At 47.3% G+C, this 288,358-nt stretch overlaps 4 protein-coding genes and 2 non-coding genes across 6 annotated transcripts; 2 read left to right on the top strand and 4 right to left on the bottom strand.

Moving 5' to 3' along the window:
- Nucleotides 1–19,847: 19,847 nt before the first annotated feature.
- Nucleotides 19,848–24,812, top strand: SERPINH1 (serpin family H member 1). Its single transcript, XM_056858682.1, has 4 exons — nt 19,848–20,442; nt 22,137–22,235; nt 22,977–23,209; nt 24,490–24,812. Exons 1-4 carry the CDS (start codon nt 19,863–19,865, stop codon nt 24,790–24,792), a joined length of 1,215 nt encoding a protein of 404 aa, XP_056714660.1. The 5' UTR covers nt 19,848–19,862; the 3' UTR covers nt 24,793–24,812.
- A 5,664-nt stretch (nt 24,813–30,476) lies between these two features.
- Nucleotides 30,477–43,156, bottom strand: RPS3 (ribosomal protein S3). Its single transcript, XM_056858282.1, has 7 exons — nt 43,083–43,156; nt 39,455–39,585; nt 37,737–37,830; nt 35,538–35,632; nt 33,488–33,675; nt 32,264–32,464; nt 30,477–30,495 (listed from the first exon to the last, which is right to left on the bottom strand). The coding sequence occupies exons 1-6, from the start codon at nt 43,110–43,112 to the stop codon at nt 32,271–32,273; spliced, it is 732 nt and encodes a 243-aa protein (XP_056714260.1). The 5' UTR covers nt 43,113–43,156; the 3' UTR covers nt 30,477–30,495; nt 32,264–32,270.
- LOC130485706 (small nucleolar RNA SNORD15) lies at nt 34,552–34,700 on the bottom strand. Its single transcript, XR_008933722.1, has one exon. It is a non-coding gene; the product is annotated as a small nucleolar RNA SNORD15 (small nucleolar RNA).
- On the bottom strand, nt 37,540–37,688 carry LOC130485708 (small nucleolar RNA SNORD15). Its single transcript, XR_008933723.1, has one exon. It is a non-coding gene; the product is annotated as a small nucleolar RNA SNORD15 (small nucleolar RNA).
- Nucleotides 43,157–58,267: 15,111 nt separating the features above from the next.
- On the bottom strand, nt 58,268–200,776 carry FCHSD2 (FCH and double SH3 domains 2). The gene is made up of 20 exons (XM_056858281.1): nt 200,699–200,776; nt 193,020–193,117; nt 158,887–158,932; nt 125,197–125,273; nt 124,229–124,373; nt 118,576–118,709; nt 118,280–118,334; nt 116,912–117,040; nt 98,308–98,430; nt 94,019–94,114; nt 80,380–80,496; nt 78,494–78,598; nt 70,580–70,741; nt 66,406–66,540; nt 65,385–65,468; nt 65,076–65,253; nt 64,060–64,280; nt 61,072–61,201; nt 59,715–59,800; nt 58,268–58,445 (listed from the first exon to the last, which is right to left on the bottom strand). The coding sequence occupies exons 1-20, from the start codon at nt 200,717–200,719 to the stop codon at nt 58,362–58,364; spliced, it is 2,226 nt and encodes a 741-aa protein (XP_056714259.1). The 5' UTR covers nt 200,720–200,776; the 3' UTR covers nt 58,268–58,361.
- Nucleotides 200,777–263,695: 62,919 nt separating this feature from the next.
- On the top strand, nt 263,696–264,835 carry P2RY2 (purinergic receptor P2Y2). Its single transcript, XM_056858563.1, has one exon. The coding sequence runs from the start codon at nt 263,696–263,698 to the stop codon at nt 264,770–264,772; it is 1,077 nt and encodes a 358-aa protein (XP_056714541.1). The 3' UTR covers nt 264,773–264,835.
- The last annotated feature ends 23,523 nt before the right edge of the window (nt 264,836–288,358 follow it).

Here is a 288,358-nt window from a genome sequence, read left to right as displayed (position 1 = left end):
AACTATGTACACAAATATACAATGCTTTTTCTAATGCAGTCTTTGTGCAAAAAGATTTTCAGTTGTAGAAAGGTTCTTTAAAAGGTCCATAACTTTTCTACAACTACTGCTACAACAGAAAATCTTTTTGCACAAAGACTGCATTAGAAAAAGCATTGTTTATTTGTGTACATAGTTGTATGTGTTTCTTATATGTATCACTGCACTTTAGTTGATTACTGTATATGTTTAAACACGTTACTTGTGTGTCCGCTTTGTACGGATATCTCTGTGCTGATTTCCAAACCTTGTGGTAATAGCGCAGGTTAGTACCTGTGGTTAGTACCTGGAGGTTAGCAACCCTACCCTGTTTGAATTTTCCCACCGTCCAAGGTTGCCTCACTCTCCCCCACCCCCTGTATTTCTGCACATTTCCTCCGCGTTTTCTGGATGCTGGCTGAACACGAATCCAGAAAATATGGGCAAAACGAGCCGAGGGGTCTAGTTTCTGTGAAAATGGAAGGCAGTAAAATTTATTTATTCATTGACTTCATTTGTATCCCACTGTTATCCCCAATGGGGATGTAAAGTGGTTGTCGATGCTCTCATCAGTGGGGTGTAATACCATAGAGTTCACGCTCCAGAGCAGCCATTTTCTCCAGGGGAATTGATTGTCTGGAGATCAGCTGTGGTTCCGGGAGATCTCCAGGCCCCACCTGGAGGCTGGCAACCCAAGCTTTGTGGAGGTGAAGGCTGAAGGGTCTTTACCTTACAATTTTGCAATCAAAGTGTGTGTCATGTGCCGCGATAGAGTGACCCTATAAATCAATTCACAGTGGGTAGCCATGTTAGTCTGTTTGCAGTAGTCAAAAAGGGCAAGAGTCCAGTAGCACCTTAAAGACTAACAAAAATATTTTCTGGTAGGGTATGAGCTTTCGTGAGCCACAGCTCACTTCTTCAGGTACCTATAAATCAATGTCCTCCAAAATGTCCTACCTAGAACAGCCTCGCTCAGGTCTTGTGGACTGAGAGCTGTGGCTTCCTTTATTGAGTCAATCCAGCTCATGCTGGGTCTTCCTCTTTTCCTGCTGCCTTCCACTTTTCCTAGCATTATTGTCTTTGCCAGTGAGTTTAGTCTTCACATGATTGCAATCAAAGGGGAAATGCTCTTTCACAAATGGTATTCTCCCCCCTTTGCCTTTAAGTTAAAAAACCAGAATGAGCCAAATAGATTTAGCAAACCTCTATTAACAGAGACGTTATCCTGGGAGTGTCAGTAAAAAAAAAATTGCCCTGCATTTTACTCCTTCCTGCCTTGATTTATACAATCACCAGGGAGAAAAACTGGAGCTGAACATTTAACTCTAAGATGTAAACGACGCTCTTCCCAGCCTCTTGAACGTGGCGTTTGCAAGGGAGGAAACATACAAACACACACACACACACACACACAACTTTCCTAACTTGGAAATATGAGACTTGAGAGAGAGGATTGAATTGTGGCCAGGAAGGGTGGGCTGAACATCTGGCCAGACTCCGAACAGCTGGCTTTCCTTTAGCAGAGGATTGCTCTGCAAGATTTTTCCAGAGTTGCATCATGCCGACGGCCGGAATCTTCTAGAAATCCACGCCTCTGACCTAGGCGGATGTCTGAAACCTCAACTGCCCACTTCGCATGTTGCAAAGGTTTGCAACATGGGTCCATTTTCTCCTTTTATTTTTATTTTTTCTACATGGGAAGGATAGTTCAAGTCTGACGAAATAAAGACTGCCTGTGGTTTCTGCTAGCCTCGCTTGGCGTTTTCAAGAAACGATCGGCACAATCTCAGCAAACTCAGGAGATGCTGGGCAGAATGCGGACCGGCCTTACTGTTAGGCTTGCAAACTCCAGCTTGGGAAATTCCTGGAGATTTGTGGGCAGAGGCTGGGGAGAGTGACGTTTGGGGAGGGGAGGGAGCTCAGGGGGGGATGTGATTCCACAGAATCCCCCTCCCCAGTTTTCACAAATAAGACTGGCTCAGAGCTACCCTCCAGGTGGGGCCTTGGATAGCTCCCAGAATTAGAACTAGGGTTGCCAACCTACAGGTACTAGCTGGAGATCTCCTGCTATTACAACGGAGCTCCAGCCGAAAGAGATCAGTTCACCTGGAGAAAAATGGCAGCTTCGGCAATTGGACTCTATGGCCGTCCCCTTCCCAAACCCCGCCCTCCTTCGTTTTGTCTATGATAGATGTGAGTAGATGACTTTGGGTTCCAGATAGGATTATTAGCGAGTCTATGTGCTGTACTTTGCTTTCCAGCTATATCTGGGTTTCAGCATAGGTTATATTATTTGAATTAAGTACCTGGGGGTTGACAACCCTAGGAAGAAGGGCAGGAAGAACTTGCAACCTGATGGACGAATCAAAAAGCAAACGCCAGCTGCTCTTTCTGGGAATTCAGTCCTTTCATTCAAACGCTCAGTGCTGCAATTTCCCCATTTGATGGGCCTCAGCGGCCTCCCTTAGGATGTCTGCCGTGCCGCACTCAGATTTATGTAACTCACATGTGGGAACCCCAACCGCCTCTCATTGCTCAGAGGACATCTGAGCTGGAAGCAGCAGATCGGTTCCCCCTTCCTCGCCTCCGGCTGAGACCAGAAGGTTTTCCTCTTCAGGACAGGCACAGGGCTGGAAGGAGAAGTGTTTTGGGGTTTTTTAACCCAGGCAAATGAATTTTCATTTCATTTTTCCAAAATGCCATGCTAAAAATGAATACTTATGCGCTGGTAGTGATTGGCAAAGGCCCAGTGAGTGAGATCAGCCGTTTGCGAACGGCGTCCTAGGAAGTCTTGGTGGGAGAGGTCTTCGGAGCTTTGTGAGGATTCTCATAGGGTTGCTAACCTCCAGGTGGGACCTGGAGATCTCCTGGAATTACGACTGATCACCAAATGGCAGAAGTCACTTCCCCTGGAGAAATGGCTGCTTTGGAGGGGTGGACTCTGTGGCATTATACCTTGCTGAGGCCTCTTCCCAAACCCCACTGTCCTAGAGTTGCCAACCTCCAGGTGGTTATGGAAAAAAGGCACTAATGGCATATACAAATATCAAATGGTACAATTAGTACAAAATAGAATGTTGCTAAATACTTTATAAGAACAATGCAAGAACGTATAAGAACAATGCAAGAACCTCCAGGCGGTGGCTAGAGATCTCCTGCTATTACAACTTATCTCCAGGCAATAGAAATCGGCTCACCTGGTGAAAATGGCCACTTTGGAAGATGGACTCTATGGCATTATACCCCAGTGAAGTCCTCTCCCTCCCCAAACCCCGCCGTCTTCAGCCTCCACCTCCAAAATCTCCAGGTAGTTCCCAACTTGGGGCTGGCAACCCTACACACTCCCCAGACTCCAACCCCAGATCTCCCGGATTTCCCAACCCAAAGTTGACAACCCAAGTTTCTTAGCTGGTCAGAAATGGCAGGCAAGCTTCCCTGGGCTTTGGCTTGCCAGCTCCAGGTTGGGAAATACCTGGAGATTTTAGGGGTGGAGCCTGCGGAGAGTGGGTATAATGCCATAGAATCCTCCCTCCAAAGTGGCCATCCCCAAATCTCCAGGATTTTTCCAACCCAGAGTTTGCAACTCTTGGGATGAAATTAACAATCATGGGATGAAATGAACATGGGTAAAAAGGGGCGTGTTCTTATGAATCTACATGAGGCTGAAGGAAGAAAAGTCTTTTTAAGAAAACTGAAATAGTTATGAGAGATACTCCTAAATTTATTTTAGATCCTCTGGTCAAACAGGTTTTGTAGGTTTTGGAACAAATACACAAAAACCTGCCAAACCTCTTAAGCAAAAATGGGACGGATAGGCCCACAGCAGACAGTGATTTCATTTTTAAACTCACAATATAGCTTTCAAATTCTAAAATAAAATAAAATAAAGCCTATAAATGGACACCAGCCTCATTTTTGTTTCATTTTCTCAAGTCTGCCCTGTCAGGACACAGAAGCAGTGCTGTTTGAAATAATAGAAGAGGGAATTTGCCTCTCTGCATTCCAGAAGCAGGAATCTGTCCATGAGATTCATCTCAAGATATACATGTGATTTTCGGCTGGGAACACTGGAAGAATTTCCCCCAGGGCAACGGGGAGCCATGCACTACAAACATGGCCCAGGCAAGAGGATCTTAAAGTGATGGAGGACCGCAGAGAGAACCATTTCCAAGCCAGAACTTCTTCTGTTCCTTCTGCTTTCCTCTGCGCCAACAGCCCAGCTGGGTTGAGATACGGATAAGTTATTTTTTTACAAAGAGCCTGCTAAGCCATCCACAAACTTTCACCCAGAAGATATAACCGGAAATCCACCCTCCTCTGTGAACATCTTGGAAACTGGACATTAAAATTGATGCAGTTTAGTTTTCCTTGCCTGCGGCAAAAAAAGAAACAAAAGGAAACAGACAAAGACTCTTGTACTTTTGAAAACTGTGCAGAAGGAAGAGAAAATCCAGCCTGCATTATTTGCCACAACCTAAGCATGCACGAGAAAGCAACGCTGCATAAGTCGAATTTCCTCTTCACATCTTCCTTGCTGTCTGGGTGGTTTCTATCAGCAAGCCCTTAGGTTGCCAACCACCAGGTGGGGCCTGGAGATTACAACTGTTCTCCCAAAGACAGAGATCAGTCCCCCTGGAGAAAACCCCTGGAGGGTGAACTCTATGGCATTATACCCCTCTGAAGTCACTCCCCTCCCTCAAACCCTCCCTCCCCAGGCTCCATCCCCAAATCTCCAGGAATTTCTCAACCTGGAGTTGGCAACCCTAGCGAGGCCCACAGATGTGTTTCAAGAAGGAAGTAGTGTTTTGGTGAAGCAAAAGGGCTGTAAATAGGGTTGCCAGGTCCCTCTTCACCACTGGCGGGAGGTTTTTGGGGTGGAGCCTAAGGAGGGCAGGGTTTGGGGAGAGGAGGGACTTCAATGCCATAGAGTCACATCACCTGGTCCGTTTTAACTGGAGATGCCAGGGATTGAACCTGGGACCTTCTGCATGCCAAGCAGAGGCTCTGCCACTGAGCCACAGCCCCTCTCCAGGGTCTCAGGCCGAGGTCTTTCACATCACCTACTGCCTGGTCCTTTTTTAACTGGAGATGCCAGGGATTGAAACTGGGACCTTCTGCATGCCAAGTAGAGGCTCTTCCACTTAGCCAGGGCCCCTCCACCGTTTTCACTGCTAGTACGAAATGACTATTTCAGTTAAAAGCAACAATGGAAGGAACGGTAGCTGTTGATCACCGGAGCGTTTCTGCAGGGCTGCGACTCAGTGATAAAGGCCTTGGTTGCATGTCGAAGGCCCCAGGTTCAATGCCTCCGTTGGGGTAAGTGGGGTAGGAAATACCTGTCTCTGCTAGGGTTAGGGTTGCCAGGTCCATCTTTGCCACCGGCAGGAGGTTTTTGGGGCAGAGCCTGAGGAGGGCAGGGTTTGGGGAGGGGAGATATTTCAATGCCATAGAGTCCAATGGCCAAAGCAGCCATTTTCTCCAGGTGAACTGATCTCTTTCGGCAGGAGATCAGTTGTAACAGCAGGAGATCTCCAGCTTAGGGTTGCCAGGTCCCTCTTCGTCATTGGTGGGAGTTTTTTGGGGTGGAGCCTGAGGAGGGCGGGGCTTGAGGATGGGAGGGACTTCAATGCCATAGAGTCCAATGGCCAAAGCAGCCATTTTCTCCAGGGGACCTGATATCTTACGGCTGGAGATCAGTTGTAATAGCAGGAGATCTCCAGCTAGTACCTGGAGCCTGGCAAACCTATAGTACCTGGAGGTTGGCTACCCTAGCTAGGGTGGCCACCTCCTGCTTGAGAAATTCCTGGCAATTTGGGGGAGGAACTTGCGGAGGGCAGAGTTTCGGGAGCAGAATGAGCTTGGCAGGGATACGATGGCATAAAGTCCACACTCTGAAGCTCCCATTTCTTCCAGGGGAACTGATCCCTGTAGTCTGGAAGGCAGTTGTAATTCTGGGAGGCCCCAGGCCTCACCTGGAGGATGGCAACCCTATGACTCTTGGGGTAAGTGCCCTATTTTATTTCTGAAAGGACAGAGCTTGAGCATCTCAAGATAAGAGGCTTGCGATGAGGGCAGGTCCCCTGAGACATGGTACAGCATATCAGCATCCTCCCCATGCCTGGGCCCAGATAATCGTCCCGCAGTCGAGTTCTACCAGAGGCCCCTCCTCGCTGTCTCTCCCCCTTCTCTTCGCCTTCTGCAGATTGTCCAGCGTGGCAGGATGGGGGAGGGGAGCCAGCCGCCGGCTGCAGAAAATGCCGACGATGTAAAAAGTCACGCCCACCCTTCAGATCTCTCACATTTCAGGCAATTGCCTGAGAAATGTGTGCAGCGGTTTGGAAACGGACGTTGAGAGGGGGCTGGCGTGTACTTTTTACAAAAAAAGGAAACACAGATTATCCCCATATCCCATACAAAACCTCTTTGCATGTGCATGTGTAAAGTACCATCACATTTATGGCTACCCCACAGGGTTTTCAAGGCAAGAGAGAAGCAGAGGTGGTTTTGCCATCGCCTGCCTCCTGATTTAACATATGACCATAAGGAAGACCATGCTGGATCAGACCGAGGCCCATCAAGTCCAGCAGCCTGTTCACACAGTGGCCAAACAGGGGCCTCTAGGAAGCCCACAAGCAAGACGACCGCAGCAGCACCATCCTGCCTGTGCTCCACAGCACCTAATATAATAGGCATGCTCCTCTGATCCTGGAGAGAATGTCCCTTTCTCCTGCCACAGAGTCTGCCCTCTGAAGCTCCCATTTTCTCCAGAGAAACTGATCTGCGCTGTCTGGAGATCAGTCACGATTCCAGGATAGCTCCAGCCGCCACCTGGAGCTTGGCAACTCTGTTAGATGTCACCACCTGGCAGTGGTATTCAGAGGTTTGCTGCCTCTGTTTATGCAGGCTCTCCATATATGGAGGCTATATGTGGAGGGTTCAAATCCTCGCCCTTCCAAGCTCCCTGGGTGACCTTGGGCCAGCCATGCTCTCACAGCCGAACCTACCTCACAGGATTGTTGTGAAAATAACACGAGAGAGTACCATGCATGGAGGGTATGGTAAAAACATAACACATAGGAATAATCAGATAGGTACCTTTACCGAGACCGCCTTAAGTCTTAGTGAGAAAGGTGGACTATAAATAAATAATATAAACTCGTACATGCTGCGTAGGTACTATTCTCCACCAGTCGAGACCCACTGAGACTAGAAGAGCTGGGTTCGAGTCCAATTGCACTTTAGAGACCAACAAGATTTCCTGGGTGTAAGCTTTCGAGAGTCAAAGCTCCCTATGTTACACTAGAAGGACAAAGAAGTGTACTTTATTGATGCCCTCCGCTGTGGGCAGCCCGGATTGTGTGTGTTAAGTGTGTGTGTTAAGTGCTGTCAAGTCGTTTCCGACTCATGGCAACCCTATGAATCAACGTCCTCCAAAACGTCCTGTCCTTATCAGCCTTGCTCAGATCTTGCAAACTGAGGGTCGTGGCTTCTTTTATTGAGTCCATCCATCTCTTGTTGGGTCTTCCTCTTTTCCTGCTGCCTTCTGCTTTTCCTAGCATGACGGCCTTTTCCAGGGACTCTTGTCTTCTCATAATGTGACCAAAATACGACAGCCTCAGTTTAGTCATTTGAGCTTCTAGGGTCAGTTCAGGCTTGATTTGATCTAGAACCCACTGATTTGTTTTTTTGGCAGTCCACGGTATCCGTAACGCTCTCCAACACCACATTTCGAAGGAGTCTACTTTCTTCCTATCAGCTTTCTTCAATGTCCAGCTTTCACACCCATACATAGTAATAGGGAATACGATGGCATGAATTAACTTAATCTTGGTGGCCAGTGACACGGATTAGAATTTTAAAAATGCATTTCTATCCTGCTTTCACCATACGGAGTGCTTCTTTAAATTGCTGCTCTCCTCACAACAGCCCTGAAAGGTAAGCCAGTATCATTCTAATTATATCTCAGCGGAGCCGAGAGACAATAACTTGCCGACAGCTGTCTAGTGAACATATTGGGGTGGGGGAAGTTAGGAACTGGGAACCTCCTACGCCTCCGTGGCTCAGCCGCTACAATTGCACTACCTCGGCATTTTACACCTATTTTTGCATTTTTAGCACATAAAACTCATCTCCATAACCTTGGCATATGTTGGGAAGGACACTTTGTTCCAGAAAGTCAGATTTCTTCCTGCAGAGAGAAATTTGACAAGAACATGGAACACGAAGCTGATTCTGTGACCTTAAGCAGATCATGAGAAGGGAGGGCAGGAAGGGCTGCATCTGTGCTTGGCTCTCGTGGCCCCTTCTTACATGCCCAGGGTAGTGCCGATCGCCCCTTTGGGGTCAGGAAGCAAGTTTCCTCCAGGCCAGATTGGCCAGGGATTCTGAAGGGTTTTTCTTGCCATCTTCTGGGCATGGTGTAGGGGTCACTGGGGGTGTCGCGGGGGGGGGAGGTAGTTGTGAATTTCCTGCATTGTGCAGGGGGTTGGATGAGATGACCCTGGTGGTCCCTTCCAACTCTATGATTCTATTATTCTTTTGCTCTATTTCTGACAACAGTTTTGTAAGGTAGGCCGGTAATGCAGATAGGGAGGCTGAAGAGCTTGTCTCAGGCTACCCCGTGAGATCCTGGCCGAGGGGGTTCAGAGGGAGCCACGACGCTGTGCCAGCTGATTTGCCTAGGAGAAAACAGTCACTTCAGAGGGTAGACTGTCTGACATCACCACTGAGTTCCCTCCCCTCCCCGATTCTATATTCTAGCATTCAAAGTCAACCCGTGGGCATTGTTTGGTGGCTGACTCTGCCTGCTGCAGCAGCCATTCTGTGGCGGTGCCCACCATGATGAATTCCAAATGTGCCTCCAAGCTCTAAAAGGTTGGGGACCCCTGCCCTAATTCGGCTGCAACTGGACAGCTCTTTCTATCACCACTGGATGCCATTTTTCTGGCCAGAAACACCCCTATGGAGCTTCCGTTACCCCACTGGGGTAAACATACAGGCCACAAAATTCATCGGGTGGCTTCGGGCCAGTCACTTTCAGCCTGATCAACCTCTCCGGGTTGTTGTGAATATCAAAGGGTGGAGGCACGAGTCGAGCACGCTTTCTGGAGTTCTCGCTAGAAGAAAAACGTATTTGATGGACGAGGGATCACACATCTGATGTTCTCTCTGTGGCGAAACTGTGGGACACCAGCATGGCCGTTCCAGTGTGGTTTATAACTAGGGTTGCCAGGTCCATCTTTGCCACCAGCAGGAGGTTTTCGGGGCAGAGCCTGAGGAGGGCAGGGTTTGGGGAGGGGAGGGACTTCAATGCCATAGAGTCCAATTGCCAAAGCAGCCATTTCCTCCAGGGGAACTGATCTCTATCGGCTGGAGATCAGTTGTAATAGCAGGAGATCGACAGCTGGTACCTGGAGGTTGGCAACCCTATTTATAATGTGAAAACGGCGTGCCAAAGCCATGCTCCCTTTTGGCACGAGATTCCTCCGGCAGGACAAGCAGAAGCGGCCTGAGACCGCGTTTCCCCTCCAGGTCGTGTAAATGGCTTCTTGTTTGCAATCACAAGAGGTCCTCCGTCTTTCTCCTCAATACTCGTCCCGCATACCTCCAAGGCTGCTATTTCCATACAACCATGTTTTTCTGCAAATTGCGCCGCACGGTCTGACTCGGAGGTAATAAACAGTTATAAGGGAACAGATGAAACCAGCGATTTGGCTCCCAGCAGGGCACAGAAGATGGGCGAAGAAAAACGTTCGGCCTGCATCGACATCTCTGTTAGACACTGTAATAAAAAATTATAGTGTTGAGCCATAGTGGCTGAGGTGAAAGCTAGAAGAAAAATCCACAAAATACCTTTTTATTAGGGCCAACCAAGAAGAAGAAATCAGAGGTATAATATTTTGGGTTCTCACTGCGACATTAAAAAAAAAGCTTTCGGAAATATTTTCACCATCACTAGCTGGTTTGACCAGCGTGGTGTGGTGGATAAGAGCGGTGGTTTGGAGCGGTGGACTCTGATCTGGAGACCCAGGTTTGATTCCCCACTCCTCCCCATGAGCGGCGGAGGCTACTGGTGAACTGGGTTTGTTTCTCCACTTCTCCACAGGAAGCCTGCTGGGTAACCTTGCGCTAGTCACACTCTCCCGGCCCCACCTACCTCACAGGGTGTCTGTTGTGGGGAGGGGAAGGGAAGGTGATCGTAAGCCGGTTTGAGTCTCCCTTAAGTGGTAGAGAAAGTCGGCATATAAAAACCAGCTTCATTGCTTCTCCAAGGGTGGGACTGCACATTAGGAGGAAAATCCAAGAGAATAATGTTCTGATTTCCCTGATTTATTTTATTTTTTATTAGAAAAGACCAAGAGTCCAGTTGCACCTTAACGACCATTTTTTATTATTTGTTTATTTATTTATTTCATACCCCAGTGGGGACCCAAAGCGGCTGGCATCATTCTCCTCTCCTCCGTTTTATCCTTACAACAACCCTGCGAGGTAGGTTAGGCTGAGCCAGCGTGGTGTAGTGTTTAAGAGTGGCAGATTCTAATCTGGAGAACAGAGTTTGATTCCCCACTCCTGCACATGAAGCCTGCTGGGTGCCGCTGGGCTAGTCACAGTTCTCTTAGAGCTCTCTCAGCCCCACCTGCCTCACGGGGTGTCTGTTGTGGGGAGGGGAAGGGAAGGCGAGGTATAGAAACCAACTGTTCCTCTGAGAGTGCGTGACTGGCCCAAGGTCACCCGGCAAGCTTGCATGGCCGGAGTGGGGATTCGAATCCAGATCTCCTGACTACACCAAGCTGGCTCTAGAAAGGAAAAAAAAAACCCCGACTCCCCCCACCCCCGCATCGTTTTTGGAAACCGCTTTCTCTTCTTTTTTGGCTAAGGAGGGAATGGAACTCCCCCCCCCACTCCTTGACACGAGGGTGGTCTGCATAGGGTTGCCAACCTCCAGGTGGCTATATATATTGGGTGCAAAATATATATACCACTGGTTCCCAACCGGGGGTCCACGGATCCCCAGGGGTCCGCGAGAACTAAATTAAGGTCCGCGAAACAAAGTTATAAACCCATAATAAATTAATATTTTCAATTAAAAGTTCTCTATTATAAAAAATATATTCAAATAATATTCTAAGTTTAATGTTTAATTAACAGTTATGATTAAAGTTTATTTTCAAATTCTCGGAATTTTTATTTTGAACCTTGGGGTCCCTGCACCGAACAAAAAAGTCCTAGTGGTCCCTGGTCAAAAAAAGGTTGGGAACCACTGACTACATAAATAACAAACAGTACATAAAAAGACAAAAGACAAGAATTCACTTAATAAAGGTAAGTACTAAACGTTATAACTATCACCTATATATCAAGTTTCTTTTATAGAGTTCAAGCTTCCAGGTAGGTGCAAATGTCCCAAAGTATATCGCAGACAAGTAAACAGCTGGAAAGACGCTGAAGATAATGGACGTGTTAATAGAACTATCAGTGATAGTTATAATAGAATAATAATATATAATATCTATTATAATAGATAATAGAACTATCAGTGATAGTTATAACGTTTAGTACTTTCCTTTATTAAGTGAATTCTTGTCTTTTGTCTTTTGATGTACTGTTTGTTATTGAGGTCGTCACTGTACCGATATTTTTGCACCCAATGTGCATCACGGCATTGATAACTTGCGCTGTTGCTGTTTCTTCCCCCCATTAAACAGCACAGAGCCTTTTTTTCTCCCCAACCTCCGGGCGGCGGCTGGAGATCTGCCGCTGTGACAACAGTTCTCCGGCCCTGGGGGGCGGGGGGCGGGCTGGGGGGCGGAGAACTTTCCCCCTTCCAACTTTCCAGAAGTTTCTCGGGGGCTTTAAATGCCCCCCTCCGGCGGGCGGCGGCTCCGCAGAGCGGGCAGCCGATCGCCAGCAGCTGAGCGCAGGCAGGGCGCGTTGCTCGAGGTGAGGAGCGGGGGGGAGCCCCGGCCGGCCGTTGCACGAGAGGAGACCCCTTGCAAACGCGGCGCGGCTGCCCGGCGGCCGGGGGTCCGCTCGGACGCGTGGAGGGGGCCGTGCGCGGATGCGGGGCCCCGCAGCCCTCCCCTGGGGCGGGGGAATCGGGGCCCCCGCCGGCTCTGCGCGCTCCGCTGGGCAGCCGGCGAGCGGCTGGCGGGGGGTCCCGGGGCGCGCGGAGCAGTGGAGCCGCATGGGGGAACCCGGCTTGGGGGAGGCGGCGGTCGGGTTTGCTTCTCTCTGCAGAGACCCACTTGGATTCCCACTTGGGTTGGGGGGCTTGGGGACTTTGGAAGACCTCCTCTCAAAGAATCCAGGCTAGGCTTGGGGGGGGGGGGGCGGAGAGCCCCCTGAAATGGGGACTACCCCCCCAAAAAAAATCGGCGTTGATACGGCAAACAAGGGTTCGTGGGGGGAGAGAGAGACCTGTGATCATTATTCAAGAAAACAGTTTGTTTGCAGCTGCTGACTCAGAGGCCCTAATGGGCAGAAATCTCTGAGCCCCGATCGTACTGGGGAAGGGATATTGATCCAAATTCAAGATGTGACAACCCATCAACATTCAGGGTAGGCTGATAGCACTACAGACATAAAGGCGGCAGTAGGGTAACAGTTTCACCCAGTTCTTGTTATGGTTTACTGTAACCCTCCATGACTCTTAACCCACTTCCTTAGCACACAGACACACAGAGATATTCTGCCCATCAACAAGCTATTCCCTGGCTGCCCTAATACATTTTACAGAAAGGAAAAGAGATTATTACAAATTGCTAAATCAGCGGAGCTTCCATAGTCAGGGGAAGTCTACCTGCTGTCACAGTGTGAAAGCGTCCGTTAATCCCCCTCCCCCCCCCAAAAAAAGCAAATTGCCCGGCGCTGCGCCTTTGTGCGTGGTGCGCTCGGAGGCGTCTCCTTATTTGGAGAGGACCGCTTGCTTTCCCTCCCCCCTTCCCCCCAGACTCCTTTGAAAGGCTGGGAAACCGACTCAATGCAACCTGTGGGGGGGGGGAAGAATGGTGGGAGGGGGTTGGTGAGCCCCCCCCCCCCAGCTCCAGGCTTTGCGCCATCCTGCAGGCTTTGCGCCACGCTGGTGCGCTTTGGAGCGTTTTCTCCGTGCGCCCCGGCGGCTGCGCCTTGGCCGGCTGCCCTCCCCGCGCCCTTGGCCTTGGCTCAGTCTGGGGAGCGGATGGGCGGAAGGACCCTCGGGCTCCCTCGGAGCTGCGGCCTCTCCTCGCGAGTAGCCCCCCTCTCTTCCCGGCCGGCGCCTCCCCAGGGCTATTCTTGGGCCGGGGGAAGAGTCAGCGAATGCGTGGCCAGGAGGAGGCCGCCGGGTCCGTTTCTCTGCAGGCGGCTTCTGTCATGGAAACTTTTGAGTGGAAGAGGTTAAAGGAGGCCAGCCCTGAGCTTCTCCCCCTTCCCCATAGCAACTGGGGGGGTGCTCAGGGGTCAGGCCCACGCTTGAAGGAGATTCATGTCCCAGTCTTGCGTTTAAGGCCTGGAGTTTCTTTCCTTTTCCTTTCCTTTTAATGTTATTCCGGTCCTTGACCAGAAAAAAGGGTGCTTAAGTGCAGACTGGGTCTGGGATCCTGGAGGGGCTCCAGTGTTTGGGATCAAGCCCCCCAATTGAAATAGTATAGGGGGGAATAGGAGAGGGAGGCAGTTCCGGAGTTGCAATCCAGGCCGGTTTTCACAGATCCGTTGGGAAAGTGCTATTTGTAATGATGTGTGTACTTTGAAGATTGTGTGAATGATCCCCTAGAGTCTGCTTGGATGGCACACCCGGCCTCCCTTTTCACCCTGGGAACCGAGGGGTCCCTTGCTAAGGGGATCAGCTTTCAAAGGCATCATCCAAGACCCAGGTCAGAGATGGGCGGTGCTAAGAGGGGGAACTGGTTTCTTTTCTTCTGCATCTCTTGCCTAAAATCTGGCTGCGGCTCTGTAACCCTTGCTTTCTGGGCTAACAAAGACCCCATGCTGGCCGTTGGAGGGCCGGATCCAGTTTTAAGAAATGCCACATGCGTAAGATCAAAATGGGCAGCTGAGCACAGGATGTGCAACCATCCTCTGAAAGTAGGGGGGGAAACTGGTAGTGTTTGAGGCAGGCTTGGAAACCAAACCGAACGGATAGATTCGAGTCCAGGAACATCCTTAAAGCCCCAACTAGATTTCGTAGGATACTTGTATCTGACAAAGGGACCCCTGCCTGAGACCCCGGAGAGCCGCTGCCGGTCTGAGTAGACAATACTGACTTTGATGGACCAAGAATCTTTCAGTATAAGGCAGCTTCATGTGTTCATGTGAACATACTGCTAAATTGTGTTGCAGCCTTCTGTAAATGGTGGTAGCAATGCTCTAGGAATTCAAAACTGGATTTATGCTGTCTGTATTGCAGGAAGAGGGGGAGTTTAGTGCTTTCCCCCCAGCCTGTTGACTTGTTTGGGAAAACTTTTATCGGCCATATAGTTGGAACAATGGAACAGAGGAGAAAAAGGACAGTGGAATTTGCATGTTGAAATGCACGGGCATTAACCATTGCATGGCATAAACTGTGCCAGTGTTTAAAAACGAGAGGCCGGTGGTGGACTAAATCAGCCAAGCATGTTGTGATTTTTCCATTTTTGGCCATCCCAAGTTAGAGTTTCAGGACTCCAAGCACTGCCAGAGCGACTAATAAAAGAATGAGGATTTCCAGCAAAAACCAACACGTTCTTCTCCCAGATTGACAGTGGAGAGGTGGGATGTCCCTTGCAGACCACGCCTACTTTCTTAGATGACCCACCCACGCCTCGCTGTATCTTTCTGCCACGTTTGCAAAGGCAAGATGGCAGGGTTTGGCTTGCAGAGAACATGACCCCGTTCCTGCTCAAAGTTCGAGGGATTCTGGAGGTGTCCCCATTAGTCAGCTGTTGGTGTCGCGGTAGCTCCCAGTCGAAGGAACGGCTTGTTTCTTCCCCCATTAAAAAAGTTTAAAAAGAGCCCCCAAATCTGGCCCCTAGACAGGGCTCGGCCAGTCTTCCTTTCCGGCCGCCACTATTATAAAACATGGTTGCAATTTTTGAAATTCCTGTTTTTCTCTTCTGGAAAAAGCCTCTGCCCTTCTTATGGGAACTACCTTACGTATCTTGTTTTCTTTCAGAATGAAAAAGGGAAACGTTGACCACACTAAGAAAAAGTTTCAAGGTATCTTTATTAAAAACCAACAACAACCCTTACAAACCTTGCCACATCTTACATACCAAGATGGATCAGGGATAAAGCTTGAATAACCGCTCAGGAACCAGGGCCCGTAAAGCACGTTAGCATGACCGGATTCTGCATTTGGGTCGGAAGTCCATGGATCCTTCTTGGCCACCGTCTTTGAGGCAGGGTTCAGATGGGTCTGCAGGAGATCGCTAGACCCAGATTTTATTTATTGATTATTGATTTTACTATTTATTGAAGTATTGTCATCCTGTCTTCCGACCTCCCCCAGACATAGAAGTGTCAGTTCAATCCTTGTAATTTTGGAAGGATGTTACATTGTACTTGGATGAGCGACTGTTTTCTTCTCACCGTTCCAAGAAGGGTGTGGTGGATTTGCTGGATCAGACCAAGCGTCTGCCTAGCTCAGCATCCACTTCCCAACTGTGACAGCAAAATACTTCAGCTGAATCTAAGAGATGGCCTCCCCCACCCAATTCTGGCATTCGAAGGTACACTGCCTCCGTATAAGGAGGTTCTATTTAACAGTCCTGTCTGATAGCTGCCTTGTGGAGCCAGGAACCTCTGTGTCAATTGCCCCATGAGCCAAAGCCCATTTTTGTCCCGAGTGTGAAACATCGCCCTCCATTGGCAGGCATAGCCATCCGCCGACTGTGGTTTTAACCCACCCCTTCTCCAAAGAGCTCAGGTGACGTGGTTGCTGCTCAACCTTGCGAGGTGGGCTGCCCAACATTGCCCCCATGAGCTTCCACAACAGAACAAGGATTTGAACCCAAATCTCTCTAGTTACATTTTAATCCTAAATGCACACATGCAGGGATGTTATTACGAAAAGAGGGTGGAAGGCCTTGCATTCCAAATTGTTGAAGGGTTGCGTTATATTCCACAGCACAGATGAAAACAAGGTCCAGAAATAATCTCATGGCCAGGCTCAAACTGAGGATATCACAATAAGGATATAAATTCCCCACTCCACAGCCATCAAGCTGTGATGGGAAATCTCGTGATTTCCCCGGAGAGCGACCTGGTACCCCTGGCTGTGTTTCTCACCAACCTTCTCAGACGGCTGCTGTTTGATTACTTCCACATTTTCTGTTAGAATCCTAGAGTTGGAAAGGACCACCAGGGTCATCTAGTCCAGCCCCCTGCACAATGCAGGAAATTCACAACTACCTCCGCCACACACCCCCAGTGACCCCTACTCCATGCCCCGAAGATGGCCTCTCATAGAATCAACATTGGTCATAGAATCAACATTGCTGACAGATGGCTGCCTGAATCCACAAACTCCAGATTCAGCCTTTGCACCTGCAAGTTATATGTGTAATAAATGCCCCCGCACTTTTTTTCCTTGCTTGAAAATCAGTTCCTACATTTAAAATAAGTCTGCCCATTTTTTCAAAACCACCCACCCTGTCCTCCGCCCTCTGCAACAGACAAGTATTGGTGTTGACTTGAAACTATAAATAAACCCCAAAATTGGGGCCATGTAATTTCCTGGACATAATTGCAGACTGGCTTGGCTTGCGGCTGCCTGCGTGGCTGTGTTTGCTTTGTCTGGGGAATGCACGCCTGTCTGCTTCAGCCTCCTTCCCCCTGCTCGGCTTTGTTCTCTGCCGCTTTCCGCTCTTTTCAGGGAGCCTTTCTCCGGCTCCGCCCTTGGCGCGATGCCTGAAAACGCCAGTTCTTGAGATACTGGCTGACGTTCCGATGGCATCATAGAAGAACCATGCATTTTGAGAAGCCCGGGAATGCAACCGGTGGGCCCTTTAAGCGGGACAGATTAGCACTCTTGCTCAAGGTCAGTTCCAGAAGGGCAGCATTTTGCGCTCTGGATACGGCAGCTGACTGGCCCCTATTTTGAATGAAAAAATGGCCAAAAGACCACCTGCATTGGCTCCACCCAGGGGATCCGTTAACACTTTCCTTCCCAGTGGGATAAGCTGGAGAAGAGCTGCCCAGATGGCAATTGTCCCATTTCTTTTCCGTTCCTGAAGGCGATCGGAGCACACAACTGACTAGAAAGAGACATGCAGCTAAACGGAGAAGGCAGAGGATTTTTAGCCATATTTTAGGAAATAGGAGCCCTTAGTTGAGGGTTAGATAACTGCCAGGGTTCACAGGGGCCTGGACCCAGAAATGATTTTCAAGGCCAGAAATCAATTCCTGGGTTGTATGAAATAAAAATAAATTAGCCAGATCACCGGATTGGGACCTAGGCCTACTCATTTAGAAGTTAAGCACAACTTCAGCCAAAAGTTGGCTTCAGAAATAATTAATGTGGGTTTACAATTGCGACACAGCGTTCTTTGCGTCTGAGCAAGGGAATTAATCAGTTAAACAAAGGTTCCCATGAGGCCAAAAGGACTGCATCCATGAAGGAGGTTGGCTGTTGCAACTCTGTTAGCTCTGATCTAGCATCTTCAGACTCCACAGGGGCAGGAAGTTCCGTCTCTAGATGCTAGGTGGAATTGGCTCATGGAATTGCCTCTGCTGCAGAGGTTGCGTGTTGTATCTCTGCATGAGTCAGTTCAGAACAGTGGGCTGGGTCATGCCAGTTTTTCCACTGGGGCAAGAGGGAGGAGGGATGACCTTGCCTGATTCTTCGCTGAAGCCCTGTTCTCTGTGGCTCTTTGTTCCCATGAGTCCCCTCTGTATTTTTTGGGGGTGGGGTGTGTGTGTCAGAATCCATTTTTCTCCCTCTCCCATAATACTAGAACACGGGGTCATATGCTAAAGCTGGAGGGTGAGAGATTCAAAACAGATAAAAGGAAGTATTTTTTCACACATAACATAGTTAAATTGTGGAACTCCCTGCCCCAGGATGTGGTGATGGCTGCCAGCTTGGAGGGCTTTAAGAGGGGAGTGGACATATTCATGGAGGAGAGGGGTATTCATGGCTGTTAGTTAGAATGGATACTAGTCATGCTGCATACCTATTCTCTAGTATCAGAGGAGCGTGCCTATTATTTTGGGTGGGGTGGAACACAGGCAGGATGGTGCTGCTGCACTCGTCTTGTTTGTGGGCTTCCTAGAGGCACCTGGTTGGCCACTGTGTGATCAGACGGCTGGACTTGATGGACCTTGGTCTGATCCAGCAGGGCCTTTCTTATGTTCTTAAGTTATGTTCATGTCTTCAGTTTTTCCCTGCAGACCTGCTGATAGGATCCAACCCTGTGATGCACATAGAAAGACCGGAAGTGTGCTACCTTGAGAAGGGAGAACCCTTATACTAGTTATCTGTTCAGGTGCAACTGTCAGACATGCTTCAGAAGAAAATAAAGAAAAATAAAATTCCGCCTTGCTGAAAAGAAGAAAAATAAAATTCCGCCTTGCTGAAAAGTTTGGGGAAAAACTGGGTTAAACTCACAGCTTTCTGGGAATCCCAGTGCTCCCTCTTGAGGCCATGCCATGAACTGCAGCATGGTTTGCTAGAAGTAGTTGAGAGTTCAGCAGTTTGGCCTTGCGGTGGTAGCAAATTTGTTGCATTTATCTCCTTGAATGCAGTCATTCAGAATACAGTGATAATATAATTAGGGTCAGAAATATGGCTCAGTGGACGAACACCTGCCTCGCATGCCGAAATCCCCAGGTTCAGTCTGTAGACCTGATCTAAACATGCTTGTCTTGGGCCACGTAGATGATTGGCACCGGTGGTGGCCTGCTTTCAGTGAGTTGCCACAGCAGCACAAAGCCCCACGGGTCGAGGGCTTCCACCTTACCAGCATCACATTGAAATTGGGCTTCTGTTAAGCCATGCTGGCTTTCTTCTTCTTAACCAGAAGGAGGCACACTCCAGTTCTCTCTGCCCATGGAATACATAGCACTTATGAAGCTGCCTTATACTGAACCAGACCCTTGGTCCATCAGGGTCAGTCTTGTCTACTCAGACTGGCAGCGGCTCTCCAGGGTCTCAGGCAGAGGTCTTTCACATCACCTGGTCCTTTTTCTGAACTGGAGATGCTGGGGATTGAACCTGGGACCTTCTGCATGCCAGAGGTCTTTCTCATCACCTGCTGCCTGGTCCTTTTTCTGGAGATGCCGGGGATTGAACCTGGGACCTTCTGCATGCCGAGCAGATGCTTTACCACTGAACTGCAGTCCCTCCCCATGGCTCACCAGGGTCTCAGGTAGAGGTCTTTCCCATCACCTACTGCCCTGGTCCTTTTTTTTAATTGGAGATACCAGGGGTTGCTCCTGGGACCTTCTGCATGCAAAGCAGAGGCTCTTCCACCAAGCCACAGCCTGCCCTTTATTTGAATAACAACCATAATTAAGTCTCTCTCTTTTTTTTGTTAATTAGGTCTGTGCTATTGAGTACCCAGCTTGGGGGTAAAGGGAAGACGACTGGGGAAGGCACTGGCAAACCACCCCATAAACACAGTCTGCCTAGTAAACGTCGGGATGGGTCAGAAATGACCGGGCCAGAAATGACCCGGTGCTTGCACCTTTACCTATTGAGATCAGCCTGTTATATGGCTGTGAAATGCTATTGTATGTTGACTGGTTGATGACCCTCTCTGTCCATCCCTGGTGATCTCTAACAGAGATTGACTGGTTGAATAACTACAAAGTTGAGATGATTCCAGTCTGACTGACGGCCTGTTTTGTTTCCTTGCAGGCTCAGGCCGTCCCCAAGTCCGACAGAAGCCATGTGGGTGATTGCGCTCCTTGCATTCGGCGCTGTCGCCGCCGTGCCCTCCGAAAAGAAGAAGCTGAGCGACAAAGCGACGGCCCTGGCCGACCGCAGCACCAACCTGGCCTTCAGCCTCTACCATGCGATGGCCAAGGATAAGAACACGGAGAACATCCTCTTGTCTCCGGTGGTGGTGGCGTCCTCCCTTGGCCTGGTGTCCCTGGGGGGCAAGGCGGCCACGGCCTCCCAGGCCAAGGCCCTGCTCAGCGCCGACAAGCTGAACGACGACTACGTCCACAGCGGCCTGTCGGAGCTGCTGAGCCACGTGAGCAACTCCACGGCCCGCAACGTCACCTGGAAGATCGGCAGCCGCCTCTACGGCCCCAGCTCCATCACCTTCGCCGACGATTTCGTGAAGAGCAGCAAGAAGCACTACAACTACGAGCACTCCAAGATCAACTTCCGGGACAAGCGGAGCGCCGTCAAGTCCATCAACGAGTGGGCGGCTCAGACCACCGACGGCAAGCTGCCCGAGGTCACCAAGGACGTGGACAAGACCGACGGGGCCTTGATCGTCAACGCCATGTTCTTCAAACGTGAGTGGTTTTTTTCTCCCCATGCCGAGTTTCTCTACCACTTAAGGAAGAATCAAACCAGCTTACAATCACCTTCCCGTCCCACAACTGTGAGGTAGGTGGGGCTGAGAGAGCTCTAAGAGAGCTGTGACTAGCCCAAGGTCACCCAGCTGGCTTCGTGTGGAGGAGTGGGGACACCAACCCGGTTCACCAGATTAGACTCCACCGCACCTAACCACCGCCCTTAACCACTACACCACAGTGGAATCTGGTGGGGGGCTTGAAGCTGATCGGAAGGACTTGTTTTGAAAATAAACATTTATTTAAAAAAAGAACATAGAACAAAACAGACAAAACAAGCAACATACACACATTATATATAAACGCAACTAAGTACCTATTTCAAAATACCCATCTGCTAAATCATACAAAACCTATTTACTTATTTGTAAATTAGGGTAGAACAAGTCTTTTAAAGGAAGAGCGAGACCTAAGCATATTCTCCTGCCTACCACTGTATACATAACAATATTTAATTGCTATTACTTAATTCTATTAAATATATTGTATTTGATATACATATATAGATACATAATTCTAGTAGACATGCTGTATTCAATATATGTATGTCCTTAGTAGATAACAATGCATAATTATTATTCTAAAGACCTAATGTTAGACTCCTCAACCTATCAAAATTGTACAATAAAAATACGGTAAAGTCGTGTAATACAAATAGTAGATAGGTCTGGATAATTATATCTAATCTTCTAATCTAAAATAGCTAGGAGACCTATTCTTGTAAATCCACATTTATTAAGTAGCTTAAATTATTTAATGCCTGCAATAACGTTTCATATTAAAATCTGATTGTATACATTATACTGTTTTGTCACGTAATCAAAATACATTTTCCAGTTCTTTTTAAATTCTTCCCGTGACAGGGATTTAAGGTAGGGTTGCCAGGCAGTGCTTGGCAACCAGCGGAAAGGTTGTGGAGGAAGCAGAAGCTTCCCAGGAGAAAAATTAAGAAGAACAAGATTGCCACAGAGTTTCTGGCGATTCCTAGAAATCCCCAGTCTACCCCAGTCAGTTCCAGGTAGCTCTAGGAATCCACAGGAACTCTATGGTCAGAACTTCTTGTTTGTAGATGAGGCCTTATTTTAAGAAAATTTCTCCCCAGGACAATTCCCCAACCCCCAGTTTGGCCCCAGTTTCCATCAGGTGATCATCGGTGGGGAAGGTCCTTAATTACCTGGAGGTCTCCCACCATAAGCGGGAAAATGGGAACCCTAATTTTAGGACTGCGGTCTTTCACTAACTGAACGTGAGCTAGCAGTGTGATGCGGCAGCAAAAAAGGCCAGTGTGATTGTAGATTACATTGGTATCCAAGTCATGAAAGAGAGCAGTTCAGCTGTGCACCGTGCTACTCAGACATATGGTTGCCAACTCTAGGTTGGGAAATTCTTGGAGATTTGGGGGGTAGAGTTAGGGGAGGTAGTTCATCACAGATGTGATGCCAGTCCACCTTCCAAAGCTACCATTTTCTCCGAGGGATAGACGCTTTCTGTGTCTGATAGATTCTACCGTTTCTGAAATTCTTATATGGTTTTGGGGGGCAGTGGGGTGGGGCTGGCACAGTTACAGTTAAGTGCGTCAAGACAACCTTTCTGCTATTAACTGATCTTTTTTTATGCCTTCCCTCTGCTAACAGCTCACTGGGACGAGAGATTTCATCACAAGATGGTGGACAACCGGGGCTTTATGGTCACCCGTTCTTTCACCGTGGGCGTTCCCATGATGCATCGCACAGGTAAGTGGAACCTAGCAGAGAGGCATGTTAATCCTGGGTGTCGACTCCCGTTGCAGCCCAAACTTCCTGCCGAGAATAGGGCTGAGTTCCAAGAGTTCCCATAGAATTTGCCAGATTTCGATAACTGTATCTCTAATGCATCGGAGAAAGGCTCTTTCAGCCAGAGCAGAAGAAGAAGAGTTGGTTTTTATATGCCGACTTTCTCTACCACTTAAGGAAGAATTAAAGCTGCTGCTGGACTCGAATCCAGCTTTTCTACTGCAGACCAACCAAGTTGCCCTCTGAAACTATTTCAATTTGTGTTATTTTTTTCCAATAGAAGCAGAGGCTACAATCTGCATCCAGCTAGGGAGGGGCAGGGGGCAGGGCAGTCTCTGGACTACAAGCATAGCCAGCCAGTATTGTGTAGTGGTTAAAATGTTGGACTAGGGGTCTGGGGTTTCAAATCCCCCAGACTCCCATTACACCTTATAGGATTATTGTGGGGCTCAAATGGGGAAGGGGAGAGCCACACGCACTGCCTGTCACCGTTGACTCGAGTAAGTAGTGTGCCCGCAGCATTCTGTGCCAACTCTTGCTTCTGGACAGTCTTCAAGGGCAGCTCTGCATAAAGCGCACTGCAGTAGTCTAATCAAGGTTTATTGATGGGTTTAAGTATTTATGGACGAGGACCCTGTCAGTGTGGCAGGGCAGCGTATAAATATTTTCAATCAAGAACTGGCGAATGTGTTTATTTTAAAGGCTTGTACCCCTATTACAATGACGAGGCGGAAAACCTCCAGATTGTGGAGATGCCCCTGGCCCACAAGCTGTCCAGCATGATCTTCATCCTGCCAAACCACGTGGAGCCCCTGGAGCGCGTGGAGAAGATGCTGACCAGGGAGCAGCTGAAGACCTGGGTGGGCAAGCTGAAGACGCGGTCGGTGGCCATCTCCCTGCCCAAGGTCAGCCTGGAAGTCAGCCATGACCTCCATGTAAGTATCCTGACTGTTCATTTCAGAAAATTCCAGAAACTCCCAGTGACCTACACACACTTGCTTGACTTCCTACCCTCCAAAGGCCAGCCCAAAGCCACTACCAAGGTTGAGCCCTTCCTCCACTCCAGCCTTGTTTGTAGACAAACCGAACTAGGTCAGTAAACTCAAAAACCACCTTTAAAAAGCTAAAGGCATTATTGAAAATTAAAAGAATCAAAACGGATTAAAATACAGTTACACAGTCTTAAGGCACACTGGCATAGGAAAATAATTAATTCTTAGCTGTCTATACTTACTTCACTGTTACATAGAAGAAGAAGAAAAAGAGTTAGTTTTTATATGTTGACTTTCTCTACCACTCAAGGGAGACTCAAACCAGCTTACAATCACCTTACTTTCTCCTCCCCACAACAGACACCTTGTGAGGTAGGTGGGGCTGAGAGAGTGTGACTAGCCCAAGGTCACCCAGCTGGCTTTGTGTGGAGGAGTGGGGAAACAAATCCAGTTCTCCAGATTAGCCTCCACCACTCATGTGGAGGAATGAGGAATCAAACCCGGTTCTCTAGATCAGACTCCACCGTTCCACATAGCTTCTAGTATTGCTATAGATACTTATGCTGGTTCAGACCGCACTTGCTTGCATAGAGGCATTGTGAGGAAAGTTACATAGGTGTTGAAGGTACGGTATAGCATAGAAGAATAAGATATAGTTGTCCACCATGAGGCTTAGCTTAACTTATGGCAAAGTGAACTCAGGTCAGAAGACCTATAACTCCCAATCAAAATAGTTGCCAGGGAGGTAGTTGTGAATTTCCTGCATTGTGCAGGGGGTTGGACTAGATGAACTTGGTGGTCCCTTCCAACTCTATGATTCTATGGTTCTATGATTCTAAGTCTCTGGATGGTTCAAACTGGTTTAGGCCGGGTTAAGGTTCCCAGGAAAAGAGTGACTTCATCCCCCCTCCCATCTTCCCACAGATGATCTAGATGCTGGTATGCACCACTGTTAGGCCTTTGGGAACTGAAAAAGCAAAGCTGTAAGCATACAAAATGGAGATTAAGCTGATGTCAAGAACAAAATGGTTCTTCTGTTTCCACAGCCACTCCCATTTCAAATCCAGTACACCATTACTCATGTGGTGGGCTTTAAGCATATTCTTTGGCCTCTAGATATTGACAAGACTAAAGACATGCCCCCAGGAGTTTGGTACATGAGATTTAGCAGCCCTATGAAGCTGGTATCTACATGGTCATGATGTCATATTCCTCACTTCCAGAAACACTTGGCTGAGCTCGGCTTAACCGAAGCCGTCGACAAGAACAAGGCTGACCTGTCCAAGATTTCGGGCAAGAAGGATCTCTACCTCGCCAATGTTTTCCACGCGGCGGCCCTGGAGTGGGACACAGAGGGGAACCCCTACGAGGGCGACATCTACGCGCGAGAAGAAATGAAGAACCCCAAACTCTTCTACGCCGATCACCCGTTCGTCTTCCTCATCAAGGACAATAAGACCAATTCCATCCTCTTCATCGGCCGGCTAGTGAGACCCAAAGGGGACAAAATGCGAGACGAATTGTAGTGTGTGCATGTGGCAAAATTGGGTGGGGGGGTCGGGAGGGAGGGGGCGTGTTAGGTAATCTGTATGAACTGACTGGTGCTACGTAGGACCACGGCGAGCCAGCTCTGGCCCTTGCCGTCACCTCACTGGAAGCAAACGGGAGGGGGGACCGTTGATCGGCGAGGTATTCCTGTGAACAGCCGTGAAGGATTCTGTTACAGGCCTCCAGTCCTTCATTCAATGTCTTCCTCGCTCTTGGTTCCTAAGGCTGTTTTGAGTTCCACCAAAATGGTGCAAATAACATGCGGGGAGGAAGGTGGTTAAGGGTTATTTGTCTTGTCCTGAGAAAAGGGGAGAAACCTATTAAACTCTACCAACCGCCTGGTCTTCCAAACGGGCCAGTGCGGCTCGAAAGAGGGGTAGAGGAGTCAGAAGGGGGAGATCTCACACTTCGGGAGGTGAAACCACCAAGTCACCCTTGAGAGCCAGCGTGGTGTAGTGGTTAAGAGCAGTGGTTTGGAGCGGTGGATTCTGATCTGGAGAACTGGGTTTGATTCCCCACTCCTCCACGTGAGCGGCGGCGGCTACTCTGGTGAACTGGGTTTGTTTCCCCACTCCTACGCACGAAGCCAGCTGGGTGACCTTGGGCAAGTCACAGCTCTCTTAGAGCTCTCTCAGCCCCACCTACCTCAGAGTGTCTGTTGTGGGGAGGGGGAGGTGATTGTAAGGCAGTTTGAGTCTCCCTTAAGTGGTAGAGAAAGTCGGCATATAAAAACCAACTCTTCTTCTCCCGCCCTTGGACTGTTTAAAAGGGCACGTCATCTGGAAAGCACATGGCAGGAAGATTCCTCAGCCCAAGGGCGTTTTTTCCCTTTGCAAAAGCCACATTGCAAGTAGTTGTGTGTATGATTTTTTTTAAGCGATGTATAAATTCACTGCCCTGATCTGGATAACCCAGGCCAGCCTGTTCTTGTCAGATCTTGGAAGCTAAGCAGGATCGCCCCTGGTTAGTGATTGGATGGGAGACCACCAAGGAATACCAGGGTTGCTAAGCAGAGGAAGGCAATGGCAAACCCCCTCTGTTCGTCTCTTGCCTAAAAAACCCTATGGGGTTGCCATAAGTCAGCTGCAACTGGACAGCAGTTTCCATGACCCTAAATTCCCCCGGTAGGAAAGATAAGATCTTCATCCCTCTACTCTTTAGCCTGTTACAATCCATGGAGATGCCCTCGCTGGACTAGGAAAGATAAAGGGACTCCTGTTTTGTGCCACGTCTTCTCCAGTAGCATTACTCCACAAAACCACTTACATGTGAGGCATGTTGCTGCTGCCGGTAATCCAAAGATATGAATGCAATTTTTTTTGGGGGGGGGGGGAAATATAGGATTGTGGAGATGCTCTGTAGTGTATTAACTTCGTGGTAGCAGACGTTTTTCCTCTCAGAGGGCTACATTTTCTCTTTAGGTGGTCTGTCCACAAACAACAATTCCCTTTATCCTCTGTAAGGCTCCGTAGTTTCCATATGGCTTCAATTAGGGCCAGATGAGCAGTGCCCTCAAACCTAGAAGCCCCATCCTAGAAGAGATGGGCACCGGGAGGGGTCTCCTTACATCTTCTGCATCAGAAGATGAGCTCTGCTTTGGAACACACTCAAGTTCTGAATGGATCCTTGTTCCAGGACATGCTGATGAAAGGATTATTACCCTGTATCGCCTCCTTTAGTTTCCCACTTTCCCACTCTGCTTCCACACACACAGAGACATTTCCTCAGCTGTTAGCCGTGCTAGGTGCCGTAGCCTGGTGAATGAGTTCAGTTCATTCCTCTAAGTTGGCAACTCTCTGAGCCGTAGCGCCCATCCCTAAAGCTGCAGTATGGGGATAACAGTTCTAACCTACTTTGCAAGGTAGTTGTAAGGATTGCAACCAGATGGTGCATGGAGAGCACTTCAGAAGCTCTATAGTGGTGTGGCCAGATCACAGTAGTGATGCTAATTTAAAATGCAATCTCTGGTTGGAATCAAGAGGTCTCTCCGTACTGCCATTCTGTGGGAGCTTCCCCATGGCTGATGAATACAAAAGAGAGGCGGCGTTGGGCTTGACACGGTCCGATTCAGCGAAGCAGTTATATTTAGACCCCAAAGGACTAGAGCGTCTGAGCATCGAAACCCTGATGATCTGAGCTGCCCGTTCCTTTACACTGAACAAGTTATCTTGTGAAGGGGGAAATCTTAGGCAGGGACAAATACAACGCTTCCTTAGACTGTTAGGTATGGGATGGAATTGTGGGATAATCATGCTGAAGGCTTCACACCGGAAGAGAATTCATGTTGGCAAAGTTCCTTTGCTATCAGCATCCCGGATGAACTGGTGCAGCTCCAGAGTAAATAGCACCATTGAGCTATTCCGCACCTCGGTAAAAGCACTTATCTAAATGTTGGTTGGTGGTGAAAGCCCCTCACCTCTGATGCACATGTCATACCAGGATGCTTCAAGGTACCCCTGTGGTTTCCTACCCTCCCAGGGTATTGCCTGAACCTTTTTTCTGAATCACTCCCTGAAGATGACCCCGTCCACCAGCCCCTGCCAACTCTTGGTTCTCGCCAGAAAATATCTAGAGGGTTACCAGGGGAAAAAAAACACTCCACCTTGTGAGAATTTAAGGCCAAAAATGAATGCAGAATTATATCCTGACAACCCACCTGAGAACACAATGGAGTGCATGCTAACAAGCACAGGTACCGAAACAGATGATCACAACGCCGGTCCCCTTTGCTGCAATCTGTGGGGTGAGGGAAGAGAGCAGAATATTCGGGGAGACGAATGAGTATTTAGCAAATATCTGGTGCCTTCTATATTTTTTGGAGTCCTTGTATCTCACACACCTGACTTTGTATGAGGGGTTTTTTTGTTTGTTTTTTGCAATAAAAGTTTTTTTGGAGAAACTGCTGCCTATTAAAAGATCCAGTCGGGGCTTGGACCACAGTTGATGGGCATGGAACCATAGAAAAAAGCCAGGGTTCTGGCTTCCATTCCGATTGCTACTCATGTCTGTGGGTGACTTCATACTTGAGAATGGGGAAGTTGATTTATAGAAGACGGAGGGAATTTTGTACATCTACAACAGGGGTCCTCCAATGTGGTACCCGTTGGCACCACAGGAGATGCCAAGTTTTAGAAAGGTGAGAGCCAGGTAGGCTATTCCCCAACAGGGCTTCTGATTGGCTGTGCAGGTTTTTAACAATTACTTTGGCGGCAGCTGCCACTACAGGACAAGGATTGTCACTGCATGCCTGAAGATTAAGCTGTGTGTATGTAAGGAAATATTTTAAAATATTTTGGGCACCACAATTTAAGAAAGATGTAGACAAGCTGGAATGTGTCCAGAGAAGGGCAACAAAGATGGTAAGCTCTCCTTCCCTGGAGGTTTTTAAGAAGAGGTTAGATGGCCATCTGTCAGCAATGCTTATTCTGTGACCTTAGGCAGATGAGAGGGAGGGCATCTTGGCCATCTTCTGGTCACTAGGGATGTGGAGGGGGGAGGTAGTTGTGAAATTCTTGCATTGTGCAGGGGGTTGGACTAGATGGCCCTGGTGGTCCCTTCCAACTCTATGAAAACAGTATGTTCATTTTAAAAGGCACCCTGTTGAACAGAGCATCTGCCTGAAATGCAGAAGAGCTTTTTCGAGTTATGCATAACCTCACTCCCTGACATTTTGTTGGCTCCACTTCCACCAGCGTGCTGGTGGTTCGATTCCCCTCTCCTCCACAGGAGCAGCAGTCTCTAATCTGGGGAACCGGGTTCGTTTACCCCCTCCTCTACATGAAGTCAACTGGGTGACCTTGGGCTAGTCACAGTTGTCTCTGAACGCTCTCAGCCCCACCTACCTTACAAAATTTCTGTTGTGGGGAGAGGAAGGGAAGGCAATTGTAAGCTGCTTTGAGTCTCCTTGAAAAGGTAGAGAAAATTGGAGTATAAAAACCAACTCTTCTCCTGTGGCAGCTGTTTGTGGTTGTGTCCACCACTCCTGCCAACCCTAAGCAGCTTACATTTTTCTCCCTTTTCAATTTTACAATTAGTTAGGCTGCGTGCGTGTGAACGGCCTAAAGTCACCCAGCAACTCCCATGCAGGAACAGCCATTCCTAGATCCAAGTCTGACACTCTTAATCAATATACCACCATTTGTGGGCCAGTTCCCTAAGAAAACAGCAGCAAAAGAATTATACTGATTGTCTTGTCCTGGCATCATTGTTGCACATGAAGATTCCTCTTCATGGTCTCAGTACATCACATTGATAGCTTGTACAGAGGCAGGATTCAGAAACTCCTTAAGCCCACAGCTCAGACTGAGCATTCCTGGGGTGCAAGAGCGGCCCCTCCCGCTCAGTTCTTCCTCCACTGCAGCACCAATTTAGAACCATGTGACCAACCTCATTTGCATCCCAACAAAATGAGTGAACAGTTCACATCACAAGTTAACACAACTCTGCTCACCAGAATTGAGCCAGCTCAACCCCCACCACCTAAGAAATTTAATTTCTTACAGTAGCTCCTGATTGGCTAGGATCTCCTATGTGACTTAGGACAAGAAAAAATGTTTTGCCCTGTTTTATGTCTCTCTTAAGGAAACTTGGTTGGCTACAAAGCCTTAGTTTCACTCCTCCTATCCACCATTCATTATTTTGAATTATTTGTAGCCTAGTAGGCTAGAATTGCCCTGACCTGGATAGCCTGTTAGCCTCATCTCATCAGATTTCAGAAGCTAAGCAGGGTCAGCCCTGGTTAGTATTTGGCTGGGTAACATCCAAGGCACACCAGTTTTGACTCAGAGGCAGCAATGGCAAACCACCTCCAAATGTCTATTGCCATGAAAATCCCTACGGGGGTTACCATATGTCAGCTGTGACTTGACACCTCAAGAAAAATAGAGGGTAGAACTGAAAGCCAGCGTGGTGTAGTGGTTAAGAGCAGTGGACCGGGTTTGATCCCCCACTCCTCCACATGAGCGGCGAACACTAATCTGGTGAACCGAGTTGGTTTCCCTCTCCTACACATGAAGCCTGCTGGGTGACCCTGGGCCAGTCTTTGAGCTCTCAGCCCACGCGAAGGCAGGCTGGCAAACCACCTCCCAACCAACATCTCTTGCCTTGAAAACCCTACGGGGTCGCCATAAGTCGGCTGTGACTTAACGACTCGCACACACACACCTGCATACAGACTAGAATTAGTGGCGCTCATACTCCCAAGCCTCAGTAGCACAAGCCAGAACAGCCAGAGGGGTCACAGCTCAACAGGAAAGCATCTTCTTTGCATATACAAGGGCACGACTCCTCCAATGAAAAGGATCCGGTACGAGGTGATGTAGAATCACAGAGTTGGAAGGGACCATACAGGCATCTAGTCCAACCCCGTGCTCAAAGACAGTGATCCTGGAGAGCCCCTGCCAAAGGAGAGAATACTGATCTTGGCAGATCAAGGGTTTGAGTCACTACGAAGGCAGCTTTATGAGCTTGTGCGTGTTCAGACTAATGCTCCCATTTTATGTCACGTAAGGTACTAAAAGGGAGATCCAAACTGGTCGGTTCTGAATTCTGGCTCAACAGCTTCGGAACTCCAGAACAGGGACAATAAGAAATACAAAGAGATAACAGATGGACTTTTCTGATTTTATTAAGAGAATTTTTTTTACAAGACATCAACCTCCTTGCACCAGATGTTGGAAAACCTGCAATGAAAAAAACACAAGAAATTGGTCAGCTTGAGACTTTTTTTTAATGTGTGTATCAATATCGAAGTGTGATCAATCTGAACAGCTTCTTGGCAGGAACGCTGTCCAGACAAAAGTTTATTTCTACTTTTTACTAAATAGATCTTGGGCTCTACAACCCACGATTCAGAATTTGCACGTTCCACCAATGAAAGACTTTGCTTTAGCAGCACAAAAACGATTAACAGCCCTGCCAGACTGCCAATCCGAAGGATCATACTCTGCACTTAACATCATCTTCTGATTCAGATCATACAAGTAGGCTGCATCAACAGAAGTATAGTGTCCAGATCATGTGAAGTATAGTGTCCAGATCATGCTCTTGGTAGACCTCACCTAGACTACAGTATTGTGTTCAGTTTTGGGCACCACAATTTAAGAAAGAGGTAGATAAGCTGGAACGTGTCGAGAGGAGGGCAACAAAGATGGTGAGGGGTCTGGAGACCAAGTCTTATGAGGAAAGGTTGAAGGAGCTGGGTATGTTTAGCCTGAAAAGGAGAAGACTGAGAGGGGATATGAGAATCATCTTCAAGTACTTGAAGGGCTGACATATAGAGGATGGTGCGGAGTTGTTTTCTGTTGCCCAAGAAGGTCAGACCAGAACCAACAGGTTAAAATTAAATCAGAAGAGTTTCCATCTAGACATTAGGAAGTATTTTCTAACAGTCAGAGCAGTTCCTCAGTGTAACAGGCTTCCTCGAGAGGTGGTAAGCGCGCCTTCCCTGGAGGTTTTTAAGCAGAGGCTAGATGGCCATCTGTCAGCCATGCTGATTCTATGAACTTAGGCAGTTCATGAGAGGGAGGGCATCTTGGCCATCTTCTGGTCACTAGGGGTGTGGAGGGGGGAGGTAGTTGTGAAATTCCTGCCTTGTGCAGGGGGTTGGACTAGATGACCTTGGTGGTTCCTTCCAACTCTATGATTCTATTCTATGATTCTAAGTGTGGGCCTACTACGTCTTGCATGGGGGTACCTCTTTTCCCCATATCCCCTTTCCCCACTATTTCCTCTTTCCCTTCCATCAGGCTATACAGCAGCCTCTGCCCTTCCCCTGCTTCCTTCTCCCCTTCCATCCTACCTAACCCACCCCCAACTTCATATGCTCCATCTTTGGCTTTCCCTCCTTCCCTCTCTCTTGGAAAAACCTGGCAGAATTGTGCAGCAGGCCCAGTTGTGTGAGAGCCCTCTCCCATCAGGGGTCATGACAAGGGAGAGGGATGGGACGATTTTGTCCTCCAAGTCTCCCCCCTGCCCCATACCTTCATGGGTCTCCAAGGTGCTACTGGACTCGACTCTAGGTCAGGGCAGTTAAACAGATGCAGAATCCAAGGGTAACCCATCACTCACTTGACTCAATAAACTCAATGAAGCAGTAACAAAAGAAAGAAAGGGAGCGAGCAAGTTGCAAGAATGGCCATTTATACCATCAATCCATAACGGCAACTTCTTGTTTTTCTTCCTGACAAAGGGAGCTTTAATTCTCGAAAGCCCGTACCCCCGCCCCCCAATCCTGTTGGCCTCTAAGATGCTTCTGGACTCGAATCCAGCTCTTCTACTGCAGACCAACATGGCTATCTGACGACAGGAGATTTGACTCTCAAAAGCTCATTTCCCCCCCCCCCCACAAGTCTTGATGGGTCTCCAAGGTGCTACTGGACTTGAGCCAAAGTTTTCTGCAGCAACCCAGGATGCACAGAGCCCCGTGTGGGCCGAAACGAAGCCGCTCACCTTCTCTTTATGCCGTGGGAACTGGCTGGGGCATGGGGGGCTGCTCAGGCTTCGCGCCTTTCTGCTCCGAGATGGGGGTGGTGGGCAGGATCTCATCCTTGGGCTCCACGATGCTGACGTGGTCCGGCAGGGGCTTCTTGGGCCCAATCTTCCCGCTGGGGTCCCAGGGCAGCATGATCTTCACTTTAATGCCCAGCACGCCTGAGGAGACAATTGTCGAGAGCTGAGCTGCCTTTGAAAGATCGTGACCCTTTCATAAGAACATAAGAAAGGCCCTGCTGGATCAGACCAAGACCCATCAAGTCCAGCAGTCTGTTCACACTGTGGCCAACCAGGGGCCTCTAGGAAGCCCATAAGCAAGACGACTGCAGCAGTATTATCCAGCCTGTGTTCCACAGCACCTAAGATAACAGGCATACTCACTCCTCTGATCCTGGAGAGAATAGGGATGCATCGTGACTTGTATTCAGTTTGACTAGTAGCCATGGATACCCCTCTCCTCCATGAACAGGTCCACTCCCCTCTTAAAGCCTTCCAAGTTGGCAGCTATCACCACATAAGAATATAAGAAAGGCCCTGCTGGATCAGACCAAGGCCCATCAAGTCCAGCAGTCTGTTCACACAGTGGCCAACCAGGGGCCTCTAGGAAGCCCACAAACAAGACGACTGCAGCAGCAGCATCCTGCCTGTGTTCCACAGCACCTAATATAATGGGTACGCTCCTCTGATATTGGAGAGAATAGCCATGCATCATGACTAGTATCCATTTGGACTAGGAGCCATGGGTAGCCCCATCCTCCATAAGAACATAAGGAAAGCCCTGCTGGATCAGACCAAGGTCCATCAAGTCCAGCAGTCAGTTCACACAGTAGACAACTGGGTGCCTCTAGGAAGGAATTTCAAAGGAATCTACTTTCTTCCTATCAACTTTCTTTATTGTCCAGATTTCACACCTATAGTTATAGGGACTACGATGGCATGAATTATCTTGATCTTGGTGGCCAGTGACACACCCTGACACTTCAGAATCTTTTCTAGCTCCTTCATGGCTGCCCTTCCCAGACTGGCATACACCTCTTCTATGCTTGTCACTAAAAGGCAGGGTGTGGGAGGGAGGATTGGGATGTCTCCTAGGGGGATGGGGTAGCCCAGAATGCGCAGTGGCGGCTGCTTCCCCAGACACAAGCCGAGGGCCCCCAGGGCTGCTCCCCCCCACAGACTCACCCTGCCTGAGTAGGACATGGCGCACCGCCGTGTCGACGTAGTAGTTGACGGGGTCTCCACTGTGGATCATCAGGCCGTCAACAAACTTCATGGACTTGGCTCGCTGCCCCCGAAGCTTCCCCGAGACCACCACTTCGCAGCCCTTGGCTCCGCTTTCCATGATGAAGCGGAGGACCCCGTAACACGCCCTAAAGAAGGGAGGAGGAGAAGAAGAGTCAGGCCGCTGCGGAAAAGAGCTCCGCCTTTGCACGACCCCTCGATTTCTCTGTTACAGTTTGGGTATCCATTAACAGGATATCCGATATCCGGGCTAAACCAAAAACCGGACCTCTCGAGCCGGCATGCAGGCAGATCCACGTCAACCAGAACAGTTTACAGAGGAGACAGGAAGTACTTGAAGGTCTGTCATATAGAAGATGGTGGTGAGTTATTTTCCGTTACTCCAGAGGGTCGGACCAGAACCAACGAATTGAAATTGAGTTAAAAGAGTTTCCGTCTAGACATTAGGAAGAATTTTCTAACAGTTAAGAGCGGTTCCTCAGTGGAACAGGCTTCCTCAGGAGATGGTGGGCTCTCCTTCCCTGGAGGTTTTAAGAAGAGGTTAGATGGCCATCTGTCAGCAATGCTGATACTATGACAGGCAGTTCATGAGGGAAGGCATCTTGGCCATCTTCTGGGCATGGAGTAGGGGTCACTGGGGGCATGGGAGGGGAGGTAGTGAATTCCCTGCATTGTGCAGGGGGTTGGACTAGATGACCCTGGTGGTCCCTTCCAACTCTGAGTTTACGATTCTATGAGGATGGGATAGAGTGGGGAGAAAAAAAGGGAAGCCCATTTTCATTCCGGGGAGGAGAATGACTGGCTCACCAGCTAGAAGATGCTTTGCTCTCTTTGCCTTAGGCTGGGGACCATATTCCAAAATACGGAAAGATTCTAAATATGGACCACTTCTGGTCCTAGGGATAAAAGATACTCAACCTGTATTAGCACAAGAAACAGAAAAGCTCAGTGCCATATTGCAATGGCAGCTTTACTGGGGACTGCAAATTCTACACGGGGCTCTCCCTTCTCAGACAAATGCCTCTAAATCATCCAATAAAGTGGACACGCCTGCCAGAGCGCGCGAGCGCGGCCCCACAGAACGTGGCCCCGAGCCGGTTGCTCTGAGCAGGGCTGTGTCCATTTCTGACTCGTCATCGTGTCATCACAGAAGGGAGCCGGTTTCCTTGCACGGAGCGCGCCTCCAAGGCTGTCGAGCAGACGTGCTCGGCATTCAATTTTAAGCGTGCAACACACTGAGAAAAAACCTGCTGAGTCTAAGGGAGACAGCCTTTTGAACAAATGCTCGTGTGATACCGCAGAGGGGCAGCCACACGCACCATCTGTGGCCAAAACGACCACCTCGTGGCAAAGCCTATTAACAAGGCAATCCTAAGCCAAGTTACACTTTTCTAAGTTCACTGCAATCAGTTTTACTTATTTAACTTTCTTCATACTCCACCTTTCTCACTAAGAGTCAAGGCAGGTTACAGGATAAACTAACAAAAGAACAGTTTAGACAAACAGCACAAGACAAACTGAACAATGCAAAAGGATGACAGAATTGGGGAACAATACAAAGAAGAGTTGGTTTTTATATGCCGACTTTCTCTACCACTTAAGGAAGAATCAAACTAGCTTACAGCGACCTTCCCCTCCCCTCCCCACAACAGACACCCTGTGAGGTAGGTAAGGCTGAGAGAGTGACTCTCCCAAGGTCACCCAGCTGGTTTCATGTGTAGGAGTGGGGAATCAAACCCGGTTCTCCAGATTAGCCTCCGCCGCTCATGTGGAGGAGTGGGGGGGGGAAATCAAATCCAGTTCTCCAGATCAGAGTCCACTGCTCCAAACCACCGCTCTTAACCATTACACCATGCTGGCTTTTGATAGTAAGCTGTCAAAAGCTGTGGCAGGCTCGTGTGACTTGCCCGGTACCCTTCAAGCAGGCTACCCAGGAGACACACACACAAGCACAATAAGTGGCAGTAAAGCTGGAGAACCTGATACTTACCTACGCACCGCCAGCCCCCCCAGAAGCTTGTAGCGCAGGGACTCGGCTTGGGCGATGGCGCACAGGCCTCGCGTGGCCACCTTCTCGGCATACAGCTGAAAGAGGAAGGAGCGTCTTTATCAGGGAACGCGACCACAAGGGCTTGCAGAGGGCTGCTCTGGCAGTTGCTCTCCCTTCCCCCCTCCCTTGGAGGGGGGGATGTGAATTCACTGCTACTCAAGATAGGTTTGCTGAGGAAATTGAAAGCACCAAAAGGATTGTTATGTCAGAATAAGTGTAGTCATTAACAGAAGGGGGAGTCTGCAGGGGCATTGGTAGCAGGCTCACCAAAAATCTCCTGTCCCTGCAATGGGCAGAAAACGTTATGCCAGGGGTCCCCGACCCTTTTGAGCCTGACATGGAATTTTGACATGGTAGGGTTGGCACAGCCATAAAAGGGCTGCCACAGCAGACTTTCAGCCACACGGTGAAGACCCCTTGTTCTATGGTGGCAGTTGCTCCCAAATCGATGTTTCAAAAGAACTACGCAGCCAATCAAATCTCCAAACAGAAGCCTTGCAGGGCAAAAGCTCCACCTGACTCCACCCATTTTCCAAAAAGACTTGGCAAGCGCCAGGAAAAGTATCAGCAAGTGCTATGGTGCCCATGGGCATCACATTGGGGACCCCTGTGCCTCATCTACTCTAGTTATTTTAATACTGGACACTGTTGCTTGAGCAGAAAGGCTGAAGAGCGGAGCGACAGGCAGGTTTACGACACCTCCCCCTACCCACCAATACTCACATGCCTACAGAGGAGTCACGGAAGCCTTTAGAGAGCAGCTTGAGGGGCCGTCCTCCATTCCACAGACTGGGCCCAATGGGGCTCTATGCCTTGTGAAGATGCTTTTTAAACAAGCGGTTCCAAAACAGCAACTGCACCTGTTGGCTTGTACCATCCACAGACTCCCAGACAGGAAGGTTCTTGGTGGCAAGCTTTACCAGGTGACTCTACTTGTTTGGCCTGTGCTTACAAAAGCATCATTCCAGGCACAGGAGTGCAAAGTGACTGAAAACTTAACAGAAAAAGACTACAGTGAGAATAGGCAGAACTGGGTGGTGCGTGCAAGAGATCCAGGCTGCATCTCGCACAGTTCCCCTTGGTGCTCTCATTCATCTCAGTACCTAAAAGAGACTGGAGGAGCTCAATTACACAGTGCCCACTACTGCCTATTTCAGAAAATCCTGCAGAGGAAAACTCACAGAAATTAACTCTGTGATTTTCTCACCACCTTCCATCAGTTAGATGCTTGAGAAAGGAACGGGTTGCTCTGCCCATCACTTAGCAATGGGGTCCATCAAATCAGAGCCAAACCCTTCAAACTTAAGCCACAGAGAGAGGAGGAGAACTCCAGGCAATCATCTAGTAGCCACAAGTCACCTGTAACATGGAGAACATGACTAACGTATGCCATCTGGGCACAGAGGCTAGGAAAAAAGACTTGTTTTTTACGCGCCGACTTTCTCTACCTTTTAAGGAGAATCAAACAGGCTTACAATCTCCTTCCCTTCCTCTCCCCACAACAGACACCTTGTGAGGTAGGTGGGGCTGAGAGAGTTTGGTGAGAAATGTGAGTAGCCCAAGGTCACCCAGTTGGCTTCATGTGTAGGAGTGGGGAGACCAATCTGGTTCTCCAGATTAGACCCCGCTGCTCTTAACCACTATGCCACACTGGCTCTCATGGGCTGTTAAGCTCTGCTGAGTTACCTGCAAGGTAGATTTAGATGTGCGAGATCTTTTCCAAATAGTGATTCTCTGGAAAACAGATGGGGCACAGCCTCCAAGCATTCATGGCTATGACACAGATGAGATCTCAAACCCACGCTTTTGAGATTGAAGCTCGAATTCTTGCTTATTGAACAGAATCAATTTTCATCTAGTTATAATCATGCAATACTTTCTTTACATAAACTGCCCAGATCAGCTTAACCCAGACCTCGATGCAAACCGACTCGAGGTTCTCCCTTCTCAGACAAATGCCTCAAGCTCATCCAATGAACTGGACACCTCTGCCGGAGCACCTGAACCCAGCCCCACAGAACGTGGGGCTGAGCAGCTTACTCTGAGCAGGAGGGTGCCCATTTCTGACTCGTCATCGGCTCATCACTGAAGGGAACCAAAGAGCAGGGATCCAGAAGGGGAAACTGACACGAGCCTTACCTCCACGCTTCCTTCGGGAAAGCCGAACCGCTTCTGTACGACGGCGGTCAGCTCTCGGATGCGGCGCCCTTTCTCGCCCAGAACATTCTGAGTTCTGAAAGAAAGACGTGTGTTAAGTGCTTCTCTGAAGGCGATGGGACATTCACATGTTTTACACACAACAGTATTGTTTACATTGGGCAGGCACTAAAGAAGAGTTGGTTTTTGTATGCCGACTTTCTCTGCCACTTAAAGAAGAATCAAACCGGCTTACAATCACCTTCCCTTCCCCTCCCCACAACAGACACCTTGTGAGGTAGGTGAGGCTGAGAGAGTGCGACTAGCCCAAGGTCACCCAGCTGGCTTCATGTGTAGGAGTGGGGAAACAAATCCAGTTCACCAGATTAGCCTCCGCTGCTCATGAGGGGTGGGGGAATCAAACCCAGTTCTCCAGATCAGAGCCCACCACTCCAAACCACCGTTCTTAACCACTAGACCACACTGGCTCTCATTGCCCAAGGGTCTTCGGTTTGAAGAGAAATTGCCTCCTTCTCAGGAACCTGGGGGGTAGGGGGTCAATAAAAAAAAAGGAGGGCTGGGTAAAAAGCAGTACACCCCCTTCTGAACAGCTAACCTTAACACTACGGGAGGTAAGCACAGCCAAGGTGTCTTAAACTGAAGGAGTAGATCATAGGTTTGCACCGCTTAACTTTCAAAGTAGAGGGGTGCCTCCACACCATAAAACCAGCCACAGCGTGTCATACGTTAGATGGTGTTACATGCCGCCCTGCACGTTCAGTCTATGTAGAACAGAGGTCCCTAAAATTCCATTTTTTAAAAAAAATTAAAGCCAGCTACTTTTGAAAAAAATTAATAACATCCAACCATTTGCCAAAACAGATTATCTCATGGTGAACCAATGATCATACAAATCACAGCAGCCCTTAGAACCAATTCCAAGATTCAGAAAGAGCTGGTTTTTATACCTCGCTTTTCTCTTCTGTAAGGAGTCCCAAAGCGGCTTACAAATCGCCTCCCCCTCCACCACAACAAGCACCTTGTGGGGTAGGTGGGGCTGAGAGTTCTGAGAGAACTGGGACTAGCCCAAGGTCAGCCAGCAAGCTTCATGTGGAGGAGCAGGGCATCGAACCCGGTTCTCCAGATTAGCATCTGCCGCCCTTAACCACCACACCTAGCTGGCTCTCAGGCTCATAAGCAATTAAGAGTTACTGTCCAATGTTTTAACTGTCTTCATCCTCTTGAGTATTCTGTGCAGTCATGTGCCCGAGATGAACTATTCTTCCCAAACCGTGGCTATGCATAACCAGGCTGCATACAAACAGAGTTGTTTTCGGTTGCTCCGAAGGTCAGACCAGAACCAGCAGGTTGAAATTAAATCAAAAGAGTTTCCGTCTAGACACTAGGGAGAATTTTCTAACAGAGCGGTTCCTCAGTGGAACAGGCTTCCTTGGGAGGTGGTGAGCTCTCCTTCCCTGGAGGCTTTTAAGAAGAGGGTAGATGGCCATCTGTCAGCAATGCTGATTCTATGACCGTAGGTAGGTCATGAGAGGTAGGGCATCTTGGCCATCTTCTGGGCATGGAGTAGGGGTCACTGGGGGTGTAGAGAGGAGGTAGTTTGTAATTTCCTGCATTACGCAGGGGGTTGGACTAGATGACCCTGATGGTCCCTTCCAACTCTATGATTCTATTATTCTACACCAGACAGGCAGGCACATTACCTGGTTGCGAGGATGATGATTTCTGTCCTCGTTGGGGTAACTCTGACCTCCACTCCAGAGTAGCCATCTTCCGCCAACTCTCGAGTCAGAAATTCATTCAATTCAGCTTTGAAGATGCCGTCAGCGACAAACTAAGGAAAACAAAATCAAGCCAGGTTACGCGGAGCCATTCAGAAGGGAATTTTCAATTCCAGCAGCAGCTCGGTCCCAGAAAGTAAACCAGCAAGAAGTCAACTAATACAGGCTAGGCTGGCTGAACAAGTTTGCTACCCTGTCTATGTAGAGCATAACCCTACCAATTCCAGGCACATCACCTCCCCACACAAGCCTTCATGTTCTACAGTCAACAGTGTGTGTTAAGTGCTGTCAAGTCGCTTCCGACTCATGGCGACCCTATGAATCAATGTCCTCCAAAATGTCCTATCTTTGACAGCCTTGCTCAGATCTTGCAAGTTGAGGGGCTGTGGCTTCCTTCATTGAGTCAATCCAACTTTTCCTAGCATGACTGTCTTTTCTAGTGACTCTTGTCCTCTCATAATGTGACCAACGTACGACAGCCTCAGTTTAGTCATTTGAGCTTCTAAAGTCAGGCCTGCTTTGATCTAGAACCGACTGATTTGTTTTTTTGGCAGTCCACGGTATCCGTAACACTCCTCCAACACATTTCCAAGGAATCTATTTTCTTCCTATCAGCTTTCTTCAATGTCCAGCTTTCACACCCATACATAGTAATAGGGAATACGATGGCATGAATTAACTTATTCTTGGTGGCCAGTGACACATACAGTCAACAGTACCCATAAGAAAAGCCCTGCTGGATCAAACCAAGGCCCATCAGATCATAGATTTATTAATATGTCATATGCCAATAAAATAGACCCAGGCCCATCAAGTCCAGCAGCCTGTTCACACAGTGGCCAACCAGGTGCCTCTGGAAGCACACAAGCAAGACGACTGCAGCAACATTATCCTGCCTGCGTTCCACAGCACCTAATGTAATAGGCATTTAATATATATACCCAGCTCCTTCACCGCTTTCCATCGGTCTATGTTGATTACATTGGAGCACAAGTACAGGTTCGGAAATGCAGCTGCCCCAGGAAGTGTTCAGAAAGTAAAATAGTAACATAATTTCAGACGGGAAGAAAAATAATGCAAGCATAAGTGTGAAGCTATTCACAACAGCCTGATCACAGAGACTGATTTTTCAAGCGCCTACTATTTACAACTGCAGGAATCACAAAAGGGCAATGTTAAGATTGAAGAGTCTACTGAGATAAATGTTGCTCTGCTAAAACAAATTTGAAACCAACCACACTTTTCAATGGATGCTTGGGCGGGCCACGGCTACAAGCTACACCTCCCGGCTGTTCCAAGTGCTTGGGCAAACCATTTTTATCTGTTAGTGCCCCTCTTCCCCACCTGAACGGCTGGGCATACATCGAAGTGCAGCTTATCCCCCTGCACCAAAGCAAACAAGCCAACAGCTTAGGATGTGTTCCTCAGGCTCGCGTCCAGAGTAGCAACAATACCTGAGCCACTGCAACTCATTCACAAACCACCCTTGTAAATAACTGCTTGTCTGTGACAGATAGGTCTCTTGAGTGAACAGAAAGCCCCACAGTTGGGACTTTCCCTCAAATATTCTCTCAAATAATATGGTATGGTTAACAAAATACTAGTGGATCTATCTAAATTGCTGTTCAGCAGAGAACAGATCATCGGGGGGGGGGGGGGAGAAAGAGTTTCCACTCGGGTACCTGCACCAGGCAAAAGGACCACTGGTGCTATGAGCCACTTAAAAACCTGCCTGTTTCTAGATGCAAGGGATAACATGCAACTTTAGAGACCCAGAAAAATGCCCCCTTCCTTCAAACCACCATAATTAAAAACTTACTCTCTTTGCACCACAGTGAACACACATGAAGCTGCCTTATACTGAACCAGACCATTGGTCCATCAAGGTCAATACTGTCGGCTCAGACTGGCAGATGCTCTCCTGGGTCTCAGGCAGAGGTCTTTCACATCACCTACTTGCCTAATCCCTTTAATTGCAGATGCCGGGGATTGAAGCTGGGACCTTCTGCATGCCAAGCAGAGGCTCTACCACTGAGCCACGGCCCCTCCTTTCAGGACACAACCAAGGCCCTGCAACTAGTGTTTTATCTTTGCAACAGTATTATGCCAGTGAGGTCCACTGGATCCCCCCCTTGCAATCCTCTTTCTAGAAACACTCCTGGAAACATTTCAGGTAAGTGCTATCCTTACAGACACAGGCATTCAACAGATGAAGCGTCCCACACCACAGCAGTGAAAAACACCGGCAAATTCACTGCCCTGTGAGACCACACTCCTGGACCACTCGGAAGATAGGACACTGTCCATAATTATGAGCCCCAAAGGCTGAGCAAAAACCCCATGTTCTGGGGCAGTCTGATCCTTGGACCTGGTTCAAACATATAACACAGCAGCAAATACGCAAGGATGTGTGTGTGTGAAGTGCTGTCAAGTCGCAGCCAACTTATGGCAACCCAGCAGGTTTTCAAGTCAAGAGACATCCAGAGGTGGCTTGCCTTTGCCTGCTGCTGCATAGCAACCCTGGACTTCCTTGGCGGTCTCCCATCCAAGTACTAACCACAGCCAACCCTGCTTAGCTTTCGAGATCTGATGAGATCAGGCCAGCCTGGGCCATCCGGGTCAGGGCATGAAAGCCTAGGTGTGGATTTAAAAAAATAAAACTCCCTGCAAGTATAGGTGGAGGTTAAAAAAAGCTCCCCGCAAGAATAAAACTAGCACTGGAAGAAATCCTTAAAATTACTGCCAACTTGCAAGGCTTTAAGAGGGGAGTGGACATGTTCACGTAGGAGAGGGGTATTCATGGCTACTAGTCATGATGCATACCTACTCTCTCCAGGATCAGAGAAGCATGCCTATTGTATGAGGTGCTGTGGAACACATGCAGGATACTACTGCTGCAGTCGTCTTGTTCGTGGGCTTCCTAGAGGCACCAGGTTGACCACTGTGTGAACAGACCGCTGGACCTGATCTGATCCAGCAGGGCCTTTCTTATGTACTGTTAGGATCGCTAAGATTCTACTTGCAGAGAGCTTTAAAAGAGGTGTTGACTAGGAGACACCCCCCTTTCTGAAGTGGTGCACTCTATCAACAGCTGGGTCAAAACCATTAGATAAGGGGGAGAAGAGACATGCAGAAATAGCATGGAAAAGCTATGGCCATAGAGAACCACCTCGCGGGCTAGCGCGGCTTACAGAGCTCTGGCCTCGCTGGCCCTTCGAGCCGAGTCAGGAAGACTCTCTCCAAGGGCCTTGTGGGCTTGAAGGCACCCCCGCGCCCGAGCCTTCCTCGCCCCCATGTCTTCTCCGACATCCCAGCCTGCCCCGCGCCCCAAAACGACCCTCCATCCTCTGCCCTGCCGCCATGTTGTTCCAGTCAGGCCTTTTTGCCTGATTGGGGCGCCTTCAATCCGCCCCCATCCGCCTCAGCCGCCGCCCTGGCAGCCCCACCGCCGCCCTCAAGACGCGCGGCTCATCCCGCCGCTTCTCCTTCCGGCGGTATTCCCGGCCCCGCTGCCGCCGGTCCCCGCGTTACCGAGCGCCGCCGCCTTCACCTTTCGCTTCTTGGAGATCTGCACCGCCATCTTGAGCCGCGCCGCCCGGGCGAAAAGGAGGCCGCTTCCGCCGCCGCAGAGGATTATAGGGCCCTTCTGCCGCCGTCTATTGGCCTGTGGGCGTCACGTGAGTACGGGGCGCCGCAATGCATAACGGGAAGCGTACCGGGCGTCTGCGGCGGTTGGCTTTTCCCACGCAGAAGGAAGCGTCGATGCCATTTCGCGGCTTCCCATTGGTCGATGTTAATCACGTTGGTGTACAAGTGGAGACTGGGAAATGTAGTTTTTTTACAGTTGGACTTTGCCTTAGGAAATGTTCTGAAAGGAATAAAAGTTACATAATTTCAGAATGGAAAATAATACGACGGGTAGTGGAAAATATCATATGGGATTTGAGTATCCTCATCATTAAGCTTCTTAGATAATCTTGGGACCAGTCACGCTCTTTCTCTTTTTATTATTTTTCATTTAATAAATCGATACAAAATAATAATTAAAAACATATAGTGACTTCCCCCTCATTCTCTTCCATCCAATAACAAATTGTATATACTTTTGCTTACAAAGTTTAATCCCTATATTGTTTAACTAATATATACTTATCCTGTCTTATCTATAAATGTTAATTCCATAGCTTAATATAAATTTTATATCAAATATCAACCTAACCTACCTTAAAGGGTAGTTGTCAGGAAAAAACGAAGACAGGAGAATTATGCATGCTGTCATCAGCTCCCAGAAAGAAGACGACAGAGCATCTGCTTGGCATGCAGAAGGTCCCAGGTTCAGTCCCTGGCATTTCTAGCCTGAGACCCTGGAGAGCAGCTGCCGGCCTGAGTAGACGATACTGACTTTGATGGACCAGTATAAGGCAGGTTCGTGTGTGTTCAGGTAGGGCTCAGTGGCAGAGCCTCTGCCTGGCAAGCAGAAGGTTCCCGGTTCCAACTCCAGCGGAAAGGACCAGGCAGCAAGTGATGTGAAAGACCTCCATCTGTGATCCTGCAGGGCTGCTGCCAGTCAGAGTAGACAATATCGATCTTGATGGACCAAGGGCCTCTTTCAGTATAAGGCAGTTTTGCATATGTATCTTGAGCCAGGCCTGCCTGCTTGTAATTGCCAATTATCCAGATTAGTTCTTGTAGGTTATCCGGGCTGTGTAACCGTGGTCTTGGAATTTTCTTTCCTGACGTTTCGCCAGCAACTGTGGCAGGCATGTTCAGAGTAGTAACACTGAAGGACAGTGAGAGACACTGTCCTTCAGTGTTACTACTCTGAAGATGCCTGCCGCAGTTGCTGGCGAAAACATCAGGAAAGAAAATTCCAAGACCACGGTTACACAGCCCGGAAAACCTACAAGAACCAATGAACTCTGACCGTGAAAGCCTTCGACAATATCCAGATTAGGATTGCCAACCTCCAGGTACTAGCTGGAGAGCTCCTGCTACTACAACTGATCTCTAGCTGATAGAAATCAGTTCCCCTGGAGAAAACGGCCACTTTGGCCATTGGACTCTATGGCATTGAAGTCCCTCCCCTCCGCAAACCCCGCCCTCCTCAGGCTCCACCCCAAAAACCTCCCGCTGGTGGCGAAGAGGGACCTGGCAACCCTAATCCAGACACTGTTTCTGCTCAAACGGTTGCCCTTCTAAGTCCCGGATGGCGTGCCTAATGTGGAGACAGAATTATAGTTACCAATTTGACCATAACCGAGAACTGATTGGTCAGTCCAAAAGAGGTCTAAGTGCCAGAAAGTGGTCTAAGCACTCCTCCTCCCACATGCCTGGACCATTCTGTAAAATCCTCTGGTTCCTTTTAGTTTTAGTGTTTTTCCCCCCAAAAAACATCCCTTAAAACCTGTGAAATCTCTAGTCCTGTTCTGGAAAGTAAACCAGAGTTGATTTTAAAGATGCTCGTTTGTCCAAGGAGCTTGCTAGTGTGGTGTGGTGGATAAGAGCGGTGAAGCGGGTTGGTTTCCCCACTCCTCCACTTGCAGCCTGCTGGGTGACCTTGGACCAGTCACAGTTCTCTCTGAACTCTCTCAGCCACACCTACCTCACAAGCTGTGGGGAGAGGAAGGGAAGGCGATTGTAAGCCGCTTTGAGACTCCTTAAAGGTAGAGAGAAGTGGGGTATAAAATTCAATTCTTATTCTTCTCCTTCTCTCAAAAGTAGGATTTGCGCAGATGAGAGAGCGCTTTGCAGATTCTGCAGAAAAGCACAGGAGGGGGGGGAAGGCCTCTTTTTAAATTGGCAGTTTCCAGCAGAGACCAGACGAGGGCAGGAGTTCCCTACCAAATCAGCCGACTCTTTTTGTCTCCGACCAGCAAAGCGCATTCCTAGGGCTTCTTTGGAAGCTGATGGGGGCGGGGGTCCTGGCTTACAAAGGTCGGCAGATGTGGAACAGCACCCTTGGAAGACAGTTTGCTCCCCACTACCAGTTTTTCTCTGCCCCAGTTTTTTCTCTGCCCCTGTCTTGGTAGGACCAGTTCAATGTATTCTGTGCCCCCCAAAATGAAATAGCTAGATTTGAGTCCAGCAGCACCTTAGAGGCCAACAAGATTTTCAGAGTGCAAGCTTTCGAGAGTCAAAACTCCCTTCGTCAGATACAAGTAGGAATGAGATCCCTGAGTCCTTAATAGCCTAATCGAAGGTGAGGGTAGGGATGCCAACACATAGTTAAACTCCCTGACCCAGGATGTGGTGATGGCCGCCAACTTGGGAGGCTATGAGAGGGGAGTGGACATGTTCGTGGAGGAGAGGGGTATTCATGGCTACTAGTCAAAATGGATACTAGTCATGATGGCCTTCCTGGTTGGCCACTGTGTGAACAGACTGCTGGACTTGATGGAGTTTGGTCTGATCCAGCAGGGCCTTTCTTATGTCCTTATACCATCCTCCAGGTGGAACCTGGGGAATCCCCCGGAATTACAGCTCATCTCCAGACTACAGAGATCAGATCTCCAGGAGAAAGAGATGCTTTGGAGGGTGGAATCTATGCCATTGTATCCCCTCTGAGGTCCCTGTCCTCCTCAGGCTCCATCCGAAAATCTCCAGGAGTTTCTCAACTTGGATCTGGCAACCCAGCCCCCACTGGTGGCCAGAGGGGACCTTGCACCCCTAGTGTGGGGGGGAGTGTTGCAAATAAAGGAGTCAGGTCACACAGATAAACATTTGAAGTGCCAACAATCACAGTCCTGTACACACAACAAGTAAATAACAAAGGACTCAAACCAACTGCTTATCCTTCAAAGGATCCACTCCGTTCATATTCATGTTGTGCTGCCTTGATTTCTTTGCTGCCAATGCAAACGAGGATACTTCCTGTGTTGCAGGCTGGTCTTTGTTGACCAATCGATATTCCACTGAAGGTTTGCAAACTGCCAGTCTAGACCAAGGTGTAATATATTGGATTGTATCAGCATGAGTGCATCCGGAGCAGCAGGGAGCAGAAGCCAGGGTGGCGGGGCTTTTAAGAGCCATGACTTGGGGATTTTCGCAGGCACGCTTGTTGAAATCCCCATCTCTTAGGGTTGTCAACTCTCGATTGGGAATTCCTGGAGATTTGGGGATAGAGCCTGGGGATGGACCTCAGTGGGCTGTAACGCCATAGGCCCCCACCATCCAAAGCATCCATTTTCTCCAGGGGAACTGATCTCTGTAGTCTGGACATCAGTTGCCATTCCAGGAGATCTCTAGGCCCCACCTGGAGGTTGGCGACCTGACCATCTCTGTCAACCTGCTGAAAATATGGTGGCACCGCAGAGACATAATCAGGATGGTGTAGTGCTCAGAGTGTCATACTGCAAGTTGGGAGAAGAAGAAAAAGAGCTCCACTTTTCTCTACCTTTAAGAAGTCTCAAAGTGGTTTACAATCACAATCCCTTTCTCTCCCCAATACAGACATCTTGTGAGGTAGGTGGGGCTGAAAGAGTGTGGAGAGAACTGTCACCCATCAGGCTTCAAACCCGGAGTGGGGAATCAAACCCGGTTCTCCAGATTAGCGTCTGCTGTTCATATGGAGGATGGGGAATTGAACCTGGTTCTCCAGATTAGCGTCTGCTGCTCATATGGAGGAGTGGGGAATCGAACCTGGTTCTCCAGATTAGAGTCCACCATTCTTAACTACTACACCACTCTGGGTTCAAATCCCTACCCTGGCATGAAGCCTGTTCTGGAAGGGACTTTGGGCTTTTCCGCATTCTCTTTTCCTAATTTCTAAGTTCCTGTTTTTTGGGGGGTGGGGGTTTCAGTTCCACACACGTTTTGCTCCTTCTGGTGGCCAATGCAATATAATACAGTTTTAAGTCCAGTATAAAAACCTGCAGTTTAAGTCTGCAGGGAGATATGCGGGACATATAAACCTGTGTGATAGCAAATTGACCACTAGAGGGAGCAAAAAAGCATGCAGAACTGAACACCTCCCCTCGCCCCACGAAGAAACAGGAATTTAGAAGCAAGGAAAATGAGAATGCGGGAAAGCCCTTCGTAACACTTCCACACTTCCGTTCTCCATCTCTTTGTAATTTTAAAAAAAGTCTTTGTCTCTGGCATGGGGCCTCAGCTGCAAGCCTGGCTAAGGCCAGCACTGAGATCCGTTTCACATGTGTAAACCAGCGTCTCTACCCCAGTGACATTATGTCACTGAAAGGAGGGGGTTACTTCTTGAAAAACAGGTCCCCCTTCTTGAAACATAAACAAGAGGTCATAAGCACCGGATAAGGGAGATAGCCAGAAGAGTTGGTTTTTATATGTCGACTTTCTCGACCTTTTACGAAGAATCAAACCGGTTTACAATCGCCTTCCCTTCCTCTCCCCACAACAGACACCTTGTGAGGTACGTGGGGCTGAGAGAGTTCAGAGAGAACTGTGTCTAGCCCAAGGTCCCTCAGATAGCTTCATGTGTAGAAGCGAGGAAACCAATCCAGTTCACCAGATTAGAGTCTGCCGCTTATGTGAAGGAGTGGGGGATCAAACCCGGTTCTCCAGATTAGAGTCCACTGCTCTTAACCACTACATTGCACTGGCTTTTAATTCCAAAACACCCGCAGGGTCAAAAAGGTTAGGGGCCCAGGCTTCAGAGGATGACCGTTCTAGAGGTGGGAATCATGATTATACATGCAATGTGGTTTAATTTGGTGCTCTTATCACTTGCAGAATGTCAATAGTTCTGGTTGTGGAAGTGGCCCAGGCATCTCATTGGTGTACTGGCCTCAGGGATGGACTGGGATATACAAAGAGGGTTTTCCTGGAGGAAGACGAGCCCCATGGCAGCCAGAGTCCAAGCTGAGTGGATCCTGCAGCGTTGCCGACACCACAGGGGGCCACTGGAATCGGATCACCCCCGTCCACTTGTTTTTTAATGACCTTCAGCATGCAAACCAAGCCTGAACTCTCCCTAGAATGACTAAACGGAGGCTGTCCTAGTTTGGTCGCATCATGAGAAGACAAGACTCGCTGGACAAGATGAAAATGCTAGGCAAAGTTCAAGGCAGCAGGAAAAGGGGAAGACCCAACAAGAGATGGATGGACTCACTCAAGAAAGCCACTGCCCTCCGTTGGCAAGACATGAGCAAGGCTGTCAATGATAGGATGTTTTGGAGGTGATTGATTTATAGGGTCGTAGGGTTACCAGCTCTGGGCTGGGAAATACCTGGAGATTTTGGGGAGGTTGGGGTTTGGGGAGGGGAAGGACCTCAGTAGGGTATAAAGCCAGAGATTCTACCTTCCAAAGCTGCCATTTTCTCCAGGGGATCTGATCTCTGTCGGGAGATCAATGTAATCTCTCCAGGCCCCACCTGGAGGTTGGCAAGGCTGTAAAGTCGCCGTAAGTCAGAAGCGACTTGATAGCAAATGACACATACAAGCAGGAAATTCAGTCTGCATTGGTGTATGGTTAATGTATGAATCTCATAGAATTGCCAACCTCCAGGTGGTGGCTGGAGATCTCCTGGGATAACAACTGATCTCCAGGTGACAAAGATCGGTTCCCCTGGAGAAAATGGCCACTTTGGAAGTTGAACTCTATGGAATTATACCCCACTGAAGTCCCTCCCCTTCCTGAACCCCACCCTCCTCAGGTTTCACCCCCAAAATCTCCAGGTATTTCCCAACCCCGAACTGGCAACCTTGATCCATAAACTGTATGGCAATATCAGTCTTCCAGGAGGGAATTCCAAATCTTTTTGCCAGGTTTTTGGGCAAGACCTTGTTCTGCTTTCCAGTTGTGCCACAGTTCCTGTGTCAGCTAAACTTAAATAATCTGAGTATGCAGCAGCAATCTCACAGCCGACAATAAATTTTGGCACTCATCTACGGGAGGCAGAGAAGTCATCCCTAGCCTCTCGATAGACATCTATGGACATGACAGGAAGGATTCGTAATGGTTAGACCTCTGTGTTGGGAATGTAAGGGCCAAACACATCCCCCCTCCCCAGCCCTGTTGCAACAGTTAGTTAAGGCAGAACTTGATGTGACCTCAAAGGAAGCTGCATAGTCCTGAGTCAGAGTCGGTTGCTCTAGCGTAGCAGTGTCCTACCTTGCAGGGAGATTCCAGAAAATGGTATTGGGGGACTGCTGGCCTCTGTGTTGGAATCCTCTCGTCTCTCCCACCCCCGTTCATCACGTCAGATGCTTTCGGATCGAGACCTCTTCCCAGATTCTCAGATTCAGACAGTGGACAAGAGCATGTTGCCAACTCCTAGCTGGGAAAATCCTTGAGATTTGGGGGTGGAGCCTGGGAGGGAGGGCTTTGGAAAGGGGAAGGACTTCCGTAGGGTATAATTAGGGTTGCCAGGTCCCTCTTCGCTAGCGGCGGGAGGTTTTTGGGGTGGATCCTGAGAAGGGCAGGGTTTGGGGAGGGAATTCAATGGCGTATAATTCCAAAGTGGCCATTTTCTCCAGGGGAACTGATCACTGTCTCCTGGAGATCAGTGGTAATCCCAGGAGATCTCTAGCCATCACCTGGATGTTGGTAAATACAGGAACTGATCTCTGTGGTCTGGAGATCAGTTATAGTTCGGGAGATCTCCAGGCCCCACCTGGAGGTTGGCAAGCCTACCAGTGCTCTAGCCCTCACGCTGCACAAATTCTCCCACTGCCAAAGGCTTTTTCAAAGGACTTCTCTAAAGACCGTCATTAAACCGAAAGGATTTTTTGCCGATGCCTGGACTCTTCTTCGGAATAACGTGGTGCTTTTAAATCTGAAGGACTGAAGGACATGGGGGGGAGAGAGAACCAGAAAGGCAAAGAACACTCCCCATAAATTGTCCCCACAAGCTAAAAAGCTTTCAAGTTTCTCCTAAGGATTATTTCTAGAGCTTTTAAGAATCCCAGAAGGGCTGAAACCAGAGAAGACAGTTATAAACAAGGGGTGGGGGGAACGGAAGGGAGACTGGCCATCCTCCAAAATGATAAATCGCGTCCTGCGGAGGAGGAGTTCTGCATTTCTAGCCAAGGTTGGTTGTTTATTAAGACAGCCTTCCCCGCTCTGGTGCCCTACACTATCGGAGACCCAAAAGACGCCAGTGCTTGCAGGATCGGGGCCCGGAGACTGGGGAACCCTCTCCATCTATTGCAAAAATCACTTTCCTGATCCAGGGCTCAGGGCCAAAGGAATCCTCATTAAAGAAAGTTCAGAAGCAAACAAAATGAAGGGACCAGAACTAACTATGTGAAAACCAGCCTTGACCTTCGTACCAGTTTCCGATCACGTTTTCATCCTGCTTTTCCTCCAAAGGCAATACGCCTGGATCTAGTGGTTAAGAGCGGTGGTTTGGAGCGGTGGACTCTAATCTGGAGAACTGGGTTTGATTCCCAGCTCCTCTACAGGAGCGGTGGAGGCTAATCTGGTGAACTGGGTTGGTTTCCCCACCACTCCACATGAAGCCAGCTGGGTGACCTTGGGCTAGTCACACTCTCTCAGCCCCACCTACCTCACAGGGTGTCTGTTACGGGGAGGGGAAGGGAAGGGAAGGCGATCGTAAGCCGGTTTGATTCTTCCTTAAGTGGTAGAGAAAGTTGGCATATAAAAACTAACTCTTCTTCTTCTTCATTTATACCCCACCTTTCTCCCCAACGGGGACCCAAAGCAGCCTACATCATTCTCCTCTCTTCTCTTTTATCCTCACAACAACCCAGTGAGGTAGGCTAGGCTGAGAGTGCATGACTGGCCCGAGGTCTCCCAGTGAGCTTCTATGGCAGAGTGGGGACTCGAACCCGGCCCTCCCAGATCCTAGTCCGACCCTCTAACTGCTACATCACATTGGGTGTCTCTCAGTTTCATCCTCGCAACATCCCTGCATGGAACGTTTGCTTTGTGGCAGAGTGGAGATTTGAACCCATGTCTTACCTGAGAAATGTTGTGCTTGTGGAACGGATGGGTATTTTGGAGAGAAGCACTCTTTGGGCCAGTGCTTGACCTGCGTGCTTGGTTCTGTGCTAGGGTTAGAAAAGGGCAAGAAAAAAAAAAGGAGGGGAATAAAACCCAACCTAAAAACAGAAGCTGGGTACCCAAGGTTAGGTGAAAAGAAAATATATATAATATAGTCTATGTATAAATACTGAAAGTATATTGGAAGCAATATGTAAAAATAAAAATAAAATTTTTAACTTTTACATAGCGCTTCCAATAAATTATACGTTCAGTATTTATGTGTGTAAAGTGCCCAAGTTGCAGCCGACTCATGGCAACCCCTTTTGTGGGGGGTTTTCATGGCAAGAGACTATCAGAGGTGGTTTGCCAGTGCCTTCCTCTGCACAGCAACCCTGGTATTCCTTGGTGGTCTCCCATCCAAATACTAACCAGGGCTGACCCTGCTTAGCTTCCGAGATCGGTCAGGCTAGCCTGGGCCATCCAGGTCAGGGCTCAGTATTTATACATAGACTTATATATATTTTCTTTTCACCCAACCTTGGGTACCAAGCTTCTGTGCTAGGGTTGCCAACCTCCAGGGACTAGCTGGAGATCTCCTGCTATTCCAATTGATCTCCAGCTGGTAGAGATCAGTTCCCCTGGAGAAAATGGCCGCTTTGGCCATTGGACTCTATGGCATTGAGGTCCCTCCCCTCCTCAAACCCCGCCCTCCTCAGGCTTCGCCCCAAAAACCTCCCACCTTTTGCAAAGAGGGACCTGGCAACACTATTCTGTGCCCATGGGGGCTGCTGAACCAGCAGTGTTGCCAGATCTGGGTTGGGAAATTCCTGGAGATTTTGGGGGTGGAGCCTGGGGAGGGCCAGGTTTGTGGAAGGGAAGGGTATAATGCCATAGAGTTAGGGTTGCCAGGTCCCTCTTCACCACCGGCAGGAGGTTCCACCCCCAAATCCCCAGCAATTTCCCAACCCAGAGGTGACAACCCTCGCCGGGATACAAAACCCAGGGTGGTGTTAAAACCAAATTGGTGTTCGGTAAACAAGAGACTTTCCTTCCCAGCCGTATTTCGCTCAAAGGAAGTTTTGTAAATAGTCCCGTAAATTATTTAAGTGGCAGCATAAACATTGGTAAAGAAGAATAGAAAGCAGAGTGAACGATTTAGCCGGCGATTGTTCCGCTCTTTACTATTTAATGAAGCTGCTGCGTTCAGCCTGGTCGGGGCTCACCCAAAGGCTGTGAAGCAGAAGCTCAAGGAAAAGATTAAAGAGCTAGCCCTCCTCTAAATCTTTTATATTGATTTATATAAAAATTGTAGATAGAAACATAGAAACACGGAGCTGGAAGGGACCTCAAGGTGAGGGGCCGTGGCTCAGTGGTAGTGCTGGGCATGCAGAAGGTCCCAGGTTCAGTCCCCGGCATCTCCAGTTAAAGGGACTAGGCAAGTAGGGGATGTGAAAGACCTCTCTGCCTGAGACCCTGGAGAGCCATGGGGAGGGGCCATGAATCAGTGGCAGAGCATCTGCTTGGCATACAGAAGGTCCCAGGTTCAATCCATGGCATCTCCAGTTAAAGGGACCAGGCAAGTAGGTGATATGAAAGACCTCTGCCTGAGACCCTGGAGAGCCATGGGGAGGGGCCATGAATCAGTGGCAGAGCATCTGCTTGACATACAGAAGGTCCCAGGTTCAATCCCTGGCATCTCCAGTTAAAGAGACTAGGCAGGTAGGTGATGTGAAAGACCTCAGCGTGAGACCCTGGAGGTAGACAATACTGACTTTGATGGACCGAGGGTCCAATTCAGTAGAAGGCACCTTCATGTGTTCATGCATTCAATCATGTGTAATTCACATCTACCTCCCCTCCACTCCCCCAGTGACCCCTGCTCTATGCCCAGAGGAAGCAAAAAACCTCCAGAACCCCTGGCCAATCTTGCCTGGAGGAAAATTCCTTCCTGACCCCAAAGTGATGATTGATCAGCATTACCCTGGGCATGTAAGAAAGGGCCACAAGAGCTGAGCACTGGCTTATCCCTTCCTGCCTTCCCTATCACAATCAGCCTAACTTCCCAGAATCAGCATTGCTGACAGATGGCCATCTAGCCTTCAAAACCTCTGAAGGAGGAGAGCCCAGCACTTCCGGAGGAAGCCTTTTCCTCCAAGGAAGCGCTCTGTCAGGAAGTTCAGAGCCAAAACCACTTTTCTTTTAGATCTTCTAGGGTTGCCAACCCCCAGGTGGGGCTTGGAGAGCTCCTGGAATTATGAGCTCCAAACTGCAGATCTCAGTGTGGTGAGAGCCAGCATGGTGTAGTGGTTAAAAGCAGTAGTTTGGAGCAAGCAGTGGAGTCTAATCTGGAGAACCGGATTTGATTCCCCACTCCTCCCCATGAGCGGCGGAGGCTAATCTGATGAACTGGATTTCTTTCCCCACTCCTACACAAGAAGCCAGATGGGTGACCTTGGGCTAGTCACACTCTCTCAGCCCCACCCAACTCACAGGGTGTTTGTTGTGGGGAGGGGAAGGGAAGGTGGATTGTATGCCGGATTGATTCTTCCTTAAGTGGTAGAGAAAGTTGGCATATAAAAACCAACTCTTCTTCTCCTCCTCCTCCTCCCTGCAGTTAATTGCAGAGATCCATCTGACTTCCATATCCTGCACCTAATGACGTTCTTGAACAGCTTCAAGGGGCAGCCTCACGTGAAACGTATTGCAGCAGTCCAGTCAATTATTTATAAACCCTTAGTTGTTTCAAAATTATAAAAACCAACTCTCCTCTTCTTCTTCTCCCCCGCCCCCCGGAAGGGTCACTTCAGATGATGGGCCGTATGAAACCACTTCTCTGCGGAGCTCCCTCCCTTCCTCATATTCTGTCCTCTGCAAGCTCCACCCCCAAATCTCCAAAAATTTCCCAAACTGGAGTTGGCAACCCAGCAGGGTGTTGAGAGCCAGCTTGGTGTAGTAATTGTGTTGAACTAGGATATGGGAAACTTAGATTCCTGTCCTCATGGAAACTTGCTGGGTGACCCTGGGCCAGTCACCCGCTTTCAGCCTAACCTACCTCACAGGGTTGTTGTGAGGGTAAAACAGAGGAGAACAATGTACGCTGCTCAGGGTCTCCACTGGGGAGAAAGTTGGGGTATAAATGGATTACATACATAATAAATCACCCACAGACAGGACCCTGAGGAAAGGAACTCTCAAAGCTTACAAAGGCAACCCCTTTTCCATTAAGCAAACAAAACATTTTGCTGTTTCTCTGAAGAATCAATATATTGGAACCCGTGAATTAAATTAATCCTTCTACCTAAAACAATTTATGATTCTCTCCCTGCCATTGATTTTTACTGAGCTAGTTTAGATTATTTTTTTGGGGGTGGGGAGTAATTAATACTGACCTCAGCGTGTAGTTAGTCATAGACATGACTTCCCCTCCCTCCTCGATTAAGTAACGCAAATTCTCCCTTCTCAGCAAAAGATGCATTCATAAATTCCTTCTACTGAATTTTTAAAATCCAGGCCTTTCAAAAAAGCATCATCTGTCACTAACCATTCATGGATATCGCAGCTCAAACGTTTTGTGGCTATTCTATTATATCAGAGGGAGAGCCAGACTTGTGTAGTGGTTAGGGTTCGATGAGGATCTGGGAGACCCAGGTTCGAATCCACCCTTTGCCATGGAAGCTCATTTTGGCTGCGGCACCTCTTCCTTTGGCCCTCAGGGCTAACCTTCCTTTCCTGCCCTTTCCTTTCCCATCCTCATGAACTTGCCACAGGCTCCTGTTTATATTCCACGTCTAACTGGAACTAGGACCTAGGAGACCCGGGTTCGAATCCCCACTTCTGCCATGGAAGCTCGCTGGGTGACTTGGGGTCAGTCACACTCTCTTTGGCCAACCTGCCTCACAGGGTTGTTGTGAGGATAAAATGGAGAGGAAAATGATGTCTGGATCCCCATTGGGGAGAATGGTGGGGTATAAAAGAAGTAAATAAATAACTGGTTAAAAGTCCATGATTTACAATCCAGTAATGGTCAGTACTCATTAAGCCGCACAACGGTTTAATTCCACTTTTTTATTATTCAACATTTTATACATAATAAATACAAAGTTTTACAGCCAATATAAAGAAAGCATCAAAGGCTCTGCTCTCCTTGTATTGACACTGTACATTGTTGATACGTTCTATTGCATGCCCTGTATGAAGTTTAAAAAGGAGGCGTATTTTTACAACTTTTATTTTTTTTAAATAAAAATTAGCAGCTCTTACAGAAAATATTTTTTTTAAAATATAACTAAAGGAGGTTTATTTTTATTTTTTTTAAATAACACTTTCTGAATTTTTGAAAGTCCGGATAACGACTACAACAAGAACAACAAAACAAAGGATGCAGAAAAACCGGCCAATTCAACAGAACCGTGTGATTATTGGCAACAGTTAATTTCCCAGAAGCGATTTAAAAACATTTGCGGTAAAATTGTCCTTTAATTAAAAACAAAAACACCTTTAACAATAAGTTTGATAAACATTTTTTGGGGGGAGGGAAAGACCTTGAAAGAGATCAACAGGATCAAGGGCACAAAAATACCCCCTTCCCCAGCATTTTAACTCCAACACAGACCCTTGAAAGGAATCGGCCAGTTATTTAGCAATCGCGGCACACGACCCGATTTCGCTTCAATCTCTTCTTTCTCTCAGGCCAACCAAAGGGGGAAAAAAACTTGGCACCTCCTCCTCCCCCAATCTTATTTCAAGAGATCCAGCCAAGATTATTTGTGCAAAGTTTCAGATAAATGATCTTGTTAAATGATTTCACAAAATGCAGCCACAGAAATTAAAAAAAAAAGAACACACCAGCAACCAAGAGCATCTGAAGTCCATCAGGCAACTAAATGTAAAAAAAATGGCTACTATGGTTTTACTCGCTTAAGGTAGAAAAATGAAGACCCAAGAGCACTTTTGATATTATTTATATTACAGCTCTCACAACGAATTTTCTGGGTGGGTTTACATAATCCAGCCAATGGCCTAGAAATCACCTGGGACGGAAATTTTATCTCCTACATTATGGGTGCTGCTGCTTGAAGTAAAAGACCCCGTTTTCCTCCAAATAATCTATTTTCTTTCCCTCCTCTTATGTCACTTTTATTCATCTTACAAACTACAGAAATGACCTCAACCAGTTCGGCGTTGTCAGAGAGAACCCGGATTTTTGACGGCCGCCTCCTTCTGCGGTCACCTGAGAGCTAAGCTCCCTTCTGCTCCTCGCCCTGAGAGCTGCCCAAATGCCAGGGATCCTTTTGCCACGCGGAGGCAGAGGGCAAACTCTTCCCTGCAGCATTGACAGGTCAAGGACAGAGTCGTCATTCGCCCGTGACAACCCCACGCTCTACGTCTTTTTTCCCCACGCTTGTCTCTGGATAAATGAGCTTTGCGAGATTCTGTGGTGCCTGCCCCCACCCTCCACCTGCTCGATCAGACAAGATAATGGGAGGAAAGAACGTGCACGGGCACTGCCATCCACCATTTTCGACACGCTTGCGGTGAGCGGGAGGGGAGAACAAGCCCCCCTGACTTTAGTTCCCTAGGTCTGAGCTAGCAGGTGGGAGACCTGCCCTAGGACTATCCAACGCTAACGCTAGACACCACACTTCAATATCTTAAAACGTTAAAACTTCTCCACTCTAGCCGGAGGTTCCGACGCCGAGATCTACCGCTAAGGTCAGAGAGTAAAACTACATAGCAATTACTGGGATAAGTAGCGACCCGAGTACAAAGGGGGGGGGGAGAGAAATAAAACAATCTTGCTTTGAAAAAAGCAAACAACGGTCTATTCCCAGCTCTAAGATGAAAATCCCGCTTATTCAGTGTTATCCTAAAGGAGGAAGGGGAAAGTCGCTACTAAGTCAGCACTTCCAAAGTAGATATTCTATTTATTACTAAATGCACGGCATAAATATTAATACAAAAAAGGGGAACGTGACATTCAGGTTTTTACGGTTAATTGTGGAAGAGGTGCACACCGAAGTCATTAACCCAGAGAATCCGCAGCATTTCTCTTACTGATAGGATTTTCCCCCCTCATCTTTTTTTGTTTGGGCAGGGAGGGAGAGGAGCCAGCCTCTCCTGGAAATCTATGACTTGTGCGTTCCCCTTCTCTATTCCACACATTCTGATTAATCACCTAACCAGATAAGTACTGCTATTTGAACAGGAGGAAAAAAATTTAAAACACATTCCTATTGGCAACAGTAATATACTGTACTAATAATGCACATGGTCTATGTATGTTCTGGCCTGGCCTACACATTACACTCCCCGCCTACGCAGAAGTGCACCCCCACCCCCATGAGGACGCAGCCCCGCTTTATTGCTGCAACCTGTAGCACCGGTAAAGAAGTCCCCGCCCCATCCCGATGCGGCACAGAGACGGGCCGTGTGACAAGGACCCAGCTGTGCATTGCAGCGGCTATCGAGACACGCCGTCCCACAGAAGGCGTTCCCGCGCAGGAAAAAGTCATGATTTGCGGACCGGCCGTGAGCGGCATGCGGAAGAGGGAGTCCTCCGAAGCCTCCGCTGGAAAACTGGAAAAGGCCACCTTTCAGCTGCTGGGGCCTTTCCCTTTACGACGGGCCCCGTCCGCTTTGTGCTAAAGGAGGAAGGGTGGCAGAGAGATAATGGCGAAATAAAACGGCAACGACAACCCCGAAAAATAAAAAGGCACAAAATATTCACGACCGCAGGAAGGAGAGTCCACACCCACGGTGTTCACGTCTCTGGAAAACCCTCCGGTCGTCCGGCTCTCTTTTCAAAAAGTCTCTTCCCATCATGAAAAGGTGCCCAAGAACGAGAGCTGACCAAACGTCGCTGACACTTGGCCGTGATTGTAGCATTGCCACGCAGTCCACCCCCGTTGGTCACACCAGGGTGATCTCCACATCCTCAATCTTCTCTGTCGGTCTACGATGCTGCTGTGTCGGGGGAGGAGGTGCGGCTCGGACCTAAAAAGGGCCGAAATCAGAAACCAGCTGTGACTAGAAGAAAACTCCCAGGCCCCTAAAAGGCTGCATAAACCCATCCTCCTATGCAGGCTTTTTGTTTCAAGATGGATCCAGTACAAGAGTGTTTTGAAGAACATGCAGAACGATCACGAAGGAAAGCTCTCATGTGTGTAAGTGACCAACAGAAGTGAACTCCTACTGTGACCAAGAGAACTGGACTCCTATATTGTTATCGAGATAGGTTTCCTAGTAAGTAACCATTTTTTAAAATACCCAGCTAGATTCTAGTCCGGTAGCAACTTTGAGACCAACAAAAGCTTGGAAAGGGCTGTTTAGCTTGGAAAGAAGGTGGTTAAGGGAAGACATGACAGAGGTCTATAAAATTATGTGTGGTCTGGAGAGAGTGGGCAGGAAGAAGCTTTTTTCCCTCTCTCATAATACCAAAATGTGGGGTCATCTGCTGAAGCTGGAGGGTGAGAGATTCCAAACAGACAAAAGGAAGTATTTCTTCACACAATGCATAGTTAAATTGTGGAACTCCCTGCCCCAGGATGTGGTGATGGCTGCCAACTTGGAAGGTTTGAAGAGGGGAGTGGACATGTTCAAGGAGGAGAGGGCTATCCATGGCTACTAGTCAAAATGGATACTAGCCATGATAAATACCTATTTTCTCCAGGATCAGAGGAACATGCCTATTCTATGAGGTGCTGTGGAACACAGGCAGGATAATGCCACAGTTATCTTGTTTGTGGGCTTCCTAGAAGCACCTGGGTGGCCACTGGGTGAACAGACTGCTGGACTTGATGGACCTCGGTCTGATCCTGCAGGGCTTTTCTTATGTTCTTATGTAACTTACTGAAGCATAAGATTTTACGATAGAAAAGAGCAAGAGTCCAGTAGCACCTTAAAGACTAGCAAAATTTCTGGCAAGCTGTGAGCTTTCGTGAGCTACAGCTCACTTCTTCAGATACAGACAAACACGGCTTCCCATCAAGATTTTATGGGACAGGCAGGAAAGCAGGCCTCCTTTGGTCCAGCTCATGGGACCACCCGCTCCTGTCCAGAAGCCCCCCAATGCTACGCTGTCATGGCCACTGGGGGCATCCAAGGGCGACATGCGCAGGAACCGCAACGTAAAAATCCCAACCACCCATTTCGAGCACCTTTTTTTATCCTCCCTGGGCACAAGGGCATAACAAAATTATGCAGCTGAGCTTGTTCCAGGGGACTGCATGCATTTCTAAAGTGTTGCTGCGCTGTGAAACTTACAGGTCTCAGCTTTCCATACGAGGTGCTCTCGGGAAGAGGTCGCAGCGGCTGAGAGAATCCGGGAGAGTTTGAAGGGAAGCTGTTTTCTGTAATGGTAGAAAAACCAAGGCTATGAATCTCCCTTGCACAAAGCCAGACCCCTGCTCTATCTAACCAGCTTCTGCTCCCTGGGGTCTCAAGCAAAGCTTCACACAACGCATAGTTAAATTGTGGAACTCCCTGCCCCAGGATGTGGTGATGGTTGCCAACTTGGAAGGCTTTAACAGGGGAGTCGACAGGGCTATCCATGGCTACTACTGAAAATGGATACTAGTCATGATGCATCCCTGTTGTCTCCAGGATCAGAGGAGCAGGCCTGCCTGTTATATTAGGTGTTGTGGAACACAGGCTGGATAATGCTGCTGCAGTCGCCTTGTTTGTGGGCTTCCTAGAGGCACTTGGTTGGCCACTGTGTGAACCGACGGCTGGAATTGATGGACCTTGGTCTGATCCAGCAGGGCTTTTCTTATGTTCTCTATGTCAGGCTGCCTTTAACTGGACTTTCCAGGCTTTGAAAATGGGACCTGTTGCCATGTGAAAGATGTGCCCGACCACTGGGCTAGAGCGACCAAGCCCCCCGCTCAACACCCTCCTGTATGAACCTGGGAATTGCAATTTTAACATACACAACTCTACCTCCTAATTCTCCAGGAATCGCGCACACCCACATTCCGTACCGCTGAAATGGCAGGGCACCTTTTATGGAAATCCGACCTCATGGTGTTCTTAATTTTGTTCACCGAACAGCCACATGTCAGGGAGGGGTTGTGGTTGAGTGGTTGGCATGCAGAGGGTCCCTGGTTCAATCCCCAGCTTTTCCGATAAAAAGGATCAGGTCGTAGGTGACATGAAAGACCTCTACCTGCAACCCTGGAGAGCCTTGGAGGGGGCTGTGGCTCAATGTCAGAACACCTGCTTGGCATGCAGAAGGCCCCAGGTTCAATCCCCGGCGTCTCCAGTTAAAGCAACCAGGCAAGTTGGTGATGTGAATAGATCTCTACCTGAAACCCTGGAGAGCAACTGCTGGTCTGAGTAGACTATACTGACTTTGATGGACCAAGGGTCTGGTTCAGTATAAGGCAGCTTCATGTGTTCACTATTATAGGGCAAGAGTTTGTAGGAGCTGAGCAGGGCCTCCAAAGGAAATTTTGGAGGCTTCAAGGCACTCCCGGAAGCGTCTCTTTGGCTCGTAGTAGTGGCCATGTCAGCCAAAAGGACCTCCCCTGGCTAAACTGATTGAGTGCCTGGCCCCAGGTGGCCGCCCCAGAGTGGCCCCCGCCCACAAGATCCACAGCCTCGGTCCTTCAGCCTCTCTTACCATTAGTTGACGGAGATCTGGGGAAGAACTGGGAGCCTCTTTTATCAGGACTGTGGAAAGGGCTGACGGGTGGCTGGTCGTAGAGGGGAAGCGGCGCCAGAGAGTTCTGAGGCTTGGGGGACGGAGAGATCTGCAAGGAGAGGCATTAAAAAAAGATGTAATTTACAATCTTCTTCCCTTCCTCTCCCCACCACAGACACCTTGTGAGGTAGGTGAGGCTGAGAGAGTTCGGAGAGAACTGTGACTGGCCCAAGGTCACCCAGTAGGCTTCATGTGGAGGAGTGGGGAATCCAACCCAGTCCTCCAGATTAGAGTCCGCCACTCCAAACCACTACACCACATCGAGCAGTGTATGGCAGCCTGTAAGTTCCTCTTGGGTCTAATTCTGCCAATTTTCTCTACCTTCAAGGAGAATCATACCGGCTTACAATCTCCTTCCCTTCCTCTCCCCACAAAAGATGCCTTGTGAGGTAGGTTGGGCTGAGAAAGTTCAGAGAGAACTGTGACTGGCCCAAGGTCACCCAGCATGTTTAATGTGGAGAAGCGGGGAATCAAACCCGGTTCTCCAGATTAGAGTCCACCACTCCTGACCACTACCCCATGTTGGCTCTCAACATACCCAATCCATGGAGAAAGGGTAGGGCTAGAAATATGATGAATAATTAAATTAGTGCAAGAAATCAAACCCACACATTAAAAGGTGACAACAGCACAGGAAGGCACACGCACTTCTTGCAGAAGCGAAAAATACTAAACTTGGATGGTGAGAAGGGGCGATTCTCCGCCTGCCAACTGGGTTTGATCTCTCACTCTACAGTGCAGATTAATAACAGGAAGGAGACAGGGAATTTCCTCTTTCTGCTTCTGTTTCCCTCCTGCCCCTCACCACTCCTTTTCTTCTTTGTAGGCACATCTGTTGTTTACTTTTGCCAAAATTCACAGGGCAGTTAATATTAAAATTGGCACGGCCAGACAAAGTTAAAGGCAGGGTCTGCCTGTGCAAATCTAAAAGGAAACAAAATCACTCATTTGCCTCGTTGGGCATTTACAGTCCTCGTAAGCGGTGGCTGTCTTTACAGCAGGAGAGAACACGCAATAAGGACAGGATGACATAACTTTTTTAAAATTAAAATACTCGTGTTTTGTATTTAATGAGTGTTGCCAGTCACGTGAAACTCAAGGGCCCCTGAAATGACAGACGAAGAAGAAGAGTTGGTTTTTATATGTCTACTTTCTCTACTACTTAAAGAAGAATCAAACCGGCTTACAATCACCTTCCCTTCCCCTCCCCACAACAGACACCCTGTGAGGTAGGTGGGGCTGAGAGTGTGTGACTGGCCCAAGGTCACCCAGCTGGCGTCGTGTGTAGGAGCAGGGAAACAAATCCAGTTCACTAGATTAATCTCTGCTGCTCATGTGGAGGAGTGGGGAATCAAACCCGGTTCCCCAGATCAGAGTCCACCGCTCCAAACCATTGCTCTTAACCACTACACCAAGCTGGCTCCTTCCCCTGCTGGCCGAGGCCTTCCCCTGATAAGAACATCAGAAGAGCCCCTCCCCACAACAGACACCTTCTGAGGTAGGTGGGGCTGAGAGAGTTTGGAGAGAATCGTGACTAGCCCAAGGTCACCTAGCAGGCTGCATGTGAAGAAGTGGGGAATCAAACCTGGTTCACCAGATTAGAATCTGCCACTCATGTGAATGAATGGGGAATCAAACCCGCTCCTCCAGATTAGAGTGTGCCATTCTTAACCACTGCACACCACGCTGGCTCTCACTGAGGAGATCCAACCTATTCAGACCCTGAATCTCCACTCTGTATGCAGAGCTGAACAGCAGTCGCGTGTGGCTGGCTCTCTGTCGTCTAGCTTTGAACAGCCAGCATTCCTTCAGCATCAAAAGCAGGAGGACAAACAGCCGAAAAAACGGAGCATCAGAGAGCTGCCCTGAACCCTCCACCATCTGCAACGCCCACCCTCTCCGCAGGCACAAGGTGATGCTGTGGAACAATGTGGGCGGAACAGCTAGACTGGAGTCTGGCAGCACCTTAGAGACCGGCAAGATTTGGTGGTGGTAGTGGGGAGGCAGGAGCTTTGGACAGGAGCTCTGTTTTAATGTTATATTTATATCTATATGTATTTATGTGACTATTGTAGTCATTTGGTTGGAAGCTGCCCTGAGCCCGGTGATGCCAGGGAGGGCGGGGTTTAAGTTCAAATAATAATACTGATGATGATAATAGCGATAGAATGTCTTGGAAGATTAAAATGTTCTCCCAGTGGTTTTTGAGTGTAGAAAATTTTTGATAGTAGAAAAGAGTAGGAGTCCAGTAGCACCTTAAAGACTAACACAATTTCTGGCATGAGCTTTTGTGAGCCATAGCTCACTTCTTCAGATACAGCTAAGAATGTGATTCCATCTATCCTTAAGTAGAAACAAGAGAATTAGACACACAACAGCAATGTAAATGTCAGAAGCAAGTAAATGACATTAGAAGGCGTGATTGGATTAGGTGTGATATGCAGAGGGGTAGTGTGTGTGTGTGTGTTAAGTGCCATCAAGTCGCTTCCGACTCATGGTGACCCTATGAATGAAAATCCTCCAAAATGTCCTATCTTTGACAGTAGTAGGAGTAGAGAAAGCAGCATTGGTAATGAGACAGGAATCCCAGGACTCTATTAAATCCTGGAGAATGCATAGTCTTGAGCTTTATTTTTTTTTTCAGGTTTATGATATGGGCAGAGACTACTACAAATAGACTGCACCGGATGTCCCCATGTTGCAGGCACTGGGGAGAACCTTTGTCCAGATATGGCAAATAAAGATGGGCAGCGTTATTGCCACATGTGCCACCCAGTTCCTGAGGCAAGGGAAAAAACAGTCAACAGAATGAAGGGTATTCCCTTACACTTCAAGGCATGAAACAAAGGACACCGGACCAAGGTCCGGTCACCGTTCTTCAAGAAGCTGGCTCGATCTCCCTCATACCTGAGCATCCACAGCGCACCGGGTCTCTCCATTTTCTGAGGCGGTCAGCTCTTCCACTAACACAGAGGGGAAAACCCCAATGCGCCCATTGAATTCCCCTTCCCAGAAACCGTCGTCGTCCTGGTTCTCCTTGTTCAAGATCCGGATGATCGCTCCTTCCGGGAAGGATAGTTCGTCGTCCGTCTGGCCCTCGTAGTCATAAAGTGCTTTTACAAAACATACTGGAAGAGAAAGGGCAAAGGTCACGAGGCGAGAGTCCAGAGAGGTGTGTGGCAGGCTTCCCGGAGCACCTCTGCTGGAATTCCTGATGGCTGCTTCCTCCATAACTTTCTCCACCCTGGTAAGAGTTGTTTGACAGTGGAATCAACTACCTATGGAGGTGGTGAGCTCCCCCGCACCGGCAATTTTTAAGCAGAGGCTAGATGAATACTTGTCCAAGGTCACCCTGGGAGACACAACAGGGGAGATTTGCACTAACACTCTAACCACTGCACCACACTGCTGTTGCTTAACTTTACTGCTGCCTTCTGGATTTAGCCACTTACTTAGGCTGCCAATTTTGTTCTCCAGCAGGGTATATATTGGGCCCCGTGGTACAGAGTGATAAACTGCAGTACTGCAGTCAAAGATCTTATTACGACCTGAGTTCGATCCCGACGGAAGTTGGTTTCAGGTAGCTGGCTCAAGGTTGACTCAGCCTTCCATCCTTCCGAGGTCGGTAAAATGAGTACCCAGCTGGCTGGGGGTAAAGTGTAGACGACCGGGGAAGGCAATGGCAAACCACCCTGTAAACATGGTCTGCCTAGGAAACCTCATGATGTGATGTCACCCCATGAGTCAGTAATGACCCAGTGGTTACCTAGGGTTTATATCCAGCAATGGAGACTTCATCCATTTTGTGAATGGTGCTGAATTCTTTTAAAGAAAGGAATGGGGCTGGTAAATTTACAAAAAAAACCCAAATATTCAGTCTGAAGAACAAACCCTCCAGAAGATCCAACCCCGTTGGCACTTACCACTGGAGTCCCCGTTGAGGCTTCCCGAAACCAACTCAGCTTCAGTTGAGTTACTCGAAGTGTGGGACCGGCTGTCCAAGGCCGCCAGTGATTGCAACATACTCAAGAGACTGTTGGACGTTGGGAATTGCAGGTATTTCTCTGGCACGTAGCCCACATGGCCTGTCTTATTTCGCGCCTGCAGAGGTTGAGGAGATCAGCATGCTTGACGTCTTTGTGCAACTTCCCGTTAATATATTTAAAAAGATGTCCCATTGCCAGCCATTGCCCCCCCGACATGCCACAACGACAGGAAAAACCAAATGATACCTTTACCCAATCTTCCATATCTCCATCCTCAATAACTTCCAAAACTTCGTGTTCCTCGATGGTCAACTCGTCTGGCTGGGAAGCCTGTGAAGAAGGATGGGGGGCATAACATTTTTGGAAGGCGAGTCTCAGAAAAGCATGATTTGTAATATAATGAATGGATCTTAGCACCAGAAGGGGCAAGTACCCATAAGAGCATAAGAAAGGCCATGCTGGATCAGCTTTAGGCTAATCCTTTATTGAGCAGGGGGTTGAACTACGGCCCCTTCCAACTCTATGATTCTGACTGCGATCCTCACGGCCAAATGCCAAAGCCTTGCTTGTGGATGCATAGAATCATAGAGTTGGAAGGGACCACCAGGGTCGTCTAGTCCAACCCCCTGCACAATGCAGGAAATTTACAACTGCCTCCACCTCCCCACCCCGAGTGACCCCTACTCCATGCCTAGAGCATGGGCAAAAAAAATAATCCTCCAGGATCCCTGGCCCATCTGGCCTGGAGGAAAACGGCTTCCTGATTCACGGGGAGGTCATGTGATCATTTGCTCCCTGGCTGGACACTGACATGTGGACAGACTCGAGAGGGTTCAGAGGAAAGCGAGGAGGATGATCAGGGGCTTGGAGACCAAACCCTACCAGGAAAGGCTGAGGGAGTTGGGAATGTTTAGTCTGGAGAAGAGGAGGTTGAGGAGGGACATGGTTGCTCTCTTGAAGTATTTGAAGGACTGTCACTTAGAGGAGGGCAGGGAGCTGTTCCTGTTGGCAGCAGAGGAGAGGACTCGCAATAATGGGGTTAAATTGCAGGCAGAGAGGTACTGGCTGGACATTAGGAAAAAAATTTTTTGCAGTAAGAGTTGGTCGACAGTGGAACCAGCTACCTAGGGAGGTGGTGAGCTCCCCCACACTGGCAGTCTTTAAGCAGAGGATGCTCTAGACTGATCCTGCATTGAGCAGGGGGTTGGACTAGATGGCCTCTATGGACCCTTCCAACTATATGATTCCATGATTCTATGTTGCATACCTTGTATGAATAAACAACTTTGCAGGTCAACGGATAATTTCGGAGAGTCCCCGAAGGGCTGGAACTGCTGTCATCAAAAGCGTCCAGGCCGTCTTCCAGATCTTCCCCTTCTTCCCTGTCTGGATCGACGTTCAGCTAGGAGGAAAGACATTTGAAGACAGTAAGCAGCCTGGGTTATACCAGCAATTGCATGTGAAAATCAATGTTTTTTCCAGAATCAGGAAAGCTTATATAAGCAAATGTACCAAGGCACCACTTTATGTAGGACTGTGGCTCAGTAGTAGAGCATCTCCCTGGCATGCAGAAGGTCCCAGGTTCAGTCTCTGGCATCTCCAGTTAAAGGGACTAGGCAAATAGGTGATGTGAAAGACCTCTGCCTGAGACCCTGGAGAGCCGCTGCCGGTCTGAGTAGACAATACTGACCCTGATGGACCAAGGGTCTGATTCAGGATAAGGCAGCTTCAAGTGTTCATGTGTTCAACATCAACACACACTGTTAAATAAATGCACGCGGCTCTTGTTCGTTATTTCAGCTATGACATTATTAATGAAAAAGAACTAAGGATTTTACAGTTGGTGTTTCTGTTTTGCAAAGTTAGACCTTTAGCAGCTCTTTAAAAAGAGAGGGGGGAGGAAAAAAAAGAAAAAGTCAACTTCTGGCCAACTCTAGCTTGCAAGCCAATCCTTTATAACTAAGCCTGGGTGGGTATATACGGGGGTAGGGGGAGAAATAGAAATTAGATTTCATCCTCCCACACTCCAGCATCTGCCAACTTGTCAGGGACTGGCACCAGCAACAGATGCGGTGCCAACTGCCGGCATGCTGCATTGGATAGAAGAAGGAGGCTGGGTGGAATCCAGCCTTTGCAACAGGAAATTGATGGGGGGGGGGGAAGAGAGCCAAGTGAAGGGAAAAAGGAAAAGAAAGCAGTCTGGGGGAATGAAATTTCTCTTTTTTTCTGCATGACAGCGACGAAAGATAAAAAACGGGCATGAATGGCTTTCTCCCTGGCCTCTCCCTTTCAAGGCACAGTTTGGAAAGGGAAGGGGCCATGGCTCAGTGGTAGAGCATCTGCTTGGCATGCAGAAGGTCCCTGGTTCAATTCCTGGCATCTCCAGTTAAAGGGACTAGGCAAGGAGGTGATGTGAAAGACCTCAGCCTGAGACCCTGGAGAGCTGCTGCCGGTCTGTGTAGACAAGACAGACTTTGATGGACCAAGGGTCTGATTCAGTATAAGGCAGCTTCATGCGTTGATGAAAGGGGCTACCTCTTTGTTTTAAATTATTTTAACTATTTATGCATTTTTAGCCTTGTATACCACGCTTTCTCCCGGGCGGTTAACCTTGGATAAAACGCAATAACAATATACAGAAATCTCCTCTTCACTCCTCTGTGCTATACGAATTTTGAAGCCCCATTTAAGTGCTCTAAACATGCGTTAAACAGATACCCACAGGAGGTCCTGAATGCTGACTAAACGATGAAGAATGTTGTTGTCACGTGTCCCTGCCGACTGCCTGGCTATTTCAACAGGCATCGGCAAAAGAACATTCTTGCATTGTGCCACTGGGAAACCAAAGCAGCTCACCGAAGAACACAAAATAGAATTTAGACAAATGACAAGGGGAGGGGCCGTGGCTCAGTGGTAGAGCATCTGCTTGGCATGCAGAAGGTCCCAGCTTCAATCCTTGGCACCTTCAGTTAAAGGGACTAGGCAAATAGGTGATGTGAAAGACTTCTGCCTGAGACCCTGGAGAGCCGCTGCTGGTCTGAGTAGACAATACTGACTTTAAAATATTGTCGAAGGCTTTCACGGTCAGAGTTCATTGGTTCTTGTAGGTTATCCAGGCTGTGTAACCGTGGTCTTGGTATTTTCTTTCCTGACGTTTCGCCCGCAACTGTGGCAGGCACCTTCAGAGGAGTAACACTGAAGGGCAGTGTCTCTCAGTGTCAAGTGTGTAGGAAGAGTAATATATAGTCAGAAGGGGGTTGGGTTTGAGCTGAGTCATTGTCCTGCAAAGTATTAAAGATAATGTGCAAATCATTGTCCTGTAAGTATCAAGATAATGTGCTAATGAGGGTGTGGTATGTTAACAGATCACTTCAGGATACAATGGTTCCACATTAACATACCACACCCTCATTAGCACATTATCTTGATACTTACAGGACAATGATTTGCACATTACCTTTAATACTTTGCAGGACAATCAGCTCAAACCCAACCCCCTTCTGACTATATATTACTCTTCCTACACACTTGAAACTGAGAGACACTGTCCTTCAGTGTTACTCCTCAAGAGATGCCTGCCACAGCTGTGGGCGAAACGTCAGGAAAGAAAATACCAAGACCACGGTTACACAGCCCGGATAACCTACAAGAACCAATTCTGACTTTGATGGACCGAGGGTCTGATTCAGTATGAAGCAGCTTCATGTGTTCATGTGACAATACACACACACTGTACAACTCCAACATCCTGGGCTAGCTCTGGATTTACTGTCCTGGTTCACTCAGGGCCATAAGCTGTGAGACAAGGGCTGTGCCCTTTGGCACCAGCCCTTCCACTCGTGGCCTTGGTGGTTCCATGCATGGCAACTGCAGTGTTGGCACAAGAGGCCCTGATTCTGACCAGGACCATATCCTGGGGGCTTAAAAGCCATTCCCACTGCCCCATTTTCTTGACAAGGAAAGGCCCTGCAGGGTTTGTTTGGGGAGGAAGAAAATGGCAGCCCTAATTTTTCAAAAAGCATAAAAACAGAAGTCCCATCTGGTTTGGCTCGAGTGTGACAAAGCAGTTAATAGCACAAGAAGGGGTGACTAAAGTGATGTCTTGAGTGGTCTTTCCTTTGTGTTTCCTGGCTGAACTCTTTCCCCTACAATTCTTAATATCTTGTTTTCATGGGTAATTGTGAAATCTGACCCCTCCATTGAACACGGTTGATTCGTAATCCAATTAACACGGTTCTGGCTTAAGCGTCCCTACTCCTGCGGTCTAAAGAATTTTAATTTAATGCACAAACATCTGCCTGGGAAGGTAGCAGCCTTAAAATGTCGATTTCTAAAAAAAAAAAATCTGTCTGAAGATGTGCGTGCCAGTGTTCATTAACAATGCATGAACTTGGCGATGCTTTGTAATGAATCTCGTTTATGCCCCCCCCCATCCTACCGTGAAAAACATCTCCCTCCCGACCATAAACCCAGGCACCAATCGCTCACGCCCTGCTCCTTATGAAGGAGACTTCTGGCTACAAAACTTCAGGCACAAGGAATGTCTTTAAGGAGCCACAAGATCTGTAGCTGTTTATTTCCGAAAGAGAGGTTTGCATAACTTCAGCATTTTAGACATTTAGAGAAACTCATCCCTTTATTCTCTGTTTAAAAAAATTCTTAGGCAATCCTGAATACACAACATACACCTGATCAGCGTCACATGTATAATGTAATAAGTCATTCCCAGGGTGTCTGAGCTGTGGTTGCTGGGAATGTATTCAACAGTTAAGACATAAAACTGTCTCTCTAACAAGAGAGATGCAGAGGTGCGGCATCTTTAAGAGACGGAGAGACAGATCCTCTATACTTCTCATCTCAGGAGATGCAAATCTGTGTCTAGTGAAGTGCTGAATAAATTCCCATGACAAACACAGCCGAAATGTGTTAGGAATTAATTACAATTACACCATGTCAGCTCAACTTTTGCATCTTTTCTGTTACTGGTCCCCTGTTCTTGCTTAATTCAGTATAGGTATCTATGGATACATTGGATTGCTTATGCTTTTAAAGTTACCCTGGTTTGCCATACAATTATTCCTTCTTAAATGCAGCGCTTAATGCCGTGTAGACATACCGGTTGGATCCAGGACTAAATTTCCACTTGCGCTAGAGATACTGCACAATTGGAAATGCAAGAAAAAAGACCATGGGTGCCGCTTCATTATGCACTAAATCGAACTTATTTTATTCCTGCTTGCATTTCCGCTTGTGCAAGATCTTGTGTTACCAATTTCTGGACATTGTAATGTACAGGGAAGAAAGCGCTAGATGTCGTGCAAGTTCTTGTGCTAACTCTGCTTATGCTTCCGCATCTCTGCACCCAAGCCGCTGAGCCCAGCATGAAGACCACAAGTTCAAAGGAAAACAAAAAGCCCACGGTCACCAAGCCAAAACCGTACCAAGTGCGAGGAGCCGTTGTTGGTCACCGTAGGGAGACTTGCCCATCGCTCGTTCTCCAGTTCCTCCATCACTTGGTTCATGGCGCTTTTCAGCCACGTATCCACTGAAACGCCGATCTGTTTTAAGAGGTCAAGTCGAGCTTCCGCTTTCAGCTTTATTATCTACAGTGACAAAAAAGAGCATGTTATTGGAACATTCCATACTCCGGATCAACAATCAGTTTGCTTGGGGGTAGCAGCAGCAGCAATAACTCCACTGAATCAAGAATAGTCATTCTTAGCCTACACAGCTGCTAACTCTACTAAAAAAAGAGACACAGCTCCATTTAACATACGAAGAGCCCTGCTGGATCAGACCAGTGATCCATCTAGTCCAGCATCCTGCCTCACAAAACGGCCAACCAGTTCCTCTGTAGGTCCAACAAGAGGGCATAGAGGCCGAAGCCTTCCCCTGATAAGAACCTCAGAAGAGCCCTGCGGGATAAGACCAGTGAGAGTCCATCTAGTCCAGCATCCTGCCTCACACAGGGGCAAACCAGTTCTTCTGGAGGGACAAAAACAGGGCACAGAGGATGAGGCCACCCCCTGACATTGCCTCCTGGTACTGGGATTCAGAGGTTTTCAGCCTCTAACTATGGAGGTTCCTTTTGAACACCATTGCTAGTAGCCATTGACAGAGCCATTTGTACTGGTAGTGATCACTATGTCCTCTGGCAGTGAATGACACTACTGATTTGCTTGTTGGAAGAAGAAATACTTCCTTTTGTCTGTTTTAATATATCAAAAGATTAGATCGTTGCTGTCATAACCATCCATTCAGACACCGATTATCAGCATTGGTTTGATTTTGAAGTGCCCTTTGGAAAATGGAAACTATCAAAAAACAGCTTTATGCATTTGCCGACCCACCATGTACCAATGTTCACAAAAAGAGTAAAGCGTATCTGTCCTGACCTGGAAGGCTCAGGCTAACCTGATCTTGATAGATCTTGAAAGCTAAGCAGAGTCAACTCCGGTTAGTACTTGGATGGGAGTTAGTTTCAGAGGATAGCCATGTTGGTCTGCAGTGGAACAGCTCAATGTGAGTCCAGTAGCACCTTAGAGACCAACAAGATTTTGGGAGTATGACCTTCCAAGAGTCAAAGCTCCTTACATCAGATATCTGATGAAGGTAGCTTTGACTTTTGAAAGCTCATAACATGAAAATCCTGTTGGTCTCTCAGGTGCGACCAACCCAATTCACCAGTTTAGAGTCAGCCGCTCATGTGGAGGAGTGGGGAATCGAACCCGGTTCTCCAGATTAGAGTCTGCCGCTCTTAACCACTACACCATGCTGGTGTTAGTCTTTGAGGTGCTACTAGACTCCTGCTCTTTTCTACGCAGTAGGGAAATACTTGCATACGACAAAGGTCAGACTGTTGGATCTGGGAACAACTTGGTAGGGCTGCCATCTCTTTCAGAGGCAGTATGCTCTTTCCACTGAGTCATGGAATGACGCATGGGAGCACACCAATACTCTCATGTTCTGTGGGAAGGAGCGCAGGTTCGCAGCATGACCTTGAATCCAAGAAAAGTTTCTTATTTTTCTGCCCCCAATAAAAAAAGATGTCATGTAGCAACACGCTCCTATTTTAAACTACAGCGACAACTCAAGATCGCTCCAAAGAGGGACAGAAACGCACAATGCAAAACAAGGTCCCGTTTCAATGAAAGGGGCAGGGGAACGGTCAAGAGGAAGGCCGTCAAAGCAAGGAGAGGCTTCTGAGTCGCAGCCCCTCATGGGACGTGGCTGATTGCAGAGCCATCGGATTAATGATTTCGGATTCGCCACAACTGCCTATTCTCACAGTTTGCCTTTTTGAAGGAGAAGGAGACTAAGTTAACACACCTCTGATGCTTCATCTCACATACCCCTTTCCTTCGGTGCCTAATGAAAACGGAGTATTCAAAGAGGGGAAGAGAAACTATCAAGGTTGTGGGAAGCGAATGAGTTCATCACGTGAATCTCCTGTAAACGAGATAACTGGTTAGAAGCCACTGCGGGGCTCTCTGAGACATTCTTCAATGCCTCCCAATGATGATGGAAAGGCAGCCAAGGAGCTCCAGGAAGGGCATTCCAGAGCGTGGGAGCAATCGCGGAGAAAGCTGTGACCAAGAACCCAGCACCGGAAGCCGGACTAACTGCAGGACAGAGAGGAAGGATGCAACCTGAGACCATAAAGACAGGAGAGGAAGGCGTTGGGGAGGGGCTGTGGCTCAGTGGTTGAGCATCTGCTTGGCATGCAGAAGGTCCCAGGTTCAATCCCCAGCATCTCCAGTTAAAGGGACTAGGCAAGCAGGTGATGTGAAAGACCTCTCTATCTGAGACCCTGTGAGAGAGGCTGTGGCTCAGTGGTAGGGAAAAGCCTGGGGAAAGCCAAAGCTGAAAAAAGCCGAATACTTATTCGGCTAATTTGGCGATCAGCTATCTGGCTTCGGCTTTATTCCCAATTTTAATATTCGGCTTTAATTAAATCTGAAAGAAGCCGAAAAGGCCTTTTTTCGGGTTGATTTTCAGTTTGGGTTTATCAATGTGCATAACAACCCCACCCTGGACTGAACCCTGACTATTCTCTTGTTTTTACCACTTGGAATTGAGCTCTACAGATAACTCAGCTTTGACTTCCGACCGCTCTTGACCCCGCTTCCCGTCCTCTGGCCCTGGGACTTGACAGAGTCACAGTTACCCAGGCCTGCCACAAATGCATCCTAAAGCCCGGCTAGAAGCGTCTTAGAAGAGAAGAAGAAGAAGAGTTGGTTTTTATATGCCGACTTTCTCTACCACTTAAGGGAGAATCAAACTGGCTTACAATCGCCTTCCCTTCCCCTCCCCATAACAGACACCTTGTGAAGTAGGTGGGGCTGAGAGAGCTCAAAGTGATTTGCCCAAGGTCACCCAGCTGGCTTCGTGTGTAGGAGTGGGGAAACAAATCCAGTTCACCAGATTAGCCTCCACCACTCATGTGGAGGAGTGTGAAATCAAACCCGGTTCTCCAGATCAGACTCCACCGCTCCAAACCACTGCTCTTCACCACTACACCACGCTGGCTCTTAGAAGAGGGAAGTCTTTTAGACTCCCTCTTAGAAGAGGGAAGTCTTTTCCAAAGTTGTAAGTGCAAAAACCCCAACAAAACAGGCATCTAGAAGCAGTTATCAGTTACATAAAACACCAAAGCAAAGCTATTCAGCTTTCTGAAATGACCTTTTGAAAAAAATATTAACTAGCTTCATGCTCACTGGTTAAGTCTTGTAAATCAAGAGACAAACAGTTTAAACAATTTTACGGGTACCAGCAAGGCTGGTCAAGTAAAAACTGCAAAATACAAGTGTTTGCGTGCTCTTCGAGCAATCCACTGGCAAGATTGTACCAGTCCATCCGTACCCTAAGCGGCATCAACTTGGTTACTTTCAGGGCACTGAATGTCCAAGACCTAGTGAAATTCCCATGAAAATTCTGGACATTTACTGGAACATCGATACAGCAGAGTTGTTGCTTACTCTGAAGATAAAGCAGCATTGGGTTAAAAGGGGAACCTGACAAAGCACAAGATTTGCTTTTGGAAGGGAAGGCCTTCGGAAAAAGAAAACTAAAAGATAAACCAGTAAAACAACAGAAAGTCGCACCTCACATTTCCTAAAAGATCGCTACTGCTCAGCAGTTAATTGAATTTCCCCTGAAGCTAAAATGACTAAACTGAGGCTATTGTACTTTGGTCACATTATGAGAAGACAAGACTCATTAGAAAAGACAACAATGCTAGGAAAAGATGAAAGCAGCAGGAAAAGAGAAAGACCCAACAAGAGATGGATGGACTCTATAAAGGAAGCCATGGCCCTCCGTTTGTAAGATCTGAGCAAGGCTATTAAGGATAGGATATTTTGGAGGACACTGGTTCATAGGGTCGCCATGAGTCGGAAGAAACCTGATGGCACATAACACACATACAGTAATTATCTGCTAGCTATTTGAATAACACTAAGAGAAGCAGAAGGCAAAAGATCTCTGTAAATGAAGGCATTACTATAAGTTTTTAAAAAGGGCCCTTCCCACTAGATGTCCATATCAGTCCCTGTGACAACCATAGGTCCACCTTGGTCTTCCATTGACATGGGCCGAAACTGAGTTGCTAGGAGCAGGGCCTTCACCGTGTTGGCTCCAAGCCTTCATCTGAGGCTTCAGGCAGTTCTTTCAGAAAGGGATGGAAGCATTTTTTTATCCCAGTTGGCTTCTAGCCTGCGTAAGTTAAGAGCTATGGACCATTGCACATATTGCTAGGTTTTTAAAAACTGCTTGCTGGTGTTTGCTTTTTAAGTATCATTTTATCCCTTTTCAAGCCACTTTGAGCTTGTGGGTAAATAACTTTGAGCTGCCCAAACAGATAAACACATGCTTCTCAGCTACTTAAGCAACAAGAGGCTATCAGGAATGTTTTAAACGCGGCCTCTACAATGGCAACAGTATTATGGCAACAGTGAAGTCTGATTTCTAATTTTAGACGTTTGTGTTACTGGTAACATGACTCCATTCAACATTCCTGGGAGCTGATTTACTAGCAGTAAAACATATGAGAATATTCTATTAAATCTGAACTTTAGTTCTGCGTTTACATAAGTACAGTGGAAAGCGAAGCGCTTCACAGAACATTTTGTTATTTTTGTCTTTACTATTCCATGTGACAAAAGTATGAATTGTAATCCCCCCCTCCCTGCAAAAAAACACCAGGGAATTAAAGTACAGCCACAAAGAACTAAATTCTGTAAGTTCAGCGGACTTGAGAGGTTTTTACAAGCATTTCCACGTCCGAATAGTGACTTCTTCTGCTAGTTAGAGGGCAGCTCTGGGGAAAACTCATTTATTAGACCCCCAACGAAAGGGTCTTTCAGCAAGCATTATTTTAGTATTGCAAAAAGAAGGCAAACGAAGCCCAGATTCAAACAACGGATTCGGGAAAAGGAAAGGTGGCTGTCCTGACCAAGAAAAACATGATAAATAAGAAGGATAGGAACAGCGATGCACTGAAGGGAATCAGGGGCTTCTCACATCCATTTTCCTTATATGTTGATACCAGGACAAGTTAACTGAGTCAGAGAACGTGTAGATGTATTCCTCGTGGGAATAGCTCAGCATGTGCCCAGTGGGGCATCATACATAAGAAGGAAATAGATAGACCTGTCAATAGTGATTAATCGTGACAGCTGAATGGATCCGATGGACCAGAAAGCAGCATGGAGGAGCAGCCAGATCCTTTTTCTAATCCAGGACTGCTCTTATTTTCTTCTTGAGTAGGGCCAGTGTGGTGTAGGGGTTAAGAGCGGCGTACTTTAATCTGGAAAACTGGGTTGGTTTCCCTACTCCCCCACATGAGCGGCAGCCTCTAATCTGAAGAACCGGGTTTGCTTCCCCACTCGTCCACATGAGCAGCAGACTCTAATCTGGAGAACTGGGTTTGTTTCCCCACTCCTCCACATGAGCAGTGGATTCTAATCTGGAGAACTGGGTTTGATTCCCTGCTCCTCCACATGAAGCCTGCTGGGTGACCTTGGGCCAGTCACAGTTCTCTTGGAACTCTCTCAGCCCCAGCTGCCTCACAAGGTGTCTGTTGTGGGGAAGGGAAGGCAACTGTAAGCTGCTTTAAGTCTCCTTTTGGTAGAGAAAATTGGGGTATAAAAAACCAACACTACTTCTTCCTCTTCTTCTAGGGGCAGTCTTAGTGATTCTGGAGAAAAGTCCAGGATAGGGCCCAAGAATCACCACCACCCCTCACCTGGCTCCCACGCTAGGAACAAAGAAGGGGTAGCCATCACCCCATAGGAGGTGATGCTGCCAGAAGCCAGCTGCCCGAGCCCCAGAAACGCTGGCAGAGCTGACCCCTCCTCTTCATCCATCCCCTCCTTTTGGGGTGGGCTGTGGGTGCTCATGACCTCCCAAGTGTGGGGCCCAGGGCAGCTGCCCCACTGGCTAAGACTGTTCTTAAGAACTTTTGATACTGTCACGTTCTTTCCTTCTATATGAAGTTTTTCTGCGTGGAGGCACATTGGTAGTTTTGAAAAGTGTGAACTCGGATCTCTCGCTGATTCTGTTATTTTCTCTCCACAACAGATGAGGTTAAATTTAGACTCTTAACGCCATTACAACATGCCGAAAACTATCTGACAGTTAGACTGGTTCCTTGGTGGAACAGGCTTCCTTGGGAGGTTGGGGGCTCGCCTTCTTTTGAGGTTTTTAAGCAGAGGCTAGATGGCCATCTGACAGCAAGGCTGATTCTGTGAACTCAGGCAGATCATGAGAGGGAGGGCAGGACGGGATGACTCAGTGTTCTGCTCTCGGGGGCCTTTCTTGCATGCCCAGGGAAACACTGATCATCACTTTAAGGTCAGGAAAGAATTTTCCTCCAGGCCAGATTGGCCAGGGGGCCTGGAGGTTTCTTTCCCCATATTCTGGGAATGGAGTAGGAGTTATTGTGTGTGTGTGTGGGAGGTAGCTGTGAATAAACCCGAACCCGAAATTTACCGAAATTTTATTTTTTTGCACAATCCTGCAAGAGACCTTGAACGCAAAGCAGAGACTGAGTCACTGAGCCATGCCCCCCGCAGTGATCCTTCAATAAAAGCCAAAATTCACTGAACGTTGTTTCATGAGCAGCATGGAGAATTAACTTGCAATAGCAATAATATTGGTTTGGAATGTTGGTTGAACCCGATTCCTCAACAAGGACACTGAAACAGTTGCTGATAAGGACGGGGAAGAGATGCACACAAGGGCAGAGAGAGTTGCCAGCTTGGCTGTATATAATGTGGCCAACTTGTTTTCACTACAAATACTCTGCAACATTCAGTGATTACGTACCTGACGCTCAAGCACTTTGTCATGTGCCATTTACAGCTCTGCTGGTTCAAGCCAAGCCTTCTGAAGGTGCCACCCTGCCAGCGGTTAACACTGGCAATTGTCAGTTCACGTGCATCCACACTGGTTGCTCCCACCTTGCACAATGGCCTGCCTGAGGAGGTCTGGGAAGTCCCCACGCTTCTATCATGAAGCTTCTATCATGAAGCTGCTTTCTACTTCCCTTGGTCCATCGAAGTCAATATTGTCAACTCAGACTGGCAGAGGCTCTCCAGGATCTCAGGCAGAGGTCTTTCACGTCACCTACTTGCCTAGTCCCTTTAACTGGAGATGCCAGAGATTGAACCTTGGACCTTCTGCATGCCAAGCAGATGCTCTGCCACTGCGCCAGGGCCCCTCCCCAAGATGTACAAAACAGAACTATTCAGGTGGGCGTTGTTAGAAAGAGATCACAACAGTAGGAGCATGGAACCGCTCAGGACAATGCTTTTATAAGGGACCAGGATCATATTTTGCATCTAGCACCCTGGACTGCTGAAGTGACCCAGGTGCAAAACATCAAGGGAGAAATGAAGGTTCTCCCCTACCTTTCTGCTTCAATTGCTGCAACCTAGTCAGCCATGAAACCTGGCAAAACCCACAGCCCAAGGGCTGCCAACAGGTTCCTTGAATCAGCGACCACAATTCTTATCAACACAATACCGCCTAATAGTTGTCATTTTTTTTAAAGTAAGAGGGGGGAAAAGAACACGGCTATTTCCTATTCAAACAGGCCTGTGTTTATTTTTCACTTTTATCAATTTGAAACAGATCTCACTAAACCCTTCGACATGGTTTAAGGAGCAAAACGCAGCAATGAAAACATTACGACCATTCAATGAGAAGGGCACGGGAGGGGGCAGAAGGAAGGGCAGCCAGATGTGCCCTCTCTCCTTGTCACTCCTAAGAGCCCAAAAGTACCGTCGGCTTTTGCCAGTTGTGCACCACTCCCGCAATTTGAGGCATGGCTAGGAAGCTCCCCCTTCTCTTACCTCGGCTTTGCGGATGCTCTCTCTGGCTTCGTCGATCTTCTGCTCCAGCTCTGCTCGGCTTTGTTCGGAAGCCACGGGCCCATGGCACTCCAACTCCTCAAGAGCCTGCCGTAAATGCGAAGGGGGTGGGGGGGAAACCCAGAGGCACACCCTTATTCAATTTGGCACATTTTAAATGCCGCTTACTAAATTACTGAACTGTTCTAGGAATGGGTCTGTTACTTTATTACAGGCCTCCTTACACGTAGCAGCCCTAAAGTTGCTTATTACCCACACCCAATGCAAGACATTTCAATGTAACCAAATGGTAGATTTATAAGTTGGAGAGGGAAGGTGAAATGGTACAGGTTGAGTATCCCTTATCTGGACTGCTTGGGACCAGAAGTGGTCCGTATTTCAGATCTTTCCATATTTTGGAATATTTGCATATATGAAGAAGAGTTGGTTTTTATATGCCGACTTTCTCTACCACTTAAGGGAGAATCAAACCGGCTTACAATCCCCCTTCCCTTCCCCACAACAGACACCCTGTGAGGTAGGTGGGGCTGAGAGAACTGTGACTAGCCCAAGGTCACCCAGCTGGCTTCATGTGTAGGAGTGGGAAAACCAACCCGGTTCACTAGATTAGCCTCCGCCGCTCACCGCTCATGTGGAAGAGTGGGGAATCAAACCCGGTTCTCCAGATCAGAGTCCACCGCTCCAAACCACTACACCACGCTGGCTCTCATAATGAGATATCTTGAGGATGGGACCCAAGTCTAAACACGAAATTCATTTAAGTTTTATGTATGTTTTATATACACTTTATGCACATAACCTGAATGTAATTTTAAACAATATTTTAAATAATTTTAAAATTATTGTGCACACTGACCCATTAGAAAGCAAATTGGCATGCTGCTGAGGGCCTGTGAGTAATGCCTGCATGCCGGCTCAAAAAGTCTGGTATTCAGGTCAGTCCAGATATCAGATCTCCAGATAAGGGACACTCAACCTGTATGGCTTGATCTTGTCAGAACGTGGAAGCTAAGCAGAGCTGGTACTTGGAAGAGAGACCACCAAGGAAGGCTTTGCAGAGGAAGGCAATGGCAAACCTCCACTGCTTCTCACTTGCCTCGAAAGCCCCTTGCTGCGGGACGCCGTAAGTCAGTTACGACTTGACTGCACTTACATAACGTAAATAATTTGACACTTATAGGCTTGTTTGTAGCAGCCCTAATAGCCCAGACTAGCCCAATCTCATCAGAGTTTGGAAGCTAAGCAGGGTCTGAGCTTGGATGGGGCATGAGACCCCAAGGAAGACCGGGGTGCTATGTAGAGGAAGGCAACAGCCAACCACCTTTGCTCATCTCTTGTCTTGAAAACCATGTGAGGTCGACTTAATGGGGTCGCCTATGTTGTTGTCCCTAAAGCCTGGAACAAGCATCCACCCAGAAAAAAATCCCCATGGTCTCATTCCCCCTGCCCCTTTTTAAATCTCTCGCTATTCTGTGACACCTTTGGGCTACTCCGTCACCATCTCCCGCCCAAACCCCATTTGCTCACCCTGTTCCCCACCCCACCCCCTTTGCCTCAACCCTGTTGTTAACAGCTAGACTGTGGGTGCCTAGGGGCAGAGTCCTACCCTTTGGCTTCTGTGACCCTATAAACTGCCGTGTGCATTGAGGGTGCTGTGTAATTAAGAATCATAACTGTGTCATGGCAGGGTCGCCTCCAGGAAAAAGAACATTGTTTTTGTAAGTAAGTTTAATGTCTGGTAGTGGTTTTCTTAAAAAGACATCTAAGGAAGAGACCAATCAGGTCCCGGCAATGCATGGCTAAGGAGCCAGAGGCCTTTAAGCTCCTCTAACTCCCCTGCGTGGGGTGTTCATTTTCCGCTCACCCACCCGCTGGCTGTGGATGATGTTCTTGTGCTCCCGTGCCACTCGCGTGGCCCATTTCCGGGCCTCCTTGTTCAGGCTGTGCTCTTCCGTCGTCCCCGTCTCGGATTCCAGTTGCCGACTCTGAAACGCAACCAGGAGGACAAGGAAGAGGATGGTGAAGAAAGCAAACAGGCGGACTTCCTGGCCCTGATCCCGCCACCCGTGACACCCTTGTCACCCAGTCGGCAGATCAGGTTTGTTTAGCTCCGATAAAACCAGGTGCATGGGTAAGAGGGGCTATCCCAGGTTTCTCGTTGTGTGGAAATGGACAAGGTGAGAACTTCAAAACACAAGAAAAGCCCGGTTTAGCCATCAGCTCTGTCAAAAAAGCTTTGGGATTTTTTTTGGACTGGGGGGCGGGGAGAAGCAGTAATCTTGCAGTTACAGGGCAACAACCCCTTCACAGCGGCAGCTTTTATTCAGAAAGCGGGTTCATATTTTCCTTTTTTCAAAAATTTGAGTGATTTCTGAAGCAGAATTGAACACAGAGCAGAATAAAAGCTCCTTAGGCAAGCGGGCAATTTTGGGGTGCTAACACTGAGTGAAATATAAACTTTTTTAAAATTTCACATTGCATTTTTCCAAAAGAAGGCCTTTTTGGTTTTGTAAGCAACCGCACCGCAGCGAATACGCAAACAAGACAATAAACGCAATTTCAACGACATCGGCAAGAGCTACCCAACCGGCTCATGCATTCATCGCTCACAGGCAAAGAGTTCTCGTTTCTCCTTCCTCCCCCCCGCCCAAAGCACTGCCCAGCGATGGAAGCACATGCAATGGTTCTATCGGTGTCTTTCCCGTGACAGCAGGTTTCTCGCACCGTGGCTCCCATCACAGAAATCCCACCAAAGGGATGGACCTGGGAAGGGAGGACTGCAGCGCGTGAATGAGCACTCGAGTCCGCAGCAGGGAGGGGGGATGCTTGGGGGTGGCCGATGTGAGAAATGGATACGCATGGGTCAATCACAGCACTCCGTATGCAAGGAAAACAAAAGAATCATCAGGAAAGAGCAGGTTTCAAAGTAAGAACACTCAAGTTTGGCATCATCATCATCTGGAAGGCAAAGTAATTGTTATTTATTTATGTTTCGGCGTATAACCTGCCCTCAATCCCCAGCCAAAGCCAGGCTCAGGGGAGCTAACATCACCAGTGATATACAATATAGTAAAACCGTGTGTATTAAGTGCCGTCAAGTCGCTTCCGACTCATGGTGACTTTATGAATCAATGTCCTCCAAAACGTCCTATCTTTAACAAACGGTTCTCCAGATTGGAGTCCACTGCTCCAAACCATCGCTCTTAACCACTACACCATGCTGGCTCTCAGAATCTAGGGATCTAGAATCAAGGAAACCCAGGTTCGAATCTCCACTCTGCTAGGGAAACTTGCTGGGTGACCTTGGGCCAGTCACAAACTCTCAGCCCGCCCCTGGCTTGTATTTGGATGGGAGACCACCGAGGAATACCAGGGAGTGACGCGGAGGCAGGCAATGGCAAACCACCTCTGAACTGTTTAATAAAAAATAACAACATGATATGGTATTTAAAGTCCAAACTAATACAGTAATTGGTATAAAATAGTGGAATTTATATTTCTGTTTAGTAATAATTTTTAATATTGATAGAATATATCCAAGTAGTAAATATAACAGGGATTCTAATAATAATGCTTCAGGTGGTTGTTTTACCTTGCTTATGTTTATGATTTTTTAAAACTTTTCTCCAATATCCCAATATTTTTCAGTTTCTGTACCCCACATTAAAAAAACCAATACAAAATTTATTTAAAACCCCCCACCTCTGAACGCTTCTTGCCTTGAAAACCCTACAGGGTCACCATAAGTCAGCTGTGACTTGAAGGCCAAAAAAGGGGGGGGGATAATTATATGGAGGGTTAGTACTTGCATGGGAGACTACCAAGGAAGTACAGGGTTGCTACGCAGAGGCAAGCAATGGCAAACCAGCTGTGTTCCTCTCTTGCCTTGAAAACCCTATGGGGGTGCAGTAAGTCAGCTGCAACTTGACAGCACTTTCCACCACTAGGGATAGTGAATGTGCCATCTCTTGGGAATCAAGGCGAGACAAAGATAAGCTGTTACAGGAAGAATGGCTCCCGACGCTATTGAGCTATTTGGGGTGGGGTGGGGGGCTCTCTAGCTAATCATTTCCTCTAGGTACTAGGCTAGATTCTCTTCGGCACTTTTCTGTTTTCTGTTGATGGTGTGCATCAACAGAGGCATAACATCCAAATCGCAAGATGTCAAAGTTCCGTTGTACACTGCATTTGTCAGGCCACACCTGGAGTCTTGTGCGCAGTTCTGGAGGCTTCCCTTCAAAAAAGGATGTGGACAGAATGGAGCGGGTGCAGAGGAGAGCGACAAGGATGATCAAGGGTCTGGAGACCGAGCCCTACGAAGAAAGGCTGAGGGACTTGGGAATGTTCAGTCTGGAGAAGGGGAGGTTGAGGGGCAACAGGATTGCTCTGTTTACGCATTTGAAGGGCTGTCACTTAGAGGAGGGCAGGGAATTGTTCAGCTGCAGGGGATAGGACTCACAATAATGGGTTTAAATTGTGGTCAGAGAGGTACTGGCTGGATATTAGGAAAAGTATTTTACAGTCAGAGTAGTTCGACAGTGGAATCAGCTGCCTTGAAAAGTGGTGAGCTCCTCTTCACTGGCAGTCTTTAAGCAGAGGCTGGACAAGAACTTGTCAAGGATGCTCTAGGCTGATCCTGCATTGAGCAGGGGGTTGGACTAGATGGCCTGTATGGCCCCTTCCAATTCTACAATTCTATGATTCCATCAACGCACCGCTTCCTGCGTCTGTGTACTGCCAGGGCAATTTCTTCTTCATTCAGATAACTTCATTCAGGGAAGGCCAGCCTCAGCTGGCATGCCGTTCTAGAGGGTGACCCTGTTTGCGGAGGATAAAGTTCTCCTCCCTTAGCAAACAGACCGCCCAAAGCTCACAGCCTGCTCTGCAGGAGCCCGCCAGAGACAAGAATCATAGAACTTCTTAAAAGTGTGTATGTCCCCCCCTATTTTTTGCAAGGGCTTCAGCCCTGCTAACTGATACATACTGTACTCCAGCAGAGAGGTGCTTGTGCAGGGAGGGTGCCAGTATTTATTGGTGGGCCTTAGTTCCAGCTTGAATTCATTCCAAGAGGAGGAAAACAAACCCTCCCCCATCTTGGCCAGAGAGGACAAATAAAGAGTCCAAAAGCCGAGCTAATTATAGATTTGCTTTCAGTCTTGAGATTCCCCCAGCTTGGCTTGCTGCGAAAGCACAGAGAAGCCCTTAAAAACAAAGCAAACCCCCCACACACACCTCAGACTTTTAAGAAGAAGAGTTGGTTTTTATATGCCGACTTTCTCTACCACTTAAGTAGTAGAAAAGGGCAAGAGTCCAGTAGCACCTTAAAGACTAACAAAAATATTTTCTGGTAGGGTATGAGCTTTCGTGAGCCACAGCTCACTTCTTCACATACAGCTAAAATGTCTGAAGCTGTATCTGAAGAAGTGAGCTGTGGCTCACGAAAGCTCATACCCTACCAGAAAATATTTTTGTTAGTCTTTAAGGTGCTACTGGACTCTTGCCCTTTTCTACTACTGCAGACAGACTAACACGGCTACCCACTGTGAATTATCTACCACTTAAGGGAGACTTCATGTGCGCGACCGAATAACTGAACACATCCGCGCGGATACGGTGGTTCTCAAATGAATTCGTTCTTAGAAATATAGGCTGCGGGCAGATGAGCTTCAGAGACAGGAGTGTGTGTGGGGGGTGGTGGTGGGGGGAGAGGCTCACATGTTAAAATGCTCTTCAACCCAAAACTGTTCTGTGCTCAGTTACAGGTTTATCATAGTGATGTGCAAAAACTAGACTGCAGCCTCTATTTCATTGTGCCTGGACTTTTGCTCTCCAAAGCATTGTAAATAATAATTAAGGGGGGAGTCAGGTACTAATGTGTGAAATGTGTACCCAACCAATATAGAATTATTTTCAGCTTTCTATCAGCTTTCTTCATCTCAACTGAACAGAGGTTGGCAAACCTTTTTTCCTCAAGAGTTGCCCAACTGATGTAATTGAGTGGAGTATAAAGATTTCGGTTGAATGTTATTTCAAATAGTTTGGTTAATTTATTATATTTCTGTTCATGTATTATGCAATCTTAGTTAAGTTCAATGAAGTTCTATTTAAAAAACCCAAGAAATATGTATCCACGCACAAATGCAAGCTGCAACTTTAAATAAAGCTGAATTGGCCCCTTATTTTTTCATTTGAATGTTGCTTTGGGGTGCGGGAAGGGCTCAGATTATGAGCACTCACCGTGTTTTTAAAGCTGTAAAAGGGAACGACCAGCTGGCTGATCCTCCTGACAGAAAACCTTACTGTGTGCCAGCGACGACGCAAAGCGTGCCAAAGAAAGTCTTAGCCAATGCACAACAGACAGAACGCAAGGCTTCTATGTCAATTCAGCACAGCAAGAGCCATGCCTTATGTCCAAACTCCTGTTGCTATAATGGGGAGAAATTCACAATTCATGGACATTTTCCTTCTCGTTTGGGATATTACTTTTTTTTACGGCTCTGTTTTTTTTGGGGGGGGGGGGTGTTTCTGAAATTCTCGCTTCTTTACCGAAACTCCTCCAGGGATCATGTCGGATAATGTATTCTTCTGTTAATAGCGAGAGCATGCACATGTGCGCGCAGAGCGAAAACGGCCACAAAGGCAACCGGCGATTCCTCGTCCTGTGTAGATGAGCCAACTATCGCAGCAGCTGCGTTAGAAATCCGGCATTTCTCACATGCAGCACGCTGGCATTTAAACGGAAACAGAAGAAAGGTTCTTGTTACAGAATCCCCAGGGCTGGGGGGGGGGGGGGAAAGAGGAGGAAGGAGCATCTTTGAAAGAGTTTTGGTGCATAACTACAGACTCCTTGATTGTCTGAGGATGAGAGCAAAGAAGAAGAAGAAAAAAGCCTCGCTCCAAACGAGAGCGTTCACAGCCTTCTTGGTCCCACAGAATGAAGTGACTCAGGGCCACATATAAATAACCAGCGTTTGTTAATGGCACTACTTTTGTTCTCTTATCTATTCACCACCTTCCTGGGAATTCCATAAAACTTAAAAGGAAACCGGGATAAGAAGAACGGTACCAACTCTAAAGTTGCGTTTTTCATTTGCCGCTGTGTCACTCCAAAACTTAAAGCGGCAGCCCTTCAATCTTTTCAGGCCTGGAATCCGGATTTAGATTTTTACTGTATAGGGGTTGTTGTTTTTACCCGCCTCTCGCCTCACTCATCTTTTTAAAGAAATTCGTAACTTTAAAGAAGAAAAATTGCAGCGATGTTACTTGTGCTGGCCATCTTAGGCTGGGGTGTGATGCCTCTATGGATCTCGAATAACTGGTTCAAGTTCCATGGCTCAGGAAAACCTTAACCTCATAAGAACATAACAAAAGCCCTGCTGGACCAGACCAGTGAGGGTTCATCTAGTCCAGCATCCTGCCTCACACAGTGGCCAAACAGTTCCTCTGGAGGGCCAGCAACAGGGTACAGAGGCTGAGGCCTTCCCCTGGTAAGAATCTCAGAAGAGCCCTTCTGGATCAGACCAGGAAGGATCCATCTAGTCCAGCATCTTGTCTCACACAGTGGCCAACCAGCTCCTCTGGAGGGCCAGCAACAGGGCACAGAGACTGAGGCCTTCCCCTGATAAGCAACGCAAAAGAGCCCAGCTGGATCAGACCAGTGAGGGTCCATCTAGAACAGCATCCTGTCTCACACAGTGGGCAACCAGTTCCTTGGGAGATCCAACGACAGGGCATGGAGGCCGAGGCCTTCCCCTGATGTTGCCTCCCAGCACTGGGATTCAGAGGTTGATTGCCCTGAATATGGAAGTTTCCTTTGGTCACTATGGTTAGTAGACCTATCCTCCACGAACCTCATCCTACCCTGTTCTCAAGTCAATTAGCACAGGAAATGATCCCCAGTGAAAGGTAACTAGTTCACTAGATAGGAGAGATGTTCATCCAGAGGAAGCACAAAGAACAGGCATGTGTGGGGCCGGGTTCCTGCAGCGGTGAATACACATTTAAACTCAAACCCGGAGCTGTGCGTCTTTCTCTCCCCTGGACTGCGCGGGGATAATGTCCCTGCATCCCACAGAGTGGGTCTAAGGGGTGCCCCCACTAAGTGTCTCGGGAATACCAGCCATCCAAAAGGGAAAGTATTTCCACCAAAGCAGGCAGAGATATCTTGGAATTAAAAAAAAAAACTTCTGCCATCCCTACCACGATCTGGAAAGAACTGAAAAACAACAACAAAGTGCTCCGATGCATGCACCTGGTTATATGTGAATGCAAGTCATTTGCCAGAATGGGACAGAAGGCAAGCTGGCCGTTGTCAAAGCGCTGAAACTTTGCCATCTTCGCATATAGCATTCTCCTAAAAAGGGGGCTCTGTCTGCACAGAATGCATGGGTGGGGGAGGATTCAGAAACCCGCCCCTCCCCCCCCCAAAAAAAAATCCCAATGAGGCAAGAGGCTTCCATTTCTGATCTACTGAACAGGCTGATTTTTACCCTCAACCACACTTTCTAACAGAGGAAGTGGCTACGTTTTGAACCTGCCACAACTTCCGCTTATTTTATCGCTAATTAAAACAAAACAAAAAAATAGGGATGTAACATCTGTGTTTGGTAAGTATTCAGGATATAAAGTTAATTTAACTAAGTCAGAATAGTTAGATCTTAACATTCCTGACGCTTGTAAAAATAGTATCTCTAAGCTTTGATTGATTCCCTGGAAAAAATCAACCTGTAAAATAAATACAGAATCTTTACTGGAGCTCAGTTACCAAACTTGAGTTCAAAGAGAAATTTGGCGAACAAAGCTCTTATCCTGGTTGGGTAGGACTGTCGGTGATAAAAATAATATTCTTCCAAAAATCCTTTGCCTTTTTATTAATATACCATCAAACCAAGCCCTTCATATTTTTGGACTTGGGAAAAACTAATGAGAGCCTTTGCTTGGTTAGACAAACCTGCTAGAATTTCTTCTGAAGTGCTTACACAACCAATTAGTAAGGGAGATCTACCAAATCTGAAATTGTATGCGAGCAGATTGTGAATGACTATGGCTGCAATCCAAAGAGCTTGTTAAAGTGTGCTCAAAAGGCTGGCCCTATCCCAGTGGAATTTTTTTTTTACTTCACTCCCCCCCCCCCCCCGCCAATATCACAAGTAGCTTTTGAAAGTCTTAGTGGTTTGCTATTTGGTGGGAATTGGGGGTGGGGGGAGCTACCTTTAGAGAAATTCAACGCCAAAGTCTCCCTACACCCCCCCCCCCCGGCATATGTTGAACTAAATGCACTATTCCTTGGAGCCTGGCCTACCTAAACAAAGGACAATTTCAAATACATTTTGCTTCGGGGAGGGGATCCTTGTAATCAAACCATGAGACGGAGAAGAAAAAGAAGAAGACGAAGGAAGAGGAGGAAGAAGAGGAGTTGGCTTTTATATGCTGACTTTTTCTACCACTTAAGGAAGAATGCCTCCGTGCGGCAACCCCTGACTTCCTTGATGGTCTCCCATCCAAGTACTAACGAGGGCCCACCCTGCTTAGCTTCCGAGATCTGATGAAATCAGGCTAGCCTGGGCCATTCTTACAAGTAATCTAATGGTTAACGGTTATATAATTAAATACTGTAATAAATGTTAACATAAAAAAGGCCCTGCTGGATAAGACCCAGGCATATCAAGTCCAGCAGTCTGTTCACACAGTGGCCAACCAGGGGCCTCTAGGAAGCCCACAAACAAGACGACTGCAGCAGCATTATCCTGCCTGTGTTCCACAACACCTAATATAATAGGCATGCTCCTCTGGTACTGGAGAGAATAGGTAAGTATCATGACTAGCATCCATTTTGACTAGTAGCCATGAATACCCCTCCTCCATGAACATGTCCACTCCCCTCTTAAAGCCTTCCAAGTTGGCAGCCATCACCACATCCTGTGGCAGGGAGTTACTTTTGACACTGAAGTTTTTGCTTTAAATCAGTGACAATCCGTTTCTTCTCCAATGAGGAAAACGAATGCCTCTCCTTGGCAGCCAGGCATTCGGCCACAGGTCAGCTGGATGAAAACAACTGCCAACACAATAGAGGGAAGAGAAGATCCCATGTTTGTCTTCTCCTTCCATGATACATGCAGCAATGGATGGAAGCACAGCTCCCCTTGACTGTTAATCACCCCATTGTCTTTGCATCCATTAACCAGAACAGGAGGAACGTTCAAAAATATATATACGTTTTGTCCCTCCCCACCCCCCTTGGTCTGTCGCAGTAGTCAAAATTCGACTACCATTTCCCACATATTGGATAGAACAGCTTGGAAAACAGGTCTCCTGAAAGACCGTCAAAATATTCCTAACTATTGCAAGCTGGGATGGGGTTAAAACCTCACAATGGACAAAAGACAAAACAAACTGGTAAAAAAAAACAGGAAAGAATTGCTTCAAAATTCTGCTTCAGCTCTTTGGGGCCATTATCTTGGCAACGTGTTTGGTTGTTTATTGCATTCACCACCACCACCACCCCATCCCAGGATCACACGCTGTTTAAGGAAGGGGCCTCCATTTCCAACCAGGAAACATAAAAAGAGCTGGCTAATTTCCGCCTGTGTTTTGCCAGGCTCTCAAAAATATGCTGGTCTCTGCACTAATGGGCTCGATAACAGGTTTTACTGAGCATTGCAGTTTCTCCAGACTTTTGATTTAAAAGTCCCTCTCATCCCGAAACAGATTTTTTTTTGTTTAAATCATTAGGTTCTGCTGAATTAGTTAGCTGAAACTCAATATGATCTATACATAATAACCTATATATTCATCCAACATATCAATATGTTTAATGACTATGCTCTCAATGGCAGAAGATGCTGTATAGCCCCGGCCTGCAGGCCATGAACCAACAAAGTTACAAGGGCGCCTCTCTGCCTAGCCTGCTGCCCCTCTTAAGCTTCCACAAAAGATACCAGTTTTGTTATGTCCTGCCTTGAGAACATGTCTGGTCATTCCCAACATAGGAAACACTACAGAAAACATTTTTAATAAGCATATTGGATTATCACTAATGGTGACCCAAATCCTTCACCTCGCCCCAGTTACACAACTACTTATTCAAACCAAGTGAAATAGAAACTTCCTCCAGGGGAAAAAATGAGTTGGGATTTTAGTTCAGGCCGGCAGATGATTCAGAAACATGTTTTTGTGAATGTTCGTTGCGCAACTTAAAACAGTCATGCAGGCCCCGCGAAAGCTTAGGAAGCAACTTTGCTCTCGACAGCTGACACAAGATGAAAATGAAGCGACTAAAAATGCATAACAGTCATGTTTTGCTGCTTCCCAGGAATTGGGAATTGCTGAATGGGCTCTGGAGAATGTGTGTAGTAAGACTGCCTGGTTTCCAGCACATCTTGCAAAGAGTGATGAGGCATGAGATTTCACAGAGAACTAAAAATGTGGAGAGTGAAATATCGAGGAAATAGGATTAAGGGAACAAGCACTTCCCCAACCCTACCCAGCCCCAGATTTCATGGTGTGCATTTTTTCTGACAAGTCTTGGCTTATCTGTGATGTAATACCTCATAGGGAACCCAAGTCAAATGTGCGTCTTAAAGGGATCCCCAGTACATGGATGAGAAGAAGACAACGAAGAAGAGTTGGTTTTTTATACCCCACTTTTCTCTACCTTTAAGGATTCTCAAAGCAGCTTACAATCACCTTCCCTTCCCCTCCCCACAACAGGCACCTTGTGAGGTAGGTGGGGCTGAGAGAGTTCGGAGAGAACTGTGACTGGCCCAAAGTCATCCAGCAGGCTGTATGTGGAGGAGTGGGGAATCGAACACGGTTCTCCAGATTAGAGTGCGCCGCTCATGTGGAGGAGTGGGAATCAAACCTGGTTCTCCAGATTAGAGTCTGCCGCTCTCAACGACTACACCACGCTGGCGTCTTGAATTTTCTGTCTTGAGTTTCTGCTACATTGCTGTTAATAGCCTCTGCAATCTCTACCCAGCTGCCCAGATTATTTCCTCTGGGCCAGTGACCCAAGCAAACTTTTAATTGTGGGCAGAATGACTGGAGGTAAAGGGGCACTTCCTGTCACATGACGAGAAGCCACTTGAGATGTCGGACAGTGTGCCAGAACGAGGCTACATAATACCTAATTTACCCCCATGCCAAATTTGCGGCCCAGGGACCCAAGCAAGCTTTAACTGTGATTGGAGCGAAAGGGGCACTTCCTGTCACGTGACAAGAAGCCACTTTAGATATGAAGACGATATGACTGAACCGTGCTACGTAATTTCAGTTTCTGAAATTACCCACCATACTGTTCATTGGTAGCAACCAAGTTTTACCAGAAGGAGTGTTTGTCCGGGGAGACCAACCAAAAAGAAGGCTGTTCAGCTAAGCTCTGAAATCTCAAGAGCCGGGAAGGGAAGTCCAATTCCTGACGTGTTATGCATTTGTTTGCCGCTAGCGCATGGAAGCCGGCTGCACAGCGTAACTGCCTCCCTCCCACCCGGCTCCCAGCATGCACGCCAACAACGCCACGAGATATTAAATGGTGATAGCAGATGCTGCCGTATACCTCGACTAAAGTCATTCTCAGCGCACAGACAGGTGAAGGCTCAATATCCACCAGCTGAACGGCATTAAAACTCTGAATGTCAAAAGGCAGCACAAGGACAAAACACGGACACAAAACACACACACACACACACACACACACAACACAGTTAGAACTGCAAGGCAAACACAGTTAGGCAAATACAGTTAGTAAAGGCAATCTTGGCCCCGTTGCCTTTTAAACACCCTTGGATCTCGGCGGTAAACAATTTCTTTCCGACTTCTCCGGGCAAATTAAAATAGCTTATTTTCTGGTTGAGGAAGAAAGTCAGAAAGAAGATAACATGTGGGTTTCAAGGACAAATTTGCTGCTCCCGGCCAGTCTGCCTATCTGGTCTTATTTTGCCTTCCCTCAAAGGCAGCGCTGAACTTAACAAGACATTGCTATTTCCCCTCCTCTGTTGAGTACAGTGTACCAAACAGCAGCAGACAAGATCTTATATTTTTTTAACTGGATTTAATTTAAATTGGTACTTTCTATTCCTCAAGTGAAGGAGAAACATCCAATGCAGCGCTGGATCCAGACTAAACGGGCTGTTTCTACTAATTCCCCCCTTTTCTGTTGTACCCCCCCCCCGACGTCATTTTTCAGGGTCCCCTGTGCCCCAGGAGGAGCATCTGGGAGAGATCGGAGGGCTGCAGAGGGAGGCAGGAAAGTTCCCCTCTGCCACTGGAAAATTCCGTTTGGGACCCGACTCATACCTATTTTTAGCCATTTAGTTATCCACCTCAAAGTGAGACCCCTTGAGAGCCATGAAGCCCTGTAAAGATTTGGGCACTGGGCAGCAGTTAAATAAATAGTTGCATAAGAACAACAAAAGAGCCCTGCTGGACCAGGCCAAAGACCCATCAAGTTCAGCTGGATAAGCACTTGTTAGGGATGCTCTAGGGCCTAGGCTGATCCTGCGTTGAGCAGGGGGTTGGACTAGATGGCCTGATCCTGCGTTGAGCAGGGGGTTGGACTAGATGGCCTCTATGGACCCTTCCAACTCTATGATTCTACAAGCATTCTGTTCACACAGTGGATGCCCAGCTCCATCATGGGTGCTTAGCACACTGGCGCTGCAGTGCCCTTATGTCATATAAAACATTAAGAACGTAAGAAGAGCCCTGCTGGATCAGACCAAAGGCTCATCAAGTCCAGCATTCTGTTCACACAGCGGCCGACCATCTGGCTCTAGGAAGCCCACAAGCAGATCGAATGCAACAGCATCCTCCCGACCGTGCTCCCAGCAGCTGATTTAAAGAGAAGAAGGAGAAGAGTTGGTTTTTATATGCTGACTTCCTCTGCCACTTAAGGGAGAATCAAGCCGGCTTACAATCACCTTCCCTTCCCCACAACAGACACCCTGTGAGGGAGGTGACGCTGAGAGAGCACTAAGAGAGCTGCGACTTGCCCAAGGTCACCCAGCTGGCTTCGTGTGTAGGAGTGGGGAAACAAATCCAGTTCACCAGAGTAGCCTCCGCTGCTCACATGGAGGAGTGGGGAATCAAACCTGGTTCTCCAGATCAGACTCAACCACTCCAAACCACCACTCTTAACCACTACACACGCTGGCTCTCACCGGCGTACTGACGGTGCTAGCAGAGGAAGTAGACATCCATCATGACAAGTACCCATTGCTAGCCCCCTCCTCCATGAGTTTATCCACTGCCCTTTTAAAGCCTTCCAAGTTGGTGACCAGGACCATATCCTGGGGCAGGGAGTTCCACAATTTAGCTATGCGTTTTGTGAAGAAAATCTTCCTTTGGTCTGCCTCAAGGAAACCTACCTGCAGGTTGAGGGCGGCAGCAGCCTCCCACCGGAGCTTCTCAGAAACTGATTTAAAGAGACATGTTGCCTGTGGTACTGGAGGGAGTAGATATCCGTCATGACTAGTAGCCATTGCTAGCCCCCTCCTCCATGAAATTGTCCACTCCCCTTTTAAAGCCTTTCAGGTTGGCGGCCATCACCACGTCCTGGGGCAGGGAGTTCAGAGAATCTGAGTGCATGGAGCCCAATAAACTATGCCCTCAAATGTGATATGTCTCCTGCAAAACTTCCTCTATTCTACGCGTCCTCCCCATAAAGTTAAAGAGTTAAAGAGGGTTAGTGAGGATCCAAACCTCAAAACAAGCAAAGCGGCACAAAGGGGGTTAACCACATACAAGGCGCACACTGTGGGCTTTTTCTGACAACAGAAATGCTGGCAAAGAAACCCCTTCTCTACCATTCCAACGTGTGCAAGCCGACGGAAGATTCAGCAAGCTTCATTTTAAGTCCTAATAGTTAAAAGACTCAACCAGACGAGCATGTCCTACACTCTCCCTGGCACACCCGCTCTCTCTGATATTCGCACATTGGACTTCTTGCTTGTGCAACCCAATGCAAGCAAGCCCCATCTGCATGCCCTGGTTGTGTGGCACGGAGCTCATGCCCATGAGCCTAACGCAAGTGCATCCTCGCCTGTCCAGGCCCCACATGAGAACATCAGGCGGGGTAGATGCATTGAGGGGAAGCGGGCCGGGTTGATCCTGATCCCTCACTGACAGGATTTCATCCTAAGCACTGGTTTAAAAGATCCACTCTTCGCAGAGAAAGCGACTTTTAAGATCACTGATTTCTTGGAGTTGCAGCTGCGTAAAACTCTGGGCAGGACTGTCGCCCTTGCTCGCAATCCAGCTTTCTATGCATGCTGCAGGTGTTCAGAAGCGATGCGCGGCTACACAACTTGGAAGAGCATGCTAGTTTGGCCCTCCCTGCAGAAGCACGGATTTTACAGTTCACTAGATCATGCCCAAGGGTAAGTCTGCTCATAGCGGTGCGCGGACTTTAATTCTGCTTTCAAAACAGATTCTCCAAATTGCTATCTTTTCCAAGGACGGGACGAATGAAATTAAGCAATTTTTGTTTCTGTTTTTAAGAAATGCTCTTACGGTGTCACTGTCGCAGGGCTGGAACTGGAAAGGCTGTGGTTTATGAAACACCGAGTTGTCTTGAAGGAACAGCTGAAAACTGTAATCTCGCACTACCTGAAAGAGACAATAGATAACGTTGACAGGGTTTAGCCCCTCATTTAAAAAAAAACCAAGAGAAAAGATTGCAACCGTTAAGCTTACAGTTTTCCAATGACCACCCACAGAGGTTTGCAGCTGGCCCTAGGGATGGATTACTTCCTGGTTTTAAATGGGGATACTACTTGAACTCATCCAGTCTATCTGAAATCCCTTTAACATATACACTCAGTGGCTCAATTACAGAAGGCACATTTATCTGCGGGTATTCTAATGCTATAAGTCCAAGCCAATGTGGTGTAGTGGTTAAGAGAGGTGGACTCTAATCTGGAGAACCGGGTTTGATTCCCCACTCCTCCACATGAGTGACGGACTGTGATCTGGAGAACCTGGTTTGTTTCCGCACTCCTCCACACGAGCGGCAGACTCTAATCTGGAGAACTGGGTTTGTTTCCGCACTCCTCCACATGAGCGGCAGACTCTAATCTGGTGAACCAGGTTGGTCTCCCCTCTCCTCCACAGGAAGCCTGCTGGGTGACCTTGGGCTAGTAGCAGTTCTTTACGAACTGTCTCAGCCCCACCTACCTCACAAAGTGCTTGTTGTGGGGAGAGGAAGGGAAGGAGATTTGTAAGATGGCTTGTTTCTCCTTAAAAGGGAGAGAAAGTCGGCATATAAAAACCAACCTTTCTTCTTTTGCAAACCAGGTTGGTAACTTTGGGAGGGCAGCCATGTTAGTCCACTCAATGTGGCTGAATGTGGTGTCTTCCAGGAACATAGTTTCAGGACGGTAGCCGTGTTGGTCTGCAGCAGAACAGCTAGATTCTCATCCAGTAGCACCTTAGGGACCAACCAGATTTTCGGGGTATAAGCTTTTGAAAGTCAAAACTCCCTTCGTCAGATACAAGTAGGAATGGAGGTCCCTTAACTAACAAAGGAAGTTTTGACTCTCAAAAGCTTTTACCTCCAAAATCTTGTTGCTACTGGATGAGAATCTAGCAAAACTATGTTGCAGGTTCACCAGATTAGAGTCCATCACTCAGGTGCAGGAGTGGGGAAACAAACCTGGTTCTCCAGATTAGAGTGCACCTCTCTTAACCACTACACCACGCTGGCTCTCTCATATTACCACTTGGGATACCTCGGCTGGATTATTGGGCCTGTATTATTCTTGCTTGGTGCTCTGAAGCCAAGAGAGACTTGAGCAAATGTCATGGAGCTGAACCAAGAGCTCTGCACGGTTTTCCCCTGCAACGTTTGGTGCTCCTCGGGCAAACGACGGCGCTAAGCAAACATTTCTGCTGATGGAACAAGAACATTCCATTACACCGATATCTGGCACAGGCTCACCTGGCACCTGACCCGGCACAGCGGGTCAAAGCGAGAAAACCCGCTGTTGTGCCTTGCGCTGTGGCTTCTTTAGGTTTGCTGCAGAAGATGGAAGAAAACTGCCAAAGGCAGAACAATTGCAGTTTTTTCCCTCCCAGGCAGAACATAAAAGTTACTGCTACCAAATATATCAGAACCACTTTCGTGCAACTGAAGTTTGGGGAAGATATATTTTGCTTCTCTGGCTGACGCCTACGAAAATTACAGCCAAGGTGTTTCATACGCGATGCCTTTTTTTTTGGAAAGAAAGAGAGTGGGAGCGCTATGTAAGTGTTTCCTGGCAAAAACCACCACTCAGTGAAAAATAGAACATTCATAGTCTTCAGGATTTCTGCTGGTCGGGGCCAGCTACTGGGAGTATGTAACCCTGATATTGCAGCAATTACAGTGGCTACTGATCCACTCTCGAGCCCAGTTACAACAAGAAGAAGAGTTGGTTTTAATATGCCAACTTGGTGCTCTGAAGCCAGAGGAAGCCTTACCTTTTAAGGAAGCCTTACCTTTTAAGGAGAATCGAACTGGCTTATAATCTCCTTCCCTTCCTCTCCCCACAAGAGACACCTTGTGAGGTAGGTGGGGCTGAGAGAGAACTGTGACTAGCCCAAGGTCACCCAGCTGGCTTCATGTGTAGAGTGGGGAGACCAACCCAATTCACCAGATTAGCCTCCGCCGCTCATGTGGAGTAGGAGGGAATCAAACCCGGTTCTCCAGATTAGTCTACCACTCCTAACCACTACACCACGCTGGCTCCCAACACCATGCTGGCTTTGAACTTTAAAGCACAACACGGCTTGGGACCACAGCATCTGAGGGACCTTCTTCTCCCATGAGTTCCTGCCTAGGAACTATGATCACAGGGAAAAGCTCTCCTGGCAGTCCTATCAGTGTGGAGCCAGCGTGGTGTAGTGGTTAAGAGCGGTGTACTCTAATCTGGAGAACCAGGTTTGATTCCCCACTCCTCCACATGAGTGGTGGACGCTAATCTGGTGAACCGGGTTGGTTTCCCCTACACATGAAGCCAACTGGGTGACCTTGGGCTAGTCATAGTTCTCTCTGAACTCTCTCAGCCCCACCGCCCTAACAGGGTGTCTGTTGTGGGGAGGGTAAGGGAAGGAAATTGTAAGCCGGCTTGATTCTCCTTAAAAGGTAGAGAAAGTCAGCATATAAAAACAAACTGTTCTTCTATCAAAGACGTGCATTTGTTGGGTGCATGAGAGAGGGCCTTTTCAGTGACAGCCCCACGATTATGGAACAAACGCCCCAGGGTGGTGTGCCTGGCTGCCTCACTTTCCATCTTTTGGAGGCAGCTGAAGGACTGCATTTGGTTTAGTTTAGTAGCAGTCCTGAGTAGACATTTAAAATTTTGGTTTTTATACTTTTAATGTACTTTAGTTTATGTGCTTTATCTATGCCGTAAGCCGCCTTGAGCTCTGTAGGAAGAAGGGCAGCTAATAAAAGGTTTAAACAAACAGATAAACAAATACAATTCTGACTGCTGCAAATCTGACCTTGGTTTGTGAGCCAGAGGGCAAGGCTGACTCGGAAGGACACATGATTCCTGGAGTGAGTACACTTGTATTGCCAGGAATGAGGCAGGGGAGATGAAGCCAACTTCTAATGAGTCAGACCCCTGAGCCATCAACTTAGCAATGCCCCCTCTGATGGGCACTGGCCCTTTGAGACTAAGGCAGAAGTTTCCCTCCTGGCCTGGCTACTGGAAACCTTTTCCCAGAGATGCCAGGAACCGAATACTAGAAATGCAACAAAACCCACTTCTGAGAAGTGGCATCTCCCTCCCTCCCTTATTCAGTTAAGCCCTTTCACTGGGTGATTCGCTGGAGAGAGCAAAGGCTCTCAGTGCCAGCTCACGAACACATGAAGCTGCCTTCTACTGAATCAGACCCTTGGTCCATCAAAGTCAGTATTGTCTACTCAGAATGGCAGTGGCTCTCCAGGGACTCAGGCAGGGGTCTTTCACATCACCTACTTGTCTAGTCCCTTTAACTGGACCTGTAGGGGTTTGAACTTGGGACCTTCTGCATGCCAAGCAGATGCTCTACTACTGGAGCCACGGTTCCTCCCCTTGAGCCATAACAAAATGGCCAACGTTGGGAGATTTGTACAGCTGCAGCGGATGGGATTGCTGGCCTCGACTTCTTCAGGTTCCTCACGTTAAACTGCCTTGGCCCATCTAGGTCAGTACTCTCTACACAGGCTGGCAGTGGCTCTCCAGGGTCTCTGTCACAGGGCTTCTGCTGCCTGGTCCAATTTATCTGGAGATGCCAGGGATTGAACCTGGGACCTTCCGCACGTCAAGCAGATGCTCTTCCAGTGAGCCACAATCCATCTCCTAAAAGGGTATGTTGAAAAGTTCTTCCATTTTCATCAATCTGTAATGTTTATTGTGCACATATACTGAATCAGACCTTTGGTCCATCAAGGTCAGTAGGGTCTACTCAGACTGGCAGAGGCTCTCCGGGGTCTCAGGCAGAGGTCTTTCACATCACCTACTGCCTGGTCCCTTTAACTGGACCTGTGGGGGATTGAATTTACGACTTTCTGCATGCCAAGCAGATGCTTTACCACTGAGTCACAGCCCCTCCCTATGGCTCTCCATGGTCTCAGGAAGAGGTCTTTCATATCACCTACTGCCTGGTCATTTTAAGTGGAGATGCCGGGGATTGAACCTGGGACCTTCTGAATGCAAAGCACAGGCTCTTCCACTGAGCCATGATCCCTTCCTGATCCACAGTCAAACCTTCCTACTTCAGCGCCTCATACTTTCTTTCGCACCAAAGGGATCACAGTTTATTCACAAGCTTACCCGACCGGACGTTTCCAAAAGAAACTGGAATGTGCTTTGTACAGCTTGGCATATTTCTAATTCAGTCCTGCTGAATGCCATTAAATAATCCTTAAGGTGATCATATACATTCCCATCAAGAGCCTGTATTGGGAAAAGAAAAGAGAAAAACAGTTAGATATGCCTGATTGCGCTGACTACCCTACAGAAGATATATTTTTCTCAAGCCTCTCATCAGCTTGGATGGACTGTGAACTTCACAATACTGAAAATGTACAGTCCCATGAACTGCCAAAGAACATTATAAAAAAAACTACTAAATCAGGGGTGTCAAACTCATTTGCTACGAGGGCCAGATACGACATAAATGTCACTTGGTCGGGCCGAGCAATTGTGGACTGTGAAATTAAATGCCAGGCACCAGAGATACAAACTTTACAGAAGACACAGGAAAAGCCAATTACTGATATTATTTTTTATTTTATTTTTTACTTAAAATACGAACATGCTTAAAACAGCAACACGCTTAAAAGTATTTTCTTTTATTTGACTCCTCGGGACTGGGGGGGAGGTGTCTGCCTCGACTGGCTCGCGGGCCGGATAAATGCTCTCAAGGGGCCGGATCCAGCCCCTGGCCATATGTTTGACACCTCTGATCTAAGTCTACTTTTCCAGGTAGGAAGTGTAGCCATAACGAACTGCGGGCTTGAGCAAGGTTTTACTTGGAGACGATACATTTCCACAGAAAAATAATTTGACGGATATGAGAGAGAGAGAATTTCTGAGGCTGATCAGTCCCTCCAACTACTTACACCTGGAATAATATCAATAAGTTTGACAGTGGCACTGTTCAGGTATGACAACAATCGCTATGTGGATACTCCTGCAGAATACTCAGGCCTTGGCCTGATCCAGCAGGGCTTTTCTTATATTCTTATGTGATGGATTGACTCAGTAAAGGAAGCCACGACCCTCAGTTTGCAAGATCTGAGCAAGGCTGCTAAGGATAGGATGTTTGGGGAGGTCATTAATTCATAGGGTCACTATAAGTCAGATAACGACTTGACGGCACATCGCACAAACACACTTAAGAGTTACAAAGCAATGCCCTGGCACGCCAGGCGGCTCTTTAGGAGCAAAACAAACTTATCAAGGAACCGCAAATCTCAGAGCCCTGCTAAAAAGATAAGAGCTAACGATGAGTGAAGAGGCTGGATCAGTTCTAGCAGTGGTTCATTGGCTGGTGCTGCAAAGGCCAACTCAGTAGGCGAAGGGTGTTAGTAACTAGCTGTCATTGGAACGAGCAGAATGCCAAGAGGGCCAGAGGGCTGCAGGGACTCCATCCACTCAGATACGGTTTGTTTGAGCATAGATTTATCACAAAACTCCAATGCGGCTTTGCTCAGGATGAGCCAATTCCCTACACATACACATCAAGGTCTCACTGTACCAGCGTGGTGTAGTGGTGGTTTGGAGCAGTGGACTCTGATCTGGAGAACCGGGTTGATTTCCCCACTCCACTGCATGAGCGGCAAACACTAATCTGGTGAACTGGATTCGTTTCCCCGCTCCTACACATGAAGCCAGCTGGGTGACCTTGGGCTAGTCACAGTTCTCTCCGAACTCTCCCAGCCCCACCTACCTCACAGGGTGCCTGTGGTAGGGAGGTGAAAGGAATGTGACTGTAAGCCCGTTCGATTCTTCCTTAAGTGGTAGAGAAAGTCGGCATATAAAAACCAGCACTCCTCCTCCTCATGGGAATGAAGGGCAGCCCCTAGGGCTGCCACCCTCCAAGTGGCACCTGGAGATCTCCCACTATTACAACTGATCTCCAGACTAGAGAGAGCCGTTCCCCTGGAGAAAATGGCTGCTTTGGAGGGTGGACTCTGTGGTATTCTACCCCACTGAAGTCCCTCCCCCCTTAAACCCCGCCCTCCTCAGGCTCCTCCCCCAAAATCTCCAGGCATTTCCCTAGAGCTGACAACCCTAGAGGCCACTCACTTACATAAGAAAAAGAGGGGGGTGGGATTCAGGGATCTCAATGAAGTGGAAGCTAAACATCATTCCCCACCACCACCCAGTTTATCTCACTTTTTTTGGCAGGCGGGGCAGGCCTAAAACGCCTGCTATATCCTACGAACGTACTTTAGATCAGGAACAGTTTTCCCAAGAAACTAGTGAACTAGTTAATGCTTGCAGAATAAAAACAAAGTTGTGTTTGAACAACGCCTGCTATTAAATCATTTCTGTTCTATAGACTCTGCTACAGGAAGATAGAGAGCCAGAGTGGTGTTGAACACATGAAGCTCCCTTCTACTGAATCAGACTCTAGGTCCATCAAAGTCAGTATTGTCTACTCAGACTGGCAGTGGATCTCCAAGGTCTCAGGCAGGGGTTTTTCATCGCCTACCTGCCTAGTCCCTTTAACAGCAGATGCCGGGGATTGAACCTGGGACCTTCTGCTTGCCAAGCAGATGCTCTACCACTGAGCCACAGCTCAGTGTCAGACTATGAGCTGGGAAACCCAGGTTCGAATCCCCACTCTGCTGTGGAAACTCGCTGGGTGACCCTGGGCCAGTCACACACTCTCAGCCTCGACCCTGGCTAGTATTTGGGTAGGAGATGACTTAACCAATAATTAGAGTCACTCAGAGCTGCAATAGACCATATGCAGACTTGCTCACCAAGAACAGAAGCCACCACTGGCAAGAATGGTAAGTTCCTGCTTATGGTCATATAATGTGTCATATACTGGACAAAACAGGATCATAAGAACATATGATCAGAGCCTCTTGTCCATCTAGTCCATCATCCCGTCTCACACTGTGGATAACCAGTTCTTCTGGAGGGCCAACAACAGGGCATAGAGGACGAAGCCTTCCCCTGATAAGAACCTCAGAAGATCCATGCTGGATCGGACCAGTGAGGGTCCATCTAGTCCAGTATCCTGACTCAAACAATGGCCAATCGTTCCTCTGGAGGTCCAGCAATAGAGCTTACAATCACCTTCCCTCCCTCCCAGCGTGGTGTAGTAGTTAAGAGCGGTGGTTTAGAGTGGTGGAGTCTGATCTGGAGAACCGGGTTTGATTCCCCACTCCTCCACATGAGCGGCGGAGGCTAATCTGGTGAACTGGGCTGGTTTCCCCATTCCTCCACATGAAGCCAACTGGGTGACCTTGGGCCAGTCACACTGCCTCAGCCCCACCTACCTCATAGGGTGTCTGTTGTGGGGAGGGGAAGGGATGGTGATTGTAAGCCAGTTTGAGTTTCCCTTAAGTGGTAGAGAAAGTCAGCATATAAAAGCCAACTCTTCTTCTTCTTCTCCCCCCCCCAATGAGGTAGGTGGGGCTGAGAGAGCTCTAAGAGAGCTGTGCCTAGCCCAAGGTCACCCAGCTGGCTTGATGGGTAGGAGTGGGGAAACCAACCCGGTTCACCAGATTAGCATCCACTGCCCATGTGGTGGAGTGGGGAATCAAACCCAGTTCTCCAGATCAGAGTCCACCGCTCATAACCACTACACCACGCTGTTTCAAATCCCAGGTCAAGCGCTTAAACACTGCTCAAAGCCTTTCTCAAGCTCACACAGCTTGAGGCCGCGTTTAGGAAACAATACAGCTGATGTAGCTCGCTAAGAATTTCCTTGCAAGGTGGAGGAAACGAGACAAAATTAGGCCCGTGCTTGCCTCCACCTTATCCGCTCATTTTTGAAACGCGGCGGCAGAGGAAAAAGGGGGCTTAAAATAAGCCAAAACAAAATTTGGCATGTTTGTTGAGTGACCCATAGCTCAAAACTAGCCATCCAGTCTCTGCTTTTACATCGTGCCGCTATAAAGAGTTTCCTGTTTAGTTAGCAGACTAAAATCCAAAGCTAAAACGAGGCAGTTTCATAGCACTTTTCTGACTCCTCTTTTGACAGATGGCCCCAAACGCGAACCTAGCTACAGTTTTTCAGCAGGGGTCAATTAATTATTCACTTCATTCACACCCCCACTTTCTCCTGTTAACTGCCTGTAGGATGAGGGATATGTTTATCTATTTACAATCATATCCTGCCTCTCCCAGCAATGGAGATTTAAAGACGCTTACATCACTCTCTTCTCCATTTTATTCTCACAACAACCCTGTGACGTAGGTTAGGCTGATAGGGGGGTGACTGGATCAAGGCCATCCAGCAAGCTTCCTCGGCAGAGTGGGGATTTGAACCTGGGATTAGGCGGTCCTTTGAGGATAAAATTTACCAGCGTAATTCTCCACATCCTGTTTCCGCCAACCCCCTATTCGACTTTTGCAACCAGGGATACTTACAACAGTGGGTTCTGTTGCCTGGTGCATCATAAGAACGTAAGAACAGCCCTGCTGGATCAGACCCAGATCCATCAAGTCCAGCAGTCTGTTCACACAGTGGCTAACCAGGTGCCTCTAGGAAGCCCACAAGCAAGACGACTGCAGCAGCATTATCCTGCCTGTGTTCCTTTACAGCACCTAATATAATAGGCATGCTCCTCTGATCCTGGAGAGAATAGGTATGCATCATGACTAGTATCCATTTTGATTAGTAGCTGTAGATAGCCCTCTTCTCCATGAACATGTCCACTCCCCTCGTAAAGCCTTAAGAACATAAGAAAAGCTCTTCTGGATCAGACCAAGGTCCATCAAGTCCATCAGTCTGTTCACACAGTGGCCAACTAGGTGCCTCTAGGAAGCCCACAGACAAGACGACTGCAGCAGCATTCTCCTGCCTGTGCTCCACAGCACCTCATAGAATAGGCATGCTCACCTGACACTGGAGAGAATAGGTATGCATCATGACTAGTATTCATTTTGACTAGTAGCCATGGATATCCCTCTCCTCCATGAACATGTCCACTCTCCTCTTAAAGCCTTCCAAGTTAGCAGCTGTCACTACATAAGAACATAAGAAAGGCACTGCTGGATCAGACCAAGTCCCATCAAGTCCAGCAGTCTGTTCACACGGTGGCCAACCAGGTGCCTCTAGGAAGCCCACAAGCAAGACGACTGCAGCAGCATTACCCTGCCTGTGTTCCAAAGCACCTAATATAACAGGCATGCTTTTCTGAGACTGGAGAGAATAGGTGTGCATCATGACTAGCATCCATTTTGACTAGTAGCCATGGATATCCCTCTCCTCCATGAACAGGTCCACTCCCCTCTTAAAGTCTTCCATCACAATTCAGTGCTGCCCTGCACCCAATTCTTTCCACTTCTGAGCTGTGCGTAAGATTGGGCAGGCAAAATAATACGGCTGAAATTCACAGTCAGCAGAAAGAAAAAAAACACACTTTATAAACCCGAGAAATATAGCTTTGTTCTTATAACCATATCGAAGGCATTGTTCCTGCTTCAGACAATTTTTTTTTAGATTTAATGGAATTTCCAGTTTAACAGTTTCTGGACATTAATAATGAACTTTACATTCCTCAACTCCGCCGAGCTCAGCAGCCACGCTCTGACCAGCTGAAAACGAGTGGGGGCCAGCGAATCTTTGGGAAGGAAGGACAGTCAGGAAGTAGTTTATTGCTAGCAGCCGCATTCCACAACGCTTCTGTCTTCAATCTTTCAGGAAGAGCCTCGGCTGTTTACTTTAGGCCCGTTTCGCCCTTGCAAAGCCAGGGCCTCCCACCTCGACCACTGGCTATCCTTCCATGAACTCTTCCACGCGTCCCTCTCTTTCCCCTTCTTCCTCCACCTCCTTTTGCAGAACCTTCAAGAAATTCAGTCTGCGGCACATATCTGTTATGGAAAATTTGGGTCTGACGAGTTGACCGCTGGGCGAAAACGACGCCTTGTGATGGAAAGAGTTGACGACGGGGAGTTTCGTACTAGTTGCACTGGCCTGCGTTAGACAGTCGTTCTGTCTTTTGAAGAAGGTTTATCCCCAAATACCGAGCCCCGTGGCGGAGAGGGGTAAGCTGCAGTACTGCAGTCAAAAGATCTGCTCACGACCTGAGTTTGATCTCAACAGAAGTCGATTTCAGGTAGCCAACTCAAAGTTGACTCAGCCTTCCATCCTTCCGAGGTCGGTAAAATGAGTACTCAGCTTGCTGGGGGTAAAGTGTAGTCAATTGGGGAAGGCACTGGCAAACCACCCCGTAAACATAGTCTGCCTAGTAAACGTTGGGATGTGACATCACCCCATGGGTCAGGAATGACCTGGTGCTTGCACAAGGGACTACCTTTACCTTCTATCCCCAAATACCCTCAATTCCCTACCACTCAACACTATTTTGAAATAATTGTTTTTAAAGTCTTAGACAGGTGGCTATTTGAGAGCCAATGCTAATGCCAATTGCCCCTGTAGGAGGCAAAAAACCAAAAACAAAAAAACAGGCAGTCGCCTGGATCCCCCGACGATGATGCGGAGCACTGATGAAGCAGAGAGGATGCTTGAAACCTGCACACCAGGGAGAAAGGAAAGAACACGCTACAGCACCAGATGTGGCCAAGAGCAGAAGAAGAAAGCAGGGACGGTCACCGCTGAGGCCAAAGCAAAGGAATGAAATGAAGAGAGTCCCCCACACACAAACACGCAGCTGCCTTGGAGAAGGATGGAACTGTCCATTCAGGATTTGAAATTTTATTTTTAGTTTAAGTTGTCTGTCCTACGCTATTCCCAAAGACTTGAAGAAGAGACAGCGGACATGGCACGAATGGAACCTCGCCAGAGGGCTTTACGCAGTGCTAGAATGAATTTAATGGATCTATCGGTATTCGCTTCCTGGCTTCGAAGGCTTCGGCTATATTTGAAACTGGCTTCTGGAACTTTGCCGCCATGGCAGTTTGCTCTCAGATGTGATCTACAATTTGCAAGCTGGCGGAAGAAACCTCTTGAGAATCAGTGCGGTGTAATGAATGGGAGGGACGGGGACGGGACTGGACAACAGACTAGGATCTCCACCTCCTTGACTCGCCTCTTGCTAGTTGACTTTGGGGAAGGGCCATAGCTCAGTGGTAGAGCATCTGCTTGGCATGCAGAAGGTCCAAGGTTCAATCCCCAGCTCTCCAGTTAAAGGGACTAGGTGAGTAGGTGATGTGAAAGACCCCTGCATGGAAGTCGCTCTCATAAGGTATTTATTTCTGTCCCTTATTTCTCATCTTCTGTCCGGAAGCTGCAGTTAGCATAGAACACTGTAGCCACATTGTTGACTGCAGTGGGTCATGGGAACCATGTTAATCTTGACTTGTTCCACCTATGCTTGTTTCCAGTTGCTTCCAGGCTCAATTAAAGGTACTGGTGTTGATCTTTAGAGCCCTGTTCGGCCTGGTATGGGACCACCATACCTTAAGGATTGCCTCCTCCCATACGGATCTACCTGTTCACTATGGACATTGCATCCGTAGGAGTATTCCTTATGTTAGATAGCCCTAATATTATGAGACAATCATGTGAAAATGGGCAAATTTTCTTCCCTCGTTTCTTAAAGAGAGTAAAGTATGGGAAATGGGAGGAATAGTCCAATGCATGGCACACAAGTGTCCAAAATACCATGTATGGAGACAACTCTCTCCCTCTCCCAATTCATAAGCCCTATAGGTACCATATACATTTCTAGACTCGAGTCCAGTACAACCTTGGAGACCAACAAGATTTTCACTCTCCCTTTTATTACCTTCCCTTCAACAGAAACATCATCCAACGCATCAGTTATGTGACCAACAGTATTACTTACCAAGGACAACTGTAAATTTGGGATTACAGATACAGCTAATAATAAAGATGCATCTGAAAAGTAGTTTCTGGTATGCCTTAAAACTTTAAAGACTGTTCTTTATTTACACTCCTAGTTTTAACACACACTGGGGAAAAAGCTATATATTCTAAGCAAACCTTTCCCCAGGAAAACACATAATTTAGAAGCACATTTATTTTGGTTACTGGCCGAGAGTCAAAAAACCCCTTTGTCAGATAGGAAGCTCCACTCCTACATGGATTTGACAAAGGGACCTTTGAATCTTGAAAACCATGTTGGTCTCTAAGGTGCTACTTGACTCGACTCTAGGAGGTTGGTTTTATTACCCTGCTTTTCCTCTACCACAAGAAGCCTCAAAGCGGCTTACAATTGTCTTCGCGTCCTCTCCCCACAACAGACACCTTGTGAGACGGGTGGGGCTGAGAGAGTTCTGAGAGAACTGTGGCTGGCCCAAGGTGACCCAGCAGGCTTCCTGTGAAGGAGCGAGGAATTGACCCCGGTCCTTCCAGATTAGAGTCCGCTGTTCTTATCCACTACACCATATTGGCTCTTTTACTGCACACCAGCTCGGCTACCCTCTGAAACATATGTATTTCCGTCTCAGTGTTATAAGGTTATCACTCTGCCAGTAGTCTGGAGTCTCTCTCCTCCTTGGTGTTTGTCAAAGGAGCCAGCTTAGCCCTCTGTTGCACAACGGAAAGATCATATTTCCCTCCTCCTCTAACAGCTGAGTCCTGCTCTCCGAGGCACTGAAAGGCTAAACCTCTCACTGCAGGGTTGGAAGCATTTCTAGGAGACAAGAAGTCTAGTGTACACAGAGGATGTGTTGTTGTTTTTAGAGAGGGGGGGAGGCTTTTAAAAAGCCACAGATCTTCTGAGATAGTGCACGGCAAAGGGAGGCAGACAGCAGGGGTTCTAACATAAGCAAGCGAACGTACACTGAAGTGGGGGATCCCATCAGACTTCCAGATAGCTAGAGGGATCCACCAAAAAGCTTGTGTGCAGAGATTTGTGTTCTTTCTCCCTCCTCTCTGAGATCTCTAAGAGATCGCTAAGAGAACTGTGACTAGCCCAAGGTCACTCAGTTGGTTTCATGTGGAGGAGTGGGGAATCAAACCCAGTTCACCAGAGTAGAGTCTGCCACTCATGTGGAAGAGTGGGGAATGGAACTCGGTTCTCCATATTAGAGTCCACTGCTCCTAACCAACTGCACCACGCTGGCTCTCTAAAAACCCATAACTTGAAATGTTTTCATGCCTTGATGCTCGCTGCCTTGGGGACTCTATTTGGGTGGAAAGGTGGCGTATAAATGTTTTAAATAAATGAAGCTTTACAAAGGAAAGAAGGCTGCAGGGCCATGAGAAAGACCTACTAAATGTATAAAAATCTGATTCCCTGTTCATTTCACTAACCAGCTCTTGTCAGGGTTTGAAGCAAGTTTATTTGCCAATAAAACATCTCTGTAAACAGTTCGACATTACTCAGCACTCTCCCTTTTATCACCTTCCCTTCAACAGAAACATCATCCAACACATCAGTTTATGTGACCAACAGTATTACTTACCAAGGACAACCGTAAATTTGGGATTACAGATACAGCTAATAATAAAGATGCATCTGAAAAGTAGTTTCTGGTATGCCTTAAAACTTTAAAGACTGCTCTTTATTTACAGTCCTAGTTTTAACACTCACTGGGAAAAAAGCTATATATTCTAAGCAAACCTTTTTCCAGGGAAACACATAATTTAGAAGCACATTTATTTTGGTTACTGGCCGAGAGTCCTCTCGCATGCAACACTTCTTTTACAGAACCTCACTACTGACACAGGACAAAATACACAAACACAGAAAACAATGCTGCTATTCTACCATTTCGCCAAACAAATTTTTACTTTAAAAAAATAAAACATTTAAATGAAGGATCCTTTTTCCTTCCCCCTACCACTTCAAATGGAGTTATCCAAGCAAAACAGCACTAAAAATACTTGCTTCTTCTCATTCCACGCTGATTATAACACTGTCTTATTTACGGGTGGAAACTGCAGAAGTGTTTGGGGCAACTGGTTAACCCCTCAGCTGCTAGAGCTGTGAAATATTCTCCTGGAACAGTCGTGGAAAACTGAGAAGAGACCTGGATTTACAACATAAAGCCAGTGAAGAGTATTCTGGTGTCTCACAAAGGGATTTCAAAGGGAGGTTAGAAAGAGACTGCTAAATTATATCTAATAATGAAGCTCAAGACTATGCATTCTCCGGGACTTAATAGAGAGCTGGGATTCCTGTCTCATTACCAATGCTGATTTCTCCACGTCTCCTACCCCTCTGCATATCACATCTAATCCAATCACGCCTGCTAATGTCATTTACTTGCTTTTGACATTTACATTGCCATTGTGTGTCTAATTCACTCTTCTCTACTTAAGGACGGATTCTAGCTGTATCTGAGGAAGTGAGCTGTGGCTCACGAAAGCTCATACCCTGCTAGAAATTTTGTTTGTATTTAAGGTGCTACTGGACTCTTGCTCTTTTCTTCTGCTAGTGACAGACTAACACAGCTACCCATCGTGATCTAATCCCAATGAAGGCACTACATTTAGCTGTACAGAAAGGAAATCCATCAACCTTGTAAAGGATAGATGGAATCACATTCTAGCTGTATCTGAAGAAGGGAGCTGTGACTCACGAAAGCTCACACCCTGCCAGAAATTTTGTTAGTCTTTAAGGTGCTACTGGACTCTTCCTCTTTTCTACTGCTAGTGACAAACTAACATGACTACCCATCATGATCTATCACAAGGGTGAGAAAGGGGCCTTTCCCCTCGTCCCCTCTCTATATAAATCAAACCAAACATTTTCGGCTAAACATTACAAAGATCTTTCTGGCAGACAGAGTGGTTCCTCAGTGGAACAGGCTTCCTTGGGAGGTGGTGGGCTCTCCTTCTCTGGAGGTTATTAAACAGAGGCTAGATGGCCAACTGTCAGCAATGCTGATTCTGTGAACTTAGGAAAATCATGAGAGGGAGGGCAGGAAGGTTTGCACCAGTGTTTGGCTCTCGTGGCCCTTTCTTGCATGCCCAGGGTAGTGCCGATCGCCATTTTGGGTCAGGAAGCCATTTTCCTCCAGGCCAGACTGGCCAGGGATCCTGGAGGGTTTTTGTTGCCATCTCCTGGGTATATAAACAATACACCTAAGGGGGAATAAAGGTATTAGAAATATCAAATGCAAAAGCATACAGTAGTACCTCTTATCAACAAAAATTACCATTGAATACAATTGTGGATTTCTAAACTCAATCTCTTTAAATTAAACAAACAAAATGCAGGTTTTACCGGGTTGAATTGACAACCTGTATTTTGTTTGTCTAATTTAAAGAGATTGGTAAGAGGCACTACTGTATGCTTTTGCATCTTCTGGGCACAGAGCAGGGGTCACCGGGGATATGGGGGAGGGGAGGTAGTTGTGAATTTCCTGCATTGTGCAGGGGGCTGGACTAGATGACCCCGGTGGTCCCTTCCAACTCTATGATTATATATAATCACGTCTCATGATTGCAACCACGCATGCTCTTAGGTCAACTGCCAGGCCTTACATAGCACAATCCCGTGTCTGATCCTCCTCCTGCCTTCCATGGCGCAAAAACCCATTTCAGAAAAAGAAGAAGGAATGAAACTGCAAGCTTTCCAGGAAAAAGGCAGCTTGTCTGTACAAACGACAAGGTCGTGGCAGCAACAGATGCGCCGGCAGAAGCTTCTTCTCAAAAAGCCCCAAGTTAGCAGCTATCAGCACCTAAGATCTCTGAATTGGAGGGATTCCAGCAAGTCAAGGCAGGCATCGAACAAGCGTCCTGTCAAATAGATGGGTAGGCATCTGTCCCTCCGGTCTGCACACCCCCACAACACAAATTCTTATTCCGGGAAAAGAAATCTGGTAGGAGGGTTTTTATGTTTATGTATAGTGGGCATCTGAGGGAGGGGTTGTGGCTCAGCGGTAGAGCACCTGCTTGGCATGCAGAAGGTCCCAGGGTCAATCCCTGGCATCTCCAGTTAAAAAGGTCAGGTAGGAGGTGATGTGAAAGACCTCTGCATGAGGCCCTGGAGAAGAAGAGGAGGAGGAGGAGAAGAAGAGTTGGTTTTTATATGCCGACTTTCTCTACCACTTAAGGAAGAATCTAACTGGCTTACAGTCACCTTCCCCTCCCCACAACAGACACCCTGTGAGGTAGGTGAGGCTGAGAGAGCTCGAAGAGAGTTGTGACTAGCCCAAGGTCACCCAGCTGGCTTCATGTGGAGGAGTGGGGAAACAAATCCAGTTCACCAGATTAACCTCTGCCGCTCATGTGGAGGAGTGGGGAATCAAACCGTTCTCCAGATCAGAGTCCAACGCTCCAAACCACAGCTCTTAACCACTACACCACGCTGGCTCTCAGAGCAGCTGCCAGTCTGAATAGACACGACTGACCAAAAGGACTGATCAAGTATAAAGCATGTGCTCTCCCAATGAGCTATGTTCCTTCCGAACTTACTCATCATTCCTGTTGAATTTTCGAGGCAATCTAGTTTGTGTATTTGTAATTTAGATGAAGTGCGGAGTTTATTCCGGGGGCAGGACCAGAATTTTTTTTGCACAGCGTATACTGAACTCCGGTTCAAATCTCGGATCCTTAAGGAATTCTTTGAAGACCTCAGTGGTTATGTACCAAACCAGACAAATTGCTCGTTGGAAAACTGGAACGCTTTAGTATTTTGCGCTGAATTTTGAAACAATGATTTGAAGGAAATTTAAGACAAGAGCGGAGGCCAGAATGAAAAGCGTCAGCTGAGTTCTGATTTAAGGATGCTGCAAATCAAAGTCCCCCGAGAGGTTACATTTTGCGCATCAAATGACTAACCCTAGCAGATCAATGGATTTTTCCCCAAGTGCATTTGTATTCTTTATACGTATAAGATGGAACTAAATTACAGCATGCCGTCCTGAGCCGAGGCTGTCTACTCTGTTATAATCTCCCCCCGCCTGTAAATAATTTAAGAGGTATGGAGGTTCTTCTGTCAAAGTGGCATTAAATTGATTTTGGGATCATCTTCCCAGATTGCATTAATAATTCACTCAACATTTTGAAAAGTACACCCCATGACTGGTGGACCTCTCAGGCCGTGCATTTCACCCTGGAGACGAAGACCAAGTGGAGCCATTCATGGCTCCACCACAAGCCACATGAACATGCCTGGGAAGCACACGTCAAACTGGTCTTCTCCTCAGACCTCTGTTAAAATGGATTAGACAGATTCATGGAGAAGTCCACCAGTGACTAATAGCCATGGTGACTGAAGGGTATCTCCACGTTCAGAGGCAGTCAACCTCTGAATCCAAGGGCCCGGAGGCAACATCAGGGGAAGGTCTCAGCCTCTGCACCCTGTTGTTGGACTTCCAGAGGACCTGGTTGGCCACTGTGTGAGACAGGATGCTGGACTAGATGGACCCTCACTGTTCTGATCCAGCAGGGCTCTTCTGATGTTCTAATGAAGGCCTCGGCCTCTATGCCCTATTGTTGGCCCTCCAGGAGAACTGGTGGGCCAGTATGCAGTCTGATCCAGCAGGGCTCTACTGAGGTTCTTATGAAGGCATCAGCCTCTATGCCCTGTTGCTGGACCTCCAGAGGAACCAGTTGGCCACTGTGTGAGATGGGATGCTGGACAAGATGGACCCTCACTGGTCTGATCCAGCAGGGCTCTTCTTAGGTTCTTAAGCAGCAGAAGAGAAAAATGAAAGTAGAAAGTCCTGATAGTGACACACACACACACACAAAAAAAGGCTTTTTTTTTGAGGAAGGACAGAGAAAGAGGGGAAACCGCTCCACCCTCCAAACCTTCCTGCCTCTGTTGTTCCCAGAAGAAAGACTTACCAGACAAAGAATGCCATTCTGCCTCCAGTGGGAGAAACATTTCATGGGGGTGGGGACGGAGTGACCAAAATACATGAATACTCCAGCGATTTGTATGAAAAATGTTATGATTTGTATGATTCGTATGAAAAATGTTATGAAAAAAGTCAGTTGAATAAAAAACGATGGTTTTAAGAATTCCAATCAGGTTCTCTAGATCAGGATGCCAGATACCAACTCTGGGATTCCTTGACGGTCTCCCATCCGAATACTAACATAAGAAAAGCCCTGCCGGATCAGACCAAGTCCCATCAAGCCCAGCAGTCTGTTCACACAGTGGTCAACCAGGTGCCTCCAGGAAGCCCACAGATGACTGCAGCAGCATTCTCCTGCCTGTGTCCCACAGCACCTCATATAATGGGCAGACTCCTCTGGTCCTGGGGAGAATAGGTATGCATCATGACCGGTATCCATTTTGACTAGTAGCCATGAATAGCCCTCTCCTCATAAGAACGTATGAAAAGACGTGCCAGATCAGACCGAGGCCCATCAAGTCCAGCAGTCTGTTCACACAGTGGCCAACCAGCTGCCTCTAGGAAGCCCACAAACAAGACAACTGCAGCAGCATCCTCCCGCAATTTAATTTAAGCAGTTTAACAAGGGCACAGGGTAGCGATTCAACACACACACAAGTCAGGCAAGCAAAGCTAGTGACACAGTTCTCTGGCTCTTGGCCATAAAATACTGTCTGAGGGTATGCTCCATGTTCAACTGAGTGTCACGTTCGACACAGGCTCAATTCAGACACCCGCCTCAAACAATTATTTGCACTAACAACAGTGTGGAGAACTCCATACATTGTCTGAGCTCCCAGCAGTACAAGCAAACAGTTCAGAGCACTTGTTTGCCTTTCCAGCATTCCCATCTCTATGGTGCACAGTCCTCCAGAGGTGGATGAAGGATAGAACTTCAGTTTGTCAGTTCAGGTATCATAATGACAATGACAATAACAACAAAAGAGATGCACCCCTTTTGAACACACGTTGAACGAAGTGGAAAAGTACAAGGAAGTTTAAGCATTAAGGAAGTTTGTACTGACGAATATATTGGTACTGACCAATGCTAAGGCACAGAAGGCCCCATATTGGGATTTTCTAAACTGTGGTCTTCTATTCTAATTTGCCAGCTGATCACAAACGGTGCCTGTCAATTTAAACCACAGTCTAGTTTCTTTAACCGTAATTTGTCACAATGTTTTTTACCTCCCCTCCCCCATCAAAGAGGCCCAAGATGGCCGTGATGTCTCAAATAAGGAAAAGTGGATAAAGATATTTCAATTGATCCATGGTCTCTTCTACGGGGTCCCCAACCTTTTCGAGCTCATGGGCACCTTTGGAATTCTAACACAGCATGAAGAAGAAAACAGAGTTGCACTTACCTGTAACTGCTGTTCGTTGAGTGTCTTCTGTGCAGGCACACATGGGACTGTGCATGCGCAGTCCCCATGCAGGACTGCACTGAAGACACAATGGCAAAGAACTGTTTTTTATACCCTGCTTTCTCTACCTGTAAGGAGTCTCAAAGCGGTTTACGATCGCATCCCCCACACACACACACAACAGGCACCTTGTGAGGCGGGTGGGTCTGAGAGACTTCGGAGAGAGCTGTGACCAGTCCAAGGTCACCCAGCAGGTTGCATGTGGAGAAATGGGGGAAACAACCTGCTTCTCCAGATTAGAGTCCGCCACTCATGTGGGGGAGTGGGGAATCAAACCCGGTTCTCCAGATTAGAGTCTGCTGCTCTTAACCACTATGCCACACTGGCTCTCGGTGCAGCCACAAGACTGCAGCCGTGGGAGGTGGAGTCAGCCACAAAATGGCTGCCGCCACTTACTTTCACACAGCAAAGATCCTTGTGTTGTGGTAGCAGCTGCTGCCAAAGCTACATTTTTAAAAAAAAATCTGCACAGTCAATCAAATTTCCAATGGCCAATTAGAAACTTTGCTGGGCAAAAACCTCACCTGGCCCCACCCACTTTCTAAAAACACTTGGCAGGAGCTATGGCACCCACAGGCACCATGTTGGGGGCCCCTGCCCTATTATTTCTTTTGAGACAATCCTAAAAAACACAAGCGTAGCGGCACTTGCGGAACTGAAATCTCCCCTGTCCCCCCACAGGCAGTTCTGCTCAAAATGCCCCAGGGGTGGTGGTGGTGCAAAACTGGAATACCCTTATGCTACAAAATCAGCAAACTACAAATTAACAGCATAAGCCAAAAGGTGCAATGTATGTATATATCTGCAGTGTATGTTTATTGCTCTGTCTGTGAATAACACATATTCACAGACAGAGCAATAAACAAATATACATCACATGTTATAGAAATATTAAGATTGACACATAGTATTTTCTTAATCTCTTGCAGGAGATGTGAACAATGAATACATCGCAGAAGAAAGGTAAATAGAAAAATAGTAGTCCATATGGCTTGAAGCTTTTATTTTTTGTCTTTTCCTTTGCAGATAATATATATAGCAGACAAGTCTTTTCAAAGAAGAACACTTCAAAGAAGAGAAGACGGCCCGGCTGCCTCTTTTAAAGACAGTTTCGAATTGCTCAGAATGAGCCTAAGCATTTTCAATTCTCCAAAATAATATTCTTATAGATTCATCATACTGTCAGCATCATATCGCTATTGCTTCCATCCCCACCCCGGGGTGGGGGGTGGGGGTCAGTGGATCCTCTAGGTCACAGGTCGGCAAACCGCAGCGCGAGAGCCACATGCGGCTCTTTGGCTCTTTGTGTGCGGCTCTTGCACAAACAACCTGACACGCGGCCAGAGGGGGGATCTAGGAAGGGGGCTGGGGAGGGGCCGCAGTGGGGCACAGGGTGGACACGTGCTGGCGAGTGGCGGCGTCTGCCTCCCTGGCCACACCACGCCACGTGGCCCCTGGGACTGCGGCGGGCCCCATGCCGAGGCCGCCGGAAGGCGGCGGAGGGAGAAGGAGGCTGGCGCAGTCCCCCACCGTTGTTGATCCGCCAGCCGAGCGGAGGCGGCTGCAGGCGGGTGCATGGCAAGGTGCGTTTTCCCCCCCACGGGTGCGCGGCGGGCTGTGGACTGCGCCGCACTGCTGGGAGGGGTGGCGCGCACGCCAGAGGGTCTGGCTGGGGGGGGGGCTGTCAGCTGCTGCACGTGCGCTCGGGGATCGTGCCCGGCCAGGGCGGGAGGCAGCCGGCAGAAGGTGGTTGGCAGGCGGAGGTGCGTTTAGGTTGGAGAGGGGGGTGGAGGGCTCCTGGGGGCCGGAGGGCTCCTTGGGGCCTGGCGGCGGAAGGAATGGGCAGGAGCTGGGGCTCACTGAGCGCCTCCTCTCTGCTTAGCCAAGAGTGAATGGGACGCCGTATTTGCCTGGGACGCCGTGTGGCTCAGTTGTAGAGCATCTGCTTGACATGCAGACGGTCCTAGGTTCATTCCCCGGCATCTCCAGTGAAAGGGCCCCTTTCCCCCCTCCCCCGGCCTTTTCTGGGCTTCCCGGGGCCCATGTGTGGACGGAGAGGGAGTGCCGAAGGCTTCTGCCCGGTTGCACCGGATGCGGGGCCGCATGTGCGGCCCTGTGTGTGTATGAGGGAAAAGCACACAGCGGGGCACCGGCCAGTTCTGGGCCACCTAGGCAGGCCCCGACGGTGCCCCACTGCTGCTGTGCCCCACCACCTCCGGAAGGCACCCGGCAGAGCTGAGCTGCCGCTTGTCCTCCAGCACCACCACATTCTGGCAGGCACCCAAAATGGAGGGAGGGCTGATAAACTGACAAACTTCAGTGGAGGAGTGAGAGGATTTGGGGATCATGATGCACGCCTATTCTCTCCAGGATCAGAGGAGCGTGCCTATTATATTGGGTGCTGTTTGTGGGCTTCCTGGTTGGCCACTGTGTTAACAGACTGCTGGACTTGATGGGCCTTGGTCTGATCCAGCTTGGCTTTTCTTATGTTGTAACGGCCTTCATCCATTTGAATTTCGTAGCCGAGTTGTTTCCCCCCCTTCCCCCAAATTGTTTTTGTTGCACTTTGCAAATTTGAGAGATTGTCCGCGGCCCAGGATTTTGCTAGTTTACGGCCTGGTGTTTGAGTGACTGTACTGACCATCAAAGGGTTCTTAATTATTAGATTTGGGGAAAGCAACCCTTAATCCAGTGTTTTATATACATTAAATTTGCAGAGCTTGTTTTTAGAAGTATTCTTCTTCAAGTAATAAATGTAGCTGCCTTTCATGTGAGAGAGCTGACTTTGTTTCAATTTATGCTATTTAGAACATTAATAGACATCGTGACATCTTGGGGACTAGCTGTGCTCTAGCTGAAATACAAACCTGACTTACCCAAACTTTCCATGGAGATGCAAGGCCATTGTTCACATTAAGAGTTTGTCAGTCATTGTCATGATTTAATTTTATGGATACCTTACTTACAATGTAATATGTATCAATAAATAAGATCATTATTAAGTATGGTATCAAGTTTTATTCAGTGTACCTATAGTTTAATTAAAACTTAAAACTTTAATTAAAGTGTATTAAGTTAATAAACAGTGTACCTACCTATATAGTTTAAGTTTAGGAAATTTGGCTCTCAAAAGAAATCTCAAACGTTGTACTGTTGATATTTGGCTCTTTTGACTAATGAGTTTGCCGACCCCTGCTCTAGGTCTACAGCAGGAGGGAGGATACTGGTGGACCTCCTGCCCCTCCCTCCTTACACAAGCACAAAGGCAGCTGGTGCCAGCAAAACCCACAGTCTAGGGACAGCAAACTGCGCTTTAGCTACCACCGCATTTCTATCTGGCCGATTTCACATAATAATTAAACGAGATCTCAAACCCTGCCAAAGACTTCAGGCCCAGAGACTGAACTCCCCTAAGTGAAACAATAACTCTTTGTTGCATTATATATTATTTAAAGCTGTACTTTCCAGCACAAGATCAATAACCTAGTGGGGGTGGGTGGGGGTTGGGATTAAAGGTGTTCAAAGGAGACTGCCATTACCTTCATAATGTTCACTAAGTCGGTCTGATAGTAGCGATCTTGGTGTGCGTTCGCGGCTGCTAAAGTGAGAAGGTAGTCATTCCTTGCGTGAGTGGCTTTGGAATTACACTCCGACCGCCGTGCTTTTAACTAGATGCAGAAACGAAAATCAGACAGTCAGGAAAAGACGAGCGGTAATTAAGATGCAAGAGCGTTAACATTGTGAAGCAAAAGTTTGAGAGGGTGACGTTTGATGATGTTCTTTTCTACCAATACATGCATTTAATGGAATGGCCGGCCACTCTAACTAGATAGACCAGTTAGGGTCCATCTAGTCCAGCATCCTGCCTCACACAGCGGCCAACCAGTTCCTCTGGAGGGCCAACAACAGGGCATAAAGGCCAAGGCCGTCCCATGTTGCTGCCTCCTGGCACTGGGATTCAGAGGCTGACTGCCTCTGAACATGGAAGAACAGTGCCAGCAGGGAAGAGAGGCTACACAGGCTGAAGTCGGAAGAGAGGCTGCATTTCACCCTGCCAGAATGATGGTTTCTAAAGGAAGTAAACGGGGATCATCTGCGATTGTACAGGTAAGCTCCGTGTTTGGAAAGAGGTTGGCAAAATTTCTTCCACCTCCTGTGCTTCAGACAGGGAGACTTCCAAGAGATGACCCTCTTGGTACTAACAGATATGTAAGTATTGCAATCTTGGTGTCATTCTGGATTTTATTTATCAGCTCAGATTGCAGTACATGTCTGCTCATGGACATGAAGCTGCCTTATACTGAAACAGACCACTGGTACATCAAGGTCAGCATTGTTCATTCCAACTGGCGGCAGCTTTTGAGGGTCTCATGTGGAGGCCTTTCACATCACCTCTTACCTGACCCTTTTAAGTGAAGATGCCGGGGATTGAACCTGAGACCTTCTGCATGCCAAGCAGAGTCACAGCCCCTCCCTAAACACACATGAAGCTGCCTCATACTGAATACTGCCTTATACTGAATATACTTGGTCCATCAAAGACCCTTGGTCCATCAAAGTCAGTACTGTCTGCTCTGACTGAAGCTCTCCAGGGTCTCAGCCTGGAGTCTTTCATATCACCTACTGCCTGGCCTTTTTTTTTAAACTGGAGATGCCAGGGATTGACCCTGGGACCTCCTGCATGCCAAGCAGATGCTCCACCACTGAGCCATGACCCCTCCCTCACATGCATGATATACATAAACACATCCATAAACTGATCCAGCTTGGGCTGGATCCCACAAACATGTTCCCCTAACAATGGCGATATCCTCTGGCTCAAGGAACCTTCCACGGACATGTGGAAAATCACCACCGCTAGGGGGAAAGCTCCATTGGTCACCCAGCCCTTTAATTCATATACTCACCTTTACACTTGCTTTCTGTAAGCTTATCCTCGACTGAAAGAGACTAAGTTTAGACCTGCAACAGAAAGAGACGGAACAGGTCAGCAGGATTCTAAAGCGTTACCCTGAGAGAGCAGCTTATTCGGAGGAGCTTGTCTTCCAGCTCAGCCCCCTGAAGCTGCCATGTTGTGGCCATGCCCACCCCACTGGGTCAGAATTCCAAAGGAGCCTGCAGGCTCAAAAGTTTGGGGACCCCTTGTATTAAAGGCAGGTAAAACAAATTTGTATGCAGGAATTGCAGACTAACTGCAACATACTTGGCCTCGATATCCGCTTTTTCACGGACGGCATGAGCCATCTGCTCGGTCTCAAAGTACTTCTTCTTGCCCTTGGCCAAGTCTTTAATTGTCTCTTGCAATTCAGCCTGGATCCTGGTCAGCTGGTCGACGCACTGCACAAAAAACACACACAAGGCAATTAGTAGAGATACCGGCATCAAAGTGTGCTTATTTTAATATGGGGCATTCTTATGCTAGGATTGGAGGGAAGCACAATTTTACTAGTTAGCTATAAGGCCAAACCAAAGTACACGGACATCTTATTTCACAGTATCTTCTATTTTGTAGAGCAGGGGTGTCAAACTCATAAGAACATTTTTAAAAGCCCTGCTGGATCAGACCGAGGCCCATCAAGTCCAGCAGTTCACCCAGTGGCCAACCAGGTGCCACTAGGAAGCCCACAAGCAAGACGACTGCAGCAGCATTCTCCTGCCTGTGCTCCACAGCACCTCATAGAATAGGCATGCTCACCTGACACTGGAGAGAATACGTATGCATCAAGACTAGTATCCATTTTGACTAGTAGCCATGAATACCCCTCTCCTCCACGAACATGTCCACTCCCCTCTTCAAGCCTTCCAAGTTCAATTGTTACGAGGGCTGGATATGTCACTCGGTCGGGCCATACTTCACCAGCCCAGATCGGGTTGGGGGTGGGTGGCTGCCTCGGATGGCTTGTGGGCCGGATAAGAGTTCTCAAGGGGCAGGATCCGGCCCGCGGGCCTTTATGTTTGACACCCCTGTTGTGGAGCAAGGTTTGAGTCCAGTAGCAACCTTAAAGACAAACAAGATTTCCAGGGTTATCAGCTTTCGAGAGTCAAAGCTCTCTGACGAAGGGACATTGGACCCTCGAAAGCTTACACTCCCCAAATTGTGCTGGTCTCTAAGGTGCTATTGGACTCAAATCAAGGTGTTGGTTGAAGACCTCACTCTGAGAAAAAAGGAAAAGGGAATGAAACCCAACCTAGAAAACAGAAGCTGGGTACCCAAGGTTGGGTGGGATAAATAAAATAAATTAATAGTGAAAGTATAATTTATTTAAGGTGATACGTCAAGATAAAAATTATTTTAAAAAATAGTTAATACAGCACAATGGCATTTCCTAAAGTTGATATACTGTAACCACATGCCAGACACGTTTCGGCCTATTTGGCCTATTTGGCCTTCCTTAGTGGTCAACGGAAACCCATGTAAAACACACACCCATATTTACAGTTATATAAACATATACAGACAATTATATATCAGGCCTGGCATGTATATAGGTTGTATATTATATTTCCAATTATACAAACCTCTGGTTAGATTGTCTACAAGTTGTTATACTGGGCTGTATATGTCTCCCATATAAAATGAGTGTTTTAAATATGTGTCCCAACCTTATCCCACCCAACCTTGGGTACCCAGCTGAAGACCGCACTCTGTCCAGGACCTTGGAGAGCAGACAATGCTGAGTCAGACTGAGGGCAACTTCGTATAGTCATCTACAACTGGTATGGAAAGGGGCAAAGGTTGGTAGCACTAATGTTTAGAGGCTCTAGAATTCCCTGCCGAGGTACACAAGAGCCCTTCAACAACTGTTTTAGGGACAAAAATAAAAGAAGGAGTTGGTTTTTATACCCCATTTTTCTCTACCTTTAAGGACTCTCAAAGTGGCTTATAATCACCTTCCCTTCCCTTTCCCACAACAGACAACTTGTGAGGTAGGTGAGGCTGAGGGAGTCCTGAGAGAACTGTGACTGGCCTGATGTCACCCGGCAGGGTGCCTGTTCACCAGATTCAAGTCCACCGCTCTTAACCATTACACCATTCTGGCTGCCTTACAATTGCCTTCCCTTTCCCTCCCCTCAACAGGCATCTTGTGAGGTAGGTAGAGCCAAGAGAATTCAGAGAGAACTGTGACTAGTCGGAGGTCACCCAGCAGGCTGCATGTGGAGGAATGGGGAAACCAACCTGGTTCACCAAATTAAGAGTCCGCCACTGTTAACCACTACACCATGCTGGCTCTCTGCTCCAGAGAACTTCACTGTCATGCCTTCGCTGTTTTCTGCAATGTTATTTCTGTTACTGATGCTGGTTTTTTTGTTTTTGTTTTTAAAAAACCATTAAACCTTTTAAAATCCGCTTTCAGGGATGTTTTATGATTCTGTTGTCTCTGTTGAGCCCTGCTGAAGGAATGGGATGCCTCTAAGCAGCTGCACAAGACTCAGAGCGAAGCCTATGTGTGATCAGAGGGGTGAGTCTTCAAAGTGAGCTGAAGGACAACAGCCAAATGTTCCTTAGTCTGTAGCTTGCAGCCATAGCTCTGTGACAGCAACAGCCGCAAACAGCGGCATCGGTCTGGGATCACCTGGTGTTTTATTGCCTGCTTCAAGGGTGAGCTGGGAGTCTGCTGGGCTGTGAGTTGTTCTGAACTGTATTTTGTTCTGTGCACTTCATTTTGTAAGTGCATAGGCTCTGATCTAGAGAACCGGGTTTGATTCCCCACTCCTCCACATGAGCGGCAGACTCTAATCTGGAGAACTGGGTTGGTTTCCCCACTCCTCCAGATGAAGCCAGCTGGGTGACCTTGGGCTAGTCACAGCCCTCTCAGAGCTCTCTCAGCCCCACCCACCTCACAGGGTGTCTGTTGTGGGGAGGGAAAGGGAAAGTGATTGTAAGCCAGTCTGATTCCTCCTTAAGCGGGAGATAAAGTTGGCATATAAAAACCAATTCTTCTTCTTCTATGTCTCTGGAGGAGAGCAGGGCAAAAATATTTTAAATGAAGGAATTAAAAGGAAGGAACAGAAATAAGGGAACTCTCGGCTGAGTGTCAGAGTGCACGCTTTTGCACGAGGAAGATCCGAGGTTTGTATTCTGGCATCTCCAGATGAAAGAATTTCAGGCTTGAGAACGACCTTTGCGTGAGGTCTTGGAGAGTTCGCTGCTAGTCACAGGAGACAATATTAGGCAAGACGGTCTGACTCACTTTGTCAGTTCTCTATGGAAGAAGTGAAATATATCTACATTTGAAAATTTCAGGAAGTAGAGAACCTTTATGGTTAGTTAGTGTTTCCAACGCTCCAAAAACAATTGTGGTGTTCTCAATTCTCTAAACTCTGGCACTTTGGCTGGCTAAGAGAATTGCTGGAACTAAGGCTGCCAATATTTTTCAGAAACATCACAATACTGAGATGCCAATTTAGAACGCTGGTGTTGTTCCTCGCTGATGGCCTCCAGATGCCACCTCAGTCCAAATGCCTGGCTGAAAAAGTTCATAGAATCATAGAGTTGGAAGGGACCACCAGGGTCATCTAGTCCAACCCCCTGCACAATGAAGGACATTCCAAACTACCTCCCCCCCACACCCCCAGTGACCCCTATTCCATGCCCAGAAGATGGCCAAGATGCCCTTCCTCTTATGATCTGCTTAAGTTCACAGAATCAGCACTGCTGACAGATGGCCATCTAGCCTCTGCTTAAAAACCTCCAGGGAAGGAGAGCTTACCATATCCCGAGGAAGTCTGTTCCACTGAGGAACCCCTCTAACTGTTAGAAAATTCTTCCTAATGCCTAGATGGAAACTCTTTTGATTTAATTTCAACCCGCTGGTTCTGGTCCGACCTTCTGGGGCAAAGTTCCCCTGCTGAATACTCAAGAACTTTTACAGTGGGATCTGCAGTCCCTTATGTACCCTGGGTGGGGTACGTTATGGGAGGGGCCATGGCTCAGTAGCAGTGCACCTGCTTGGCACACTGAAGGTCCCAGGTTCAAGCCCTGGCGTCTCCAGTTAAAAGGACCAGGTAGGTGATGTGAAAGACCTCCACCTGAGACCATGGAGAGCCACTGCCAGGCTGAGTAGACAACACTGACCTTGATGGACCAATGATCTGACTCTGGATAAGGCAAGGGGAAAAGGCCTTGGCTCAGAGGCAGAACATCTGGTTTACACACAGAAGGTCCCAGGTTCAATCCCCAGCATCTCCAGTTTAAAGGACGAGGTAATGTGAAAGCCCTCTGCCTGAGATCCTGAAGAGCCGCCTGCCAGTCTGAGCAGGCAATACCGAGCACGATGGACCATTGGTCTGATTTGTTCAAGAATGCCAGTTCAATGGGCTTGTAGCCTGGGAACCAAGCTAAGGAACAAATCTCCTTTTTACCAGACGATTGAAATTATACTGCTTCCAAAGGCACTGTGTATAAACTGATCTAATGAACTTCATTTCACCAAGTACAGGATCTCTGCTTTAAAAAGCAACAGCCTGTCTAGTTCCCTTCCTTCAAGAGAATAGTCTGCTGTGTGTATTCGCGTACAAGGTTGTCTCTGTACTGATTTTCTGGCTGCTGGCCTGGGATGCCTTTACAGGATGCGGCTGAATCATCTCGATTTCCGCTACACCCTCAAACCCGTGAATAATTCCTTCAAGGTTCAAAAAAGGGGGCCGAGCCTTCAGATGAAAACCTGCTCCAGCCAAATTCAGGAAAGTGCAAAGCTGCCACAAAAAAGCTCACTTTTCATCAGTGGCTGCTACGCCGTGAGATGCATATGACTTCATTTATAAAAATCTGCTCCTTTATTTTGCTGGCAGCCCCACTCCCGCCCCACCAGTTATGGAAGATATAAAATATATACCAGTAATGTAAACTCGCTCGCTCGAGGAAAAAAATTCAGCTTCATTAACAGCCACAAGGAAGCATCTGTGTGCACAAGCCTGACAGCCAGCGATTGGGAAGTGTCTTGAACTAACAAAATAATCTAACTAACCACGCGGCAGAATAATCTCCATTTTCCTCCAAATTTTACTCAAGAGTGCACACCAGCTGTAAAGAAGGAAGCAGTCCTTCCAGGTGCTGAGAACGGGAGAAGCTCTCTATCTGCTTTTATCACACCGGTCACAGCTCTATGATTGTCTCAAGCACACACTGCTATGTCTGTGCTTCTGTATGTTTTAATTGGAATTGTTTAAATGTTTTACATGTGGTGGTGGAAAGGGCCATCAAGTCATAGCCAACTTATGGTGAGCCCGTGGGGTTTTCAAGGCAAGAGGTGCTTTGCTATTGCTTGCCTCTGAGTAGCAACCCTGGGCTTCTTTGGTGGTCTTCCATCCAAGTACTAACCCAACCCCACTTAACATCCGAGATTGGATGGGATCGGGCTAGTGGGTTTTGCTGTTTCACACAGTAAAATCCAGCTGCAAAGTGCATTGAAAGTGGATTGAAAATGCATTATTCAGGATGAGAAACTGCCCTTCAAGCACTGCTTGACAGCACATGGTCACGAGGAAGAGGATTTGGAATGAGAGATTTTCCATCAAGGGTAGAGCTATTTAGAGTCCCCACCCCACCCTGAAAACTTATCACTGGACTTTTGTTTTTTTTTTGATGGAGCGTTATCCTTTTGGTGGACGGTGCCCACGTTAATTTATTTTGTATCTTGTTAGCCACCCTAAGGCCAAATAGGAGGAAGATGGAAGGTTTCTTGCACCTCAGGAAAGTGCCTCTTTTGCTAAAGGAAAGGATCGACGGGATTCAGTCTTCTCAAGGTTATGGAGATTCTTCAGCGATGGTTTTCCTGAAAGTTAGGTTAGTAATTCTGCAACCGAACCTCAGCCTTCTAAACAGAAGGGGCCCAAAGAAGTTCCGGGGACGATACCTTTTTCAGTTGCTGGTCTTTGAAACACTTCACGGCTCTGGCAGGCTCAGAAATCAGGTTCTTGTAGTTTTCGCAGATATTGAGCCTCGACTGGGCCACCTGCATCGTGCCTTCAAGAAACGACTTCCAGACGGGATACATGCTCCTGAAAGACGGAAAGACGTGTCAGGAGGCCTCCAGATGTGTGGGGGAGGGTGAGGAAGAGCAAGAGAAAGAAAGATGGGGGAGAGTTTTATCGCTGCAAATAATTGACATCAGGCTGCCAGTTTATGCACCACTCTATAAAACCAGACAACCGGGGAAGGCAATGGCAAACCATCCCGTAAACAGTCTGCCTAGTAAACGTCATGATGCGACGTCACCCCCATGGGTCAATACTGGCCCAGCACTTGCACAGGGGATAACCTTTACCTTCTACCTATAAAACCAGAGCTCTTCCCACCAAAAGGTCTGTGTTTCTATCAAGTGCCCATAAAGTGAAGATCTATCCCAGGGGTCCCCAATATGGCGCACACTGACGCCTTTCCTGGCGCCCAGCAAGTGTTTTCAGGAAGTGGGTGGGGCTTTTGCCCAGCAAGACGTCTGAATGACCATTGGAAATTTGACTGGGTGCACAGGTTTTAAAAAATGTCCCTCTGGCAGCAGCTGCCAGCACACCACAACGATCTTTACTGTGTGACTGAAGGTGAGCTGCGGCAGCCATGTTTTGGCCGGCTCCCCTCCTGCGGCAGCCATTTCACAGCAGCAGTTTCATGTCAGAATTCCAAAGATGGCCACGAGCTCAAAAAGGTTGGTGACCCCCTGGTCTTTTAACATCCAGCGCTTTAGTGTGGCTTCTGAAAATAAAACCAGGGACAGAATGCTTGGATAAAATATAGTTTTGAGACAAAGGGCACACAAACACAGCAGCGGATTATTGTCACCAGCGATGCAAAGTATCTGAAATGAGTATGCTCGCTAAAACTTACCTAAAATCATTGCGCTCGTCCACTTTCACTCCAGGCCATTCTTTCTTTAAGTACTGGCTAGCCAATTTCTGAACGCCCTGTCAGAGAGATAAATGCAGCATTATTTACAAGGCAACATATAATATCAGCATATCCTTCCCCTATACTAAGTACCATACCAGTAATATGCTAAAATTGCAATAACGTTCTCAGGAGGAAAGTAAGAATGACATTTAAACACACACCCCATTTAATTCCTAGTGGGTTCAGTAAGCAAGATGTAAAAATGTTCATCCATACCCAGGCAATATGAGGTACTGTTTGCCACTCTCATTAGATATGCACTTTCCAGAGCAGTAACATAGGTGAGTTATACCTACACAGTAACAGCGTTAGCTATTGCCACTATAACCTGAGATGATTACTGTTAGATGTTCCCAATATGGTTCCCAGAGACATTGATTCAATTAGTTAGTTCAGAATTAACATGGAGAAGGGGGAAATGTTGTAAGCCAGTTTGAGTTCCGCACTGGGGAAACAAGTGAGTTATAAATGAAGCAAATCATTAAAAAAATTATCCAAGTGGTAGAACAGCAGCAACATACCAAAATATTCTCTCTCAATCATACCATCCTCCTGTGTACTATTGTACACATGAACACATGAAACTGCCTTACACTGAATCAGACCATAGGTCCATCTAGGTCACACACACATGAAGCTGCCTTACACTGAATCAGACTTTGATCAGACCCTTGGTCCATCAAAGTCAGTATTGTCTACTCAGACTGGCAGCAGCTCTCGAGGGTCTCAGGTAGAGGTCTTTCACATCACCTACTCGTCTAGTCCCTTTAACTGGAGATGCTGGGGATTGAACCTGGGACCTTCTACATGCCAAGCAGAGGCTCTATCACTGAGCCACAGTCACTGGTATTTACGATACCTGGTATTTACGATACCAGGATAGAAGGAAAAGAGCAGCATAAGAAGTTCCATTTCATGGTTAGGAGGAGTACCCAATATTGCATAGTAGACTGACTATAGCAGAGCTGTCAAACATATGGCCCGGGGGCAGGATCCGGCCCCTTGAGAGCTCTTATCTGGCCTGCGAGCCAGCTGAGGCAGCCAGCCCACACACCCCACTCCCGATCTAAGCTGGGAGCCCATTGTGGCCTCGCAAGCTAACCACCACCACCCCGCTCCCGATCTGGGCTGGTGAGGCATGGCCCGGCCTGACCAGGTGACATTTATGTCATATCCGGCCCCCGTAACAAATGAGTTTGTCACCTTTGGACTATAGGGTCTGGGATGTGTGAAGCCCTGCCTCAAGCCCTTGTTTGATATAAATGCCAATGAATGACCCAGGTCATCCTTACAGTTCTGTGCATACAGTTGTGGAACTCTGTGCCCCTGGATGTGGTGATGGATGCCAGCTTGGAAAGCTTTAAGAGGGGAGTGGACATGTTCATGGAGGAGAGGACTATCCATGGCTACCAGTCAAAATGACTACTAGTCCTGATGCATACCTATTCTCTCCAGGATCAGGGGAGCATGCCTATTATGTTATATTATGTGTTGTGGAATTATATTAGGTGCTGAGGGACACAGGCAGGATAATGCTTCTGTAGTGGTCTTGTTTGTGGGCTTCCTAGAGGCACCTGGTTGGCTACTGTGCGAACAGACTGCTGGACTTGATGGACCTTGGTCTGATCCAGCGTGGCCTTTCTTATGTTCTTATGGTAAGGAACACAATAGGTATATTTTTAAAATCTGTCCAGATCACTTGGATTGGAGAGGCAAAGGGATTGTAATCAACTGAAATACAGTCAACACCCTGTACTTCCCCCACCCAAAATCCAGGCAAAAAATTCTGTTAGCAACTCATCAAGTTTAAAAGTCTCGCACTCCGAGGTTCTGGATATTTCACATAGGAAAGCGCCAATGGGTACAAAAGCCGCTGTTTTTCAGTCAAGGCAAGTACAGTGGGGTTTGTATTCATATTCAGTATATGATATAAGGTCCTCCTTGTTTGGTTCTCAGGGCCACTTGCCGCTTGGCCTCTCAAAAGGTCCAGAGACAAAGACAGACGCTGTTTGGCTCCAACTGAGAAATCTACCAATAGTTTAACCTCTGGCACAGTTACATTGCGCATGAGGTCTAGGAGTGTGCTCAGTACTTGCTTGTGGGTCACTTGGCACCCTTTTAATTCAAACAGTCGGGATTGTAATAATTTAAATGCAGGCAATGTCCCAGGACTGTTGACATCCTATCTGTCCAACGGTTAGCTATAGTATAGCTTTAAGGGGTTTCCAAACCAGAGTAATTGAATATTTTCACTAAACAAAGTTCATAGCCCAGGTTAAAATTTGGAGATGATCTCATATGGGGGAAAAAGATATATGTAAAAGGGCAGGGTTAGTATAATATTCAGAGAAAAATCCACCAACCCTATTGGAAATAGCTAAATTCGAGTCAAGTAGCACTTTACAGAGACCAACAAGATTTCCGGGGTATAAGCTTTTTGAGTCCAAACTTGATATCTGATGAAGGGAGCTTTGACTCTCAAAAGCTCATACCCCCAAAATCTTGCCATTTAGGAATGCTGTCATAATCTAACTAGTTACTTTAAAGGCCTTCCTTTAAATTAAACATGGTCCCTCATTGCCTTTAAATACATTGGTTATCAGCTGCATTAAATTAATAAAAGATGGATTTCAGAAGAGGAAGCTGAACCACCAAGTTTGACACATGTGTCGTGTTCATCTGCATTAGAAGAGCTAGATTCGAGTCCTATAGCACCTCAGAGACCAACAAGATCTTTGGGTATGAACTTTCAAGAGTCAAAGTTCCATTTGTCAGATACTAAGTTTAAGAACGCTGCAAGTATTTGGTCAAAGCTGACCAGGTGAGGAAGAGAATAGCTAATCATGAGCGTTAATGTGTTTAAAATCTAGTATTTTATGAATATTCACTTTCGAAATAATCCAGGTTTAATACTTAATAGCAGAACCATACCAAAAATTATGGACAGAAACAACCATCCGAGAAACTGAATTCCTCAAAGATATATTATTTACTTCTTATTTTGAGAACATTGATATCCTACTTTTCCAATGATCATCAGCTGCCTTCAAGGTGGCCGATCAAGCCAATAAAATCAATAAAACAAAACCAAAGATCCCCAAAAGTACTAAAAACGTAACAGCAGCAATACATTAACATAACCTTAAAATAATCATACCAGCAGTCAATGCCAATTAATAAAGAAAACTAATAAGAACCAAATACATTAATAAAACAGGACCAATGTCACCAACAAAACCGCACCTAAATTAGCAATACTAAGAACCAAAAACCAATCTTAATCAAGACGGTATAAAAGTGTCATGCCAATTCGTCAGTTTGGCTAGTCCTTGGGAATTAACTTGAAGGATTTTTAACCTTTTTTTAAAATACCAACTGGTGATATACTGGGTAACACATTTTAAAAACTTTACTCCTCCCACCCTAGTAGTTTTGTATTTTACACATGAGCCCCACTAATGGAGAGCAAATACCATACCTGCAACTGAGCTGGCTTCCTTGAACATCTTCAAAAGGTATGACAAGAATCTAAGACTTTCCACTGATTGTTCTAAGGAGGGAAAACCCCTTGCTCTCCACTTGGTTTTACAACCCAGCTTTCCCTGATACTTATCAAAGAAATTCAACTTTTCAGGTATTCTCTACTATCAGACGCTTAAACAGATCCATATGCAGCAGCAGATTACAGGCATGCTGAGAAAAATAGTCTTTGGCAGGAGAATTTTGACAGCAGTGCTCAGGACAGAAGGAATCATGCAAAAGTGTGTTTTGCTAAAACGTTGCGTGAAGTTGAAGAACAAAGCTGAGAAGTGCTACAGATTGCTGTAATGTGGTGATGTGTGAAAAGGAAAAACCTCTTCCTTAAAAACAGATCTCAGACCTATTTTACTTGTTCTCCCAAGGATCTAACCCAAAAAGTCTACAAACTAATTCAAGCGGGAAAGAAGAAACCTTTTGTAAGGCTCCCCAAATCCACCAGCCCTCTCACAAAACTAGATACCCTCAGGGGTCCCCAACAGGATGCCTGAGAGTACCATGGCGCCCACCAAGTGCTTTTAGAAAGAGGGTGGAGCCAGGCGGGGCTCTTCTGCAGGAGGAGGAGGAGGAAGAAAAAGAGCTGGTTTTTTATACCCCGCTTTCCCCAACCGCAAGAAGAATTGGTTTTTATATGCCAACTTTCTCTGCCACTTAAGAACCAAACCGGTTTACAATCACCTTCCCTTCCCCTCCCCACAACAGACACCCTGTGAGGTAGGTGGGGCTGAGAGAGCTCTAAGAGAGTTGTGACTAGCCCAAGGTCATCCAGCTGGCTTCATGTGGAGGAGTGGGGAAACAAATCCAGTTCACCAGATTAGCCTCCGCCAGTCATGTGGAGGAGTGGGGAATCAAACTCGGTTCTGCAGATTAGAGTTTTTATACCCCAATTTTCTCTACCTTTAAGGAGTCTCAAAGCGGCCTTCCCTTCCTCTCCCCACAGAGGGTTGGTAGGCAGGGCTGCCAACTTCCAGGTACTAGCTGGAGATCTCCTGCTGTTACAACTGATCTCCAGCCGATAGAGATCAGTTCACCTGGAAAAAATGGCCACTTGGGCAATTGGACTCCAATGCATTGAAGTCCCTCCCCTCCCCGAACCCCACCCTCCTCAGACTCCACCTCAAAAACCTCCTGCTGGTGGTGAAGAGGGACCTGGCAACCCTATAGGTGGGGCTGAGAGAGTTCAGAGAGAACTGTGACTAGCCCAAGGTCACCTAGCAGGCTTCATGTGGAGGAGTGGGGAATTGAACCCGGTTCACCAGATTAGAATCCGCCGCTCTTAATCACTATACCCCATGTCTCCCTGGCCCTAATATGACACTCTTGACCAATACATCACATGGACACACATGGAGCTTTCTTATACTGAATCAGACCATAGGTCCCTCATGGTCAGTATTGTCTTCTCAGACTAGCAGGGGTTCTCCAGGGGCTCTTAGCAGAGATCTTTCACATCTCCTACTATCACATCCTTTAAACTGGAGATGCCAGGGACTGAACCTGGGACCTTCTGCATGCAAAGCAGATGCTCTACCACTGAGCCACAGCCCCTCCGTCACACTGACTCTCCCCCACTCTCTGCATTCCTTCTACCTCCTTAGTCAGATCGATTTCTTAGCCAGGAACCTTTCCGTCAGGCGAATGCACAATTACCCCTATTACCCCTAGGGCTGAATGACGGGTCATATCACCTGCAGCCTCTAAGTTAAGCAAACGCTTGAAACACATCATGGCTCTGCCTAGCCCAGCCATGCAGGTTTTTAAATCTTCTCCCCTTATCATTGGCTAGCCTTGCATAAAGTAAATTCAGAAGTGGACCAGAGAAGTGGAGCTGCTGAACCCGCAATTGCAAGAGCAAATTATTTCCTCTACTAACATGCTTACAAAGGAAAGAGATCGTGCATTGCAGGCCATCGTAGACATTGTGTCGGTATTGTGAAGAAAATAAGCCCCCACTCCAGAGGAGAGAGGTCACTGAACAAAACTGGGAAATGACCGTCTTGTCATCTATTATAAATTTGATGGATTTGGCCTTGTGCTTCCCACCGGGAAGTACTTTTGAAGACTATTATAAAACACTCCAGATCTCTCCCGTTTAACATCTGTATTGCAAAACAAGAAGTCTTAGCATAGCTCTTAGCAGGATATCCTTTGCAAAAGGCATCGACATCTGTAGTCGCCCTAACATACGAAAAGTTCAGTTGAAAGAGTTTTCTGTTTGATGTTCTTTCTTCTCCCCACCCCCCTTGCTGAGAATACACTGTTTGTGTTGGGTGCTGATGTAGCTTAATTCACACAAACTGTTCAGAGTTCCAGAAGAGTGTCAGGGGAGACGGAGACGGCCACCAACGTGGAAGGCGTTGAAAGGGGAGTGGGCAAACCCATGGAGGAGGGGGCTAGGAATGGCTACTGGTTATGATGGATGTCTAGTCCCGCTAGTACTACAGGCAGTATGACTCTTTAAATAAGCTTCTGGGGAGCACAGGCGGGAGGATGCTGGTGTACTGGTTAAGAGCGGTGGTTTGGAGTGGTGGACTCTGATCTGGAGAACCGGGTTTGATTCCTCACTCCTCCACATGAGTGGCGGAGGCTAATCTGGTGAACTGGATTTGTTTCCCTGCTCCTACACATGAAGCCTTGGGCTAGTCACAGCTCTCTTCGAGCTCTCTCGGCCCCACCTACCTCACAGAGTGTCTCCTGTGGGGAGGGGAAGGGAAGGGGATTGTAAGCTGGTTTGATCCTTCCTTGAGTGGTAGAGAAAGTTGGCATTTAAAAACCAACTCCTCTTCTTCTACTCCCTCTACTACCATAGGCAGTATGCCTCTTTAAATCAGCTGCTGGGGAGCACGGGCGGGTGAATGCTGCTGCCTTCATCCTGCTGGTGGGCTTCCTTGATGCAGCTGGTCGGCCGCTGTGTGAACAGAATGCTGGGCTTGATGGGCCTCTGACCTGATCCAGCAGGGCTCTTCTTACATTCTTGGTGTTTTATATGACACCAGGGCACTGCAGCACCTGTGTGCCGAACACCCATGATGGAGATGGAATTTGTGGCCGCAGTTAATTGCCCACCAAACATCCTTTATTTCCAGGTTCGGGTGACAAATGCCCCTTGGTCGGGTCAGATCAAGCCTGGCATTTGCTACAAATTATGCGTGACCACATCCCATTTTCCCCACTGTCTGTAAAATACTGTTGAAGCCTATTACATAACACTCTAGAGCCAGTGTGGTGTAGTGGTTAAGAGCGGCGGACTCTAATCTGGAGAACCGGGTTGATTTCCTCACTCCTCCGCATGAAGCCTGCTGGGTGACCTTGGGCCAGTCACAGTTCTCTCTGAACTTTCTCAGCCCCACCTGCCTCACAAGGTGTCTGTTGCAGGGAGGGGAAGGGAAGCCACTTTGAAACTCCTTTGGTAGAGAAAAGCAGGGTGCAAAAACCAATTCTTCTTCTAAAAGTGTTTCCGTTTGGCTGGCCTGCACCGGTGAGACGACACAGGCAGTGCAAGACGGCCAATCCAGAACCAGAACCTGGCTCCAAGAAGCAAAACTTGATTGGCCCGGAGGGTCTAAGGCAGAGGTGTCAAACATACGGTCTGGGGGCAGGATGTGCCCCCTTGAGAGCTCTTATCCAGCCTGCGACCCAGCCGAGGCAGCCACCCCCGCAGTCCTGATTGGGCTGGCAAGCCCGCTGTGAGCTTGCCAGCTAATACAGCCGCCGCCACCCTGCTCCCGATCAGGGCTGGTGAGGCCTGGCCCGACCAAGTGACATTTATGTCATATCCTTCCCTCGTAACAAACGAGTTCGACACCCCTTGGTCTAAGGAGGTCGAGGGACTGGTGTTAATAGCTCAGAGAGACTGCGGAACTATTAGCACCTCAAAGACCAACGGTTTCAAGGTATAAGCTTTCAAGAAACAAAGCTCCTCTCGTCAGACACGAATATGAAACCTATGTGGGTCTCTAGAGTGCTACCGGACTCGAATCTAACTGTTCTACTGCAGACCAACACAGCTACCCTCTGAAACTACAGAACTCGCAGCAGTTATGGAGGTAGTTTCATGTTCCGGTCATTTTACTTGTGATATTAAGTGTCCTAATACAGAACGAGTGTGCTGCAAGAAACTCTGTTCTTATACTCCACAAATCTACCCAGACCAAGCAGTGGCAGAACCAATCAATCTGTCTGTATAATCTATAGCCTTCCGCTTCCTGCAGTCATTAACCCAACTTTCAAGCTGCATTTTACAGCTTCTCCAACACCGAAGGGATAGCACCCCCCTCTCTTTGGTCCTATAATAAGTTTGCAATGGAAAGACTGGCAGCGAGGAACATTCAGACAGCCCCGCTCAATCATTTATAATGTTGTGCAGGATTGTTTTACAAATACAGATGCCGGCTTTCAACTACTGGGCAATGGGTTCATGAACTGAAAAGTTCAGTTCATGTTTTAAAGGCACCCTGCCAGTGTGGTGTAGTGGTTAAGAGTGGTGGTTTGGAGCGGTGGACTCTGATCTGGAGAACCGGGTTTGATGCCCCACTCCTCCACATGAGCAGCAGAGGCTAATCTGATGAATGGGATTTGTTTCCCCAGTCCTACACATGAAGCCTGCTGGGTGACCTTGGGCTAGTCACAGTTCTCATTTAACTCTCTCAGCCCCACCTTACCTCACAGGGTGTATTTTGTGGGGAGGGGAAGGGAAGGTGATTGGGAGCCGGTTTGATTCTCCCTTAAGTGGTAAAGTCGGCATATAAAAACCAACTCTTCTCCTTCTCTCACACACATGCATGCTTTTCAATAACTGCAGGTGCAGCGCACAATAGGAGAAGAGATGCAACACAAAGGTATCTCACCGGTAAACAGTATGAGAGGAAGGAAGTAGACGGCCACAAATGTGCGGACTAGTCTGTCAAGGTTTGGGGAAAGTTTTAAACAAACAGACTTCTGTGGTCTCTGTCTGGTCCCCCAAATCATAGAATTGGAAGGGACCACCAGGGTCATCTAGTACAACCCCCTGCACAATGCAGGAAATTCCAAACTACCTTCCCCCTCCACACCCCTAGTGACCAGAAGATGGCCAAGATGCCCTCCCTCTCATCATCTGCCTCAGGTCACAGAATCAGCATTGCTGACAGATGGCCATCTAACCTCTTCTTAAAAACCTCCAGGGAAGGAAAGCTTACCACCTCCCGAGGAAGCCTGTTCCACTGAGGAACCACTCTGTTAGAAAATTCTTCCTAACGTCTAGACGGAAACTCTTTTGGTTTAATTTCAACCCGTTGGATCTGGTCCTACCTTCTAGGGCAACAGAAAACAACTCGGCACCATCCTCAATATGACAGCCCCTCAAGTACTTGAACATGGTTATCATATTCCCTCTCAGTCTTCTCCTCTTCAGGCTAAACATACCCAGCTCCTTCAACCTTTCCTCATAGGACTTTGTAGTCTTCGTACAAAGACAGAGCTAAGCACTGAGCTTGTAGTTAAATATATTGGGGGCGGGAGAGGAGATATTCCTTCAGTACTGCAGTCCCTTCAAAACCCAAAGATGTTTCACTATTTTAAAATATATATATATATATTGAAAGTCAAACAAAAAGGAAATCAGGTAAGTTCTTCAATTCAGTTTTACCAGATGTGTCCCGTAGGAGAGTATGAGGATCAGACCAGGATCTGGGAGATCCAGGTTTGTCATCCCAGTGGCCCTGGGCCAGTCTTTCTCTCTGCCTCACCTACTTTACAGGGTCATTATGAGGATAAAACAGAAGATGGGGGCATGATGTTGTAAGCCGACCTGGGTACCCACTGGGGAGAAAAGCAAGGTATAAATGCCATCAAGTCTCTTCCTACTATGAATCAATGGCCCTGACCTGGCTAGCCCCAGGCTAGCCTGATCTCATCAGATCTCAGAAGCAAATTATGTGGCAATCATGAACAAGGCAAAGGTTGTGTCATCAGATGAGCCCTGCTGGATTAGGCCAGTGAGGGTCCATCTAGTCCAGCATCCTGTCTCAAACAGGGGCCAATCAGTTCCTCTGGAGATCCAACAACAGGGAACAGAGGCCGAGACCTTCCCCTGAGAATAACCTAAGAAGAACCCTGCTGGATCAGACCAGTGAGGGTCCATCTAGTCCAGCATCCCAGCTCACACAGTGGCCAACCAGTTCCTCTGGAGGGCCAACAACAGGGCATAGAGGCCAAGGCCTTCCCATGAAGTTGCCCACGGGCAACGGCATCAGGGATTCTTGCACAAGGGTCTGAGAAATTCAGCTGTCATCACATTTCTTTTTATATTCACCAATGTTTCAGGGACATTTGGAATGCCCCAGTTGAGAGTTTACCGCGGTACCTGACTGGCCACTGCTGGAAATGCGATGCTGGGCTACATGTCTTCATGGTCTGACCTGGCAGTGTTCTTATGAACAGATAGGCTAGAATCACAAATATCAAAAGGACTGGTAAACGAGCCTCAGGGGAATCTGAGCAGGAAGGTTTGCAGCCAGACAACCTTGCTGAGATTTCTAAGGTTCTCAAGAGAGACCCAAGTTGCAAGCTTTGCTTCCAAATCACCACATTTTTCTAACACATTCCTCAGGATCAGGCTGGCCAAGAGCAGACCAGGATGCTCCTGTAGCGTACAAAGGATTCTGACCCACTCCAGATTTTATGGGATAGCAGAATTAGGATCATTTCCTCCAAGAACCCTTACTCAGAAGCATGCGTCAGGATCAGGAGATTGAGGGGTGAGGGCTGCCACTGTGATGAACGAGAGTCAGCTGAGGGAAACTGAATCATGCCTCCTGCCATCCTACACAGCCAATCTCCCTTCACCCAAGGCTACTGTCACCCCTTCTGCCTTCAGAGAAATGGTTAAGTTGACTGCTAGAACTCATAGCTTCTATATTCTAGTAGCCTTTGGGCACACCTGCATTTCTGGTTAAGCCCTGCTTTCCCCGTCTCTGTGCCCGCATGCTCGACTTGTCCTAAAACATTGACCTGGTATTCTTGTACAATTCACAGCTGCATCACGTGGCATGTTAAATCCAAAACTCCTGTTGGTGATTCTGCATGACGAGACATCTGTGTGGCAATGCTCACCCCATCAATCCAACATTCCCCACAATATGAACACATGAAGTTGCCTTCTACTGAGTCAGATGCTTGGGTTCATCAAGGTCAGTATTATCTACTCAGACTGGCAGCGGCTCTCCAGGATCTCAGGCAGAAGTCTTTCACATCACCTGCTGCCTAGTCCTTTATAACTGGAGATGCCGGGGATTGAACCTGGGACCTTCTGCATGCCAAGCAGATGCTTCACTACTGAGCCACAGCCCCTCTCCTTAGTAATATGAAAACATAAATAGCCAAATAGTAGGCATTGCTCAGGTGGCAATTTTGCTTTTCAATGCTGACAATCTTTATATGCTTAGTAATTCCTTTTTGAGGGTCCTTCCTTGGCATACCTAATTGGAGCTCCACATTGGGCTAGGCAAAGTTTGCAGACTTTTTGATTATCTCTTCTCCTTTCCCAAACGCTTCAAAGTTTTTCAATTCCTCCTAAAACAAATGCAGCTACATTTTAAGTCTTAGGCTCCCCTTGCGTTTTTTAATTTACGCAGTAATAACGTAAGCATTCAAACTATGTCAGGTCAAACTTTTCAAGGATTCTTTTAGAAAGGGCTCCAGCCAACACAATCCAAAGGTTCTCTTGAAATAGAAAAAGCCTCCTTTGTTTTTCCTACAGCACTGAATACCCGACAGACTTGTAATCACTGCAGATGTGTTTGCATTCATGTTCCACAGGTAATGAGCGTTAACACACCAGGATACAGAATTGCTAGGTATCAAAACACTTGCCGAGGGGGGGGAAATCTGTTTCGAAAATATTTTTTCTTCTAAGGTTGCCAAGTCAGCTATACTTCTTGACGGCAGCGAAGGAAAAGTGAAGACCTCAGATTTTACACACATACCAAACTGACCATAGAAGGTTTTTTTTAAAAGAAGAAAAGTTGGTTTTTATATGCCGACTTTCTCTACCACTTAAGGGAGAATCAAACCAGCTTACAATCACTTCCCCTTCCCCTCCCCACAACAGACACCCTGTGAGGTAGGTGGGGCTGAGAGTGCTGTGACTTGCCCAAGCTTCATGTGTAGGAGTGCAGAAACAAATCCAGTTCACCAGATTAGCATCTGCCACTCATGTGGAGGAGTGGGGAATCAAACCCAGTTCTCTAGATTAGACGCCACTGCTCCAAACCACGGCTCTTAACCACTACACCACGCTTAATGCACAATTATTGGCATTCAATACAGCAGCAGCCTACTTCCTACAGGTAGCTTTTCACCTTCTACACAAGTTCTGTAACTATGGGATTCCTTACTTTTTCCCCATGTAGGCGGCATCTTTAATCAGCCAATGTTGACTATATGAAACCTTTATTCTGTCTAAGGTAGGGGTAGGCAATCTTTCCTACTCAAGCACTGGTAAAAATACAAGGTCCACTTGTGAAGATGTTGGCTGGCCAGCAAAAAAATTTTTTTTAAAGGTGCTTCATGGGTTTGCCAATGCCTGGCTGATGAGTGTGGAAAGTGATGATTGGCACAAAACATGTCGGTCACTTTCTTCCATGCTGCTGGTACCAATGAGCATAGGCCCTGGCTCAGGGGTAGAGCATCTGCTTGGCATGCTGAAGGTCCCAGGTTCAATCAGTCTGTGGGAATTTTAAGCAGTTTTATTTTTTCCTCTCCCCTCCTACTGTATTATACTGTTTACTACATTCTTCTCCAACAGTGTCGTCCAACTCTACTGAGGGGAAGTCACTGTAATCCAGTTTTATTGATGAACGTATCATAATGGTCTATATTGCATTGCTTTTACAATTCTGTACTTCACCTTGAGTCTGTGAGAAAGATGGATCATAAAAGCAAATATGAATAATGCGCCAGCCCATCTGTAGCTACACCTATAGTCTTTCTTCAAGGCACAAGCCTTAAACACCCATTAATAAACAGAGAATAAGAGCAGCCAACAATAATTTCAACATTTCAGAGAGTAGCAGCAATACACAAAACTAGTTGCTGCTAAACACTCGCAAGGACTGGGATGCTTCTTCTTTCTTTTTTTTAGCCTAGCACCTCAACTACTGGCAGAAAATACCCAAGACTTGAAATGACTACTGCTGAAAGTTAAACAAGAAAGTGCCAAAACAGGACTACAGTTGAACATCAAGAACACACAAGTAATGAGTACAGGAGAATCACTCAACTTTAAGGTTGACAACGAGGAAATTGAAATTGTTCAGAACTTTCTATTCCTGGGCTCCATCATCAACCAAAAGGGGGACTTCAGCCAAGAAATTGGAAGGAGAGTGAGACTGGGAAGGGCAGCCATGAAGTAGTTAGAAAAGATTCTTAAGGAGGTGTCACTGGAGACCAAGATCAAGATAATTCATGCCATTGTATTCCCTATTACAGTATATGGGTGTGAAACAATGAAGAAAGCTCATAGGAAGAAAGTAGAATCCTTTGAAATGTGGTGTTGGAGGAGAGTGTTACAGATACCCTGGACAGCCAAAAAGACAAATCAGTGGGTTATAGATCAAATCAAGCCTGAACTGACCCTAGAAGCTAAAATGACTAAACTGAGGTTGTTGCACTTTGGTCACATTATGAGAAGACAAGAGTCACTGGAAAAGACAATCATGCTAGGAAAACGGGAAGGCAGCAAGAAAAGAGGAATACCCAACAAGAGATGGATTGACTCTATAAAGGAAGCCGCGCCCCCGGCCCTCAATTTGCAAGATCTGAGCAAGGCTGGTATGGATAGGATGTTTTGGAGGACACTGATTCATAGGGTTGCCATGAGTCGGAAGTGACCTGATGGCACCTCAATGGCAAAGAAAAGCCCTAGCTATGGCAGAGAGTGAGTGAGTGAGTGACAGAGACAAGAAAGAGAAAGTTGGCTAGGAATTTCGTCTCAGAACCTCTCTGTGAAAATAAACTACATCTTACATTTGGGCTTCAACATGGTACCTCAGTCAGTTGAAGGTGATAATTGAACAATACATACTGTAAAACATACCAGAAACAAAATTCTCAGTTTTGATGTTACATTAACATACTGCTGTACCTGGAATTTTAATGTTTAAATCACACAAGAGCTATGGAGAAATATGTGAATGATGCCGTGAAAAACTCCTTCATACAAATGGTTAACACTCTTCTTTATAAAAAGAGGTGTGTATCTAAACACCCCGCCAAAGAAACCCCAAGGGAATTCTTTAAATAGAGGCATGGGTTTTGAAAAAAAGTAGCATATACTATTTCCAAGTGTGTCAGGCAGGAGGGAGATGGGTGAAAATAACAGCCAATGACATCATCTAATTATTAATACCCAAACTAATCCAGATACAATTCTCTTCCCTGTCCCAAATGAAAATATATTTTTGGCTTAGATGGCAGATGAAATGGGAATCTAATCAATACAGATCAGCAATACTAATACCTTGTAATGAATAAGGGATACAAAAAAATTAACTCTGGTAATAAATGTATCATCTTCCATAATTGCTAGCCACAATCCCCGTTCTTTAAGAGAAATTCAGTTATTTGTTTTACATAGGTGAATCAGCTAACAGTGGACAACACTTAATTTATAATACATACAGAGGATGAATGGAAATCATTTTGGGGGGGTTGCCCCCAATTCCCACACCCCTGATTAATATTCATGAGGATAATTTCACCAAAGCAGTTATAAAACTATGTCCGTCGGGACCATCATAATATAGTTGTGCTAGCTCAGAAATAGGAAATCCCTTCATCCCTTGAAAGGGGGAGGGGGAGATTAAAAAACCAACAAGAACCATTTTACTGAATGATGGGGGTTTCATAATATTTTAATCAAGTTATTCATGACACAGAAAATGACACTGTGGAAACACAGATAATTGTCGCACAAAGGCTAAGTTCATTTGTTCTGGACAGGTGGCCGGTCTGCGACTCCACGCTGGCGTCCAAAGCCCGCCCACAATAGTGCCAAAGACGATTATGCAAATCACGCCGACCCTTTTTGCTATTTTCCCAGGAAGGGGAGAAGGGTTTCATGTGGAAGCAGCGATGGTTTCCAATCATGGGGGGGAACAAACCAAGGGATTTTTTCTTTCCTGCTTCCAGAGAGACAAGAGGGAGAGAAGAAAGCACGCTTGTAGCGTGTATGTACACGCGTGTCTACGTAAAGGGGTAGGATTTTAACTCGCATCTCACTCCCCAATCGCCTCCTCCTTCTGCTGTTTTACTACGGTTGTGGGCAATCAGAGGAAAAGAAAAAGAATCGGGACAGAAAGTGGTGCGATTTGAAATCTCCATGCGCAAGGACTGTCATCAAAGGGCAGAGGCCATGCTGAAGAATACAGGAAACGCATTATTCAAGCAGAAGGATTTTTGCATTTTGTCTTCCTATTCTGCTGCAGAAAGAAACAGTATAAAGATGGAAATCATCTTCCTGCTGTGATTCAATACCAAACACTTTCAAAGTTAAAGTTGATAGTTATCAAGAGTAGTTCAAATGATTTTACATAATTGACAGTACACGCAAATATTTGTAGCTTATGCTTAGAGGCAAAAAGTATGCATCTTGCTATCTGGCGATTAATCTGGAATAGATTACACAGATGTCTCTGTAGGAGACTGGTGCTGTCTTGGGTAGAGAAGTTGATGTACATGATGTATATCAGCTCCACCCCCACCCTTCATGTATATTCTGCTCCTTCCCCCCTTGGTTTTGGATTACATGGGTCTCTGCCTGATTAGAAATTGAACTCTATAGAAGGGGTCATTTAGGACTCAAAATAACCATGGCTTGGATTAGAAGAACAGTCCCCTTGAAAGAAAGTTTCATAAATTTGCAGATCTTTGGCCTTACCAAAGCCACTTGTGGAGAATTTGATCCCCCCCTCCCCGTATAAAATGAGAAACCAGAAGAACTAGCTGAAGCTATTGGACAGGCAGCTCACTATCACAGTACAGGTACCAAGAAGAAGAAGTCAGTTTTTATATGCCGACTTTCCCTACCACTTAAGGAAGGATCAAACCGGCTTACCATCACCTTCCCTTCCCCTCCCCTCCCCACAACAGACACCCTGTGAGGGAGGTGGGGCTGAGAGAGCTCAAAGAGAGCTGAGACTAGTCCAAGGTCACCCAACTAGCTTCATGCGGAGGAGTGGGGAAACCAACCCGATTCACCAGATTAGCCTCGGCCACTCATGTGGAGGAGTGGGGAATCGAGCCCGGTTCTCCAGATCAGAGTCCACCGCTCCAAACCACCGTTCTTAACCACTACACCAACAGAGGAATCCAGTACCGGTAAGGAGAGAGACACCAGGCACAAGATGCCAATAAAAGTGAAAACTGATTTATGAAAGTTCATAAATCAATAAATATGTTAATGTGAGCCTTTTCTAGCTGCTCTGTTAAGGTGAGAAAAAACAAAGTTACTACCCATCTCAAGAAGGAAAAATGATCCCCTTAATTTGTATCCCCTTAATTATAAAAATAAACCTTTTTTTAAAAAAAGAAAAAAAAAGGAGGAAAAATGATGGACGGATGGCGTCTTGCTAGCTAAGTGTGGACCAAGACAAGATCAGCTCTGTGACATGAATCCAACAGGCTGTATCTAATTTAACACGCTCTCTCACACAGCGACACACACACACACACGGGAAGGCCTAGAAGCAGGGTGTGGTGGTCAAAGCCCCTCAGCACTGTGAAAGCCAGTGTGGCACAGTAGTTAGCATGTCCGGTTAGGATCTGGAAGACACAGGTTTGAATTCCCCACTTCTGCCATGGAAACCTTTTGGGTGACTTTGGGCCAGTCACTTGCTCTCTCAGCCTAACCTACCTCATAGGGTTGCTGTGATGACAAAATGGAGGAGAGGAGAATGAAGTAAGTAGCTTTGGATACCCACTGGGGAGAAAGGCGGGGCATAAACGAAGCAAATAAAAATGAAAACATTCTGAAGTTGGAGGTGCCACTTAGTGACTAGCTGCCGTTAATTTCCCTCCATGAATCTGTCTAATCCCCCTTTAAATCCAATTAAATCCAATTAATACATTCTAAGAACATAAGAACATAAGAAAAGCCCTGCTGGATCAGACCCAGGCCCATCGAGTCCAGCAGTCTGTTCACACAGTGGCCAACCAGGGGCCTCTAGGAAGCCCAGAAACAAGAAAACTGCAGCAGCAGCATCCTGCCTGTGCTCCACAGCACCTAATATAATGGGCATGCTCCTCTGATCCTGGAGAGAATAGGTATGCCTCATGACTAGTATCCATTTTTACTAGTAGCCATGGATAGCCCTCTCCTCCATGAACATGTCCACTCCCCTATTAAAACAAGAACATAAGAAAGGCCATGCTGGATCAGATCAAGGTCTGTCAAGTCCAGCTGTCTCTTCACACAGCAGCCAACCAGGTGCCTCCAGGAAGCCCACAAGCAACACGACTGCAGCAGCATTGTCCTGCCTGTGTTCCACAGCATCTCATATAACGGGCCTGCTCCTCTGATCCTGGAGAGAATAGGTGTGCATCCTGACTAGTATTCATTCTGACTAGTAGTCATGGATAGCCCTGTCCTCCATGAACACGTCTACTCCCCTCTTAAAGCCTTCCAAGTTCTGCAGCAGTTGAGTGCCGCAAATTAACTACCCTGAAAGATTAAGCACCTCGTGTTGTCTATGCTGCATTTACCGCCCATCAATTTGATTATTTATTTACTTCATTTATACAGTGGCCTCTCTCCTCAATGGGGACCCAAAGCTGCTTACATTGTTCTTCTCTCCTCCATTTTACCCTCACAGCAACCCTGTGAGGTAGGCTAGACTGGGGAGGGGTATGTGACCACTCCAAGGTCACCCAGCAAAGCCTCACTGGGTTCTAGAAGGATGGAAGAAAGTTCTATCCACACATCATCCTTTCTCTTAGTTAAAAAGCCCCAAATTCCTTAGAAAATTCCTCACAGGAAGAGTGCCCTGAACATGTTATCATTTTGGTTGCCTTTTTCTGCATCAGCCAGAACTATACACAGTATTCCAAATACTAATGCAGATCTAGGCAAGAACTTTGCAACATTGATCATTATATTTTCAATCCTCCCCTCCCACATCAGTCCCTAATTTGGCTTTGAGTCTTGAAAGCACATACCCCAAAATACGTGTTGGTCTCTAAGGTGCTACCGGACTCCAATCTAGACCCTAATTTCACTCTTTTTTTTTGCTGCTGCTGCACAGTGAAGTACCGTAACATTTCTATCACATTCTCCATCCAGATCTCTCTCCAGTCAACAGCAGCGTATGTTTTTAAAAAATTATTTGTGGACTCTATAAGGCATCTGGGGTATCCGACAGAACTTAAAATCAGGTGCTCATGGGGGTCATGACTCCCCTTCTGGAGGGCCACATGAGATTTCAAGCACACAAGTGATGCTTCAAAACCTCCTCTTTTCCATATATGCCCCCAAGCACCGCTCTATTTATTTTATTTATTTATTTTTTCAAATTTGTAACCCCCCCCCCCCCCGCCCGCAACAGCTCTTTGGCTTCTCCTACTTTTGTTTCCTCTATTCCGAACCTAAGGCAGGGTTGCCAACCTTCAGGTGGGGCCTGGAAGTCTCCCGGAATTACAACCAGTCTCCAAACCATACAGCTCAGTTCCCCTGGAGGAAATGGCACGGTTTCAGAGGGCGGACTCTTACGACATCATATCCTCGCCGATCTCCCGCCTCCAACTCCACCCCCAAATCTCCATAAATTTTCCAAGATGGAGTTGGCAACGCTAACTCAGGAAGAAGTATCGCTAGACAAGTACACAAGAATCTCAACAAGCTGATATGCTCAGTACGCCGTTCATGGACTATTACACGGAGAATTTAAGCCAGCATTTAAAAGTACGGAAAAAAGAAAGAACAGGGAAGGCCTTCCAAGACTGTCAGTTCATCATACAAAAAAGCATCAGTGAGTTTGCTGGGTGGGAACCAACCACTGTCTCGAGGAACAGCTACTTTTCCAAGCACCTCACTTCATTATACTCAAACTGCAAGAGCAGCTCTTTCCTTAGTTAGCGGTAACTCTGCTTTCCAGAGTCCTGCGAACTGCGATCGCTACCGCCTATTGGACAGTACCTGTGCCATCGGTGAGGACAAGGACTACCAATGCTCCACCACAGAGATGCCAAATGTCTCTCTGCCCTGCTGATGGACCTCCAGAGGAACTGGTTGGCCACTGTGTGAAATGGGATGCTGAACTAGGTGGACCCTCACTGGTCTGATCCAGCAGGGCTCTTCTGAGGTTCTTATCAGGGGAAGGTCTCCACCTCTATGCCCTGTTGTTGGACCTCCAGAGGAACTGGCTGGCCACTGTGTGAGACCGGATGCTGGACTAGATGGACTCTCACTGGTCTGATCCAGCAGGGTTCTTCTTAGGTCCCTATCAAGGAAGGCCTCAGCCTCTATGTTTTGTTGTTGGCCCTCCAGAGGAATTGGTTGGCCACTGTGTGAGACCAGATGCTAGACTAGATGGACCCTCACTGGTCTGACCCAGCAGGGCTCTTCTGATGATTTGCCTGATGCTCTTAGGAGATCAGAGGGGTGACAGTGGGATTCCTAAGCAGGCTCTGTCTGCACGCTAGCCAGATCTTGATGGGCTCCCTGATGCTGGAATTGCAATGGGCACCTTCACAAATATGCCCTACGGCACCAGCATTGTGGCTGCATGCATGCAGGAACTGGTACAGGGAAGTCCCTTGTGTCTTATGCTCCCTGGAGCCCACTATTCATACTGATGTTTCAGCTGCGCTCGCTTCTGCGGGGTTGGAATAGATCAAGGGCAGGAACCAACAGGTACGTCTCCAGGCTTTGGCTTGACCCCAGCCACTCCTTGTACCCAACCTGGTACCTTGTAGGCTGAGACGTTCCCTTGAGTTGCGGTGAGCCTTTAACCTTGCAAAAAAAAGAGCATGTGGGGGAAAACTGCAGCAGGGTTATTGTGCTCCCCAACAGTAGGGTCATGCCCTCATCCGTTACAGCGGATGTGGTGGTGTAGTGGTTAAGAGCAGCGGACTCTAATCTGGAGAACCGAGTTCAGTTCCCCACTCCTCCACTTGCCGCCTGCTGGGTGACCCTGGACTAGTCACAGTTCTCTCCGAACACTCTCAGCCCCACCTACCGCACAAGGTGCCTGTTGTGGGGAGGGGAAAGGGAAGGTGACTGTAAGCTGCTTTGAGACGCCTTAAAACAGGGATGGGGAATGTCAGGCCCGCGGGCCGTTTACGGCCCCCGAGGCCATTTTTGGTGGGCCCGGGAGCTCCAGGGCCCTGCCACAGAAACACAGCGCAGCACGGCTCTCCCTGAAGCCACAGCGTGTAGGAACGCTGCGGCCCCTTTAAACCCCGCTGACTGTCAGCTGTTAATCAGCGAGAGGAGGGGGGAGGGAGAAAGACGCTTCCCCCAAGGGAAGGCGAAGCGTTCCTGCACACCTCCGCACAAGAGCTTAAACCTCTCTCGCCGCTGAGGGAGGGGGGAATAAGAGGAAAAAGTCAGCCGCTCCCGGCGCCGGAGCATGCGTGTGGGAGGTGATCAGGTGGAGGACTTTTGTGGACTGGGGGGGAGGTGGGAAGGCTGAAGCCTGGTCGCACGGAGCCGGCTGTGTGTGTATGTGTGAAGGCTTTTCTCTCTTTTCTTCCTTTTTCTGTCACTCTCTCTTCTATTCTTTCGCTCCTCTTTTTCTGTCTCTTTCTTTCTCCCCCTCTCTTTCTCTATTTTTCTCTCCTTCCTCTTTCCTTCTTTCCTTCCTTCTTTCCTTCCTTCCCTCTTTCCTTCCTTCCTTCTTTCTTTCCTTCTTTCCCTGCTTCCTTCCTTCCTTCTGTCCTTCTTTCCTTCCTTCATTCTTCCCTCCCTTCCTTCATGCCTTCCTTCTTTCCTTCCTTCCCTGCACATCGACCGCAGGCTGCAAGCTGCGCCCCCCTGGCACCTCGGTTGCCTGGGCCCACCGCTGGCTGCCCTCCCACTTGGGAGGAGGGGGAAGACCTGGGGGAGAAGAGCCACCCTCCAAGCCTTCTCTGCATAGCCTCCCCTAGGGCCGCCAACCTCCAGGTGGTGGCTGGAGATCTCCTGCTATTACAACTGATCTCCAGCCAACAGAGATCAGTTCCCCTGGAGAAAATGGCCACTTTGGCCATTGGGCTCTATGGCTATGCAGTCTTCCTCCCCAAACCCTGCCCTCCTCAGGCTCCACCCCCAAAACCTCCCGCCAGTGGTGAAGAGGACCTGGCAACCCTAGCTTCTCCCCACCCCCCACCAGGAGATCTACGCCCGGAATGGCCCCTGAACTATGTTATAAATATGCATATTGCCCTTGGCAGAAAAAAGGTTCCCCACCCCTGCTTAAAAGGTAGAGAAAAACAGGGTATAAAAATCAGCCTCTTCTACATGTGGAGTGGTAGGGGCACACTTTTTAACCATCAGTAACCCAAAAGACCATCTATGATGTGAAGGAAAGCCTTTCCCTGGGAATTCCTAGAGCTGTTTCCACAAACAGGATTCACAGGCAAACGTTACGTCGGAAGTAGAAAATTACTGGTAACCACCAAACTCAAGAGAATGCAGGCGAGGCCTCAAAATACAGTGTTGGAAGGCCCGCTTTAAAATGGGTTTTGTTTTTCCACTCACAAGTTATTATAGCAGTTCTGCATCTTGACAAAAAGAGCCGAGAGCGGTGATAAACCAGACTCTGTCTCGTCTCACAGAAAGAGTTGCCAAGAGCATGAAAGTCTCTCTTCTCCACAAAAGGCTATTTCAAGCAAAAAGAACTTTTTTTTTGGTCAACTGACTGCTTCATCCTTCCAATTACTCAAAGTTAGTAAGCAGGAGGAAGCTTTCAAACTCAGCATCCGAGATTACAATGAAAATCCATTTCTTAAAAGGGGTGGAAAAGGAAACCCAACGTCATCTTTACCCTGAGGTGTTTTTTAAGCCTGATTTGTCAACAAAAAAATCCTTATGCATTCACTTGAAAACTTTCCTTAGTTCCAGATCTATCTTCTGGACACATGTATCCCCACAGAAATAATACACACTTAAGCATACCATGTTTTAAATGTATACATAGTCTGCATGCCCTGACCTGGACTGCCCAGCTAGCCTGTTTTCATCAGAACTGGGAAGCTAGGCAGGGTCAGCCATGGTTAGTTCTTGGATGGGAGAGCACCAAGGAAGTCCAGGGTTGCTATGCAGAGGCAGGCAATAGCAAACTACCTCTGTATGTCTTTTGCCCTGACCTGGATGGCCCTGGCTAGCCCAATCTTATCAGAAGCTAAGCAGGGTCAGCCCAGGTTAGTACTTGGATGGAAGACCACCAAGAAAGTCCAATGTTGCTACCCCGAGGCAGGCAACAGTGACCCACCTCTGAATATCTCTTGCCTTGAAAACCCTACAGGGTCGCATTAAGTCAGCTGCACCTTGACAATACTTTCCACCACACACAGTCCATATCCATAAGTACATGTAATTTAAGGCATGCATACACAATCTGATTCTCTCTAGGTTTTAACTCTTTGCAGAGGTCAACTAAAACCCAAATCAGAATTTTCAGACAATTTCACAAGAAATTAAGGAGTTGGTTTTTATATGCCAACTTTCTCTACCACTTAAGGGAGACTCAAACCGGCTTACAATCCTCTTCCCCTCCCCTCCCCACAACAGACACCTTGTGAGGTAGGTGGGGCTGAGAGAGCTCTTAATAGAACTGTAACGTGCCCAAGGTCACCCAGCTGGCTTCGTGTGGAGGAGTGGAGAAATCAATCCAGTTCACCAGATTAACCACCCCCGCTCATGTGGAGGAGTGGGGAATCAATCCCGGTTCTTCAGATTAGAGTCCATCGCTCCAAACCACTGCTCTTAACCACTACACCATGCTGGCTCTAAGTATTTCTGTTTACTGTAGATGAATGACACCAGGGGTCTGACTTCCAATGCTAGTTCTTAAGGGTCCCACTGCTAGTTCTTAAAAGGTGCACTTTTATCTGGTACTACAAAAGCTACAACAAAACCAACCACTTTTGATTTTATATTCATATTGGACTCAAAGTTTCCAAAATTTCAAACCCGTGAACTGAGATGACGATGTCAGAAAGACCTCTTTAATTTGATTAATTTATTCTCGCTGAAAAACGCAAGACATTTAGCTCGAAGTGCTTCTGCATGCTTTGAGCCAAATGTGCCTGCTGTGGGTAATTTCCCCTGCTGAGGCAAACATGTAAAGTAAATGGCAGAGGGCAGTACAATTACAATGTGCATAATAAGCCCAGAGCAAAGCAGAACTCCCCTCGCAATGATCAGCCATTCATACTTTACACACTTTTAAATTTATTTAAAATGCTTCTGTGCTACCCTTCCACCCCAACAGGGTCCCCTCAAGGTAGTGAACCTCGAAACATTAAACATTTAAAATATTAAAACAGAATTTAAAATGTACATGTAAAATATTTAACAATGAAATAAAAATATATAAACATACAAACAACACAACCAGTGATGAGGGCCAACAAGAGGCGGTAGAGATGTAAAATTTCCAGAAATTTCGAAGCCATGGAGGGAAAAACAGAAATTTTGGCAAAAAATTGAAATGTATGCCATTTTTACTGTCCTATCAAGCCTAAACTAATTTTACTGCTTTAACAACATAAATCAAGAAGAAGAGTTGGTTTTTATATGCTGACTTTCTGTACCACTTAAGGAAGAATCAAACCGGCTCACAATCACCTTTTCCTTCCCCTCCCCACAACAGACATCCTGTGAGGTAGGTGGGGCTGAGAGAGCTGTGACTAGCCCAAGGTCACCCAGCTGGCTTTGTGTGTAGTAGTGGGGAAACAAATCCAGTTCATCAGATTAGCCTCTGATGCTCATGAGAAATTAAGTATGTGTTTATTTATTGTGACATAATATTAACACTCAGCTGTTGGACCCAGTTTGCTAAAACCTATAATTGTATCTATTATTATTATTTAGAAAATGCATATGACACCTTTTCAGAAACCTGCTCAAAGCAAGCAGCTCACCAAGCAAAAATACAATATAATCAAATTATAAAAATCGTTCTCTTTCAGTTACATCCAGCCCTCTTTGGAACTCAGCAGGGCAAAATGATATCAAACTTGATCCATTCTCGCTCCTGAGTAAACATGCAAAGAATTGCAGGATTCCATGTTTTATTTATAGGCTGCTCTCCCCATAAGAATGAGGCAGAATTCACTTCCTCCTCCAAAAACGTAATGGGGGAATGATACTTACACCTAAGGTTACGTATATTAGCACACACTTTTTAGTGCAAAAGTAACTAAAATTCTGTAACTTGCATGAATTACGTAGATCATTCAAATTTGAACAACTACTCTTGTGCGTAATTTATTCTGGTTCTACCAGTCACAGGGAAGGGCCATTGCGCAAAACCTCGACGTTCCAGCGCCAGACCACCGGAAATGTTATTCAGCCACCCACCTGACTCCTGAGATTTCACTAGACATTTCCCACATACTTGCAAACGAATCACCGCAAACATGAGGGTTGGGGGAACAAAAGCTATCGAAAGCCAAGGTTCTCATGAGGCTCTGACGTCTACCCCCAGAATCACCAGCTGTGGGTCTTCTGCATTTGTGTAGAATCGAAGCACAGAATGCAGCCTCCTTTATTACAAGAAGCAACCCACTTTCTCCTCCAACAGGAGCTCTGGAGTGGTATTATGTGTAGGATGTCCCTTATATTGGGAATACGATGAAAATTTGAGGGAGCAGAAGAAAATCATCAAAGCCAACACACAAAGTTTGCCCTGAATAGTTTTGTCATAAGAACGTAAGAAAAGCCGAGCTGGATCAGACCCAGGCCCATCAAATCCAGCAGTCTGTTCACACAGTGGCCAACCAGGTGCCTCTAGGAAGCCCACAAATAAGACAACTGCAGCAGCATTGTCTTGCCTGTGTCCCACAGCACCTAATATAACAGGCATGCTCCTCGGATGCTGAATAGATAGTCAGAACCGCTACTTATGTGAGCAAGTGAACTTCAGAGCCTTGCCTCTATCATGAATCACAGAATCAAAGAGTCAGAAGGGACCACCAGGGTCACCTAGTCCGACCCCCTGCACAATGCAGGAAATTCAAAACTACCTCCCCCCACCCCCAGTGACCCCCTACTCCATGCCCAGAAGAGGGGGGAGGAGAAACCCTCCAGGATTCCCTGGCCAGTCTGGCCTGGAGGGAAATTGCTTCCTGACCCCAAAGTGGCAATCAGCATTACCCTGGGCAAGTAAGAAAACCAAAGAGAGCCAAACACTGATGCAACCCTTCCTGCCCTCCCTCTCATAATCTGCCTGAGATTAAGATAGTTTCAGAGGGTAGCCATGTTGGTCTGCAGTAGAACAGCGAGATTCGAGTCCAGGAACATCTTAGAGGCCAACAAGATTTTTTTTGGGGGGGGGGTATGAGCTTTCGAGAGTCAAAGCTAAGCATCTGAAGAAGGGAGCTTTGACTCTTAAAAGTTTATGCCCTGAAAATCTTGTCGGTCTCTTAAAAATGCTACTGGACTCAGATCAGAGCCTTGATTTTTTCCATGAGTTGCAAAGTTACACTCCTCTGGTTCTTGTAGGTTATCCAGGCTGTGTAACCGTGGTCTTGGAATTTTCTTTCCTGACGTTTCGCCAGCAACTGTGGCAGGCATCTTCAGAGTAGTAACACTGAAGGACAGTGTTACACGGTTACACAGCCCGGATAACCTACAAGAACCAATGAACTCTGACCGTGAAAGCCTTCGACAATATTTTACACTCCTCTATTTACAAAAAGGAGTCATAATCCTGGGTGAATTCGCATCACTCCTGTGTTATGTATGGAAGTGACCTGCGGCTAAATGATGAGAACAAGCTATTATTTAAAGAGGAGGCTTTTTTTGCTCTCCTCTTCTGCTCTTAGGGAACTTGCCCAGAGAACTTCAGAAATATTCCCATATCGAATGCATGCACACACATGAAAGTGTAGTCTGTCTGTCTGTGCAGCCATATCTGTTTGAAGATTTTTATCTCCTCCGTGTTTTGTGAAAAATAACTAGCTGCAGGGCGAACGTTTGGAGAACTAGTACAGATACTTGGCAGTGGTGCTCCGTGCTTCTGCATACAGGCTGAACATCTGCACCGTACGAGCATCCTGCCGCCAATAGCAATGAATAAAGCAGTGAGAAGTAGGTATTCACTCCGCTTGCGCCGCATACCTCTTCTCGCCCCCAGTGTTGGCATCTGGGATCCTGGCCAATTTGCTATTTAATTAAAATCTACTCCACTCTCGATTCTCTCTTGGTAACTGGTTACCATCTCGGTCGGTCATGAAGGGAACCTCATTAGGAAAACTGAGACGCTACAGAATTCCCAGATGCAGCGGTGGGATGATTCTGAATGAAGAGACGACCTGAATGCTGCCTTGTTCACAGAAAGACACAGATAGGACATTCATGCTTTAAAGGGTATCTTTTCCAGAGGTGGAAGGTCTGAACTGGTGGACAGTAAGCGGGATGATGGCAGTGGAAAGTGCCGTCAACTCACAGCCAATCTACAGCGACTCTGTAGGGTTTTCATCAGTCATTTCCCTACCTTTTCCCACTTAAGAGGTTTTTGACGGCTACTTTAATTTCTTCTAAGGAACTTCTTCATTAGAATCAGGGACATATAACTAGGAAGGGTGCTCAGAAGATGGCAAAGCCCCGCTCTTTCTGCCTGCATAAGGCTTGAACTTAATGAGCACCCCCCCTCTTAAGGAGGGGCTAGCTCCGTAGTTTATCATTAAGGAGGATCGTCCCATATCTTGCCTGTATTAAGAAATCCTAGATAATTAAATTGACTTTCTGTTACTGAAACAAAAAAAATGATAACATTAAATGCTCCATACAGACACAGCCTTGACAAAGCAAGGGAACAAAACCACACATCTCTCTCTACTATCTACTGGCAGCAAGGATGAAAAAAGATGAGTCCTTACTGAAAATCAAATCTAACCTAAGCCCAAAGAATGGGATCAAGACACCTGAAGAATGCTCCACCTTCAGAGTTAAACAACTCTGAAAGCATCAGCAGTATCTGGAGGAGACACGATCAGGGAATATGACATATGCCATACTGACACCATGATGGTAGATCACGATTGGTAGCTGGTTAGTCTGTCCATAGCAGTGGAAAGGAGCCAGTAGCACCTTAGAGACCAACAAGATTTTCGGAGGTCTGAGCTTTCGAGAGTCAAACCCCTCTTTGTGAGATATAAGTTGGGATGGAAATCCCTATCTGACAAAGGCCGCTTTAACTCTCTAAAACTCAGACCCCCCCCCCAAATCTTGATCATGATGAGTAGCCATTGTTAGTCTGTCAGTAGCAGTAGAAAAGAGCAAGAGTCCAGTAGCACGTTAAAGGCTAACAAAATTTCTGGCGGGTTATGAGCTTTTGTGAGTCACCATCTGAAGAAGTGAGGTGTGACTCACGAAAGCTCAGATCCTACCAGAAATTTTGTTAGCCTGTAAGGTGCTACTGGACTCTTGCTCTTTTCTACTGACTCCATGATGGGCAGCATGCAAACTTAATAAATATTAATGTCTACGGGAGACGCGGAATACAGATCAGATCAAGCGCCGGCATAAAATCGCACACGAGATTTAAACCCATAGTGCAGGCCTGCGTAATTTGTCTTGCCAGCTGGAAGCAGCCCGAAGGTTACTGCAAGCTCACCAAGGATTCCATAATTCATCTCGTTTTGCTCTCTGCTGAGAACTCCAAAAGCAAGGGGAGGGGGACTGTCAATCACCTGGGATGCCAAATAACATGGCTGGCGGACAGCATTTGGCTTGGTGAGTCAGAAACAGCGCGATCCTGACTGACGCAAACACAAACAAGTCTTGCAAATATACAGAGTTTGGCCCCACCTTAGCGCGCACCCCCCCACACACAAACTGAAACTAAAGTCATTAAATTAATAATATACTATGTTTATGAACCAATTAATGGGAGGAGGGATCTGAATTCCAGCCACTTCTCACGGCAGGGCCAGGATGAATGCTCCCATGAGAAACTAACCTAGGGAAATAAATCAATGCCCCTGAAGACTTCCACTTAGTCACACATAAAGGCAGCTCAAAATCATGTCAGTTTGTTAGCAGGCTTAGCCTTTCTGAATTCAAGCAATGACTCTTCTGAAACAGAGGCCAATTCTAGATGCTTACAGGAACAAAGTCTACACCCCAATCTAGACCTCTGTAAGCTTTTCTTAAATTTGTTGACTTTCTGCTCCACTGACATATAATAGTGTTCAAGTCACACTGTTTCTCTTCTATGCACGCTTGCAACCCCACCTGCATCATGTTTCTATAATACAATCTTGTCAGCTAGATTCAAGTCCTGTAGCACCTTAGAGACCATCAGGATTTTTGGGGTATGCACTTTTGAGAGTCAAAGCTCCCTTTGTCAGAAACAAATAGGAATGGGGAGCCAGTGTGGTGAAGTGGTTTTAAGAGCAGTGGGTTTGGAGCAGTGGACTCTGATCTGGAGAACCAGGTTTGATTCCCCACTCCTCCACATGAGTGGCGGAAGCGAATCTGGTGAACTGGATTTGTTTCCCCACTCCTATACATGAAGCGAGCTGGGTGACCTTGGGCTAGTCACAGCTCTCTTAGAGCTCTCTCAGCCTCATCTACCTCACAGGGTGTCTGTCGTGGGGAAGGGAAGGTGATTGTAAGCCGGTTTGATTCTGCCTTAAGTGGTAGAGAAAATCAGCATATTAAAACCAACTATTCTTCTTAGAATCACAGAGATGGAAGGGGCCATAACAGGCCATCTAGTCCAACCCCCTGCTCGATGCAGGATCAGCCTAGAGTAACCTGACAAGTACTTGTCCAGCCTCTGCTTAAAGACTGCCAGGGAGGGGGAGCTCACCACCTCCCTGTCGAGCAATTCTTACTGTAAATTTCCCCCCCTAATATCCATCCGGTACCTTTCTGCCCTCAATTTAAACCTAGTATTGCGAGTCCTCTGCTGCCAACAGGAACAGCTCCGGGCCCTCCTCTAAGTGACAGTCCTTCAAATACTTCAAGAGAGCCATCCTGTCCCCCCTCAACTTCCTCTTCTCCAGATTAAACATTCCCAAGTCCCACAGCCCTTCCTCGTAGGGCTTGGTCTCTAGGCCCGCGATCATCCTTGTTGCTCTCCTCTGCACCCACTCCATTCTTCTCCCTTTTTGAACTGGAAATGTCAGCGATTGAACCTGGGACCTTCTGCATGCCAAGCAGATGCTCTGCCATGAGCTGCAAAATGTAATTAAAATGTGGGATTCACTATCCAAGGGTGTAGTGCTGCACACAAGCAGAGACAATTTTAAAAGAGGTTTAGATAAATTCATGGAGGAGAGGTCCATCAGTGACTACTAGGCCCTATGACTAAAGGGAACCTCCACATTCAGAGACAGTATTTGTCTGAGTACCAAGTGCCAGGAAGCATGGGAAGCCCTTGGCTTCTATGCCCTGTTAGCCTTTCAGAATAACTGGTTGGCCACCGTGAGAGACAGAGCACTGGATCAGATGGACCAGTGGTCTGATCCAGCAGGGCTCTTATGTTCTTATAGTACCTCTTCCCTAATAGCAAATAAGCAGCTCCCAGTAAATCTGAATTTTTTTTTTGAACAGTTGCTCAAAAGTCTCATTAGATACTGGAAATCTAGCACAGTACCAGCTACTCCAGAATGGAGTAGTAAACTTTTTAATTTTGCATTAATGGCTAGACTAACTCACTTACTAAAAATGAACTCAATTGATGAATTTATGATAAAATGGCAACCTCTATATGACCATTACTCACGTGTCATGAATATTTACTAGAAATAAAATGTTTAGTTACTTTATTAACTATCTAGTGAGTGTTTATAACAATGACTATATGCTTAAGACGTTTGACGTTATTTTGATTTGATGATAGTTTAGACTGTGCAATGCTCGGATGCAGAAATAGATTTGATTCTTTTTTCCCCTTCCTTTCCCCTATTTCCCTTATTTTCTGTATCCCCATATAAAAACAATAAAATATATATTGTTCAAAAGTTTCATTTTAGGCATTGTATTCCACCCCACTGTGCATTCCGCATACCACAGTTACTCCTCAAGCACGCAACCTAGTACTGAGCACAAAAAAGCATCTTAAAGATTAAGAAAAGCAAGTTTGGGGTCATACAGCCACAGAGAAAGCTTGGCAAAATTTTGGCAGCACTCAGTGATATCTCGGGGGTGTCACTGAACAAATGCCAGTGTCTGGCAGATAAAGCATTAACATTCTGTTTAGCGCTGTGTCCCTTTCCAAGGAAAGCAAAAAGAGTTTGCCAAGTAAGCAAAATGCTCAGGTTTGCAGAATTCCTGCCCATCCTGCAGACACTGTTTGGATTTTATTTAGCACAAAACACACAAGTCTCAGATGCAGCAACTCAAAAGAAAACAAAAGTCCAAAGTCAAGAGAATGCACATTCCTTCTAAACAAACCCGACGTATTCCCTTTGGCTTTATTTAGCTCAGCAAAGGCGCCGTGGGTGCGTTACACATTATTCAGACAGAGCGATGCAGAAGGTAGGGTTAGAGTTAACGTGGAACGTTTTCCTGCACAAATATTTTCCTAGTCTGGGCCGCAGCCACTGGCCAAAGCCCAGGAATTACCTGCCTTAGTCAAACAAGTGGATCTGTACAGGTTCTGTGCAAATTACACTGAGTACATTCTTCCTTTGGTACTCACAAACTCAGTGGGAACAGGTTCCTAGCCTTGCTAACTAGAAGGCTACCCCAGACAGCATTTACACTGCAGGTTAGGAATGGGATTCTTTAATACTCTTTGTTTTCGATACTTTTTTGTTTCGGGTAAACTATACAAGCAACAAAGAGACTCAGCGATGTAACCATTGGCGTGGCCAGCCGGACACACCAACTTCCTTTGGTCCCTCTCGGCTGGGAGCAGATATTTGTCAGATTAGTAGCCTGTCTTTTTATTACTTGGCAGCTGCAGCTTGGCTCGCTTTCCCTGTGCTGACTTGGCCACCCTCACGTTTCCGTTCTATCCCCCCTCCCCTTATTTTTTCTTGCCTTGGGAGGGCAAGGCCAGAGTTTGCTGATAAAAAGCCTTCTATCTTGCCTGGAACTAAACAAGCCAGCTACTGTATATTTAGGACCTTATATACTGAATAATAATTTACAGCAGATTTAACTTAAACATTCCCTTGTTTTCTTTAGCTGTCGACACGTTCTCGGTTTCTGTAGGCCTCAAAGCACTGCAGCTGAGAGGTAGATTTTAAGAAGTTTACTGTACCCCTTAGAAATATCCCTGAGCCCAAGGAAAATAACCCCGTTCCAACCACCATGCTCACTGGGGCTTATATCCGCCCAAAACACCTGGTGGAGTATGTTAAGCAGAAGCTTGCTCGTGGAATCAAGGATTTCCTAAGAATGGTAAATTAAAACCCCACTTTACTTTCTATCAGGAGAGTACAGATATGCCCATTTATTTCTTTTGGTATGCTGTCACCATGCGCCACTTTCGTTTTGCCTGTCTTCATTGCTGGCGTTCCAGGTTTGTTTGTGTCTTCTATGCCAAATTGGATTGACTCAATAAAGGAAGCCACAGCCTTCTATTTGCAACATCTGAGCAAGGCTGTCAAAGATAGGACATTTTGGAGGACTTTCATTCATAGGGTCGCCATGAATCGGAAGAGACTTGACGGCACTTAACACACACACACACGCCATATAGCTATGCCATACGCCATAGTATAAAACCAGGCAGCAATTTTCATTGTAATAATTTTTGTTTCTACAACGTTAGGAAAAGAAAGCCCCACAAAGATAGCAGTTTCATCAGGAGCATGAAGAATCCATTTCCGAAACTGGGATTTTCAGACTTGGCATGGTGTGTTCATGAAATCTGTTAACACTCCTACTTTTGAATGGGACTGCATTAATCTAATACCAGGTGCTACACTACAGAATGAAAACCTTAGGAATACCTCTGCCTGGTGAATGGACTTAAAATCATAAAGATGGAAGGGGCCATGGAGGCCATCTAGTCCAACCCCCTGCTCAATGCCAGATCAGCCTAGAGCATCCCTGACAAGTGCTTGCCAAGCCTCTGCTTAAAGACTGCCAGTGAGGGGAGGGGGGCTCACCACCTCCCTAGGAAGCTGATTCCACTGCTGAACTATTCTCACTGTAAAAATTTTTTACCTGATATCCATCCAATACCTTTCCGCCCTCAATTTAAACCCATTAGTGTGAGTCCTATCCTCTGCTGCCAACAGGAACAGCTCCATGCCCTCCTCTAAGTGACAGCCCTTCAAATACTTAAAGAGGGCAATCATGTCCCCCCTCAACCTCCTCTTCTCCTAAATCACATTGGCTATCATATTCAGAATTCTCTAGCAATCTGAACACAGCCGCTATCGCTTTATTTCATGACAGGGGAGGGAGAGAGTCATCCTCTGATTGGAAAAATGTTGCTTGTGAACAAATACAGCTTCTGCATTTTCTATGTATTTATAGGCCTGGACACATCTGGCGATCTGTTTCTAGTAAAAAAAAACCTTAAGCATAGCACCAAAGAAATTGCACGCTGTGGTGTATTTCGTTGGTAGGGTTTCGGTTTTCAGAAGGGCAAGGAAAGGGTTACTAATCTTTGCCTTACAAGATGAGGCAACAGAGACGGCCTTGCCCAAAGCCCGGCTTATGGCTCAGACTGGAGCATTCCATGTTTGATCTGTTCGCTGTCTGTGACCTTCGACGTGCTGCTCCAATTTTCTTGGCAAGCTATGCTTCTTCTCCTCGAAGCTGGCACAATGATTCTTCCACCAAAGAAAACGAACACTCAAGAGAGCATGGGATGGTAAAAACTGGGTAACACTAAAGAAAGAAATCTGAGAGATCCGACAGCAAGATGGTGCCAACCCAACATTAGGCATAGGAGGTCAGGAAAGCTCCCGCCCTCCTGGCTTTCCACAAACTATGCAAAACTGAATTATTCAAGAGGGCTTTCTTGCACAGGAAATAGGGCTGCACAAGAAATAGGGTTCAAAGAGAAGAAGAGGAGTTGGTTTTTATATGCCGACTATCTCTACCACTTAAGGAAGAATCAAACTGGCTTACAATCGCCTTCCCTTCCCAGTTTTTACTCTTCAGCATCTCACGCAGGATTTTTAATTCGCAAAGTAACATGACATCATCCATTATCCGGAGGGGCCGGTGCTCAGTGGTAGAGCATTTGCTTCGCATGCAGAAGGTCCCAGGTTCAATCCCCGGCATCTCCAGTTAAAGGGACTAGGCAAGTAGGTGATGTGAAAGACCTCTAGCCTGAGATCCTGGAGAGTCGCTGCCGGTCTGAGCAGACGATACTGACTTTGATGGACCAAGGGTCTGGTTCAGCATAAGGCAGCTTCATGTGTCTTACATATGGAGAAGACAGTGAATTTCTCAATCCCTCTCCCCCAGCAACTTCCTGGGAAAGGTGAGATTTATCCCTAGAGGTTTCAGACACCCAAATTAACCTCAATATCCACACAGCGCTATACTAACTCAAGCGACAAATGTTTAATTAAAGTGAGAGCAGAGGTGCACACAAAAGGTTGGAAGACTGGGTTGGATTATGACTTGTGGGTGAAACCCTCCTGCATTTGTTTCCTAGCTCTTAAGTGCTCTGACACTCGAAGCCAGGATAGAGCGACAGGTCCTGTGACATACAGAATCTGACGAAGGGGGCTTTGACTCTCGAAAGCTTAAAGCCTGAAAATCTCATTGGTCTCTAAGGTGCTACTAGACTTGAATGTAGCTCTTCTTCTGCCTACTAACATGGCTACCCTCTGAAACTACATTGAATATTGTAGCCACAAATGGGTGAGATTTCAGAAAGGGTCTCTGCTATCCTACTCAGTTTTTTGTGTCACCCATTGCTAGCTCTTCTTGGTCTTGTCATATCAGCTCAGACAACTAAACGGATTTATTCTGTGACTTACCTGTGCGTATTCTCTCTCAATGGCAGCTTTCTTCTGGCTGAATGTCCTACAAGAAATAAGGGACAGGTCATTAAAAGACACACAGAATACCACCTTACAAATTAAACTGAGGCACCATTAAGGGGAAAATATATATTCTGTATACAGTCAGTTCAAATGCTCTGCTTTGGTTGCCAAAAAGGAGGAAATGCAAGGATGAACGGAACTGCCAGACAATTCAGCACCAGCTGCTTAGCAACTGCTACATGTACGGCTTAGGGGTTTAGAGACCCCCTTCCCCTCAAGAATCAGTTTCAAAGGACAATTTTCAAAGACACCGGTGACAAAATTGCTTATCACAGTCCATCTTGATTTGCTCTGCTGAAATGGATTCAGAACCAATTTTAACCCTCTTGGGAGTGGCAACCAGGCGCTCTGAACACAACCGGCCCAATTGCCGCCCCTCAACATATACAGCCTGTTTTCATAAATGCAAGACTCCAGGGTCTTCTCTAGAACTGCCCTGGGTTATGCCACCATGAATGTGTTCATTTTTATTTATCTAAAACCTTTCTGTGCCGCCTTTCCACCTGATCAGGGTCTCCAAGGTAGCGCACATAAACACATTAAAACATTTGGACAATTAAGAATAACGCTTAAAATTATAAGATAATTCAATAACACATAAACCAGAGCTGTCGAAGATAAGGCCCGGGGGAGCAGATCTGCCCCTTGTGAGCTCTTATTCAGCCCATGAGCCAGCTGAGGCAGCTACCCCCCCAGTCCCGATCTGGGTTGGCAAGTCTACTGCGGGCTCGCCAGCCGCCACCCCCCCCACAGGCTGTGAGGCTACAGGGGAGTAGGATGGAGCACACAATCCAGATTATTTAGAAACTCGGATTTCTGTTTTGTTGTTGTTGCTGTTGTTTGTTTGTTTTAAAGCAGGTCTCTGACCCTTAACAAGACAAAGAATTTTAGAGGTCAGAGTTCCGGTATCCTTGGCCATTCCACTAACTTAGAAAGGTCAAGGTAGTCCCCTGTGCAAGCACCGGGACATTAGTGACCCATGGGGTGACATCACATCCCGAGGTTTACTAGGCAGATCACATTTATGGGGTGGTTTGCCATTGCCTTCCCCAGACGTCTACACTTTAACCCCAGCAAGCTGAGAACTCATTTTACCTACCTTGGAAGGATGGAAGGCTGAGTCAACCTTAAGCCGGCTATCTGAAACCGACTTTTGTCGGGATCAAACTCAACCCCCGCTCAAAAAAAGGAAAAATGTGCACAACAGTCAGAGTTACCGAATCATGCACACTGAGCAATTCTGTATCATTTACACAAGCTACAAGTCTGTGTTTCTTGGTACAGGACTTTGATTTCTTTGGAGTGGAACAGTACAACCAGCTGCGTTCTTCCCCTCACCCCAGGGTTGCCAACCTCCAGGTGGGATCCCAGAATCACAACTGATCTCCAGGCGACAGAGATTAGTTCCCCTGGAGAAAATGGGTGCTTTGGAGGGTGGACGCTATGGAATTATACCTTCACCTCCCCAAACCTTACTCTCCCAAGGCTCTACCCACAAAGCTCCAGCAATTTCCCAACCTGGCAACCCTACTTCACCCCGGTACACCAGAAAACTGAGGCCAACTTTCAGCTGGGTTCTCCTCATATGAAGCCACATTGAATGCACCACTCTCCCTCACCTGCAAGAGATTCTCAAAGCTTTTTTATCAAGGCTGGTGCAACAGCTGTGAACAGCGATTCCCGAAAACTTTGCCCATAGTATAGATCTAGAAGCCCAGACCCACAGAACAAATGCCTCTTCCCCTTCCGGCTTGCCTCAAGCTGGGAACAGCTGTTTCGCTTTACAGAAGCCCTGTCCACCTACCCAGCCCCTAATTCAAGCACGATGGTATCTTCTAATGCCAGCAAGCTGCGCGGAACCCCTCTGAACTATCTGCTATTAGCAACGTGCTTTTTTTTGGGTACCACGGTCAACTGCGAGCATTGCGCTAGCAACTCTTGCCTTGTACTGATGTTATCCGAGCGCAAAGGGAAAAACAAAACTCACAGCATCTCTAATATTTAAAGACAGTTACACCGCGCCGTTTACGTTTTATTCTTTTATTTGCAAATAATTGCCTTGGGGAGAAGAAAGACTGGAGATTGGCACTATCAGCCCTTTCATGTTCGTTCAGGTTTGTTTTTTTCACCAGCTGCGATGCTGACATCCCCTAGAACAGACACGCACAAAGCTCTTTTTAACCTCGGGACAGTTTATACATAAACCCACTTCTGACAGCTAGACATGTATTACAAAAACATCAAGAGAAACAAGGTTTAAAAGAGTTAGATTTCCCCAGTGTAAAGATCCTCTGCTGGGGAGAGGGGGGGTTGCACCGACCTAAAACATTTCCTGTTTTATCTTGAGTAATCTGACACACCGCATTTGTACAATGTCAGGAATTTCAGCTTTAACAGTTTAATTCAAATAGGGAGGGAGCCCTTTTTTTTGTTCACTGGCATTCTAGTGGAGAATGTTTGGCATTATATATTAACAAAAGCCTTCTGTAACTCTCATTAAAATCCTGGAAAGACCCTATTTGCTTGTACAAAAAAAATCCATCTGTTATGCATTACACACACGTATTCGTAGCTATTTTATATGTATGTTTTTGGCATTAATAAATGCTGCAAATGGAAGACTGGAGATAGCAAAAATGCATTTTCTCCTGATATTTATCAGTGTGTTTGAGGCAGCAGCTGGTGTTTTCAAGCAGAATAGCTTCTTTAAAAACAGCTTTGTCCTGTCAGATTTAAGATCTATCTATTTAAGATATCCTATCTATTTAAGATAGAGCCAGCGTGCTCTAGTGGTCAGAGTCTCGGGTGAGACCCAGGTTCGAATCCCCACTCATGCCATGGAAGCTCCTTGGGTGAGCTTGGGTAAGTCATGGACTCTCAGTCTAACCCAGTGGTCGGCAAACTCATTAGTCAACACAGCCAAATATCAACAGTACAATGATTGAGATTTCTTTTGAGAGCCAAATTTCTTAAACTTAAACTACATAGGTAGGTACACTGTTTATATGTTCAACATAGAATACTGACCTTTTAGGGGAGGGGCCGTGGCTCAGCAGTAGAGCATCTGCTTGGCATGCAGAAAGTCCCAGGTCCCATCAAGACACTCCCAGGTTCAATTCCCGGCTTCCCCAGTTAAAGGGATTAGGCAAGTAGGTGATGCGAAAGACCTCAGCCTGAGATCCTGCCAGTCTGAGTAGACAATACTGACTTCCGATTCAGTAGAAGGCACCTTTATGTGTTCACGGATCATTTCCGTTGCCACAAAATTATTCACCGAGTGCACGGGAGGTTTTGCCTTGGCTTTGCCGCTCCGCAGATGCACATCTTCCCCCATGCGCATCCTCCAAACTCAAAATTAAGCCCCCCTGCAGAGTTTTGAGAATTTGGTTGGGGGAAAATGTGCATGTGCGTGTGTGTGTGTTAAGTGCCAGCCCGGCCGCGGTGAGGGAGACTCCGAAGCGGAGGGCGGGGCAGAAGGCAGTGCCCCCGGCCCGCTCTTCCCCGCCTGCCCCGCACCTACCTCGGCCGCAGCCGACTCCCCACGGCTCCTCGCCCTCCAGTTCCAGGGGGCATGCTTCCCCAGCCCTTCCTCCGGCCAACCGGCCCGGTCGGTAAAACGAGTACCCAGCTTGCTGGGGGTAAAGGGAAGATGACTGGGGAAGGCACTGGCAAACCACCCCGTAAAAAAAAGTCTGTCTAGTAAACATCGGGATGTGACATCACCCCACGGGCCAGTACAGACCCATTGCTGGCACAGGGAACTACCTTTACCTTTTTTACATGATTAATACAAAGTGGGTTCAATGAGAATGAACTTCAACCAATATTTAAGAAGAATGCAGGTCAATCGTTTAAGGTCTGAGCATTAGCAAGGTGTGCAGCTGCTCAGATATTATCGCCCTCGTTCAGTCAGATGTCTGGCATGGCATCTGGTGCCTGTGAATAACAATATTTCCTCTTTCTAGCTTCCACAAATATCAAGCTTTACCCTTCCACAAAGATAGTTTCAGAGGGTAGCAGCGTTGGTCTGCAGTAGAAGAGCTAGATTCGAGTCCAGTAGCACCTTAGTGACCGACAAGATTTCGGGGAGTGTGAGCTTCCGAGAGTAAAAGCTCCCTTCATCAGAGAGGGATTTCTGTTCCCACCTGTATCTGACAAAGGGAGCTTTGACTCTAGACCGCTTCTACCCCGAAAATCTGGTTAGTCTCTAAGGTGCTGCTGGACTTGAATGTAAAAGCTTTACCCTGCAACACATGGGATAAGAAAGAAAGCAGGGCCAGGCGGAGCTTCTGAGGCTCTGTGGGTGGAGGGGCTGTACAACTTCATATTCTCCTCCCCACAGTTATTCTATATCCTCGTGGTCTTCCCAGCCATCCGACTGGCATGATTTCTCTTTTTCTTTTTGCTTCTTCCAGCCTTCTGTCACCGAAATACTTGCCAAGTGCGAACAGGCAAGTTTTGCCAATTGAATACAAATGCCGTTCTTGATAAAGAATTTAGATTTTCTGCATACAAACAGTTCACATACAGACCCAAGCGAAGGCAAACTTTTCAGGTAATGGTTTTATACAGATCTCCTCCAAGCTGAAACCAAATGAGATGGCCATGTACTCTGGAATAGCCGACCCGACTCCCAACTGTTTTCCCCTTGGACAGTAACTTTGGCATTCTCATTTTAAGATTTCCCAGCCATGGCCTGAAAGGGAGACCTGTAAAATCAGCAGCCCCTAAACCTCATCTTGCAGTGGACATGTTCATGGAGGAAAAAACTATCCACGGCTACTTTTCAAAATAAATACTAGCCATGATGCATCCCTATTATCTCTAGGATCAGAGGAGCATGCCCATTATATTAGGTGCTGTAAAGGAACAAAGGCAGGATACTGCTGCTGCAGTCGTCTTGCTTGTGGCTTCCTAGAGGCACCTGGTTGGCCGCTGTGTGAACACCTGCTGGACTTGATGGGCCTTGGTCTGATTCAGCAGGGCCTTTATTATGTTTCACAATAGAAAGCAGGTAGCCATGAGTTTCAACAGTTCTGTCCTGAAGGACAGGTGTTGCCAATCAACCTAGAGGTCATGTGGCAGCATCATTCTGACCATGCTGAGCAGAACCACGAAAACAAAGAACCCCAATTTCACATCAGTGAATGATCCAGTGTCTCTGTGTATGGAAGTAACAGGTGTATGGCTTTAAGACTGAAAGTTGCTCAGCAGTGTTTAACCTTGATTGGTGGGGGAGGTTTGTTTTATGGCATTAGCCTCATCCCGGGGTCAGCAATTTCCCCCCTCTTCTGACAGCCTTCCCTAGTGAGTAAAGGTAAAAGGTAAAGGTAGTCCCCTGTGCAAGCACTGGGTCATTCCTGACCCATGGGGTGATGTCACATCCCAACATTTACTAGGCAGACTATGTTTACGAGGTGGTTTGCCAGTGCCTTCCCCAGTCATTTACACTTTACCCCCAGCAAGCGGGGTACTCATTTTGCCGATCTAGGAAGGATGGAAGGCTGAGTCATCCTTGAGCCGGCTACCTGAAACCGACTTCCCTCGAGATCGAACTTGGGTCGTGAGCAGAGCTTTCCATGTAAAACACCAACTTTTATTTATTATTATTTATATCATTTGGACGGTTTGTTGGACAGTTACAATCCCTTAGACTAGTTTTGTTTCTGAACTGTTGCAGGTATCTGTTGAATCCCTCCTTAAAAGCTTCCAAGGGACACCTGGAGTCCTTGATAAGGATGAAAGGGTAGGATGACTATTTGTGCTGGGGGGGGGGGCAGAGAGTTCAGTTTTGTGACTTTTCAGTTATTGGAAAAATGACACGTAGTAGAAAATAAATGCTTATCACTTAGCAGGGTCACAGAACTGGAGAAGCTTTCACTTGGTAAACTTGTTATATATTTACAGAGTTTATTGCCTTGGAAACGTAAATGAGGCAAAAGTGTCTTTCCCCCACAATTGCTTTCATTGGATGTCATGGCTGAGTTGCAGGAAAAAGCCAATTCATAAAAGAAGAAAAAAGGTTGATTGTTGTCCACTGGAAAGGTGCATTCATGCTCCTTGTTCCTTGATTTCTCTGGCTCAGACAATAAGTGCTTGTGAGGAAGTCCCTTGTGCTTAGCCCCAGTAGTATGAAGCTGGCAGGTGGTGGTAGTGGTAGTGGAGGAGTAAATTATGTGGGATCTGCTGTGATGAAGAAGAGTTGGTTTTATATGCCGATTTTCTCTACCTTTAAAGTGTCTCAAAGCAGCTTACAATCGCCTTCCCGTCCTCTCCCCACAACAGACACCTTGTGAGGTAGGTGGGACTGAGAGAGTTCGGAGAGAACTGTGACTGCCACAGGGTCACCCAGCAGGCTTCATGTGGAGGAGCGGGAAATTGAACCCGGTTCTCCAGATTAGGCTCTGCTGCTCATGTGGAGGAGTGGGTGCTGCCCTTAACCACTGGGCCGTGCTGGTCTATGGTTTCTATCCTTCCAAAGGTTAATGAACACGGAGCTGTGCTGGTGAAGCCATTGCATTCACCAGTGGGAAGCAAAATACTGAGTGATTGTGGACTCGATCGTACATGGAGTTCACTCAGCCTGCGGGCCTACTCTGTTGGGACTGAGACAGTCCCATTTAACTGTATAAGGTTCCCAGAATTTGTTACAAGGGAAACTCCATCTGTGCATATTATTAATCCTTCCAGCCTTGGTACTTTATTTCTATGAACGTATTCCACTGTCTACCTGTTGGAGTCGAGATGGTTTAGTTCCTTTTGGTGGCTGTTTTCACGTGGGGATTCAGCACCCCTGCATTTTCTGGGTCCCCATAGCAATTGCCATAGCTTCTGTGCATTTGCAGGGAAAGTGTGGGGGAAGAAGGGAGGGATGGAATGGGGTATGTGTGGATGTTGCATATCTACTTACTCCTCTACCACTTGCTGGGGTGGCGAGAGTGGGGGAATTTTCACCACCAACCTCTCTCCTTTTCGGGTATTGCATTGGATTTCAGTTATCCTTAAATTTGTGACCTGAGGGGGAGGATCAGACCAAGGTCTATCAAGTCCATCAGCCTGTTCACACAGTGGCCAACCAGGTGCCTCTAGGAAGCCCACAAACTGTCCAGGGTTGCTATGCAGAGGCAGGCAATGATAAACTACCTCTGAACCATCTCTTTGCTTGACCAGGATGATCCAGGCTAGGCCGATCTCATCAGATCTTGGAAGCTAAGCAGGGTCGACCCTGGATAGTACTGGATGAGAGACCACCAAGCAAGTCCAAAGGCTTGCTACTCTTTCCAGCGCAACTGGTCCAGGAAAAGGGCCCTTCCCCAGACTACAGAGATCAGTTCCCCCAGAGAAAATATGCAGCCAGTACCTTTCCTCCTGCAGTTTAAACTCACTTACTCATTGAACACATGGAACATTGAACGAATCAAGTTGCCTTATACTGAATCAGACCCTCGGTCCATCAAAGTCAGTATTGTCTACTCAGACCGGCAGCGACTCTCCAGGGTCTCAGGCAGAGGTCTTTCACATCACCTACCTGCCTAGTCCCTTCAACTGGAGATGCAGGGGACTAAACCTGGGACCTTCTGCATGCCAAGCAGATGCTCTACAAACTGAGCCACAGCCCCTCCCCGAATATATCAGTATCTGGTAAGGAACTTCTCCCCCTAGCCTCATCTTGCAGAGAGAGGAAACTACATGGGAACTTTGCCTCATGTTTATTCAAGGTTAGAAGTGCACAGAACACATAAAACCCCAAGGCTCCAAAAGCAGAAGGTAATAAAAAAACCCAGCTTCGGGGACTTTTTGTTGTTGTTTCCCAACCACTTGGCCAATAGCCTTCTCGACGCTTAAAACTGACAGTAGAAAATTTCCCTGGTGATAGGGGTTTCCTTCTGGACATCTTCTTTCTAGTAGATGAGTTTTTCTTGTCTTCAGAACAATTAACATTTGAAAATTTCCTTAACAATTTTTGAAGACCAATCGGTGTAAAAATATAGGAAGGGGCAGGCTGACGCAAAGATGCACCAAAAGATTTTTCGCTGGCACCCATGTTCCAAAGGATATGTACACTCTCTTCATGGGTAAAGTTTCAGAAGTATATTTTCCTGCAGCGAACATGAGTATTAGTATTCACAAAAGTCTACAGTGAGAATTATTAATCAGAGTTATTAATCAGAATTATTAAGCTGTTGATTCAGAGCCCCGTGGTGCAGAGTGGGAAGCTGCAGTACTGCAGTCAAAAGATCTGCTCACAATCTGAGTTCAATCCTGATGGAAGTTGGTTTCAGGTAGCCATCTCGAGGTTGACTCAGCCTTTCATCCTTTCGAGGTCAGTAAAACGAGTACCCAGCTTGCTGGGGGTAAAGTGTAGATGACTGGGGAAGGCAATGGCAAACCACCCCGTAAACATAGTTTGCCTAGTAAACATCACCCCATGGGTCAGGAAATGACCCGGTGCTTGCACAGGGGACTACCTGTTGATTCACATTCTGTTATGTAGGAAGCAGCATATAATTTATAGGGTTCCTAGGTTTCAAAGAGTAAAGAGCATGCTTCAGAGGTGCACAAGACTGGCTCGTTTAGCTGCCGTGGTATTTTGCTTAAATTACTTACAGCTATGCAATTAAAACTGCTTACAAAATGGTTCTCACCACCATTTAATACAAACCACAACCCTGTGAGGTAGGTTAGGCTGAGAAAGCAAGAAGACCAAGGTCACTCAGCTGCTGCTTCCATGGGAAATTGGAACTTTAAACATGGGCCCCAAAGATCCTAGTGTGACACTAATCATGACACCGCTATATACATAATGAATGTATGTTCTTCCTCTCTGGTTCATTTTGCTACCCCAGTTATAAAAGCACAGCTTACCTTGCATCTGACACACAAATCTTACTGTCTAAGGAAATAATCATGGTTTCCCTATGCTCTTAAATATATGCACAGAATTCTGGTACATGTATTACTTCCTTTATCGGTTAATCAGAAGATAAGTTCTTGCCTATAAAGGCATTGATTTTTCTTATCTGATCATCATTATTACTCATGAGGGTTCTTTTTCCAGCCAAATTACACAGGTGGTGTTCAACAATTACAGCATCTTAAATGTTGTACTTTGGTTAATAGCTTTTTCTGGAATTAATGGAATTGCTTTTTCGATTTCAGCAAAGTATGCACAGCCTAAGGTTTTGCATGCAGAAGTCAATGCTACTGCCTACAAATCCTCTATTTAAAGAAATGCACAAGTTTCCTTTTCAGCCTGTAAACAGTAACGGCATGAACAGTACATGTGTGAACACTACAGAAGGACAAAAAAGTCGAGACTACAGTAAAATGCCAGAAATATGTAAACTGCAGACCATGTACAGTTAAGAAATTAGAATGGTGTTGCCACTGGCAACATAGCTTTAAAAAAAACACACACATACAAAGAGTTTTGTGCATCCAGAATTCCCACAGCAATAAAAGTAGTAAATCCTAGGCGGCAATTCTGCTTTTGTCAGAAAAGACAGTGGGCACACCAAAAGCTTAGAAAAATATCACATCCCAGAAACAATGGAGTACCAGGACTGACAGCTATTCCCATGGGAGGGGGGGAGAAGATAACCAGACAATGGCTTGTGGTTCGCCTCGCCCTCTCTTCATTTTAACACAACAATGAGTACACTAGAAATGCCTGGCACATGCTTTGGCCGGCGTTTGTTATTAGTAATTTTATCCAGACGGAATCAAGCTTCCTTTTAATTGGTTCTTCATGATGAAGCAAGCGTGGAAGTTAATTGAGCAATTTTTACAAAATCAATCATTCTTGGAAAATGCGAGACAAAAAAAAAAAAAAGAAAAGAGGGGAAAAAAGAGCAGACAATAGGCCAGAACTCTCCTGCTCAGGGGGGAAAGAAAAACCCGCTGACACGGCAATCCCGGGTTTTGTCTTCCTGTACTTGCTTGTGAGTCACCAGATCAACCCAGTTGGCTCGATGCCTCGATTCCAAAGTAGATTTCCTAGTGCTACCTGGGCCCGATGCACCTGAGACCACGACCTCCCTGCCCGTATACTACCAACACCTTATAAACAACAGTAAGTGCAGCCATTTGGTAACCACTGTGTGTGTGTGTGTGTGTGTGTGTGTGTGTGTCTGTGTTAAACGCTGTCAAGAAGCTTCCGACTTATGGCGACCCTGTGAATCAACGTCCTCCAAAACGTCCTAACATTAACAGCCTTGCCCACGTGGTGTAGTGGTTAAGTGCGGCAGTTTGGAGCGGTGGACTCTGGAGAACCGGGTTGGTTTCCCCACTCCTACACATAAAGCCAGCTGGGTGACCTTGGGCTAGTCACAGTTCTATTAAAAGCTCTCTCAGCCCCACCTATCTCACAAGGTGTCTGTTGTGGGGAGGGGGAGGGAAGGTGATTGTAAGCTAGTTTGATTCTGCCTTAAGTGGTACAGAAAGCCTGCATACAAAAACCAACTTTTTCTTCTTCTTGCTCAAGTCCTACAAACTGAGGGATGAGGCTTCCTTTATAGAGTCAATCCATATTGTGTTGGGTCTTCCTCTTTTCTTACTGCCTAGGGCTGTTGGAAAAAAAATTCAGCTTGGTTCGGATTCGGCCGAATCTGGCCCAATTTGGGTTGGATTAGGCTGAATTCCAAACCCCCCCTGTTCAGGAATGCCGAATTTGGCAGGAAATTCAGCATTCCCGAACAAATTCGGCCACTTAAAGCCCTTTAAAACGCATTAGGGGCTTTCGGCGGCTCTGGGGGAGCATTTTTTGAGGTGGGGGTCCCAAACATTCAGGGTAGCTTGGGGGGACCCTCCTTACAAGAACCCCTGAGTTTGGTGAGGATTGGGTCAGGGGGCCTGGAGTTATGGGGTCTGGAAGGGGTCCCCCCTCCGCCCATTGGAATGAATAGCAGCCAGCTATGTTACAGTGTTAACCGTGAATAGGAAATAGCTTAATGAGAATTCTCCCAGCATAGAAAGCCATAGGGAAGTTTTTTCCCATGGCTCTAGGGGGGCATTTTTTGAGGTAGAGGTCCCAAACTTTCAGGGTGGCTTGAGGGGACCCTCCTTGCAAGAACCCTGGGTTTGGTGAGGATTGGGTTGGGGGAGGGCCTGGAAGTGGGCAAGCCCCCATTTCCATAAAAACCAATGTAAAACCTTTTGCATTGGTTTTAATGGAGAAGGGGGCTTGCCCCCTTCCAGACCCCATAACTCCGGACCCCCGGACCCAATCCTCACCAAACTCAATGGTTCTTGGAAGGAGGGTCCCCCCAAGCTACCCTGAAGGTTTGGGACCCCCACCTCCAAAAATGCCCCCCCAGAGGCATGGGGGGGGAACACCATAGCCTAAGGCCATTTACTTCTACCCTACCTAATAACTAGTGCACCCTTACACAAAGTTAACCACCAACATCACAAACAAGGCAGCTACCTAGAAGCAGATCGCCAACATGCACAACCACACTGTCACTGACAACTGTAGACTGTTTACAAAAACCCTTAACAACCAACTACAAAAAACTACAAAAAAAAAAAAAAACAACCCTTACCCCAGCTCTAATTTCACACAGAGGCAATCCAATTGCAAGGCCACCCCCTGCAGAACAGGAAAATCCCCCACAAAACCAGAACAGGCAGAAACAAAGTGAACATAAACACAGGCCTGGCAGAGAGACAAACCTCACTCCAGGTACAGTTGGCAACCCACTAAAGAAGCAGAAATCTCAGTCTCAGACTCCCAACTCCCACACAAAGGCAATCAAATTGCAAGGCCACCCCCTGCAGAACAGGAAAATTTCACCCCCCGCCCCCCAACCAGAACAGGGAGATTCCTCCCAAACAAAGAAACACAACGAACACAGGCCTGGCAGAGACACACACACACACACCTCACTCCAGGTACAGTTGGCAACCGGCTAAAGCAGCAGAAATCTCAGTCCTAGACTACCAACTCCCACACAGAGCCAATCAAATTGCAAGGCCATCCCCCTGCAGATCAGGAAAATTCCCCCCCTTGGCCTCCCCCCCCACAGAATCTTCTCCCCCCCCCACAGAATCTGCTCCCCCCCACACACACAGGAAAAAAGTTTTAGAAAAAGCCCCAAAATGGGTCAAACTGTGTGGATGTCTTCTCTTCCAGCAGACAGGAGCAGGCAGTCAGGTCAGGGTGGGAGATAGTGATCCAGCAATCCCATCCCAGCCAGGAGCAGTGGGCAGCAGGTCACCTCAGATCTCAGGAGCCCAAGGTTCAGCACAACAGCAGCAGCAAACGCCAGCAATGGAAGGAGCAGAGTCGGACTCGCAGCCAGGGGTATTTAATCTCTTCTCGCTTCTCCTCGCCAATTCAGAGAAGAGGTTCAAATGTGAAAATCCCTTCTCTGATTGGCAGAAGACGACCCAGTTTGGCCACCTATTCGCCACTGCTTGCTTGGTTTGGTTGTCTCTCCAGGAAGGCAAGTTTGCTTGCCTTCGGAGAGCTCTTTGAAAGGCGGGAAAAGGCAGGTTTGGAGGATGCTGAACTTGCCAAATTTGTTCCGGGGTCCCCCAAACTTGCTGATTTCGGTACCACGGTTTCCCACCTTTTTTCAGTTCGGCTCCATCCGAGCTGGAAATTGCCGAACCAGGGGAAATTCGGAAAGTTTCCAGTTTGGATGGAACAGAACCAACAGCCCTACTACTACCTTCCACTTTTCCTTGCATAATTGTCTTTTCCAGTGACTCTTGTCTTCTCAGAATGTGACCAATGTACAACAGCTTCAGTTTAGTCATTTTAGCCTCTACGTACAGTTCAGGCTTGATTGGGTCTAGAACCACTTATTTGTCTTTTTGGCAGTCCACTGTATCCTCTTGGTGCCCAACATATTTTGCATTCTGGTGCTACTTCCCCAATTCCAGGAGTTTGAAGTCAAGCAACCTTCAGAAATTATATTTGGGTGAGGCTGGCACTTGAATGAAGAATTATCCCATGAGTTTCACCAAGTGATTTGCAAGTCACTTGGGACAGGTATCAAATACCTCCGGCTTACACAAAAGGGCATGCAAACGCAGAAAACACCAAAAGAAGCCCACAGGAATCGGTGAATACAGCTTTCCCCCCCACCCCTTCGAGAAGCAAATGCCAGCGCTTGCCATGGATTCGAGAACTTCCTGGATCTGGACAAGGTGAGACAGCAGCTTGTCTGCTACAGTCGCATGGATGCAGAAGACTCCCTTGCTCCACAGCAAACCAGTTAAAATAGACATTAATGCACTGTGATAGAATGCTGGACTTGCAACACCATCCAGTTTAGCCCCAATTAACCATCTTCAAGTACTTGAAAGGTTGTCATAGAGAGGAAGGTGCCGAGTTGTTTTCTGTTGCCCCAGAAGGTCAGACCAGAAACAACGGGTTGAAATTAAATAAAAAGAGTTTCCATCTAGACATTAGGAAGAACTTCCTGACAGTTAGAGCAGTTCCTCAGTGGAACAGGCTTCCTTGGGAGGTGGTAAGCTCTCCTTCCCTAGAGGTTTTGAAGCAGAAGCTAGATGGCCATCTGTCAGCAATGCTGATTCTTAGGCAGATCATGAGAGGGAGGGCATCTTGGCCATCTTCTGGGCATGGAGTAGGGGTCACTGGGGGAGTGTGGGGGGAGGTAGTTGTGAATTTCCTGCATTGTGTAGGGGGTTGGACTAGATGGCCCTGGTGGTCCCTTCCAACTCTATGATTCTATGATTCAAAACCTTCCCCAAACAAAAGTGTATTGCAGCACTTCTGGGAAAGGCTCAGGTCAGACTCCACGCAAATCCCCAGAAAAGGGAGTGCACGCAGCTGCAGGGCTACTCTGCCTTTCTGCACTCACAGATACACATGGCAGAGTGGAGAGGGATCTCAGAGGATTATATACTCTCAACGGAATGCAGCTGAGAAGGCAGCTTCTAAAGATGCTGTTCAGAGGTCTCCAACTCCAAACCAACATCTTGAAAGGTGCCAGGAGAACAGTATGGAGTTAAGGAAGACCTCTCTCAGTATCTCCAGTTAAAGGATGCCAGGTAACACAGCTCTCCACCCAAGGCCTTGGAGAAGCCAAACAGAAAGTACTGAGCTGGACAGAAAATGCCCTGTATTTATTTGCTGGGTAGAGCCAGCGTGGTGTAGTGGTTAAGAGCGGTGGACTCTGATTGGGAGATCCAGGTTTGATTCCCCACTCCTCCACATGAGTGGCGGACGCTAATCTGGTGAACAGGGTTGGTTTCCCCACTCCTCCACATGCAGCCTGCTGGGTGACCTTGGGCTAATCACAGCTCTTTCAGCCCTACCTACCTCACAGGCTGTCTGTTGTGGGGAGGGGAAGGGAAGGTGATTGTAAGCCAGTTTGATTCTGCCTTAAATGGTAGAGAAAGTCAGCATATAAAAACTAGAGCGCAGGCAGGATGGTGCTGCTGCAGTTGTCTTGTTTAGGGGCTTCCTAGAGGCAGCTGGTTGGCCACTGCGTGAATAGACTGCTGGACTTGATGGGCCTTGGTTTCAAGAACATAAGAAAAGCCATGCTGGATCAGACCAACTCCTTCTTCTTCAAACTTTATTTAAAACATTTTAATGCCACCTTTCCATCTGAGCAGGGTCCCTAAGGCAGCGAAAATCAAAAAACATTAAAACTTTTGAACAATTAAAACACATTTAAAATTATAAAATAATTCAATAAAGACACATAAAAACACTAGAACCAGGAAGGAGAGCCAGTAATTATTATTGGTGGTATGCCCCCCCCCCAAAAAAGTGTTCACCTGCTGGCGAAAGACAGCCAAAGAGGGAGTCGCTCGAAACTCCCTGGGGAGGGAGTTCCAAAGTTTTAGTGCCACAACTAAAAAAGCTCTTCCTTACGTCATCACCCATCTAGCCTCAGATGGCCAGGGTAACTGAAGCAGGGCCTTCGAAGATGACCAGAGTGTACAGGTAGGTTCATATGGGAGAAGGCGGTCCTTAAGGTATGTCGGTATTAAAATATTTTTATCCAGCTTTTCTCAAACCGGCTTACCAAGTAAAATACACATAAACAGAAGTTGAAAGCCCTACAGACTCTCGCCAGGACAAAAACAGATGATGGGCCACCAGGACGTCCTGGCTAGTGCTGGTTCTGCCAATACGGCTCACACAGGCCGCAAGCCACAAGCTAGGAGCCAAGAGCCCTTTGGCTGATTCCTCTGGCCAAAGGCTTTAAACTACCTCAAAAACAAGGGATGGGCAAATGCTCAGCCTAGGTCTTACCCAGCAAGCTCAGATGTTCCTAAGGCAGCTTCATAACAGCACATGTATGCCTAGGCCCAACAGTAGGTAAACTACCATATCCTTATCTTTTCCATGTTCACTATTGCACAGTCCTACCAACACATCAGAGCCACAGGCAACAGTACTATAACCAAGCAATCTCCAATTCAACCAATTCGTGTTTTTGAATGGGAGTAATTTTTAAGACACGTCTGCCATTTTGCAAGACCTGAGCAAGGCTGTTAACGATAGGATGTTTTGACGGTCATTAATTCATAGGGTCACCATAAATTGGAAGCGACTCAGTGACACTTAACACACACAAGATAATCCAATGCTTGCAGCCCTGCTAACTTTTATGAGACGATAGCATCATGTGTTGTTCAAGAATTGACTTCTACTATCCGCAAAGGAGTTTTGTTTATTTATATTTGAGCTTATATCCGCCATCAATCCCTGGCAGAGCCTGGGCTTAGGGCGGCTAACAACAATATGTGTATGTGTGTGTAAAGTGCCGTCAAGTCACAGTCGACTTATGGCAACCCCTTTTTGGGGTTTTCATGGCAAGAGACTAATAGAGGTGGTTTGCCAGTGCCTTCCTCTGCACAGCAACCCTGGTATTCCTTGGTGGTCTCCCATCCAAATACTAACCTGGGCTGACCCTGCTTAGCTTCTGAGATCTGACGAGATCAGGCTAGCCTGGGCCATCCAGGTCAGGGCAACAACAATATACTTCAGACAATATACATCAGACAATATAGGTTACAATTCGGACATACAGTCAAGACATACCTAACAACATCTGGATTCGCATACAGAATGACAGTGAGGGTACTGTTTCATGTAGACGATGCGTTCCAGAAATACTTTCTGGACTACACAGCACATATCAGAAGCATGCCAGGATGGTACAATTAAAACTTGCCCCACAATCCTGTTTGAAGCAGCCTGTACACTTCACAAGTGCCTCAACGGAAAGCAAAAGAACTTGGAGATAGCCACGTGCAACACAACCTTTGAACTCCCCACCGGGGCAGTCTCTGTTTTATGAACATGAGGTTTTATCTCACTGTCACCACATGCTATTGATTTAATCACTCAGGACCAAGACTTCAGTTTTGAATATTTTAAAAGCATCTTATAGTTCCAATAGTATTGAGCCTTGCAGAAACAAACAAACAAACAAAGCAAGAATCACTAGAATTGCTAATCCACAACTTTACAACCAGCCTCTAAAAACACGTCAGGAAAGAAGGTTAGAACCTCAGGGTACGTACATGTGCAGTTCTGCTAAGAGCAGCAGGTGGGGGTGGTGATGGAAACTGCCGTCAAGTCTCAACTTATGGAGGCCCCATAGGGTTTTCAAGGCAAGAGATGAACTGAGATGGTTTGCCATTGCCTGCCCCTGCATGGCAACCCTAGACTTCCTTGGTGGTTTCCCACCCAAGTACTAACCAGGGCCAACCCTACTTTAGCTTCTAAGATCTGACGATATCAGGCTAGCCTGAGCCACCCAAGTTAGGGCAATAATTAAGTGCCATCAAGTCACAGCTGACTTATGGCAACCTCATAGGAAATTTAGAAGTGGGACCGCACAGCTGCTATCAAGCCCAGCCACAATTTGGACCCTGAAGGAACAAAGTAAGCTTCCTTGAGAATTGCATCAAGACAGATAATGTCACGAGGCGGTCTATATGCTGGACTATATTCTTGATGCTAAACAGTTCTGTGAAGCATATGCTACACTTTCATTTGAGCACACATATCTCCAAATTAGGGATGCCAGCCTCCAGGTGGGACCTGGGGATCCCCCAGAATTACAGCTCAACTCCAGACTACAGAGATCAGTTCCCCTGGAGAGAATGGATGCTTTGGAGGGTAGACTCCATGGCATCATACCCCGTTGAGGTTCCTGTCCGCCCCAGGCTCTATCCCCAAATATCCAGGCATTTCCCAACCTGGATCTGGCAACCCTGCCCCCCATCCCCCACCAGTGGCCAGGATAAGTTCACAATTCTGTAACCATACAGGTCTGTCCTGAAAAGGAATTGATATCTATTGTTTTAATATCCTGCTGTTATTTATGAGTATCTATCATCTAATATTCTGCTCAGATTGCCCTGTTCCACTACAACCAGTCGCACGTTCTGTAACGGCCTGTACAATTTTCAGCATATTACTTAGCATAAATTTTTATTGCAGAGATCAGGTAGGAGCACAAAGTGGAAAGCTAACATATGTATGGCTTTGGCTGCACTGATCACTCTGGAATTCAAAGAATCCCCATTTCTGCGCCTATGCCACAACCTGCAAGGCTTGGTATCAGACTAAGCGGAATTTTCTGAATCCTCCTAAGAACTGGGATCACCTGATTGCTCTAATTCAGCTGTGTCACAGAACAAAATACAGGTTGAACATCCCTTTTCTGGACATGTGACATCCAGACTGACCCGAAAAGCAGACTTTTTGAGCTGGCATGCAGACATTACTCACAGGCCCTCAGTGGCATGCCAGTTTGCTTTCTGATGGTTCAATGTACACAAGATTATTAAAAATATTGTTTAAAATTACATTCACGCTATGTGTATAAAGTGAATTTTAAAAAAGGTCAAGGTAGTCCCCTGTGCACGCACTGGGTCATTCCTGACACATGGGGTGATGTCACATCTCGACGTTTACTAGGCAGACTATGTTTACAGGGTGAAGACATGAAGCTGCCTTATACTGAATCAGACCCCTGGTCCATCAAAGTCAGTATTGTCTACTCAGACCGGCAGCAGCTCTCCAGGGTCTCAGGCAGAGGTCTTTCCCATCACCTACCTGCCTAGTCCCTTTAAATGGAGATGCCGGGGATTGAACGTAGGACCTTCTGAATGCCAAGCAGAGGCTCTACCACTGAGCCATGGCCCCTCCTCAATGGTGGTTTGCCATTGCCTTCCCCAGTCATCTACACTTTACCCCTACCTAGCAAGCTGGATACTCATTTTACCAACCTCGGAAGGATGGAAGGCTACCTGAAACCGACTTCCGTCGGGATCGAACTCAGGTTGTGAGCGGAGCTTTTGACTGCAGTACTGCAGCTTACCACTTTGTGCACGGGGTGGCAAAAGTGTATATAAAACATAAATGAATTCTGTGTTTAGACCTGGGTCCCATCCCCAAGATATGCAAATATTCCAAAATACGGAACGATCCGAAATACAGGGCACTTCTGGTCCCAAGCAGTCCGGATAAGAGATACTCAGCCTGTAGTAGTTTGGATAAAACTAGGCACCAACTCTTCTTTCCGAGTCCCTGAAAGAACTCGTCAATGTTGTTGTTGTTGATGACACGCAAAGTGTTTTGACAAGAACACATCAGTAAGATCGGAGCTGGAATCTTCGAGTGAGAACAGAACGAAAATCGTGTTGCCTCCTACCTGAAACCAGGGTGGTTCCAAATGGCCTGTGGCAAATAGGGGAGGGGTTTGGATGACAGGCTGCGCTGGCATGGTGGAGGAAAGCCCGAGCGGCTGGCGGCCAATCAGCACAGCAGCACAGCAACTGGGATAAGACAAGGTAACCACTGGGTTCAGCTGGTTTCTTTTTAAAAGAGGGGGAGAGGCACACTGGCATTCATGCAAGAATAATTGTGGCATAGAATGAACGAGCGGCAGAGACTGAAGCTCGCCTTGTTAAAGTGCCTCCAGGAAAGGAACCTATGAAAATTATCTGTTTCCAAAAGGTTTCCTGCCTGTTCTTATTGTCAGCAGACAGACTAGGTGCTTTTATTTATTTTTCATTCTTATAACCCCCTCTACTCCAGCAGGCCAGGCTCAGAGCGGCTCACATAAACTATCAAAATACAATAGAACTATAAAATCACATTAAACAATAAATTAAAACCACCCTATCAAAATCAGAATTACAAATGGCGCATAGAGTTGTCATATAAGGCCACAGAATTTGGCCCGCGGGTGGTTTTTCGGCAGTGGCTAAAAACCTTTTAGAGTTGAATGCTTCTAGAAACCGCAAAATTCCTCATCTCCTACCTTTGGCAATGCAAATATATTTATCATTTGTTCATTGATTTCACATATACCCCACATTTCTCCCCAGTGGGGATCCAAAGTGGCTTACATCGTCCCCCTCTCCTCCATTTTATCCTCACAACAACCCTGCGAGGCAGGTTAGGCTGAAAGCCTATGACAGGCGCAAGGCCACCCAGTGAGCTTCCACGGCAGAGTGGGGATTCGAAGCTGGGTCTTCCGGTTCCTGGTCCAACACTAAATCCGGGGTGTCAAACATAAGGCCTACATCCGGATCCGCCCCCTTCAGAACTCTTATCCGGCCTGTGAGCCAGCCGAGGCAGCCTCTTCTCCCCCCCCCCCAATCTGGTGAGGCGTGGCCCGGCCCGACCAAGTGACATTTACGTCATATCCGGCCCTCGTGACAATTGAGTTTGACGCCCCTGCTCTAAACACTATACCACGCTGGCTCTCTTGCATGCCCTTTTAATATATTTCGTCTTTTTAATATTTAATTGCCAATGATTTTAAACAGAGAAAAGTTTAACCCAGCAACGCATATTAGCGCAATTCAGCCAGCAGATACTCTCTTCAGTTAGTTTTCTGGCCAGTCTCCCCAACCATTTATTCCTCTACGTGCTTCCGCTTTCCCCTGCTTGCGTGACCAAGTTTACTCTATGGATCATGCAACACATGCAAAATAGCCTGTCGGCTTTGAAGGTTTCCACAACGTGCTTAGGTGCAATCTTATCCAAACACAGGACAGAACCTGATGCAGCCAACAAAGGAGCTATGTAACTGCTCTCAGAAAAAAAACTCTAAAGCTTTTCTTGCAACGGTGGGGTCGAAATGGAAATTTCAGTCGCTACTCTCTTGAAACGGGGCAAGGTAAAATCCTAACAATATCTGAGCGAGTTACAGATACAGCCAGAAAGTGTAATATACCTAAAGAATACTTTATTTTCTAGAGTCAAAGAATATCAAAGAATACTCTGCTCCTCCTCACATAGTCAAAAAAGGTGAGCAAGAACAAATGTAGGCACAACAGCTATAATAAGAATGGGGGTTGTGCTTATTTAAAAAAAAAACATTTGCAGGAGGGTTTCCGCAACAGCATACATGCAAAGCAGATGCTCTAGTACTGAGCCACAGCCCCTCCCCCGCTCCCTAACCCTAACACCAGTTTTACCAACTTATATCCCCCTGGGTCCCTACAGTGCTATAAATTCAAGCCCAGACTGTGAAATTTTATTTCGCCCATAAACGTTAACAGGTATACGCATTCTTCCAGCAAGGTGATATAACTATGTTTCTGCTTGTGTGCTTTCACTGGGGTTCCCGGTTCGAGAGGCAAACCTGGTATATCACTGTCAAATAAAACAGCTGTATTCAGTGCTTCACTTAAAATACACACCCAAGCACCAAAACGTGATTTGTTGACTTTATTAATAACTGCTGACTGGCACCTAAGCTACCGGGGGAGGCACGGATTTGTTTCAGACCAGTATGGCTGCAAACAACTTTCATCAACATTTTTGGGCAACACTTTAAGAACAAGAAATCTGATGCGAGACATTTCCTTTCTAGGATACTGAAAGTTTAACAACTTCTTCATCAAAAGAAATCTGAGAAATATTTTCCCACAATTCATTTAGCTCAGGCACAAAACTAATACTCTAAGATCATAGTTTCAGAGGGTAGCCATGTTAGTCTGTAGTAGAACAACTAGTTTCGAGTCCAGTAGTACCTAAGAGACCAACAAGATTTCTGGGTTATAAACTATCAAGAGTCAAAGCCCCCTTCGTCCGATACCAGAACAGATCTCCCGAAGTGAGCTTTGACTTTCTAAAGCTCATACCCCAAAAATCTTGATGTTCTCTAAGGCACTACTGGACTCAAATCTAGCTGTTTCAGGATCAAAAATCTTTAGCTGAACAATGAAATAAGTGGCAAATTAAACCATGTTTCACAATACATGGAAACTGTACATTAAGTGACAATCATGTAAGAAGAGAATGTGCTGTGTGTGTTTAAAGAGTTTAAAGAGCAGTCAAGTCACAGCCGACTTACGGAGACCCCAGCAAGGGGTTTTCAAGGAAAGTGAGAAGCAGAGGTGGTCAAGCATGGTATAGATTCGCACACACAAAGCTTCTTTACAAAACAGGAGCCACCTACCCACAGTTTGCCTTGGTCTTTTAGCACTCTGGTATAGTTTCACTATATGGATTGACTCAATAAAGGAAGCCACAGCCTTCAATTCGAAAGATCTGAGCAAGGCTGTCAAAGATAGGACATTTTGTAGGACTTTCATTCATAGGGTCGCCATGAGTTGGAAGCGACCTGACGGCACTTAACACACACACATAGCTTACACTTACGTTCCTTAAAGACGAGTTAGAATTTATGCAGCAATTGCTTGGGAAAGCTATACCTGTTGAATTTCTGCTGGGCATGTGGCCTGCACTTATTGCAGCAAGATGGAAGAGTAATTAGCCTAGATGGGGGGGGGGTTAGGAAAGATGGTTACAGAGGGTCGCCGTGTTGGTCTGTAGTAGAAACTACTAGATTGCAGCCCAGCAGCACCTTAGAGACCAACAAGATTTTGGGGGAATGAACTTTTGAGAGTCAAAACTCCCTTCGCTAGATAGGAAAGATGGAAGGGGGGGCCACAACAGAATTCCAAATCCATCATTTCCAACTTTACAGTTTGATCCAGCTAACCTTAGAGGAAAAGAAGGCCACCCATATCCTAGATCAAGATTTTCAGTTTTCTGACTAAATGTAGTCTGTCCTATAACTGAAAATTCTATTTCAAAAATCTTATTCACCCACAATTGGGCTATCCCACCATTAAGAAGATCCTAACACCCACATAAACCACATACCAGCTCTATGCTACAATTATTTTAACCCAAACATAAAATTGTATTTTGTGCTGGAAGCTTCTTCCTTTGGCTGATTGCCACAGAACGGTTTGGGGGAAATTTCGGGAAACAGCTACAGACAAGTTAAAGTTTCGGTATTATAGAAGCACAGCTACGTAATTGTTCCAGAGTAAGAGCTTCAACCACAGTGAAAGGTTATATTTGTTTAGGGGATTTATATGCTGCCTCTCCAGAGACCTGCTCAAAAGGGCTCACAAATAAAAATACCACCATAATAACCATATAAATTTTAATAGTATTAAACACGTCATCAAATGACATCATACGGAACAGAATGTTTCAATATGCAATAACCATCTTAACATCAATGGCAGACAAAGATCTAGAACTTATTCAACACTGGAAGCCTGTTGTCTTAGTTAAATTGTGGAACTCCCTGCCCCAGGATGTGGTGTTGGCTGCCAACTTGGAAGGCTTTAAGAGAGGAGTGGACATGTTGTCTTGTTTGTGGGCATCCTAGAGGCACCTGGTTGGCCACTGTGTGAACAGGCTGCTGGACCTGATGGGCCTTGGCCTGATCCAGCAGGGCCTTTCTTATGGAGGATAGGGCTATCCATGGCTACTAGTCAAAATGAATACTAGTCATGATGCATACCGAGCCCCTTGGCGCAGAGTGGTAAGCGGCAGTACTGCAGTCAAAAGTTCTGCTCATGACCTGATTTTGATCCCGACAGAAGTAGGTTTCAGCTGGCTCAAGGTTGACTCAGCCTTCCATCCTTCCAAAGTCGGTAAAATGAGTACCAGCTTAGCTTGCTGCTGGGGGTAAAGTGTAGACGACTGGGGAAGGCAATGGCAAACCACCCCATAAACATAGTCTGCCTAGGAAATGTCGAGATGTGACATCACCCCATGGGTCAGTAATGATGCAGTGCTTGCACAGGGGACTACCTTTACCATGATGCATATCTATTGACTCCAATATCAGAGGAGCATGCCTGTTATATTAGGTGCTATGGAACACAGGCAGGTTAACGCCACTGCAGTCGTCTTGTCTGTGGGCTTCCTGGAGGCATCTGGTTGGCCACTGTGTGAACAGACTGCTGGACTTGATGGACCTTGGTCTGATCCAGTATGGCTTTTCTTACGGTCTTGGGAGTATATATTTTCAGATGCATACAAAATGGAAGTGACTAAAATTATGGAGACCATACACATTCAGCCATATTGCAACATGCTTTAAACAGATTTTCATGCCAGAAGGTTACTTCAGGAATTTTCAGCAGGAACAAATTTAATAGAAGTAATCATATGTGAATTACACTAATGACACAGTTAAAAGAAGTTCTTTTCCTTTGAAAGTTTCTGAAATAGCTACACACTGATTTCACAATTATTTTAAGATCCTGAAATAAACACACATTTTTAATGGAAAGAGAATGCAAGCAAGGCACTGTTGGTTATGTTGACATAGCTTACCTACACCAGATAAGGTAGCACCCATGTTTACAATTCCACACGAGCAAATACAGTATACAAACTGAGAATTCACTGGCCTCAGTTGTCACAGGCCTATAACTTCTGGAAATTTAAAGGAGAATCAAGACATTGGATGTATCAGGACTATCAGTGAAGAATTCACAGAATACACTAAAATTTTATGTGCAGGCAAGGAAATGATTCAAGGATAGCCCTACGTAGAGTCAGTTACATTAGTCTAATCTGGAGGCGACCATTGCATGGATCACTGTGGCTAGGTCAGGGCAGGACAGGCAGGGAGCCAGTTGCCGGACACGGTGAAGGTGATAGAACACTGTCCCAACAGTATTTGCGACCTGGGTCTGCAAAGTAAGGAAGGTATCCAGAGTACATGAATACATGAAGCTGCCTTATACTGAATCAGTACCTTGGCCCATCAAAGTCAGTATTGTCTACTCAGACTGGCAGCGGCTCTCCAGGGTCTCAGGCAGATGTCTTTCACATCACCTATTTGCCTAGTCCCTAACTGGAGATGCCAGGGATTGAACCTGGGACCTTCTGCATGCCAAGCAGATACTCTACCACTGAGCCACACTCCCAAACTCTTGACAGTGGAAGTTGGAATAAGTTGAGCACCATCAGGAGCCGGGAGCTGGATTCCCTGTCCCAGACACAATCATAACAAAACAGTGGACCTCATTTGTTGGACTAAGATCCTGGGAGACCCAGGTTCAAACCCCCACTTCTACCATGGAAGCTTGCTAGGTGACCTCCAGCTCTTCACATACTCTCAGCCTACCTCACCTCACAGGGTTATTGCCGTGAGAGAATGCAGGGCAGAACGATGTTCTAAGCTGCTTTTGAGTCCCAGCTGGGGAGGAAAGTGTGCTATTGTTCCATGTTGAAGACCCTTCCTCAAGGCATGCCAAAGCTGGCAGCTCTTCAGGAAAACATTCCAGATAGTGTCTTTAAATGTTTTACATTAAGATAATTTCATTTTATTAAAAAAAGGATTAGAAGAAGAAGAGTTGTTTTTTATACCCTGCTCTCTTCTCTACCTTTAAGGAGTCGCAAAGCGTCTTAAAATCGCCTTCCCTTCCCCACAGCAGACACCTTGTGAGGTAGGTGAGGGCGAGAGAGTTCAGAGAGAACTGTGACTAGCCCAAGGTCACCCAGCTGGTTTCATGCGTAGGAGTGGGGAAACCAACCCAGTTCACCAGATGAGAGTCTGCCACTCATGTGGAGGAGTGGGGAATCAAACCCGGTTCTCCAGACCAGAGTCCCCCGCACTCAACCACTACACCACAGAATTTCATGCAGGAAACGTCTTATCATTTGCTTAAGCTTAGCTATCACAGCTATCTCCATGTTCAAACGCTGTATACCTACAGCTGCCATTTGCTGGAGACAGAAGAAGGCGGTCAGTTTCATACACGGACTCTTCCCCAGACACATAATGGAAACAGAATGTTAGCTCATATTTGCAATAATCTGATCCAGCAATGCTATCTTCACATTCTTAGCTGCGTAGTTGCAGCTAATAGGTTTTTAATTTAGCCGTTCAGAACAGGCTCATTGTTACTTCATTATCGCCGCCATCTCTAACACTAAAGCGGGCAGCTCAGTCGTGCCGATTGTGAAATCAGTAAAACCAGGCCATGAACAGGTCAGGATCCATAAATACTCCGGGGATCCCTCAGATATTCAGAAAAATATGACTGTCAATTAACCAGAAAAGGGGTGGTGGAGAACCAGGATAAACTTGACGTAGACTGAGAATGCTCTAGAAGAAACAGAAGGTCAGGAACAGGTGAGTGGCCATTACGGGAAAGGTGGGGGGAGGAAAAGGGAAAGTGATCAACCACTCAGCTGTTAAAGCATCCTGGGCAGAGAGAATTTCCAAATAATTTATCTCGCAATTCCATGATTCTTCATAAGCTCCTAGTTTTCTCCTTTCTAAAGATGAAGCTGAGGCCATTTATGCATGGAAGGTTTTGCCTTGGATTTGCCGTTCTATAGGTGCACATTTTAACCATCTGAATTCTCAAAACTCTATGTGGAGGCTTATTTTTGAGTTTTAAGAATTTGTATGGGGAAAACGGGCACCTAGAGAGCAGCAAAACCAAGGCAAAACCTCCCATGCATAAAGGGCCACCCTCCAGCAAGTTCTGCAGGAGCTACTACTTGGGGGGTTCCCCTGGTATATAGAAAAAATAATACTTTGAAAAAAGTTTTAAAAGATGATGACCCTCCTCTCAAACTCACACACACACAAAAAGTACCTAACGAGAACTAATTATGGTCATTTTAATGCAGGAAACAGAGTTAAGAGTCAAATGAAACCAGAAAGGGGGAGGGGGGAATTGAGCTCTGCTCAAAATCCTAAAATTTATAGATCCTGAGAAGGGAAGATTTTAGGCTGGGAAGCAGCCCAAATTTCAATCAGCCTGCCCCCTTCGATTCAACCCAGGTCTGATTCCCCCACTCCTCCACATGTGTAGCAGACTCTAATCTGGAGAACCGGATTTGATTCTCCACTCCTCCACATGAAGCCAGCTGGGTGACCTTGGGCCAGTCACAGCTCTCTTCGAACTCTCTCAGCACCACCTACCTCACAAGGTGCTTGTTGTGGAGAGAGGAAGGGAAGGTGATTGTAAGTTGCTTTGAGATTCTTTAAAGGTAGAGAAAAGTGGGGTATAAAAACCAACTCTTCTTCTTCATAGGCCCACAACGTGTTGCTGATTATTCTACATTCCTCAAGCTTTTTCAGAAGCCAGAAACACTACACTAGACAAAGGTATATATAGGCATACCTCATTTTATTGCACTTCAGAGATTTTGCATTTTTGAGCAAGTCTTTTGGTGCCATTTTTCCAACAGCATGTACTCCGTCTCTATGTTGCATTTTGGTAATTCTCGCAATATTTCAAACTTTTTCAATATTACAGTGCATTGTTTTTAGACATAATGCTCTTGCACACTTAATGGACTACAGTATAGTGTAAATGCAACTTTTATAAGCATTGCAAAACAAAAAAAAATCGTGACTTGCTTTATTGTGATATTTGCTTTATTGCAGCAGTCTGGAACCGAATCCTCAATATCTCCAAGGTATGCTTTCATATAAAAAACACCTACACACCCAGCTCCCTCGTCCCAGTCTGAGATCTACCATGGAGAACTTTGTCTTCTCCCTTCCCACCATGCATGGAGCTCACAACATTTATACTGCTGTTATTTTTCCAGACCAGCCCACATTTTACAGAATATGCTTCTTACTGAGGCATGGCTGTGTCGAAGCATTTTTCCTTGGTGAGTGGAACGTGTGTCTCCGTTTAAGAGCTAGATTCGAGTACAGCAGCACCCTTAGAGACCAACAAGATTTTCCAGGTACTTTTTATTTATTTATTTTAAATATTTATCAGCTACCTTTCTTCCTTGCGGAGCTCAAGGCAGCTTGCAAACACAGATAAAACACATCAAACAAAATATATTAAAAACAAAAATTTTAAATCCCTGCTCAGGCTCACAGTTAAATTTAACCAAATCTTCATCTGCCTCCTTAAGGTTGAAAGAAAGGGGGCCAGGTGTACCTCCCAGGGGAGGTTGTTCCATAATCATAGGGCTGCCACTGAAGAGGCCTTCTCTTGAATACCCACCAAATGAGCTTCTTTAATTGATAAGATCACAGGGAGAGGCGCTCCTGACTGTCCTAATTCCCAGGCAGATACACCTGGGAGAAGACCCCAGTCCCAAACCATGTAGGGCTCTAGGAAGTTTTGACTCTCGAATGTGTACACCCCAAAAATCTTGTTGATCTCCAAAGTGCTACTGAACTCAAATCTAGCTCATCTGATTCTAGAAAACCATCTAATTCCACAGAATAACAGCAAGCTAGACTTCAGCCCAGGAGCACCTTAAAAACCAAAAATATATTTTGGGTATAAGCTTTCAAGAGTCAAAGCTCCCTTTGTCAGATAAGGGTCTCCATTCCTACTTGCACCTGACGAAGGGAGCTTTGACTCTTGAAAGCTATACCCCAAAAATCTTGCTGATCTCTAAGGCGCTACTGGACTGGAATCTGGCTCTTCTCCCGCAGACCAACCCTGCTGAAACATTCCTCAGTTTAAGTCACAGGTTTTAACCCTCTTAATGTTTCTATATAAGTTTTAATCAGGTTCTGAAAATTCTCAGTTATGCTTTCAAAAATGTGTAACATTTTGTAAGCTGTTTAGAGTATAGGAAATACTTTCACTTTTGACGACACATCTGAGATTAGCGACCTTCCATCCCACAATGAACATGCATCACCATCTCTAAACTCATTATCATCTAGCATCAGGTTACTGTCAATATCTGCACAAGCAAAAAAATCATTATTTTATATGGCCAAAAAAGGAGCAGGCCAAGACCAAAAATTACAGCATTCAGGCCTCCAAACTGGACCACTAAGAAACACATTTAATGGAAGTACGCTACTCAACAATGTTCAATGGTTACTTATTGCAAATTCCTAACCGCACAGGGAATGGCGATTCAAGACGCCATATATGCCCTGCCTATCCAGATTTGCACAAAGCAGCTGGCTTAAATCTTCTGCTATCACAAGAGCTGTCAGAGAAAAGTCTGTGCCCCCCTAAAGAAGATTCCCAAACTTTTTAAGTCATGGAGCACTTTTCAGGAGAGAAATTCGTCATGGAGCACTAATTTTCATCTAGCACCTATATACTAAACCGTATGACAGTAGTATTTTTCTTTCCACTCTCTTCACAGAGCACTAGGAGATGTTTCGAGAAGCACCAAGTGCTCCATGGAGCACAGTTTGGGAACTGCTGTTCTAGAGAAACCCCATCTTCTCCATGGAAAATTTAGTAATAAAGAGAAGTTCAATTATTGTTCTATCATGTGTACATACCTTAAGAACATATTTGCTAAAGAACAGGTTCATAGCTCATGCAGCAACTTTAGCTCATAGTTTAAGATTACAAATACTTTCCTATTCTCACTTCAGGATATTTATATGAACATACATTTTGGCAATATTCTGAGCTCTGGTAAAATAATACCAAAGAGCTAATGTATATATCTGCCTCCAGGTGGCATGACCAGTATTCACCTGCATTGCTGATCTAAGGTGAACAGCATGAATCAATCCTTTCCATAGAGTCGGCCTAAGAAATCCAAACACTCAAAGTGCTACTTCAGTTCCATTACGGCCACATTTTCAAATTTGTCTCTTCTATCATGAGGACTATAAACTTGCTTTTAAAATAGAATGGCGAGCTCAGTCCAGACACACCCAGATATCACACAAACAGGAAGGCACTGAATAAAGTCCTTGAAAGCAGACACAGATTGGTGTCAGGAGGCAGTAATTACCCAGGTTGCATCAAAGCTATGTCTATTTCCACATGTAAAATACTATACAAAACTCAGAAAAAACAGTCTGCCAATCAGCTCCAACACATCCTGGGTCAAACAGATAGTGCCCAGATGCACAGTGCTCTGCAAAAAAGCAGAACCACATACTGACAAAACTCACAGACAACAGAACGGGAAAGCACAGGTTGTGTGTTAAACAGCAGAGGGGGAAATTCCTAATACAGTTCCCAAGAAACGATGAACACCTGCAAAGAAAATAATTGCAAACGAAATTGCAAAGAAAGCCTGCAGTGGAAGATATGCTGCCTAATCAGGGGGCAGAGTCAGCGCCCTGCAGGTTCCAGTTTATTTTCCACTGCGTTTCACAAGGCACGGCGCAAACAAAAACCATCCGCAGAAAATTTCCCAAAGATATCTACTTCTCTAGGAGTGCTCCAAACTCCACTGGCTTGTATCTCCAATGCTGAATTTAATTGGCCAATTAGGTTTAAGAGCAGGTGCTAATGAATTCCTAATAATTAACAGTGCATCTCTGGCATCTAAATTACAAAGCCCTTTTTTAAAATAGCTGGAAGATCTCCTGATCAGACCGCAATCACAGCTGGAGCAGGTTATCAGCACCACCTGACGCGGGACTGAAATCTCCTTCGCTCTCCTGTTCTTGGCATTTACCAATCTTTCAACAGTCACAGAGTAAGCCAAAACCTAAAAATGGATGCTGGCAGACAACAGGTTTCCCAGCTAATATTTAACAGGTTAAGAGTAATGAGGAAGAGAAGGTGTTGACGCTTAATTAACACTAATATTTTTTTTAAGTTCAGTGAACGCACATGGGGGATTCATTGTTTAAATGTCTCTCTACTGTAATTCATCATGCAAGGGAGCCAGGGCTGGAGGGTACCATTTCTCCTGGGCTCTGATTCTACTCAAAAAGGTGGCATCTGCCTTGAGCAGGGACACCATTTGGCTGCCTAACTTTTGACTAGTAAACTGGTGCAGTGGTTAAGAGCAGTGGACTCTACTCTGGAGATCCAGGTTCAATTCCTCACTCCTCCACATGAAGCCTGTTGCGTGACCTTGGGTCAATCACAGTTCTCTCCGAACTCTCTCAGCCCCACCTTCCTCACAATGTGCCTGCTGTGGGGAGGGGAAGGTGATTGCAAACTGCGCTGAGACTCCCTATGGCAGAGAAAAGCGGGGAATAAAGCCAACTCTTCTTAACAGCGATTCCAGATGGGGGACCATGGCAGTCTGTAACAGAATAAAATAGGAGTCCAGGGGTATCTTTCAATAAAAAATCATTTCAGCACAAATTTTTCTAAGTCAGAGCTCACTTCATCTGATACATAGACCCATACTTATGTATTCTCTGGGGTAGCCCCCACCTTATGGAACGGCTTTTCACAAACTATACAAAATGGAATTGTTCAAGAGGGTGCAAACAGGATTGAGCCCTGACTTGGATAGCCTCAGGCTAGCCTGATCTTGTCAGATCTCAGAAGCTAGAGAGGGTGATCCCCGGTTAGTATTTGGATGGGCGACCTACAAGGAACACCAGGGTTGTGATGCAGAGGCCGGCAATGGCAAACCACCTCCAAACGTCTCTTGCCATGAAAACCCTATGGAGTCGCCATAAGTCAGCTGTGACTTGATGCCACACAAAAAAAGGGGGAATGGTGTACTGTAATGAAATGGTCAGGAAGTTGCATTGGTAAAGGGCCAGGGACTGTGGCCTACACTACTGTACTGCTGCCTATCACTGTGGCAGCCCATTCTTGAGGGGCAGGGCTGCGCCGGTGGCTGGAGGCAGTGCAGCCACGCTTCCTCCAAAGGAGGTTCCCCCCCCCCCATGAAGCCGAAACCTTGCCCTTACTTGGAAGCCCCGTGAAACCGCTCCATAGGGTTCCACGGGGCTACGCCACCTCAAAAGGTGGCATAAGTGCAAGTAAGGGCAAAGGGGGCTTTCCTGGGCCAAAAGGGCTTAGGAGACTGCCTAAACACGGCTCCTCCCCTGGAATGGTCCGGAAACACCCCTGGAACACCCCCGGGAGGACAGCGCACACAGGTGCACCATCTGGACGCTGGTGCAAGGCTGTGCCAGCATCCCTGGGCAGCGCTGCCACAGCAGTGCCAGGAGGATGGTGTGCACACACACACACACCGCTGGCACTGTGCCACCCTGGGTGGCATAAGTGGCACGGGCACTGGCGCAGGGGGCTCAGATGCCAGCCCAGCCCCTTTCTGGCCTCCTAAGCACTTTTGTCCTTTCGGCTCAGGAATGGGCTGTAAGCGTGCTCCAGACTAGGTAATTTCTACAGCACTTAATATACCACGTTTAAAAGCTCCTGCCTTGTTTCACCTCTGTTTAAGATGTCTGTATGTTTTGAGATTTCTGTAGCCCAAACCTTATTGCGTTGTTCCTTGAATGTCCCCATTCTGTTGAATGCTTGACTTACACTATGTCATCTGCCTTCAGTCTCAGCAGGAAAAAAAGGAGTATAAATAACAAAATAAATAAAAGTGGGGGAGGGGCATGTTATGAAGAGAGGATGGTTCAAAACAGGATGAAGAGTAATCAGTTCACGCAGCAAACCTGGGACCCTTCCAACCGTTAGATGTAAAATCTATGCCCAATAAAGTGAAATGAGCAGATATAATAGGAAGTCACAATACGAAGCCAGAGAGGGACAACTGAAGCAATTAACGTCTGTATGGGGTGGGAAATGCAAGATATTAGCACCTGTAGTGAGTAAGAAATGATAGGTCCCTTTTAAGATCTGGCTGAGGCACAGTGTTAAACTTCTTGATGAATATTAATCCAGCCATTTCCCTTTGCATTCTATGCCTGGTGAAAATATATGAACAGCAACAGAAGATTAAAATGTCCCCCTGCAGGCACACAGGGTACATTGTGCCACACAGGAGAGGATGCTTTAATTCCCCAAAGCCAAACCACTGAAGCATCTTGCAAGCTTAACCCTTGTTATAAAGCACTAACATACAGATACATCTAAAAACATGCAAGAACTTCATTCTGACAGTATTCTTCTTGTTTGCTCCTTGCTTTATAGAATTAAGATTTTTAACAAGCTATTTTGTCATGGCAGGAGTTTACAGAAGCCAACACTAAAAACAGGACAGATACATTTTACAAGTAGTGGCAACGCAGCTGCTATATACGTCTGATAACGCATTTTTCATGCGCCAGTCAGTAAACTACACTTAAGCTACACTTTCAAAGGTCTACTACAGAACAAGGCAACAAGCCAGTTTGTTTTCACATCTTAAAACTTTGATGCTTTTTTGTTGTTGTTTTTTTGCGTGGCATATCATACAAACGGCTCTGTCAACTTTTCAGTACTGCACACACAAAACAAGTTTTCAAAGAAGAAGAGTTGTTTTTTATTATGCCAACTTTCTCTACCACTTAAAGAAGAATCAAACTGGTTTACAATCACCTTCTCTTCCCCTCCCCACAACAGACAACCTGTGAGATAGGTGAGGCTGAGAGAGCTCTAAGAGAGCTGTGACTAGCCCAAGGTCACCCAGCTGGCTTTGTGCAGAGGAGCGGGGAAACCAACCCAGTTCTCCAGACTAGAGTCCACTGCTCAGAAGATGAGTGAGGAATCAAACCCGGATGTCCAGATTAGAGCCCGCCACTCATGTGGAGGAACGGGGAAACCAACCTGGTTCTCCAGATTAGCCTCCGCCGCTCATGTGGAGGAGCGGGGAAACCAACCTGGTTCTCCAGATTAGCCTCCGCCGCTCATGTGGAAGAGTGGGGAATCAAACCTGGTTCTCCAGATTAGAGTCCACCACTCCAAACCAATGCTCTTAACCACTACACCACGTTGGCTCTCAGCCTGAACTTGTAACTAGATCCTGAACTTGCAACTAGAAGCAGATATAATAAAAACAGTCCTTATCTATTGGGGGGAGAACCATACATACCAGCCTGCCTCTCATTAACTAACTTTTACTGTACAAACAATGCTGAGCCACCAATTCTGCATGAAAGATGCTGTGATCCCTCTTATGCAAGAATGCATTTAATTAATCGGATGTCTTTTACCTCAGGACAGAATATGCAGATTTCTTTTAAAGTGCAACTACCTTTATTGACAGCAATGTATTGACATCAACACTTTATTAGGTCTTGCACCTTCTAATCTCTCATGATCTTCCATCTTTGAACCGGCACTTCTATGTACTGATGTAAAAGGCTAGATAAACATACTGAATTTTCAATTAGCAAACAAAACAAAACACCCACACATAGCACTGGGAAGTGAAGGGCACACATGAACACCCTGGCTCTCCAGGGTCCCAGGCAGAGGTCTTTCACATCCCCTACTGGCCTGGTCCCTTTAACCGGAGATGCCGTGGATTGAACCTGGGACCTTCTGCATGCCAAGCAGATGCTTTACCAATGAGCTACAGCCCCTCCCCAGGGCAACAACAGATTACTTGATAGCATTTAAATATTTTGCAAATGCCAGTCCTAGAAATCAACAGTCTCTAAACAGAGCTATTGATGATATCTCCACATGCCTCTTAGGCACATATCAGTCCCGGTGGATGCTCTGACCGTAAATGCATAAATGCTGGAGACAAGAAATGACTGCACCAAAAGCCAGATAATGCCGTGGCGGACGGGGAAGCAGGCATTCTGTATTGATCTCAACACCAAGGGCATTTTCTGAAGCTTTCCTATTTAAATGCAGTTTTATCTCTGCCGACTTAAATATACGTATTTAATGTCACGTGGGAGAGTTACCGGTTCCACACACATCTTCAGGTGCAGCCGGCAAACAATAAACGTACAGCCACATACGCACATGTGTGTGGAATTCATGACACAAATTTGTAACCCCTGCTGCCGCCGCCGCCCCTTCAAATGGAAGAAGTATGCATTGTGTTAGTTCCAGCTCTGCTTTCCAGCTGTGTCGAGGCTTTAAGACTCTAAGAGCAGGAAGTCCAAGAGGAAATTCCATCGTCAGTTCCCGGAGTTTTGCAACCCAAATGTTCTTCCAAAAAGGAGCTCTTACAGGAATCTGGGAGTGAGGGGGCTACAGCTTACCTCATATCTTCAAGTAAGTCACATTCTGCCTGATGTTTGGCTTGAAGTTTTGTCATCTGCTCCGTCTGAATGAGTTTCAGCTCTTGAGTAATTTTCACCTGGGCAGGGGAGAAGAAAGGCACATGTTGGAAGCTGTAATTCTATCCTTTTAAAACTAGTCCGATTTAAGTGGCATTTTATAATTTACCACAAGCATCAACTTCCTAAAAAATGCACCGGATTTTTTTTTTAAATCTAAACATTGCAGTTCTTGTGGTGGAAAGCGCCATCAAGACGCAACCGATTGAGGGTGACCCCTCATCGGGTTTTCGAAGCAAGAGATGAACCGTGGTGGTCTGCCATATTGCGTTCTTCTGTGTAGCAGCCCTGGACTTCCATGGCTGTCTCCCGTCCAAGGACTAACCAGGGCCGACCCCGCTTAGCTTCTATCACAGGACTAGCCTGGGGCATCCAGGGAAGGGCAATGCTGCTCTCGTGTGCTATAAAGACTACAAAAGAAGAGTTGGTTTTTATATGCCGACTTTTGCCACAAACCTTCACACCACGGTGAGTGTCCCCAGTGCTCCCGCAAGGCAAATCTCCCAGCAGCACACAGACCCCTTCCCCAAGATTCCTACAAATTACGGAAAACTCAGGTGAGGTCATATTTAAGGTGTGCGTTCCAGAAGGCAGACCAAAGCTCAACACACAGCAAATGCCGTTCCCTGTCACACTGAACTTTGGAACAAGTGGAAGTACGTGTCCGTCTTGCTTCTTCTGCCTCCTCCAAACCACCATGGTGTGGCAAACGCACTCGCCCAAATCCTCTAGCTAGAGCACACAGAAGATGGAGGAAGGAAGAGCCTTGCATCAATTCAGCTCTGAAGCAGGCAGGGGTGCTTTGGCCTGTTCCAAAGGCCAGTGCAGCAGAAGACGCACGTGCACACACTTCCTCTCCCTAAACCCACACGGAAGGCTTACGATTGGTAGCAAGCCCAATTTTAATAGTCAACTGTAAGGCCAAGCCAAAGTAAGCAGACACCTTATTTCACAGTATCTTCTATTTTGTGGAGCAAGGTTCGAGTCCAGTAGCAACCTTAAAGACCAACAAGATTTCCAGGGTATCAGCTTTCGAGAGTAAAGGCTCCCTTCGCTAGATACTGCTCTTCTACTGCAGAGCAACACAGCTCCCCACCTGATTCTATTTTGTAAAGTTTCTTGCAAATATTACTGGTAATCTTTATGGTCTGGCCTTGCCAAAATGCCCAGTCACTTACATCACTTGGACCACTCTATATCAGCATAACCCACCCCCCAAAATACTTTCATTCTGAATAGTATCACAAGAAAAAGTCTTAAATCGTTAAACAGCCAAATAGAAGAGTTGGTTTTTATATGCTGACTTTCTCTACCACTTAAGGGAGACTCAAACCGACTTACAATCACCTTCCCTCCCCACAACAGACACCCTGTGAAGTAGGTGAGGCCAAGAGAGCTGTGACTAGACCAAGGTCACCCAGCTGGCTTCATGTGGAGTGGGGAAACCAACCCACTTCATCAGATTAGCCTCCGCCGCTCATGCGGAGGAGTGGGAAATCAAACCCGGATCTCCAGATCAGACTCCACCGCTCCTAACCCCTACACCATGCTGACTCCCAGTACTGAAACACAAGTTTTGAAAACCGCTGGGATGTCGCTACAATGCCATGTCACATATGTCACTTGAAGCTGACCAGGCAAAACAAGAAGAAATGGAAGCACTTCAGTTATTCCAGGGTTCAGAAACCTGGTCCAAATAATTGCTCAAAACCATTTTCCAAAATGCAAATACTGTGAACTACCAAAAGTTCTGTTTGCATCTATTCCAGCTGAAAGCTGCTCTATCAAATCCTCACACCCACGCCACTGAACTGCCTACATTTTTAAACATTTAAACCGTAGAGCTCAATCCCACTGTTAAAATTACTGACACGTTCTCTTCCCTCCAAACCCTCCGTGGACAAACCCGCATGCAACAAAAGATGTTTGTGCCCTTGTTTCAAGCAGGGTGGAGTCAAATACCAAAGGGGGAGGGAGGCAGAGGACTTCCAAATGTTCCGTTATTCATGTTTAATGGGGCAATAGATGCAACCCAAAATCTTTTAATCAATCCAGCACAAAACATCCAGTGTTTAGACGTAATCTCCTAGATCGATAGTCCACCCAATGACAAATGCCCATTCTTAACAGTTCCACCATTAAGTCTCATTTTCTGAATACAGTAATCAAACGTGTATTTGTGTCTGACTGTTATACTGCTCTTGAGATAAGATTCTTCAAGCTGTTTAGCAGCACGGCAGGAGGTGAGGGGACTTTGTCACCCCAAAACAATAAGGCCAAGGGTAAATGCTTAGTTATAAAGGAGACTATAACTGAGCATCATGTTGCTTGTTTGGAGAAGAATAACAGCCTCTGCTATCAGAAGGAGAATCAAAGACAGAAACGTGGAAAAAAACCCCACAGCGGACCGGATCTCTCCTTTCCCTCAAAGGAAACAAAAACAATCCGCTCTCATCCAATGGGAACAGTACCCTCCACCTCCCACTAACCTCAACCTGGAATATTTCCCCCCAGTAACAAGACCCCAATCTGAGCACTATGAGGAGATGGAAAAACCCACTGAGCAAACAACCCTGAACACTTTTAAACAGAAAAACAACACAGTGTGTTTTTTTTCTACCACAAACAGAAAGTGCAAACAAATCCAGCAGGCATAGGGCTAAACCTATGGAACAAAGATAACATCCCCATGCAAAACTGAAAGGCAGACTGTGCATGCAAGATCAAACCACAGCGTGCAAACCAGATAGGCTTTTTAATAAAAAATGGTTTCGATAAAAGACTGCCCTTGCGAAAGCGCACCCTCAAAACAGACATGAAAAGGCAGAGAGGAGGATCCTTCTCCCCCTCCCCCAAATGTAGCCAGCTATCTTGGTCCACCAGGGAGCTCAGAGAGTGACAGTCCTTTGTCTACACAATCCAATCCCAATATGTTTCACCTGCATCTAAGCTCCCTTTTGAAACACATACAATTTAAAAACAAAAAACAAAAAGTCTCTGGAAGCCCAGAGAGGACGCCCTCATGACCACAGAGCCCTATAAGCCCAGTTCTAGCGTTCCCCATCATCCCAAACCCTGTGCATCAAACATGACTGCACGTTCTCCCCCTTTTTGCACCACCAATGGCAAACAGACAAAAACCTCTTTGTTCTTAGCTCTCCCACCCATGTCCCAGCCACCTACTGAACTCCTATAAACAGTACACTAACAAATTACACACCCCCACCAACCAAACTCCCCCAAAATGACAGCCCCCCAGTAGTGTCAAACCCTAAGTGATGCTGCCCTAACCACAAAAGAAAAGAACTCACATCCCTATTTTTTTTTTTTGAGATCTTCCACAGAGGCGTTTCACCCACTCCCCCATCTATGTACCAAGCACCTGCTTTGCCAGCCTTTAGGTGTCAGGTGGCAATCTGTTCTTTTTGAGTGTGCAGTTCATGGCACGTTGATGAATTTTCTGCTGTTCTTACAATTTACCTTCCTGCACGTCTCTAATGGGATTTTCTAACTGGCTTGTCTTGTACAGATACGGTTTTAAATAAGTTGTAAGCCACCTGGAGGACCAAGGGTAACAAAGATCAGGGCGGAAATATTTTAAGAAATCATATTCCGATACCAGTAAGCCTGCTGGGTGTAGTGGTTAAGAGCGGTGGTTTGGAGCGGAGGACTCTAATCTGGAGAACCGGGTTTGATTCCCCACTCCTCCACATGAGCGGCAGACGCTATTCTGGTGAATCGGGTTGGTTTCCCCACTCCTATACAAGAAGCCTGCTGGGAGACCTGTCTCAGCCTCACCTACCACACAGGGTGTCTGTTGTGGGGAGGGGAAGATGATTGTAAGCCGCTTTGATTCTCCCTTAAGTGGTAGAGAAAGTCGGCATATAAAAACAACTCTTCTTCCTGCAATCAGCCAACACTTTAGGTTGCTCAAAATCAACTGAAGACGCCTGATACCACAAGAGCCGTGCTGGTCCACAGTAGAACAGCCATATTCAAGTCCAGTAGCAGTTAAAGACAAGATTTTAGGGGTATAAGCTTTCGAGAGTCAAAGCTCCCTTCGTCAGGTGCAAGTAGGAATGGATATCTGAGTCTTTATATCCCAGTCAGAAGGAGGGAGATCTCTCTCTGCATCCCCATTCCTACTCATATCTGACGAAGAGAGCTTTAACTCTTGAAAGCTCATACATACCCCGTCATCAGACTTCACTGCAATCTATACACATCCATCCATTGTTGAGCAGTGGGGTCTTTCAAGGATCTGTGTTGGGACCGGTGCTTTTCAGCCTGTTCATCAATGACCTGGAGTTGGGGGTGAACAGCGAGGAGGCCAAGTTTGCAGATGACACCAAATTATTTAGGGCGGTTAAAACAAAATCGGACTGTGAAAAGCTCCGAAAGGATCTCCACAAACTGGAGGAGTGGGCATTAAAATGGCAAATGAGATTCAATGTAAGCAAAGTGATGCATATTGGGGCAAAAAAAACTCCTTAGGCCTTCTACATGCAAAGCTTTGCCACAGAACTGCCGGTGCACACCCCCTGCACCGAGCCACCACACAACATTTCTTGCCCCAATTGCTCGAATTGTACCCTAAGGCAACCCCTGGTGCCCATCCCAGAGACTGCAAAGCACACGCGCACAGTGAGGAAGTTTTCTTAAACCCCCAGAGGTCCCTTCCACGGGGCTTACAACTCTGCAGCACGGATCATCCCTATTTAAGACAGGATAGTTCCTGTTCTCTGCAACGGCCAATCTCATCCTTCTGACACCTGCTGAGTGCCCCAAGTAGGACAGGTCTGCCTCTGGCAGCACATGAACATATCTTATACTGAATCAGACCCGTGGTCCATCAAAGTCAGTATTGTCTACTCAGACCAGGAGCGGCTCCCAAGGGTCCCAGGCAGGTCTTTCACATCACCTACCTGCCTAGTCCCTAACTGGAGATGCTGGGGATTGAACCTGGGACCTTCTGCATGCCAAGCAAATGCTCTGCCATTGAGCCACAGGCCCTCCCCAGCCCCTTGGACTCCAGTCCAAGCCAAATTAAATACACTTAGATGGGAATTTAGGGTGCCTAGTGCAGCACTCTGAACTCTATGCCATCTGACCACTGCCTCCCCTTAACCACCCACTCTCAAACCACCAAGCGTACCTGTCACACCTCTCTGCCACCTTTCTAGCTAACACTCTCATCTGCATCTCTGCAGCCAGCTGTCAGGAAGCAGAAACTGCATCCGCTGTGGTTTTTTACCCCTGAACTCTTCCTCCCAAGTAGTCCTGACTCCTGCTTCAGCCCAGCCTTTGCAGGCAAGATTTTTTTGTATACTTTTCTGCAGCCTACACAGTGCAGGGTACCTCCGCCCTCATTTACTGCAACACACCTGTAGGCAGCAAGATCTGCTCCCATCAGTGCAGCCCCCTTCCATGTTCCCTGGGGGCTCTTGTTTTTATATGCCGACTTTTTCTACCACTTAAGGGAGAATCAAACCAGCTTACAATCACCTTCCCCTCCCCACAGCAGACATCCTGTGGGGTAGGTGGAGCTGAGAGAACTGTGACTAGCCCAAGGTCACCCAGCTGGCTTCAAGTGGAGGAGTGGGGAATCGAACCCGGTTCATCAGATTAGCATCCGCCGCTAATGTGAAGGAGTGGGGAATCAAACCCGGTTCTCCGGATCAGAGTCCACCGCTCCAAACCATCGCTCTTAACCACCACACCATGCTGCCTCTGCTTTGCACATTGAAGATCGCAGGTTCAATCCCTGCACGCTCAACCTCCAGCTAAAAAGACTGTGTAGTAGGTGATATGAAAGACCTTCAGCTGAGACCCTGGAGAGCAGCTGCCAGTCTGAGCAGACAAGACTGACCTTGATGGATCAAGGGTCAGATTCAGTAGAAAGCAAGAAGGGGCTGTAGTTGAGAGGTAGAGCATCTGCTTGGCATGCAGAAGGTCCCAGGTACAACCCCTGGCACCTTCAGTTAAAGGGACTAGGCAAGTAGGTGATGCGAAGACCTCTGCGTGAGACCCTGGAGAGCCGCTGCCAGCCTGAGGAGACAACTCTGACCTTGACGGACCAAGAGTCTGATTCAGTATAACGCAGCTTCAGGTGTATTCACACATGCGTTCCTACGCTACAATCCCCAACGTTGCCTTCCAAAAATCCACCTGCAAACCATGCTTGTCACCCCTCCCACCTGCCCCCCCCACCATCCAGCGCACTTACCTGCCCTCAGCTCCTCCACCCACTCAAGGGGGGGGGTCCCCCTCCCACTCTGCAAAGCCTCCATCCTCAGATTCTTCCCCGCCATATGCCTGCCTTTTTCTACCGACACCACCTCCGCAACCCTCCTGCCCCACAGCCCACGAGGCTCACACCCGTCCCCCAACCTGCACCCCCACCCCACAAACCTATGGCACTATTTCCCCGGTCTTATCGCACCGCTGCGGTCAGCGTCCTTTCCGACATCCCCTCCCCCCCCCAGCCCTCTGCAGCGCACCTGGCAGCCTCTGCCGACGCCACCTCCCCATGACAAAGCCTCCCAGGGCAGCCCCATGCCCCTGTGCCACCTTGGCAGTCCTGCCCCACACTGGATGCTTAGCAAACCGCCGCCCCCCACAACCCTATGCCTCCATTGCAAGGGGCTGGAGAGGAGGAAGGACCCACCTCAATACATCCAAGGATGCCTGATGCATACCCCTCCTGCGCCGCCCCCCAAACCCACCACCAGCCCTATAGGATGCCTGATGCATACCCCTCCTGCACCGCCCCCCAACCCACCACCAGCCCTATAGGATGCCTGATGCATACCCCTCCTGCGCCGCCCCCCAAACCCACCACCAGCCCTATAGGATGCCTGATGCATACCCCTCCTGCACCCCCCCCAACTCACCACCAGCCCTATAGGATGCCTGATGCATACCCCTCCTGCGCCGCCCCCCAAACCCACCACCAGCCCTATAGGATGCCTGATGCATACCCCTCCTGCACCGCCCCCCAAGCCCACCACCAGCCCTATAGGATGCCTGATGCATACCCCTCCTGCACCACCCCCCAACTCACCACCAGCCCTATAGGATGCCTGATGCATACCCCTCCTGCGCCGCCCCCCAAACCCACCACCAGCCCTATAGGATGCCTGATGCATACCCCTCCTGCACCCCCCCCAACTCACCACCAGCCCTACAGGATGCCTGATGCATACCCCTCCTGCACCCCCCCCAACCCACCACCAGCCCTATAGGATGCCTGATGCATACCCCTCCTGCACCCCCCCCAACTCACCACCAGCCCTATAGGATGCCTGATGCATACCCCTCCTGCACCACCCCCCAAGCCCACCACCAGCCCTATAGGATGCCTGATGCATACCCCTCCTGCACCGCCCCCCAAACCCACCACCAGCCCTATAGGATGCCTGTCTGCCCCACACATCCCCCCCACATTCCTTATAGCCAGGCTTTCACCTCCATAAGCACCCAGCACCCAATGGGGGGGGGGAGGTTTCTCAGTCTTCCCCATCACCTCTAGGCGGAGCCCCTCCCCCCCCACTCTGGCCACTGCCTCACCCCCCACCCCTCACCCGCGGTCGCCGCCTCACCTTCCTCGGCGGGGGCTGCATGGCGGCGGCGCTGCCGCTCTCGGCCTCCACATCAATCCCTCCCCCGCCCCAAACGGCGGCGGCGGCGATAACGGGAGGCGGCGGCGCGGAGGGCGAGAGAGGCGACGCCAGGCCGGTCTCTGCGGCGAGGGGGGCGGGGCCAAGGGCGGGCGGGGGCGGGGCCCGAGGCGCCGCTCCGTCGGTGGCTGCGCAGGGGGAGGGGGTGCGCGAGCGAGGGAGGCGAGGAGGGGGCGGGGCCTGCCCTTGTCCCTCAGACGCGAGGGGAGGGGAAAATATAAGCGGGGAAGGCGTGGCCGAGGGAATCAGGTGGCGCGGGCCTGTCGTTCTGATTGGAGGGAAGGGGGCACGCGCGGGTGAGGGGGGGGGAAACGCCAGGGCGGCCAGGATGATCTTGGGTTGCCAATCTCCAGGTGGTGGCTGGAGATCTCCCGCCGTTACAACCGATCTCCAGGCGATAGAGATCAGTCCCCCTGGAGAAAATGGCCGCTTTGGCAACTGGACTCTGTGGCGTTGAAGTCCCTCCCCTCCCCAACCCCCCCCCCCTCCTCAGGCTCCGCCACAAGGACCTCCCGCCGGCGGTGAAGAGGGACCTGGCAACCCTTAGATAATCAGAGAGGGGGGCGTGGCTTGTCGTCCTGACTGAAGGAAGGGGCGCGCGGCTGAAAAGAGGCGGAGGAGGCGTGGCCAAGATAATAGGGGTGTTGGGGAGTGCGGCTTGTCGACCCTCTGACTAGAGAGCGGGAGCGCGCGCGAGCGGGAGACAGGGGAAGGGAGGCGCGGCCAATGGGGGGAAAGGGGGCGTGGCTTGCTGTTTCGTTCCCCCTTCGCCTCAGGCTTGCGGGTTTCTTTTCTGAAGGGAAAAAGGCGCGCGCGCGCGGTTGGGAGAGAGCAAACGTGCGCGAGGCAGGGGAAGGGAGGCGCGGCCAACCGGGGAAAGGGGGCGTGGCTTGCTGTTTCGTTTCCCCTTCGCCTCAGGCTTGTGGGTTACTTTCTGAAGGAGAAGAGGTGCGCGCGCAAATAAGGGAGGGGGGGAAACGTGCGCGAGGCCAACGTCGAGTGTGGCGGGTGGAGCGCGGCTCCTCCCCCTTCTACTTTCACTTCAGGGAGCGTATTTCACCCCACACACACAAAACAAGCGCGAGCAGCCGACAGCGACTCGAAGCTCTCATGAGGAAAATCAGTTGGTGGGAGGAGGGGGGGGGGCGTCGAGTGAGGAAGAAACGGATAGGATGAGGAGGAAAAGGGGCGGGGCTTGAGAGCCAAAGGGGAGGCGGCCCCCTTAACGGACAATGAGGCGCGCGCTTCGGCGGCCACGCCCCCTCCCTCTTTTCCTCCCAACCCCCCCCTCCTCCCGTAACGGCTGATTTTTTGACACGCGTGAATGGCGCAACGTCTGAGAGCGGGAGGGGAAGGCACAGAGCTTTGTGTCAGCCTCGGGGCCTGACTGGATGGGAAGGGGAAACACCCTCAGAAAGAAGCAATTGAAATCATCAATGTATAAATTAAACGAATAATTGGAAACAGTCCGTGTTTCCCCACGCATTGCGCGCGCGCGCTTCGGACGTTCGTTTAGAGACGAGAAGGGAGATGGGGAACCCCGAACGGTAACGTTAAGAGTGAGTCGTAATGAGGGAGCGATTGAAGGCTCGGGATAGGCTGAGGAGGGGAAGGGGCGGGGCTTGTCCTGAGTGAGTGACAGGCGGCCGGCGCGACACGCCTCTCTCTGACCTTGCTTAGCTGCGGCCGCCCCCTCCTGGTCGCGCTTTGCAAGTGCAATAGGAACTGGCCAGCGTGGCGGGGTGGGGGGTCCCTGCTCAGAACTAGCTCTGTGCGCCCCCCAAACTGGCAGGATCCCAAAGGCTCCTGCAGGCTCAAAAAGGGTGGAGACCCCTGCCCCGTTTATAGAAAATGGCAAGTGCCCAGTAGCTCCTTAAAGACTAGCACAATTTCTGGCAGGGTAGGAGCTTGCGTGAGCCACAGCTCCCTTCTTCAGATACAGCTAGAATGTGATCCCAGCTATCCTTAAGTAGAGACGAGTGAATGAGACACACATTTGCGTGTCCTATTTGTTTGATTCAGTGGATTTGGTGGGGAGAAGTGCAGTCAAGTCCCAACTGACGTATGGCAACCCAGTAGGGGTTTCAAGGCGAGAGACGAACAGAGAGGGTTTGCCATTACCTGTCTCTGTGTCAAAAAGGGCAAGAGTCCAGTAGCACCTTAAAGACTAACAAAAATATTTTCTGGTAGGGTATGAGCTTTCGTGAGCCACAGCTCACTTCTTCAGATACTGTCTCTGTGTAGCAGCTGTCTCTGTGTAGCAGCCTTGGGCTTCCTGTGAAAAAAGGCCAGTTCCATGCTGGCCATAATTAGGCAAGGAATAGAGAATAAAACTGCTGCTATAGTACTGCCCACGTACAAATCTATGGCAAGACCACACTTGGAATACTGTGTGCAGTTCTGGTCACCACACCTAAAAAAGGAGATTGCAGAGCTTGCGTCGGTGCAGAAAAGAGCAACCAAAATGATCGGGACGAGAGCAACTGCCCTATGAGGGGCGGTTCAAACTCTTAGGGCTGTTTAGCTTGGAAAAAAGCGGCTGAGAGGAGACATGATAGAGGTCTATAAAATTATGCATGGTTTGGAGAGTGTGGACAGGGAGAAGCTTTTCTCCCTCTTTCATAATACTAGAACGCGGGGTCTTCGCCTGAAGCCGGGGGGTGAGAGATTCAAAACAAATAAAGTATTTCCTCACACAACACATAGTGAAATTATGGAACTCCCTGCCCCAGGATGTGGTGATAGCTGCCAACTTGGAAGGCTTTAAGATGGGACTGGACATGTTCACAGGGGATAGGACCCAGGACTTTGCAGACGGTGTGTCTGAAATGGGATGTGCTTTGAAAGGAACCTGAGAGTCGACAGGGAGTTTCCGGCTAAACATTAGGAAGAACTTGCTGACCATTAGAGCGGTTCCTCAGTGGAACAGGCTTCCTCGGGAGGTGGCGGGCTCTCCTTCTTTGGGGTTTTTTAAGCAAATGCTAAATGGCCATCTGACAGCAAGGCTGATTCTGTGAACTTAGGCAGATCATGAGAGGGAAGGCAGGAAGGATTGTGTCAGTGCTTGGCTGTCATGGCCCTTTCTTACATGCCCAGGGTAATGTCAATCATCAGGAAGCAATTGGGGGTCAGGAAGCAATTTTCCTTCAGGCCAGATTGGCCAGGGATCCTGGAGGGGTTTTTCCCCCCATCTTCTGGGTGTGGAGTAGGGGGTCACTGAAGGGGGGCAGGCAGTTGTGAATTTCCTGCATTGTGCAGGGGTTGGATTTGATGACCCTGGTGGTCCCTTCCAGCTCTGATTCTAAGGTGGGGCTCATCCCTCCGTTGATTTTACCCCCAGTGTCCAATCCTTGAGATTTTTGGGATGCAATGGGACCAAACAGCATAACCCTGCCTCCGGGGAGCTCAGGGCAACCTGTATGACTCCCCTTTCCTCATTCTGTTCTCACAACCTCCCTGTGAGGTAGGCTCAGACAAGAGAAATAGACCATGCCAAGGTCACCCAACAAGCTCCTAGCAGAGAGAGGATTTGAACCCTGCACTCCCAAAGCTTTTCCAGCATTTTAGCCACTACACACTAACCTAACGGCTACCTCTGGTCTCCCCTCACCCCTTCTTAAATCAGCATTGGATTTAGTGGCTATTTTTATTTATTTATTTACTGAAACATTTATACCTCGCTTGCCTCATGGTTCAAATACCAAAATTTAAAATAGCAAACCCCAACGCAACAGAATTTTGTAGTTGAATGTTACTGGTGCATCGCTGAATTTCTGTTTTTCAATTTTGTCTGCAACTGTTTTTAATTTTTTTTAATTAAAATTGCGGCAATGTGTTATTGATTTAATGTCCTTCATCGGTTCCATTGGTTCCCTTGATTGCATTTTAAGGCTGTGAGGCAGAATAAAAACAGACCAAATAAATAAATTGGGTGGTTCTGGCAAATCAGGACACCGGACGTACTGAAGTCTAGTTTTCATTAGTGAGGATAAGATTAATTCTGCCTTTCCTATGGTGATTAGGGGCTTACTGGCAGCGTGCAAAGAACAGCGGGTTGCCGTCCGTTTGTAATTTTTATGGGACTGTAAAATATTTATTTTACGCATTAAGGAGATTCATATCCTGCTTATCCCAGACTGATGGTTCCAAGTGGCTGGCATCAAAATGAAAAACATACAACACAATTAATTAAAGTAAACAGCAAAAGGGACGCTGTGGAGAATAGGTGGATAACGCAGAGCGGCCAAAGTAAGAACCGCAGAATAATATCTGCAGTGGTGAAACGCTCCACCACTCTCAGGCTGAAGCCCGATTAACCAACAGCAGGAGGAGGAAGAAGAAAAGTCATCCCCCATACTGAAAGAAACGAAAGGAAGCCAGCAGGTAGGCTTCTTTTGAAACAGCGTTCCAGAGATTGCCAATGTGGTGCAGTGGTAAGAACAGGGGTGCCCAACATGGTACCCATGGGTGACCGATCAACTGGAAAAAAGGGCCACTCTGGCAATTGGACTCTAGGGCATTGAAGTCCCTCCCATCCCCCAACCCTCCACACCTGCAAAAAGAACCCACAGATTATCCAGTTCAGAGACAGATTCCCGAATAAAGGGCATTATCCATCGTCTCTAGCCTCGTTGAGCAAGTCGCAGCTCAACAAGGAATGCTGAAGAGTGTCTGTTTGGCCAGAACCACATTGACACTCTCTCTCACAGTACGATATCCTATTTAAACGACCCATTAACTCCCCTGATGGGATGGCATTCAGTCTATCCAACATAAATAATTGTCTGTATCGCAGGATGATCAGAAAATCAAAGTACATTGGGAGGGATTGCAGCAAGTTTAGACCTAGGTATAGAGGTGAGCACACCCTATGTGCTCTTATTGTAGTACTTCCAGAATCCAGTTTTTGCAAGCAGCTCAGGATGGAAGAAAGAGCTGCCGATGACCCGTGCTCTCTTAGGTCAGGAAGAGAGATTCCTAAAGACTGGCTACGACATTCGACCAGTTTACTCCATGAGGTTTGGTAGGAATCAGCTTGAAGGAGATGTAAATATCCATTCAACTCCATGGAGAAATAAATCTTAACCCAGAATCTAAAGGTCACAGCCTAAATCCAAGCTTCAAGGGAGCTAAGGCCGCTCACAGGTGAATCACGGCTTCCGATTAAGCTGGAATGTAGGTATCCTTGAACAGCTGTCTGTCAGCCCAATAAGCTACAGGTGTTGTTGGTTAGATCTCTGAGAACTGAGCCTCTGGAAAATTACTGAGGCTGACACTTAGCATCCAAAATGGAGAATAAAACGCTGGCCAAGAACATAAAATGGCTTTTCTGTCTTTACACTGAGAGATGCAGCAAGAGTCTTTTCCTGAGCGCACTTAGGGTTGTCAACTCTGGGCAGGGAAATTCCTGAAGATTTGGGAGTTGGAGCCTGGGGAGGGTGGGGCTTAGGAAGGGTTGGGACCTCAAAGGGGTATAACGCCACAGAGTCCGCCCTGCAAAGCAGCAGTTTTCTCCAAGGGAACTGATCTGTGTCGCCTGGGGATCAGTTCTAATTCCGGGAGATCTCCAGGTCCCACCTGGAGGTTGGCAACCCTAAGCACACTCTTGGGCATAATCTATAAGGAAGCAGAAATTTCCTTATTGATAAGGATTTGTTTCACCTCTTTTATGTGTGCTGAGTATCTGAAATTTCAGCCAGTGAAGGATAACAGTGCCGCCCTAAGAACGATTTCCTGAGAGTAAGCCCCATTGAAGAGACCTGAGTAGGATTCTGTGTAGAACTGATTGTTCTCTAAGCATCCGAGGAAAAGGACAACTTCAGGAAGCAGAGAAGAGTAACAATAAACACGTATTTGGAAGAAAGAATGTACAACAGATATTTTAGAGAAATGCAATATGTTCTCTTCATGGTACCTGGCCTGAAACACAAAATGGTTACATAGGCTGACAGGAAACAATTTTAATGAGCATCAGTTAGCAATTATCCCTTTTTCCAACTTTGCATTTGATGCATAATAAAAAACAAGATATCATTTGAAATCTGGGATTATGCCACTGCCAGTTCCCCCTCCCCCCCGGCTGTGATGAATGGCTGGATAATTCCTAATTTGTCACGTTGGAAAGTGCCAACTCTGCAGGGTTCTGCTCCTGAAGCTCAGGTTTTCAGTCCAAGTCTTTTGGATCTCTGCCAAAGCCCAGGTAATCTTGCCAGTGGGAAACAATATCGTCTTGAGATAAAGGGCTTCCCATTTTGAGCAAACCCAAGTGGAACAGAGAGCATTCTGGGCCTAGGTGTTGTAAATGGCACTCTAAAACAATTGATATTTTCATTGACATTTCCTTTAAAATATGTTTATACCCTTCTGTCCACCACTCAAAGCAGTCTGCAATCGCGCTAAACATTCACCACTGAAAAGAATTGCTTTTTCCTTTTCTTGGGCCAGAGGAAGAGTTCTGTGAAACTCGAAAGCTAGATCACTGCTTGTGGCTTTTAATTGGTCCTAATACATTGCTAGCCCTGATTTGGATGGCCCAGGCAAGCCCAATCTCATCAGATCTGGGAAGCTAAGCAGGGTCGGTACTTGAAAGGGAGACCACCAAGGAAGACTCTGCAGTGGAAGGCAATGGCAAACCACCTCTGCTTCTCACTTGCCTTAAAAAACCCTTGCTGGGGTCTCCATAAATTAGCTGTGACTTGGCGGCGCTTTACACACACAATGAACTGCTGACCCTGATTTGGATGGCCCAGGCTAGCCCAGTCTCATCAGATTTGTTTCACTTTATCTTTTTAATACCTTTCTGTCCCTGTTTTCCGACCAAGCTTTGTGTGACTTTGGCTCTTGCCACACGAGGGAGCATTATTCACAGAAAACAGAGTCTGGGAAAGCTGTTTTTGTTGGCAGATGGATAAAATGAGAACATCAAGTGGCGGTATTCAGAAGAAGAAGAGTTGGTTTTTAAAAAGGTAAGGGTCCCCTGTGCAAGCACCGGATCATTCCTGACCCATGGGGTGATGTCACATCCCGACATTTTCTAGACAGACTTTGTTTACGGGGTGGTTTGCCATTGCCTTCCCCAGTTGTCTTCCCTTTACCCCCAGCAAGCTTGGTTTTTATACCCCGCCTTTTCTCTACCATAAGGAGTCTCAAACCGGCTTACAATCACCTTCCCTTCCCCACCCCACAACAGACACCTTGTGAGGTAGGTAGGGCTGAGAGAGTTTGGCGAGAACTGTGAGTGGCCTAAGGTCACCCATAGGGTTGCCAGCCTCCAGGTACTAGCTGGAGATCTTCTGCTATTACAACTGATCTCCAGTCGATAGAGATCAGTTCCCCAGGAGAAAATGGCAGCTTTGGCCATTGGACTCTATGGCTCTGAAGTCCCTCCCCAAACCCCGACCTCCTCAGGCTCCACCCCCAAAACCTCCCTCCGGTAGCAAAGAAGGACCTGGCAACCCTAGTCACCCAGCAGGCTCCATGTGGAAGAGCGGGGAATCGAACCCAGTTCTTCAGATTAGAGTCCGCCGCTCCTAACCACTACACCACGCTGGCGAAGAGTCAGGTCAATTTAATCCAAGTTATGGATTCCATGTGGCTGTCCTGAGACAAAGGCATCCACTGTACTGCAAATACATATTCATATTTGGGTTGCGCAAGCGTTGAGTGCCTGGAACAGAACAGACTTACCCTTTCATGTCCATGGCAGAAAAAATCTCTACCGGTGGAATGTCTGCCTGTCAAAGACATGGGAGCCCTGCACCAAATGGCTTGGCAACTGGAAGAGGGATAAATGATAGCTAATTTACCCTTGTTGTCACATTCCTCAGTATATACGCTATTCCCATTTACATAGAGAAGTTTGAGGCTGGGCAGCAGAAACCTGGCCAAGGCCGGCCAGTGAACTTCATGGCGGAGCCAGAATTTGAACCCTGATCTTCCGTAAGGCCTGGATCAACAGCTGGCAGCACGTGCCCTCTGCTGTCGCCCCCATAAAAGCTGCAAGACCCCCATGCACACATTGGCTGGTTTGCATGAGTCCTCTCAAGTGACCTTGCTCCGCAGTCACGTTTCTCCAGCATGCTGCTCTCAGCTTGCAGCTCATACTTTGAGCAGGATGGTGTCACTCAATCTGGCTGTGGCTCAGTGGTAGAGCACCTCAGTAGGATACAGTGCCATAGAGTCCACCCTCCAAAGCAGCCATTTTCTCCAGGGGAACTGATCTCTGGAGAGGAGCTATAATTCCGGGAGGGTCCCCACGTCCCACCTGTAGGCTGGCATCCCTATAATGACATCACCTGCTATCTGATGCTTAAACTGGAGAGCTGGGGACCTCAACTTGGGACTTTTTGCACTCAAAGCAGATGCTCTACCCTAACCAGACCTTTCCATCCCTATGTAGTTCTTCTGCTGTTGAGGATACTTGGTTAAAATGTGCAGAGTTTCAACCGGATCTGTCAGTTTTCAGGTGGTTTAATGGTGGTTGTGTTGAATTACTGCATGGATCTTGTCAACTGAGAGCAGGAAAAGAGGTCAGGAAATGTCTGAAATAAAGGCACGTTTTGTAGGTTGCTCGATTTTTTGCTGTTCAGGGATCAACTTCTTCCTCTGAGTTTTTAGAAACTAAATCCCTGAGTGGGAAATGGACGCATGGTAGGGTTGCCAACTCTGGGTTGTGAAATTCCTGGAGATTTGGGGGGTGGAGCCTGAGGAAGGTGGGGTTTGGGGAGGGAGCTTAGAAGGATACAATGCCATAGAGTCCGTCCTCCAAAGCAGCCATTTTCTCCAGAGGAACTGATCTCTGTAGTCTGGAGATAAGCCACAACTCCGGGAGATCTCCAACCCCCGCCTGGAGGTTGGCAACCCTAGCATGTGGTCTCTGGTGTGCATGTGGGGGAAGGACCACTCATGAGCCATGAGGCAAAAGGCAGTGAACAACCAACCACTTCACACTCTTTCGGGACAGAAAGGTCTTTTGAGCCGTTGATAACTTATTGTGGAACAATGTGATGTTTCTCAGGAATCTCTTTAACCAAAAGAACAAGCGCTCTTGAGATTTGCGTATCAACGGAGGACAGGCTATTGCAAAATAATGAATGCCATCCGTTAGTACTGTCAGGCTATAGGCCTTCTTGTCCGGAACATATGTTCCGTGGAACCTTGACGGAACGTCACAGGATTGCCTGAATTGACAAAGCACCAGCGAAATGGGACTAATTACCGGAAGCCTATTTTCTCTCTACTCATGGCATTCTAGGACTTTGATATTTGGAAATTCACTTACCTGTCTACACTGCAGGAACGTGATGACTTTTCTACACGTGTAACAGGAATTTCCTTCTGTCCTTGGTTGTATTGTTTGTTTATTTTGTCATTACAAACATGTTGTTCAGCATTCTTTTGTAGTGCTTTTGGTGCCATAAGTGCCTACTCTTGCTTTGCTTAACTTCCTTGTAAGGCACTAGTGATTTTGTTTGATTTCCAACAACCTCCAGGTAGCAGCTGGAGATCTCCTGCTATTACGACTGATCTCTAGCCGATACAGATCAGTTCACCTGGAGAAAATGGCCGCTTTGGCCATTGGACTCTATGGCATTGAAGTCCCTCCCCTCCCCAAACTCCGCCCTCATCAGGCTCTGCCCCAAAAACCTCCCGCCGGTGGTGAAGGGGGACCTGGCAACCCTAATAGTGGGAGATTTCCAGGCACCAATAGCCAATCAGAAGCCCTGCTGGGCAAAAGCCCCACCTGGCCCCACCCACTTGCTAAAAAACACTTGACGCACACAAGGAAAGGGGTTGGTGGGTGGCATGGGGCCCACGGGCGCAACGCTGGGGACCCCTGTTTTGAGCACTGTTGCATTCTTTTAGACATTGCAATAAGGAAGAATGATGGTTCTGCTGTGACAGAGCAACAAAGTATCAGCTGTTCAATTTAGCACCATATTTTGAGTGCCAGAGGCGGGAGGAGAAGGGGCAATTTGGGCTTTCCATCCCAGCCGCCATAAACGGGCCAGACTGGCCTCGGGGCCTGGAACAAAGAACTGCTGGTTTGGAGCGTTGCTAACTGATAGTTATATGAGATTCTTCTCAATGTAAAACTCTAATTAAGGCAGGGACGTGAAAGGCTAGTTTGGTTAAAAAGCCCGAAATATGTGACTGACACCTTTACTTGGGGTTTAAATTAAAGGGTTTCTTGAATTTTTGGTTTGAGTTTTATTTTGGGGTGATAATGGTATGTTCTGTCTTTTGCTGTTGTTGTTCTTTATTATATTCTTCTTTATTATATGACAGGGTTTGTTTTTATGGGGAGGGTTGCCGTATTTTTGCTCTTTCAATGAATCTTGATGAAGTTGCATTCAAAGGTGGAAATCCAATTCACGTGCTTTTGCCCAGGGAGACCTTAATGGGATGTTGTTTGTCAAGTGATGTTATTTAGCCCCATGCCATGAAAAGTGTCTCTTGCCTGTTCCCATTCTTTCTTTTCTTTTTCTTTTGGCCTTCAAATCACAGCTGACTTCTGGTGACCCCCATAGGGTTTTCCAGGCAAGAGACATTTTGAGGTGGTTTGCCACTGCCTGCCTCCACCTCACGCCCCTGGCATTCCTTGGAGATCTCCCATCCAAATACTTGCTAGGGTCGAGGCTGAGAATAGGTGACTGGCCCAAGGTCACCCAGCAAGTTTCCATGGCAGGGTGAGGATTCGAACCTGGGTTTCCCAGATCTTGGTCCAACTCCTTAACCTGGAATCCCAGAGCATCACACCAATGTGTTGCCCATTTTTGCCTTGCTGCTTTACCAAGCAGTGGTGGGCAGAGCGGGTGGAGGGTGGGGTAGTGGAAGACCCACATGTCCCTACCTGGTGGTACAGTTGATATTATGAGGACCTATCATAGTGTTTTCTGAGTGTGAATGTGGGCGGAATTACACATGGGTTTGTTGTAGGGCCTATTTCTAGAGTCTGTCTCTCACACTATTTATGCAAATGTTTGTGGTTCAGAGGCATTTGCAATGCAAATGAGCATTCTGGCCAATGGTGTTGATAGTGTAACTGAACACTCTCATCAGCAATGAGCTGCTGCTTTAGGGTTGCCAACCTCCAGGTACTATGACAGAAAAAAGGCACTAACGGCATATAACATAGAAATATCAGGCAATATCCAGTACAATAAGTGCTAAACTATTTATAAGAACAATACAAAGGTGCAAGGCAATGTATACAATACAAGCAATGCAGAACTAATCCTAATAGGAATCAGTAATAAAGGTAAGATAAATCACAATGTCAATACAGTAATGATACAATACTTCTTGCGTCCAAGAGAATAAAGACACTTTTCATAGGTACAGACAAGCCAGGGAACTCTTCATAGATCCAAATGCCAGGAAAAATGGGATTCTGGTATTAGTCCCCATTTCGCATCATGCTTCTTCAATTTCTGGCCAAATTCTGGCAGCTTTTTAGTAGTGACATTCACATTCCTAAGAACACATGTTCTGTAATATATATACATATATAAAGAGTAACCATAATGTATGGAAATACTAAACATAAACATAAAAAGCAATGAAATAAAATAAATACAACAATTCCATTAAATACACTTAACCAGGAATTAGGTGTATACCCTGTGTAGCAAAGTGTAGCTAGTGGCTGGTGATATGCGTCATCTACAGGAGGAAACTTACACCTCGTATAAAAAGCCTATACCAGGTTCAAATTGGTAGCAGCTGAAACAACTGGTCTAATTTAGAGAGGTAATGACAATACTTACTATTAAGAAGACCCCCATTTCACTAGTGAAAGATTCATAGAATGAAAAATATCTAGTGAAAAATCCATTCTAAAAAGATCTATTAATTGAATGTGTATAGGAAACAACTCAAATCATATTGTGTATTAAGTCCATTAGGTGCTAAGGTATCAAATAAAAATATAAAGCGAGCTTCTTGTTGTGATAATACACGATCAACATTTTGAATTTGATATGGTCTACCAGTAAATTGCCAAATGACAAAAAACTGCATTTCGTGGTCAAGATGTTTAAGTTGTTTATAATGGGCAGTAAGGGGCGCTTCCAAATTGTTATTTCTAATACACGAACTGTGTTCCCCTATTCTTATTTTTATAGCTCGTTTCATTTTACCCACATATAAAAGACCACATGGGCATCGGATAATGTAGATAACGAATTTACTATTATAATTACTAAACTGTTTTAATTGAAATTTAAAGCCAGTGCGAATATCTTGAAATTCCTTGACAGGGAGCGCCTGCGCACATGCCGTGCAGTATCCACAGCGGAAGTGGCCAGCAGGGAAATCTTGGTGCTGCTGGGAAATGGAGTCTGAATGTACCAATTGATCTTTAAAGGAACGGGATCGTTTTAAGCCAAACTTTGGTGGAGACATGCACCCCGGTATATCACGTACTAGATGCCAGTGTATATCACGTACTAGACCTCCAGATACTAGCTTGAGATCTCCTGCTATTACAACTGATCTGCAGCTGATAGAGATCAGTTCCCCTGGAGAAAATGGTCCCTTTGGCAATTGGACTCTATGGCATTGAAGTCCCTCCCCTCCCCAAACCCCGCCCTCCTCAGGCTCCGCCCCAAAAATGTTCTGCCGGTAGCGAAGAGGGACATGGCAACCCTATGCTGCTTACATTCACAATTTAAACAAAAGAGGGAATATTATCCATGTGGTAGCCACCCCACACAGGACTGGGCCCAAAGACCTCGTGGTTTGCTGGACCACAGCAGTACAGTGCCTTTCCTACCCAGGTATACATGGCTGCCTTTGCCTGCAGGGCCAATGGAAGGTTCCAAACAGCCTGCGCTGTGTCTTTTCCCTGTGTGCCTAAGCGGCTGAGTGGTTAGGAGAATGACCCACAGTTCATGGGGTTATGGGTCTAGGTCCTGCCTCCTACTAATTTGCTGGTGATCAGCTGGTTGCTGGCCAAATGGTGAGCTTCATCTTATTGACTGGAGTAGACCACCTCCCTCCAGTCTTGTTCCATCTACATTGGCTCTCAATTTGCTTCTGGGTCCAGTTCAAACTGCTGGCCTTGATCTGTAAAGCCCTATATGGCTCGGGGCTTCCATACTTTAAGGGCTACCCTACTCCCATATGAGCCTACCCAACCTTTAGGGGCTTGCTTCGGGGTTGCCCCATCATTTGAAGCCAGACAGGTGGGAACCAAGAAAAGGACTTCTCGTCTATGGCAACAAATGGTGGAATTCCCTCCCCAAGGAGATACTTCTCCCCCTCCCCACACCATGCTCTTTCCAGGTGGGACCTGGGGATTCCCCAAAATTACAGCTCTTGCACAAAACCCAACTGGAACGAAGAACAGGAAGAAGAAGAGGAAGAGGAAGAGGAAGAGGAAGAAGAAGAGGAGCTGGTTTTTCTTCCCAACTTTTTTCTACCTGTAAGGAGTCTCAAAGTGGCTAACAATTGCTGCCCCCCCCCCCCACATAACAGGCACTTTGTGAGGTAGGTGAGGCTGAGAGAGTTCAGAGAGAACTGTGACTGGCTCAAGGTCACCCAGCAGGCTTCATATGGAGGAGCGGGGAATCAAACCTGGTTCTCCAGATTAGAGTCCGCAGCTCTTAACCGCTACACCACACTGGCTCTCAGAAGCACACAACAGTGTTGCACTGTGCCCTGTGTCCTCACAATGGGACCGACTGTTGTGAGTTTCAGCCAGGTGCCCAGCTGAGCCAAAGCATTGTGGGGTGGATTAAAATAGCCTTTTTATCCTCAGCGGAGAGTCGCCAAGGCATTACAGAGCTCAACCAACAAAACCCCTCCGGCCTCAGGAAGGCATGTGATTCCATTCCTATTGAAATCGGAGAGAGGGGAGAGTATAAAGAGGCGGCTGCCCTTGACGGAATCTACAAATCAAGGATTATTTTTGTCTCTGGGAGTATACCAGGGGGGTTGCAATAATCCCTTCTCGGATCATAAATACCATTCTTCATCAGCAGATCACAATAACTATTGTCATTGTGCTTTTTGAGTGCGTGGTGATGTACAAACATGAAAACCCTGAAATCGCTGGCTTGGATTGAAACCCACCCAGTTCAGCATCCTGCTCCCCATACTGGCCAGGCAGAGGTGGAGGAGCCGTGGCTCAGTGGTAGAGCATCTGCTTGGCATGCAGAAGGTCCCAGGTTCAATCCCCAGCATCTCCAGTTAAAAGGGTCAGGCAGTAGATGATGTGAAGGGCCTCTTCCTGAGACCCTGGAAGGCTGTGGAGAAGGACTATGGCTCAGTGGTAGAGTATCTGCTTGGCGTGTAGAAGGTCCCAGGTTCAATCCCCGGCATCTTCAATTTAAAGGATGCGGTACTAGGTGGTGTGCGAAAGACCTGTGCCAGAGACTCTGGAGAGCCATGAAGTGGGGCTGTGGCTCAGTGGTAGAGCATCTGCCCGACATGCGGCAGGTCTCAGGTTCAATCCCCATCTTCTCCTGTTAAAAGAACCAGGCAGTAGGTGATGTGAAAGACCTCTGCCTGAGATTCTGAAGAGCCACTGCCAGTCGAAGTAGACAATACTGAGCTTGATGGACCAGTGGTCTGATTCAGTATAAGACAGCTTCATGTGTGTTCATGTGTTCAAGACCATTGGCCCATCAAGGTCAGTATTGTCTACTCAGATTGGAAGCAGCTCTCCAGGGTCTCAGGTGGAAGTCTTGATCACCTGCTGCCTGATCCTTTTAACTGAAGATGTCGGGGATTGAACCTGGGACCTTCTGCATGCAAAGCAGATGCTCTTCCACTGAGCCACAGCCCCTCTCTATGGCTCTCCAGGGTCTCAGGAAGAGGTATTTTCCATCACCTAAAACTTGATCCATAACTAGAGATGCCAGGGATTGAACCGCCGGGACCTTCTGCATGCCAAGCAGAGGCTCTTGCATTGAGCCACAGCTCCTCCCTTCCACTCTTCCATGGTGGGATTTTGGGGAGGGGGTCCATCTTCTCATTTTTCTGCAATGTTAGGGAGTCTCTGTCAACACTGCACACCACCTCCTATGCTTCCCTTCTCCCAGGTTGGCACCCTCTGAGCCCTCATCCGGGCATGCCATTTTTAAAACAGATGATAGACAGGATTGATCTGCCCTGGATTTCTATAATCCAGTTCTAAAGCCTGTTAGTCTGATAAATGTCACCACAATCCTCCCATTTTGGAGAATTCCACAGGTTAATTACGTGTTGGGTGTCCAAGTCCTTTCTTTTGATGGTCCTCCAGAAGCACCGGCTGCCAATCAAATTCGCTGGCTGACCTCACATGAACACATGAAGATGCCTTATACCGAATCAGACCCTTGGTCCATCCAAGTCAGCATTGTCTACTCAGACCAGCAGCGGCTCTCCAGGGTCTCAGGCAGAGAGAGGTCTTTCACAACACCTACTTGCCTAGTCCCTTTAACTGGGGATGCTGGGGATTGAACCTGGGATCTTCTCTGCATGCCAAGCAGATGCTCTACCACTGAGGCATGGCCCATCCCCAAAGAACCTCAAGCTCAAGAATTATTTGATGCTAAGAAACCTTTTCCCAAGAAACATGAAACCCGGCTATGGGACTGGATGAGAGGAAGGCCAGGCTGGAAATGGCGGAGTCATCAGCCTGTGGAATTCACTGCCACAAGATGTAGCGAGGACCACTCGATAAGTTGGCTTTAAAAGGGGACTAGACTTCATGAAGAAGAGGATATGCCAGTGGCTATTAGCCATGATGTCTAAGTAAAACCTCCATTAAGAGGCAGGAACCAGCGCTGGGGTGGGACAAAATATGTTAAAAATCTATTTTTCAAATTGCCGGGAGGTTCAGGTTGTGCTGTGAGAGCGATGGAAATCGCAGGGCTGGAAACCCTGGAGACCGCAGGTGGCTTGATTTGCAGGGAGACAGGAGGGGCTTTAACCATTTTCCTGCCTGCTGTTTTCCTCCTGCATCCCCCCCCCCCGATGGGCAGCTCTCGATGCTTGATTCTCAAGGTTTCAGTATCCTGCTGAGGTCTCCACGTGAAGGGGGTACAGTCACAGGGAAAGGGTTGAGAATCCAAGGAGCAAGGTCTCTACCTCGTTCATTGTAATGCTTCTTCTCGGAATGGGTGAATATAGCAGATGTTCACCTGAAGCGACATTAAAATCGTGCACGAATGGCTTCTGTTGTTGGTTCCATCCATTAGGCTGTACTTCTGTGTCTTCTCCTTGATTGCCTAAGTGCAATCTTTGTTCCCACCAAGCACCAGTAGCCTCCGCCTCCCCGCCTTCCCAAGCCACGCCTTAATTTCACAAGCACCATCCCTGAGCTCCTAGGCTCCAACTCCCATCTCTGTCTCTGAAGCCGCCCTTTGAAAACATGGATAAATTGAGGTAGAGTTAGGGTTGCCAGCCCTGCATGGGCAAATGCCACATGTGGGGGGCAGTGCCTAAGGAAAATGGAATTCCAGGGGATGTGATATCCCACCCTGTGTGATGCTCTAGTAATTATCCCCAGTCTCTATGGTAAGGACCATAGAGATTAGAGGAATTCCTAGAGGGTTGCAGAAGATTTGATGTCACTTCTGGGTTGGAATTAGGAGAATTTGACATCACTTCCAGTCGTAGGACTCCCTACAGTTTCTGTGGTCTTTATAGGGTTGCCAGGTCCTTCTTTTCCACCGGTGGGAGGTTTTTGGGGCAGAGCCTGAGGAGGGCGGGATTTCGGGAAGGGAGGGACTCCAGTGCCATAGAGTCCAATGGCCAAAGCGGCCATTTTCTCCAGGTGAACTGATCGGTATCGGCTGGAGATCAGTTGTAATAGCAGGAGATCTCCAGCTAGTACCTGGAGGTTGGCAACCCTAAGTCTTTACCATAGGGACTGGGAAAATTCCTATAGCTTCCCCCTTGATGTTATTCCCCTCCCCCCATTTTTATCCCACTCCTCAAACCATCCAGGGTGGGGGCCGGGGGCCTGGTCCAGGGGTTTGCCCGCCGGGTGTGAGCGAGAGAGCGTTTCTTTTGGTATTGCTACAGATAAGGCCTCTAACTCTCTTTCCTGCTTTCTAACAATGGAACGGCCAGCCGGGTTGATTGTAGCAGCTATTTTCTCCATAGCTGAGTACAATGCAGTGGAGAGGAAGACCAAAAATAAAAACCAAATACTATTGTGGTGCAATTGGGCTCCTGCAACCTCATTGTCGGATTGAGGCAGAGGATGCCGTGCCCAGATACAGAAGCATTGAATTGGCATGCTTAATAATTCCAGGCGGCCATTAGAGTTCCATTGGTCAGGTTCATCTTAAGGTCTCCAAAGCTGGGTTTCTTTCTTGAAGTTAAGAACATAAGAAAAGCCCTGCTGGATCAGACCAAGGTACTGACTAGACATTAGGAAAATACCTTTTACAGTAAGAGAAGTTCAGCAGTGGAATCGGCTGCCTAGGGAGGTGGTGAGCTCCCCCTCACCGGCAGTCTTCAAGCAGCGGCTGGGCAAGCACTTGTTGGGGATACTCTAGGCTGGTCCTATGAGATCAGTTGTAATCCCAGGAGATATCCAGCCACCGCTTGAAGGTTGGAAACTATCCTGCACCTATGCAAGGCAAAGATGAGGATGAGCAGCTGTGTGTGGCCGGAACAGAACTCTTGGCAAGAGGTTCACACCTCTGCGTATTACAGGAGAAAACGATGAGACAACCGGTCCTTTCCTCAACGCATTTCTTCATAAATCCAACGGAAGATCATGGAAAGAAGACCCCCCCAGTCTAAAATAGCAATAAGGGGAACAAAAATAGTCAAAGTGGAAGGGGCAAAAAAAAAGAAGAACTGGAAGAGAACAACTACAGTCTGTGAAGTCCAGCATCTTCTTTCACACAGTGGCCTGCTATATGCCAGAAAAAGGAGGAGGAGAAGAGGAGGAGGAGTTGGTTTTTATCTCCCCCCCTGTTTTTTATACCCCCCCCCATTTTCTCTACCTTTAAGTTGTTTCAAACCAGCTTACATTCGGCTTCCCTTCCTCTCCCCACAACAGACTCCTTGTGAGGCAGGTGGGGCTGAGAGAGTTCGGAGAGAGCTGTGACTAGCTCAAGGTCACTCAGCAGGCTTCATATGGAAGAGTTGGGAAACAAACCCAGTTCACCAGATTTGAGCCCACAGTTCTTAACTACTCACCATGCTGGCTCCTGGAAGCAGAGTACAGAGGTGGAAACCAAAGCCCTCCCCCTTTCTCTGACTGGTATTCAGAGGGATACTGCCCTGGGACATGGAGGTTCCATTCCATCACTGTAATTAACAATCACCAATGGACCTTCCACTACACTCATTTGTTGGATCCCTTTTTAGGGGCTATTGCTACATCTTGTTGCTGTCAATTCCGCAAGATAATTACTCTGAGTGAAGAAATGTTTCCTTTTGTCTGCCCCAGACCTACTGTCCCATCTGTAACCTTCATTAAGGGTTTATGACTTGGGGGTGGGGGGGGTGAAGTTCCCACTTTCAACACTTTATGCATAATGTTATCATCTTTTTTCTAAACTAATGAGACCCCATCTCTTAAGGAAGGTGCTTTAACCCCTTGATCATTTTGGTTGCCATATTTAGGCACCTTTTCTAACTACAGAAAGGCTGCCATGCAACCTGTCCTGGGGTTTTCAAGGCAAGAAGCAAACAGAGGTGGCTTCTCATTGCCTGCCTCTGCATAGCAATGCTGGTCTTCCTTGGTGGTCTCTCATCCAAGTACTAACCAGGGCAGACCCTGCTTAGCTTCTAAGAACAGACAAGATCCAGCTAGCCAGGGCAATCCAGGTCTGGGCAAAGAATAATTAAATGCTATCACACAACCAACTTACATCATCCTCTCATGAGATTTTCAAGGAAGGAGATGAACAGAGGTGGTTTGCCATTGCCTGCTTCTGCATATTCGCCCTGGACTTCCCTGATGGACTCCCATCCAAGTACTAACCAGGGCTGACCCTGTTTAGCTTCTGAGATCTGACAAGTTCAGGCTAGCCTGGGCCGTCCAGATCAGGGCTTTTGAGTTGGCCAAAACTGGCCACGGTGTTCCCAAAAGCCACTGCAGGGCTACAAGCGGGCATTCCAAGACCATTTGTCTTGTTTTCAGTCCCTTTCCTGGTAATCATGAATCATAGTCAATTGTTCATATAGCAGGTGTGGCTTGGGTCATCAGGATGACCCAACGGTGTTGTGTTTCTGCGCGTAATCCTCTGGAACCTGGCCATGGCTGCTGCATAAATCTCATTGTTTCAGTCAGGTAAATTGGCACATACGTGGATATTGCAATGCTGGATTTAGCATATCTTTACCCAGGAATGCTTGGAATGTTGCCAGCATCCACACAATGAAAGTCTTTCACAGTTTCTCCTGCTTAATCCCTCCTCCTGCGACTCTTTGCTTACCTATACAGAGATAATCATTGTGTGTTAAGTGCCATCCAGTCGCTTCCGACTCATGGCAGCCATTAGGTTCAATAAAACAATCACATATTGTGTGCAAGCTTCTGAGTTCGCTAGAACTCTTCTTCATGCTTGATGCCCAGCAAAAACCAAAGGGGGGTGAGCAGTGGAGAAAATGACATAAGGGAGGGGCCGTGGCTCAGCAGTAGAACATCTGCTTGGCATGCAGAAGGTCCCAGGTTCAATCCCCAACATCTTCAGTTGAAGAAGAGCTGGTTTTTATGCCCCGATTTTCTCTAGCAGTCTCCACCTGGCTTACAATCACCTTCCCTTCCTCTCCCCAAGGGCTCTGACTCTGTTACAGGAAGGGAAGGTGATTGTAAGCCGGTTTGATTCTTCCTTAAGTGGTAGAGAAAGTTGGCATATAAAAACCAACTCTTCTTCTTCTTCCTCCTCCTTCTCCTCCTCCTCCTCAGAGGTAGGGATGAAAAAGACATTCTCATGCTTCTGGACAGATCCTGAGCCACCAAATGTGTTCGACTGCCAAACACAGTTTGAGAGGAAAACAGATGCTACTCTTGTGTTATGATATTTAAAAAGAAAAGCAGTCTGAGGAGCCAGACTAGCCCAAGCTCATCAGAGCTCAGAAGCTAAGCAGGGTCGACCCTGGTTAGTACTTGGAGGGGAGACCATCAAGGGAGACCAGGGTTGCTACGCAGAGGCAGGCAATGGCAAAGCCCCTCTGAATATCTTCTGCCCAGATCTGGATGGGCCAGGCTAGCCCCATCTCATCAGATCTCAGAAGCTAAGCAAGGTTGGCCCATGTTAGTAATTGGATGGGAGGCCACCAAGGAAGTCCCGGGTCACTATGCAGAGGCAGGCAAGGGCACCTCTCACTGTGTCTTGCCTTGAAAACCCCATGAGGGGCTGCCATAAGTCAGCTGTGACTTGACAGCACTTTCCACCACCACCACCACGCCTTTTTTGTCTTGACCTGTGTAGCCCAGGCTAGCTCAGTCTCATCAGATCTCAGAAGCTAAGCAGGGTTGGCTCTGGTTAGGACTTGGATGGGAGACCACCAGAGGCACACAAGGGCAAACTAGCTCTGTATGTCTTTAACCCTGACCTGGATGGCCCAGGATGGCCCCATCTCATCAGATCTCAGAAGCTAAGCAGGGCTGGCCCATGTTAGTACCTGGATGGGAGACCACCACCAAGGAAATCCAGGGCTGCTACATAAAGGCAGGCAATGGCCAAACCATTTGTTTGTCTCTTGCCTTGAAACCCCCTTGAGGGGTCTCCAGAAGTCAGTCGCCTATTGACAGCACTTTATTACTGTTATTCAGCCAGTCATCTGTTTTTATCTTAATTCCTTCACTATCTTTTTTTCTTTCGTGACCTGGTGGTCTCCCACTGCCTATATTTCATGTGGTGGGTTAGTGTTTGTGTGAATGGCCAGTTTGGGTTATCTTCCACCAGGGACTGAGAAGCAGTTGTCTCTCCTTGCAGTCTGGAATAGGGTTGCCAGGTCCCACTTCGCCACTGGCAGGAGGTTTATGGGGTGGAGTCTGAGGAGGGTGGGGTTTGGGGTGGGGAGGGACTTCAATGCCATAGAGTCCAATTGCCAAAGCGGCCATTTTCTCCAGGGGAACTGATCTCTATCAGCTGGAGATGTCCAGCTAATACCTAGAGGTTGGCAATCCTAATCTGGAATAGTACTTTAAAACCAATACATCCCAACCCCCCCCCAAAAAAAAACCTCAAAAAAAAAAACCCAAAAAAGAAAAGAAAAAACCCCAATACGTCCCTAGATTTCTGGGCCCCATGCCTAGCTGCTACAGGAAAATGAAGGATGTAACCAACAGGTACGTCTATAAACTTAGAAATGAGATTGTGCAGCCTCTCTTCTGTGTGTTCCTTAAGTGCCGGTGAGCAACTCTATTAATTTTTATTTGCATAACCTCAGCATTGCAACATCTTTCGAAAAGGATGCTGCTTTAATTGTTGAGCAATGCAGATTGGTTGCAGAAAGAGAAATACCCTAGCCTGCCTATTGCTCAAAAGTTGCAACTGCTTATTAAAACATCGATAACCAGGCCATGTTGATAAATTTAAAAGTCTTAATGCTTACCTTAAAATGAAGGGTCCCCTATACCAACAGGGACCGGAGCAGAGTTTATTTGTCAAAAGAAAGGGGATGGTTTCTTTAAAAGAGAGCAAAAAGAGGAATGGCATTCTGGGTGTCTGGTGGGGATCCAGGATGCATGAGATTAGATCCCCTGGCTTACAAAGGAGAGGAGGAGAGGAGGGATCCTTTTTAACTGATCTCCAAAAGAGAGACTAACATTTCTTCTTCTAGCAGGTCAGTCATTCTGTCATAGTCTATGTGTGTGTTAAGTGCCGTCAAGCAGCTTCCGACTCATGGCGACCCTATGAATTAACGTCTTCCAAAACGTCCTATCCTTAACAGCCTTGCCCTGGTCTTGCAAACTGAGGGCCATGGCTTCCTTGATGGAGTCAATGCATCTCATTTTAGGTCTTCCTCGTTTCCTGCTGCCTTCCACTTTTCCTAGCATTATTGTCTTCTCCAGTGACTCTTGTCTTCTCATAATGTGATCAAAGTCCAATAGCTTCTCACAGTCCAGGCCACTTCAAAATGTTATTGTAAGGATAAATTGGAGGAGAGGAGAACGGTGTATGCTCCTTGGGCAGGATAAAAAATGCTATAATTCACCATAGGGAAGGAAACCAGAACAATAGAGAATAATATTAGCCCATTTGTACCTCTAGGAAGTAGAAAGGACTTCACATAAAGGAATGCATTTTAATCATTTTTTTTTTAAAGTCTTAAACTAGAGGGTTGTTAGAACAAGTCCATTCCTGAACACACCTCCTGCTACCTGGTTTGGCCTGCCGGAGAGCGCAGAATGCCCTCGATCGCACGGGAAAATGTGCATTGCAATCAGAGCAGAACCGATGCTGAGTTTACAAAGCCCAGGCTCAACCCTCTAGAACCAGCCGCTTCTAGGCAATTCCAGCTGTGGAGCTGAAAAACCAAACACAGCCAATCTGAGGGCGGACGTAGCGTTAGGGTTGGCAGCTCCGGGTTCAGAAATACCTGGAGATTTGAGGGTGGAGCCTAGGAGAATGGTGTTTAGGGAGGGGAGGGACCTCGGTAGGGAATAACGCTGGTTTGGTAGGTGGAGGCCTTGAAGGGCAATCTGCTCCACACTTTTGATGGGGTTCAGCTGATCCTTGCCATCTCAGTCAAGAGACTTGGGTCTTGTATGCAGGGCTGTTTCTCTCTCCGTCACCCCTCTGATGACATTGTACAGGGGGTTGGACTAGATGGCCCTGGTGGTCCCTTCCAACTCTGTGATTCTACGACCGAGTCTTTGTTTTGATTCTGCATGCCATTTCTGACTGTCAGAGATTGCCTCACTCTCCCTCTGCGTTTCCCTGCATTTTCTCCATGTTTTCAAGGACATATTTTATTTTGAATTTGAAAACATGGGGAAATGCAGGGGGAGAGCAATGTGACCTCTGGCAGTCAGAAACGGCATGCAGTATTAAAACAAAGACCCGAAGTCGTTGGAGAGGTGACCGTGAGGGAAACGGCCATGCATAAAAGGCCTTGCTGGAGAAGCAAGTTAATGCATCTGCAAAAAAAATTCTCATGGTAAAGAGCAAGTATTAACCACAGCATGACACACTTTGACATTATGAATCATGGGGCCACACTGCCAAGACTTGCAGCTGAAAACTGGGAACCAGCTCACACAATAGAGACACTCCCCTCTGTTCGCATTTCTCCCCACTCTTCAAACATCTACCCATGTATCTGTACCATAAATCTGTTCATCTCAATGAGCTACAGTGCTCCTTTTCATTTCCGCAGAAAAAGAGTTGTAGTCCTTTGCTGTGGCATCATGTTCCCACTCTGTGCAAAATCCGGGCTGGGCACTTTCCTTGCTTAGATTTACACAGGTCGACTTGACTGGTGTCAGGACAAGTCTGCTCTTGAACTCTCCTCCTGCTGCCTGCTAGGCCTGCCGGAGAGCGCAGAACTCCCTCTACCGCTCTGGGAAATGTGCATTGTATCCACAGCGAAATCAGTGCTGAGTTTACATAACCCAGGCTCAACCCCTAGACCCAGATGCTTCTAGGCAATTCCAGCTGCAGGGCTGAAAAACCGAACACAGCCATTCAGAAGGTGGATGTAGCATTAGGGTTGCCAGCTCTGGGGTCAGAAATACCTGGAGATTTGAGGGTGGAGCCTGGGAAGAAGAAGAAGAAGAAGAAGAGTTGGTTTTTCTATGCCGACTTTCTCTACCATTTGAGGGAGAGTCAAACAGGCTTACAATCACCTTCCCTTCCCCTCCTCACAACAGACACCCTGTGAGGTAGGTGGGGCTGAGAGAGTGTGACTAGTCCAAGGTCACCCAGCTGGCTTCATGTGTAGGAGTGGGGAAACCAACCCAGTTCACCAGAGTAGCCTCCGCCGCTCATGTGGAGGAGTGGGGAATCAAACTCGGTTCTCCAGATTGGAGTCCACTGCTCCAAACCACCGCTCTTAACCACTACAACACGCTGGGAGAATGGGGTTTAGGGAGGGGAGGGACCTCAGTAGGGTACAATGCCATGTAGCCCACCTTCTAAAGCAGCCGTTTTCTCCAGAAGTGGAATAAATGTTTTAAATAAATAAGTAAGTAAGTAAATAAATAAATAAATAAATAAATAAGCAATCTATGGAGTCTGGAGATCAGTTATAATTCTGGTAGATCTCCAGCTCCCCCCTGGGGGTTGGCAACCCTACTTACATCCAGGAGCATTGTGAAGCTGCCTTATGTGGAGTTAGGCCCCAATTCATCTGGCTCCTAGGGGTGCCAACTCCAGGTTGGGAAATACCTGGCGATTTTAGGGGTTGGAGCCTGGGGGAGGGCAGGCAGCTCAGCAGAGTATAAAGGTACAGAGTCCACCCTCCAAAGCAGCCGTTTCCTCCAGGGGAAATGATCTCTGTAGTCTAGAGATCAGTTGTAATTCTAGGAGATCTCCAGGCCGTACCTGCAGATTGGCAACCCTAATATTTATTTATTATTTTGTTTAGAAAAGTCATACACTGCCTCTCCAGGGAACCTTTTCGAAGGGGCAGCTCAAAGTGTCAAAATACCATAAAATAAAATCCTAAAAACAACAACCATACATGGATCGATGGTAAAGTAGTCCAGAAGACTAACCCCCAATAAAATTTACGACTGTAATTTTTTTATGCACAAAAAACCACACACATTAAGCAGCCTAAAATGATAACAGTGATATGGTTAGAAGCAGACCATAAAAACTGCTGGAAAACTAGACAACCCATCAGTTTTAAGACTGGCTAGGAAGAAATGTTTTGATTTGGTGCCTAAAAGTTAGTACACATGAACATACAAAGCTGCCTTATACTGAAAGAGACCCTTGAAAGATTCTTGTTAGTGTAGCCATTTCATAACATTAACATTATTGTATTTGAATCTTTCCTTTTTAAATGTTGATATAACCACAAATTTAGTGTCTTCTGGTGCATGTCTGGCTTCCCAAAAATGTTGTGTAAGAGGTGCCTCTATAATATGGGTTTTCACTCTTGATACATGTTCCAGAATGAGTTTTTTAACTGGACGTACGGTACTACCGACATATAGTTTGTGACATGGACATGCGTCAGTTCTGTTTTTAGATTTCTGGTCAGTTCTATTCTATAGCCCTAATCCTACTGCATTGTTCATTGAATGTCCTGTCCTGTTAATTGCAGGGGTCATCCTCCTAGAGTCCCAGTGAAAAAGGCAGATGATAAATTACGTAATAAATTACATAAATTTTAAAAATGACGTAATAAATTACGTACTTTAAATAAAATAACCTTTAACAATGTCAGTTTCTTCACTGTCAACCTTCAAGTTGTGTAATTCCTCAATAGTCATGACTTTTGTCTTCTTGATGTTCGGCAGATAGTGATACATGCCAACTGTCATATATACCTGCTGATTAAATGCTGAAACATCTGATTGGTTCCTTCCTTCATGGATCAGGTGGAGTGTCTGGTTTGTCGCTTTCTTTTCTGCATCAGGTGGAGTGTCTGGTTTGTTGCTCTCTTTTCTCCCTCTCTCATAATACTAGAATGCAGGGTCATCAGCTGAAGCTGGAGGGCGAGAGATTTAAAACAGATAAAAGGAAGTATTCACACAACACATTGTCAAATTGGGGAACTCCTTGCCCCAGGTTGTGGGGATGGCTGCCAACTTGGAAGGCTTGAAGAGACATGTTCATGGAGGAGAGGGCTATTCATGGCTACTAGTCAAAATGGATGCTAGTCATGATGCATACCTATTATCTCCAGGATCAGAGGAGCATGCCCATTATATTGGGTGCTGTGGGACACAGGCAGGATGCTGCTGCTGCACTTGTCTTGCTTGTGGGCTTCCTAGAGGCACTTGGTTGGCCACTGTGTGAACAGACTGCTGGACTTGATGGGCCTTGGTCTGATCCAGCAGGGCTTTTCTTATGTTCTTATGTGCATGGTTTTTTTTTTTTAATGGCACATGCTATTATTCAGACTCTTAACCCTCCACCTTCCCATTTCACAACATATATATTATTAAAAGCTCATACAACTGCTGTATAAATTAGGAGTCTCTGTGTTGAAAACATCACAGCTGATAGCCAATAGGTACTCCTCTGCAGTCCTTTGTGCTTTTCCTCATTTCGGGTGCACCTTTCTGAAAAGCTACAGAGCTGGTTTTTCCAGAGCTCAAAAGAGGAGATAAATTTTTCAGGTTGCTTACAAAACAGTTGTGGCAACATCCAACCGTCTGCATCACACCTCAAGTATTCACCAGGATTTTCCTGTATCCCCACCATCTGGAGTGTGCCAGAGGCTGGTATGGTTGCCAACTCCAAGTTCAGCAATTCCTGGAGATTTGAGGGCGGAGCCTGGGGAAGGCGGGGTTTGGAGACGGGAGGGACTTCAATGTCATAGACTCCAATTGCCAAGGCGGCCATTTTCTCCAGGGGAACTGATCTCTATTGGCTGGAGATCAGTTGTAATAGTGGGAGATCTCCAGTCACTACCTGGAGGCTGGCAACCCCAGGAGGGCCTGAAGCAGCAGGTAGCTTATCTCATAAGGACTCCAGCCACGTTATAAAAGTACATATTAATATTCTAGGGCTACGTGGAACTACTGAAAAGAAATAACAGTCAACCCACCAGGGCAGAGCAGAGCTGCCAAGTCTATTCATCTTTAAGGGACTGGCTAGATGGAAGTCAGAAAAGGCTGAGACCTAGGGTTGCCAGCCTCCAGGTACTAGCTGGAGATCTCCTGCTATTACAACTGATCACCAGCCGATAGAGATCAGTTCACCTTGGAGGAAATGGCCGCTTGGGCAATTGGACTCTATGGCATTGAAGTCCCTCCCCTTCCCAAACTCTGCCGTTCTCAGGCTCCACCCCAAAAACCTCCCACTGGTGGCAAAGAGGGACCTGGCAACCCTAGTGCAAACCCCTTGGTGTATAGGGTTGCCAGCCTATAGGTACTCCAGGTACGTAATATTAATAAACTATATTTATATATTCGAGAGTAACCTGGAAGTTGGCAACCCTGGCTTAGTGCCCACTGTTTCAGTGATTGTTCTTCAGACTTGGTGCCTCAGGAAAGCCAAGCCCCTCCTGCATATGTTTCGGCCCCTTGATTCTCCTGTTCTTGTTCGGGTTTGGCAACTCCCATCTCCATGGCCATGATCCCACTACCTTCCTGCTCTCTGCTGGCTCAGCCCTTCCACAAAAGGTCTCCCCCCCCCCCCACTGCTGTATTCCCTCCCCCTCCCTGCTTCAGATACTGGGACTCATTTTGGAACCTTCAAGCTCTTGGTGGGGGGTTTGGTTCTCAAATTAGGGAAACAAAAGTTTTTAAAAAGGACAAATATTTACGGTGACTATGCCAAACTGAAAGAATTAAAGGTGTCCCCCGTCCGCAAGTCTATTCTCAACTGTAGAATGGGCTTTTTAAAAAAGTACACTTTGCATTTGACCTACTTTGGCTATGATCTGTGTGCGTGTAGGGTTGCCAACTCCTGCTTGGGAAATTCCTGGAGATTTTGGGAGTTTGGGGAGGGGAGGGGCATCAGTGGGGTATAATTAGGGTCACCAGGTTCCTCTTCGCCATCAGCGGGAGGTTTTGGGGCGGAGCCTGAGGAGGGTGGGGTTCGGGGAGGGGAGGGACTTCAATGCCGTACAGTCCAATTGTCAAAGTGGCTATTTTCTCCAGGGGAACTGATCTCTATTGGCTGGAGATCAGTTGTAATAGCAGGAGATCTCCAGCCCCTACCTGGAGGTTGGCAACCCTAGGTGGAGTATCCTGCCATAGTCCGCCCTGTGATGCAGCCATTTTCTCCAGGGGAACTGATCTTTGTCATCTGGAGATAGTTGTAATTCTGGGAAATCTCCACACACTACTTGGAGGTTGGCACGTCTTCTAAAACTGTTCATTAAGGATTGGAAAACAGCTGTCAAAACCTCAAATTAAACTTTTGGAAGACCTCCACCATCCACAAATTCCATTGGTGAATTATGCATGCCCGAAGAAGCGTACGGTATATCTTCAGTAAGGCCAGAGTTCCTTCTCTAATGAATCTTAATGGATTTTCGGTTGCAAAAAGGCTCAGCACATATTTGAAGTCTCCCTTAGGGCCAAACTAGACAATATACAACACAGAGGTGTAATGAACAAAAAGCACTCTCCGGCAGCTGTGAATCTGAGTGACAGATCTGCAGGGTGGGTTTAGAAGAAGAAGAAGAAGAAGAGGAGGAGTTGGTTTTTATATGTCGACTTTCTCTACCACTTAAGGCAGAATCAAACCGACTTACAATCACCTTCACTTCCCCTCCCCACAACAGACACCCTATGAGGTAGGTGAGGTTGAGAGAGCTGTGACTAGCCCAAGGTCACCCAGCTGGCTTCCTGTGTAGGAGTAGGGAAACCAATCCAGTTCACCAGATTAGCCTCCGCCACTCATGTGGAGGAGTGGGGAATCAAACCCGGTTCTCCAGATCAGAGTCCACCACTCAAAACCACTGCTCTTTACCCACTACATCACGCTTACCTAGTCAAAATGAGTACTGGTCATGATGCATAACTTTTCTCTCCAGGACCGTGCCTATTATATTGGGTGCTGTAGAATACGGGCAGAACAATGCTGCTGCAGTCATCTTGCTTGTGGGCTTCCTACAGGCACATGGTTGGCCACCAGTTGGTCGAAAGCCTGCGTGGTGTAGTGGTTAAGAGCTGTGGTTAACAGCGGTGGACTCTAATCTGGAGAACTGGGTTTGATTCCCCACTCCTCCACATGAGCGCCGAAGGCTAATCTGGTGAATTGGGTTGGTTTCCCCACTTCTCCACTTGAAGCCAGCTGGGTGACCTTGGGCCAGTCACAGCTCTCTTAGCGCTCTCTCAGCCCCACCTACCTCACAGGGTGTCTGTTGTGGGGAGGGGGAGGGAAGGTGATTGTAAGACAGTTTGATTCTTCCTTAAGCGGTAGAGAAAGTTGGCATATAAAAACCAACTCTTCTTCTTCGCTGTGTGAACAGACTGCTGGACCTTGGTCTGATCCAGCAGGGCTGTTCTTAGATTCTTATGCCAGCTCCAGCTTGGGAAATCACTGGAGATTTAGGGGAAGAGCCTAGGCAGGGCAGTGTTTGGGGAGGGGACAGGGCCATCTTAATGCATGGGCACTCTGGGCAGTTGCCCGGGGGCCCCACGAGCATAGGGGCCCCATGCTAATCTATGTATGTTGTGACTTGCTGCCAATGAATAAATAAATACTATACTAAACTTGACACTTGACAATAAAACCATCATTAAAACAGATACCTGTCTTTGTGTAAAAATGGCGTAAAAGAAATGAACAAAACAGGAACCTGGTAGAAAAAAACAGGCAGGACGAAAACTGAAAGAATACCCAGTAAAACAAAACCAGAAGTGGCATATTTATGCATTCCTGAGTGGGGTTGACTCAGGAGTAGAGCCTCTGCTCTGCTGCAGAAGGTCCCAGGTTCAATCCCTGGCATCTCCAGTTAAAGGGACTAGGCAGGTAGGTGATGTGAAAGACCTCTGCCTGAGACCCTGGAGAGCCATGGGGAGGGGCTGTGGCTCAGTGGCAGAGCATCTGCTTGGCATGGCAGAAGGTCCCTGGTTCAATCCCTGGCATCTCCAGTTATAGGGACTAGGCAAGTAGGTGATGTAAAATACTTCAGCCTGAGACCCTGGAGAGCCATGTGGAGGGGCCATGGCTCAGTGGTAGAGCATCTGCTTGGCATGCAGAAGGTCCCAAGTTCAATCCCTGGCACCTCCAGTTAAAGGGCACCTTCAGTTAAAGGGACTAGGCAAGTAGGGGATGTGAAAGACCTCTGCCTGAGACCCTGGAGAGCTATAAGGAGGTGCCAGGGCTCAGTGGCAGAGCATCCGCTTGGCATGCAGAAGGTCCCTGGTTCAATCCCTGGCATCTCCAGTTAAAGGGACTAGGCAGGTAGGTGATGTGAAATACTTCAGCCTGAGACCCTGGTGAGCCATGGGGAGGGGCCATGGCTCAGTGGCAGAGAATCTGCTTGGCATGCAGAAGGTCCCAAGTTCAATCCCTGGCATCTCCAGTTAAAGGGACTAGGCAAGTAGGGGACGTGAAAGACCTCTGCCTGAGACCCTGGAGAGCTATAAGGCGGTGCCATGGCTCAGTGGCAGAGAATCTGCTTGGCATGCAGAAGGTCCCAAATTCAATCCCCGCCACCTCCAGTTACAGGGACTAGGCAAGTAGGGATGTGAAAGACCTCCGCCTGAGACCCTGGAGAGCTGCTGCCAGTCAAAGTAGGCAATGCTTTGATGGCCCGAGGGTCTGATTCAGTATCGGGCAGCTTCCTGGGTTTAATCCGGCCCTGGCTCCGGCCACATCGATGCGCCCAGGCGGCGTGCCGGCCAGCAGGGAGCGCCCGGCGGCTCCTTCTCGGGCCAGGGGGCTTGGAAGGGGCGGGCGAGAGGGAGGGCGAGAGGCCGGCGGGGCAGAGGCGCCTTCCCTCCTCCTCCTCCTCCTCCTCCTCCTCCTCCAGCCTGGCCGCCGACCAGGAAGCCGAGGGCGGCTGCAAAGCGCCGCGCGGATCTCGCCCAGCCAGGATGGGACCGAGCCGGAGCGCCCGCACCTGAGCGCCGCCTCCCCGGGAGACCCGCACCGGTGAGTCGGGGGCGGGGGGGGGAGTCAGCTCCAGGGGCTTCCCGCTCAGGCACGCACCCCCTAGGCATCACTCTCTCTCACACACGCGACACAGACATCCCAGGCACACGCTCGACTTTCCTCACACGTCCCTAGACTTCGTGCATACGCTCATGCACAGACACCGTAGACTTCATGCCTACAGACAGACAAAGGCTGCACATGCATGCACACCATAGACTTTGCATGCGCGCACACCATGCACATCACTCACACACAGATTTCACATACACAGACACCCCTCCCCCCCATATTTGGCTTACACACTTCACACACACACCATAGACTTCCCATATACACAGTGTGCTTCACACACTCACTCTTTCTCTCACACACAGACTTTATATACACATGAAAACACACACACACACACACAATGTCCTGCTTCTGACAGTTTGGAGGATCTTGTCAGATGGGATCGGCTGCTTTGATGGATGGCTCTATTTTTACATTATTTTTTCTTATGAACCGGTGGTTTGAATGAGTTGTTGACCTACCTGAAGTTGTAGAAGCCGCTGTGTGTGTGTGTGGGGAGGTTCAACTGGCACCTGTGGAACCCAGGTTCGAATCCCCACTGAGCCAGGGGAGTTTGCTGGGTGACCTTGGGCCAGTCGTCACATGGTCTCAGACTCACCTACCTCGCAGGGTCATTGTTGTGGGGATAAACCGGAGGGGAGAAGAACAATGTAAGCTGCTTTGGGCCCCCATTGGCGAGAAAGGTGGGTTACAAATGAAGTAGGAGAAGATGAGCATTGTGAAGATCTCTAGAGAGTCTGTCATTTCTCTCTCCCCCGCTCCCAGTTCCCCCCAGTTCCATAGAAGTCTCTTATCTGGTATCTTCCTAAGAGAACAACATGCAGAGTTTCCCCACAGTATCGATGTTAGTTTGGAATTTTACTCCCAGGTAAAGGCACACAGGATTGGAGCCTGGATTTCCTCTGAGGAGATACGCATAGCTTAGCTGGCACAGGTGTGTGTATTCCACCTTTTCGGGCGTGCAAACATGTCCCGTAATAAATGTGTGAATCTTTTTAGGTGCTGCAAGGCACTATTGGTATTTTTCTTCTTCAAAGAATTCAGAGCAAATGCAATGTGTTTTTTTTTTAATCCCATGATACCCCACAACAACCTTGTGAGGTAGGTAGCAGATTGGGAGGTTGTGATTTGCTCAAGAGCATCCAAAAAGTTTTGGACTTGGGGTGGGGGGGAAGCACTCTTATGAAAGATGCGTTGTGATGTCTATCAGGGCGTCTTAAGTTGATTCGGTCTCAGAACAGACCGAGGGAATCAGGGGAGGAATTTGGAACTTTTAACCTTGGAGCTTTTAATCTTGGTTGGCATTTTACCCAGGCCGAGGGCTGGCGATGGTAATCTCAGTGTCTCTGTGAGTCGGTTATTTTGATGCACGGTTTTCAATATGATGTGATCCGCTCAGAGTCCTAAGGATTGGAAAGGGGGACAGTCAAATGCAAAAATACCTTTCCAGATCTCCATGAAGTACTCACAAACAAATACACACACCAGCAATCACCCCGCCGAATAAGTTACCCCTCCCCAGCTTCTCATAATTGCAAAACACACACTCCGAGTTAAGAAAACAATTAACGGAGAATGTCATGTTTATGCCAGATTGTCTCTCTGCAGCCTTACGGTGTAACAAAAATATTTGCTTCAGAATGCTGTCAGGAATTCTGGACGCACAAACTTCGTAAATTAGTAACTCGAGTCCTGTTCACATGCAGCTGCCTCATACTGAATCGGACCATTGGTCCATCAAAGTCAGTATTGTCTACTCTGGCTGGGAGCAGCTCTCCAGTGTCTCAACTAGATGGTCTTTCATACAACCTGCTGCCTGGTTTTTTCCACTGGAGATGCCAGGGATCGAACCGGAGATCTTCTGCATGCAAAGCAGATGCTCTTCTACTGAGCCACAGCCCCTACCTAAGCACACATGAAGCTGCCTTATACTGAATCAGACTACTGGTCCATTGAAGTCAGTATTGTCTGCTCTGACTATTGTTGATAAAGTTGTTGATAAAGTTTATTGTTTGTGGCTAAAGGCCATCACAATCTACCATGCAAAACATTGAAATAACATTAATATAAGATTAAAATAACTTTTAAACAGTCTGACCACCAAGAAGCTAGTAATTAAATATGTTAAACTCCTGATTAAAAACAGCTTTAGCTCGGATTTTCTTGGCTGCTAAAGCAAAGAGTGACACTTTGTAGAAAACATCAGGGTTGGCATCCGATAGGAGAAAGGGCAGCTTCTCTGGATCTGGGGGAAAAAAAAAGATTTAGGCCTTTTAAAAACGCCCCAAGAAATTTAGATCTGGGCTCTGTGTAGAGAGGACAGAATAAGGTGTAATGAATTGGGTCCCCTGGAGCGGCTCCACAAATACATCGGCGAGAGGCCCACGGTGTTCGGGAGTAACGTCCAGCTATCGAAGCTGTTGGCATGGTTTGAATCCGGAGGGAGGTCAAAGCTATTCTGAGGTTATGGAAGGGGATACTGACCAGATACGGAGCTCTGACATGGTCCCTTTTAAACTGTTTAAACCATTGTGAGAATTTGGACTGGGAGATTGATTGCCTGTCCGATGCAGCATCACATTTGAACACCCAGTCCTGAATGTTGGTTCCTGCTATGGGGACAGCCTGGGTGTCATCTGATATGGAGTAGCAATGCAGGATGTTGTTATAGCAGGCTAGCTTGTCGGCATCACTTTGCATCATCAATTTAAAACACTGCCTGAAGTGTAAATTGGTGGTGTCCCTGCTTTTCTTTCTCAAGATCTTAACAAGGCTATGTGATCACGGGCACTAAGTGAGGGCAATCCGAGTTTTGCTCGCATCAGGGCTGCAGGGGTGCCGCTGGGTAAAGCTAGAATTCTCAAGAAGTGATTTTGGATAGTTTCCAGCTTTGTGACCAGACTGTCCTTCCAACCCCAAACCTCCACACCAGGGGTGGGGAACCATTTTTCTGCCAAGGGCCATTTGGATATTTATAACATCATTCGCGGGTCATACAAAATTATCAACTTAAAAATTAGCCGACCAAGCCCCAAGCAGGCAGCTGCCCCAGATGACACCCCCCGGCACTGGCAAGCAGGCAGGCATCCAACCGGTGGCGCATTCGCCCACCTGGTAGCACAGGATGGTGGTCTGTTGCACCAGCTGGGCGAAGCCGTCCAGCTGCATGCCAGAGTTGCTCCTGCTCCGCATGGTCGGGGCCGGATTCTACAGCTGACTCCTGCTACCTCCGCCTGCAGGGATGAAATGAGGACACACTGGCTAAGAACTCCCCCCACACCACGCATTCTGGCCCTGCCCCCTTTAACCCCTCCATTGTTGCCACTTCCACCCCCCAACCCTCTTGTAGTACAGAGGAAATACGTTTTTCCATGGCCCGGGTGGAAAAGGGTTAACACAGTTTCTTGGGCAGTCCTAGCAGCTCCATAGCTAACAACTCTTCTGCAAGGGGGAAAAATGGTTCCTTTTCTCAGTAAAACAAACTCACATCTGCCTTGAATAGAGGCTGTTCCTGTCTGGGGGGTGGGGGGGCGGATCACCAGTCTTAGATCCTTCTGAGCTAGAGATCTGCCAGGACCCACAAAGGGCCAGACCAAATGATGTTGGGGGCCTTAAACGGCCCCCGGGGCTGACGTTCCCCACCCCTGCTCTACACCATACAAAAGTTGGAGAACTACCTTACTTTGGTATAGTTTCAGAGCTGGGTCAATCAAGAATCCTCCTTTTGTGTAATAAAATTTCAGAATAGCCCCTTGGATCTTAAGACTGTGGCTCTGGTAATTGCCAAATGAGCCCTACAGGTTACAGTTTCACTGAACGTTATCCCTAGATATCTGAAGGCGCTGGATTGCTCTATAGGGGTTCTGTATATGGACCACTTAAACTTGCGAGGCTTTTTCCTAAAGACCATCACTTTGGTCTTGGCATAGGTGATACGTAAGGCCTCTTCTTTACAGTAGTCACCAAGTTTGTGCAACAACTTTCTTAGGCCTACACGTGTAAGGGAGACCCTTACGTAAACACACATGAAGCTGCCTTATACTGAATCAGACTACTGGTCCATCGAAGTCAGTATTGTCTGCTCTGACTGGCAGCAGCTCTCCGGGGTCTCAGGCTGGGGTCTTTCACAACAGTCCTTTTAACTGGAGATGCCGGGGATTGAACCGGGGACCTTAAACATGCCAAGCAGATGTTCTGCCACTGAGCCACGGCCCCTCCCTCACAAGTAACAATGAACGCATGCACAATTTGTGTACAGTGTACACTTGATTTTTCTTTGTACGTGGGTTGAGTAATTCTTAAGGTTACATTTAATGCATGTACATCTGAACATGTTATTTAAACCTCCCATTTACCAAGGTTACATTTGTAAAGTGAACACGTGTCGGCTTTTTCTCACAAACAGGAGTGTGCCCATATATGCAGGCTCTACTTGCATCCAGTGTACTTGCGAACGGGGCTTTGTGCATCTTCCAGCGCTTGGCTGAAGGAATTTAAAGTCAGTGCTTTCTTTCCCCTCGTGTCGAACATGGGGTTCTGGAGGAGCAAGCCAAGAGCGATTTCCTCAGGGTCTAGTAGCGAGCTTTACGGTGGTTTTAAATATTTAGCTTCAAAAACATACTGGTTCTTTTGTCACAAAATGCTCCGTTTTGCATGCCGATGTTCTCAATGGGTAGGTTGTTGATGTCACACTCTTTGGTTTGAGGCACAACAGCTTCGAAAAATCAAAATTGTTGGCGAGCGAAAGGGTCGGATCAGTTTTCAAGAGCAGAAGACTTTGCTGTACAACCAAAATAGAGACAGGCAGGAGATGAAATGTGAACCCAGGAGTAGGAACGTTTTTAGTACAAGCCGTACTTATGGGAAATAGGTGCTGTACCTTTTGAACAGGTATAACTGAAGGGTTTGGTGATCAGGGAGTAATCCATTGCCCCGCAGAATACATCAAGCGACATCCACATTCCTAATTTCTCTTAATTTAAAAATATTGGGCTGCTGCCCAAACGAAGCATCAATTCATTTTGCTTTACAAATAAGCCCCCATTGAGGTTTCTTTTTTGCTTTGTTTTTATTATTTTTATTTTTTTATATAAAGGAAAAGGGTAAGGAAAATACAGGAAAAGGGAACATTCTTTTTTTATTTGAAATGTTGCCCACACTATTGTTGTACCCATTTTCATGGCTGGTGTTTCTAACTTGTACATTTTTTGGCTGCATTTTTACACTATTTAAAAGCAACTGGATGCAAAAAATAAATAAATAGCATTACAAAAACCTCACACAAATATTACGAGGGAAATTCGGCACTAGCAAATGGTGCAGCGATAAAGACTCACCGATTTATTGACTGACTACATTCATACCCTGCCTTTCTCCCCAATGGAGACCCAAAGCAGCTTACATATGCTCACAACAGCAACCTTGCGAGGCAGGTTAGGCTGAGAGGGTACGCCTGCCCCAAGATCACCCAGAAAGATATCTTGGCACAGTGGGGATTTGAACCAGGATCTCTAACCACTATACCACACTCAGGAAAAAGGAATATGAAACAGGGATATAGAATCATAGAGTAGGAAGGGACCACCAGGGTCATCTAGTCCAACCCCCTGCACAATGCAGGAAATTCACAACTACCTCCCCCCATACCCCCAGTGACCCCTACTCCATGCCCAGAAGATGGCCAAAAATTTTTTCAACATCCCTGGCCAATCTGGCCTGGAGGAAAATTGTTTCCTGACCCCAAAGTGACGATCTATCGGCATTACTCTGGGCATGTCAAAAAGGGCCACAAGTCCTGAGTGCTGATTCATCCTTTTCCTGCCTTCCCTCTCATGATCTGCCTAAGGTCATAGAATCAGCATTGCTGACAGGTGGCCATCTAGCCTCTGCTTAAAGACCTCCAAAGAAGGAGAGCCCAACTTCTCCCGAGGAAGCCTGTTCCACTGAGGAACCGCTCTAACTGTCAGGAAGTTCTTCCTAATGTTTGGACGGAAACTCTTGATTTAATTTCAACCCTTTGGTTCTGATCCGACCTTCTGGGGCAACAGAAAACAACCCCGCAACTTACTAGAAGGAGCGGAAAATGAATCACGGGGCTCCTTTGGGGAGAAAGATGGGTTGTAAATGAAATCAATTGGGTTTTTTAGTCAAACTGGTGGGAATACAGCAGCAACCCTCTTTTGCTTACTGATGCGCAGTCCCAGCAAGTTGAATGCAGCACCGGAGGTTTTGAGAATTCGGTCTCAGTATATAATTTTTCATACTGTGCTGAGAGATTTGGGGAGGGGACAGAGGGGCGTGGGTGCGCTCGGAGGGATCTTGGGCCAGTTTGTGTTCACTACCAGCATCGGAAGCCGAGAGAACAAATTCCCTGGCGTTGCTAGACAGACTCGAGTTCCGTCAACGAACGAGCTGGAAACCCAACCCTTTAGTCTCATTCAAAGCGTTACGTAACTCTCAGCCTGCAAAAAAGGAGATTTGCCAGCCCGCCTCGATTGGCAAGCTTCGTTTCTCAGGCCTGGCGTTTCCTCCGCCGTTAACCGCTGTGGAAATCTTAACATTTTGTTGTGCGCCAGATAGTGATAAGTTGTGGCCCCATTTGTCAAATCATAATGATTCTTTTGCTTCCTGCTTTGGGGCGGGGAACTCAGCTCCGATTCGAAGAGTCTTGTCTCAGCAGCTCTGTGAGGGGCTGCTAGACCGGGTTCATTCAGTGGGATGAGGGGCATGGCCCATGGCTCCCTCCCCTCACAGTGCAAAATAATTTAGTGCGCAGCCTGCTCTCCTATTCGAGCAAGCCCACCCATGCAGTCTGGTCATAGCCCAGGTGTCGGAGAGCGGCTTATGATGTCCGAATTATGCAGGGTTCATACAAAGCATTCCGTGTGGGCACAGGAATGCCCACCCATGTCTGGTGGTGACTGACTCTTATTCCTCACGGCTTGTTGTATTTGCCCACTGGCGCTGTGTTTGTGAACCGGCCTTCTGATAACTGGGGAGGATCCCTGACAGGGTGTAAAAATTAGTTTTTAAAATGTGTTTTGTTTCCCTCTGTTGTCATGGTAAGACTTTCCGTTTCTCTTCTGTGCAGTTCTGGACGTCCCAATTTGTACAATTCTTTTGTGGCATTTTGAGGGCATTTTGTTTTTATTAGGGATGCTGCACATTTGCCGGTGAATGTAGTCAACAGTCGAATTGTGTTTGATTGTGGCAAACAGATATAAGCTACCATCAGGGTAGGGTTATAGCCATTTGGAGCAGCCTTTTGGCGCAGATAGACCGAATTCATATTTCTGCATTAGATTGCCATTATTGCATCTACAAAGAAAAGTTATTTAATATTTATGAAGATGCCAGCTGATGAAGCTGCAATTTTGCAGTGAAAACGCTTGTGAACATGCAGACAGCGTTACTGTTGATTTCTTCATCTTCTGTTTTTTCCTTCAACTTCAGCTTTCTTTGTGCTAAGACTTGAAGAACAACCTAAGATAAGACTTTCACTTACCTTGAAAGAGACTTTCCATCTTGAACTCGTTTGTACATAGATTCACCATTGTCTTCACATTTCTGTAGATGTTATATGTCTTTCACAATACATGTTTGCATAGCCTGCTTGTGTATTATTTAATTTGAGCTAAGTACTATAGTTCCCACAACCTTCCAGGTAGTACTTGTGCATTTATTTTCTTCAGAACCTCCAGGTGTTGGCTGGAGATTTCCTGGGATTACAACTGATCTCCAGGCGACAGAGATCAGTTCACCTGGGGAAAATAGCCACTTTGAAAGGTGAACTGTACGGCATTATACCCCTTTGAAGTCCCTCCCCGCCCCAAACCCCACCCTCCTCAGGCTCCCCCCCCCAAAAAAAATCTCCCAGAATTTCCCAAACTGGAGCTGGCAATGCTACGCCAGGGTCTGTTTCGTTCGACACCAGTTGTCTCAAACTTCTGCCAACCAAGCTTGTATCAGGTTTTCACAAAACGACACACACGCAAAAACGTTAGCGATCCAAACTGCTCAGCAGCCGTTTGTTTTATTGACAAAATTTGTATCCTGCCTCTCGGTTTTTTCAAGGACCACCAAGGTGGCTAGCAGTTTAAAACATACATGATGAAATTACATTTTAAAACTACAGGTAGAGTATCCCTTATCGGGACATCCCATACCTGGATTGATCTGAAAACCGGACCCTTCGAGCCGGCATGCGGGCAGATCTGTGCCGCCTGCTTTCAGTGTTTCCTCTCACCTAAAAATAAATAAATAAAGTGTACACTGCAATAAAATAAAGTGAAATCCTGCCGTTGTTTGTTTGTCTTGCTGTTGTTTAACAGCTGATACAGGTATTCTGGTGAGATAGTTACACCTTTGCTTTCTGATGGTTCAATGTACACACAATTATTAAAAAGACTGTTTAAAATTACATTCAGGCTATGTGTATAAAGTGTCTATAAAACATAAATGAACTTGGGTCCCATCCTCAAGATATCTATGTATCTGCAAAAATTCCAAAATATTCCAATATACGGAAAGATCTGAAATACGGACCACTTCTAGCCCCAGGCAATCCGAATAAGGGATACTCAGCCTGTATTAAATTCAAACCCCCCCCAAAAACAAAGATCATTAAAACAATTTAAAAAAACAGAGTTAAAAATACAAAACAGAGTTAAAATACATACAAAACATTGGGTTAGGAAGAAGGGTTCCTTGAGGCATGCCAAACGAAGCAAAAAAGTCTTTGCCCGCTGGCGGTTCAAGTCACTATGATCTACTTAGATGAACACCAAATCGTAGGGATTTTTTTTTAAGCACAGCATTTGTTTATGATGGACTTATGCGATTGGTGACTGATTTGGTTGTCTATTTAAATAATTGCCTGCTGAGTAAAACAACGGCACAAGAGGGTCAGGGTCAGATCCAGGATGGTGTTGAACAGGGTTGCCAGCTCTGGGTTGGGAAATACCTGGAGATTTTTGGGGGCGGAGCCTGAAGAGGGCGGGGTTTGGAGAAGGGAGGGACTTCAATGCCATAGAGTCCAGTTACCAAAGTGGCCACTTTCTCCAGGTGAACTGATCTCTATCGGCTGGAGATCAGTTGTAATAGCGGAAGATCTTCAGCTAGTGCCTGGACATTGGCAACCCTAGCTGTTTGACCTCTCCTGTCCTCTCTGGGCACTTTGCGGTCCTGCCAGTATAACCTCTTTCCGTATGGGTTCTCACAGGGCTGAGTAGGAATTAAACTTGCAAGACAATGTCAGTTAAGAAATTTCCTTTTAAATCAAAACCTGGCAACGGTCAGAACCTTACAACTTTCTTTCCCCCCAAAACAGAAGTGCAACAAAGAACAGAAACTTGCAGACAGTAATATCTTGAGTTCAGCCGAGTGACTGGTTGTCTTTCGAAACCCCTTCTGGGTGAGCAAAGTCCAGCTTTCCGGTCTCCCCGAGGGCCAGAGCCCCTTGCTGCGGTCCTCTCGATTGTGGAACAAACTGGAACCTGGCTTTTGTCTTCTGTTTAGGTACTAACAGCCCTGCAAAAATGATACGATTCTAGTAACGATATCAAACTAAATATCATGCATATGCACACACACATCACTTCGACTCATTATTTTTCACATATAATGTGATTCCAATTACCTTACTCAAGGTGATAAGAGCTCATAAAATGCTATCGAGCTCCCCAGCAACCAGCCCCCTCCTCAACTGCTGAGTTCCAGAAACTTACTCCATCCTACTGGGCTAAAGCATTTAGCTCTTTATACACATTCAATGCCATAGAGCCCAATTGCCAAAGCAGCGGTTTTCTCCAGGTGAATTGATCTCTATCAGCTGGAGATCAGTTGAAATAGCAGATCTCCAGCTAGTACCTGAAGATTGGCAGTCCTAGTTGTAATTTCAGGAGATCTCCAGCCACCACCTGGAAATTGGAGAAAAGAGGCACAAGGTACTTATACGGGAATCGGGAACAAAATTAAGTACCAAACAACATGGAATGCAAACACAAATTTAGTGCAAGTGAAACATCAGTGCAGGAAGTGAAACAATAACAAACATCATAATACAATTCTAGGATACATTGCTCCCAACGGAGTCTTCAATGAGAACGTCTAAGACTCTTTGCAAAGGTCCCAAGGACTTCATATAAGAGGAAAAAGCAGAACAGATCAGGTCGTGGTCGAAACGCAGTCCGGATTAACTTGACGTTTTCACCACCGCAACGGCGGCTTCATCAGCAACTCTGTTCAGTATCAGGAGACAAAGCTCCTAAATAAAACTCCTATGTAATACAATAAATACTATAAATATTTAAAATTAATACAGAATACAATAAATAGAATACAACAAGGTCTGCCTGACGTATGTCAGGCAGACCTTGTTGTATTCTATTTATTGTATTCTGTATTAATTTTAAATATTTATAGTATTTATTGTATTACATAGGAGTTTTATTTAGGAGCTTTGTCTCCTGATACTGAACAGAGTTGCTGATGAAGCCGCCGTTGCGGTGGTGAAAACGTCAAGTTAATCCGGACTGCGTTTCGACCACGACCTGATCTGTTCTGCTTTTTCCTCTTATATGAAGTCCTTGGGACCTTTGCAAAGAGTCTTAGACGTTCTCATTGAAGACTCCGTTGGGAGCAATGTATCCTAGAATTGTATTATGATGTTTGTTATTGTTTCACTTCCTGCACTGATGTTTCACTTGCACTAAATTTGTGTTTGCATTCCATGTTGTTTGGTACTTAATTTTGTTCCCACCACCTGGAAATTGGCAACCGTAGCCTCCGGACCCAACTTCTCAGCAATTCTGTAACCCCAAACAGGAACAGTTCCTTTCTGCGGTCTGGGAAAAACCATCAAAATGTTCAGTCTCAGCTTTGCAACTTCTGGTTGCCCTTTTCAAGGGCAAAGTGACCTTCAGATCGATTATCTAGGAAGACATCTGTACATTTCCAGACATTGTTTTGGGTCAGATCATCTGGAGATGTGGAAGGATTCAGGCGACATCAACGTGTAGATAATGTTCAGCAGTGCCGGTGCTTCCTTTGGTCTCTCTGTGGGACAGGGTCTCTGAAACTGGTGCATATTGGAAGCCACTAGGGTTGCCAACTCTGGGTTGGGAAATTCCTGGAGATTTGGAAGGTGGAGCCTGGGGAGGGCGGGGTTTGGGGAGGGGAGGGACCTCATGCCATAGAGCCCACCCTTCAAAGCAGCCATTTCCTCCAGGAGAACTGATCTCTGTAGCTTGGAGGTCAGGTGTAATTCCGGGAGATATCAAGGTCCCACCTGGAGGTTGGCAACTCTTGAAGCCACCCAAGGGAAAATCGGTTTTGCATGGCTGCCCTATAGCATTTGTGAACTGTAGGAGAAAAGAATGTGATTGAGATTTAACACCAGGAGTAGATTCTGGACTGTATGATGCCAGTTGCTAAATGATGAATATGAGTTGGAGAGCCAGCGTGGTGTAGTGATTAAGAGCAGTGGTTTGGAGCGGTGGACTGTAATCTGGTGAACCGGGTTGGTTTTCCCACACAGCGTAGCCTCGTGGAGGGCTCGTCGGATTGGACTCTACAGGCTGGTGTTCAAATTCCTGGAGGCCCCTGGTTTAATGTTGTCAGGTCCCTCTTCACAACCATCGGGAGCGGAGCCTGAGGAGGAGGGGTTTGGGGAGGGACTTCAATGCCATAGACTCCAATTGCCAAAGTGGCCATTTTCTCCAGGGGAACCGATCTCTGTCACCTGGAGATCAGTTGTAATAGCAGGAGATCTCCAGCTGCTACCTGGAGGTTGGCAACCCTACCCTGGTTGGCCCCTGTGTGAACAGACTGCTGGACATGATGGGCCTCGGTCTGATCCAGCAGGGCTGTTCTTATGTTCTTAAATTACCGCCCAGTCAAAAAGGGACTTGTTGACACCTTGAGTCTCTCTCACCTGTCACATCTCCGGCCGCTCCCCGAAAGTTTGCTTTGCCGTCGCTGATGGAAATTTGGGCCTAAGCCAAGAAAACAGGCAACTCTTCCCATGCGTGACAGCCCATCACACGAGGACTTTTGAGCATGGGAACCAGCATCCCCAGAAATCCCATAGCCCTTCTGAAACCGTATTTTTCTTTGCTTTCTGTTCTTGCATTCAGCTTTGAGTCACTGAGCAGGAGAAAGTGAGAAGAAATCAAGACACTCCATACCCAGTTCCACAGGACTGGTTTTATATATATGGTCTAGTCCAGGATCCACATTTGCCAAGTTCCAGGTGGTGGCTGGAGATCTTCCGCTATTACAAGTGATCTCCAGACTACAGAGATCAGTTCCCCTGGAGAAAATGGCTGCTTTCGAGGGTGGATTGTATGGCATTGTACCTTGTCCTCCCCAGGGTCTGCCCCCAAATCTTCCATAGAGCCCACCTTCCAAAGAGAGAGCCAGCATGGTGTAGTGGATAAGAGCAGTGGTTTGGAGCAGTGGACTCTGATCTGGAGAACCGGATTTGATTCCCCACATTTACACATGAAGCCAGCTGGGTGACCTTGGGCTAGTCACACACTCTAAGCCCCACCTACCTCACAGGGTGTCTGTTGTGGGGAGGGGAAGGGAAGGTGATTGTAAGCCGGTTTGATTCTTAAGTGGTAGAGAAAGTCAGCATATAAAAACCAACTCTTCTTCAAAGAGGCCATTTTCTCTAGGTAAACAGATCTCTATCACCTGTACACATGAACACATGAAGCTGCCTTATACTGAATCAGGCCCTCGGTCCATCAGTGTCAGTATTGTCTACTCAGACCGGCAGCGGCTCTCCAGGGTCTCAGGCAGGGGTCTTTCACATCACCTACCTGCCTAGTCCCTTTAACTGGAGATGCCGGGGATTGAACCTGGGACCATCTGCATGCCAAGCAGATGCTCTACCACTGAGCCACACCCCCTCCCAATTGTAGATCAGTTGTAATAGCGGGAGATCTCCAGCTACCACCTGGAGGTTGGCAACCCTATCTGGCTTGGAAGAAGTTTTTTTTAAAAAAATTGCAGTCCTATTGAAACAGATTCAAGCAGCTGGCTCCAAAAACAGTAGAAACTTTCCAAGGTCAGAGAGCTGATGCCCTAGCAAGTACATATCCTCCGTTCTTCAGCAATCAGCAGTTGAGATTTATTTATTTAGTATGTTTCCATCCCACCCTTCCTCCACAAAGCATGTGTGGGATTCTCCAGTTTTTGCTCAGTCCTCACAACAACTCTGTGAGGGTGCAACTGGGGTCAACCATGCCTTTCCAGTCCTAGGCCGGCAATCGAAAGGCTGCTTCACTCTGCATTGGGAGGGGCAGTGGCTCAGTGGTAGAGCCTCTGCTTGGCATGGAGAAGGTCCCAGGTTCAATCCCCGGCACCTTCAGTTAAAGGGACTAGGCAAACAGGTGATGTGAAAGACCTCAGCCTGAGACCCTGGAGAGCTGCTGCCAGTCTGAGTAGACAATACTGACTTCGATGGACTAAGGGTCTGATTCAGGATAAGGCAGCTTCATGTGTTCATGTGGGGATGCTGAGAATTCTGTTATGGGCTTCCTAATCCCCTGACACAATTCTAGTTCTTAGATCTGCACCAGACAGACCCTGGAACCAGGTTCCTTTGCCCTCAAATAAGCACTCCACAAATAGTGACCATTTTTTAATTGTTAGACTCAACACACCTCAATGTACAAAGCAAAATACTTGCATTGTGTTAGGGTCCCAGAAGTCCTCTGAGGTAGGTAAAAATGAACGAGGAAGAACCATTCCAAGATGGAAACTGAGGTTCATTTATTTACTTGGTTTCTATCCCACCTTTCTCTCCAGTGGGAACCCAAGACGGATTACCTCATTCTCCTGTGCTCCGTTTTATCCTTGCAAAAACACCCTTGTGAGGTAGGTTAGGCCGAGAGTGCGTGTGATTGGCCCATGCCTACCCAGCAAGCTGGAGGTTTTTTGCCTTCCTCTGGGCATAGAGCAGGGGTCACTAGGGGTGTGGGGGGTAGTTATGAATTTCCTGCATTGTGGGGGGTTGGACTAGATGACCTTGGAGGTACCTTCCAACTCTCTGTTTCCTTGTCAGAGTGGGGATTCGAACCTTAGTCTCCCAGACCCTAGTCTGACAATCTAACAGCTATGGAAGAGCCCACATGATACTAATCTGGATAGGAGGTAGTTATGAATTTTCTGTGTTGTGGGGTTTTATTTAGGACTGCATTTGATTAAAGCAGTCCTAAATTGTGATTTTAACTTTTGGTTTTTATGTTTTGAATATATTTTATTTTATGTGTTTTATCCATGTCATAAATCGCCTTGAGCTCCTTAAGGAAGAAAGTAGGCTACTAAATGTTTTCAGCAAATGAACAAATCTCTAAACCCCACAATCTCACCCACGCCCCACATCTGAAAGTTTCCCACTGGCACACAGCACCTTGTAAACCTTGAGTTAACCCTTCCAGATCAGGTCGAGTGACTCATCTGGATCTGGCCGAGTGACTCATCTTCTCTCGCTTGAGGTCTTGTTGAGGCTTGTGGGAGCCCGTGGGTGGGAGGCGGAAGAGGAATCGTCCCCCCCCCACCCATCTGTCAGTGCACCACGGCGATGTCGCAAAGCCAGAAAGTGAAAACGCGCATGCGGGGGAGTGTTATGAAAGAAAGTTGAACTGAAATCAGAAGAAGACTTTTAAAAAGGAAAGGCTGAACGAAAAAGTTGTGTTTGAAAGAAGTATGTTAAGAAGGCCGCTAGGTAGGATTTGCAGTAGGGTTGCCAGGTCCCTCTTCGCCACGGCGGGAGGTGGGGGTGAGGAGGAGGGTGGGGTTTGGGGAGGGGGACTTCAATGCCATAGAGTCCAATTGACAAAGCGGCCATTTTCTCCAGGGGAGCTGATGTCTATCAGCTGGAGATCACTTGTAATAGCAGGAGGTCTCCAGCTAGTACCTGGAGGTTTGGCAACCAAATTGTAGCACTGGGAATAAAAAAATCCACTTAAAGAACTGTATATGTCAATCAACTAACATTTTTGAACAAAACTATATTAACATACCAATTTGAAAGCAATATTCTGTGATACAAATGAATAACAATTTCTGAATGACAAAAGTCTGCATGAGAACAAATAAGAGAATTCCTAACTAGGATTCTATATTGACAAGGATTACAACCTCATATCTAAATCTTATATAACAATAATGACAGGTGCTGAGTTGTTTTCTGTTGCCCCAGAAGGTCGGGCCAGAACCAACGGGTTGAAATTAAATCGAAGGAGTTTCTGTCTAGACATTAGGAAGAATTTAAAGAAACCGTCGACGCCAATCGGCATCCCCAAATCTGAAAGCAGTGAATTCTGAGAGGAGTGACCATTCAAAGCCTTTTGAAAGGAGGTTTATTAAGCTCTGAAAGAGAACAGAAGGCCAGAGGGGCGAAGAATAAAGAGGAGTGATCTGATCCAAAGCCCTGGGATGGAAGGAAGGAAGTTTTGGCCTGCAGAATGAAAAATGGAAATTAAAAACTGAAGGTGGAAGAATGAGAAAACAAGACGCTCCAGTTAATCCCCGAAGAAAGACTCAAAGCCTGCAGCGGAGGTCCTGTTTCACACTGTGCAGAACCTTGGGAGATGTGGAGTCAGCCACGTTATTCAGGTGGGCGGGCGGGAGCCGATCCCCCTCTCTCTGTCTTTCAGGGCACATAGAATCATAGAGTGGGAAGGGACCACCAGGGTCATCAAGTCCAACCCCCTGCACAATGCAGGAAACTACCTCCCCCCCACACCTAGTGACCAGAAGATGGCCAAGATGCCCTCCCTCTCATCATCTGCCTAAGGTCACACATGCGAGTACCCCTCGGGGCACCCGCGGCTCTGGTTATTCTCAACACTCTTTCATCCGCCGTCCGTCTGGAAATGATCTCATACCATCCCAACGCTATCTTAAGTTGGTTGTTTCCATTGCTAATGAAAACATTATATCATTAGAACTTCACAGGAGAGCCAGCGCGGTGTAGTGGTTAAGAGCGGTGGTTTGGAGCGGTGGACTCTGATCTGGAGAACCGGGTTTGATTCCCCACTCCCCCACATGAGCGGCGGACGCTAATCGGGTGAACTGGATTTGTTTACTCGCACCTACACATGAAGCGAGCTGGGTGACCTTGGGCTAGTCACACTCTCTCAGCCCCACCTACCTCACAGGGTGTCTGTTGTGGGGAGGGGAAGAGAAGGAGATTGTACGCCAGTTTGATTCTCCCTTAAGTGGTAGAGAAAGTCAGCATATAAAAACCAACTCTTCTTTTTTGGGGGGGGGGTCTGGCCAGGAAAATATTTTTAATTCTAAGAAATCCACTCTTTGACATCAGTGAGTCAGCCTGGTATCTTGTAGCACTGCTGGCCTATCAAGGCTGGGTATCGGGTTGCCAATCTCCAGATGGGGCCTGGAGATTTCCTGGAATTACAGCTGATCTCCAGACAACAGAGATCGGTTCGCCTGGAGAAAAGGGCAGTTTCAGAAGGTAGGCTCTATGGTACCACACCCCTGCTGAGCACCCTCCCCTCCTCAAACTCTGCCTACTCTAGGATCCCCTCCCCCAAATCTTGAGGAATGTCCAAACCCTGAGTTATCAACCCTAGCTGGGTGAGATTCTAGGCAGGTGGCTTCACCTCTGTTTTAGTCATCGATTTTACATTTTGCACGCAGGTTGTTCAATGAATTGTTGGCATATAAAAACCAACTGTTCTTCTTCTACCTCACAAGGTTTCTGTTGTGGAGAGAGGAAGGGAAGGCAATTGTAAGCCACTTTGAGACTCCTTAAAGGTAGAGAAAAGCGGGGTATAAAAACCAACTCCTCCTCCTCCTCTTCTTCTTTTTCTTCTTCTACTACTTCTCCTCCTCCTCTTCCTCCTCCTCCTCCTTCTACTACTACTACTACTACTACTACTCCTTCTCCTCCTTCTTCTTCTGTTCCTGGCTTCTGTCCCTAGCTGGGGCCAGAGTTAGCTTCTAGTGCTGGAGGTAGTGGTGAGTTTGCAAAGCAGCCTCAGTTGCTTGGTTTTGCTTGGAGTCTTTGCTGGATGAGGTTTGCCAGGGTCACTTTTAAGCCAGGTGATGTTGCCGGTGTCAGAGGATTGAGAGGCTGAAAAATATTCCTGGAAACCCAATAAGCCTCGGAGAGCTGCTGGTGGTTTGCAATCTCATTTATGCATCCTGGTTCATCTCAGGGGAAAGCAACATGCTGGGAAGGGGTCAGACTTGGGACAAAACAGGTGTAATGTGAGCCGTGGTTAGAGTCCAGAAAAAATGTGCACCCCGTCACGTCAGAATACACCTGCAGTTAGTATCCAATGCTCTGCATCTAGCATTAGCGTGCCAACAATTGGCAAACGGGCACCTTGCTTGTAACCCAGGTCATCTGCGTTTTCAGCATAGGGAAACTGCTGAACTGTCTGAAAGATGTAACAGAGCCACTGATAAGAGTGGTGCATTATTTTTTCCTCCTCTCTGGAGACTTCAACACACCAGTGCAGATTGTTCACACATGAGCAGCGGACTGTATTCTGGTGAACCAGGTTGGTTTCCTCCGGGTGCGGAGGAGAGCGACGAGGATGATCGGGGGCCTGGAGACCAAGCCCTGCGAGGAAAGGCTGAGGGACTTGGGAATGTTCAGTCTGGAGAGGAGGAGGTTGAGGGGGGGGGACACATAATAGCTCTCTTGAAGTATTTGAAGGGCTGTCACTTAGAGGAGGGCAGGGAGCTGTTCCTGTTGGCAGAAGAGGACAGGACTCACGATAATGGGGTTAAATTGCAGGCAGAAAGGTACCGGCTGGATATTGGGGGGGGGTTTACAGTAAGAGTTGTTTGACAGTAGAATCGGCTACCTAGGGAGGTGGTGAGCTCCCTGTCACTGGTGGTCTTTGAGCAGAGGCTGGACAAGCACTTCTCAGGGATGCTCTAGGCTGATCCAGCATTGAGCAGGGGGTTGGACTAGATGTCCTCTATGGCCCCTTCCAATTCTGTGATTCTATGATTTCTGTATAAGATCCGGCACTCCCTTCTCGGATGGAACCTGACCTTGTGCAGGCTCCGTTGAGCTCTCTCTCGGTCACAGGAGGCGCAAGTACCCCCCAGCCCTCTGACGCAGACTTTAGACCGATAGGGTTACCAGCAGCTGGGTTCCATCCCCGAGCCTTTCTGTTGTTCAGCTGGCAAGCTTGGCCGCCTTCTTCTGAATGCATGATCCTTTCCCCCTCCACAAACACACGGCCAATTGTCTCCCACACTTTGAATGGTTTCCACGGGGCTCTGGCCAAGGCAGCTGGAAAAGTATTCCGGGCGGCAAAGGTCACTGCCTCCTCCAGCTCCGAAATGCGGAGGGCTTTGTCATTTCAGGCGCCTCATGCGCCAGCGCACCACCATTGGAGCACAAATAGCAGGGCTGTGATAATTGCAGCTGTCTGCCCCCTCCTCCCCGCAGCCGAACAAACTTGGCGAGAGAGGGGAACAAGTGAGCTAAGTTAGACTCTCTCCGATTTCAGGTGTCAGGAACGAGGCCCGACTGAAACGTAATGCTGGCCGAAGCCAAAGGGATGACCTGCGGCCACGGGGCTTTGCACAAACGGGTTGTTGTTTTGCACAGGCGGGACCCCAGTTTTCATGAGAAGCCGTGCAAGCGCATAGCTTCACAGGACAGCCCTTTGGCCTCGGCCAGCGTCACATTTAAGTCAGGGTTCCGATTCCAAGCGGCAGATGAAGCAAAAGCAAAAACGGATGACCGGGCCCGCTTGGGAATCGTGGACGGGGCGGCTCCTGCACATTTGAACAAGAGCCTGAAATGGCAAAAACATCAGCGGATGAAACTTCACCTATCGTTGTTGGATTTGCTATGCCAAATGAGAACCGGGGGACGTTATCATTGTAGGGTTGGATGAGGCCCACGGTGAACTGGGTTTAAATCCCCGATCTGTCATGACGCTGGGCAAACTGTTGTTTCTTAGCCTAGCCTACCTCACAGGGTAATTGGGAAGATAAAATGGAGGAACCGGACAGGGTATGCCACTAAAGCTTCTTGGAGGAAGGGTGGAGAGAAAAATATCTAAGCTACATGGAAATGCTTTTTACCTGTTGAATTTGTGTACGTCAGGTTGGGAAAGGGGCATAGCTTAGCGGAAGACCACATGAACACATGAAGCTTCCGTCTGCTGAATCCCTTGGTCCATCGAGGTCAGTCTTGTCTACTCAGACTGGCAGCGGCTCTCCAGGGTCTCAGGCCAAAGTCTTTTATATCTCCTCAGCTTGTTTTCTACCTTCAGGGAGATCTGTGCCACCACTACTCAGGTCTGCAGTGCAAGGATGCCGTGCTTCCTTGCCTAGGGTTGGCCAACATTATCTCAGCAAATGTGAGATTTCGAGGGCAGAGGGTGGAGTTTGGGGAAGCATGTGACAGCAGTTCTGGGTGACACTCTAGGATTTCTTGCTAATCTCTGTGGTAAAGACCATAGAGTCATTGATAAATTTCTAGAGCGTGATCATGGACACCATTTTCTGGCCGATTTGGGTTTAGTGCTTCCTTGCCTAGGGTTGGCCAACATTATCTCAGCAAATGTGAGATTTCGAGGGCAGAGGGTGGAGTTTGGGGAAGCATGTGACAGCACTTCTGGGTGACACTCTAGGATTTCTTGCTAATCTCTGTGGTAAAGACCATAGAGTCATTGATAAATTCCTAGAGCGTGATCATGGACACCATTTTCTGGCCGTTTTGGGTTTAGTGCTTCCTTGCCTAGGGTTGGCCCACATTATCTCAGCAAATGTGAGATTTCGAGGGCAGAGGGTGGAGTTTGGGGAAGCATGTGACAGCACTTCTGGGTGACACTGTAGGATTTCTTGCTAATCTCTGTGGTAAAGACCATAGAGTCATTGATAAATTCCTAGAGCGTGATCATGGACACCATTTTCTGGCCGTTTTTTTCTCCTGCTGAGCCTCAGTTTCATGAGAGTGGGAGACTGGGGCCAAGGGATGGGGTTTGCCTCCCTTTGCACATACACTGGAAGAAGTAGCAGCATGGTGAAGTGGAGAGGAGTTTTCCATGGTTCTCACCCTTGGCTTGTCCTCACCCTAAGACACTCTTTGTGTGTTCGGCTTGGGTTTCCTGTCCCTAACTCTCTTGTTCCGCTGCTCACAGTCATGGCCTCAACTTCAGCCCTTGAACACATGATTCTGATGTCATCTGACTTCCTGCCATATGCTTGTAGCTCAGTGGGTCTCAGGTCTGGGAAAGGCTGATAGCTTCGAGCTAAAGGAACCAAAGGTCTGATTCAGTCTCCCATTAAGGGAGCAGGGCTAGTAGCCATGATGTCAGTGTTGTATTGAGTACATTAACCACGGAACAGGCTTCTAGAAGAAGAAGAGCTGGTTTTTATAGGCTGACTTTCTCTACCACTTAAGGGAGAATCAAACCGGCTTACAAACACCCTTCCATCCCCTCCCCACAACAGACACCCTATGAGGTAGGTGGGGCTGAGAGAGCTCGAAGAGAGCTGCGACTAGCCCAAGGTCACCCAGCTGGCTTCATGTGTAGGAGTGGGGAAACCAACCCGGTTCACCAGATTAGCCTCCGCCGCTCATGTGGAGGATGTGGGGAATCAAACCCAGTTCTCCAGATCGGGGTCCACCGCTCCAAACCACCGCTCTTAACCACTACACCACGCTGGCAAATCAAACAGTCCCCCACCAGAGATATGGTATACCCTGGCAGGTGCTTCCCGCCCTCCCTGTTTTTATGCATTTATTCCAGCTATTTATATCCGGCACACTGCATTTTAAACAACTCACAGGGCCGGCGTCAACAATAAAAGAATAAAACTGGACTATTAAGTACCTAGGGTGGTACTAGCAGCAGGTGAGAACTGCAGTTCCAGCTGCCGCTCGCTGGGAAGGTCGGGATGATCTGGCCCCTGATGAAATTCGGGAGGGGAGGGACCAAGTTGCGCAGGCATCGAGAGACTTCTCTGGACCCTTAGTGGGCCCTGGGCCTGGATTTGGCCGAGCAGGTTATCTGTTCTGCACTTTGGGTTGCCAGCCTCCAGGTTGGGCCTGGAGATTACAACTGATCTCCAGATGACAGAGATCAGTTCCCCTGGAATCACAGCTCATCTCCAGAGTGCAGAGATCTGTTCCCCTGGAGAAAATGGATGCTTTGGAGGGTGGACGTCATGACATTGTACCCCACTGAGGTCTCTCAGAGAGCCAGCGTGTAGTGGTTAAGAGCGGTGGTTTGGAGCGGTGGACTCTGATCTGGAGAACCGGGTTTGATTCCCCACCCCTCCACATGAGCAGCAGAGGCTAATCTGGTGAACCGGGTTGATGTCCCCACTCCTCCACACAAAGCCAGCTGGGTGACCTTGGGCTAGTCACAGCTCTCTTAGAGTTCTCTCAGCCCCACCTACCTCACAGGGTGTCTGTTGTGGGGAGGGGGAGGGAAGGTGATTGTAAGCCAGTTTGATTCTCCCTTAAGTGGTAGAGAAAGTCGGCATATCAAAACCAACTGTTCTTTTTCTTCTTCTGTCCTCCCCAGGCTGTACCCCCAAATCTCCAGGAGTTTCCCAACCTGGAGCTGGCAACTCTACCCCCTACTCTTCACTGGTGGCCAGGAAGGACCTGGCAACCCTACATCTCAGAAACCAACACGATTTCTGGGGTAAAAGCTTTCGTGAGTCAAAGCTCCCTATGTCAGATATAGGTAGGTATGGAGGTTCCTGAGCCCTGACTTATATCTGATGAAGGGACTTTTCACTCTCAAAAGTGTATACTCTGGAAATCTTGTTTAAGATGCTATTGGACTCAAAGAGTGCAACCATAAGGTCACTTTCCTGGAAGTGAGACCCATTTGAATAACATGGGACTTGTTTCTGAGTAGCCCCACTGAGGTTTGCTCCCTAGGACTCTGTCTCTAGCTAGGTGTCTTTGGGACAAGACTGTCCTTGGCAACCCACAGAATTTCCCCCTCTTGCTCTTGGGAAAGGTCAGGCTTGCTGTTGCTTGGTTGCAGAAGGCAACGGGGAAGGCCTTTCCCTGTCACAAGCCGGTTGTGTCTGCTTGAAGAATCTGTGAGGCTGGCAGGCGTCGGAGAAGCCCACACACAACATGGGGACGCACAAAGAAAGCTGGACTTGTTGTCTGCAGACATTTAGAGAGAGAATGGTTCTCTCCGAACCCAGGGCCAAATGGTTTTGCATTGCCAATGCCAAATAACGTCCCCAACTAACTGCCCCTGGGAGGCGTTAGGACACAGCTGGTGGGATTTCTGCACGAGAACTCAAACGCTAACAAAAGATGGACAGAATGGCAAAATAAAAAAGCTTTTTTTCCCCTTTTGCTTCTTAACCTGGCGTCGTCTCTGTTCATGGTAAAAAAATCTGGCTAGTGAACAAGGAAATTAGCTATTGCATCCAACACTTTTTCCTTTATGGTTCCAGAGATGATGATGAAAAAGAAGAGTTGGTTTTTATATGCCGACCTTCTGGGGCAGCAGAAAACAACCCTTCGAGTACTTGAAGATGGTTCTCAGAAACCTTTGCTGAGGTAGGGTTGGAAACCCTACCCTGGGTTCGCAGTAGGTAGGGGAAATGGCGTGGCCAAGGAAGGGAGACCTTTCTTCACATGCGCCACAGCTGTGATTTGAATCAGGCACCACCATGCACCCAAGAATTGAGAAGAACCCACGACTCAAATGTTACTGCTATGAACTGTTTGAATTGGCAATGGCCAGAAAGAGATTCCCAGCAGGGGAAATGTGGGACTTCTGCTGAAGCTCTTTCTGCTTTCTCTTCTTCTAGAGTCAGAATAAATTATGCAAAAAGATATGCTTGTTTAGTCCACTTGAAAACATTTTGAATAAATACATGATTATTTGAGTTAGAATGTTTCCCTTCCAATGTGGAGGTCTTGAGAGGATAATTTTAACAGTCTCTGTTCAGTGGTAGTAACATTTATTATTTATAGAATCATAAAACTGTAGAGTTGGGTCGCATTTCAACAATACAAATGAATGTATTGCCAAGATTACTATTTCTGTTTCAGAACCTTCCTATAATATCCCAAGTAAAGCATTTTAATTCTTGGAAGAAAGACTTACTGAACTTCATCTGGCAAGGTAAAAAACCAAGGATTGCATATAAATATTTGGTGGATTCAAAAGAAAGAGGAGGTCTTTCACTCCCTAATTTTAAACTATATGCTGAGGCGGCTGCTTTAGTATGGCTGAAAGACTGGATGGACTTAAAAAATACACGCTTACTGGACTTGGAGGGTTTTGATAATAGAAGTGGTTGGCACGGTTATTTGTGGTATAATAAAGTTAAAACACGTGCATCATTTCAACAACATATGGTCAAATCATCTCTTTATAGGATATGGATTAGATATAAGCATTTATTAGAAACAAAAACACCATTATGGATTTCTTCCCAAGAAATGTTGACATTACGCCCACTAAGACCAGCCCAATTTGTGATATATCAGGATCTTTTGAAATGGGAAGGTACAAAATGTTCACTAAAAGAATATGAGGACGTTAAAGACATTATCTTGGTTTCAGTATCATCAAATAAACTCGGTTTTTTTTACAGGATGTGAAAACAGGATTTTCTAAAACTAAATCAACTTTACAGAAACTTTTGCTGGATACAAATGATCATCTTATTTTCAAGATGTATAAATTATTGTTAGAACTCTATTGTGAACAAGAACGAATAAAACCTACTATGATTAGTTGGGCACAAATGCTGGGTCATGATATAATGCAGGGGTGGGGAACCTCAGGCCCGGGGGCTGTATGCGGCCCCCGAGGACATTTTTTGTGGCCCTCGGGAACTCCGGGAACCCTGCCACGGGAACCCTGCCGCGGAGCTCGGGGGGGGGGAGTGCACGGAGACTGGGGCCCGGTTGCTTGGTGCTCCATGCGCCGCCGGATGTGTGTGGACGGGGGAGGTGGGGTGGCTGGGGCCCGGTCACGCAGGCCGGCATGTGCCGGTGTGTGTGTGTGTGGGGGGGAGGCTTTTCTCTCTTCCTCTTTTTCTATCACTCTTTCTCCTTTCTCTCCCTCTCTTCCTCCCTCTTTTTCTGTCTCTTTCTTTGTCTCCCTCCGTCCTTTTTTTTCTTTCCCTCCATCCTTTTCTTTCTTTCTCCCCTTCTCTCCATTTCTTTCTCCCTTTCTCTCTCTTTCTCCCTCCCTCCCTTTTCCTCTTTCTCTGTTTTCCTTCCTCCCTTGCCAATTGACTGTGGGCTGCGCCCCCCTGGTGCCTCGTTTTCTGGGGCCCACCGCTGGCTGCCCTCCCACCTGGGAGGGGGGAGTGGGGGCGCCCTGCAGGCCTTCTCTGGGTGGACTCCCCTGGGGTTGCCAACCTCCAGGTGGTGGCTGGAGACCTGGCAACTCTAGCCTCTCCCCCCCCACGGGAGATCTACACCTGGTATGGCCCCCGAAAGATGTTATAAATGTGTGAATGTCCCTTGGCAGGAAAAAGGTTCCCCACCCCTGATATAATGCTACAAAAATGGGAAAGGCTTTGGATGAGAGACCTGAAACTTATATCTTCGCAACTATTAAGAGAAAATTATACAAAATGATGTATAAATGGTATTTAACACCGAAGAAATTAGCAAAATCGTATGCTTCTATGTCACCAAACGGTTGGAAATGCAATAAAGAAATAGGATCTTTTCATCATATGTGGTGGACTTGTGAAAAAGCTAAAAAATGTTGGGAGATGATATATAATGAAATAAGGTTGATTTTACAAAAAAATTCCTAAAACACCTGAAATGATGCTATTGAGTATGATACCGGATACAATTTTTACTCATGGAACTTTTTTGATTTATGCCACCACGGCTGCTCGATTGATATATGCAGCTAAATGGAAGACAGTTGAGATACCAGATAAAAAAGTCTGGAAAAAAAAGATGCTGGAGTTGACCGAGATGGCGAAGCTTACAGCTTTGATAAATCAGAATGGTAATGAACAATATTTGGAGGAATGGGAGGCTTGGAGAATGTACTGTGAAAATTATTTTTTAATGGGACCATTTAAAGGATACTCATTGATCTAATCCCTTATTCATACTTTGTGTAAATTTTTATATTAGGTATTGATTTTATAATGTTGGATACGACAAGAACAGTTAATTAAAATAATATTGGGATTAGTCCCGTTAGCAAAAGATTATACAATTTAATTTTAGACGGAAGACCCGTTTCGCCTGCCACAGCTGCTGGCGAAACGTCAGGAAAGAAAATACCAAGACCACGGTCACACAGCCCGGATAACTACAAGAACCAAGGGGCTGAGAGAGTTTGGAGAGAACTGGTACTTGCCCAAGGTCACCCAGCAGGCTTCATGTGGAAGAGTGGGGAATCGAGCCCGGTTCACCAGATTAGAGTCCGTCACCCGTGTGGAGGAGCGGGGAATCAAACCTGGTTCTCCAGATTAGAGTGTGCCACTTTTAACCACTACACCACACTGGCTGCTACTGGACTGGTCTGATCCAGCAAGGAAGTCCAGGGTGATGGCAAACCACCTCTGTTCCTCTCTTGTCTCGAAAACCCTACAGGGTTGCCATAAGTCAGCTGTGACTTGATGGCATGACTCAAATGAAAGATCCACATAACTCCACAAGCTGTTTCCAACAGTGGCCAGTGAGAGACTTCTGGGTAGCCTACACAGCAGGGCATGAAAGTAACAGCCCTCCCCTGCCCACTTTCCCCTAGCAACTGGTTTTCTGGGGTGTATTGCTGCAATAGGAAGAAAGTAGATTCCTTTGAAATGTGGTGTTAGAGGAGAGTGTTATGGATTCAGTGGACTGCAAAAAAAACAAATTAGTGGGTTATAGATCAAATCAAGCGTGAACTGACCCTAGAAGCTAAAATGACTAAACTGAGGCTGTCGTACTTTGGACACATTATGAGAAGACAGGAGTCACTGGAAAAGACAATCATGCTAGGAAAAGTTGAGGGCAGCAGGAAAAGAGGAAGACCCAGCAAGAGATGGATTGGCTCAATAAAGGAAGCCACGGCCCTCAGTTTGCCAGACCTGAGCAAGGCTGTTAAGGATAGGACGTTTTGGAGGACATTGATTCATAGGGTCGCCATGAGTTGGAAGCGACTTGACAGCATTTAATACACACTCACTTTGCTGCAAAGCAATTCATCCATGTATACATTTTTGTCCTCTTTGCAAAGCAATAAAGATTGCACAGGTCAAAAAGGAGGCCTGTGAAATTGTAAAACAGAATAAGGGTCACATGGAAACAGCTCTATAAGAGAAGACATGAGAACCCGTGTAGTGTCGTGGTTAAGAGCGGCAGACTCTAATATGCAAAAAACTGGGTTTGATTCCCCATTCCTCCACATGAAAAAGAAGAGTTGGTTTTCATATCCCAATTTTCTCTGCCTTTTTAAGGAGTCTCAGGCTGTTACCGCACTTGTATTCCCAGTGATGTATTAAGTGTCTGAAAACATTATAAAAAATACTGTTTGCACCTTGTTTGGCCCCTTTAGCTGTGAAGACGTCTTCCAACCACTTATAAGCCATGGTATCCAAAAACCCTTTCAAAGCGATGTTTTTTACAACATTTTCAAACTCTTAATACATCGCTGGGAATACAAAGTGCGGTAACCCCCTCAAAGAGGCTTACAATCACCTTCCCTTCCTCTCCCCACAACAGACACCTTGTGAGGTAGGTGAGGCTGAGAGAGTTCAGAGAGAACTGTGACTAGCCCAACATCACCCAGCTGGCTTCATGTGGAGGAGTGGGGGAACCAACCCGGTTCACCAGATTAGAGCTCACCGCTCTTAACCACTACACCACACTGGTGGTGGACTCTAATCTGGTGAACCGGGTTTGTTTTCCAGCTCCTACACATGAGCGGCGGACTCTAATCTGGAATACCAGTTTGATTTCTCCACTTGAGTCACAGTCACAGTTCCCTCCGAACTCTCTCAGCCCCACCAAGCTCCACAAGTTGACTGTTGTGGGGAGGGGAAGGGCAGGCAATTGTAAAACTGCTTTGAGACTCCTTAAAGGAAAAGAAAAATCAGAGTATAAAAACCAACTCTTCTTCTTTTTTCAGAAGCAATAGAAGGATGCCAGCATTTCGTGATGCGATAAGGGTGAATGCAAACATCTTTAAATTGCCTACTCTGGTTTTATTAGTTGTCTTTTCAAACATGACTCAAAGGGCGGATCTCGTAGCCTAGAGGATGGGGATTGGGGACGGGGAGTAGGTGAAGGATCTTTTGCAAAGGCCCCTTTGTACTCCGAGCAAGGCCTCGGGTTCATCAACTCCAGAGTGCTGCTTTGGCAGACGGCTTCTTTCCATGGACAAAGCGCCCTGCTACTATGGTTGCCTTCCACCAGGTAGTTAGGGTTGCCAGGTCCCTCGTCACCACCGGCGGGAGTAGGGTTGCCAGCTCTGGGTTGGGAAATACCTGGAGATTTTGGGGGCAGAGCCTGAGGAGGGCGAGGTTTGGGAAGGGGAGGGACGTCAATGCCATAGAGTCCAATTGACAAAGTGGCCATTTTCTCCAGGGGAACTGATCTCTGTCAGCTGGAGATCAGTTGTAAGAGCAGGAGATCTCCTGCTACTACCTGGAGGTTGACAATCCTGCAGGTAGTAGCTGGAGATGTCCTGAGATCACAACTGATCTCCAGGCAAAAGTGATCAGTTCCCCTGGAGAAAATGGCCACTTTAGAAGGTGGACTCTATGGCATTATACCCCGATGAAGTCCCTCCCCTTCCCAAATTCCTGCCCTCCACCACCAAAATCTCCTTGCTGGCAACCCTACCAACTACCCTAGAATCTTTCCAAGTCAAGACTGACCTCTTGGAAAGCATACCAGAACAGCCAAAGGTTTTTGGCAGCTTAGGGAAACTATGACTTTGGGGCTATGCAGCTCAGACCTCCTCCAGAGTCCCAGGCACTGAAAAGTCTTTCCCAGCATCTGCTGATTGAGATCCTTTAACCGGAGAGCCTGGGGGCTGAAGTGTGGTGCATGCCCTGATAATGTCCGGATTAGATTACTGCAATGTGCTCTATGTGGGGCTGCCCTTGAAGACTGTCCAGAAGCTGCAGTTGGTACCGAATGCTGCTGCCAGAGCGTTGACTGGAGTGGGTCATAGGGACCATATCGCTCCAGTCTTGTTCCAGCTCCACTGGCTTCCAGTTTGCTTCCAGACTCAATTCAAGGTGGTGGTATTAACCCTTAATGTCCTGCACAGCCTGGGACCAACACACCCGCAGGACCCCCTACTCCCATTCACTCCTCTCATCTTTGTAGGCCTTGCTTGGGTTGCCTCCACCATCTGAGGCTAGACAGGTAGCAACCCAAGAAAGGGCCTTCTCAGCCGTGGCACCAAAACTTTGGAACTCCCTCCCAAGGGAGATTCGTCTGTCTTCCTCTATCGTCTTCTGCCAGCATGTGAAGACTTTTTTTGTTTTGCTTGGCATGTCCCCGATAACCATTATTGGCCATCCTCCCTGGTTCTGGCATTGTTTGTTTATGTTTCTATTGAATTATGTTAAATTTTAAAATATTGTTTTTAATTCATAGAATCATAGAGTTGGAAGGGACCGCCAGGGTCATCTAGTCTAACCCCCTGCACAATGCAGGAAATTCACAACTACCTCCCCCACACCCCAGTGACCCCTACTCCATGCCGAGAAGATGGCCAAGGTTCCCTCCCTCTTATGATCTGCCTAAGGTCACAGAATCAGCCTTGCTGACAGATGGCCATCTGGCCTCTGCTTCAAAACCTCCAGGGAAGGAGAGCCCACCACCTCCCGAGGAAGCCTGTTCCACTGAGGAACCGCTCTAACTGTTAGGAAAATGTTCTAATGTTTTTATGTGCAATGCCTTGGGGACCCTTATCGGGCAGAAAGATGGCATAAAAACATTTTAAATAAACAAATCTGCAAAGCAGATGCTCCGCCAATGAGCCATAGCTGTTCCTGCTTTGTGAGTGTAGGTGTCTGGTTCATTGACTCAAAACCATGGGCCAATTTGACAAGTTGGACAGGTGTGGGCGTTTTGTGTCACTGCTGTTGACGTTGGCTTGAAAGGTATTGTGGTTTCGTGGGCAGCAGACTCAAAAGGTTTTAATTGTTGTTGTCGAATGGCTTCCTGGCCCATATCGAACAGTTCTCTTTCAATCAGATTAACCAGCTCTAAATCCCTTGGGGATGAATATCTAAACCAGTGAATTTAATGGAGCTGATGACAACTGTAAATAGGGAAGTGATTCTTCTGTTGACCAGGGGGTGATGGTAGAAAACTGTAGTGCCTAGGCTGGCACTGTTGCATTCCTAAGGTTGCCAACCTCCAGGTACTAGCTGGAGATGTCCTGCTATTACAACTGATCTCCAGCCGATTGAGATCAGTTCCCCTGGAGAAAATGGCCGCTTTGGCAATTGGACTCTATGGCATTGAAGTCCCTCCCCTTCCTGAACCCCGCCCCTTTCAGGCTGCGCCCCAAAAACCTCCCAGCGGTGGCGAAGAGGGACCTGGCAACCCCATGCATTCCAGAGCTATCAGATTGAGTCTAATGATCTGATAAGACTAGGGAAATTTTTTAAAACTCTTCTTTTTTAAATTTTTATTAATTTTCCAAACAGAAAACCACCACCCAAACAAACAAGGATAACAACAAACCATTTTAAAAACAAACATAGAAACAATATAATAAAAAAAAACACAAAATACATAAAATTGAACAGGAAAAGTTTTGGATGGATTGAAAACCTGCCTGGAATTTACTCAGGCAACAGATTAGAAGAGTCTTTTAAGACCAGAATGTCAATAAGTAGGTACACTTGCCAACTTCCAGGTGGGACCTGGAGATCTTTCAGAATTACAACTGATCTGACTACAGAGATCAGGTCCCCTTAGTGTTGCCAGGTCCCTCTTCGCAACTGACGGGAGGTTTTTGGGGTGGAGCCTGGGGAGGGCGGGGTTTGTGGAGGGGAGGGACTTCAATGCCATAGAGTCCAATTGCCAAAGCGGCCATGTTCTCCAGGTGAACTGACCTCTATCAGCTGGAGATCAGTTGTAACAGCAGGAGATCTCCAGCTAGTACCTGAAGGTTGGTAACCCTAGTTCCGCTGGAGGAAATGGCTGCTTTGGAGGGCATTTCCTGCCACTGCTCAGAGCCGAGTTCCCACTGCCAGTAAAACCATAGAGTTTCCAGCGGTTCCTCGAGAAGACTGCCATCACTTCTGATAAAACTCCCAGGTTTTCTCCAGAAGCAATGTCACCCGCCACCCCCATCTCCCCACCCCTCAGGTTTCCAGCCCATACTTGGCAACCTTGTTTACTTCCAGCCTTTGCCATTTTCACCCTTTGCCATAGGGAAGGGGCCGTGACTCAGTGGTAGAGCATCTGCTTGGCATGCAGAAGGTCCCAGGTTCAATCCCCGGCATCTCCAGTTAAAGGGACTAGGCAAGGAGGTGATGTGAAAGACCTCCGCCTGTCACCCTGGCGAGCCACGGAGAGGGGCCATGGCTCAGTGGTAGAGCTTCTGCTTGGCAGGCAGAAGGTCCCAGGTTCAATCCCCAGCATCTCCAGTTAAAGGGACTAGGCAGGTAGATGATGTGAAAGACCCCTGCCTGAGACCCTGGAGAGCCGTTGCTGGTCTGGGTAGACAATATGGACTTTGAGGGACCAAGGGTCTGGTTCAATGTAAGGCAGCTTCATGTGTGTTGACCCTCTGGTTAAGCTGAGGGCAGAACAAGGCAAAGCCAACCAGGCTGAAGGCCCAAAAGATGTGATGTGAGCTGCAGGAACAGAATCTCTGAGGTGTTCAAAGCAGTGAGTAAGCCGACATGGGAAGTTTGAAAGGTCAGAGAATATCGAGGCATCCCACTCTGCCCTCTGAAGAAGCAGGCGGTTGCTGCGGGAAATCTGAGCTTGGGCAAAACTCACCACTTATGCAACCTAACCCGCCTGTTTGCATTTCATCTTCCCACACATCGCAACAGCTGGCTTGCACCTCCCGGGAGTTAATCATTAAGATGCAAACTTTCCCCCTGTACCCGGAAAAAGCCATTTAAAAGGAGGGATGGAGAGCAGTTAAAGAATGTCTTGCTTGCACAGTCCTCCGAGAGATGTCAGCCGTTTGTGGGTTGTGTGGGTACGCTGCAAAGTGCAAGCAATAAACTACTGTAGCAGGACAAGATAACAAGTTGTGAAAATGGTGAGCCTTTGCTTTGGACGTGGTTAGTGCAGGGCAGAATTTAAGAACCTAAAAAGAGCCCTGCTGGATCAGAACAGTGGTCCATCTAGTCCACCAACCTGTCTCACACAGTGGCCAACCAATTCCAGTTTCAATGTGAGTATTCTCCAAATTCTACATTAAAAAACCCTCAGATGCTCCAATCCTGGCAAGGAGACCTATATGCAGAATCTATCTCCCATGTCCAGCTAGGATAGCCAACCTCAAGGCTCCACCTCGAGTTCTGGAATTGATCTCCAGACAACAGAGATCAGTTCCCCTGGAGGAAATGCCAATGTCAGAAGGCAACTCTATGGGATACCATAGCTTCTAGGTGAAATTCCTCCCCAAATTTCCCCCTCCACAGATGCAGCTTGCAAATTTCCAGGAATTTCCCAGTCTATATCCACATCAGGACTTGCACGCATGCATGAGAGGATGCCCATCCAAATGCGCAGGTTGTCCTACAAAGCATTACTTTCCATGGGAGGTAATTTCTGCATTTAGATGCAAATTTGCATCTGCATTTAGATGCAAATTTCCTTCTATGTCCAGATGTTGATGGGCATTTATTTACTTAGATATTTCATTTATACCCTGGCTGCTTTGGAGGGTGGACTCTACGGTATCACATCTACGCTGAGCTCCCTAACCTTCCCAAACCCAGTCCTCCCCAGACTCCACCCCTAATTTTTTCTTTTTGATTTTTCTCCCACTGCCACTTTCAGCAGGGCTTGGGGGTGGAGGAATCCCCCATCCTCACTGAGGGCTCGGCTGCCCTACTAGGACCAGAGCCGCGTGTTGCTGCCGTAATCATCCACCTCTTGAATTTTGTTGTCCATAAAGGAAGATGCAGAATGGCACCATGTCCGATAATGTGTGGGTCCACCCAGGACCTATTGCAAAATGAATCCCACAATGCCAGTAATAATCACTTGTGGCTTCCTTTTTGCTTTTCCTCTAGTGCGATGGAGAACTCCACGTTCCTGCTCTCCTTGAATTCCAGCGCCAACTCCTCGTCCCCGGACTGCAGCGGTGAAGACAACCCTTACAAGTGCAAATTCGACGAGGAATTCAAGTACATCCTCCTTCCGGTCTCCTACGGCATTGTCTTCGTGGTGGGCCTCTGCCTCAACCTGCTGGCGCTCTACGTCTTCCTCTTTCGGATCAAGAACTGGAATGCCTCCACAACATACATGTTCAACTTGGCGGTGTCCGACACCCTCTACGTGATCTCTCTGCCCCTTCTGGTGTACTACTACGGCGTAGGGGACAATTGGCCCTTCAGCGTGGGCCTGTGCAAAATCGTCCGCTTCCTCTTCTACACCAACCTCTACTGCAGCATCCTCTTCCTGCTATGTATCAGCGCCCACCGGTTCATGGGGATCTGCCTCCCGCTGAAGTCCCTGGAGTGGGGCCAAGTCCGTTATGCCCGCTGGGTGTCGGGTATCATCTGGCTGGTCGTCATCGCTTGCCAGTCTCCGGTGCTCTTCTTCGTCACCACCAGTTCCCGCTGCGGCGCCATCACTTGCCACGACACGTCGGCGAAAGAACTTTTCGGGCAGTTTGTCATCTACAGCACGGTGATGCTCGTCCTGATGTTTTGCATCCCCTTCCTCGTCATCATCGTCTGTTACTGCCTCATGGCCCGCAAGCTGCTCCAGCCAACCCGCGGCACCACCCGCATGTCCAGCTCCAAGAAGAAGTCGGTCAAGATGATCATCATCGTCCTGGTGGTCTTCATCGTCTGCTTCTTGCCTTTCCACGTCACACGCACCCTGTACTACTACTTCCGCACCTGGGACCTGAGCTGCGAGACCCTCAACGCCATCAATTTGGCTTACAAGGTCACCCGGCCGCTGGCGAGCACCAATAGCTGCCTGGATCCCATCTTGTACTTCCTCGCAGGGCAGAGGTTTGTGAAATTCGCCTGCCCCAAAACGCCGGCGCAAGAGCGGAACCAGACGGACTCGGACAGCACGCCCAACTGTCATACGCGGGCCAAAAACGCTCTCGCCATGAAAGCGAAAAGTCTGGTGTCCTAGCCTGTTACATTTCTGACCTCAGCGGTCTTGCAAAGTGTTACCTGTCTACAATGGTAGAGGTTCTGCACTACACAGAAGGGGGTTATGTATGCAACACCCAAAACGAGGAAAGTGCCTTTTCTTCAAACCTGCACCATGGTACAACAGGGGTGTATGTGTGTGTACATCACCTTTCAGTGGATTTTTTGGGGGGAGGAAACTACTTTCTATGAAGTATGTGGTCTAACCCTGCAGTCTGGATAAATCTCAGTAGAAAGTTACCCTTCAGTAGGCAGTTACTGAGAAACTGGAGAAAAGAAGGATATTGGTGTAATGAGAGACAATGGTGTACAGTGGGTAGAGTATTGAATTTAGACCCAGGTCTGGTCTAACCATGCAGGAAAATTGAGTGGTAGTAGGGCTGCCCCATCCCTGGTTGGGGCAGGGATCCTCCACCCTCAAGGCCAGGATAATTTTTTTTAAAGCAGCCTTGTGTACTTACCAGGCTTTCATACATGAAATGACAACGGGTAGCTCTAGGAATTGCCAGAAATTCTATGGTGTTAGGGTTTCCAATGATTCCTAAACTTCTGGGGTAGCTCCAGGAATCTCAGGAAACTCTGTGGTTTTACCATAGAGCTTCCAGTGATTCCGAGCTACCCTTTATCATTTCCCATGTGATCTTCTGGTAAGTATAGGAAGCTGCATTTTTCTAAAAAAAACTAAAATCTCCCACAGTGCTGTGCTCCCCCCACAACCCTCCTGCGGGAACTGCCCGGCAACCTATAGGTGGTAGAATGTTGACGTGGTAGAATGGCTAGCACCGTTTCCAACTGCACATTGTGGTTCTTGGTCTCGATCACTTGGTCTCCCAGCGAATGCAAAACTAGCAGCTCAAAAGGACTTTAATTTGTGTTCGTTGCTGTTTTTCCTGCTGTGCTAGATTTCTACTGGCAAGGAGTGTTTTTTTTTTAATGTAGGGCAGCACTTGAAGCACATGATCACTCACTTGAAGGGACATAGTGCACCACCACACAACACTGCTTTCTCCTTCTGTTACATACTGACAGGCCACTGTCTACACAAACTGTGCATCACGTGGTAAACTTGTTCCTGGACCATCCCTCTTCAGTCTGAAGGTGAGGGAGGGGGGTCATGTATCTTGGGAATGCCCCTCCTTAGAAGAAAAATCCCCATACATTAAAAAACTAGGATGTCCAAGCGAAGGCTGGGCTAGAACCGTTGTTTTTGGCGTCTACTTTTCTGTGTGCAAATAACAATTCGGAGGCGCATTCCATCCCTGAAATCCCAAAAGCGGTACAGTCCAGGTTGCCAACCTCCAGGCGGCTCCTGGAGATCTCCTGCTATTACAGTTGATCTCCAGATGACCAAGGTCAGTTCCCTTGGAGAAAATGGCTGCTTCGGAGGGTGGACACCATGGCATTATAACCAAACTGAGATCTCTCCCAACACCAAACCCTGCCCTCCCCAGGATCCACCCCCCAAAACCTCCAGGTATTTCCCAACCTGGAGCTGGCAACCCTACCAGGAACTGCTTTACCACTTCCCAAACTCGGCCCCCAAAACGTCCCGCCGGTGGCAAAGAGGGACCTGGCAACCCTATTCCTCTGTGTGTGTTTGGTTGGTTCCGCTTTCTACATGGGCATTTTGTGGTTCAATCATTAGTCTCTGCAGAGAACAGGCAAGATGGTCTGTCTGTCTGTCTGTTTTCCACCTAATAATTTATAACAGAGACTTGTGTTCGATTTCTCTGGCAGTATTTTATTCTTGTAATATGGATCCAAGACACATTTCTGATGATAAAGGACTGTTTACCCTTATCCTAATCTTCCTAAGTCTTTCTCTAGCTCGGGGTGTGTGTGTGCAAATGTACAGGCTTTGCCTGGAAAGTATTCTGTCACAGGGGTGGGGGGAGCTTTCATTGAACTACAGGAAAACCAATGTGTGTCTCGGCCTGTTTGCCCTGGGCTCATACATGCGCCAAGTTCCTCCACCATCCCCTATGGCTGTCAGTTGCAGCTGGCAACCCGGTGGGAGCATTCGTAGGGGGGGGGGGGAATTTCTCTGACATCTCAGTAACACGCAACATCCCCCCCCCCCGGGTTGCTTCCTTGCTGATGAGACCCATGTCAGGATATCTTTGGGGGCTTGTTTGGGAAGATGGACTTTGCAGTTTCCGCAACCAAGATGCTCTCCCACCTGTTTGCCAGCCGAGGCACGCCAAATGCCGTTCCGCCGCTGGGAGACGAGAGTTCAGATTCGGCAACCTGCTCTCCACCTCCCCGTGCTGCCTTAGCAATTGTCCTGGATCGCGCACGGCAATTCCAAAATGGGTGGAGTTCTTTCCAGGAATCAGTTGAACTCTGTACATATTAGAGGACCTTTGAATGTGGGTCATTCTCATTTCATGTGTCTCCTAGGAGCTGGTCACATCGGGATGGCGTTCAGGCTCAGCACGCCATCACCAGGCAGTGCACAGCGATCCAGTGAACACACATGGATCGGGGCCGGAGGTGGCCTGTCCTCTAGGCAAACCTAGATGATCGCCTAAGGCACCAGAGCTGTGGGGAGGGGGTGCAAATGAGTCGGGGGGGGAGGCAACTGCAGCTCCAGGGAGCAGGTCTGTGATGGCTACTCAAAAGTAAACCCCACTGCATTCAAAGGGATTTACTCCTTGGTAAGCATGCGTAGAATTGAAGCCCTCAGAATGAGACCGTTGATGTGGCCATTTTCTCCAGGCGAACTGATCCCTGTTGACTGGAGATCAGTTGTAATACCAGGAGATCTCCAGCTACCATCTGGGGGTTGGCAACCCTAGTCTATTCAGACTAGCAGCTGCTTTCCACGGTCTCAGGAAGAGGTCTTTCACATCACCTCCTACCTGGTCCTTTCCTCTGGAGATGCCGGGGATTGAACCTGGGACCTTCTGCATTCCAAGCCAGATACTCTACCACTGAGCCACAGCCCCTCTCCATGGCTCTCCAGGATCTCAGCCAGAGGTCTTCCCCATCACCTACTGCCTGGCCCTTTTAAGCTGGAGATGCCGGAGATTGAACCTGGGACCCACTGCATGCCGAGCAGATGCTCTACCACTGAGCCACCAGCCCCACCCGTGGGGTCAGACCAGAATTCCTGGGTGCTTCTGATTCTGAGCTGGGGCCATTCCAGGTAAGAAGGAGCCGAGGCATGTAAGCAACGGAAGAGGAAGGAAGCAATCAACGTTGCAGTGCGAGTCATTGACCGGATGAGTTAATGCGCCTCTGAAAATGTTGCGTGCCTTGAATGCAGGCCTGTTTGTCTGCTAGCGTCAGACTTCCATGAGACAGGTTAGTTGCCACACCTCCTTGGGTTGCCCTTGACCCAGATTTATGCTCAACCTGTAAGACAAGCCAGACGTCACAAGAGGAAGAAGAGTTGGTTTTTATATGCCCCTTAAGGAAGAATCAAACCGCCTTACAATCTCCTTCCCTTCCTCTCCCCACAACAGACACCTTGTGAGGTAGATGGGGCTGAGAGAGTTCAGAGAGAACTGTGACTAGCCCAAGGTCACCCAGCTGGCTTCATGTGGAGGAGTGGGGAAACAAATCCAGGTCACCAGATTAGCCTCCGCCGCTCATGTGGAGGAGTGGGGGAATCAGACCTGGTACTCCAGGTCAGACTCCACCGCTCCTAACCACTGCTCTCAACCACTACACCACGCTGGCTCTGTGGGGAGAAGACCTTTGCTGTACCTCCCCAGCAAAGCTGATCGCAGCTTTCTCCAAGGTTTCAAATTAGTGTTGCCAGCCTCCAGGTGGGGCCTGGAGATTACAATATTACAATTGTTCTCCAGACTACAGAGATCAGTTCCCCTGGGGGGGAATGTCTGCTGCAGATGGTGGATTGCGGGGCATTATACCCTGATGCGCTTCAGCAGATGACCCCGCGTTCTGGAATTATGAGGGAGGGAGAAAAACTTCTCTCCATACCATGCATAATTTTATAGACCTCTATCATGTCTTCTTTCCAAGCTGAACAGCCCTAAGTGTTTCAACCGCTCCTCGTAGGGCAGTTGCTCTAGTCCCCTGATCATTTTGGTTGCTCTTTTCTGCACCTTCTCAAGCTCTGCAATAAACTTTTTAGGTGTGGTGACCAAGGTTTCATTGATCTATTGTGGCTATGAGCAGTTGGTTAGACCTGTCCTCTGAGCGTCTGCCTAATCTTTTAGAAAGCCATGTCAGTTCTTGCCCATCACCACAGCATCTTGTGGCAATGAATTCCACAGGACAATGAGGCTTAATGCGTTGAATGAGGCAGCTGCAGCTTTTTACGGTCAGAAGGTAAATGTATTTATTTATTTTATTCATTTATACCCTGCCTTTCTCCCCCATTGGGAACCCAAAGCGACTTACGTCATTTCCCTCTCCTCCAGTTCATCCTCACAACAACCCTGTGAGGTTGGTTTGGCTGAAAGTGTGACTGGCCCAAGGTCACTCAGTGAGCTTCCATGGCACGAGTGAGGATTTGAACCGGGGTCTCCCAGATCCAGTCGAACACTCTTAACCGCTACACCACGCTGGTTCTTTAAATAACATCACTTGTTTTTAAAAATCCCATTAAGTTCCTATTAAAGGCACAAGACATGATTTCTCCTTGAGGCATGCCATCCTAGCTCTCTTTGCAGTAAGTAATTCCAAAAACTAGCAAAATCATCATCACATCATCATCTCATTAGGAGCTCATGCCCTAGCAGGAGTGACTACCGCAAAGGGGTAAAGATAATTGTCCTAAGTGATTATAAAAAGTGTTGTTCTATGAGAAGGAGCAGAAAGAATTGTCTGGGCAAGATTCGAATCCAGTAGCACCCCGAGAGCCAGCGTGGTGTGGTGGTTTGGAGTGGTGGAGTCTGATCTGGAGAACCGGGTTTGATTCCCCGCTCCTCCACATGAGCGGCGGAGGCTAATCTGGTGAACTGGATTTGTTTCCCCAATCCTATGCATGAAGCCAGCTGGGTGACCTTGGGCCAGTCACGCTCTCTCAGCCCCACCTACCTCTCAGGGTGTCTGTTGTGGGGAGGGGAAGGGAAGGAGATTGTAATCCGGTTTGATTCTGCTTTAGGTGGTAGAAAAAGTCGGCATATAAAAACCAACTCTTCTTCTTCAAACCAACAAAATTTCCAGGGTAGGAGCTGTCAAGACTCAAAGCTCCCTTCATCAGATACAAGCTGGAGTGGAGATCCCTGAGCCCTTATATCCCAGTCAGAGAGCTGTTGCAAAGAAGGGAGTCAGGAGGCAAAAGTTCAACGCAAAATGCCATCCGCTTGATGAGAGTTTCGGAGCAGAACCAGCCTCCAGGGGCAGATAAGGAATGTCTGTAGGACTTTGTCTTGTCAGCTTATCAGTTTGGACTCCATGCCTCAGGGCCAAGCTAGAGGAAGTGCGGCACGGATCCGTGACCTCCGGCATGCATTCTATGGTTGAGCAGGTTAAGTGGAAACCTCTGCCTGTTCTCGGCACCGCTGCCTGGATCCCAGCCAAGCTGTGTCTGCGGCACTGCTGGCGTTCCTGGGGCTCAGCTTGGATGCAGCCAGTAATGGTAATAATGAGAACAGGGTCTCTGGTTGTTGCTGAGATGAGTGGTACCCAGGATTGCCAACCTCCAGGTGGTAAGTAACAAAAAACAAAATTATTCCAGTGCTGCAAATGCAGAGCTAAATACAAAGAAGCAGCACGGAGGCTCAATATACAAACGTACTAATATACTGTAATGCAAAGAACAAAACTATATACGTACAAACATAATATATAACACCACAAATCCTATAACATACAATCCTAAACATAAGGCAACATCCATAACCCCAAGTCAGTGTGTCAATTTAAACACCACAAAGACAGAAATCATTGTGAAGTTCAATGAAAAGTTCATAGATCCACCGTCCAGCAATGATTTAACACCATGGAACAAAAAACACCATCCGAGGTTGAAAACTAGCAGGGAAAGATCCCTGCGGGATCCGGCAGGGTGGGATCCAATAAGGATGGGTATTCCAGATAGTTGGCGTTTCGTTCCTTCTTCAGCTTGTCATTATGATGGTGAGTAGATCTCCACTGATGAGAAATATGCATGAAACTACTATAAATGTAGTAAAGATATTAGAATCTCCAATGTGAACTAGATGAAAAAATAGAAGAGGTAGACCACAGAGGGTTTCCAGCTCCGGGTTGAGAAATACCTGGAGATTTTGGAGGTGGAGCCTGAGGAGGGTGGGGCTTGGGGACGGGAGGGACTTCAGTGCCATAGAGCCCAATTGCCAAAGTGGCCATTTTCTCCAGGGGAACTGATCTCTGATGCCTGGAGATCAGTTGTAATAGTGGGAGATCTCCAGCCACCACCTGGAGGTTATTTATTTGCATCATCACCACCTGGAGGTTGGCAACCCTCGTGGACATAGGACTACAATTTCTCTCAGAGCCTCCCTGCAGTTAAAACACAAATCAACCATTAGGTGGCAGCAGAGCAGAGCAGAAGCAAGTGAGAAATGCAGATTTTGTAGTCTATAATAATATCTAATAGGGGGTAGGGCTGCCAACTCCGGGTTAGGAAATTCCTGGAGTTTGGGGGACGGAGCTAGCCTGGGGAGGATGGGATCTTATGTCCAACTAGACATTAGGAAGAATTTCCTAACAGTTAGGGCGGTTCCTCAGTGGAACAGGCTTCCTCAGGAGGTGGTAAGCGCTCCTTCCCTGGAGGTTTCTAAGAAGAGGCTAGATGGCCATCTGTCAGCCATGCTGATTCTGTGACCTTAGGCAGATCGTGAGAGGGAGAGCATCTTGGTCATCTTCTGGGCATGGAGTAGGGGTCACTGGGGATGTGGGGGGGGTAGGTAGTTGTGAATTTCCTGCATTGTGCAGGGGGTTGGACTAGATGACCCTGGTGGTCCCTTCCAACTCTATGATTCTATGAGGGAGGCACCTTAGTGGGTATAATGCCTAAAGTGCACCCTCCAAAGCAGGCCTTTTCCTCAGGGGAAGTGATCTCTGTAGTCTGGGGATCGTTTGTAATTCTGGGAGATCTCTAGGCCCCGTTCGGAGGCTGGCAACCCATTAAGAGGAGAAGAGAGGGGGACACAGGGGAAACGTCATCACAACAGCGTGACATCACTTCCAGGGAAACCTGGAAGTGACATCATGCGGCTCGCGGAATCACTGGCATCTCTATGGTAAAACTGTATGGTGATTCCTAGAGCGGCGTGATGTAATTTTCAACTGTAATTTTCTTCCACCGGTCAGTGGACTGGGCATGGGAAGTGCGGGGTTGCCCGTTAGAGTTGCCAGGTCCCTCTGTGGTATTATTTACTGTGATATATGTATATAATGGTATAGTCCGCTCCTCCCCCATTATCTATTGGAGTTAATTAGGTCCCAGAGGGCGGAGTTCTTGTTACCATTCTAGTTAATTGATGGGCAAAAACGCAGGGTCGCTTTAGCCTCCTTTATTCCCTGTTTCAGCCATGATTTAGCCGGGATCGAACGCACGTTCGGCGAAAACGCATGCGTCCGATCCTGGCTGAATCCTGGCTGAAACAGGGAATCAAGGAGGCTAAAGCGACCCTGCTTTTTCGCCCCAAGACTATAATTCTATAATTAGGAAACCAAGTCTATATATCCCATCCCTCCCCAGCTATAAGTTGGGCTCGGGGTGGCTTGCAATATATTCAACAATTAAAACATTGGGCGAAAACGCATGGTTGCTTTAGCCTCCTTGATTCCCTGTTTCAGCCAGGATTCAGCCAGGATCGAACGCACGTTCGGCGAAAACGCATGCGTCCGATCCTGGCTGAATCCTGGCTGAAACAGGGAATAAAGAAGGGTAAAGTGAGCATGCATAATCGGTCTTAGGACAAAAACGCACGGTCGCTTTAGCCTCCTTTATTCCCTGTTTCAGCCAGGATTCAGCCAGGATCGAACGCACGTTCGGCGAAAACGCATGCGTCCGATCCTGGCTGAATCCTGGCTGAAACAGGGCATCAAGGAGGCTAAAGCGACCGTGCGTTTTCGCCCGATGTTGCTGTGAGCTATAGCTGGGGCCTGTTGGAGTTGATAGTTATATAAATAAAAGCTGTTGGATGGACCCGAAAGCGAGTGCCCTTGCTTGATGCTGCATGCCTTAAAAGGGGATCATTACACGGTGTCAGAAGTGAGTCTGGATCTTGACACGTTCCCCGGTGCCTGACTGGGAGGCTTTAGGGTGCAGCCCTTGCACAGAAATGGAGTATTTCAAGCCTCCTTCAGAACTGTCCTTCGTGGGAAATTTAGGGGGAAACTGGAGGCGATGGGAGCAAAAGTTAAAACTTTACCTTGCAGTTACCAGCGCTGAGGGTGCAGAGGAGCAATCTTTTCTCAAATGCCTCCTGTTCCTCCTATACACACCACCACTGGTGGGAGGTTCTTGGGGCGGAGCCTCAGGAGGGCAGGGTTTGGGGAGGGGAGGGACTTCATTGCCATAGAGTCCAATTGCCAGAGCAACCATTTTCTCCAGGGGGACTGATCTCTATCTGCTGGACATCACCTGTAATAGCAGGAGATCTCCAGCTATTACCTGGAGGCTGGCAGAATGATTAGGCTTACCAAGTTCCTCCTGTCCCTCGGCGGTTTTTAGGGTGGAGGAGAGCTGGGATTGTGCGCGTGTGCATGGCTGCGCTGATGCAATTACATCACTTCCGGTTTACAACCGGACGTGACGTACCACTGCGGGCAGGCGTGCGGGCACACATTGCCCGCCGATCCTCAGCTGGTTGGCAGGCAGCCAGGTTGATTGGCGGGGGTTTGCCCACCACCACTTGGCACTCGGCAACCCTAAGAATGATGCGTGTGATGTGGTTCCGGGGCCCACAAATACGGTGTAGCCAGTGAATAGGGTTGCCAACTCTGGGTTGGGAAATGCCTGGGGATTTTGGGGGTGGAGCCAGGGAGGTCGGAATTTAGGGAAGGGAGGGACCTCAGAAGGATATAATGCAATAGAATCCATCCTCCAAAGTGGCCATTTTCTCCAGGGAGCTGATCTTGGTCATCTGGAGATCAATTGTAATAGCAGGAGATTGCCAGCCGCCACCTGGAGGTTGGCACCCCTAGCAGCGAATACTTTGTTAGACTGACCGAAGCCCGAGAACCTCAGCGCTTAGAAGACGAGGTGGGAAAGAGGAACGAAATGTCTCTTTCTGACTCCGCAGACCTTGGGCGCCGGGCCAGCTCCACACAATTATTGCGCCTGACACATTTCGATCCTGTTTATCTCTCTGGTGCAATCGTTCTCGGCTAGTCGATGTGGTGGAATGGACAACTGGGATGGGGAAGTGACGAGGCCCCTAACAAACGCGGCATTCGTCACAGGCTGAATCAGGAATCGCACTGAAATCCCAAACTGCGAAGGAGGAACACTGAGAAAGCCCCGCTGGCTTAAGTGAAAGCCGTCGGAGTCACTCCGGGCCTTTCCCCCTTAATGTTGGTTTTGGATCAGCTTCGCTTGTTAGTTCATAGTGAGACAGAGCAGAGCATGAAATCTGGATCCCCCACGCACTCCGGAGGTTGGGCGAGAGAGGCCTGTTCCAAAAACCAGCTGGACCTGCCAACCCACCCTTTGTGACGATCTTGCAAAAACCAGATAACGCACCAGGTTGTCTGTAGAGTAGAGCATGACGTGGGAAAGCAAACAGGCGAGAGGTATCCCCCTAGAGTAGGAGCCCCCAATATTGTTGAACCTCTGAGCACTTTAGGATAGGCCTGACAGTCCCTTGTAGGGTTGCCAACCTCCAGATGGTGGCTGGAGATCTGCTATTACAACTAGGGTTGCCTCCCTCCAGGTGGTGGCTGGAGATCTCCTGCTATTACAACTAGGGTTGCCAACCTCCAGGTAATGAAGGAGGAAAAAAGACACCTCTGTACAATTATCTAGAAGATAAGGAACTCAATACAGGAGCGAATATATTAGAAAATAGCAAAATGTATCGCAACTATGTACAATTGTCTAAATGACCATCCACGTACACAGACAACTAGTGTCCAAAGCAACAAGTAAGTGGTAAGTAAAGGTGAGTACGCTTCAATTAATAGTCCTTCTATTATATTCTTTTTCCACAGAAGCAGGTATTGATGGATGAAAGGGTGTCAGCAGACAAAAGTTCTCCAAGAGGATACGATCGTTTCAAAGTCACATCTTCATCAGTCCTTCATTACAAAAGTCTCATAATTTCCTATGTGATCATCCATATCAGACAGTCCCCGTTGGGTAAATTTTTCAAGGTATTGCAATAATAAATATCCCAAGCAGGGTAAAATACAGAGATCCTTCCACCAGGGGTAAGGTCTGAAACAAGGCCACACCCACCTCAGTCTCCACCCCGCCCCCAAATATCCAGATATTTCCCAACTTAGAGCTGTCAACCCTAGTTCCTTTGTCAGGGTGGGGAATCCTCCCCACAGATTCTGTTGCTCAGCGGCTAGAGTTGCCAACTCAGGGTTAGGAAACTCCTGGAAATTTGGGGAGAGGGGGGAGCCTTGGAAAAGCAGGATTTGGGGTGGGTATAATACTGTAGAGCCCACTCTCCACAACAGCTTTTCTCTCCAGGGGAACTGATCTCTGTCACCTGGGGATCACTTGTAATTCTGGGAGATCTCAGGCAACACCTGGAGGATGGCAACTATCACAGCAGTATTTAAAAAGCCGGTGATATCAGCTGTGCCACTATTTCACTTCCGGGGGGTGGGGGGTGGAAACACAGATATGACAGAGGGGTTCCTTAAGAATCACCAGAAACTCTTACGTTTTTACTGAGGGGACCCGAGTTCAAATCCCTGCTTGCCAATGTTAGCGTTGCCAACTCTGGGTTGGTAAATGCCTGGAGATTTGGGGGCGGAGCCTGGGCAGGGCAGGATTTGGGGAGAGGAGGGACCCAGAGTGGTGTAGTGGTTAAGAGTGGTGGTTTGGAGTGGTGGACTCTGATTGGGAGATCCAAGTTTGATTCCCCACTCCTCCACATGAGCAGCGGAGGCTAATCTGGTGAACCGGGTTGGTTTCCCCACTCTTATACATGAAGCCAGCTGGGTGACCTTGGGGTAGTCACACTCTCACAGCCCCACCTCCCTCATAGGGTGTCTGTTGTGGGGAGGGGAAGGTGATTGTAAGGCAGTTTGATTATTCCTGAAGTGGCAGAGAAAGTTGGCATATAAAAACCAACTCCTCCTCCTCCCCTTCTCCTTCTTCTCCTCCTCATCCTCCTATAATGTCATAGAGCCCACCCTCCAAAGCAGCCATTTTCTCCAGAGGAATGGATCCCTGTAGTCTGGAGATCAGTTCCAGGAGAACTCCAGGTCTCAGCTGGAGGTTGGCAACCCCACTTACCACTGCGGCTACGCTGCCAAGGTCAGGCTCTGAGTAAAAGGGGCCATGAGCGGTTTCACAAATGCAACGCTCATGAATCCACATGAGTTTGAGTGGTTTATGGGGCGGTCTGCTCCGGTGGCCTGGGGGGGGGGGCAACCGGAAGGGCAGGGTGACTCGGTGGTCTTGTGGCCAAGGGTTGAGGTCAATTGGAGTGAGTCAAACGTTGCCTCTCCCTTTTTCTCAAGATCTAGAATTATGCAACCGTGGCTTTTGTGTGAAGATGGTAGCCAGCGACTCACTGACTCATTTTTCTCCTTCTCTCATAATACCAGAACGCGGGGTCATCTGCTGAAGCTGGAGGGTGAGAGGTTTTTCTTCACACAGCGCACAGTTCAGTTGTGGACCTCCCTGCCCCAGGGTGTGGTGATGGCTGCCAACTTGGAAGGCTTGAAGAGGGGAGTGGACATGTTCATGGAGGAGAGGGCTAGCCATGGCTACTGAAGTGTGTGTGCAAAGTACCGTCAAGTCGCTGCTGACTTATGGCAATCTTGTAGGGGTTTCAAGACTAACTGAGGTGGTTTGCCATTGCCTTCTACTGCATAGCAACCCTGATATTCCTTGGTGGTCTCCCATTCCCCCCACCCTCTAAGTGACAGCCTTTCAAATACTTAGAGAGCAATCCTGTAGGAAGCCTTCATGAACACTAGGTGAGGCTGCTGTTCTCCTAGGGGATCTTCAAAGACGCAAGACTTCTGTAGAAAATTTGGTAACCCTATAGCGGAGCCCATGACCCTCTCCATGAACTGATAACTTCAGAAAGCTGTAAACAGAATTAGATGCTCTTCTTTTTACATTCAGAAGCTTAATGGACCCCTCCTGAAAGAAACTGGAAGTTCCTAAAGCAACCTCTTCTCTCTTTTCTCCCTCAACACACTGCTATACTCACTGGAGGATTAGTAGGATTGCCAACTCTGGCTTGGGAAATTCCTGGAGATTTGGGAGTGGGGCCTGGATAGGGCAGAGTTTGGAGAGGGACCTCAGTGGGGTATAATACTATACATTCTGCCCTCCAAAACATCCATTTTCTCCAAGGAAACTGATATCTCGTCTGGAGATGGGTTGAAATTCTAGGGGAACTCCAGGCCCCACCTGGAGGTTGGCAAGCCTACGTGCTAGGTCAGCAGGCTCAAATAGGCCATCCCTCTACTCCAACTCCATGCTGTCTGAAATGATTGCTGGGGGGATTGACATTTCGTGTGCATGCAATGCATTAAGGGAAGGGGTCAAAAAGTGTATGCAAATAAGAGGTAGGCTTGCCAATTTCCTGGTGGGACCTGGAGATCTCCCACTTTGACAACTGATCTCCAGATGAGAGAGATCAGTGCCCCTGGAGGAAATAACTGCTTTGGAGGGTGAACTCTACGGCATTGTACCTTGCCAAGGTCCCTCCCCTCCCCAAATCCCACCCTCTCCAGGCTCTATGCCCAAAATCTCCAGGTATTTCCCAACCCAGAGCTGGCAACCCTAAGGTGGAAATTTCCATCTTGTGTTTGATTCATCCCTTATTGTGTTATTAAAGGAAAACTGCTTCCAAGCACGGCAGTTCCATTTAGCCAGTGTGGTACAGTGGTTAAGAGAGATGGGATCTAATCTGGAGAACTGGGTTTGATTCCCCACTCCTCCACATGAAGCATGGTGGGTGACCTTGGGCTACCCACAGTTCTCTCTGAACTGTCTCAGCCCCACCTACCTCACAAGGTGTCTGTTGTGGGGAGGGGAAGGGAAAGAGATTGTAAGCCGCTTTGAGACTCCTTAAATGTAGAGAAAAGCAGGGTATAAAAACCTTTCTTTCTTTCTTTCTTTCTTTCTTTCTTTCTTTCTTTCTTTCTTTCTTTCTTTCTTTCTTTCTTTCTTTCTTTCTTTCTTTCTTTCTTTCTTTCTTTCTTTCTTATATGCTGCTTCTCCAGAGTCCTGCTCAAAGCTGCTTACAAGTAAAACAAATACCATAAAATCATAAAAGTATCATACATGGTCGATATAGGAAGGAACCCACGTAAGCCATAAATACGAGACTAATTGTTAGTCTAACATATTAGTAATGTATTAGTCTAATTATGTCTAATAACTTAGTCATTACCATGACTAATAACTCCTCATGAGCCTATGTTTCATGATTTTGTCTGATTCTTTCTGGAAAAAGGATACAAGACAATTTTCACACATTATGTTTGTTTGTTTTTTAAAGGATAAAATAGAGGGAAGGAAAATGCTGTAACTGCTTTAGGTCCCCTATGGAGAGAAAGGTGGGACATAAATGAAGAAAATAAAAGATTAAATAAATAAAAGTGTTTGGCTGCAGTTCCTTCTGATGTCAACCCAAGTAATGTGTGGAATGGCCTCTTATGCTAACAGACACCAGCCCATTTATGACAATGAATTCCATACGTAATGTTTGAACATAATGTGTGAAAATTGTCTTGTATCCTTTTTCCAGAAAGAATCAGACAAAATCATGAAACATAGGCTCATGAGGAGTTATTAACACACACACACATTACACATGGGTGAAAATTGTTCGCCCCCCCCCCTTAGCAGTTAGCATTTACTGCCAGTTAATTCCTCAACCCTCCCAGGTAATGGGAATTGTCAAGGTCTAAAAAGAAAACATAATTTTTACAGTATCTCTAGCTGCCGGTTTCCGCACAGCATGTTTATCTTCACAAGACAGTGCTTGAAGTCTGGAGTGCTTGTATGGAGGGGAATCAGATTTTGTTGACCATGGTCTGTGCATGAACACAACTCTCTCTTTCTCTATCTCTCTCTCTCTCTCTCACTCTCTCTCACTCTCTAGCTTTTCTCCTTTCTTTTTTCTTTCTTACATTCCTTCCTTCTTTCTCTCTTTCTATCCTTTCTTTTGCTGTCTTTCTTTTTTCGGTTTTTTCTTACTCTGTTTTTTCTTTCTCACTTTTTATTTTCCCTTCTTTCTCTCTTTTGTTCCTTCTTTCTTTCTTCTCTTTTTTCTTTCCCTCCTTTTCTCTCTTTCATTCCTTCTTTCTCTCTTCTTTCTCTCTTCTTTCTATCTCTTTTCTTTCTCTTTCCTTTTTCCTCCCTTCCTTCCTTCCTTCCTTCCTTCCTTCCTTCCTTCCTTCCTTCCTTCCTTCCTTCCTTCCTTCCTTCCTTCCTTCCTTTCTTTCTTTCTTTCTTTCTTTCTTTCTTTCTTTCTTTCTTTCTTTCTTTCTTTCTTTCTTTCTTTCTTTCTTTCTTTCTTTCTTTCTCCCTCCCTCCCTCCCTCCCTCCCTCCCTCCCTCTTTCATTCCTTCCCCCCTTATCTCTCTCTATTTCATTCTTTCAGTCTTTCCTTCATTCTCTCTTTTCTCTCTCTCTCTTTCACTCACATCCCAGGCTGTTCCTTTGAGCAGCTAAGCCCTCTGTGGTTTCTCCCCCATTGGGGGCACAAGAAAGGGAAAGTTGAGGCTTTCCAGAGCTGGTGGGCTGGCTGCCGTGGGTCCTGCTTGAGCAACGCGTCTGGCCACATCCCGTCAGAGAACCACAGCCTTGGCAAAGCGACCAGAGCTGAGCAATATCAGGCGCCTTCCCTCTCTCCAAGCAGCGGTTACGAAGGATGAACTCAACTCTACCATGCAGAAGAACCGAGAAAGTTCTTTGTCCCAGAAAAAAGGCCTCCAGAGCTTTCACCCACAATGACACAGCAGTGGTGGGCTGTTGGGTTCGACGTGTTGCTCAAGCAGAACCAATGGCTGGCTTAGCCACAGCTCTGATTCTGCATCTCAGTGCAAAATAGCATAAGTTAGGAAGTGCCCTGCCTGTTTTGGAGAAGGCTAGGGTTGTCAACCTCCAGGTAAGGCCTGGAGATCTCCCGCTATTACAACTGATCTTCAGGTAGGGTTGACAGGTCCCTCTTCCCCACCAGCGGGTGTGTGTGTGTGTATTTGGGGCAGAGCCTGAGTAGGACGGGGTTTGGGCAGGGGAGGGATTTCAATTGCCAAAGTGCCCATTTCCTCCAGGTGAACTCTATCGGTTGGAAATTGGTTGTAATAGGAGGAGATCTCCAGCTACTACATGGAGGTTGGTAGCCCTATTTCCAGGCAATAGAGATCAGTTCCGCGCGAAAATGGCTGCTTTGTAGGGTGGACTCTACGGCACTGTATCCTGTTTAAGTTCATCCCCTCCACAAACCCTGCCCTCCTCAATCTCCACCCTCCAAATCTCTAGGTATTTCCCCACCCAGAGCTGGCAATCCTAGAGAAGGCCCACCTAGTCTAGTATTCTGTTTTCCAGCAGTGGCTATCCAGATGCATTAGGGTTGCCAGCCTCCAGGTGGGGCCTGGAGATCTCCCAGAATTACAACTCATCCCCAGGCAACAGAGGTCAGTTCCCCTGGAGAAAAAGGACCGCTTTGGAGGATGGACTCTATGGCATCTCATCCCTGCTAAGCTCCTTCCCAAGTCCATGAATTTCCCAACCTGAGCCATGGCCACATTTCCTGCTCCCCTCTGTCTTTCTATTTAACAGCAGCCTCTGACATCTGACAGGTGAAAATCCCCCTCCCCCAGCATTGCCAGGTCCCTCTTTGCTACCGGCAGAGGGGTTTTGGGGAGGGGAGGGACTTCAATGCCATATAGTCCAATTGCCAAAGCGGCCACTTTCTCCACGGAAATGATCTCTGTCTCCTGGAGATCAGTTGTAATAGTGGGAGACTCCAGCTAGTACCTGGAGGCTGCCAACCCTATCCCCCCATATCAGAAGTGGGTGAAGCTTTTCCCAACAGTTGAATTGTGTGTGAAGAAAAGCTTCACCGGTTGTGTTGATGAGCATCAAGTTGCTATTAAAGTCTCGGAAATGGAACCAAAACACACACATACACACCCAAAACCACAGGAAAAGCAACCTTTGGTGGGCCTTTATTTTCTGGATTTGTAAGTAGGGTTGCCAACTCCAGGTTGGGGAATTCCTGGAGATTTGGGGGTGAAGTCCAGGAAAGACAGGATTTGGGGTGGAGAAGGATCTCTGCAGGGATGTGATGCCATAGAGTCCATCCTCCAAAACTGCCATTTCCTCCAGGGGAAACTGATCTCTGTCATCTGGAGATCAGGCGTGATTCCAGGACAACCCCGGCCCCCACCTGGAAGATGGAAACCCTCCTTGTGGGGCTGTGCTCGGTTCAGCCAGTGTGGTGTAGTGGTTAAGAGTGGTGGTTTGGAGTGGTGGACTCTGATCTGAAGAACTGGGTTTGATTTAGGGTTGCCAACTGCCAGGTAGTAGCAGGAGATCTGCTAATTCAACTGATCTCCAGCCGATAGAGATCAGTTCACCTGGAGAAAATGGCCGCTTTGGCTATTGAACTCTATGGCATTTAAGACCCTCCCCTCCCCAAACCCCGCTCTCTTCAGGCTCCGCCCCCGAAATCTCCCGCCAGTTGAGAACAGGGAACTGGCAACCCTAGTTTGATTCCCCCCTCCTCCACATGAAGCCAGCTGGGTGACCTTGAGCTAGTAACAGTTCTCTCCGAACTCTTTCAGCCCCACCTACCTCACAGGGTGTCTGTTGTGGGGAGGGGAAGGGAATGAGCTTGTAAACTGGGTTCATTCTTCCTTAAGTTGTAAGAGAAAGTCGGCATATAAAAACCAATTCTTCTTCTTCCTCCTCCTCCTCCTCCTCCTCCTCCTCCTCCTCCTCCTCCTCCTCCTCCTCCTCCTCCTCTCTTCTTCTTCTTCTTCTTCTTCTTCTTCTTCTTCGTATCTGTCTACATGCCCCAGACAAACACATGCATTTCTCTGCAGGCAAGGTTACAGTAAGGTAAGGGAAATGGATTACTGAACTCACTTCCTCGCCAGCTTACTTAAGACAGATGGTTACATTTTCTCTTGAACCAGGCAGATTTCAGAGTCAAGTCTCTCCTTCCATCTAAACAAGCCTCTGCCTAAATTATGCTCTGATTTCATAACTCCTTGATCTTTTCTGGCCCTGGTTCCAAAGAAAGGACTCAATTCTTTGTTACTTATTTATTTACATTACTTTTAGTTGGCTTTTCTCACTAAGACCCGAAGCAGATTACACAATTGAAGTCAGTGCAGACAATAGGACGACATCTAAGAAGCCATCGAGAGTCCAAGCTCCCTTTGTCAGAAACCCTGGAAATTTCATTGGTCTTTAAGGTGCTACTGGATTTGAATCTTGCTCTTCTGCTGCAGACCAACACACATGAAAGTAACAAGCAATGTAATAGGACTAGGATTGCAGCAATTTGAAACAAAGCAGAAATCTGAAGAAAGAGTAAGTATTTAACGTGACATGTGAAACAAGCAGTAAATAGTATCACATCAAGAATTACATAATATGACCTGGAGGGCCCAGGCTAGCCCAATCTTGTCAGAACTTGGAAGCTAAGTGGGGTTGGTCCTGGTTAGACTTGGATGGGAGACCACCAGGGAAGTCCAGGGTTGCTATGCAGAGGAAGACAGTGAGAAACCAACTCTGAATGCCTTTTGCCCTCACCTGGGTGGCCCAGGCTAGCACAATGTAGTCCAATCTTGAAAGCTAAGTATTTCACCTTGGATGGGAGACAAACAAGGAAATCCAGGGTCCCTATGCAGAGGCAGGCAGCCGCCTCTGCTCATCTCTTGCCTGGAAAAGTCTATGGGGTTGCCATAGTTTTTGTACGTCTTGATGGCACCTTCCACCATCGCCAATTACATAATGCACTAGAAAAGAGCAAGAGTCCAGTAGCACCTTAAAGTCTAACAAAATTTCTGGTAAGGTATGAGCTTTCTGAAGAGTCTAAGGAAGTGAGCTGTGACTCATGAAAGCTCATAAAGGTCAAGGTCCCCTGTGCAAGCACTGGGTCATTCCTGACCCATGGGGTGAAGTCACAACCCCACGTTTACTAGGCAGACTTTGTTTTCGGGATGGTTTGCCAGTGCCTTCCCCAATCATCTTCCCTTTACCCCCAGCAAGCTGGGTACTCATTTTACCTACCTTGGAAGGATGGAAGGCTGAGCCAACCTTGAGCCGGCTACCTGAAACCGACTTCCCTTGGGATCGAACTCAGGTCATCAGCAGAGCTTGGACTGCAGTACTGCAGCTTACCTCTCTGCGTCATGGGGCTCTTCAGAAAGCTCATACCCTACCAGAAATGTTGTTAGTCTTTAAGGTGCTATTGGACTCTTGCTCTTTTCTACTGCTACAAAAAGACTAAAAGTTGCATCTGACAGTTTGGCCTCTGTGAAAGGCTTCTCCTTGCAACCCTTTGGAATCACCCCTGTGGTGGCCAGAACTGGGGATCATGTGTGCAAGCATGTGGTTTATTTTGCTCAAAGGACTGCATGTGCTCATCAACCTAGAACATGGGAAAGGAAAGGGACAAGTGTGTGATCTGGAGGAGGTGATGCTTATCAGAACCAAAGAGCTCGATTTACAGGAAACAGATTTCGCTCCACAAGGAAACAGGGCAAAAATATCACAGCAAACACTTGAGTTATTCAGACCAACCTCTTCAGAACAAGGACTGTGAACAATGTCTTCAGGTGGGGCTCGGCGTCTGTGTTTTAATTGAGAGCCAAACACACTGGCTGTTTCTAACTGCGCATCCATGTGACATTGGCACAAAGATCAGATTTGAAAGCCTATTATGTTTCACTAGTGGAGTTTCTGGGTCCTTCGATTTGCCATCACCTATTTAGAATATTGGACAATGAAGAAAGCTGGTAGGAAAACAAGGCAGTGGGTTATAGATCTTCTTCTTCTTCTTCTTCTGCTGCTGCTGCTATAGGGTCAGTAAAAGTTTGGCAACCCTATGAAAAGCCAAGATGACCTCTTCCATGTTCCACACTTGCAAACGTATCTTCTATTTTGACAGGACAGAATTGGAGCCACTGGACAATTTCTTCAGTACCCCCAACAGCAGAACAACCGCTGCTCTTGTAGACATGTGGAGGGAATGGCGAAACATTCATTCACATTGGATTTGCCACATTCATTCACATTCTCCAGTCTTCCATGCTTCCTCTCAAACAGGAAACACAGTCGAAAGTAAACAAGCTGTTTTTCAAGGGTGTTTTGACCAATGAAGTCCTCAATGGGAACTGTTCTGGAGAAGTCATTTCCCAGTCGTTCTCGAGCACAAAGGCTGGTGTTGACTTTGGGCCGTCGTGGATTTGCCACATCAGCTTTCCGGTAATGCACCAGTGAATCTCAAAAGTGAGGCGTTGGTTGTGGGGAGGGGGGACAGGTTTAAACTGGAGTAACTCTGCCCTGCAAATGTGCCCGTCAGATGTCCCCTGGGATCAGATGCAAGGACTATTTCATCCACCATTCCTTTTCCTGGAGTGACCTGATATTGACTTAACCATATTATAATTAATGGATAGTGGTTTTTCTATAATTTCAGAGGGGTCGCTACGCTGGTCATCTACGGCAAAAATAAACCTCAAGTCTTGTGGCATAGTTAAAAAAACACTAACATTTTATTCCAGTAGAAATGTTTGTGAGCTGGAGCCCGCTGAGTCTGAGGCAAGGAGTATGCGGCAACTTTAGATTGAGGTCTGAATAAACAAGCAAACAGCAGGGCTATGAAATGCAGGAAAGCACATAGTGAAATTCAATTGAGTAATATTCAAATTAAACCTGGAAAAATACAGAGAGCCATCACTAGTTCAGATAAGATAGTTTATACCTGTAACGAGTGCGGGAATTCCAGGTTTTGCTAGGATAGGTAACTGTCATTAGAATTGCCACCTCTGGAAATTCCTGGATATTTGGGGGTGAAGAAGAAGAGTTGGTTTTTATATGCTGATTTTCTCTACCATTTCAGGAGAAACAAGTGACTTACAATCTCCTTCCCTTCCTCTCCCCACAACAGACACCTTGTAAGGTAGGTGAGGCTGAGAGAGTTGGGAGAGAACAGTGACTAGCCCAAGGTCACTCAGCAGGCTTCATGCGGCATAGTGGGGAATGAAACCTGGTTCTCCAGATTAGTGTCTGTTGCTCATGTGGAGGCGTGGGGAATCAAACCCGGTTCTCCAGATTAGAGTCTGCCACTCTTACCCACTGTGCTGGCTCACCAGCGTGGAGCCTGGGGAGGGCAGGGTTTGGAGAGGGGACAGACCTCAGTGGGTTATAGTGCCCTAGAGTCCACCCACCAAAGCAGCCCTTTTCTTCAGGAGAGCTGATCTCTGTAGTCTGGAGATCAATTGGATTGCAAAACAACCCCAGCCCCCACCTGCAGGTTGGCAACCCTGCATGTAATGCAAAAGAAATCCCAACAGCTTATCCTCTGCAGATTTTCACGTAGTCCAGTACGGATTTGTCTTCCATATGTTTTCAGCAACTGGGGAGCTATACCGCTCTCTTCCATGAACATGTCCACTCCCCTCTTAAAGCCTTCTTCTTCTTCTTCTTCCTCCTCCTCCTCCTCCTCTTGCCTTGAAAGCCCCTTGCTGGGGTTGCCATAAGTCAGCTCTGCAACTTGACGGCACTTTACACACACCAATTGATAATCCACATTGCAGAAGTTCTCTTGAGGGGAAGCAGAACACCCCGGGAATGAATGAAAGCAGAACTCAGGGCTTTTGTTGCTTTTTTTGACATTAACTTGGAAATCTGGAGGGGAAATGAAAGCCCTCTAAATAGTCACTCGGGAGGAACTGTCACTGATGCAATCTGCCAAGCCAGTGCTTTTTAGATGCTGTACTGACAAATTACCCACAAAGCAACCACCAAGCCCAAGGGGCAACAATTCAAGGCTTACCAGAGAAGCCCTGTTTCAGCGCTTGAAAAGGTGTGCGGGGTGTGTGTGTGAGCTCCTGGCCCATTTGCCTGTTGCAACGTTGCAGTGCATGGCAACATAGAAACATAAAGTTGGAAGATACCACCAGGGTCATCTAGTCCAACCCCCTGCACAATGCAGGAGATTCACAACTGCCTCCCCCCCTACGCCCCCAGTGACCCATACTTCATGCCCAGAGGATGGCCAAGGTGCCCTCCCACTCATCATCTGCCTAAGGTCGTAGAATTAGCATTGCTGACAGATGGCCATCTAACCTCTGCTTAAAGACCTCCAGGGAAGGAACACTTACCACCTCCCAAGGAAGCCTGCTCCACAAGGAACCACACTGACTGTTAGAAAATTCTTCCTAATGTCTAGATGGAAACTGTTTGGTTTAATTTCAACTCATTGGTTCTGGTCTGACCTTCTGGGGCAAGAGAAAACAACTCGGCACCCTCCTCTATGCAACAGCCCTTCAAGTACTTGAAGATGGTTATCATTATCATATCCCCTCTCAGTCGTCTCCTCTCCAGGCTAAACATACCCAGCTCCTTCAACCTTTCCTCATAGGACTTGGTCTCCAGACCCCTCACCATCTCCTTGCCTTACTCATCAGACAGCCATGCCCTCGGGAGCCCTGGCCCTGTTGGTCTTCTGGCCCAGTGCTGAGACAGCATCTCTCCAATCTGCAAAGCGTCAAGCCCTTGTGCAGGTGAACAGGTGTCTCTCAACACCTCTGCCGGGAAGAGCTTGTTTGCTGAACTATTGAAATATTGATCTAAAACAGAGAACAAAGAAGGCCTCCCCCATGACTTCCTTTTTAGTCTTTGACAGGGGCTCTCAAGGACGCTGAAAATGCACGCGTTTCTGGGTTAGGGACTCGACAACAACAACGGGGTGCCAACTCTGGGGAGGGAAGGTCCTGGAGGTTTGAGGGTGGAGCCTGGGGAGGGTTGGGTTTGGGGAGGGGAGGGGAGGGGGCCCAGTGGGGTAATAATGCCATAGAGCCCATCCTCCAAAGCAGCCATTTTCTACCGGGGAACTGATCTCTGTCGCCTGGAGATCAGTTTAATTCCGAGAGGGCTTCAGGCCCCACCTGGAGGTTGGCAACCCTAGATGTCATTTCCAGTTTCAGTAAAGGAGACAAAAAGTTCCCTGCAAAGTTTAAAGGGCTGTCCTTCAATGTGTTGAAATTAAACTGCCAAACAAAGAGGAATGCATGATTTCAGAGCATCTGTTGAGATTCTTTGTCAAAAGAAATTCCTCAATAATTATAAAAATTATCAACGCAATAGCTCTCCTTTTTCATCCTGCCCCTAAAGCAGGGTTGCCAACCTCCAGTTGGTGGCTGGAGATCTGCTGGCTGGAGATTTCATGCTATTACAACTGATCTCCAGCCGATAGAGATCCCTTCCCCTGGAGAAAATGGCCGATTTGGCAATTAGACTCTATGGCATTGAAGTCCCTCCCCTCTCCAAACCCTGCCTTCCTCAGGCTCCGCCCCCAAAACCTCCAGGTATTTCTCAACCCAGAGCTGGCAACCCTACCCTAAAGTTTAGCCTTAACACTCAGTGTGTATGTGCAAATTGAGGCCCTGGTACTGGGGAAAGCAGAATTTAAACTACCACCCCCAGCTGATTGCCTTCTCCCAATTTGAAATTGCCCTCCTTGGGACTATTAGCTACAGTAAGGCCATTTTTGCATGGTAATTAGAAGCGCATTCCAGGCTGAAGTGCCCCACATATTTTTTTGAATTTTTCACGCCGAACCGTCATTCCAGAAGTAACTGCGAAGCCGGTGCATATCTGCTTCGCATTACTAAAGAGCCCATTTAACGCGACCTTTGATGTTTGCCGCGAAGAATCCCCCTCAAGGAACTATGCAAAACAATAGCGGCACGTTAGCTATGCACATGCTAATGGCTATGCAAACAGGAATGAAGGAGCAGGCAAGTGGGGGGGTGGAATTTCTCCTTTTGCGCCGGGACTGTGAATAGGCATTTTTAAAGTCGCATTTTAAAAAAGAGCTGTGAGTGAGCATCAAAACTGACCATCCAAAAATGGTCTAAGAGGAATAACGTCTCCTTCTAAACCCTATATGTTTTGCAACCAACATATCTGAAAGACTGCATTATGTCTTATGAACGCGCCTGGTCACTGTGGTCATTCTCATAGGTTCTGCTTTGGGTGCCTCCACCTTTTGAGATTAGCTGGGTATCAACCCGGGAGAGGGGCCTTCTCAGTCATGGCACCAAAGCTCCGAACTCTCTCCCCGGGAAGATTCGTCCATCTCCCTTCTGTTCCCTTCTTTTGGCAGCCGGTAAAGGCTTTTTTTGTTCCTTTTGGCATTCCCTCCAGGATCCCTTCTTACTGTATTGATGCTTTATACGTATTTTAACTGTCTTTAACTGTGTGTGTTCAGGGGAGGTTGACTTTAATGTT

The sequence above is a fragment of the Euleptes europaea genome, chromosome 12 (genome assembly GCF_029931775.1).
Source record: "Euleptes europaea isolate rEulEur1 chromosome 12, rEulEur1.hap1, whole genome shotgun sequence".
In the NCBI taxonomy this organism is placed as follows: Eukaryota; Metazoa; Chordata; class Lepidosauria; order Squamata; family Sphaerodactylidae; genus Euleptes; species Euleptes europaea.
Note: the sequence above shows the minus strand (reverse complement) of the source record. Positions and strands in the feature narration are given on the sequence as shown.

What these genes read in the sequence shown, in the direction of transcription:
- P2RY2 (XM_056858563.1), top strand. Translation starts at nt 263,696, where the DNA reads ATGGAGAACTCCACGTTCCTGCTCTCCTTGAATTCCAGCGCCAACTCC.
- RPS3 (XM_056858282.1), bottom strand. Translation starts at nt 43,112, where the DNA reads ATGGCGGTGCAGATCTCCAAGAAGCGAAAG. An exon ending in ATCATCATCCTCGCAACCAG is followed by an intron (nt 37,831 to 39,454) that starts GTAATGTGCCTG and finishes TCTTTCTTTCAG; the next exon opens with AACTCAGAATGTTCTGGGCG. An exon ending in TTCCCGAAGGAAGCGTGGAG is followed by an intron (nt 35,633 to 37,736) that starts GTAAGGCTCGTG and finishes TTCCTCTTTCAG; the next exon opens with CTGTATGCCGAGAAGGTGGC.
- SERPINH1 (XM_056858682.1), top strand. Translation starts at nt 19,863, where the DNA reads ATGTGGGTGATTGCGCTCCTTGCATTCGGCGCTGTCGCCGCCGTGCCC. An exon ending in CAACGCCATGTTCTTCAAAC is followed by an intron (nt 20,443 to 22,136) that starts GTGAGTGGTTTT and finishes CTCTGCTAACAG; the next exon opens with CTCACTGGGACGAGAGATTT. An exon ending in TCCCATGATGCATCGCACAG is followed by an intron (nt 22,236 to 22,976) that starts GTAAGTGGAACC and finishes TTTATTTTAAAG; the next exon opens with GCTTGTACCCCTATTACAAT.
- FCHSD2 (XM_056858281.1), bottom strand. Translation starts at nt 200,719, where the DNA reads ATGCAGCCCCCGCCGAGGAAG. An exon ending in ACTTAGTGAACATTATGAAG is followed by an intron (nt 98,431 to 116,911) that starts GTAATGGCAGTC and finishes TTCCCAATACAG; the next exon opens with GCTCTTGATGGGAATGTATA. An exon ending in AGAGCATCCGCAAAGCCGAG is followed by an intron (nt 70,742 to 78,493) that starts GTAAGAGAAGGG and finishes TTGTCACTGTAG; the next exon opens with ATAATAAAGCTGAAAGCGGA.